Source organism: Artemia franciscana, chromosome 21, assembly GCF_032884065.1.
Source record: "Artemia franciscana chromosome 21, ASM3288406v1, whole genome shotgun sequence".
Classification (NCBI taxonomy): Eukaryota; Metazoa; Arthropoda; class Branchiopoda; order Anostraca; family Artemiidae; genus Artemia; species Artemia franciscana.
Window position 1 is genome coordinate 21,445,447 of NC_088883.1, and position 217,979 is coordinate 21,663,425.

Below are 217,979 nucleotides of genomic sequence, written 5' to 3' on the forward strand. Positions count from 1 at the left end.
ATATATATATATATATATATATATATATATATATATATATATATATATATATATATATATATATATATATATATATATACTAGCTGTTGGTGTGGCGCGAAGTGCCATACCAACACCTAGTTGGTGGGGGCGCTTTGCAACCCCTCGCGCGCGTAAGTCGTTACGCGCCATATTAGTTACGTGCCATTGTAGTTTTGTCCCTGTGTCCCACCTGTGAATATAGATAGATATATACATGTTTTTAACTACGTAAAACTTGCAAATATACAATATTCTTCGCTGTCCCATCGTCTGTGGATATGAATAGATTGTCAGGTTTATCGACTCTTGAACATGCAACATATAATTGTCCATGGGAAAACAATCCGTATTCAGATCTATTTTGCATTTTTCTAACGATTGCCCTTGGGCTTTGTTGATGGTAATTGCTAATCGAACATTCCCTGTGTCCCCGTCGTCATTTATATATCCCCCATGTGCCCTTCCGGCGTCCCCGTTGTAGTTGTAGTCCTGTGTCCCGGTCGTCATTTATTCCCTGTGTCCCGCTTGTCATTTGTGTCCCGGTCTGTAATTTCTCTTTGAGTGTTCCGGTCGTCATTTATATTCCTTGTGTCCCGGTGTCCCGGTCTGTAACATACGACAATAGATCAATTGTGTTGTAACTTTGTTCACGATCCCATTCTACACATGTAGAAATAGAAGCAATACGATTAGGTGAAGGCATTCCCAAATGCTTGAGAAGTTTGTTTGCAATAGATAAGCACAGTCCAAGGTCATACCTGACCTTTCTAGCCGCATTCGGTGGAGTATATTGTAGGCCTTTTGCGATTTGTATTTCTCCCATAACTCTGTAGGAGATGAAGGAGAGCAACTTTTGCCGGAAGACACGGGCCGTAATGTCATGTCTATGAACCGGTGATTGTACAGGATGTAAAAGCTGTTGTATCCCAAGATGGATTATATGTAAATGTAATAAATGACGAATCATTAATCTATAGGCATAATATTCCATTGCGCTGCATTTCTTATCCATTTCTTTGTTAGTGGCTGGATTTATCAATTTAATATTAAAGTGATAGCCGTCGGCTCCATCCCAAAAAATGATAGGATATTGTAGGTTATCGTAGCATCGATGAGTTTAAGCAATTCTTGTCAACTGATTGTTTCGCGTAAGAACTGATCACCGACCATAACGATTGCCACTTCGTTGATAGTTGCGTATCAGTAGGCATCAATTCGATTGCTGTTTTGAACAGAAGCACTAAATTATTATTTTTGTTGAAAAGATGTTGCAACTGGGAAACGATAGTCCTTTCAACGTCGTTTTTTTATCATCGGTATCACTTTCAAGTTGTTTGGTTTATTTTACCTTGGCTTGTCTTTCGTCACTATGAAATACATATCGCCGAACCTTTGTTTTTTTAACTAAAATCTGGTAGGCATTGATGACCTTATCCAAGTCAAAATCCCGAACCCAATCATCATCGCTATCATTTTCAGTTTGATACGTTTTGACTCTCGCTGTCTAGATTGATTTTCATCTAACTGCGCGGTTTTGTGTTCTTTAGCCGCAAGCCTTTTGGCATTAACTCTTTGAGCAGCTTCCTCGGCTGTTTCTTCTGCCATTGTAGGATTTATACTAAAATTTCTCTTTTAATTAACTATTTGAACAGCTTCCTCGACTGTTTGTTCTGTCATTTTAAGATCTGTAATAAAAATTTCTCTTTGAAACGCCTTCTTATATAATTATAATGACGTCATATACAAAGCCTTTGCCGTCATATACAAAGCCTTTGACGTCATATACAAAAATACAAAATACATACCTGACGTCATAATGCTCAATCCTTATAATGACGTCAGTGGACAAACAAGACGTCAGTCGACAAACAACTTATTTTTATATCTATACTAGCTGTTGGGGTGGTGCTTAGCGACACCCCAACACCTAGTTGGTGGGGGCGCTTTGCCCCCCCAAGCCCCCCCCCCCGAGCACGTAAGTCGTTACTTGCCATATTAGTTACGCGCCATTGTAGTTGTGTCCCTGTGTCCCACCTGTGAATATAGATAGATATATATTTTTTTAACTACGTAAATGTTGCGAATATACAACATTCTTGGTTGTCCCATTGTCTGTGCATATAAATAGATTGTCAGGTATACCGACTCTTGAACATGCAACATATAATTGTCCATGGGAAAAACAATCTGTATTCAGATCTATACCTCATTATTCTAATGATTGCCCTTGAGCTTTGTTCATGGTGATTGCTAATCGAAAAATCCCTGTGTCCCCGACGTCATTTATATATCCCCCTGTGCCCCCCGGCGTCCCTGTTGTAGTTGTGTCCCTGTGTCCCGGTCGTCATTTATATTCCCTGTGTCCCGGTCGTCATTAGTGTCCCGGTGTCCCAGTCTGTAATTTCTCTTTGAGTGTCGCGGTCGTCATTTATATTCCCTGTGTCCCGGTGTCCCGGACGTCATTTTTGTCCCGGTCGTCATTTGTGTTCCGGTGTCCCGGTCTGTAATTTCTCTTTGAGTGTCCCGGTCGTCATTTATATTCCCTGTGTCCCGGTCGTCATTTGTGTCCCGGTGCTTTGTTGATGGTGATTGCTAATCGAACATTCCTTGTGTCCCGGTCGCTTTCTCTTTGAGTGTCCCGGTCGTCATTTATATTCCCTACTAGCTGTTGAGGTGGCGCTTCGTATGCCCCCAAACCCCCGCGCACGTAAGTTGTTACGCGCCATATTAGTTACGCGCCATTGTAGTTGTGTCCCTGTGTCCCACCTGTGAATAGATATATATATATATATATATATATATATATATATATATATATATATATATATATATATATATATATATATATATATATATATATATATATATATATATATATATATATATATATATATATATATATATATATCTATCTATATATATAAAAATAAGTTGTCTGTCTGTGGATCCGGTGACGTCATGTTTCTGTGTCGGCTGACGTCATGAAGTTAGTTGTCGTCATTTTTGCTATGACGGTGACGTCATTAAAGATATTTAAGACATATATGTTCACGTAGAAATCTATTAATGTTTAAGTTTAAAATGACTGATGAAGTTACAATGGCAAAAGCCGATTAAGATGCTCAAAGAGTCTATGCCAAAAAACTTGCTGCTGATAGAGAAAGTCAGAAAAGAGAGCGTGCCGAGGAATCAAAAGAACAGCAAGGAAACAGGCTTGAGGCTAAAGAACGCAAAACCGCGCAGTTAGATGAAGATCCACCTGGACAGCGAGAGTCAAAACATATCAAAACTGAAAATGATAGCGATGATGATTGGGTATGGGATTTTGACTTGGATAAGGTCATCAATGCCTACCAGATTTTAGTTAAAATAAACAAAGGTTCGGCGATATGTATTTCATAGTGAAGCTGAAAAATAAAGAAGAAAAAGAAAACTGAAAAAAGAAAAAATGTAAAAAACTAAAAAATACTAAAAAGAAAAAAACACTCAAAGAGAAATTACAGACCGGGACACAAATGACGACCGGGACAGAGTGAATATAAATAACGACCGGGACACTCAAAGAGAAATTACAGACTGGAATACCAGGACACAAATGACGACCGGGACACAGGGAATATAAATGACGACCAGGACACAGGTATTTAAGAATATCGTTCAAAGACAAATTTTTAATTGTAAGAAGACCGTTGAAAGAGAAATTTCTAATTGTAAAATGAGTGAAGAACCTACAATGGCAACACCCGAGGAAGCTGCTCAAAACGAATGTATTCAAGCCGAAGTAGCTGAGTTGGAAATGCGTTATGTTTCAGGTTCTAGGTCCGAGAGGCTCCAGGTTTGAACCTTGGCTTTAGCATTAATACAAAAGAAGAAAAAAACTAAAAAAGGTAAAAACTACAAAAAAACTAAAAAGAAATATATATATATATATATATATATATATATATATATATATATATATATATATATATATATATATATATATATATATATATATATATATATATATATATATATATTAATATATATATATATATATATATCTTCTATATATATAAAAATAAGTTGTCTGTCTATGTAACGATGACTCTGGTCAAACATTTTCAGATCAATTGCTGGCAATTGGCTCTATTTTCAAAAAAAAAAACAAACATGCATACACACAACTCGTTTTTATATAGATAGATAGATAGATAGATACAATACAAATTAACTGCGTAAAACTTGCGAATATACAACATTCTTCGCTGTCAAATTGTCGCTGCATATAAATAGATTGTCAGTTTTACCGACCCTCGGACATGCAACGTACAATTGTCCATGGGAAAAACAATCAGTATTAAGATCTATACCACATTTTTCTAATGATTGACCTTGAGCTTTGTTAATGGTGATTGCAAATGATAATCGAATTGGGAATTGCATTCCTTTAAATTGAAAAGGCAGATCCGTTGGAATCATGGGAATGCGAGGAATAAGAACAGCCTCACCCTCAAAAGGCCCTGTCAAGATTGTGGCCTCTATCAGGTTTTCCAATGTTTTTTTTTACGGCAAGTCGCGTGCCATTGCAAAGCTTTGGTGGGTTGATATTTCTTAAAAGTATTATTGGTACCCCTATTTTTAGTTGTAGCACGTGTGGTGGAAACCCTGAAAGATCCACGGAATTTAAAAATTCAGATGGATAATTAACCGCTTCATTTGGTTCCAAAACTGTGTCGACTGACTTGTAAAGGACTGCCTGGTCTCGAAACTTGGTCAAAACAATATTGTTGATTTCGTGGACGTCTATATTTTTGGGTGCAAGAATCGCTCTTTCACTTAGCCATTTATTATTTTTATAATTGTTTAGAATATTCGGAAATACTTTTTCAATCAATTCATTTTTGGACGTCACTAAATTACAGAAATCAGCAGGTAGTTGTATACGTCCTGAAATTGAGTCTACTGGGAGCTTTCCATTTCCAATTGCCAGCAATTGATCTGAAAATGTTTGACCAGAGTCATCGTTTTGCAATCGGACACGCATATTTGTAGTCAATTTGAATGTTTTTAAGTGTGCCCATAAATTAGAATTTTTCAGGCAAGCATTCATTTCGTCTGCAGGGGTTGATCTCGGTATTATAGGTAATGTTTGCCTGAAATCTCCCGCAAGCAATATTAATGTGCTGCCAAAGGGTTTCGACTTCCCTCGCAAATCTTTCAAGCATTGATCCAGAGCCTCGAGGGATTTTTTGTGTGCCATTGTGCACTCATCCCAAATAATAAGTTTGTATTGCTGCAATACTTTACCCATCCCAGATGATTTGGAAATATTGCACGTGGGAGTTTCTGTAGAATGCAAATTCAGAGGCAATTTCAAAGCGGAATGAGGAGTTCTTCCACCAGGCAGCAATGTTGCGGCTAATCCGGACGACGCAATTGCCAACGCTATATCATTTTTTGATCCAATTGATGCCAGAATCAGTTTTATCACAAACGTATTACCAGTACCTCCTTTTGCATCCAAAAAGAAAATTTCTCCAACGTTGTTATCGACACAATGCATTATCGTATCATAAATGTCTTTTTGTTCCGACGTTAACTTGGAAATGTTATTTTGTACATACGACAATAGATCACTCGTACTGTAACTTTGTTCACGATCCAATTCTACACATGTCGAAACAGCAGCGATACGGTTAGGTGAAGGCATTCCCAAATCCTGAAGAGGTTTGTTTGCCATATGTACGCACAAATCTTCTATAATAACTAAAGTGTAGTTATAAATTTCTGATGTAAAATCAAAAGTCATATCTGACGTCTCTAACTGTTTTCGATGGAGTATATCTTCGGACATTTTTTACTTATATTTTTCCCATAGCTCTGTAGGAGCTGATGGAGAGCAAGTTGTTAAAATGATGTCAAACAATGCACGAATTTGACTTGGAGTTGACGTTTTGCACGCGTCATTTATGCAGTTATCCCAGTGTTGGTCATTCTCCAATAAATTCAGAGCTTGGCATGCACTACGGTAAGTGTCATGTATAGTACCGTTTACAGTTCTCAAATACTTAAAGGATGTCGGACCGGGTACATTCACCAAAAGCAGGCGTAGAAAGAAGCATTCATGTTGATTGGGGTGAACGGTGTAGAGTCTTCCTATCGTAGTATCTTTGAAGATGGTAGGTTGGCCGTCGACTGACTTACCCTGTTTTCGACGTTCAAATACTTTATTTTTAGTATTCCACGTGTAATACGAAGGAACTTCAGTATACAGCAGTTTTTTTGCAAAAGAATCATTTTTGCAATGCGAAAAGAAAGCGGTTAACTTTGTATCCGGTGGATTCAGGGCTCTTTGTTGCACGTTGGTTTCCGAGAAATAAACACGTTGACCATTCTGTAAATGAACCGCTAAGTGAACAACAGCTGGACTATGTTCATGTATCGGAAATGAAAGAATTCGCCAAACAGCTTCATTACTGCTTATGTATCTTCCAGCCTGATATTGTACGATTTCGTCGATATCTTACCTTTGTTGACGTATTTACATATGTATTTGATTGCCTTTACGGAGTTACAGTATTCAACGTTTAAGTGTGCATTAATTGTTTTTGATAATAACGGGTTTTATGGAACAACCCACTGGTTATCTGCTTCGATGGTGGTACCGTTACGCTTCTTTATTATTGCTGTTTTACCGCCATCTTCAGTAGATCTTCTTCTATATTTTGGGTAACCATCATTGCCAGTAATTGTGTTGGATACTAAAAGTCGAGGATATTGCTTTGTGCACCTTCCTTTGGCCATGCATGGTGAATTTTCGTTCAGTGCACCGCAAGGTCCATGTATCATATTTTTTAAAATAACATCATGTAACCCCTTATCGACATTTTCATCAGGTATTTCAGCGGAAATCACATCATTAATTTCGTTCGAAGTAATTTTTTTATGTAGCCAGATTAGTATATGTGCGTGTGGCAAACCTCGTTTTTGCCCTTCCACTGAGTACATCCAGCATCGCACTGACCCAAACACTTCAAGTTTTACTATGTAGTTTATCAGTGATTTCAACTTTTGCCGGAAGACACGGGCCGTAATGTCATGTCTATGAACCGCCGATTGTCCTTGAAGTAAAAGCTGCTGTATCTCGTCCCAAGATTGATTACATGCAAATGTAATAAATAAATCTGGACGACCATAGAGACGAACATACGCAATAGCATCTTCAGCATATTCATGCATATGACGGGGACTGCAAGCATATGACGAAGGTAAAATTGTTAATCTTCCCACGTTTGTGGTATTACCGTCATTTACAACTGCATCTCGCAAAAGAATGTATTGCTCAGAGCGGAGCTTGGTCTGATTCAGGCGGATATATAGCAAACGTTCTGATTCAATTTTAGCATACATATCAACGACGTATTGGTGAAACAATTGACGGCATTTTAAAATATAATTTTCTTCATCCTGCCGAATCATTCTATAGGTATAATAATGCATTGCACTGCATTTCTTATTCATTTCTTTGTTAGTGGCTGGATTCATCAATTTAATATTAAAGTGATAGCCGTCGACTTTTAAAAAACTGATAAGGAAAAAAATCAATTTGTTCAAGCAAGGACATATCACACAGGCTATTGATCTAAGAAAGTTCCTGAAAAGAAAATTGAGAAAGGCAGCTTCTGGGTATTACAATAGTAAGGTTAAGGATTTGTATTCTAACAAACCCAAACAATGGTACAGGAAAATTAAAGAGATTTGCGGAAAAAACCCTGTTGAAGCTAATTTTCATCTCCCTGAGCCCCCTTACAAGATAGCCAACGATTTGAACCTGCATCTTGCGTCCATAGTACAAAGTCTCCTCCCTTTCACTGGCTCAGGTCAAACTATTCCTCCCTCCAACTCTTTCCCCAAAACTTCCCCCTCTGATGTTATAAATAAAATCTGAAAGCTCAAAAAATCAAGTACTTGCCCATTAGACATCCCAATTGGCTTGATTAAAGCCTTTTCAGACACAATTAATGGACCTTTATCTAATATTTTTAACCAAATTACAAAATCTGGTAAATTCCCAAGTTGCTGGAAAATAGGTTTTATAACACCCATCCTGAAGTAATCTTCCAGTCTGACTATAACCAACATGCGTCCTATTACACTCACTCCAGTTTTTTCTAAGCTTTACGAAGGGTTCCTTTGTGACTGGCTTAAAATTATACCACACATTGACATCCGACAGTTTGGTAATTTAAGAAAAACCTCCACCACCCATTACCTTGTACACTTGATTCACACGATCCTAAGTGAACTAGAGAAACCAAATGTTTGGCTAAACCTGGTTTTAGTAGATTTCCGAAAAGCGTTTGACTTAGTTGACCACACTATCCTAATTCGTTTACTACATGATAACTTTGAAATTGACCCACTTTTAGTAAATATTGTTATATCGTTCCTTTCAGACAGATCACGAGTTGTAAAATACAAAAATACCTTCTCTAACCCCCTCCCTAGGTACTCTGGAATACCTCAAGGAACCTTATTGGAACCACTATTATTTCTTGTCATGATTAACGAAATTGGCAAGGAATTCCCCCAAAGATGGAAATATGTGGATGACTTGTCGATCCTTGAAGTATGTCATAGGAATATTAAAAGTGACCCCGTTGAAATCCTAACCCAATGTTCGGATGAATCTAAAAATCTAAATATGACAGTAAATCCCACTAAATCGCAGATAATGACGATCAACTTCTTGAAATCTACTCCTGCTTTATGCGACCCGATCCCAAGCGAAATGCTAGTGAAACATGTTAAGCTTCTTGGTGCCACAATTTCTAATGATCTTAAGTGGGACACACATGTTTCCAACATTGTTAAACAAGCAAATGTTTCACTATCCATTTTTAAGCTGCTAAACAAATTTAATTGTCCTAAGATACATTCCCTCCGTGTTTACTTATCCTTTATCAGGCCATTATTGGAATATGCATGTCCGGTCTGGCATTCGCAACTTTCAAATGAACTTAGTGACAAAATCGAGTCGGTCCAAAAGCGTTCGCTCAGGATCATTTACAAAGAAGGCAAAATTCCATACTCCTTCCTCCTTAAAGCTGCACCCATTACCACCTTAAAAGAAAAAAAGGAAAAAATTTGCCTGCTTTTCGCTAAATCAGTCATTTCCAATTCCCGTATTGAGGACTTACTCCCTGATTTTCACAATCCCATTAGACTTCCACTCCCCCGGTCAGCCTCCTTAGCAATTCCAACTTACTCTCCGATCCATGCTGTTAGAAAGGCTACAGAAAGGTTTCGTAAAAGTTTTATACCCTTTATTCTGGAACACCTTAATAATAATTCGTGACTATGTACTTGCCAAATTCCCCTTTTCCTCTATTGCCGTTTTTATTCTTTTTTGATTTACTGCAATGTTTTTGTAATTTAATTGTTAAGTTTACTGATTTGCCCTTTATCTTTGATGATTTTGCTTTTTTCATTCCTTTTAATTTTAAGTCTTTGACTTAATATACTGTTTTGAATTTTTTTTTTTCTTAGCTTTTACTGACATATAAAGCGAATTCGGCTCTATAGAGCTTGTAATAGTTTTTTGAAAATAAATATTATCTTATCTTATCTTTATCTTATATGGATCATTCTGATGGACTTATTCTTAACAAACACAGGAAAGGCAATGGGAGACCACGGAATCAAATGGGAAGGAAAAACCCTCCTGAACTTTGATTATGCTGATGATTTAAGCATCATAGATGAAAGTGTGAGCAAAATGAAAGATTTTTTGGAGGTTTGCAAGTTCAGGGTGCTAGAAGAGGTTTAAAAATAAATGTTAAGAAGACTAAGTCACAAAGGCTAGGAATAGGTGAAGATGAAAAGGTGACGTTGGGTGACGATCAGGTGGATAGCTTCACTTACCTTGGTAGTATTATAAGTAAAGACGATAGGAGCAGTGAAAATCTTAAAAGTAGAATAGCCAAGGCTCAGGGTATTTTTTCACAATTAAGAAAAGTTTGGAAGAACAGGAAGAAAAGTCTGCGAATCAAGATTAAAATATTATAAGCTACAGTGATGACAATGGTCAAATATGGCTCTGAAGCTTGGGCGCTCCGAAAAGCGGAGGAAAATTTGCTATATGTTTTCCGAAGAAATTGCCTACTGACTGTTCTGGGCACCCTGCTGAGAGACCGTATTTCAAACAGTAGCCTATTTGAAAAGTTTGGTTCAATCCCAATTTTTAGGGCTATGATGAGAGAAAGGTTGAGATGGCTGGGGCACGTTCTGCGGATGAAGGATTACAGATTGTCGAAGATGTCCTTTTAGCCAGCCGTCTAGGGCTAAACGGAAATCAGGTTGTCTACGGTTAGGGTGGGAGGATGTCATAAAGAGGTTTAAAGTATATGGGAACTTCCTGGAAAGGTTTAAAGAGGGAGGATTTGAATAGATTTTTAGGATAGAGGAGGAGCGTGTGTAGCTGTGTTGGCCTCAGGTGGCTTGGTGCTGCAATGAGTGTTTAGTAGTTGTAGTATCTAAAATATTACTTACCTGTATCGATTCTGAAGATGCTTCAGATACCAATCTCAGAAGAAAAAAATATTACAAATGGCCCTACTGGCCATACTTTTAGGCCAGTAGGGGCTAAAAATATGGCCCTACTTATAACCAAAATAAATACATTAAAATATGCGCCAAGTAGAAAAGATATACTTTATTTTCTATTCATTAAATAGTGCGCAACAAAAATACAAGAATCCAGTCACAATCTATTTATATAATATTGTATAAAAATACGATAAATTTACCATAAAAAAAAGCCCCAGGACAGTAATTAGTTGCTCCTCAGCAACCATGAAAAAATTACGGATATGTTTTATAAGTGTATTAATGCTTTGAAGCTCACAAATATATACGAAGCTCACATATACACAAAAAACTATAAGTCCAATCTGTTACTTCCATGGTTTTATCCACTGCTAGTTATTTTCCAGGTCTTGAATATTGCACAAAAATTGAGTCACAAAACAGTTAAAAATCAAACAAATTACTAAAAACAACTCATGAGCAGTAAATATTCGCTGCAGACTATGTGGCAATGTGCCAGTTATTGGAACCTACACACATGGTTTTTAGTTAATGAAAACAGCTTGACTAGAGCTGACTAAAATTCAAGAAAGATACAACATTCTAACGTGCACGCACTCGAGACAGGGGCGCCTATTCACGAGAATTTAGAAAGAGGCAATGTTTTTTCGACTGTATTTTAAGATACAAAAAAGGGTTCTTAAAAATCTAGCAGTGGGGGGCAGTTAAAAATGTACGAACAAGGCCATATTTTGCCTCTTTTTTTTCATAATTCAAATTTGTAATTACTTCTATTTACATAATACACAAACTTATTTAATAATCAATTTAAACTAATCTTGTATAAATCGTTTTATATAATATACGTGTTAAACATAGTAAACTTTAAAAACATACAATCAAAGCCATATTTTGTGGTTTTTTGCTCTAATTCAAATGTTCCAACTATCAATTTTCTTTTTCTTCTATTTTTGGAGTAATGACGACCGACCGCAAATATATCTCCCCAAGATATATGCTATGTCTATTACTACTACTGACCTAATACTTTTTTTTTTATACCATGCTTTTCTTATCAAACGCAATTTTCCGGTCATTCTTTTTTCGGTCATGGCATCTAATGTTAAAAGCTGGCTTTTGTCCAGATTTCGTTGGAAATACCTAGTACATCCACGTTGACGCATATTTCAATGCTAAGGGTCTGATTTCTAGATACCACCAATATAATTAGATTTTAAAGAAGTTTTTGGCAGTGCTGACAACAAAGTTATTTGTTTGAAACCGCTGGAAGCCAGGGCAGTGCGCTAATATTAATACATTTTTTCTTTAATGAAAGGCTACAGAAAATACATAGAATGAAATTAAAAAATATAGAAACGTTTAAAAAGACGTTTTAATAACGTTTAATAACAGAAACGGGGTAAAAACGTTGAATTAAGGTAAAAAGGACAGTAATAATGAAATCAGAAAATTTGAAATGGCAAAGTGGAAATCTATATCACCGAATCGCAATACTGACTAAACTCCAAGGAGAAGAAAAAGTATTTCGGACAATCACCAATTTGCAGACATTCACGGTAAAACATATATTAAATACTAGAAAAATAATTGGGAATTCAATTCTTAATAAAAAAAAAAAAACGACCCCAATATGTAGTTATGCAGATTTGGGCATGACTGGCGCTAAACTTGAAAAAGACGTGGGCGAAAAACCAGTAAAAAAAACAGTAAAATTTTTATTGACAAATTCCAATTTCAAATATAACTAATGCTTTCGCTTATTTGTTTTGACGGTTCGAAGTGGCAATTGTGGTACTGCCCTGAAAACTTCATAATTTCGAAACAAAAGAAAAATCTTATAGAATCACGATTTCAGGAAATAAAAACATCTAAACTGGGTCTTAATGTCTTTATTTTGATGGGCTTGGTATTTTAAGACGTTGAACTTCAACAAACACCCTTTAATACAAATGCTAATAGATATTCAATTAGTTTGCTTTCATACCCAGAAGCCTTTATCAACAGATAAAAAAATGAAAAAGACAAAATAAAATATGGCTGAATGAACAAATTAACACATACTAGAAAATAGCATAAAAAGATGAGAAAAACGCCACAATACTTCAACATATGTGAAGTTCTTTTCGTTTTTTCTTTTTCTTTGTATAGCATTTGTGTGATTACTTTTTTTCTAGCACGTTCTAAAGACTTCTGGTTATGAAGCCGAAATATTTGAACATTTATCAGCATTTGCAGAAGTTTTTTTCATAATTTAGTTACCACGGGGGTCACTTCTTGATGCTCTTTGAATTCATGTTACCATCAATAATCTAAATTGTACCATTAAAGATTTATAATCTGGAGATAACTAAAGAAAATTAATTTTACCATGTTCTGTTGATGCTTCTCAGTTCATAGTTGCCAAAAACAACGAAGGCAACATGAAATATCCATTTCAAGAGGGGGAGTTTCCCCTCCCTTCATTTCAAGAGTTTCTGGGTACAGGGACAGTTTCAATAAACTAGTGACAATAGCAACATTATTGTAAAGTTAATTAATATTCTTTCGTTGTTTTACAAAAACGAAATCCTTTTGAAGGTGGAAGATTAATAAGTTACCCACTGTTTGGCAACTTTGGTTGAATTTGTTAGTTTAAATTGATTCAACTTGCAAAGGCTTGAATGTCATCACAAAGCCTTTAGTTTTCACTGATGGATATTTTAAATAGCATATAATTTCGTCAACAAGAAGACCGCAAAGAAGTATTCTGAGGAAAGCTAAAGCTTTACTCCCAAAATATATGACCAAAATGTAGCCACAATTCTCGTTTTTAATTTCCTTCAGATACATTTTACGAAGTCAAAGCTATTGCACTGACTATTAAAAACGCCATCTACAGTGTTTCAACTTAAAAGGCTAAAGTTTGATAAGACCTATTCAGACATTAAATGAAAGACCTATAGAAATGCGATTATCGATATAAAACCAAATACGTAAAATATACCATTTATGTTAGTTGAATGGCCAAGTTTATGGTTAACATTGCACCCAAAAGTTGGGAGGGGGCATCAGCCCCCTGGCTGAATGACGCTGCCTTATATTTTTGTTTTGAGATTTCTATTATATAGCATTGGAAGTGCCGATTACGCCTGGTAAGCCCCATAAAATTCAGCTTATGGGCACCCATGATGGTTAGACTAAAGTTTAGTTAGATGGCTAAGTTAGGTTTATGCTTAATAGCTAGTGCGAACAATATTTTTGTGGTAAAAAGGTCAGAATTCAGCATCGACTATAATGTGGCAACTTTTGAATCAACTACAAGCTATCCAATGAATTTGATTCGGAACAAGAAATCTAAACGACTATTTAAAGAGTTTTGAAGTCGAATGAAAGTTAATTTGAATGTTGTATCAGCTATAATTACAATTAATCAACTACAGTGAAGCTGAATTTGGTTTTGAAAAAGTAGCTTAATATTATTGTAGCTTAATACAAATATTAAGTAGCTTAAGTAGCTTAATACAAAGTAGCAAAGTGTTTTAATATTGAGGTTTCAATTTTGGATTACAACCATATTTTAGTAGAGAGGAAACCGAACCAATCAATGCACTGTGAAGTTATACATGCGAATATGCCAATAGCTCAGTTTTACAAAAGAACTTTTTGTTTATATTATGAGTTTTACACTACCGTATTTTGGTAAACAGGAAACCTAACTACACCAATTGATCTGTCGTGAAGTTATACATGAGAATTTACCCAGAGCTCAGTTTCGCAAAATCATTTTTGGCTTACATTTTGAGTTTTCCACTACCATATTTTGGTAAACAGGAAACCAATCTGCAAATATCGATCTGCCGTAGTTGCACATGAGAATTTGCCAATAGCTCAGTTTTGTAAAAGAATTATTTATTTACACTATGAGTATTGGGCACTACCGTATTTTGGTAAACAAAATACGAAACTGTACATATCGATCTACAGTGAAATTATACATGAGAATATGCCAAAGAATAGCTCAGTTTTTTAAAAGAATTTTTAGTTTATATTATGAGTTTTGCTCTACCGGATTTTGGTAATCAGACACCCAAGCTGCACCAATCGACCTGCGGTAAAGTTATACAGGAGAATTTGCCAATAGTTCAGTTTTACAAAATAATTTTTTTTTACATATGAGTTTTGCACTACACTGCGGTAATTCTAACAGAAAACAGCAGTGTCACATCCAAGGGGGGGGGAACCTTGTTTGAACACCCTTCCCCACAAAATTTGTGTCAGGCTAGTAAAGAAGTAACAAAACTAAATAATAAAAAAATTGAACATTTTATTGAAAAAAAGTAATTCAGACAGAGAGAGAACAAAAAAAAATAATAAAAAATTAGAGCTTTTATTGGCAAAAGATGTCTGAATCTCTACTATTGGACTTGTCAACTATGATGCTTATTACCAAACCCTTTGCCCTTCAGACAGAGAATACCAAAGATACAGATAAATTCTTTTTGGCAGAAGGGATCGACATCTCTAACTTTGAAACAGTCAACTATGATTCAACTTTTTAGTCAGAAAACAAGCAAAAAATATTTAATTTTAGATAAAAAGAAAAGAGTTAGAATCATTTTAATTTAATTCTTCTTTTAATAAAAGTTTTTTTTAAATAAATAAAAACTGCAAAAATTGATTCATTACAATTTCTTACTTGCCTGTAGCTTTTAGACAATATATTAATATCCTTTTGTTTTATCTGTTGCAAAATCAAAGCATTTATTTTAAGATTTACCTTTTGATATTTAGGTGAATTCCAGTAATTCAAATTTTTACACTAAATCAAAGTGTGATCACAGATTATATAGCAATTTTCGCATTGCACTTTATTTTCTTTTTTTTACTCAGCTCTTTCTGCTTCAGACTGATAAAACCAAAAAATTCAGAAAACTTTTTTTTTGCTAAAAAGGTCTAAATATCTAATCTTAAATGTGTCAATATTGCACAAATCTTAAGTTACAAAACAAGTAAAAAAAAAAAAAAAAAATACTAATTTTAGATTAAACAGGACTTAGAAAAAATCAAATTAAGATTTAAATTAATATTCATTTCAGGAATTCGAATTAATTTTTAGGAAAAGAGGATTATTTTTACAAATAGCAACTGCAAAATTAATACATTTATAATATCTTGCTTGCCTGTAGGTTTTTCACAATATATCTATATATTTTTTTTATCAATTGCAAAACCAAAACATTTATTTAATACTTGCGTCTTGATATTTAGATGAATTCCAATAATTCAACTTTTTATGCTAAAATGAAATTTGATGATAAATTTTACATTCATTTTCGTATAGTATTTTATTTTGCTTTTACTGAGCCCGCAGTGCTTCGGATGGAGGAAACCGAAAAATGTATTTAATTGTATTTTGGCAAAAGAAGTCAAAATCTCGAATCTTGAACGTGTCATCTATTACACAAGTCTTTAGTTAAAAAACAACTGAAAACAAAAATCCTAATTTTAGATAAAACAATATTTAGAAGAAATTAAACTAAGATTTAAATTAATATTATGAATAACGTTGACATTCAGAAAATATTTCTTTTAATAAGAATTTTCTTATAAATAACAACTGCAAAAACTAATATAATTACAATTTTTTACTTGCCAGTAGCTTTTCCACAACATATCTATTTTCTTGTCTCTTATCTATTACAAAATCAAAGCGTTCATTTTAAGATTTGTGTCTTAATATCTAGGTAAATTTCGGTAATTTGAATTTTTATGCTAAATCAAAATGTAACCATAAATTTTACAATAATTTGTGCATAGTTTTTTTTTTTTTCTGGCGAGTTCTTTCTCGCGAAGATCAAACCTGCAAAGACCCTTTATTTGGCAAAAGAGGTTAGGATTCTATTCTTGGGCAAGTCAAGTGATTCATTTCTTCACTTGAAAAACAAGTATAAAAATATAATTTAGGACAAAACAATTTAGCCTAGACGAACTGTACGTTAAATAACGACACCTACATTTTCAAGAGATCTTACTTTCAATGTAGTGTCTTGTACACGGTAAGTGTCATCGTCCATCTGGGTTGTAAAGCCCCAGCCTGAGATTTGGTATGGACTCCCTGAATGAACTAGTTCAATGATTTTCGACTAGTTCAACATTACGAACCATAAAATTGGTCAATCGTGATCACGATTTTGTGTGTAGGAATCACTTTTCTGCCGTGCAAGAGAAATCAGCATACACATGATTTTCTTTTTCAGTTTTATTTGTGTTTCAGACAGGTGTTGTTTCTTTGATTTTTCTCAAAAAAAAAAAAAAGCACTTAGATTGAAATCAAATCAGCCCCAGTTATGATATTAGTGACAAAAAAAAACCCAAAAAGCACGTAAATTTCTCTTTCATGATATAACGGCCTTGAAAGTTAAAATCACACTGCTAAAACCCAGAGTGTCAATGGCGGTTCGGGTCTCTCTTCTACCCGGGGCAAAATCTTGATTAGCAACCCCTCTCTTCCAAGAATTTGAAGAAAATCGTCAGTTCTTAAAAAAATTGCAGATTTTATTTTGATAACCACATAATTACAAAAATAACTTTGAGCGTTAGATTATTTATTTGAAATTCTGCGGGCCAAGAAATTTCTGCACCCAGGGAGAGCACTCCCTCTGCCCTCCCCCTGAAACCGCCTCTGCAGAATACAATTGAGCTGAAAATGGAAATTACATTTCCTTAATGGGCTAACTTATTGGACAAACGTGGGCAAACTCGAAAGGATAAGGCAATGTACCAACCGGCAACCCAGTCACCTTATTATCCTTTTTTTTATCATTAGTAATCAATAGATTACCGCCAGTTCGGGGGGGAAGGCTTTAGTGATTTCCAGCAGGCGATTAAAGATATAATTTGGGGCAATTAAAAACCTATATGGCGAGACTGTCTATAAAGATATAGCAAATTTTCAAAACTTGCTGTGTATGCAATAATAATATTTCAATAATAAGTTTTCAACAATAATAAGTTTTCAATAATAATTGGTTCAATTTTACAATTATGATGTTTTCAATAGTTTTAAAAAATGTCATGTGTTAGCAAACTGTATGCCCTACTATCTTTATTTGAAGTAACCGCCCCCCCCCCCAAAAAAAAGTTACTAATATATACCCTAATAAATATACGAAATATATTCTACTATATTTATTTGAATTGAAAAGCCTCTCCCCCCCCCAAAAAAAAATAAATGAAAATTAGCAAATAATGATGTGTTCTTAAATTTTTTTTTGTAGCACCCCCCACTCCCCTCTCGAAAAACCTTTTGTGCTCTCTAGAATTTGATTCAACATATTTGGGAAGAATTTGGTTTCAACATAGGTTGGGAAGACATTAATAATAGAATTATAGTTGCTCAATTTACGACTAAAAAGTGCAAGGCATAGTAGTACACGGTCGTGTAAATTCCACGTTAGGTACATATACACCATGAGGACTCGTGGCCTAGCTCGCCCTAAAATTTTAGATCTTTAGTTTCATGCAAAATATTGAAGATAAGATCTCTTGGCAGTAAGGTATAGATAAAAATTCCGTCAAAACAAAGTAAAACCAAATTCTGATTATTCCTTTTTCCTTTTGTGTACATTTAAAGCGAACAATTTATATTTCCCCGGTATAACCTTACCAAAATACTCAATTCCATTCTTTAAATAGCCCAAGGCCCAAACAATATGTATTTTTTGTATAATAAATTCATACTCATTGGGTACAATACCATCTATATTCGATTCAAAAAAATAAAATAGAGGGAACCATATTTTGGCTCGTTTGTGATCACCCTGTTTCAATGTTCGACTATTAGCTAGGGTGTGATAGTAGAGAAAAAGACGCGACGTCAAGTAAAAGGCGATAAACACATCAATAGAGTAATGTTCGTGTCCAGCTAATATGAGGAAAACCCCAAATATGTTGAGAAGCCATGAAACAGTGTGAAGATGGAAAAATCTCCGAGGGGTATCTGAAAAAAAAAAAATAGTGATTTCATTTAATTAAGGAACGGTTCAAACCTTCTACAATTCCACCATAAATTACTATATTCTTGTCGATGCTTGAAATTTATAAGCTCCCCCTCCCTTACACGATGAAAAAAAATCACGAAAAAAAAGTTCATTATCAAATTTCAACAGAATTTTCGGGTGCCGCAGCCGGAGGGCACCATGGCTGGGGGGTTGCCAACTTTTCTAAAATTTTGCAATTTAGTTCGGCCTTTTTTGCTTATATTTGAGTGGTGAGGGGGGGAGCTTTAATTAGAGTATCATCAGCTGTGAAGATAGAAAAATCTCCGAGGGGTATTTGAAAATCAAACTTAAAGAAAAATATTAGTTTCGTTTAATTTAGAGACAATTAAAACCTTCTAAAATTTCTACCATAAATTACTATAGTCTTTTCAACACATGACATTTTTAAGTCCTCCCTTACCCAATACTACTTATCAGTCCCACTACAACTTACCATGGTCGTTGAACATTGGGTGTGGTGCACACCAAATAAAAAGTGCCTTTCAAACAAGCTTTCAATTTGTGGGTATTGAAGACTTTACATCTGTTGACTAGTTTTACAAGTTAAACCTTATTATCTGAAGTTTAAATTAAAGGCTACCAACAATTTTGTATCCGCTCACTAATTCTTAACGTCAACTAATTCGCAATCGGAATTTCTTAGATGGAATTTTGGTATCGCCCCTAAGAAACCTGATGAATATTTAAAGCAATAACGAAATAGCAATAACAGAGGAACAATAAACCAGAGGTGCTAGAATTTACTATCTCTTTGCGAAACCCCAAAAATTTACAAAAGCTAAAACAATTGCAGCATTTTGAAATGATATGACACTTCTCCGTGAAAATAAAGGCAATACTTTTTCTCCAACCATTGCCCTACTTCCTTAAAATGTTTGTTCACTTGCCCCCTCTCCCACCCAAAAAAAAAACACACACACAACTAGTATTTATAACGGGCTTAATTTTTACGACACAATTAATTTTACGGAGATAAAACTGAACAAATGAGGAAAAGAACATTTACGAAAAAGCAGATCGCGAAAAAAACGTACATATTTAAATTATAACAGAATTTTTGGGCGCCACAGCCGGAGTGCGCCCTCTTTTATTAAATTTGTCACTTTGATTCAGCCTATTTTGTTTATATTCAAATCCAAGGGGGGGCCCTGTAATTAATTTTACCCCGGACACCAAAATCCTTAGGAACAGCTCTAAGCATGTCCCAACCCAAGTATTACATAGTTTGGTGCTTTCCTCCATTTCGATCTTCTCCCTAAATGAATGAACATGCGTTTAATCTTTAATTTCTGCATCACGGCCAGTATTTTTCCTTCCAATTAAAATTGGCTAAAAATTGTTCAATTATTCCATTTCCCCATTTCATGTAAAAAAAAAACATAATTTTCCAAAATTACACAGAAAATTTTCCGAAAGATTTTCTGGGCTATGATTTTATACATGTTCTACAAACAAGTAAATCCAGGTTTATCTAAGATAATTTTTTTCTGGGAAATTTGAGATGAACCTAACAAATAACGAATACAGTCGCATCAACTGACGAGCAGGGGAGCATGTGCCTAGTTGATATTCCTCCCCCTCCCCCCATATTTTGAAAACTACCTTTTTTTTAGCATTTTCATTTAAGAATGAGCCCGTTTTGTGTTTTGATTCTAAAAAGTAGATTTTAGATTTTAAAAGTAAAAAAAATTGATTCCCCCTCTGAATTTTCGTGAATTAACACCACTTCACTACGAACATCATATGCTAATCGTTCAAGGATGTGTGTTGTGTTTTCAGAAGAGGAACGTTTTTATCTAGTCCAATAATCTTTTTATTAATCTTCAGTAAACAATACTACTTATAATGAAATTATATATAATATACTAACATACCATAATAACAACAATGATAGAAATTGAATTAACATATTATACCTAATATATTAATATACATATTTATATGCAGTCTATCTTCAAAATAGCGAATTTTTGTAATCTTCTGTCATCGCTTTTCCCCAAGTTTATCAGAAAGGTCGGTATATTTATATACTTTGAAGCGGAATGACACAAGTTTTAATTCAAAAATATTCAAATACTTCTGCATATTGAGAGAGGGAACACCCCCTAAAAAAAAAAACTCACAAATTTTCGTAGTTTTTCTATGGTTATCTCTTTAAGTTCATACGCAACCTTCTATAAACAGCCAAAAAATCAGGTTTAGCATCCACTAGTTTTGATCCTCAGCTCATAGAGTAACACTTCCTAGAGTTTGGTGACACTTGGCATTTTTTCAAGCACTCTAATCATATTTATGTCAGGAACTGAAGTCAGACACTTTTTACTACCCTAATGTACCGATTACATCAATTAAATTAGCTATTTTTATTATTACACTAAAAAAAAGCTATCGTCACTAAACGCTAGATGACGCTGATGGTTTTTGGTCGACCCTAGTACCAGCTCTCATTCATATAAGCTACCAATACAGTTTGCCTCAGATAGCAAATTTTCATGAATGAATTGTGTTATGTCTGAAAGTATGTTTTCTTCTATCAGACTAATTGACGATGTGTTAAAAATCACGATGTGAACGTAGTAAATCTGTATGAAAATTTTTTCAGCTTTTTATCATATATTGAACACTTATTTCATTGCATTTTCTTTTAAATTGACAAATATATCATCTTATATATTCAACACTAGAGCCACAGAGGTTAAAAAGGTTAGGCCATGGTTTCAAAATATAAGTTACTTTTAGGTCACCCTTTTACTTTTTGAGTACAGTGTTCTGATCTTTCCCCTCATATATTCACTCATAAACAAAAAACAGCAATATCTTTTCCCAGAAAAGGGAGTATGAATCATATTTATTAAATTCTAACCATTGAGATATTTTTTAAAAGTACCCTTTCTTAAGACTTTTCATTTTCTTTTAACTTTCTTTTTTTTCTCTGCATTTTCTGTTAAACTGACAAAGATCTGATCTGATATAATCAAGACTAGAGCCACAGAGGTCAAGAAGGTTGGGCCATGGTTACAAAAATGGACAGTCAAACGATAACCTAAAAAACTTATAACATAACATAAAGGTAACATAAAGAAAAAGCAGGAAACGACACGGGCTAATCCACTCTTATTTTAAATATACTTTTATTAATCTCCTTCACTTATTCTGCCTACCCTCCATTATTCAAAAAAATATCTCCGTGATGCATGTATCCATTATCCCAATACCCATTTACCAAATACTCTTCTAACTTCTACCATCCAATCCTTCCATCTCCCCTAGTTACAAAAATATCCGTCCACAAGTCCTATAAATCCTTACGACTGCATATAGTGCTCTAGATTCTCATGATCCACACACATCGAAGGAAATTATGGACCCATCTTCAAGCTAAATCTCCCCAAACATTTTCTTCTTCCTCCCTAAAATAACCTGTTTCTGAATTAACCCACCTAATGTCCCCCGAGTGGAGCCCGACCTTAAGGTAATAATGTTCATATGGACAAACATAAACTATTTTAATAATAAATATATCTTGATGAGCTTGGAATGCCTGAACATTTTTGTAAAAAAAAAATCGGATGATGGTACTGCACAATAGGTATTGCGATTTATGGCATGCATCTTATATTTTATTCAATCATGGCCATGTCCAACATGTCCAAAAGTATCAGTACTGTTGATGGGTAAAATTGCTTCCAGGTTAGACAACCTATCATATTTGAAACACTATATTTAAACAAATTAACACATTTTGGTTATTATTACTACTACTACTAATAGTAATAATAATTCACTGCAGCACCAAGCCGTCTGAGATCAACAGAGGTAAGCACGTTCTTCCTCCGTCCCAATCTATTCGCAGCCTCCCTCTTTACACCTTCCCAAGAAGTTGGGAGGGTGTTATTCCATAGCTAAGAAGATGTCTCCCACAGCCATCCCCCCCCCCCCCCGAGGCATCCAAACCCTGGGTACACCACTGTTCTACTCTCTTTATAAAGTTTCCCAACATTTAAAACTATCGTAGGAAAGAAACTAAATGTGAAAATCAAAGTTTGAGGATAGATTATTAGTTCTCACAATGTTACAATCAAAATAGTCTAGAAGAACGTAGGCTTTTTATGCCGTATAATATAAGATAAATTTTATTTTAAAAATGTATACAAAACACTTTGTAGCACCTGCTAAGAAAGCCCTAAAGGGATATATAAATGTTCACAGTTTCGATTCTAGGGAGAAATGGGTTATGTAAAGGGAGAGGGAGATTTCCCCCCCCCCTCCTCAGGACGGGGAGAGGTAGGTATTTACACAAAAGACCAATACTTTTGACCACAAGTTTTCAGGGAGAAGAGGAAGGTCATTTGAACAAAGCAAAACCCTCTTGGGCAGGATTAAATGATTCCTGAGACCACACTGGCTAATCATGATAAAACGAAAATCATAACGAAGAAAAAAAGAAAATATAATTCAAATGTTTGTTTCGGTCAAGACCTCCGCTCAACCATTGTCAGTACAGTATTAAGAGAAAAAAAAAGAAAAATATATATAAAAGCTCACGGGGCAATACAAAAAGAAAAGCTTAAAAACAGAATAGCACGGTTTTAATCGTAGCAATTTTTTAAGCTTTATCGTTTTTTATTGTCAAGCAGGATTCTATCTGCAGTCTTTATCTTTTATTCGCACTTCATTTTTCTTCATTTTTGTTTTTTTTTATCTTTTTTCAAAGTTTATTATTTCTTAGTTAAGATTTCTCGTTTTGTAAGTAGAATTTTCTAGAATTTTTTGGTTGGGGGTTCGAAGGACGTAAGCAAGGTTTGTGAAGATAAAGCATAGTTGCCTCGACAGTATTTACAAACAAGCAATAACGTTAAAGACGTATCCGTTTCATTATCGCCAGACTCTGAAAGGTGCTGTGTTATAACTCACATCTCCTTCCTTAAGGATAACTATTATGCGCTTACGCTATAAGGGACCTCAAACTAATTATTTAGTAAGTAAACATAATTTTTTTCTTCTGTAAGGAAATCTGGCATAAACTTAGGCCACAAAGAGTACATCAACATAATAAAAATAATCACAATGACTTATGCTTTTGGACACTTTGTCCGATACTACCAGCCAAAATAAAAAAAAGAGGGGGGGGGGGTATCAATAAGTTTTTGGCAGAATATATTAGACATTCCAAATATAGTCTATAGCATAGTTAAGTGAAGGCCAAGATGCATCTATATATATAAAAAAAAGTTGTCTCTGGGTTATGTCTGTCGAGTGACGTCATGTCATCATGTCGTCATGAAGTTAGTTGTCGTCATGTGTGTTATGACGATGACGTCATTAAAGGTATTTAAGAAAATCGTTAAAAGACAAATTTTTAATTGTAAGAAGATCGTGGACAGAAAAAAGTTTAATTGTAAAATAAATGAAGAACCTACAATGGCGACAGCCGAGGAAGCTGCTCAAAGAGTCCATGCCAAAAAACTTGCGGCTGATAGAGAAAGTAAGAAGACTGCACATGTTACGCAAAGCACACGTGACCATCTTTCAAAGATGGTCTCTTTCCTACTTCAGCAGCCATTTTTTCTGCGTAAAATATTGAGTTTCAATCTGGTAGAAATAACACATCAGAAAAAACAGCAAAAATAATACAAAATAAGATATAATAAATAAGATAAAATAAGAATAACAATCAATGTTACTTACATTCGGTAATGAAAAAGTTCATAAGAGTTAAAGCAACAGTGTGTCCTGAAAACATGTAGTCACCACATGTCCTTACACCATTAGTTGAGAGGCCCATCCCTGTCCAGATATGATAAGCTTGAGACAACTTTGCCCAAAAATCACCGTATGGCTACAAAAAAAAATATTCCTTTTTTTTGTATATTTTTTTTTTTGAGTATTGATTTTGAGTTCAAAATGCCGTTGTTCAAATACAGAACTTTACCAATAAGTAGAGTGCGAAGCGGGCTCTATATTTAAACAAATTATAACGTCACTTTTTTCGTTATATATCACTCATAGAAAAACACTACGGCTTGTTCTTCGTTGGAATCTAGTAAAGACCAAACCAAAGGGAGTCATGCAAAAGAATCATTCAAATATGACGCCATACCACACAAAAGCAATTTTCAAAAGATACGGGTGATTTATCATCTCTTGTCTAAAGATACAACTAACATCATCATATTAGTTTTCTATAACGGCATTTAAGTTAAAAAAAATCAGTTCTTTGCCCAAAAACGCCGTATGGCTACAAAAAAAAAATATTCCTTTTTTTTAAAAAATATGTGTGTTACAAAAGTGAACCCTTGCAAATTAGGTCTTCTGCTTAATTGAAGTACAACAAAATTGTTTTCAGCTTCATAGCTTTGCTCAATTCCATTTTATAAGGCTTTAAAGATGTGCAAACAAATTTCCTAAATTTTGAAAAAAACATTGATATGGCTCAAAATTCTACTCAAATAACAGGAATTGCATTTTCAGAACTAAAGGCAGAGAAAAAGCAACTAGTAACTGAAAATTAAGGTAAAATGTTGTTTTGTCAAAATTTCAATAGGTATAGACCTGTCATGTAGGCAAATTTCAGGGCCCTCTAGAGGGAGAAGGAGTGGAGGAATACTTTAAAATACCTTCCCAGGACATACTTTAGTCTGTAGACCCATCCGTGAAAGTTTAATTTTCCTAACCTAAACCCTTTCCGAGATAGCGAGAAATCAATTAACTAGAATTTTACCCGATGTTTATTATTGTTATTTTTTTAATTAATAGTTTTTTATTTTTCCATTATAAAATTCCAAGTTAACAATAACGCCAATTGATATAAAAACGTAGTAACGTTGGCGTTAGTCCTCCATGTTTTTGCAAAAATGATGATGATGATGAAGATCATTTCTGTTTTGTTGATAATTAGAGGGTGAAAGGGGGCTGTGTTCGTATGAGATAACGGCGAATAGATTCATTATTTGTTGTTTATTCAGCACTTGTTATTTCTCTCCACTTTGGTCTATTATTCCGTTTTGCTTGAAATGTATATTCCCATTTTGTTTTGTCCTGCGTTTTTGTTATTATGCTCTGCTTCTTTGCGTATTGTGAGCGACAACGAGTCATATATTTAGTTTATATAAATTATTACTACTACTAACAACTGACGACAGCACCAGGCCGCTTGAGAAAAACACAGCTACGCACTTTCCTTCCCCATCCTAATGTCTTCAAAACCTCCCCCCTTCACCCCCTCCAAATAAGTTTCTATTTTCGTTAAGCCTTTCATTATGTTATCCTCTCACCCCACTCAAGGACGACCTACTTTTTGTTTGAACATGGACAGTAGTATTCAATATAAATTGAATTTTGAATAAAATATAAATTGAATTTATATTGACATATCTTTTTTGTGTCCCCCATTAAAAATCTAACTTTTTCAAAGTTAATCTTTTATTGATCTTCTGATATTAAACGGCATTTCATCTAACTTTTGACATTCGAATGGGCTATGCAAATAATATCTGCTGAATGTTTTCTTTTCAAAATTAGGCTTTTATATAAAGATTGAATGCTTTCACTCAAGAATAGAACACAACATGACCCAGTAGCCCATATGATAGACCCAATTTCTCAGTACATTTATGCTTTAGCAACACTTATATATTCTTCAAATTCGCAATTATTTTAGAGATGACAACATTGGAGGGAACCAAAACTGAGGAGTTGAGTATATATATATATATATATATATATATATATATATATATATATATATATATATATATATATATATACTAGCTGTTGGGGTGGCGCTTCGCGCCACCCCAACACCTAGTTGGTGGGGGCGCTTCGCGCCCCCCCAAGCCCCCCCGCGCGCGTAAGTCGTTACGCGCCATAATAGTTACACGCCATTGTATATATATATATATATATATATATATATATATATATATATATATATATATGGTTTTAACTACGTAAAACTTGCGAATATACAACATTCTTTGCTGTCCCATTGTCTTTGCATATAAATAGATTGTCAGGTTTACCGACTCTTGAACATGCAACATATAATGGTCCATGGGAAAACAATCTGTATTCAGATCTATACCTCATGATTCTAATGATTGCCCTTGAGCTTTGTTGATGGTGATTGCTAATCGACCATTCCCTGTCCCGGTGTCCCGGTCGTCATTTATATCCCCCTGTTTCCCCCGGTGTCCCCGTTGTAGTTGTGTCCCTGTGTCCCGGTCGTCATTTATATTCCCTGTGTCCCGGTCGTCATTTGTATCCCGGTGTCCCGGTCTGTATATACATTCGTTTTTTAGTTTTGTTTTTCTCCTTTATTTTTTTCCTTTTTTTTTCTTTTTTAGTTTATTTAGATTTTTAGATTTTTTAGTTTTTTTATTAGTTTTTAGTTTTTTTTTCTTTTTAGTTTTTTTGTAGTTTTTACCTTCTTTTTAGTTTTGTTAGTTTTTTTTTTTACTTATGTCCTGGTCGTCATTTATACTCCCTGTGTCCCGGTGCTTTGTTGATTGCTAATCGAACATTCCTTTTGTCCTGGTCGCTTTCTCTTTGAGTGTCGTCATTTATTTTTTTCTTTTTTAGTTCTTTTAGTTTTTACCTTTTTTAGTTTTTTTTAGTTTTTTAGATGAAAATTTTTTTTAGTTTTTTCCTTTTTTTCTTTTTAGTTTTTTATTGGTTTTTACCTTTATTTTAGCTTATTTTTCAGTTTTTTCCTTTTTTTTGTTTTTTTTTATTTTTTATTTTTTTTAGTTTTTTACCTTTTTTTAGTTTTTTTAGTTTTTTTAGTTTTTTAGCTTTTTTACTTTTTTTATTAGTTTTTAGTTTTTTTGGTAGTTTTTGCCTTTTTTTAGTTTTTTCAGTTTTTTTTTTAGTTTTTTATTGGTTTTTACCTTTATTTTAGCTTATTTTTCAGTTTTTTCCTTTTTTTAGTTTTTTTTAGTTTTTAGTTTTTTTAGTTTTTTACCTTTTTTTAGTTTTTTAGTTTTTTTAGTTTTTTAGCTTTTTTATTTTTTTTATTAGTTTTTAGTTTTTTTTGTAGTTTTTGCCTTTTTTTAGTTTTTTTAGTTTTTTAGCTTTTTTATTAGTTTTTAGTTTTTTTTTGTAGTTTTTGCCTTTTTTTAGTTTTTTTAGTTTTTTAGCTTTTTTATTTTTTTTATTAGTTTTTAGTTTTTTTTGTAGTTAGTTTTTTTAGTTTTTTACCTTTTTTTAGTTTTTTTAGTTTTTTTAGTTTTTTAGCTTTTTTATTTTTTTTATTAGTTTTTAGTTTTTTTTGTAGTTTTTGCCTTTTTTTAGTTTTTTTAGTTTTTTAGCTTTTTTATTAGTTTTTAGTTTTTTTTGTAGTTTTTGCCTTTTTTTAGCTTTTTTAGTTTTTTAGCTTTTTTATTTTTTTTATTAGTTTTTAGTTTTTTTTGTAGTTTTTGCCTTTTTTTAGTTTTTTCAGTTTTGACGTCACCTGATCCAGTTTTTTCAGGTGACGTCACCTGATCCATCCACAGATCCACACACAGACAACTTATTTTTATATATATAGATATATATATATATATACTAGCTGTTGGGGTGGCGCTTCGCGCCACCCCAACACCTAGTTGGTGGGGGCGCTTCGCACCCCCCCCCAAGCCCCCCCGCGCGCGTAAGTCGTTACGCGCCATAATAGTTACGCGCCATTGTAGTTGTGTCCCTATGTCCCACCTGTGAATATAGATAGATATATATATCTATATATATAAAATATATATATATATATATATATATATATATATATATATATATATATATATATATATATATATATATATATATATATATATATATATATATATATATATATATATATATATATATATATGGTTTTAACTACGTAAAACTTGCGAATATACAACATTCTTTGCTGTCCCATTGTCTTTGCATATAAATAGATTGTCAGGTTTACCGACTCTTGAACATGCAACATATAATGGTCCATGGGAAAACAATCTGTATTCAGATCTATACCTCATGATTCTAATGATTGCCCTTGAGCTTTGTTGATGGTGATTGCTAATCGACCATTCCCTGTCCCGGTGTCCCGGTCGTCATTTACATCCCCCTGTTTCCCCCGGTGTCCCCGTTGTAGTTGTGTCCCTGTGTCCCGGTCGTCATTTATATTCCCTGTGTCCCGGTCGTCATTTGTATCCCGGTGTCCCGGTCTGTATATACATTCGTTTTTTAGTTTTGTTTTTCTCCTTTATTTTTTTCCTTTTTTTTTTCTTTTTTAGTTTATTTAGATTTTTAGATTTTTTAGTTTTTTTATTAGTTTTTAGTTTTTTTTTCTTTTTAGTTTTTTCGTAGTTTTTACCTTCTTTTTAGTTTTGTTAATTTTTTTTTTTACTTATGTCCTGGTCGTCATTTATACTCCCTGTGTCCCGGTGCTTTGTTGATTGCTAATCGAACATTCCTTTTGTCCTGGTCGCTTTCTCTTTGAGTGTCGTCATTTATTTTTTTCTTTTTTAGTTCTTTTAGTTTTTACCTTTTTTAGTTTTTTTTAGTTTTTTAGATGAAAATTTTTTTTAGTTTTTTCCTTTTTTTCTTTTTAGTTTTTTATTGGTTTTTACCTTTATGTTAGCTTATTTTTCAGTTTTTTCCTTTTTTTTTAGTTTTTTTTATTTTTTATTTTTTTTAGTTTTTTACCTTTTTTTAGTTTTTTTAGTTTTTTTAGTTTTTTTAGTTTTTTAGCTTTTTTACTTTTTTTTATTAGTTTTTAGTTTTTTTGTAGTTTTTGCCTTTTTTTAGTTTTTTCAGTTTTTTTTTTAGTTTTTTATTGGTTTTTACCTTTATTTTAGCTTATTTTTCAGTTTTTTCCTTTTTTTTAGTTTTTTTTAGTTTTTAGTTTTTTTAGTTTTTTACCTTTTTTTAGTTTTTTTAGTTTTTTTAGTTTTTTAGCTTTTTTATTTTTTTTATTAGTTTTTAGTTTTTTTTGTAGTTTTTGCCTTTTTTTTAGTTTTTTTAGTTTTTTAGCTTTTTTATTAGTTTTTAGTTTTTTTTGTAGTTTTTGCCTTTTTTTAGTTTTTTTAGTTTTTTAGCTTTTTTATTTTTTTTATTAGTTTTTAGTTTTTTTTGTAGTTTTTGCCTTTTTTTAGTTTTTTCAGTTTTGACGTCACCTGATCCAGTTTTTTCAGGTGACGTCACCTGATCCACGATCCACAGATCCACAGACAACTTATTTTTATATATATAGATAGTTTTTTTTTTTACTTATGTCCTGGTCGTCATTTATACTCCCTGTGTCCCGGTGCTTTGTTGATTGCTAATCGAACATTCCTTTTGTCCTGGTCGCTTTCTCTTTGAGTTTCGTCATTTATTTTTTTCTTTTTTAGTTCTTTTAGTTTTTACCTTTTTTAGTTTTTTTTAGTTTTTTAGATGAAAATTTTTTTTAGTTTTTTCCTTTTTTTCTTTTTAGTTTTTTATTGGTTTTTACCTTTATTTTAGCTTATTTTTCAGTTTTTTCCTTTTTTTTAGTTTTTTTTTATTTTTTATTTTTTTATTTTTTTTAGTTTTTTACCTTTTTTTAGTTTTTTTAGTTTTTTTAGTTTTTTAGCTTTTTTACTTTTTTTATTAGTTTTTAGTTTTTTTTTGTAGTTTTTGCCTTTTTTTAGTTTTTTCAGTTTTTTTTTTAGTTTTTTATTGGTTTTTACCTTTATTTTAGCTTATTTTTCAGTTTTTTCCTTTTTTTTAGTTTTTTTTAGTTTTTAGTTTTTTTAGTTTTTTACCATTTTTTAGTTTTTTTAGTTTTTTTAGTTTTTTAGCTTTTTTATTTTTTTTATTAGTTTTTAGTTTTTTTTTGTAGTTTTTGCCTTTTTTTAGTTTTTTTAGTTTTTTAGCTTTTTTATTAGTTTTTAGTTTTTTTTGTAGTTTTTGCCTTTTTTTAGTTTTTTTAGTTTTTTAGCTTTTTTATTTTTTTTATTAGTTTTTAGTTTTTTTTGTAGTTTTTGCCTTTTTTTAGTTTTTTCAGTTTTGACGTCACCTGATCCAGTTTTTTCAGGTGACGTCACCTGATCCATCCACAGACAGACAGACAACTTATTTTTATATATATAGATATATATATATATATATATATATATATATATATATATATATATATATGAAACAAGATTTAGGAATGATATAGCCAAGGTTAGAATTTCAGAACGCTTAAAAGTAATTTTCAGAAAAGACAATACTACAGGGAACGTTTACCTGGCAGCAATACCAGCTCCACGCTTATTTTCGGAAAAGATGACTCAGTTTAGTGATGTAAAAAGATTAAATTATATATTTTCTTGGTAAGGATATAAAATATCCAAACATTATATTGTTTATAGAATTGCTAGGATATGGAACATATATCTGATTATCTTCTCCCTCCCTTTCTCTTCTTTCCTCTTTAGGGCGAAATAGAAACCAGGTCGTCCTCGTCTGGGGTTGTGGGACGTCATAGAGAATTTAAAAGACTTTAAAAGAAATGGGAACTTCCTGGGAGTGGGAACGTTCTAAGACTATAGTGAGAGAAAGGTGGAGATAGCTTCGATGCGTTCTGCAGAAGAAGGATGACAGATTGCCCGAGATCGTCCTTGTCGGGCGACCGTCTAGGGCAAAAAAGTAGGTCAAAAAGTGGCAAATGGGGCAGGAATAGGTCGTAAGAAAGGATTTATGGGAGTTATTTAAGGGTTTTCATCCCGGTTAGTTTGCAAAGTATAGTGATAGAATATAGTGTCTGACTATATTTTAAGGATAGCTATATTTTAATTAAATATTTAGTTGGTATTTTGGTTATGTTAGGTCAGAATAGGTTTGTATAGGTTACGTATTTAATATACGCTATGCTTTCCTGTTTGACTAACAGGAGACTGTTAGGCTTAACAAGAACTGGTATGTATTTTTAGGTGTCAAAGATTCAGCCTGATACAGTCATCCCTTGCAAAATTGACATGGAAAACCTTAGCACCGATAGTGACCGTTTAGTGGCGACTCTGGCAAATAAGGCGATGTTAAATACACGTCATCTGTAGATAAGCACATGCAGCAAATCTCAAAGTTTGTTCTTAATATATCCAACAAAGATTGCAGTGGTACAGGGGAGTTAATTACATTGATCGGGTTTTCAAACCCGGGGATTTTAAAAGCAATATTTAGGAATGAATATAGTCTAAAATTCAGGATTCTAGAATTATCTGAAGTTGTTTTCAGAAAGGTAACGCCACTGGTGACGTTATCCTAACAGTAATGGCAACTCTTTGTGTATTTTCGAGAAAATGGGCCGTATTTTCGAAAAATCTTCGAAAAATATTTTCGAAAAAATGGGCCGTATTTTCGAAAAATCTAAAAAAAATTGCGTATTTTCGAAAAATCTTATGAAGATCAAAAGATTAAAGTGAAGCAAAGCGACTTTTAGGAGTTTAAAGATTCTTAGAAATTTAGAATGCTTTAAAGTAGTTTTCAGAATTTTATAGTGTTTCTTTCAGATAGGGTCAGGTCCTATCCAATCAATCCCATTTTCCAGTAAATGTTCACTTGTTTGGATTCCGATTGCATGAATGGCAGCCTTAAGGGTTAGCGTAACCCTGTACGGGCTACAAAAGAAAAAACTAGACGGGGTTTAATAAAAAATATGAGACATCATTATTCGATTAAAAAATAGTGCGCAAATGGTAGATGGTTACGTTGGTTGTGTGGTAAGTGGTCCGATTTTGTTAAAACTAAATGCTATCCATATCATACGGTTCTTCTTATAGAAATAAAAATTCGTCTATGATAGCACCTTATTCATATCCAAAGATAAATCGCCTAATTATTCCGCTGGATCAAAAGCCACACTAAACAATTACTCATTGTGGATGCATAGGCTTCTCAAAAGTTGCGTATTGAATTCAGGGTCACAACAGTTATGCCTATTGACTTATTGTCTTATTGACAGTTATTATCTTATGAAAATGAGGTTAATCGAAACATTTTATTTTTCTAAATAAAAATGTTCATCACAAATTCCATCATTCGTAAAAACCGTCATAACCTTCATAAATCTATGTATATAAAAATAAGTTGTCTGTGTGTCTGTGTGTCGAGTGACGTCACTGTCCGTATATGACGTCTGAATTATTTCATCACATACCAATTCAAAAACGAATGTATTCAAGCCGAAGTAGCTCGGTTATATAACTACCTGTGTTGGCGCAGTGGGTTTGACCTTAGCGTGCTAATACGGGACCCCGAGATCGAACCATGCTGCAGAATTGCACGACAGGGCCAACGCATGGACCTTAGTAGTCCAGAAGCGTCGTTAATCCGATACAAATACAGTAGATCAGTTGGTAAAGCGTTATGTTCCAGGTTCTAGGTCCGAGAGGTTCCAGGTTCGAACCATGGCTTTAGCATTAATACAAAAGAAGAAAAAAACTAAAACAGATAAAAACTACAAAAAAAACTAAAAAGAAAATACTAAAAAAAGGTAAAAACTACAAAAACTAAAAAAAAACTAAAAACTAATAAAAAAAAAAAAAAATAAAAAAAAATAAAAACTGAAAAAGAAAAAAAAACTAAAAAAAGGAAAAAACTGACAAATAAAGGAGAAAAAGAAAACTAAAAAAAATAAAAATAAAAAAAAAACTAAAAAAGGTAAATGTATTCAAGCCGAAGTAGCTGAGTTGGTAAAGCGTTATGTTCCAGGTTCTAGGTCCGAGAGGTTCCAGGTTCAAACATTGGCTTTAGCATTAATACAAAAGAAGAAAAAATACTAAAAAAGAAAAAAAACTAAAAAAAAACTAAAAACAGGTAAAAACTACTAAAAAAACTAAAAGAGCTAAAAAAGTAAAAAAAACTAAAAAAGGTGAAAAACTAAAACTAAAAAAGAAAAAAACTAAAAAAAAAGGGTAAAAACAGCAAAAAACTAAAAAGAAAAAAAAACAACTAAAAACTAATAAAAAACTAAAAACTGAAAAAAAAAAACTAAAAAAAGGAAAAAAACTGAAAAATCAAGGAGAAAAAGAAAACTAAAAAAAAATAAAAATAAAAAAAAACTAAAAAGGTAAAAGCTACAAAAAAACTAAAAAGAAAAAAATAAAAAGCTAAAAAATAGGTAAAAACCAAAAAAACTAAAAAGAAAAAAAAAATTATTTCATCATATACCAATTCAAAACGAATGTATATACAGACCAGGACACAGTGAATATAAATGACGACCGGGACACTCAAAGAGAAATTACAGACTGGGACACCGGGACACAAATGACGACTGGGACGTGTGTGTCGACTGACGTCATGTTTGTCGACTATAAATGACGACTGGGACACAACTACAACGGGGACGCCGGGGGGCACAGGGGGATATACAAATGACGATGGGGACACAGGGAATGCTTGATTAGCAATCACCATCAACAAAGCTCAAGGGCAATCATTAGAATAATAATATATGTTGCATGTTCAAGAGTCGGGAAACCTGACAATCAATTTATATGTACAGACAATGGGACATATATATATATATATATATATATATATATATATATATATATATATATATATATATATATATATATATATATATATATATATATATCTATATATATAAAAATAAGTTGTCTGTGTGTGGATCTGTGGATGGATCAGGTGACGTCATGTTTGTCCGCATATGACGTCTGAATTATTTCACACTAATACAAAATAAGAAAAAAAACTAAAAAAGGTAAAAACTACAAAAAAAACTAAAAAGAAAAAAAAAACTAAAAAAGCTAAAAAACTAAAAAAAACTAAAAAAAAGGTAAAAAACTAAAAACTAAAAAAAACTGAAAAAACTAAAAAAAAGGCAAAAACTACAAAAAAAACTAAAAACTAATAAAAAAACTAAAAAATCTAAAAAACTAAAAAAACTAAAAAAACTAAAAAAAGGTAAAAAACTAAAAAAAAACTAAAAACTAAAAAAGAAAAAAACTAAAAAAAGCAAAAGACTGAAAAATAAAAGAGAAAAAGAAAACTAAAAAAATATGAATAAAAATACAAAAAAATAAAAAAGATAAAAACTACAAAAAAACTAAAAAAAAAAAACGAAAAAAAACTAAAAAAGCTAAAAAAATAAAAGAAGCAAAAATCTAAAGAAGGTAAAAACTACAAAAAAAAAGAAAACAAAATAAAAAAATCTAAAAAAGCTTAAAAACTAAAAAAAACTAAAAAAAGATAAAAAACTAAAAAAAGGAAAAAAACATAAAATAAACTAAAAACTAATAAAAAAAAAATAAAAAAAGCTAAAAAACTAAAAAAACTAAAAAAAACTAAAAAAGGTAAAAACTAAAAGAACTAAAAAAGAAAAAAAACTAAAAAAAGGAAAAAACTGAAAAATAAAGGAGAAAAAGAAAACTAAAAAAATATAAATAAAAATAAAAAAACTAAAAAGATAAAAACTTCAAAAAAAACTAAAAAGAAAAAAGAAAAAAACTAAAAAACCTAAAAAAAGGTAAAAACCAATAAAAAAAAACTAAAAACAAAAAAAGGGAAAAAATTAAAAATTTATTTCATCATAAGTTTTCAACTGACGAAATTACAGACCGGGACATCGGGACACAAATGACGACCGGGACACCGGCGCATAGGGAATATGAATGACGACACTCAAAGAGAAAGCGACCGGGACAAAAGGAATGTCCGATTAGCAATCAACAAAGCACCGGGACACAAATGACGACCGGGACACAGGGAGTATAAATGACGACCAGGATATAAGTAAAAAAAACTAAAAAAACTAAAAAAAAGGTAAAAACTACAAAAAAACTAAAAAGAAAAAAAAATAAAAACTAATAAAAAAACTAAAAAATCTAAAAATCTAAATAAACTAAAAAAGAAAAAAAAGAAAAAAGGAAAAAAATAAAGGAGAAAAACAAAACTAAAAAACGAATGTATATACAGACCGGGACACCGGGATACAAATGACGACCGGGACACAGGGAATATAAATGACGACCGGGACACAGGGACACAACTACAACGGGGACGCCGGGGGGCACAGGGGGATATAAATGACGACCGAGACACATGGAATATAAATGACGCCCGGGACACTCAAAGAGAAATCACAGACTGGGACACCGGGACACAAATGACGACCGGGACACAGGGACAAAACTACAAAGGGGATGCCGGGGGGCACAAGGGGATATATAAATGACGATGGCGACACAGGGAATGGTAGATTAGCAATCACCATCAACAAAGCTCAAGGGCAATCATTAGAATCATGAGGTATAGATCTGAATACGGATTGTTTTCCCATGGACCATTATATGTTGCATTTTCAAGAGTCGGTAAACAATCTATTTATATGCACAGACAATGGGACAGCAAAGAATGTTGTATATTCGCAAGTTTTACGTAGTTAAAAACATATATATATATATATCTATATTCACAGGTGGGACATAGGGACACAACTACAATGGCGCGTAACTAATATGGCGCGTAACGACTTACGCGCGCGGGGGGGGCTTGGAGGGGGCGCGAAGCGCCCCCACCAACTAGGTGTTGGGGTGGCGCGAAGCGCCACCCCAACAGCTAGTATATATATATATATATATATATATATATATATATATATATATATATATTCACAGCTGGGACACAGGGACACAACTACAATGGAGCGTAACTAATATGGCGCGTAACGACTTACACGCGCGAGGGGGGGGGGCTTGGGGGGCGCGAAGCGCCACCCCAACAGCTAGTTCGAATATAAAACTAAATTTCTATCTACAAAATAATGTCATTAATTGTGCGGAGTTGAATTACTTCTGAATTAAGGTCTGCTTATGTTAACTTGTAGATGCCAAGCTATGTGAGAGCTTTCAAAGCTAACCATTAAATTGGTTTTAAAATAGCTTCTTACAAATAATTTTAGAGATTTTGTGTTTTCAAATGGTCTCTATTTTATCTCATTCTTATTCTCCAAAAAGCTAAAACATAAAGCTAAGAAAACTTAAACTATAAATAGCAGTATGGTAAAAAATGAAATAAATAGAAGGCAAGGCTATTTTTCTACAGGGGGCGGGGGAACTTTTCTTCGGTGGGGAAAAGAGGAGGGTCAAATCTGGTACCCCCCCCCCCCCCCTGCAGGGAAAAATACAAAAAGGGCTCATTCTCAGGTGCATTGATGGTATTCTGTAGTAATTGTCCAAGATTTTTTTTTTTTTTATGAATACTGGTCCTAAGTACATTTTAGTATGGACAAGATGACCTTTCTTGTTACGAAGAGGAACCGTAGAAAAACTGAAAAAGTAAAAACACTAGTGAAATGTTATACAAAGTGGAAACAATGACATTTATATTAAAATAAACAGGAGTAGCTTACTCTTGGCGCACAATCTAAATGAACTCCTGGAACTGAGAGTGAGGTAATCAGCATTGTAATGCAGCGAAGAAGAAATATTGATCCTGATAGTGCACAAAACCGTCGAAGCAGAATAAACCTGCAAAATATTATATTAGCCTTTTAATCTTTTTTATATTAATTCACTTTTCTATTCCATTGCCCGATTTTAGTTTTTTCATTTTATTTTTTTTTTAACACCAGACAGATTATCGTAATGCAAGGGCTAACTTTATTTTCAAACCCACTTATTGATTATGACGAGGTATGAATATTGAAATACCCAGCAATAATTTAAGCGTAACTTAACAATAGATATAATTTAAGCAATAACAAAGCCAAAATAGCATGGAAAGCTGATAGAAGAAAAACCTACTTAGTTATACACCCAATAAGGCGCATAATTTATTTATTTTAATTTATAATTATTTTTATTTAATTCTTATATATTTATTTTTATTTTATTTTATTAAATAAATTTATTTATTTTATTTTATTATTTATATAATTTTTTTTAATTTATTATAATTTATTTATTTTTATTTTAATTTATTTAATATATAAAATATAAAATTTAATATAATAGTTATTATATTTAATAATATAATATAATTTTAATATACTTATTATTATTTTTTTTTATTATTATTTTTAATGTAATATTTAACATAAAAAATTTATTTTTTATTAATTTATTTTTAATGAATTATTTATTAAATATCACTCGAATATTAATTTTTAATTCAAGTTTTGACTTCACTTAAGTTTTGACTCGCTGAAACATGGTTAAAGTGACATAATTCTGCATTCCACAGAAGCAGCGTGTGTTAAGCTCTGAATGCGACGTAATTTTTTTAAAGTAAAATTCCTACTTGAGAGATGCTGACAAAACATTGTTTTTAATGTGATTATATTCATTCAGTATCACAATGAACATGCATAATATACCATTTTACTAAGCACGTTGTGCGTTATAAAAAGCATCGACAGGTTATTATCGAAGTTTCATTTACAGTTTTTTTTTTTACATAAACAGGTAGTGAACCAGTCGCCAAACCTTCAGGAAGAAAACGATCCAAGACCACGCTCATTTACAATTTAAAAATTTTTATTATAAAGCCAGAGCCGTTGAGAATTTTGGAAAACTTGGAAGTTTCACGCGTTGCAAGCTTGCTATTGACACTGAATAACAAAATTCATAAATGTCAATTGTTGGTAAATTTGGCTTTCATATATCCCAAGAATTTTCTGAATATGTAAGAATGGAATGTGTTTTTATTATAAATATACCAGTTCAATATATTAAGCTATACTTTAATTTGGCTTAAATAAATACCAAAGATTTTACCAAATTTCTAGCTGCAGTCGATATAAATTTTGATTTTAGTAAGTTGGTTTTTGTCTTTTTGGTAGGCTGTTTGTGACTGTTCTGGCAAGTTGGTTAAATTTGATTTTGGTAACTTGGCTTTAATCGTTTCGGTAGACTGTTTTCAACTTTTTTGGTAAGTTGGTTAAATTTGATTTTGGGAAGTTGGTTTTTGTCGATTTGGTAGGTTGTTTTTGACTGTTTTGGTAACTTGTTTAAATTTGATTTTGGTAAGTTGGTTTTTGTCGTTTTGATAGGTTGTTTTTGACTGTTTTGGTAAGTTTGTTAAATTTGATTTTGGTAAGCAGGTTTTTGCCAATTAACAAGAACAAAAGTTTTTTTTTGCCTATTTACTCCAGAAGAGGTAGGACAACTCAGCCAACGTTTGGAAATTTCTTCTTTTTTGGATATTTACTTCAGAGGAGGTAGGAAAACTCGGCTAATGTTCGAAAATGTCTTCTTTTTTTGGCATATTTAATTCAGAAGAGGTAGGGAAACTCGTCCAACGTTCAGAAATTTCGTTTTGTGTCTCTAGCTCAAAGACTAAATTATACCATTAAAACGTTCTGTATCCAAATACGTTTTCTTATTTATATTGTAAAAAAATGTTTTCACAAAATTAGGGTCCAAATTTTACTTTTCAGTAAATTACAAAAATTTTTAACAGAAACTTTGGTTTCGGGGAATTGATATATAGGATTTAATCTCCCGTAAGTTTACACTCTGGCAGTGTGATAGAGTACCTCAACACGCATCGATTCCACTTTTTGGTTAGCTCTGATTCGATCTGTATGCTTTGGCTTATGGGCTATTGGGATATCTTTGACTCAGCACAAATTAAGTGAAAGATGGCACTAATATTAAATTATAAAAATTATAAAAAATTAATTATAAATTATATATAATAATATTAATATATTAATTATTAAATAGCACTATTATAAGAAAACCCTAACTTATGATAACAAAATATAAACAAAACTTTTTTAGCTAACTCTGGTTGAGTCTTTATAAATAGACTTTTGTACTATAACGAAAGTAAAACAGTTCAAAATAGGGATGATACCTTTCGAAGTTGTCTTTGTACTATAAGGAATCATTTAGTGGAACAGTAGGTTTGACCTCAGCTTGGTAATGTGGAACCGAGAGATTGAACCTGGCAGCAGCAGCACACGGACAAGTGTTCTTTTCTGTGTCTCTTGCTACTTGTTACCTGATAACATTCATCATAAGGAAATGTCTTATTTATACAAGGCAAATTCATCCGAACCATCGATTACTAAATTTAAAGCTAAATCCTTTTCATCGTAAATACAGCGGTAGTTTCAACCAAGTAAGGAATGAACCACGGCACATAGTAACCAAAATAAAAAAAAAGGTTTAAATACAAAGTGAAAAAAAATATAGACAAGGACATCAAAACACACTACTTTATAAAATACATTATTGAAAAAACTCTTAAGTTTGTTTAAATTCTTTAAATTTATCAACCATAGTTCAAAAAATACAATTAAAAGATTTAATGATTTGGAAAGAAACTAAAAAATCTTCAAACTACTTCAACATTTTTCACAGAAACAACCGCCATCTTGTTATAAGGCTTCAGAAATATTAATTAATAAAGTATACTCTCTTTTGAGTGTCCGAAAACCATCCAACTTCGATTTTAAATGCACTCCCGAGAAATTATTACCCGTTGTATAGCATCGTGATTTTTTTTTAGTATAAATAGTTATCTGGGTGTCACGGACATTACCAATTATATAAAGTAAAACACTATTAGCTTACCTATGCCTATGTACAAGAAGAACTGAAATCCAAATGGCGAACAGTAGTACCCCAGTGATTTCACAAATAAAGAATGCCCAGGGTATAAGAGGTAAATTATCCAGGATTAAGTCGGGCAGTGGTGGGTACTTCTTCATATCTGGTACTCGGTCATGAACGACAACCATTACAACGGAAGTTAATAGAGTTACTGTTAACATGTAGACGAGACTTACTGCTGTCTTCAAATAACTTGGTTTGAGATTGGAAGCAAAGCGGTTTCGTGGCGGATGAAGATGGTCTGAAATGAAACGTATATGAATGAAATTAAATAAAAAGATACACACTGACGAAGTATTTAAGAGTCACATTTATTTAAACAATTAAAAAAAAATTGAAAAAAAGTTTACAAGAAAAATATCAAGCTAAGTCTTTACAGACAACGATAAATTGTATCAAGCAAAAATGACCAGACTACGTCGCTATATGAATTTTAGCAAGAATGCCTATTTAAATCAAAATTTATTTTCAGTCTCCCTATAAAATTTCCAAAAAAGATACTTTGATTTAAAAGAACATCAATAATATATTTTAACAGAAAATACTTTCCTTTCTTTTAAATTTTTATTCTTCTGCCTGGATAAATAAATTTTCTAACCCTCGTGTTGAACATATTCCAGCCAAATACGTCCGTATTTTGCATCAGGTGAGGTGAAATTTGAATGCCGAGTCGAAACCACCACACTATCACAACCCAACATTATCCATACCAATAACTAAATTTTCATAAGCATAGCTGTGCAAAAAACAGGTGCCAACTTCTCAACTTGGTCTGATGAAATTGGTCTGAAAGAACCCCTCCACAAAGATAATATGAAGACTTTTGAAATAAAACGTCAATGTCACTTTAAAATAATACTTTGTCACTTTAATGAACTTAAAACTTAAAATATTTTGTAGTTAAAAAAAAATTATTAGGCTAAGTTTTTACAGACAACGGTAAATTTTGTCAAGCAAAAATGACTAAATGACGTCGCTATGTGAATTTCAGCTATAATCCCTAATTCTTTTTCAGTCTCCCTATAAAGATTCTAAAAAAGGATACTTTGAGTACATATTTAAAAAGTACACCAATAAAATTTTTAACAGAAAAGACTTTCATTTCTTTTAAACATTATTTTCTGTCTGAAGAAATACATTATTCAACACTCATCTTGAACAGATTCCAACCAAACATAGCCCGTATATTTCAATTAGATGAGGCGAAATTTGAATGCCAAATCAAAACCAGAACACTGTCACGACCCAACACTAAGCTTAATCCATACATATATACTAGATTTTCATCTGCATAGCTGTACACAAAACAGGAGGTAAATTCTCACTCAATTAAATTTGTTTGAAGGAATTCCTCCTTTCTAGCTGCGGATTTCTAGCTGCAGTCGTTATAACAAAAAAGTTATAACCTCTTATAAAGTCGTTATAAAAACAACCTACCGAAACGACAAAAACCAATTTACCAAAATTTAATTTAACCAACTTACCAAAACAGTCAAAAACAACCTACCAAAACGACAAAAACCAACTTACCAAAATCAAACTTAACCAACTTGCCAAACAGTCAAAAACAACTTACCAAAACGACAAAAACCAACTTACCAAAATCAAATTTAACCAACTTACCAAAACAGTCAAAAACAACCTACCAAAACGACAAAAACCAACTTACCAAAATCAAATTTAACCAACTTACCAAAACAGTCAAAAACAACCTACCAAAACGACAAAAACCACCTTACCAAAATCAACATTTATCACAACTGCAACTACAAATTTTCCAGCTGCACTAAGATACTATGGAATTTTTTGGAGTAAAATCACGTTGTCACTTTAAAACAACTCCCCTATCTTGCGAATATGGAGAAATGCATTTAAATATGAACAATTTTACAAAGAAAATAACTTACTCCCCGTGGACCATTGAGATTCAGTGGAAGTATCAGATGAAAAGTTGTTGAGCACAGACGAAGCTCGTGGGGGTTGAGTAGTTCTTTGAGCATTAAAACAACCGCACCTACTTTGACGACATGAGGAGTAAACAGACATATATCCACATTCTCTTTTCAGTTGTTCAATGTCGGCAGTTAGTCGCTTTATGTCACCAAGCACCTTAAAAAATTATTGAAATATTTAACGTTAAAAAAACTTCAAAATATGTATTTTGTATACGAAAACTTCAAAATATGCACATTTTGAATATAAAAAACTTCAAAATATGCACATTTTGTATATGAAAACTTTAAAATATGCACATTTTGTATATGAAAACTTCAAAATATGCACATTTTGTATATTTTCGGTGCATATTTGATCAGCCGTTGGTATGTACTTTTATTTAAATAATCCTTAGTATGGCCATGGTAAATGAGACCCAGAATACAGGTGGCTCAGGGGACCGAAATAATCCTTTCATACTTTAGTCAATCATCCTTCTAACAACCATTGAAGCCAATTTTCTCCACTTCCAATCCCCATCTTTTTTCATAGATTAAGGAGTTAATTAGACTCAATCCCATATGATAGTGCAGAATCTGACAATGTGCTTAATAGACCAACAGAGTTTATATGCCTACAAACAGTCTGCATACTATCTCTTTAATATATTATTAATAGCCTTCTATGTGGCATCTGGTAACATTACTCTGGATTTATAAGGATAGCTTAGAGTGAAATATACCAAGAAAGTCGTGAACATCACTTTACCAAGACCATCCAGTAGGCCACTAGTGCTAAAGAAAATATAAATAAATGGAAGATTGAGTACTGCCATGCCAAAGCGAACGTTTCCCCGGCGTTTGTTATGGGGGACTATAAATATTTGGCTCGGGATTTTCAATAATGTAATCCTGATGGTGAATTTTTCGTTTGATCATAAATATTTCTTGATTGTTTTTAGAGTCCATTTTAAAATGATATAATATTTATTTTAATGATTATAAATAGTGTGAAGCTACATCTAAATAAAAGTTACAAGTTAACAGACTGGTATCTACTATATAGTTACTATTGTTCCTATATACATTCACTATGATATAGTTACTATATATAATTAACTATTATATAATAAATATAATAACTGAATTTTCACGCTAGACAGTTTCTCTAAAGACATTTTGAAAAAAATTTGTACCCTAAATTATGCAACTTGTACCCTAATTATGCAATACCAGGCCTTGCAGAAAAAACTCAATATGTTTTTGTTACTCTGACGTTACTCTCTTCAATCAATCATTTATGCATGCTTAAAAGAAAGCTACTTTTACAAGCATGACAAGATTATTTGACACATGAATTTTGACTTGTTGTAGGCCACATAATACAAGTATAAGACACCACAGATACAGTAAAAAATACACTAAAACCCACAATCGAAAACCCACACACACACACACACACAACAGAATATTTACCAGAGTAAAGTAAAAACGCTGATAAAAGGAAATTACTGCAAAATTTATAACAATAACTAGAGAAAAAAAATTAAATAAAAGGCTCCATAATAGTAGGCTATAAAAACCATTGAGAAGTGCAGGATTTCTGAATACATTTTTAGAAGAGCAGGAGAGAGAGACATCAATCGAGAAATAATTATAAAGTAAAATTAATCAAAAAAAGTAGGGGCGGGGGGTTGTAACCATTAATAAAGAACTAGATAGGATAACCTATTCTAAAAGGTGACATAGCAATGAGGAGTACTTACGTGTTGAAGACATGGTAAAAAAATGGATGCATAGTGGTAAAATCCACTGTTATGCTGAGTAAGCGAAACTTATGTTTGGTTTTCACTTATACATTCGACAGATGGTTTTGTGTCTGAGTAGATGTCAGCCAAAGGGTGAAGCAGGAAGACAAAATGTTGTTTTAACTCCTTCATTCTAATATGACTAAAGGAGCATAAGAGATTTGTTGGTGCTTCCCCGCAGCAAAAAAACAAGACGCCATATGGAACACAAAAGCATAATTTAGGTAAAGCATTATATCCGACGAAACATTTAAATTAGTTCTATTCAACCTATCCGACTGCCTAAGGACACAGGAGCGACTGTGGTGAATAGAGATTTTGGATAACACGAAGAAATCACGATTTAAATCCAGGACATTAACACCTGCGGACTGAGGTATAGTCTCACTTTAATATAATAGAGGGGCACTAAGAACAGGCTGGAACACGTCATATGGTCTTTTAAGTACACCACTGCACTTTTTTGGCTACTTTGCACCACGCCTTTCCAATCTGTTGAGCACAAATGCATTTCTGTTGAGCACATTAACTCTGGTGAGTAATTGTAAGCCTTTCAAGATGGTTGAGCACAAATGCATTTCTAGTGACGAAGAAAATTACAGTAAACAGCAAAAATGACTAGATGAACATGTAGGGTAACCCAGGTCAAAAATAGAAATTAAAAACAATAGAAGGGCAAGTTGACCCCCTCTTAAAGGTGTACCACATGGAGTGGTAGATGACCTAATAAACTACCATTCCTTGTGGTACACACATTAGCAGGCGGTATGGATGAAATACTTCCAAGTAATATATCATGGTACATTCTAAGACTTGAACCAATCGCGAAATGCTCTATGCAAAACAAAGGACGAAAGCTTTTCAAGAAGAATCATGTAATCAACCGGGCCGAAAGCTTAAGAAAAATGCAAGTTTGCCTTGGACACACAGGACCTTGTCTAAATTAGTACGCAAAAAGTAAGTTGCATCTATCAGAGCTTGCAAGGTTAAGAGAGGAGGCTAAAAACCATACTGATGACACTAGAGAAGGGGGCAACCAAAAACAGACTTGGTATTAAATACAAAAGATGATAGTCTTCTATAACCAACCATTTCAAGGATTTCGGACACCATAGAAAGGAGGTAGATTGGGTAGGAATTCGAAAGCAATAAGGTAATAGTAGGAAGTTCCTTGCATCTAGAGAACTCTTGGGCTACAAGGCATGCCCTAAACACTACAGAACACATTAAATTTTGATAAGATGTCTATTTTAATTTTGACATAAGAAATCCTTGTCCCTTCTTTCTTAAAATCCGAAAAAGCTGTCTTCAAAATGTCTCATATTTTTTAAACAATTCTCTAGCAGACCGCTACCATTAATTGCCTTTTTTGGTCAACATAACAATCAATTAGAATCTTGGAAATGTTTTTACATTTTTTTTACTATTTCCTGATGCACATATGTGGATAACATGAATTAAAAAAAAAATCAAAACAGGAAAAAAATTAAATGTGGAATATCTTGCAAGGCAAACACCAAAACAGTGGGCTAAAAACGCAAGCCCTAAACTTAATAATAGAATCAGTCCATTAAAGCAGCATTCAAAAATTACAAGAAACATAATTACAAAAATTACTAAGAAACATAGAAAAATGAGAGAAAAGAAACTGAAAAAGTCAAGAGATGCCATTTCCAGTAGCAACTGAGGGTTAAACAATTCTTTCCAGACTTTTCACTAGCGTTGTATAGTAAATAAATAGCAATAAAAAACTAACCCATCAAAATTAAATAGAACAAAATATTATTACAGGGCCAACAGAAAACTATAACTACCCTGAACCCATAACATTGATGTCCTACTTATTGCACAAGAAAGTGATGGTCAAGATTTAACATACAAAACACATTAAAAGTAAAAGAGGAAGAGAAGGGAAACGCAGAAAAAGCAAGAATTTGATATAATGTTAGAATAGTAAAAACATATTATTTTCAGTGTTTTACTGTAGTACATCAGATACATAATTACAGCAAAATTTTCCAACATAATAACAGAGCACAGCAATGGGGCTAATTTGATTATGGTGGGTTGGGGCTAGAATTCCAGGACCCTCTGTTGTCTTCCAAGATTTCGAGAAACACGGTTTTTGGTATATTCACTGAAAAGAGATCTTTTTGGATATTTTCAATAAAAAAAAATCTAGATTTTGAAGGGTACATCCCTCCTAACATTTTCGTCTATGGCACACTAGAAAAAAATTTGGGTTTTGAGTATTTCATGGAAAAGCCTTTTTTGGGATTTAAACTATAGGGAAAAAAACTGCAAGAGGATGACTATAGGGCAAATGAAAAGAAACAAAAACCATATTTTGCTAAGATCTCGAAAAATAAATAGAAAAAAAAACAAAAAACAAACATTTTGCTTTTAAATTTTTAAACATTAAACTTTTAAATTTTAATATTCCCACAGCAGTACAATTTTCCACCAAGGTTGAAATAGAAGTGATCAATAAAGGGGAAGTTTTACCACCGGACTTTGATCTGGTAAAGTCTTTTAAAGTATTGCTCGCAAGCCACAAGTTTGAGTTTGATGTTATGAGAGGCAGGTAAGTAATGACTGTGTACCTTCAAAATGAGGATGCAACAAACATAATTCTGAACATTGAAAAAATTGGTGACATCAAGGTAACAGCAAAATTGAAAGTGCCCCTTGTGAGAGGAATTGTAAAAGGAGTTCCTCTCAACCTAACAACAGGAGATATAATGGAGAGTGCCTACAAAGTGTAATGGTAATACGGGACATAGTAAGACAAAAAAGGTTCAACAGGGAAACAAGAAAACTAGAAGACAGTTTTGCAGTAATGGTGATATTTGAAAGTGATAAATTACCTCCAAACATTTGGTTTTGTGGGAGGAAAAGAGAAGTTTTACCATCGTAGAATCATGCAGTGTCACAAATGCCAGAAGTATGGCCAGCTGCAAAAGGATTGCAGAGCCAAGAAGCCAGTGTGTCTACGTTGTTCAAATAGACATTCATTAGATAAATGTCCTTTGAAGAGTGAATTTTCCCCAGATAGACCAAGGGCTTATTCTTGGGCTAATTGTAGAGGGAATTCATGCCTCTACTTCGTTTGCTTGCACAGTGAGGAAACAAAATCGTGAAATACCACAAGTGGCAGAATGTTATCAAATGGGTTACAGGATGGCCCAAGTAACTTATAAGAGCTATGCAGATGCAGCTAACAGGACAAATTTGAAAAGACTGGCACCAAGCGATTCTAGTTCAGTCACGACACTCACGCATTATTACTATACTTTTGCATCATTACCATACTATTCTTTTGCAAGGAAGAATCTCTTAACAACAGCCTTGAAGGGAGCCAAATGACTCGAATTTCTTATTTCAATTGGAATAATATCCCATACAGAGGGGGCAAAATTTCTAATCACGAAAGAAGCTCTAGCCGTATTTCTAAATGGGTGTACCAGATTTGATGCCCCTCGTGTATCGTGGCTATGAAGATCACAATTAATGGAGAAAAAATTTTCGAAAGAAGAGGGAAGTATATTATTAATAAATTTATATGTGAAAATACTAACTTGGTAATCTCTTGATTTTGAAATATCAAAAAGTTGATTCTTAGTATAAAGTTCATTAATATTATGAGTAAATAAAGTTTTAGGTGATAAAAGTTTAACGGCTTTATTTTGTATTTTTGGATTTTTTTATAACATGATACAAAATTACTAGCCCATAAAGAGCAACCATAGCAAATATACGGGTAAAAAATAGCAAAATAAAGTAACCGAAGAATTTTATAGGATACTAGGTTTTTAACTCGGCGAAGCACACCCAGAGATCAGGACAACTTTGAAGCTATAATATTTGAATGTGTTTTCCATGATAGATTTTCATCATTCATAAAACCTAAATACTTTGTTACCTTTACTCTTTTTATTTGATTTCTGTTTATTATTAATTCTAAATTAATTTCAATACTAGATATCCGAGAAAATAGAATGTAATTAGTTTTATTATAATTTAATGTCAAAAGATTGAAATCTGCCCACTCAATAAACTCGGTCATTGCCTTTATCATTTTATCAAAAAGTAGACCAACTGATGGAGCAGCTATAAGTAAAAGAGTATCGTCTGCAAAAAGGATTATACCAGCCTCTGACAAATAATACTTAATCCGATATATAAATATTAAAAATAAAAGAGGACCTAGTATAGAGCCCTGGGGTACTCCGCAAGTTATCGTACTAGCTTCAGAAGTAAAACACCCATTCACCACAACCTGCTTTCGGTCACTTAAATAAGATTCAAACCAAGACAAACTCTTTCCGGTAACACCGATTTTTTCCAGCTCAAGTAAAAACTGTTTAAGGGCAATCGTGTCAAAAGCCTTTTTCAAATCCAGGAATAAAGCAGCTGGAATCAGACCCGCTTCAAACGACGTATTTACCCAGTCAACAAGTTTAATGGTTGCCATTTCTGTGGACATTTTTTTTCTAAAACCAAATTGAGTATTTATAAGAATTGTATTATTTTCAACGTAATCAGTTAGCCTGGATCCTATCACCTTTTTATATATTTTTGAAAAAAAAGGGAGGATAGAAATGGGTCTTTTGTTTGAAGGGTCGTCTCTCTTACCTCCTTTGTCAAATGGTATTATTTTAGCCACCTTCAAAACTTCCGGGAAAATTCCTTTTTCCATAGACTTATTAATCAAATTACATACAACTGGTGTTATAACTGATTTAACTGATTTAGCAATCTTAAGAGAAATCCCGTCTGCGCCACTTCGAGTTTGATTGGATTCTACTGATGATTGTACTCACTTCACTTATGCTACAAGCATTAAAAACCAGCTGATTTTCTACTGGAATTTCCGACTGAACTATTTTGAGAGGCCGCTTAATTCTTTTCCGAGCATCGTCACAAAGTTTCGCTCCCTCACTAGAAAAATAATCACATAAATAATTCGCAACATCATTTGGGGTAGTCAAATTCCCCCTCTCTGTTTGTAATTTATTAATAACTTCTATTTTACCCTTATGACCCAAGAGTGAATTTACTGTTTTCCGTGTTTTTTTCATATCACATTTATGCTTTATAAATTCATTTTGTAAATACATTTTTTCAGCTTTCCGTTTTAATCCGTTTAAAGTATTCCGGTAATTTTTAAACTGCGGAAAATTAATGACAGATGGTTCACCTAGGTATATTTTATACAATTCATTTTTCCGACTTATAGAATTTAGAATGCCCTGTGTAATCCATGGTTTCTTTGGGAATTTCGTACCGTTTTTAAGTCTTTTCGTACCTTTTTTAAGTCTTCTTAGAGGACACGTATCATTCAATATCTTTGTAAATATTGCAACAAAAATATCATACGCAACCGACGGGTTATCTTCTTCAAAAACTGGAGTAAAATCTGCATCATCCATTTCTCTCTCAAATTTTTTAAAATTATCATTTCTGAAATCACGAAAATATGTTTTATTTATTTGACCACTCTTATTTATAATCCTGTAAGATTTTTTTATTTTACTAAGAAGAAAAAGATGGTCGGATATATCCGTGAGTAGAACATCAGCATACGAACTTTCAAGCAGCTTTCCATTCACAAATATGTTATCGATAGGAGTCGCAGACTTATCAGTTACTCGTGTAGGAATAGTTACCAGGGGGTACTGGAATGATGAAACCATAGAGTTAAGAAAATCTAGGCGGCTTGTACTTTTATGGAGGTCAATATTGAAATCCCCCATTACTACTTTATATTTATGATCATTACTAAATTTCTCCATTAAATACTCCATTTCCTCAATAAAAACATCCTCATTAAACGACGATACAATATGATAAGAAAAGACAGATCAGAAAGTACAAATGGTGGAGTACTGACCTGCGTGAAAAAGCATTTACATTTTACTGAATGGGAGATGGAATTGCAGGATCATCCAGATTATAAAGTTGAAATCAATGGCTACAGGGTACTTCAACAAGATGGATCTACCATTAACATTATAAATGCATACAATGCAAATGGCAACAACAGTGAAATTGGTGGCATTATTGATGAGTTATCAAAGAATATTCCTACTAATGAAGGACTGATCATAACATGTGATTTTAATGCACACAGCAAGGTTTGGTGCAAATGTGATATTGTGAACTCATCTGGAAGGAGTATGGAAGATTTTCTGCTGCAATTTCTAATTTGCCTGGCCACTCCTAATGGATTGCCAACCCGTAAAAATCATTTCACTGGTGGTCACACTATAATTGACCTAAAATTTGCTAGCCCTAATTTAGCCACAAGGACTACTGTTGCAATTCCAGATCATACATTGCTATTTAGTGATCATTCCCCCATAAATATCTACACTGAGGATCATAATAAGAGCAGTAGTCCAGCCCAATTGGAAAGCACAATCACTCCTCACTTCAGATTGAAAAAAGTAAATTGGCCTAAGCATAGAGAACAGCTTGAAAACATATCAATTCAGGTATTAGTGGAAGCAGAAACATTGTTTGACGAAAAAAATCCATGTATTTCAAGGATATATATTAGCAGCAGCTAAGAAAGCTATTCCACTAAAAGGTAACTCAAAAACTCACAAAAATAACATTTGGTGGAATAAAGAATGTGAAGAAGCAAAGAAGGACTATGTGAAAAATGAAAGAATTTATGCCATAGCAACAACTTTAGAAAATCTGATTAATGTCAAACGATCCTATGCAAGGTTTAAGAGAACAATGTCCATAGCAAAAAAGAGCAGTATTAGAGAGTTTCTTGAAAATCTAAATTTCAGAAAACCAGCAGCTAAAGTTTACGGGTTTATACGCAGGATGCAAAACAAACAGCCAAACAAAACAAGTAACCCACTTCTAATTCATGAAAATGTAACTCTGGCAAGTGATCTGGACAAAGCTAATACAGGCGTCAAATATATGGAAAAAATAATTGGAAAAGAGGATCGCAGTATCAAGAATGGTAGCAAAAGTGAAACGACTGACAAATAAAGACCAATAAGAGCCATACAATCAGCCTTTCTCCTTAGTGGAAATAGAGGACATCATCAGGAATTTGCCAAATACAGCCCCTGGTGCAGATATGGTGTATCCCCAACTAGTTAAAAACCTCCCACAAGAATGGGTAGAAGTGAGAATAATATTAGAAATATGAGAATGTTAAATATGAGAATGACGTTAGAGTGAGAATGTTAGAAATAATAAATATTGCCTGGAAGAGTAGATGTTTCCCGAAAGTGTGGAAGGCGGGGCTAGCAGTGATGATTCCTAAACCAGGTAAAGACACTTCAAAGATCGACAACCACAGATTTATTATTTTATTACCCGTGTTACGCAAAGTTTATGAAAGACTTGTAAAGAAAAGGCTAAACTGGGAAGTGGAAAAAAGAAAAATACTTAAAGATGTGAAGTGTGGGTTTAGGAGAAATAAGAGTACTATTGATAACCTGGTTTGTTTTCAAAGATATTACTGGGATATTAGATATTACTGGGACTAATTGAGGCGGGGATCCGTGGAAGAATGCTAATGTTTACTAAAAATTATCTAGAAGATCGTGAAGTGCATGTTAGGGTGGGAAACACCATCTCCAGCCATTTCACCAAAAGAAAAAGGGGAGTCCCTCAGGGATCAGCTTTGGGTCCAGATTATTATAATCTGGGTGAACACAACATACCTTCAGATGATGGTGATTCTAGTGCAGGAATTTTTGCATATGACAATAACCTGTGGGCAGTTGGAAGAACAATTGAAGATGTTGTGCCAGTAATAAAATCCATTCTTGAACAGCTTGAAATTTGGGCAAGTGACATTGATTTAAGCTTTTCGGCTCACAAAACAAAAGCTATGCTTATCACAAGAAAGAAGTCTATAGAAGTGCCATCTTTAATCCTAAATAGAATGCCCATCGAATTTGTGGACCAAGTAAAGTTTCTGGGATGCATAATTGAAAAACGTTTGAATTAAAATTTACACATTAAAAGCACTAAAGCAGCCTGCATTAGGAGAATCAACATAATGAAGACATTAACAGCCATCACACGGGGGAGCAAAGCTGACTTTCTAATTAAGTTTTACACACCATATATCAGGTCAAAGTTAGAATATGCAGCAGTTGTATATCAACCTGCAAATCAATCATCCCTTAAAAATCTAAACGTTATACAAAATACAGCATTGAGGATTGCATTTGGAGCTAGGAAAACGACCCCAGTTTCATTCATGTTGGCAGAAAGTGGCCTGGAAGACCTGGAAACTAGAAGGAACACTGTTACACAAAAATATTTAGCAAAACTATGGGGGTCAGATGAAACAAATCCACTGAAATCAAGGATTGTAAAACGAGGTCTGCATGCAACTGCAAACAAACACAGAAGCAGAACCAAATAAACTTCCTTGAAAGGTCCATTCAAATATGTGCTCAATTTGACCTAGAACTAAAGATCACAGAAATGTTGCGTGTTCCAGACATGGACTTACCTTCACCATGGGAGTGTTGCAAAATAAAATGCTCAATGGTCATGGAGAAAAAAAGGAAACTTAGACTTCGCCACTAGCTTAAAGTTGCTGACTGAAGAAGCATTAAGGGATTTCCTTGATATTTATACAGATGGATCCAAAGTAGATGACTATAGTCCAGTTGGAGCTGCATTTGTTGTACCAAAAAAGAAAATTACAGCACAGTATAAGTTACCCAAACAAACATCGATCTTTCAAGCTGAAGTTATAGTAATAAAGAAAGCAGTAATATATGCAAAAGAGAATCTGAAAGAATATCCTAAAGTATTGATTTGCTCTGATTCAAAGAGTGCATTGCAAGCACTCACCAACATAAGTAGAGGTGGGACACGATCAAGGGAAGTGGCCAGTTGCTACAGGGAATTAGTCACAATACCCACAGGTCAAGAAATTGATTTATTGTGGGTTCCAGCTCATGTTGATATACATGGAAATGAAATAGCTGACCGAGCTGCAAAAGATGGCACCACAATGGAGGACCCCTTCACATGTTGTGAAGTCACAGATTATGATGATTGAAGAAGTTATAAAAAAGCAGCAGCAATACTATTTTGAAGAAAATCGTAACCTCTCAGGAAATTGGTTTACAACACGGAAAACAAGAAGGAAGACAGAACTGAAACTCTACAGGAATCTGACCAGAAGAGAAGGAACCATAGCTTTTCGTCTAAGGTCCAGACATGCAGGTACTCATTCATACCTTGCAAGATTTTATGGAGATGATAATATCTGTGATCATTGTGACAGTGAAGAGACAGTTGAACGTATTTTAATTGATTGTGATCATTATGTGCATCAGAGAAGACACATGGAATCATTCTTCAAGGAACAAAAGGAAAATATTTCCGTGAATTTACTACTTGGTGGTTTCTTAAGTGATGAACTAAATACCACAGTCATACGCTTAGTAGTGCAATTCTTAGAAAAAATTGGATGTGACAAGAGGATGTAATTAAAGACGCTGGGAATCATTTAATTTCCAGCGTAGCAAGCAAATACTCGAAGAATATAGAGAGAGGACCTCAGTGACCATGTAGTCAAGAGGGGGTCCGAAATTCATCTCATCATCATCTCTGACCATAAAAAAAGAGCAATTTCCATAAACCCAATGAATATTGATGAAGGACTTAGAGTTTTAAATCCAGTGATACCTGTCACAACAAGTGACATAAATCCGGAAATTTTCATTGACCTCAATCCACCCTTGATACAACCTAATTATAACGGTAACCTTGATTACCACATTACAGATGCCCAAAAACGTGTGGACATTAACAAGGTGAATAGTCTGCATAATAAGACTGTCTCTTCTGGTAATAAACGAAAATGTGCTAATATAATCTTGGCACATTCTTGCCAATTAGGAGACAATCGTGTATTTGAACACATTTTTTCTTCAACCAAGCTCCAGCAAAAAACTGTTTTCAAAAATAGAGTTAAGGCAAATTACACTAAAAAAATGAGCTCCGTGATTTTCAACCAAGTGCGTCAACCAAGTTGCAACAAAAAAGTTCCGACAAAAAAATGTGACATGCAAACATTTTAATCATAATCGTTGTAAATTTAGTAAGCAGTGCAAATTTTTACATATATGTCGTAATTTTATTTCAGGTAGTTGTGGTTCCGTCAAGTGCAGTTTTGACCATGTGAAGCTTTGTCCAGTTTTAGCTTGTAATAACAAATATTGTAGTTTTTCCCATGCATCACCAGTAGCTGATGTTAATTTTCCTCCCTGGGGCCCTGTTCCAGTGTCCCTGTCTAAAGATACAAATTGTAAGAGCCACTCATCTCCCTTCCGCCGTCCTTTTTTAGTGCACCAGACCCAAGCAAAGACCTCTCATCAAAGTTCATCAGGCACAGCTCAAAAATTGACAAACCCTTTCCGATCCCAAACTCTCCTCCCTTATCCTTTGTTACCTCCTCCCCCTTCCCGCATACAGAAGTCCTATTTCTTTCCCCCTCCCAGTATGCTGCCCTATACCCTCCCTACTCTGCCGCAAACCAGCAATTTCTTGACGGACATGAATCACTATTCCCAACCAGCCCCCCTTTCCCAGCACCTTACGAAACCTTACGAAAATTTCCCACACTTTTGTTAAGCAACGCTGAAAGTCTTAACTTTGAAAAACTTAATGAATCAGACTCCTTTTCTAAAATACATAAATCAGACATAATCGCTATTACTGAAGTATGCGCTCAAAATTCACACATGTTAAAAATCCCCCAGTTTATTAAACTCAGACCCTAAACTCACCCTCTGGGTAAGAAAGGGGTGGAATTCTTTTTTTTTTTTGTCCGTAATGAATTTTATCCTTCAGAAATATTAGTTCCTTGTCTAACTCCCTTCGATGAAATATTGTGGGTTTGTGTTCGACCTAAGGTCTTACCACATCCTTTCAATTTGATTGTCCTGTGTTGTTTTTACTACTCTCCTGGGCAGAGAGCGGCTGAAAAAAATAATTTTATTGAAAAATTGCATGGCAATGCTGACTATGTACTATCTAAATACCCAAACGCTGGAATTTTCCTCTTACGTGATGCAAATGAATTAAAACTTGAATCTACATGTAATACTTTTAATCTAAAACAAATTCTAAAAGTTTCTACTACCGAGGGCAATTCTATTCTTGATTTAATATGCACAAATATGTCAAATTTCTACAGACTCGTCACCATTCTTCCCCCTCTCAGAGGTAGTTACCACTTTAGCCTATTCCTATCTCCACTAACTACAGTTAAACATTCCTTTACTATTACTGAAACCGTCTTTAGACCTCTAATTGACTCAGGACTCTACAATTTTGGCTCTTGGATCACTAGTGAAAATTGGTCCCCTGTGTACCAAACAAGTGATGTCGACTTCAAGGCTTTGTCCCTCCAAAATTCATTGAGGAGTGATTATGAAGCCCGTTTTCCGGTGAAAAAATTAAAATATGCTCTACCGATAAACCTTACATTACTGCGACTTTTAAAAACTAATAAGGAAAAAAATCAACTTGTTCAAGCAAGAACATATCACACAGGCTAATAATCTAAGAAAGTTCCTGAAGAGAAAATTGACAAAAGCAGCTTCTGAGTATTACAATAGTAAAGTTAAGGATCTGTATTCTAATAAGCCCAAACAATGGTACAGGAAAATTAAAAAGATTTGCGGAAAACCCTGTTGAAGTTAATTTTCATCTCCCTGAGATAGCCAACGATTTGAACCTGCATCTTGCGTCCATAGTACAAAGTCCCCCCCCCTTTCACTGGCTCAGGTCAAACTATTCCTCCCTCCACCTCTTTCCCGCAAATTTCTCCCTTTGATGTTACAAATAAAATCCGAAAGCTCAAAAAATCATGTTCTTGCCCATTAGACATCCCAATTGACTTGATTACAGCCTTTTTAATCTGCTTTTTTCCATGTTTACGCTGCTAAACAAATTTAATTGTCCAAAGATATATTCCCCCCGTGTTTAATTATTCTTTATCAGGCCGTTATTGGAATATGCATGTCCGATCTGGCATTCGCAACTTTCAAGTGAACTTAGTGACAAAATCAAGTCAGGTCCAAAAGTGTTCGCTCAGGCTCATTTACAAAGAGGACAAAATTCCATACTCCTTCCTCCTTAAAGCTGCACGCATTACCACGTTAAAAGAAAGGAGGGAAAAAATTTGCCTACTTTTCGCTAAATCAGTCTTTTCCAATCCCCGTACTGAGGACTTACTCCCTGATTTTCACAATCCCATTAGACTCCGACTTTCCCCGGTTAGCCTCCTTACCAATCCCAACTTACTCTCTGATCCATGCTGTTACAGAGAGGTTTCGTAAAAGTTTTATCCCTTTTATTCTGGAACACCTGAATAATAATAATTCGTGATTATGTACTTGTCAAATTCCCCTTTTCCTCTATTGCCGTTTTTATTTTTGATTTACTGGAATGTTTTTATAATTTAATTGTCAAGTTTACTGATTTGCCCTTTATCTTTGATGATTTTGCCTTTTTAATTTTAAGTGTTTGACCTGATGTACTGATTTGATTTTTTTTTTCTTAACTTTTACTGACATATAAAGCGAATTCGGCTCTATAGAGCTTGTGATAGTCTTTCGAAAATAAATATTATCTTATCTTATCTAAGAACAGCCCAAAATCATAATTTGTCAGAAGAGTTTGTTTCTGCATGGTTATATAACAAATCTTCTGATTTTTTGGTCTTTTCCATGTGACATTTCTAATAAATGTAATGTAGTGTGGCCTAGATTATCTTCAGATTGGTTTTGATCATGCTCCTTAAATTTGATTTAATTCTTCTCCTGAAAGACCCCTTAATTTCAATCATAGCCTAGTTTGGAAAATTAATTATTTATATCATTTACAACTTTTTTATACATATCATAAAAACAATCAAAACTTGGATTGGAATGAGGAGTTTATTTTTGCATGGTTTTATTTTCCTATCTGTCCCATGTGACATTTCCAAGAAATGTAATGTAGAGTGGCGTAGATTATCTTCATAGTGGTTTTGATCATGCTCCTTAGATTTGAATTAATTCTTCTCCTTCAATACTCCTTAGATTCCTCATGGTCTAATTTGAAAAACGATTTATTTATATCACTTATATCCTTTCTTTGCATATAATAAGAACAATCAAAACTTGGATAGGAATAAAGTTTGTTTTTGCATGGTTTTTATACAAATCTTTTGATTTTTTGTTCTTTTCCATGTGACATTTTCAATAAAAGTAATGAGTATGGCGAAGATTACCTTCATGATGGTTCTGATCATACTCCTTAAATTTGAATAAATTCTTCTCCTTAAACCTTCCTTAAATTCCTCATCACCTAGTTTGGAAAATGCTTTATTTATATCATTTACAACTTTTCCATACATATCATAAGAGAAATCAAAACTTGGATGGGAATTAAAAAATCATTGTACTTCCTTTGAATTGTTGTGTCATTAGGAAGATACCTCCTATTTGAGGCTCGTTCTCATGTGTAATAGAGTCACTAGGGTTGTATCTTGCTATATGATCAACGATTATAGTTCTATCTATTTTACTAGCTTTTCAATGTCTTCCTTATTTTGTCACATGCATTAGATGTCATTGCATCTTTGTCAACATCTGCTAAGGTGTCGTAAATGAGTCAGTTTTCTCCTTAAAAAAAACGTAAAGTTGTGAGAAAAAACCATTTAGCCTGCATACTCTAATTCTGTTTTGTTCTCTGTCAGTAAACGAGTTGTTTCTTGTTTCTGAAGCTCCTCATCATCTATTAACTGGTAGCTTCACAGCACATAACATAATGAATCCCTTCTAGCAAAATTTTTTCCCCCAAGTTCAGCATTCATCTTCTTGTGCTGATCTTCTGAAAAATCATCGCAAGGTACACGCTGAGGGTGGTTTTCTCTTACCTTCTTAGCTCAGATAAGGTTTTCCCGTTGAGATTTTATACTGTTCAATATTTAGTTCTTTTTACCTCTTCTTCTTCATACCTTCATCTGGTTCTTTTTGTTCTCCTTCAATATTGATATTGTTGTTTTGTGTTATTACATTTGAGTTTTTGGTATATTCAGAATTTCAAACTTAAAAGGCCCCAAATCCTTACAGTTTTTCTTTTATTTTACTTTTAAAGGCCCTAAGTGTGAAACACTTTTGGATTTAGGGTACTTTAGCTATTAGTTGGTACCTAGGGCCTTCCATAATCAAAAATGGTCTCTAAATGGAGTTAGTGCCTTCATAAATTATATTGTTACTTGCTTATTTATGGGAGTAGGGCATCATATTTTAAACAAGAACTGCACATTTCTATTCTAAAAAAAAACTTTTTTCTAATTTAAAAAAAAATTAAATTGAAAAATTTGGAGTTGAGCATCTCAACATATGAGGGCAGATAAACCGCCAGGGCAAATCTTGGGGATGCCTTTGGGGAGAAAAGAGGCTAGTTCCCCTCCATTCTACTTTGCCACTTAAACTTCACATTTTTGGTCAAATGAGCCCTCTTCTGATCTTCAAGGACCCTTGTTTTGATATAATCATCCCTGAAGAACACTTATGGTTAGTTTTATTTAATTTACATATATACAGAACTAGTCAGAAGGGAGAGACCAGTGGAGGGTGGAGTATAGTTTATATATAGTCCCGAGGGCCGTATCCAGGACTTTTGTTGGGGGAGGGGGGTGTCAAAAAAACTTTGAAAGACACAAAAAAGGTGTTTAGCACCTAGACCCCAGCCTATGGCCATAGTATTTGGATTTAACCCTTGACCTGTGTTTATAGTTAATTCTGCTTCTAGGACAGAAATCACAAAGAGACAAAATATACTCTTTGATCCTGTATTCAATGTCATTTCCAAATGTTACAGTGTTAGCAATTGCATTCCAGCTCCAATTGCATTCCAGCTCCACAAAATTTGCAGATTTTTTCTTTTTTAAATTGGCTTTGTTTGCAATCTTGCAATTTTTTATATTTGCAAATTGGCTTTAGTTGTATGAGAAATAAGCACAAAAAATCCAACTTGTGTATATAGCTTAGAACTACTTCTGTCCACATCAGGGGGAAAGGGTTGGGACACAATCCCAATAGTAGTATTTGTCAAAATTCAGAAAGGGAATTGAGTGAGTAATAAAAATATTTTTTCTATTTTGTATACAATATTTGTCTTAGCCGAAAAGCTAACCATTATTTGTTTAGAAGAAGCTATAAGGTATATTGTTAAAAGTGTTTTCAACATAAGACAGGTAAAACACCTGTTTTTAAAGAATTAACTGATAAAGGTAGGAACACGAAAAATAGGCTCTTATTCCCTTATAAAAACTATATGGTCCGACTTCGTCAGCAACGAGAAGCTTCTGCAGCTCACAAAGTTGTCTTGGTTTTCGACTCAAGCAGCCGAGCGAACCTTACGATAGATCGGGCACCTGCTTCGAATGCCACCACATCTACCCGCAAAGACGATCTACAACTTCGACCCTATCAAAGTCGGTTGGAAGTGACCTCGTGGCCGACCAAAGAAACGTTGTTCCGACAGCCTGTCCGAGTTCTTGACGATGGCAAACATCAGACAGGGCGAAGAGCAAATACTCGCCATGGACCAAAGTGGATGGAAGAGGCAGACGTCAATCTCTACGCCGAGCAGTGCCCGGCAGGAGACTTAAGTCAAGTAAGTATATGAACTATATGTAGATTGTAATAAGGTTTATCAATGTAGAATAACAATAACCAAAGTTAACAGGAAGTCACTGTTCTACTAGGCTAGTGAAAAACTTCAGCTCTACAACTTGAAATTCTGTTCAAGTTTGTCTTAGAATTTGGTTCAAGTTTTGAAAACCTTACTTTTCTGAGAAATGCAAATTTAATGTACCGATAAGTCGCTTGGGAAATGACTTCTTGGCAAAAATTAAAAATTAGGGTACAGACACCATTCTCCAGCAGGAACTTCAATTGTGGATTATTGTGATAAAACTAAATGAAAAACTACTCAGTTATTTACTGTCATATGAATAATATTGTTCTTTTTTATTTATCTACTTCTTCTGCTTCTAAATGTGTCAATATTATGCATCAAATGCATCGGATTTCTGGAAAAAAAAACATATCCGTACAGTATACTAAGAATATGTTCCCAGGAAATAATGCACTCAGACCACTAAGCACTGAAAAAGACAACCAATAAATGCATAAGCCATTTGATATAAATGCCCCAGAGGAAGCAACGGCTGAATTTTTGTCTTTGCAAATCACCATATAATAGGCAGTTTCAGATAGTTAGTCTAGACACAAGGGGAAGATATTGAATAAGGACTGTTTGAGAGCAGTCACTACTTGAATCCTAGAGATAACTGTAGACTTAATTCAGTCCCAGACAAAACTTGTTCAGCTATTGTCTCTTTAGTTGATTTTTGTGTACTTACGGAAAGGGAGGTGTCACTGTATAGGTTTATTTATATCATTTATTAATACTGTATTTCATATATTAGTTTTTTTTAAGTTAATTCTAATGGCTTGTTTGATAAGCAAAATGGATTATTGGGGTAATTAAATGACACTTGTCCTGTAGATGAAAGAGTGCATTTTCATGTTTACTTTCAGACATTTTTATTCTTATTCTTAATCTATTTATTTATTCTTATTGTAGAACAGGCCAATATGGAAAAAATTGTTTTCACTGAAATATATTGAGCAGTAGTTTTCACTATTTATTCAAATGGACCATTCAAAGCTAGCCATGTCTTAATGGTAAAAAAGTGTCATTTGTAAATATCCCATGGCATGTGAAGATGGCTGAAAATTACCATGAATATTGTCTTAAACCAGTCTAAAAAAGAAATTTATTTGGAAATTAGCCATTCTTTCATTGTTTTAATCAAATTTTCTTGTTAAGCTAGAGTTAGGCTAATAATTGGGCATCAGTCATGATTTGCAAGGTTTTCAAAAATACTATTCGGTTCTTGAAGTTGTTCATAACAAAACCAAGAAGAAACTGAAAATTAGAAGTTTAATTAATTTTATGAATGTTATATATGATAATGTTATATACTCACTTTTTCAATAAGTACACAAAAATTAACTATAAGTACACAAAAATTAACTAGAGAGACAAAAGCTGAACTAAGTTCTGCCTGGGACTGTTTCAAGTCTATAGTTATTTCTAGGATTCAAGTAGTAACTCATATACATAATAAAAATATGCGAATATAGAAGTTCGTTATGTAAGTTAATTTGTAAGTTACATATATTTATTACAAATAAAAACGTTGGTAAATAAAATTAAAAGTTCCAAAAAAAAATAACCAAAAAAATTGGAGGGCAACTATGCCTCCTCTCCTGCCCCTTTTTTCTCAAAATCGTCCCATCCAAACTTTGAGAAAAGCATTTAGCCAAAAAAATTCAAATTAATATACAAATTTCATTTGAATTATTGATATATGGTGAGCCAAAATCAAAACCTGCATTAATTCAAAAACGTTCAGAAATCCAATTAAAAAAAAAAAAACAAGTAACAAACAGAAATTATTCCCTATATGAAAGGGGCTGTCCCATCCTAAACGCCCTGCTCTTTACGCTAGTGTTTGACTCTTTCTCACTAATCTTCTTTTTAAAGCAATAAAAAACTTTAGCCTAAGGGGACAGCCCCTTCATATACGGAATAATTTATGTTTGTTTTAAGTTTTAATGTTGCTCCTTACTTACAAGGCAGGCTTGGCATGTGCATATTTAAGGGGGCGCCACTACCCTTAGAGCCTTCAATTTACACTAGGTATTAGGGCTTTTCAGTCTAACTTACCCCTGGTATTTCGACTTTTCAGCTCACCTAACACTAGAAACTATTATGATTCATTGCATAAATTACATAAAGTAAAAATACTTTTCACCTTTAACTTAAAAATGGTCACCCAAAGCTGAAACAAATTTTTAATTTCTTGTAGTAATAACACTGATAACACATTGCAGGTAAAGAACAGCTATATATAGATTTATAATATTACAATGAAAATACCAAACTTATTAAAGAAAAATTTACTGGTTCCAATCTGATTAAAGCCCAAGACCCAGTCACAATAGTAAAACAAATGAAAATTTTCGTTAATGACAATAGGTTGAAATCTAAGACATTGGGTGGTCTTGGACTTTATGGATGCAGCACAAGAAAGGATCCTGCAAGAAAGGTAATGAAGACTGAAAAAGGAACTTGACAGGTTGGAAAATATAGGGAATAATAGAAAAAGTAAATAAAAACTACTGAATCAGTAAATGTAACATTGCTAGCAGAAAAAAAAACATGGGTGTTAGACTCTTCATTGACCCAGCTGATCTTAACAAAGCTATTAGCCACTCTTATAACCCCAATCCAACTTTTGAAGATGCAATTATGGAACAAAGTTCAACTAACTACTTCTCAAAGTTAGATGCTATCTCTGGCTACTTGTCACTCACTCTTTCTGAAAGTGCATCAGATTTTACCACATTCATCATAATTTATAGAATATATCACTGCAAGCAATATTTATTTGGCTTGATATCTCCACAGGATGAGTTCCAGCAAGTGATGGAAGAAACTTTTCAAGGGCTAGAGGGTCTTGAAAAATTGTAGAAAAACCTTTTTATGTATAGAACCACCTGATGAGAACATGAAAGATGACTTGGAGCAATACTAGAAAGAGCAAAAATGACATATTTGAAGTTTAACAGAGCAAAATGCAAGTTTTCTGTCCAATCAGTCTACTACTTTGGTCATGTTATTAGCAGTGCAGGTATTAAACTTGACCCTGAAAAATTGCAAATAATCAATGAGATGCCTATACCAAAATCCAAGGACAAGCTTCTAAATCTCTTGGATATGCTGAACTTCCTATCCAGGTATATCCCAAATCTTGCAACTCAATGTCAACCACTGAGAAACCAGTTCATATTAACTGAATTTGATTGGAAGGACTTTCCCACCACCTGCTTAAAGCATATAAAAGGACTATAGTCATAAACTTGGCTTTCTTTGATAGTTCCAGCCAGACTCTAAACTCAAAACATGGACTCTGAGCCCTAATATCAATAAACAGGAAAGTTTTTGCATGTGCATCAAGTTCACTGAGTAAGTAAGAGCAGAATTATTCTCAACTGGAAAAAGAATTGTTTGCTATTGTCTATTGGTGCTGTCATTTTCATCATTTACATTTATGGAGGAAGAGTGCAAGTCATCACAGATCATTCACCCCTCAAAACAGTGCTCACAAAACTTCTCAATACAACTTCATCAAGAATTCAATGCCTTATTATGTATATCCAGAAGAACAACCTTATTTTCAAAAATAGGGCTGGTAAAGAAATCCCAGTTGCAGTTGCATTATCAAGACTTCATTTGCCAGATGCAGATGAACACATGCATGAAGAAATTAAAATATTTTTACAGTCATTCATTAAAGCTCTACCTGCTACAGACAGCAAAGTGGAGGAAAAAAGGCAAAAGACTACCATAGATGACAAAATGAAAGTACTGCTAAAGATTATTCAGAAAATCATGCTCAAACACAATACTGGAATATTTTCAGGACTTTTCAATACACAATGGTTTAATCTTTAAAGGCTCCAAAGGTTTCATCCCTACCATTTTACAAGAAATTATTTTAAAGGTGTGGCACACCTCACAGTTGGGTGCAGACAAAACAAAGCAGATAACTCAAATGATAATCTTCTGGCCCAACATAGGAAAAGACATTGAGATATTTATCCAAAAGTGCAATGTCTGCATTCATACAAAAGCCAACAACCAAAAAGACCCAATGATTTGAACACCACTTCCAGTCCTACCTTTGCAACACCTGGGGTGCTACCTGCTAGAGTAGAATGGCAAACACTATATCATAACTATTGACTATTGTGGCAGATACATTGATGTGGATAGTTTAGCCTCTACAACCACTGCCAAATTGGTCACTAAGCTGAAAGGACAATTTGCTCACTATGGTATTCCAGCCATCCTGACCTCAGATAATGGGCCCCAATTCAACTCCATGGAATTTGATCTATTCACAAAAGACAGGGATATCAAACACAACACATCTAGCCCCTACCACCCCATGTCAGATGGACTTGTAGAAAAAAGAGCATGCAGACTTAGAAAAAAACTGTCAATGAATCTATGTTAAGTGGACAAGATTTGAATATTGGCCTACTTGAATAACATAACACACATGTGGATGGAATGGCAGCATCAGCCCAGCTGCTCACAAGTTACCAGCTGCAATCAGTACTCCCCATCACAGAAAGGGCCTAGAAAAACAACTAGTGCCTGGGAACAAGTTTCTGGCATATAGAAAACAAAGCAGAGCACACCAAAAAGATTATTACAATGCAAATGCCAAACCCCTGCATGAAATACAAGTAGGATCAAAAGTACATCTCCAGTAAAGGCCAAACAGTCCTTGGAAAAGAGAAAACATAGTTGAAATTTCCCTTCAATAATAATCATACATCTGTCATCAGTTTCTTACTGATGATAGATCATCTATCTGGCACAACAGAGTCAAAATATCTCACAGAAAAGAAGAAAGCTGAGAAGCATCTCAAAGAAGACATGAAAGTGAGCCAGATGAAAACTCTCAGCCAGACAGAACTATAACTGGAACTAACACTTTCCACAGCCCAGCTTCCACCAAATTAACCAGCAAAGCTGATTACATGAATTTCAATCCAACATAAGACAAAGAAAAGAAAAATCATCTTTGCATGCAAGTGGAAGAGCATAACAACAGCCAAGAGCATCACCTATAATCACCACATATAAGTGGAACTCATCAAACAAGATCTTGCAAATCTGTAATTAAATCCAAGAGGTTGAATCTCTGAAGATTAAGAGTATTATTTCTTCAGAAAAGGGGGGATGTAGTACCTTGCTATGATTTGCTTGCCTTAGTGAATTAGTTGCTGATTTTCTTATTATTTTAAATAATAGGTTTAAATTAATAAAAATAAATAAATATATAAATAATATTAATATTATTTTATTTATAAATATTTATAAATAAAATATTATTATTTAAAAATAATATTTATTAATAATATTATTATTTATAAATATTATTTTATAAATAATAAAATAAATTAATAGTTTAAATTTGTCTGTTTGTGCTATTTGCTTACTTGTTGATCAGGCTATATTATGTTACAGGTGCTTGGGTCATATTAAACAATTAAATATACCTAACATCTACAATAAGTAAACATTGATGAATTGCACATTCAGCAGTCAAATTTATTTAAAAGTTGAAGCAAAATAGTAATAGGTTTACTTGTTTGACAATATTTGAAAAATATATGGTATGTTCTGCTTAAAATGAATAGAAATTGTTTAAAAAAAGAGTTAAACCCATTCCACAAACATTTAGAATAGGCTAGGGTCTAAAAAAAGGAGCTGATTTCAAGAAGTTTATTATCATTGCATTTGATTTATTGGCATCTGCTTTCATAATACTTGTTTATACCCTGTACTAACCTATAATTTTTTTTGTTGAGTTTTACACACTAGCCTACATTTTTCTAGGCTAGGCCTATCTGCCATTGAATATTTAGATAGTTTATTATTTATTAGCAATTTGAAGTTTAGCATAATTAAGTCAACCCAGTCTAAATCAACAGGAGCAGATTTCAAGAAGTTTACTATCATTGCATTTGATTTAGTGGCATCTGCTTTCATAATGCTTCTTTATACCATGTAATAATGCATATTTTGTTGTTGAGCATAACAGACTGTATTTGTTCAGGCTGGGCCTATCTTACATTGCAGATGCAGATGATTTATTACTTATTAGTGATTCTAAATTTAGCATAATTAAGTCAACCCAGTCTGTTTCTAAGCTATTTGAAAAATACATTATGATTGATGCTGGAAAGTGTGAATATTTAAAATATTAATGCCAAACACAAAAGCAGTGACTGAGTTGCTGCTTGGTATGTAGTTAAGCTAGGCCTAGTTCAAGGACTGCATTGGCTTGGGAACCTCACCCTTTGACAAATGAAAAAAATAGCATATATGCTTAAGCTTATATAAGAAGGTGCTATGCAATCTCTTTATAAATACAAATATTTTTGCCATCTAGTTGGATAATTTGGACAATCCCTATAGCAATAATCAGATCTGTCTACTATTTGACATGACCATTGGCCCCAGAAAACTATTCCTTTTCTAGCTAGTTGACACATTTGATTATTGCCATAGGGATTGACTAAATTATCCAAATAGATGACAATAATATTTATATTTAGGCCTATAAGGAGATTGAATAGTAGAACACCTTTTTATATAAGCTTATATGCTGTTTTGTTCTATTTGTCAAAGGGTGGACATCAAATGGCTTGGGATTAATATTTGCTCTGCTGTATAAGCCATCTGTTCTGGTACATTTTTGCATATTTGGATTAAGCTTAAAGTAGGTCAAGCTGAAAATGTTCCACATAATGGATTTTTTTTTCTCTTAATACTGACATAAAATCAGCTCCTTACTTCAATAAAAAATCAGCTGCAGTAAAATTCTAGTTTAGATAATTTTGGCTATCTCAGAAAGGGGTTAGGTTAGGAAATGAGACATCCAGAGATGGGTCTAAATACTAAAATTTATCCCAAGAAGGTAATTTGAAGCACCTACCTCTACTCCCTCTCCCTCTAAAGGATCCTGACCTTGATAACCTTTAAAAATATGTGTGCCATAAAAGTAAAACCTTGCAAAATAGATCTTCTGCTTGATTGAAGTACAACAAAATTATTTTCAGCGTCATAAATTTGCTCAATCCCAATCTATAAGGTGATAAAGATATGCAAATACATTTCCTAAATTTTGAAAAAAAAAATGATAAGGCTCAGAATTCTACTCAAATAACAGGAATTACATTTCCAGAACTTAAGGCAGAGTAAAAGCAACTGGTAACTGAAAATTAAGGTAAAATGTTGTTATGTCAAAATTTCAATAAGTAATAGAACTTTCATATAGATCAATTTCAGGGCCCTCTAGAGGGAGAAAGAGTGGAGGTAAGTACTTCAAAATACCTTCAAGGGGTAGACTTTAACCTTTAGACCCATCCCTGAAAGTTTCATTTTCCTAACCTAACCCCTTTCTGAGATATCCAAAAGTCAGTAAACTACAATTTTACCTAAGCTGCCCTCCCCCCCCCCCCACTTCTTCACAAGATGCTGCATAAGCCATGAGGCCTAGTTTTAAAAAAAGTTTCATCACAATTTTATACTATTATTGTCTGCAAAGAGTAGGCCTAACCTATCCACTTTTATGCTAATCTAACCTATTTTATGCTAAATCAAGCCATGAGAGACAGTTAACTAGCTTAACTAACCTGTATTGCCAAATAAGGGCCCTTCAAATCAGATTCTGTCACCATTAAAAGAGCTCTTCCGTCAATTCTATGCTCTAGAAAAATAGGAGCGCTTGTGATATGTCCGTGTCCAACTAGCCATCTCTGTACATCATCACAAGTCCATTCTAGGGCATGACTCATTTTTGGTATGCATGTGCTTTATTTTTAAATTTGCTTGGTTCCGCCAGTTGCAAGATACTATCTCCGCAGTAGACAAGGAAAAATATACCGTTCACTGGTTTCACTGTTAACACAACGGATGTTCAATCATAGCAGCGTTTGAATTAGTTTTTCTGAGATATAACGCAGTACTTCTTCACTTGATTTGTTCTCTGTCGGTATAGCAGGAATTCAGTAAGCTGATGGCAGGTTAATTCAGTATTTGCATATAATGATTGAATTAACGACGGTTCTTGACTCTAAGACAGTCCGCTGCCTTCGAAATGCAGCTTATATTGACATTTTGCCGTTTTCCATATCAACACCATCGTGATAAATTCAAGCAAAAGATTCACAAATATAAGAGATATTGATGATATTATTGTTTAAGTGATGTTTTTGCATTAAAGAATGATAGGGATCATTGAGTCGGTTAATAAAAATTAATTACAATTAATAACAATTAATAACAACTCAGCACAGAACCAAGCCACCTGAGGCTAACGCATCTGCAGACACTGCTTGTCAATCCTAATTTATTCAAAGCCACCCTCTTTACCCCCCTCCTTATAAGTTCTAATTTGCCTTATATCTATTCAATGATATCCTCCCACCCCATTCAGGGACGACCTGTTTTTTATTTGACCCTAGATAGTTAGCCAATAAGAACGATCACTAAAAATCTGATATCACTGCCATAGAAAGCAGGATTGAACCTTTTTTTCGTACAGCTTACTGTTAGAGATTTGATCAGTCAGACGAGTACACAAAACAATGCGTAGGTAATTTCTCTGGAAAACATCTAGATAATCCTTCTTTCTACTTCAGAGTACTGACGCTTTAGAACCATACCTGATTGATCTCATAATGTATTATATTTTCGTGTACCCCCAGTCAAGTCTTCGACTACCCCAGCCAAAGACTCCAAGAGTGTGACAAAGGAGTTGCTGCAAAGAAACCATGAACCCTTTGAAACGATCTGGGAATAAAGATTTCCTAACCCTGAGCAAAAAATATCAGATGCCTTGAAAGTTTCAAAGTTGGAGAGAAACACGATAGATAGGAGTTTTCATTCCTAATCAGAACCAAAAAAACGAGCTGGAGTTGTAGATGAACCAAAAAAAAAAGGCTCAACTTGATAAAGAACACCGTGAAAAATCCCATTGCAAAAAAAAAGGCAAGTACGGCTGGATGGAGAAAAATGAAGACAGTTGGCAAACCCTGCTTGACTCAATGGGATAACCTACCTATACTGGGTACCTGGAGTGGAGAGTCCTGGATCACAGGTAAGGCACCATCCAGCAACCCACCTCAACCAGACTGTTGAAAAAATAGAGCTAATCAATCACAAAACGCGACCCCAGAGGATATTCCCGCAAAGCAGCCCCCCTCCCAAATTATAGAGGGGACAGAAAGAGATTCTTGGGATAAAGAAAAGAAATAGGGTATTGCTGTTGTCATAGAGCTGATTAATTTAAGGGTTTAGTGCCATTGGCTAAACCTTAGTGACGAAGAAGCTTTCCTTCTGATAGAGGCTGTTGAGGCCAAAACTCGTAAGCATTGCTTCCAGAGTACACATTTATCTTTCCAAAATTTAGATGCTTGGAGTTGATCAAAGACTGCTCTAGAAATATAGTAGTAATAGTTATAAAATCTTATCTGATTATAAACGTGTGGTGTTTTATTTGGCTTATATGCCTCAAGATGAGAGAGCAGCGTCAGTTAAAATAATAAAACAAGTGGAATAATTTAAGAGCTAAGAATCCTCAAAATGCTATCACGCAGCGAAAATGTTCACCTCACTTCATGGAAGAGCGCAGATGCAAATGGTAGTAGTCTTGAGCTTTTGAGGTTTCTAGCTAAGGAGAGTCTTGAGTGGTACAACAAGAACCGAAGGCCAACTCTTACAACAACAAAAATGAGAAGCGATAGTTAAAATAAAAGCTACTTTACAGTATAAAGGACTCGTTAAAGAAAGGCAAGTGTGTGATCTTTCCCATTACGAATTATATCACTAAAAAAAAAGTATTAGTCGAAAAACTGTTAAATCCGTCGTCAGAGTATAAAGAAACAAAAAAGCACCTGAATGAGATGGCAGGGGGACTTACTGAAATTATGATTAAGGCTTATTGGCCTCTAACATTTGACATGGAGCGGGCAAATCCTACTAAAATAAGCCATGTATATGGCAATATGTCTGCTGTTTCTAATTTAGTTTTAATGCTGATTACAAATCTGAAAACCGTTTCACTCTATCGTGCTTTCACAAAACCAAGATATAGATCAAATATATATTTTTTAGTCCATTCTCGTAGGATTTTTTTTTTTTTTTTTAATGCAACGCACATTTTAGCTGTAAAATGAGCACTAGAGTTTTTTACATTAATACTTCTCAGCCGAAAAAAGACTTGGAAGCTTCCTTATTCATAAACAACGTTTTATGTCTAGATAACCCAACCTTCCTAATTGAATAAGTAAATAAATCAATCGCCTAGTTTCATGTCTCCTTTACCTGGAAGGTGGTGTCTGAAGCTCCTAAAAGGCCTAGTTAAAAATATCTAAAATTGTCAGTTAAAACTCCAATAGGATAGTAACGATAATTGTCTTTAACTTCAACTTCAACTTTTTCTTTATTCTACTTAAAAAGCAAAAAAAAAACAATATTATGCCCCAACAGAGAGGTGAGCTCGTAAGGCTGGGACAGTGCAAAAACACAGAAAAAACATCAACATCACATCATAATAATGATTCCAAAATTTAACACTGCAAAAAAAAAAAAAAATAGAAAAAACCCATAAAAGAGAAGTAACAAGGATAAGTTAATAAACAAATGTCGGGCGGGAGGGGCGGAGGGGGTCTTCCCAAACACCTGGACACAAAAACAAAACTCACAAAGAAGAAATCAAATAATTTAATTTTCCATCATCAATGGTGAATAATCAAGATTCTAGCAGACAATGTTTTTTTTTAGATTTAGCTGAGATTTTTGGGATGGATAGAACAGAATTTTGGCATTTAGCTTATAATTGTTTGCACAATTATAAGCTTATAATTGTTTAAAGGCCGTAGTATTTTGTATTGCACTTTCAATTTCTATTCACTATATATTTATGCCCTTAAATATGGTTCTACACGGACATTAACAATGATAAACATAGCTATAAGGAGACTTTTCAGGGTAATGAACCCACAAAACTATATAGGGGGTATTATCCATTAATTAAAATCCAGTACAATATTGTGTAGCTGCTAGGCTATGATTTTATGGGGGGACACGAAGCATCAAGGTCATTATATAGCGCTGTTTGCAGTCATGTTCTGGATTAAAGGAAGAAAACGATCAAAAATGGGAAGGCCAAATGAAAATACTGAAGAATACACAAAAAGCGAATATTCCGAGAGAACAACCGCCTCCCTTCTTCAGCGCAGACAAAATAATATGATCTAGGAAAAAACAAAAGCCAAAAAATAAGCGAGGAAAGTACAACAAAACCAATGAAAGAAAACCACCAAAAAATTAATTAAAATTCAATAAAAGACCAACAATTAAAAGAATTAAAATCAAATACCTAACAAACAGTAAATTGACAAATCGTTGACAAACTAACGAACAACTCGTTGTTCGTTAGTATCCGTCGTTGGCAGTTTAAATTTGTTTGGATTTTGTGCAAATTGCAGATATTGGGGAATAACTCACTTTACCGTTTGTTAGGTATTTGATTTTAATTCTTTTAACTGTTGGTCTTTTATTGAATTTTATTTAATTTTTGACGGTTTTCTATCATTGGTTTTGTTGTACTTTCTGCGCTTGTTTTTTGGTTTTTGTTTTTTCCTTGATCACTTTATTTTGTTTGCGTTGAAGAAGAGAGGCGGTTGTTCACTCCAAATATTTGCTTTCTGTGTTTTCTTCAGCATTTTCCTTGATTATATTATTTTGTTCGCACTGAAGAAGAGAGGCGGTTGTTCTCTCGAAATATTCGCATTCAGTGTTTTCTTCAGTATTTTCATTTGACCTTAAAATAACCCTTTTCGATCGTTTTCTTTCTTTAATTTATGGCAAGCCAATGTGATTTAAGAAATTATCTTCATGGTTCTTGTCGGGAAAACTTGAGAAAGGCTCACCCAAAAGTCACTTTGAAGCATGGTATGGTATGAAGCAGGTATGAGGGCATGTAACGGAACATATGACAGGGTGGAAACTTCAAAGCCATGCCACAACAACGGAAAAGATCCGTTCTTTTGTAGCCAGCCTATCCTCCTCATGACGTTTGCCAGGGCAAAAAACATCCATCCCCTCTTTCGACTTTGGCCATACTTAATGGCATTAGGTTAATGCTCTATAATATATAAATAGTCTGAAAACTTTTGTGCAAAGGTAAACAAAAGGTAGTACGCGCTTAAAAATTATCAGAGCAATTGCCAAATATTTTTCAAGTCGCTTGGCCGGAAAATATATACCTAACTTTGTGTTCAAGAGTTCCTGGTGAAGGTACTCTAGGAGGGGCAAATGGCCAGCCTTAAACTCCTGTTAAAACAGATCAAAACTTGCGTGATATCTCAATTCACACAAGATTTAAAATGCTCTTCTTCTGTTTCTTCTTATAAGAAACAGGTGCAAGTAGAAGTAAGGGTCGCTAGAGACGCAATGGGTACTACTTTGGGCTTTCAGTCATGCGAAATGAAATTTTTTTTGCATGACTTCAGTCCAGTAAAGGTGAAACATGTTAGCTTTTTGCTAAAGAGTTTACATGGCTATTGGAAGGGCCCCTGACCCCCCTTGGCTCCCTAATAGCACTGACTGAAAAACTTTGTGTCAAACCAGTTAAAAACAAAAAGCTCAACTTTATATTTCTACCAGAAAGTTGGTAACAGTAGAGTAGGCTGGATATTAAAGGGCTCAATTTTTGTTGGAAAACAGTGATACCTTATAGAAAATGGTGATACCAATTTTGTTTTCTGAAGGAGACACCTTTGAGTTCCCATAAATCCCGAAAACAACTTTAAAAAGGACAATCATCAAGGTTTTGAAATATGCTAACGAAGTGGTAAAGAACAGAGAGCAACATAATTTCTTTCGGGGGGGGGGGGTGATTATTATTTATTCTTTGGGTTATGTTTATTACAGAATGTTGTGTTATATAACCTTGATATGTTTATATTGACAAAAAAAATTTGCAAGATATTGATGATGAAAAGAATTAAGTACAATATAAGCTTGTGCTTTTTTGTTGTTTTTTCTTCTTTTTTGCCGGGAGGGGATAGCAGAATTAGTTACCTATATTGTAATTTGAATTTTCAAATACTGTGTTGTATAGCCTTGTTCGGCTTATAATAAATCTATCTATCAGTTTAAAGGGTCACGGGTCCACTTTACTCATTGTATTATGGTATAGAGCCGTCAACCCCACCTAAAAGCTAACTAACTTTCTAGAGCAGAACTCATTATGACACTAAATGTACATGTAGTTATGAAAACACAACAGTTTAGTTTTTATTGATAAAAACCTTGGTTTTGCGAGTTCAAAGTGGTTTAGATATATTAGCATATTTTCCAAAGAATATATTTAAACTTTTAAACAGTGTTCTCATCAGTAATACGATTCCTCTTAAAAAAGAAGTTAGAGAAACAAATTAAAATACTATTTACGAAACCTCTGCAATCGCTCTAATAACTTAATTATCCTAAACGAGTCATTTAAATGGAATAGTGGAATAAATAGATGGAATAGTCAAGACGCGACGAAAGGCCTCCGCCAAGACTGTTGTTCTTCAGTTGAATGTTTTTCATCAGGTAAAGGTAAATCTGTTTATTGTGTTTAGAAATGCTCTTACTTGGTGGGGTCCAAACCCAACAGCCTGATGTATATCTCGCAACACGACATAAGCCGAACAGTTCCGCCATAATTTGCCATTAACCCTTAGAAACGATTTGGGAGCAAAAATTCCCTAGCCCTGGGGAAATCTCAATAACGCGAAACAAGCCGTACAGTTCCGCCACACTTGGCGTAGTTTCTGTAGTCTGAGAAAAAACTGGCACACCTGGGAATATGTAATAGTTTCATGTGGTTATTAAATAAAAAAAAGCTTATTCCGCTGAAAGTAACAAGGAACATTAAAATTAAACCAAAAAGAAATTGTAATTTATAAGAAGGGGTTGCCCCTTACTCAGTACATCGCTCTTTACGCTAAAGACTTTTTTAGAAATTAAAAAAAGTTTATTAAATTAATTAAAGCTCCCTTGTGTTTCAAGAGTTATTGTTAAATAGTTGGAAAGCCACACTACAGCGTGACTTTAACATAACCTAACATACCATTTAAATTAGCAAAGCAAATTGTAAGTCACAAATGTAACTATTCCGAAAAAGTTTTATTTATTTTTTGATTTATTGTAATCTTGATTATGGTTGTCATTTCATTGTCGACGTTTTCACAAATAAAATTACATTGAAAAAAATATATACAGTTTTCAGCAAAACAAATGACCCTCCGCTCTTTTACATAGTTTGAGAAAGGAGGAGGACAGCGCACACATATTTGCGACTGCTCTTTTTTTCTAACATTGACTAGTCGTCTCATTTAGTTTTGCTGACATGTTAACGGTTATAACAAAGAAAAATCACATTACTCAAAACACAAATAGAACACAGTAAAACGCAAACACAACCCACGTGAATAACAGTATACCGCGTCACAAAAATGAATGAATTCGATCCACACAATTTTCCAACTGCATTTTTGCCAGGGCTTCCACTTCTAGGGAGATTACCCTATTTTAGGGGAAAATCACTTCTTTTAGGGACACTTATTTTGAATCTAGGGATTCAGGGAAATCTGGGGTAAAATAAGGGTTTTTAGGGATCTTCAGGGAAAATTCGAATTTTTCAAACGAAGGCTGACAAATTCTTATAGATTGCAGATTATGCTCAGTCTTCTTGAAAATACTTATGCCGCAACACTGGCTTATATTGCAAAGATCAGTGCGAAATTTCAAAAAAAAGCTAAAGCGTGGGATGACATTCATTTAAAAAAGATTTAAAAAAGATTTAAAAGAATTTAAAAAAGAGGGAATAGTTGTGGGAAAAGTGGAAGTCATGGCCAATTGTAGAAAAAAGCCAAGACAGATTGTTGACTTTCATTAGGAAGGGACGACTTTAATCCCTTGGATTTACATTCATTAGGTATTTAGTAATTTAGTTTAGGTAGTGTAGTATTTAGTTTATTTTTAAGCAATGCCTTTGATTGGGTGTAAACTGCCCAACATAAAGAGTATTGGTTAGGCAGCAATTGTAGAATAGGAGCATGCGATCTATGCACTTAGCATTAGGGATTCTTTCAATCTGCTGGTGACCTCTTTTCCCGTGGTCATCTATCTGCAAATCCACAGGGGATTATCCAAATAAAGCACCAGCTGCCTTAGCCGGGAGCCTGGGCAGCACCAGCTGCCCATGGAGGTGACCTTAGGTTGATGGGTGAAAGGTCAGAAACTATAATTTTTCAATTCTAGAATTTTCTTTCAGTTTTATACATTCCCTTCTATGATTGTACAGTCCAGTTAAAGCACATCTGACCTCTTTAAGAGTAAAAAAGAAAAAACAATTCTGCTACTTAAAAAATGAATATTTTAATTGATTTTGTGACTTCATCAATTTTAAACAGGTCAGAAGGGCTTAAATTTAATTATGAAGTAAGAAAATATGATTTAAACCATGAAAGAACAGTTTTTGACTTGATAATTGGCAGGCGTTGATGTTTCATCCTGACACAAAATGGCACTCTTCATTGCTTAGCTAAAAAAAAAACAAGGCTCCAGCTACAATCTGATCATAGAAGAAAGTATACAAGACATTTACGGAAGTTGAAAGACTTATTTCTACCAAGTACGGTCCTGAAACACACTGACCTAAGGTCACCCTCCTATACAACATGTGCAGACTGTGGCTTCTGTGTCAAAATTTAGGGACAGATGCTGGTGTTGGTGCAAACTGTGGCTTTTTTGCAGAAAAGTTGCAATCCATACTGTCTATAAAGGACCCTGCATTCTGTTAAAACTAGCTGTGAGTACCCTTATTTTTATCTGATGATTCACACAATAATATTTAGTCTAGTCTTTTGTTCATGTCCACTTGCCTGCCACTTGCCATTTGGAATCATGTAATATCTGCTGTTTTGCCTTGGACTGCAGCAATGTGAAGGTAGCAAATTAAAGTATTTTGTTAAGCTAGGTTTACAGAGAAACTTCTTTTGTGTTGTTTTTGCTTGGGTTGGTTCCTCCTAGGTTAGAAGACATCAAAACAAAGCTCTTCTAGTTAAGAAGTGGGTCACAAATTCCTTTTTCCATTTAAAGTGGTGTTCCAAATCTGAAGATACTTTACTTTGATACTTACTTTATTAATAAAGACAATTTAACTCTTTACTATTTACATCTACTGCACTAATGGAAAAACTGTTTTGCCTTGAACTGCAGCAATGTGAAAGTAGCAAATTAAAGTATTTTGTTAAGCTAGGTTTACAGAGAAACTTTTTTATGTTGTTTTTGCTTGGGGTGGTCCCTCCTAGGTTAGAAGACATCAAAACAAAGCTCTTCTAGTGAAGAAGTGGGTCACAAATTCCTTTTTCCATTTAAAGTGGTGTTCCAAATCTGAAAATACTTTACTTTGATACTTACTTTATTAATAAAGACAATTTAACTCTTTACTATTTACATCTACTGCACTAATGGAAAAACCTACGTTTTTGCTGGCGTGCAGTAGTAAAGGTTAACCATTTTCTAAACCAACCAACAAACAACATAATAAATAATTAATTATCATTTATCAAGCTGGGCATACTTCGTTTTGATTTTTGCAAACTAGTGCAATGCAACCATTGCAAATTTTCGGTCCATCCGTACTCCATACTGCAAACTTAAATTATACATGAGGTAATTTAAGTTAATTGACGATATGCAACTTAATGCCCATCAGCATAGTTTAGCATGATCTAGTTATTGTGTACCCTTGTACAAGTAATTATAGAAATAGACTAGTTTTGATCACTAATAAAACACTTTTTCTAGAGATCATTGACATGCAAAGTTCGTCTGAAAGCCAGTGTACTGACTCAGAGGAAGATAATCTTCAAGTTGCGTCTAGTCCCGAAAGACGACTGGATGACGAAGATGATGATGTTCCTGAAGTTCACCTCCTGGTGACTCCTCCAAAAAAAAGCAGGGTTCAGGGCAGAATTCCCAAAAAAAAACATACGAGCAAAAGTTTGTTGACAAGTGGCTTCAGTTACCAATGTGTAAAAATTGGATAGAGAAAAGAGTGTCAAACAAGTCAAAGAAAAAGACTTATGTACCATACTGTAAGTTCTGTTTGAATTATGTGTATTGTGGGAAATCAGAGTTGACAAAGCATGCCCTGACCAAGCAGCATATAAAAGCAAGCAGCAAAATCGAGACGAAGTCTGGCAGCATTGAAAAACTTCTGACTGTAGGCAGTCATTCCAAAGAAATTGAACAGCGCATCTGCATATTTTTGGCAGAACATAATCTGACATTACGTCTTGCAGACAGCTTGATTCCTTTCCTCAGAAAATTATTTCCCAAAGACCAGGCCCAGGCAGGGGTCACATTGGGTAAACAGAAAGCTACAAATATTTTGCGACATAATTTTTCGTTGGTGCTACAGAACCACTTGGTCGAGTTGCCCAAAACCATTTTTTTCTCTGTGATAATTGACGAAACCACTGATCGTACTATTGATAAACAGCTAGCTATCATGGTTGTATTTTTTAGCGAGAAAGAACTAAAACTTCATGTCGAAGTATTGGATATGGTTAAGTGTAGTGATGGATCGGCTGAGGGCCTGACTAACCGCATCAAGCAAGTCATTGAAGAAAACTCGATTCCCTGGCAAAATATTGTTGGATTTTGTGCAGATACAACTAACGTCATGTTTGGAGCCAACAGATCTGCTTCAACCCTTATGAAAGCCATGGTGCCACACATCTTGAATATGAAATGCTCATGCCATCTTATTCACTTATGCTCGTCATATGCATGCTTGTCACTTCCCAAGATACTCGAAGACTTGGGGCGAAATATCTATGCCCTCTTTTCCAGAAGCGCTTCCAGGCGAGAGAAATTCGCCGAATTTCAGGAGTTCTTCCGATGCGAAGCACACCGAATTCTTGCTCCAGGACAGACCCGTTGGTTATCCCTTCAGGCCTGTGTGAAGAGGCTTATTGAGCAACGGGTTGCACTTATTCAGTATTTCGTAGAAACCACGTTTGAAGACCCAACTGCAACAAATGACCTTGTCTTTTCGACATTACAAAGCAAGTTGACAAAGCCATACCTTGAATTCATGGACTACTCTCTTGGCCTCTCCAACGAATTCAATACAGTTTTTCAATCCGAGCTCCCACTTCTTCACTCCCTGAAGCTTAGTGTCAGCAAACTTGTGAATGATGTTGTGTCTAACTTCATGAAATTGGACTTTATTCGCAATGTTGGTTCGTTTACTGAACTGGATCCTTACCTTTCAAGTGAGTATCTGCCTTTAAACCAGACATATGTGGGAATAGCTGCAACCGATTCCATGCAAGAACTCGAGGATGCTCAAGAGCCAAGTGATAACATTGATCTCTTTTACCAGTCGTGTCGAAACTACTATATAGTCCTGATCAAGCAGATCAAAGACCGGTTTAAGTTTGAAAACGAAATTTACGACATTTTGGCTTAAGTTGAACCAAGGAATGCAAGAAATTTGAACCCAAGATATCTAAGGCCACTATTTGTGAGATTTCCTGTTCTAACAGAAAAGTGTTCCCTCCAGAAAACGGACGTGGAATGGAGGTCACAGTCAATGACTGATGTCACTGAGCTTCATTTGGGAGATGCCCAAGTTGAAGACATGTCAGCTGAACAATACTGGAAGAAAATACTTGGTCTGAAGACTCGCAGTGGCGAAATCAAGTACCCGGAACTGCGGAAGTGCATTTCGCTGATATTCTCGTTACCTTTTAGCAACGTTCCAGCTGAAAGTTTGTTCAGCCTCCTGAAATTGATCAAAACAAACATGAGAAATAGTCTCGAAAATGTCACCCTAGTCTCACTGATCCGAGTCAATTACTGGTTGAAAAACGAAGATAAAACTTCATCAACTGTCAGTATACCGAAAGCTGTCGCTGGCTTCAAGACGAAGGCAAACGCTACGTGCGATGAAGTGCTGGAGATGACACTTGTTTGAACTTTTTTATGTATTCTCGTTAGTGTAAAGATGTTATCATTACCTGAAGTAAAAAGATCTCAGTTTGAATTTTTGTATGTATTCTCGTTAGTGTAAAAGATGTTGTTATCATTATCTGAAGTAAAAAGATCTCATGTAAATTCTGTGGAAATCTAGGGCAAAATATCCTTTTTTCTAGGGAGAAAAATAGGGAGAAATCAGACCTAAACACGAGGACTTCTAGGGAAAATTAGTATGAAAATAGGGAAAATTGAACTCGAAAAGTGGAAGCACTGATTTTCGCATTAGTTACTGGCTTGGTTGAAGAACCGATAAGTTGTTTTTGCGCATGCGTTTTACCTACTTCAAGTCTGGAATTGCATGCAATATGGTAAGCTAAATTTTAAATGGCTGGTATCTTTAAGGCAAATTTTGGGGTACTGAGGTCAATAAAGGAAGAATGAAACTTCGAATAGTATGAGCATTTTTTTTTTAGATATTCATAAGTTGTTTAGCGTAAAATACCTTTTGCTAATACTTTGAAATTTAACAGGGATTAGATGGAAAATTTACCATCAAAATGATTGTATCTGATTTCGGTACTTGTATGATAAAGCAGTGACCTAATAATCTTCATCTAAGTAGAATCTGTTTCAATGACGCTCAATCCTAATGAAATATACATAAGTATGGTAAAAAATATAATAGTTTAGAAATAAATCTAGGCTATATATTTGCACATTAGGAGGTGGGGGTAAAGTATAGCGGGTCTGCATACATAATTTGTTAGGTATATTACTCTGCATATTATAATGTAAGAATTGTTTTCTAACTTCACACTGCCCAAACACTTTATCCCACCCCCACCCTAATGTTCAAATATATAGCCCAAATTATATATTTCCTATATATTCAGTCATCTCTTTGTCTTGTCTTACGTTAAGTTGAGAAAAATTAACAAAAAACGGTCCTACAAGAGCAACTTGAGTGGTCGGGGCTATATCATACAAGTACTCTTATTCCAATGCATTCAGCAAGTTTCTATTTGTTGGTCATTGTTTTTTGTCGGTAAATTCCGTTGTTGGTTTCAGATTAAATATGTCCCAGGACCCCCCCCCCCATAATTTCGAGAAACAGCCAAAGATTGTTTGTGAGAGTTTGTCATTTACTCTTTTTTTACGAGAATTGGGTACAAAAATATTCCAAATCAATAAAATCGGCAAACTTTTGTGTATAACCCGAAACAATATCCAGGAATAAGAGGGGGGAGAAATTTGGGTTGTGTTTAAACTAAGAACGACTCTAGTAGTCTCATAAATGTTAAGGTCTTGTATGATATAGGCCCTACTGCTCAAGTTGTTCATTCATAGGTGCATTATAGAACCGGTTTTTTTTTAGCTTCTTTCAGCTTAGATTAAGACAATACAAAGAGAAGTGGCAAAACAGATGGAAAATATATAATTTGGGCTATAAATTTGCACATTTGGGGAAGGGGTAAAGTATAACAGGCCTGCATGCATAATGTGTTAGGTACAATTATTCTGGATATTATGAAGTAAGAATTGTTTTCTAACTTCACACTGTCCAAATACTTTACCCCGACCCAACCCCTAATGTTCAAATATATAGCCCAAATTATATATTTCCTATATATTCAGTCATCTCTTTGTCTTGTCTGACGCTAAGTTGAGAGAAACTAACAAAAAAACCGGTCCTACAATGCGTCAATAGATGAGCAACTTGAGTGGTCGGGGCTATATCGCACAAGTACCCTCATTCCAATACATTCATCAAGTTCCTATTTGTTGGTCATTGTTTCTTGTCGGTAAATTCCATAGTTGCTTTCAGATTAACTATGTCCAAGACCCCCCCCCCTCCTCCCAGTCAAGAAACAGCTTTTTGTGTGATTATTTGTGAGAGTTTGTTGTTATTTACTCTTTTTTTTACGAGAATTTGGTACCAAAATATTCCAAATCAATTAAATCGGCAAACTTTTGTGTATAACCCGAAACAATATCCAGGAATAGGGGTGGGGGAGGAAGTTGGGTTGTATTTAAACTAAGAACGACTCTGGTAGTCTCATAAATGTATTAAATAAAAAAAAAATTAACTGTAAGTAAGGAGCAACATTGAAACTTAGAACGAAAAGAAATTATTCCGTATATGAAAGGGTTTGTCCCCTCCTCAACGCCTCACTCTTTACGCTAAAGCTTTTTATTGTTTTAAAAAGTAGAACTGCGAAAAAGAGTCAAACTTTAGCGTAAAGAGCGAGGCGTTGAGGAGGGGACAATCCCTTTCATATATGGAATAATTTCTGTTCGTTTTAAGTTTTAATGTCGCTCCTTGAAAATTGCTTTTTTTTATTTAATTTATGAACGTTTTTGAATAAATGCATGTTTTGATTTTGGCTCACCGGACATGAATAATTAAAACGAAATTTTCATATTAATTTTGTTTTGGCTAAATGGCTTTCTCATAGTTATGATCGGACGATTTTGATAAAAAAGAGGTGGGGGAGGAGGCCTAGTTGCCCTCCCACTTTTGGTTACTTAAAAATTCAACTAGAACTTTTTTTTACGAATGTTTTATTAGTAATAAATATACGTAACTTACGTAACGAACTTCTATATTCTTATATTTTTATAGCGTATATAAAGGGTTCAACCCCTCGTCAGTACTTCGCTTTTTAGAGTATAGCTTGAATTTTGCCCCAATTCTTTAAGAATAACCCCTGAATCACAAAGGCCGTAGAATAAATAGTTGATGTTACTAAAAATACTTTAGCGCAAAGAGCAAGGTATTGTGGAGGAGACGAACCCCCTAACATACGTAATATTTGCTGTTCGTTTGAATTTTTAATGCTGCTCCTTACTTCCATCCGAAAAAACTTTTTTTTTATTTATTTTCTCATTTTTTTTAATATTGCTAGAAAATCCTGTGCCCCTTCATGGAAATTCTCTTCCCTCATTATAAATTCCTCCATGGAAAGGCCCTCCACGCTGCTCCCTTCCCCTGACCCACCCCCACCCCAACGCGAAAAAGTCCCCCTGAAAACGTCTGTACACTTCCCAATAACCTTTACTATATGCAGACAATGGTTAAAGTTTGTATCTTACAGCCCCTCCCCCTGGGACTCCGGGGGATTAACTAATCCCAAAAGACATAGTTATTAGATTTTTAGACCAAGCTGAACAAAATGGCTATCTCAGAATTTTGACCCGGTGTTTTTGGGAAAGAAGAGCGTGGGAGGGGGCCTAGGTGCCCTCCAATTTCCTTGGTCACTTAAAAAGGGCACTAGAACTTCTAATTTCCGTTAGAATAAGCCCTCTCACGACATTCTGGGACCGCTGGGTCAATACAATGACCACTGGAAAATAAAACAAGAGCTAAGAGCTCATATGGCACTTGTGACGAGGCGAGAAGAGCTAAGAGCCAAGAGATCATATGGTATGAGCTCTAACAAAATTCTATGAATCAATAGATTGATTTAAAAAGGAAAATAAGAGGCTTAATGCCAGTCAGGATTTAAAATAAGAGCTCTGAGTCACTATGTCCTTCTAAATATCAAAATTCATTAAGATCCGACCAACCACTCGTAAGTTATAAGTACCTAATTTTTTCTAATTTTTCCTCTCCCTTTAGCCCCTCAGATGGTCGAATCTGGGAAAACGACTTTATCAAGTCAAATTGTGCAGCTCCCTGACACGCCTACCAATTTTCATCGTCCTAGCACGTCCAGAAGCACCAAACTCGCCAAATCACTGAACCCCTCCCCCCAATTCCCCCAAAGAGAGCGAATCCAGTACGATTCTGCAAATCACGTATCAAGGACATTTGTTTATTCTAGCCACCAAGCTTTCTTCCCGATTCCTCTACTCCAAGTGTTTTTCCAAGATTCACCACTCCAACTCCCCCCAATGTCAAAAGATCTGGTCGGGATTTGAAATAAGAGCCCTGAGACATGAATTCCTTCTAAAAATCAAATTTCATTAGGATCCGATCATCTATTCGTAAGATAAAAATATCCCAATTTTCACGTTTTCCCAAGAATTCCGGTTTCCCCCTCCAACTCCCCCCAATGTCACAGGATCTGGTCGGAATTTAAAATTAGAACTTTAAAGCACAAGATCCTTCTAAATATCAAATTTCATTAAGATCTGGTCACTCTTTCGTAAGTTACAAATACCTCAATTTTCAAAATTACCCCCCCCACATTTCCACCAAAGAGAGCAGATCCGGTCCGGTTATGTCAATCACGTATCTTAGACAGGTTTCTATTCTTCCCATCCAGTTTCATCCTGATCTCACCGCTTTAAGTATTTTATAAGATTTCCGGTCCCTCCAACTGCTCCCCCCCCCTAATTACGCTTGATCCGGTTGAGATTTAAAGTAAGAGATCTGAGTTACGAGGTCCTTCTAAATATGGAGTTTCATGAAGACCCGATCACTCCTTCGTAAGTTGCAAATACGTAATTTTTTCTTATTTTTCAGAATTAACCCCCCCCCCCAATAGTGTGGATCCGTTCCAATTATGTAAATCACGTATGCAAGACATTTGCTTATTTTTCCCACCAAGTTTCATCCCGATCCCTCCAATCTAAGCTTTTTCCATGATTTTAGGTTCCCCCCACCCCAAACCTCCCCCAATGTCACCAGATCCGGTCAGTATTTAAAATAAGAGCTTTGAGACACGATATCCGTCTAAATATCAAATTTCGTTGAGATCCGATCACCCGTTCGTAAGTTAAAAATACCTCATTTTTTCTAATTTTTCGGAATTAACCCCTCCCCCAACTACCCCAAAGAGAGTGGATCCGTTCCAGTTTTGTCAGTCATGTATCTATGACTTGTGCTTATTTTTTCCACCAAGTTTCATCCCGATCCCTCCACTCTAAGTGTTTTCCAAGTTTAGGTTTTCCCCTCCCAACTCCTCCCCCCCAATGTCACCAGATTCAGTCGGGATTTGAAATAAGAGCTCTAAGACACGATATCCTTCTGAAAATCAAATTTCTTTGAGATCCGATCACCCGTTCGTAAGTTAAAATCACCTCATTTTTTCTAATTTTTCAACTACCACAAAGAGAGCGGATACGTTCCGATTATGTCAATCATGTATCTGGGACTTGTGTTTATTTTTCCCATCAAGTTTCATCCCGATCCCTCCACTCTAAGTGTTTTCCAAGATTTTAGGTTTCCCCCCTCCAACTCCCCCCAATGTCATCAGATCCGGTCGGGATTTAAAATAAGAGCTCTGAGACACAATATCATTCCAAACATCAAATTTTATTAAGATCCCATCACCTGCTCATAAGTTAAAAATACTTCATTTTTTCTATTTTTTTCCGAATTAACCGGCCCCCCACTCTACCCCCAGGTGGTCAAATCGGGAAAACGACTATTTCTAATTTAATCTGGTCCGGTCCCTGATGCGCTTGCCAAATTTCATCACCCTAGCTTACCTGGAAGTGCCTAAAGTAGCAAAACCGGGACCGACAGACAGCCCTTTTTAAATGACCAAAAAGATTGGATGGCAGCTAGCCCCTTCCCCAAAAGGCCCTACAAGGTCGTCCTATTAAAATTTGGAGATAGCCATTTTTGTTGAAAATAGTTCAAAGTCCTACAAATATGGTTTTAATGATGATGTTGCCCTTGATTGTCTCCAGGAAGGGCTCTATGTGGTATCGGGCATATCGGTATCGCGCGTATCGGTATTGCGCGTATTGGTATCGCACGTATCGGCATCGGGTGTATTGGTATTATACGTATAGTATCCGGTATATTGGTGTATGATGTTGGTATCCGGTATTTTTTCAGTCATTTTCTAGGCTCCTTTTTAAAAGCATGCCCTGGGAAGGTACTATAGTTGCAGCAGTAGCTGCAATCTATTAAAGAGCAAACTATAGCCCATAGTAACCGAAAGATAAAAAACGCTTTTAGAACTGACACTGATTCGGGAATGGTAACTATTATTTTGGTTCGTCTTAAAAGTAAAAGTTTATTGCGAAAAGAAATTCATGGTGATCTCAAAGAAAAGCCTGAAACCCCTCAAAATGGTGTCAGACCAAAATTAAAAGTGTACCATTGGAACCAGCATGGTCAAAAACATGTATACAGGGAAATTACTGCCCCCCTTCCTGAACAACAAGAAAAATCCCTTTTTTCATGGTTAACAGTGAAGTGTTTACTGTTTTTTTTTCTAACAGGGCTAGGGGGTGGTTAGAACATGATATATAGATGTTTAATAGCTCATTCAAACGAAAATAAAATTTTCTAGTGCCCCTTTCATCGATTAACATGATTGAATGGAAACTAGCTCCCATCCCAAAGCACCCCCCCCCCCCCAAAGTCATCCAAACAAAATTTTGAGATATACATTTTGTTCAACATATTCAAAGGTCCAGTATCTACAGTAATGGTGATGATGTGACCCTCCATAGTTCGTGGGAAAAGGGCTGTACCCTGTATCAGTATCAGACATATCAAGATCACGCGTATCGGATGGGCGTATTGGTATCGTAGGCATCGTTTAGGTAGATTTTTAGTAGCTCATATAAAAGATTTTACTCATATCTACGTCCTTCCTATAAATTTCACCATCACCAAGATCCAAGTGGCACTAAAAACGGCACTTGTGGTGCCATGTCTCAAGTGAAAAAGCTGGGGCTAGTGGGCTACCAGAACCTTTTAAGGTGACGTTTCATAACGCATTTGAAAGGTATTGTCATATCTATGTGATTTCTATCAATTCTACCATCCGTAAATATGATCATGGATGTAGAAGCAGCTGCAACTTAGTAAAGAGCGAACCACAACCTACAGGAACCAAATGAGGAAAAACGCGTTTTGAAAAAAACTGCCTAGTGGAAAAAAATTGCATTTGACAGTGAATCCGGAATGGTAACTATTGCTTCAATTAATCTTAAAAGTAAAAAAATTGACGCGAAAACAAATTTACGGTGATTTTGAGAAGAGCCTGAATCTCATCAAAAATGGCGTCAGATCGAAATAAAAAGTGCATATTGGAATCAGTAGGGTCAAAAACCTTTGTTAGGACAATTACAGTCCGCTTTTTTTTCCACCAGGGCTAGTAAATGACCAGAACATCATAGAGAGATACTTAATGGCTCATTCAAGTGGTAAATATATTTTCCACTGCCGTTTAAGGTGACCAAAAATATTGGAGGGGAACTAGACCCTCCTAAAGGCCTCTTCCCCCTAATGTCATCCAACCACAATTTTGAGATAGCTATTTTGTTCGACAAAGCTCAAAGGTCAAATATCTTTGGTTTTGCTGATGACATGACCCTCCATAGTACCTGCGCAAAGGGCTGCACACTCTATCGGTATCGGACGTATTGGTATCATTTGTATCGGTATTGGCGTATTGTTATTGGGCGCATTGGTATCGCAGGTACCTTTTAGGTAGATTTTCAATAACTCATATAAAAGATATTGCTCAAACCTACGTCCATCCCATAAATTCCACCATCGGCAAGTTCCTAATGGTATTAAACACGGCGCTTTTGGTGCCTTGTCTCAAGTGGAAAAGCTGGGGCTAGTGGCCTTCCAGAACTTTTTAGAGTTGACGTTTAATGGCTAACTTGAAAGTTGTTTCTCATATCGATGTGATTTTTATGAATTCTACCATCCTTAAGTGTGATGTTGCACTAAAAACATCACTTTTTGTGTCAGTTCTTAAGTAGAAAATCTTGGAAGTATAAAACTATATCATCATTGTCATAATTATGGTCCAAAACCATTAACTGGAGGTTTACAAGAAAACCTTTCATATGTTGCTCCTATAAGCCCCCTGAATAAGCTATACAATTAGGGTACAAACACTAATATATCAAATTAGATTATTAGAGGCGTGGCTCTGTTAGTACAGCGTCGGACTTCAAGTTAGAGTGTCTTGTGTTCGATTTATGCTTGTTTTTTTTTTCAATAAAGGCTTTGTCCCTTCTTTATGATTATTTTCAGACAATTCCTCTGTTTTTGTAAATTTAATGCACTCATTTTTTAAACCATGTCCAAGGAAGGGTATTTGTCAAGCATTCTGATTCCAAAGGGAATAAAGGTTATCCAGTTCATTGATTGGAACGACTTTCTTAGTAGATGATTAAATCCTTACCCAACGAATGGTGTAATTTTGTCAAAACACTGGGGGGGGGGGGGGGGTTGAAGCTGGAGCCAATTTTTCCAAATCAAAAAAAAATGAGAGAAATCCGAAAAACGAGCCATTTAGCAATAAAAAAGGTAAAGATGCACCAAAGAAAACTGACCTGTTTCAGTGGATACTTGAATAGTTTTGACAATATTTTTGAAAAATTTCTATTTCAGCTAGGGGGGGGGCAAACTGGGGTGTGGCCAAAACCTAGGTTTGGGAGGGGTAGTTGTCCTCTCTCTCTAATTGTAAACTACACCCATGACTCCCAACCCTTTGGGAGTGTAGGGAAGAAGTGTAGAGTGTAGAAGTATAGGAAAGTGGTTCTGGAGCCACTCAAAGCTGTATATTAAAAGAAGGATTACTCATCGTTTACTTACTTATTCAAATTATTTACTTGACAATTCCACCATAATAGTCTCTGCTTCTGTAAGATTGTGCATCCAAAGAGGAAGAAAGACAAACGAAAACAGTTCTGTAGGAGAATTCAGGTAATTCTTCCCAAAATTTTTGAAATTAAAAGAAACTTAGTTTATAATACAGTTTATCGTACCTACACAAGAAATGATCTTTTTTTGAAATTTCTATTAATTTTTAGGTAATAAGTGGCTTTTCTATATAGGGACAAGTCAAATAACTCCCTAGGCCTAAAGGCACATTTCTGTTGAGCTAGTAATATTTCACACTAGCATTTCGAAACTTGTCCGCTAGCCAACCTTTTCTGTCGAAGTTACCGCCTGGAGCCACTTCCTTAAGTGCTAATAAAATTAATTTTTAAAACAAAGAATTAAAGATATATTTCTTCTTTCTTATTTTTTTTTTTTTCAGAGGCAATGCTATAGCGTTGCCTTTAGAAAAGGCCATTTTATGGAAGGGATGCCGTATAAACTTCAGAAGGGGCCCATTTGATTGGAAATTGAAAGATCTAATTCACTTTTCAAGAATCAAAATAGATCGGAGGGAACAGCCCCCCCCCCTCCGTGGCCTTTTTCCTCAAACCCATCCGATAAGAACTTTTAGCATGCCGTTAAAAAAAAATAGTTCGAAGATCATGTAACGAAAATTCGGGACAGGCGTTGTAAGAATTGCCCTGGGGCATATATGGTTGTTATGGAAGGGATGCGTATACAAAATTCAGAGATGACTCATTTTATTGGAAATTGAAAGTTCTAGTTCAGTTCTTAAGAATCAAAGAGATCGAAGGGCAAATAGTCTTCGTCCACGCCCCTTTTCCCTCAAATACATTCGATAAAAATTTTGAGATAGCCGTTTCGCTAAAAATACTTTAAGGTTCAGACAACAAAACTCCGGCGTCGACAAAACCCCCCTGGACCCGGGGCTAGGCGTTGTAAGTTATGCCTTGGGGGTATATATGGCTCTTATGAAAGGGATACTCGTATAAACCTTAGACAGGGCTCATTTAATTGGAAATTGAAAGTTCTAGTTCACTTTTTAAATGTCCAAAGAAATCCAGTGGCAACTAGCCCCCACACCTTTTTTCCCCAAACCCTTCCAATTATAATTTTGAGATTGTTCTTTTGTTGAAAATAGTTCAAAGGTCAGGCAAAAAAAAACTCGTTGCTGACGAGTTGACGGTTATAACAAAGAAAAATCACATAAGTCAAAACACAAATAGTACTCAGTAAAAAGCAAACACAATCCACGTGATGAACAGCATGCCGCGTCACAAAAATGAATGAATTCGATCCACACAATCTTCCAATTACATTTTTGCATTAGTTACTGGCTTGGTTGAAGAACAGAGAAGTTGTTTTTGCGCGTGCTTTTTACCTACTCTAAGTCTGGAATTGCATGCAATATGGTAAGCTATATTTTAGATGGCTGATATCTTTAAGGTAAATTTTCGGGTACTGAGGTCAATAAAGGAAGAATAAAACTTCGAATCGTATGAGCATGTTTTTTTAGATATTCATAAGTCGTTTAGCGTAAAATACTTCTTCCTAATATTGTGAAATTTAATAGAGATTAGATGGAAAATTTACCACCAAAATGATTGTATCTGATTTCGGTACTTGTATAATATAGCACTGACCTAATAATCTTCATCTAAGTAGAATCTGTTTCAATGACGCTCAGTCCTAATCAAATATACCTAAGTATGGTAAAAAATATAATAGTTTAGAAATAAATTTAGGCTATATATTTGCACATTAGGAGGAGGGGGTAAAGTATAGCGGGTCTGCATGCATAAAGTGTTAGGTATATTATTCTGCATATTATGATATAAGAATTGTTTTTTAATTTCACGCTGTCCAAATACTTACCCCACCTCCACCCTAATATTCAAATATATAGCCCAAATTATATATTTCCTATATATTCAGTCATTTCTTTGTCTTGTCTCACGCTAAGTTGAGAGAAATTAAAAAAAAAAACGGTCCTACAATGCGTCACTAGATGAGCAACTTGAGTGGTCGGGGAGTTGTCTTGTGTCTAAACTAAGAACGACTCTGGTAGTCTCATAAGTGTAAAGGTCTTGTATGATATAGGCCCTACTGCTCAAGTTAGTCATTCATAGGTGCATTATAGAACCGTTTTTTTTTTTTTTTTTTGTTAGCTTCTTTCAACTTAGATTAAGACAATACAAAGAGAAGTGGCAAAATAAATGGAAAACATATAATTTGGGCTATATATTTGCACATTAGGGGTGGGTTAAAGTATAGTGGGTCTGCATGCATAATGTGTTAGGTAAAATTATTCTTCATATTATGAAGTAAGAATTGTTTTCTAACTTAACTCTGCCCAAATACTTTACCCCCACCCCAGCCCCTAATGTTTAAATGTATAGCCAGAATTATATGTTTCCTATATAATCAGTCACTTTTCTTTGTCTTGTCTCACGCTAAGCTGAAAGAAACTAACAAAAAAAAACAACCCTTTTCATATACGGAATAATTTCTGTTCGTTTTAAGTTTTCATGTCGCTCCTTACTTGCAGTTAAGAAAATTGCTTTTTTTTATTTAATTTCTGAACGTTTTTGAATAAATGCACGTTTTGATTTTGGCTCACTGCACATGAATAGTTAAGGCGAAATTTACATATTATATTTGTTTTGGCTAAATGGTTTTCTCATAGTTTTGATCTGACGACTTTGATAAAAAAGAGGTGGGGGAGGAGGCCTAGTTGCCCTCCCATTTTTGGCTAAATAAAACTGCAACTAGTACTTTTTTACGAATGTTTTTATTAGTAATAAATATCCTTAACTTACAAATTAACATACGTAACGAACTTCTATATTCGTATATTTTTATAACGTATATGAGAGGTTCACCCCCTCATCAATACCTCGCTCTTTACAGTAAAGCTTGAATTTTGTCCCAATTCCTTAAGAATAACCCTTGAATCACAAAGGCCATAGAATAAATTGTTGATGTTACTAAAAATACTTTAGCGTAAAGAGTAAGGTATTGTGGAGGAGACGAACCCCCTAACATACGTAATATTTGCTGTTCGTTTGAATTTTTAATGCTGCTCCTTAATTCCATTTGAAAAAACTTTTTTTATTTATTTTCTAATTGTTTTTTTTTTAATATTGCTAGAAAATCCTGTGCCCCCTTCACGGAAATTCTCTTCCCTCATGATAAACTCCTCCATGGAAAGACCCTCCACGCAACCCCCTTCCCCTGACCCACCCCCACCCCAACGCGAAAAAGTCCCCCTGAAAACGTCTATACACTACCGAATAACCCTTACTATTTGTAGACAATGGTCAAAGCTTGTATCTTGCAGCCCCTCCCCCGGGGACTCTGGGGAATTAACTAATTCCAAAAAACATAGTTATTAGGTTTTTAGACTATGCTGAACAAAAAGGCCATCTCAAATTTTTGACCCTGTGTTTTGGGAAAAAGAGCGTGGGAGGGGGCCTAGGTGCCCTCCAATTTCTTTGGTCACTTAAAAAGGGCACTAGAACTTCTAATTCCGTTAGAATAAGCCCTCTCACGACATTCTGGGACCACTGGGTCGACACAATCACCACTGGAAAAAAAACAACAAATAAACACGCATCCGTGATCTGTCTTCTGGCAGAAAATACAAAATTCCACATTTTTGTAGATAGGAACTTAAAACTTCTACAGTAAGGTTCTCTGATACTCTGAATCTGATGATGTGATTTTCGTTAAGATTCTATGACTTTTAGGGGGATTCTCCCCCTAATTTCCGAAATAATGTTATTTTAAGCTGAAATAAGGCTATTTTATGATTTTTAGGGGATGTTTTCCCTTATTTCTAAAATAAGGCAAATTTTCTCAGGCTCGTAACTTTTGATTGGTACTTTATGAAACTTCATGAAACTTATATATTTAAAATCAGCATTAAAATGTGTTTATTTTGATGTAACTATTGGTGTCAAAATTCCGTTTTTACAGTTTCGGTTACTATTGAGCCGGGTTGCTCCGTACTACAGTTCGTTACCACGAACTGTTTGAAAGGTCTTATGTGATATAGGCCCTACTGCTCAAGTTGTTCATTCATAGGCGCATTATCGACCCTGTTTTTTTTTCGTTATTTTCATTCGGCTTGGCTTTAGACAATACAAAAAGAAGTAACAAAATAGATGGAAAATACATAATTTGGGCTATATATTTGCACATTAGTGGGGGGGGGAATAAAGTATTTGGACAGTATGAACTTAGAAAACAATGATTACTTCATAATATGCTGAATAATTGTACCTAACACATTAGGCATGCGGACCCGCTATACTTTATCCCTCCCTCCCTAATTTACGTATATGTAGCCCAAATGTGTTTCTTTAGTATTATATTTTATCATACCTTGGTTTATTTCATTAGGATTGAGCGCCAGAGAAACACTAGAATCATATTAGGTAGGAGTTAAATCATACAAGTGCCATTGTAAATTTTGAGAATCTATTTGAAAAAAAACATAATTATTATAAATGTTCAGCAATTATTGATTCTTCAGCATTATATTTATGGAAGAGAAAATTTTAAGAATGTATTTTGTTTTTCAGTAGAGCGTAAATGCTGTTCTGGCTTGTACCAGCTTTTGAGGACGGTTTTCTTACTCCTGTTTGGGGTAATTTTTGTTCGTTTTAAGTTTCAGCTAATTGTTCATTATAATTTCTCTTTAATCAGTGTTGCTTTAGGTTGAGAGCTCATCCATAAAAAGCTTTGAAAACGAGAAGGAGAACTAATGTAGTAAGAGATAAAAATGCACCAAAAAGCATTTTATAAATTTTTATTCGCAAAATACAAAACTGCAAATATTTTCTAGACATATTTTTCTTCAAGCTGTAGAAAAGATTGGTAACTAAGGCAAAGCTTAAAACCAGTTGTGTAAATTCAAAAAAGTTTGGTGGGGAAGGTAAATGTATTTTTCAATATCTAGTGGGGGGATTTGTCTTTTTTTTCAATGTAAATATCAAGCAAATGCATTTCTCTGTGAAATTAACCCAAAAACCCTATCTTCCAACATCTAGAGGAGTGGAGTGAAAATTAAGCCCTCTCCCAATTCATGCCACTGTCCGAAACTGGGGTAAGGGCTGAATTGTAATATCACACACTTGATACGAACTTTTTGTTCTTGCTTTATTCTGCTTATTGGAGTGGATAAAATTACTTTCTTGCCTTCGATCAAGAAAAAATATGTTAGCTAATTAGATTTTACCCTCATTACATCAATTTTGCTATATATTAGCTGCTACAGACTAGAAACAATGCAACATCACAAGTTTTTTTCCCCCTGGATTTTACTTAAAATTTGTATTAAGCTTACAATATAATATCATGGTTGCAGCAGTAGCTGCAACGTGTCTTGAAAAAGACCGTCTTGTGAGAAATAATTGCCATCTGATACTCAATTAGGAATGATAACTATTGCTTCAGTTAATCTTAAAAGTAAACGCATATTGCGAAAACAAATATATGGTGATTTCGGAAAACAGCCCAAAGCCCCAATTAAGCCCCATTAACAATGGCGTCAAATCAAAAAAAAAAGGGTACCATTGAAATCAACATGGTGAGAAACCTTTCTTAGGACAATTGAAGTCTTTCGCCTTGAACACCAAGGATAATCACTTTTTTGCATGGATAGCACTGACCACTGATGAGTTTCCTTTTTTTTTCACCATGGCTAGTGAATGACTGGAACACAATAGAGAGATGTTTAATGGCTTATTCAGGTGGAAATTAAATTTTCTAGTTCCCTTTTTAAATGACCAAAAAGATTGGAGGGCAGCTAGCCTCTTCCCCAAAAGGCCCTACAAGGTCATCCTATTAAAATTTGGAGATAGCCATTTTTGTTGAAAATAGTTCAAAGTCCTACAAATATGGTTTTAATGATGATGCTGCCCTCGATTGTCTCCAGGAAGGGCTCTATGTAGTATCGGGCATACCGGTATCGCGCGTATCGGTATTGCGCGTATCGGTATTGCGCAAATCGGTATCGGTAGCGGGTGTATTGGTATCATACGTCCAGTATCCGGTATACTGGTGTATGATATCGGTATCCTGTATTTTTTCAGTCATTATCTAGGCTCATTTTTAAAAGCACGCCCTGGGAAGGTATTATGGTTGCAGCGGTAGCTGCAATCTATTAAAGAGCGAACCACAGCCCATAGTAACCAAAAGATAAAAAACGCGTTTAGAACTGACTCTGATTTGGGAGTGGTAACTATTATTTTGGTTCATCTTAAAAGTAAAAGTTTATTAAGAAAAGAAATTTATGGTGATCTCAAATAAAAGCCTGAAACCCCTCAAAATGGTGTCAGACCAAAATTAAAAGTGTACTATTGGAATCAGCATGGTCGGAAACATATGTTTAGGGAAATTACTGCCCCCCTTCCTGAACAACAAGAAAAATCACCTTTTTTCATGGTTAGCAGTGAAGTGTTTCCCTTTTTTTCTAACAGGGCTAGGGGGTGGTTAGAACATCATATAGAGATGTTTAATAGCTCATTCAAACGAAAATCAAATTTTCTAGTGCCCTTTTCAATTGATTAACATGATTGGATGGTAACTAGCTCCCATCTCCAAGCCCCCCCCCCATGGTCATCCAATCAAGATTTTGAGATATACATTTTGTTCAACATAATTCAAAGGTCCAGTATCTATAGTATTGGTGATGACGTGACTCTGCATAGTCCCTGGGAAAAGGGCTGTACGCTGTATCGGTATCAGACATATCAAGATAACGCTTATCGGTATGGGGGTCATAGTATCGCAGGTACCGTTTAGGTAGATTTTTAGTAGCTCATATAAAAGATTTTACTCATATCTACGTCCTTTCTATAAATTTCACCATCCTTGTTTCAAGTGAAAAACTGGGGCTAGTGGGCTACCAGAACCTTTTAAGGTGACGTTTCATAGCTCATTTGAAAGGTATTGTCATATCTATGTGGTTTCTATCAATTCTACCATCCGTAAATATAATCATGGTTGCAGAAGCAGCTGCAACCTAGTAGAGAGCGAACCACAACCCATAGTAACCAAAAGAGGAAAAACGCGTTTTGAAAAAAACTGCCTAGTGAAAAATAAATTGCATCTGACGGTGAATCAGGAATGGTAACTATTGTTTCGGTTAAACTTATAAGTAAAAAAATGACACGAAAACAAATTTACAGTGATTTTGAAAAGAGCCTGAATCTCATCAAAAATGGCGTCAGATCGAAATAAAAAGTGCACATTGGAATCAGTAGGGTTAAAAACCTTTGTTAGGACAATTACAGTCCCCAATTTTTCCACCAGGGCTAGTAAATGACCAGAACATCATAGAGAGATACTTAATGGCTCATTCAAATGGCAAATATATTTTCCAGTGCCCTTTTAGGTGACCAAAAAGATTGGAGGGCAACTAGCCCCTCCTAAAGGCCCCTTCCCCCTAAAGTCATCCAACCACAATTTTGAGATAGATATTTAGTACAAAATAGTTCAAAGGTCAAATATCTTTGGTTTTGGTGATCACATGACCCTCCATAGTACCTGGGCAAAGGGCTGCACACTCTATCGGTATCGAACGCATGGGTATAATGTGTATCGTTATTGGCGTATTGTTATTGGGCGTATTAGTATCGCAGGTACCTTTTAGGTAGATTTTCAATAACTCATATAAAAGATATTGCTCAAACCTACGCCCTTCCTATAAATTCCACCATCAGCAAGTTCCAAATGTTATTAAACACGTCACTTTTGGTGCCATGTCTCAAGTAGAAAAGCTGGGGCTAGTGGACTTCCAGGATATTTTAGGTTGATGTTTAATAGCTTATTTGAAAGCTATACCTCACATCTACGTGACTTTTATCAATTTTACCATCCGTAAATGTGATCATGGTTGCAGCAGTAGCTGCAACCTAGTAAAGACTGCACCACAGCCTGTAGTAGCCAAACATTGAAAAACGCGTTTTGAAAAAAAAACTTCCAAGTGAGAAAAAATTGCATCTGACTCTGAATCAGGAATGGTAACTATTACTTCGGTTAATCTTAAAAGTAAAAAATTGTTGCAAAAACAAATTTACCGTGATTTTGATTAGAGCTTGAAACCCATCAAAAATAGTGTCAGATCGAAATAAAAGTGTATCATTGGAATTAGCAGGGTCAAAAATCTTTGACAGGACAATTACAGTCCTTCAGTTTGAATACCAAGGAAAATTACTTTTTTGCAGGGGTAGCACGGATGTGTCGACTTTTTCTGTTTTTCCACCAGGACTAGCAAATGACCAGAACCTCATAGAGAGATTTCTAATAGCTCATTCAAACGGAAATTAAGTGCTAGTGCCCATTCAAGTGACCAAAATATTGGAGGGCAGCTAGCCTCTCTCCCTAAATGGTCTTCTCCCCCAAAAGTCATCCTATAAAATTTTTGAGATAGCTATTTTATTCAACATAGTTCAAAAGGATAATATCTTTGATTTTGATGATAATGTAACCCTCCTCTGTCCTCAGGGAAAGGGATGTACGCTATATTGGTATCTGGCATATCGATATTACGCTCATCGGTGTTGGCGCATTGTTATTGGAAGTATTTGTATGGCAGGTATCTTTTAGGTAGACTTTTAATAGCTCATATAAAAGATATTTCTTATATCTACGTTTTTCTATATATGCCACCATCCCTGAGTTCCAAATGCCACTAAAAACGGCACTTTTGGTGTCATTTCTCAGGTGGAAAAGCTGGGGCTAGTGGGCTTCCAGAACTTTTTAGAGTGACGTCTGGCTCACTTGAAAGTTGTTCCTCATGTCCACGTGATTTTTATCAATTCTATCATCCATAAGTGTGATATTACACTAAAAATATCACTTTTTGTGTCAGTTCTTAAGTAGAAAAGCTTGGAAGTATAAAACTATATCATCATTGTAATAATTATGGTCCAAATCAATTAACTGGAGGTTTACAAGAAAACCTTTCATATGTTGCTCCTATAAGCCCCCTGAATAAGCACACAATTAGGGTACAAACACCAATATATCAAATTAGATTATTAGAGGTGTCGCTCTGTTAGTACAGCGTCGGACTTCAAGTTAGAGTGTCTTGTGTTTGATTTCTGCTTGTTTTTTTTCAATAACGGCTTTGTCCCTTCTTTATGATTATTTTCAGACAATTCTTCTGTTTTTGTAAATTTAATGCACTCATTTTTTAAACCATGTCCAAGTAAGGGTATTTGTCAAGCATTCTGATTCCAAAGGGAATAAATGTTATCCTGTTCATTGATTGGAACGACTTTCTTGGGTGATTTAATCCATACCCAACGAATGGTGTAATTTTGTCTAAATACTGTGGGGGGGGGGTTGAAGTTGGAGCCAATTTTTCCAAATCAAGAGAAAATGACAGAGAAATCTGAAAAACGAGCCATTTAGCAATAAAAAGGTAAAGATACACCAAAGAAAATTGACCTGTTTCAATGGATACTTGAATAGTTTTGACGGCATTTTTGGAGAATTTCTATTTCATCTGGGGGGGCAAACTGGGGTCTGGCCAAAACTTAGGTTTGGGAGGGGTAGATGTCCCCTCTCTCTAATTTTAAACTACGCCCCTGACTCCCAACCCCTTGCCACTTAGTGGCTGGAGAAGTGTAGGGAAGTGGTTCTGGAGCTACTCAAAGCTGTGTATTAAAAGAAGGATTACTCATTGTTTACTTACTTATTCAAATTATTTACTTGAAAATTCCACCGTAATATTCTCTCCATACGTAAGACTGTGCATCCAAAGAGGAAGAAAGACAAACGAAAACAGTTGTGTAGGAGAATTCAGGTAATTCTTCCCAAAATCTTTGAAATTAAAACAAACTTAGTTTATAATACAGTTTATCGTACCTACACAAGAAATTATCTTTTTTTGAAATTTCTATTAATTCTTAAGTAATAAGTGACTTTTCTATATAGGGAAAAGTCAAATAACTCCCTAGGCCTAAAGGCACATTTTTGTTGAGCTAGTAATATTTCACACAAGCATTTCGAAACCTGTCCGCTTAGACAACCTTTTCTATCGAAGTTACCGCCTGGAGCCACTTCCTTAAGTGCTACTAAAATTAATTTTTAAAACAAAGAATTAAAGATCTATTTCTTCTTTCTTATTTTTTTCAGAGGCAACGCTACAGCGTTGCCTTTAGAAAAGGCCCTACGACTCAAATGTTTTTGTTATTATTTATTTATTTTTCCCAGGGGCAGTTCATTTCTAAGGGGTCGTCGCATAAACCTTGGAGGGGGCTCATTTGATTAGAAATAGGAAGTTCTATTGCCCTTTTTAAGAGTCAAAAGTAACTGGAGGACAACTAGCCCCCCCCCCCCCTTCCTACGCCCTTTTCCTCCAAATAAATCTGATACAAATTTTGAGATAGCCATTTTGTTAAAAATACATCAAAAATCATATAAAAAACTCCTGTGTCGAAACAACCCCCCAGGACCCGGGGAGAGGCGTTGTAAGTTATTCCCCGCGGCATAGATGGTTCTTGGGGAAGGGATGCTCATATAAACTTCAGAAGGGGCTAATATGATTGTAAATTGAAAGCCCTAATTCGCCTTTTAAGAATCAAAATAGATCGGAGGGAATAGCCCCCTCGCTCTTCGCGCCCTTTTTCCTCAAACCCATCCGACAAGAACTTTTAGCATGCCATTTAAAAAAAAGAATAGTTCGAAGATCATGTAACGAAAATTCGGGACAGGCGTTGTAAGAATTGCCCTCGGGGCATATATGGTTGTTATGGAAGGGATGCACATACAAGCTGCAGAGATGGCTCATTTTATTGGAAATTGAAAGCTCTAGTTCAGTTTTTAAGAATCAAAAGAGATCGAAGGGCAAATAGTCCTCCTCCACGCCCCTTTTACCTCAAATACATTCGATAAAAATTTTGAGATAGCCGTTTTGCTAAAAGATACTTCAAAGTTCAGACAAAAAACTCTGGCGTCGACAAAACCCCCCTGGGCCCGGGGCCAGGCGTTGTAATTTATGCCCTGGGGGTATATATGGCTCTTATGAAAGGGATACTCGTATAAACCTTAGACACGACTTATTTAATTGGAAGTTGAAAGTTCTAGTTCACTTTTTAAGAGTCAAAAGAGATCCGGTGGCAACTAGCCCCCACGCCTTTTTCCCCCAAACCCTTCCGATAATAATTTTGAGATTACTCTTTTGTTGAAAATAGTTCAAAGGTCAGGCAAAAAAAAAAAAAAAAAAAAAAAAATCGGGTTTCAATACAATCCCCAGGACCAGATGTTGTAAATTATACCTCGGGGTATATATAATTCTTATGGAAGGGATGCTCGTATAAACTTCAAAGAGGGCTCATTTGAACGAAAATTTAAAATTTTAACTCACTGGTTATGAATCAAGAGAGATCGAAGGGCAATTAATCCCCCATTCCCTTTTTCCCCCAACCCATCCGATACAAATTTTGAAATAGTGATTTTTTTTTAAATAGTTCAAAAGTCAGATAACAAAACTTCGGTGTTGAGACACCCACCCAGGACCGGGTGAAGGCGTTGTAAGTTATTTCCATGTGGCATATATATTTTTTTTATGAGAGGGTTGCTCGTGTAAACTTCAGAGAGGGCTCATTTGATTTTAAACTGAAAGTTCTAGTTTACTTTTTTAGAGTCAATTAAGATCCGAGGACAAAAAGCCTCTCCACGCCCTTTTCACCCAAGCATCCATCTGATAAAAATGCTGAGATGGTTGTATTGTTAAAAATAGTTCAAAGGTCAGATTACGTTGTCGACACAACCCTCTAGGGCCCCGGGGCAGGCATTGTAAGTTATGCTCAGAGGTCACAAATGGTTCTTATGGAAGGGATTCTCGTCTAAACCTCAGAGAGAGCTCATTTAAACGGAAATTGTAAGTTCTAGTTCAATTTTCAAGGGTATAAAGAGATTCTAGGGCAACTAGCCCCCAGCCATTTCCCCTCAAACCTAACCGATAAAAATTTTGAGATGGCAATTTTTTAAAAATAGTTGAAACATCAGATAACAAAAACTTCTGGATTGACACTACCCTCATAGAGTCTGGGGGCAAATGTTTTAAGTTATACCCCAGAGGCGTATAAGGTTTTTACGTGAGGGGTGGTCGTATAAGCTTCAAAGGTGGCTCAATTGATTAGAAATAGAAAGTTCTAGTTCACTTTTTAAGAGTTAAAAAGATATCCGGGCGCAACTAGCCCCCTAGCCTTTTTCCCAAATCCATCCAATGCAAATTTTGACATTTTTTTAAAATAGTTCAACATCAGATAACAGAAACTCCGGGCTCGACATAACCTCCCAGAGCCCAGGGGTAAGTGTTTTAAGGTATTTCCTGGTTTTTAAGTAAGGAATGGTCGCATAAACTTCGAAGGTGGTTCATTTGATTGGAAATTGAAAGTTCTAGCCACCTTTTAAGGGTCAAAAGTTGACAGAGGCCATTTACGCCTCCCCCCTGAAACAAACACCTTCTTTTCCTAAATTATATCAAATGAAATATTTTGAAATATCCAGTTTGTTTGAAATAGTCCGACGATAAGATAACAAAATTTCGTTGTCAGCATACCCCCTCCCCCCTAGAGCTAGGGGAAGGGTTATACCTTATGCTGCAGGGGCATATAAGTTTTTTATGGAATGGGTGTTCGTATAAACGTTGGAAGGAACACAAATGATTAGAAATTGATAATTTTAGTTCACCTTTTAAGAGTCAAAAGTGATTCAATGGCGACTGGCCCTCCCATCCTCCTAACCCTCTCTCCAAATGCGTCCATTCTAAGTTTTTTTACAACTATTACTTTCAAAATAGTCCAAAGATAATATAACAAAACTCCAGGGATACAATAGCCCCCCCCCCCAGAATCCGCAGGCAAGTGTTGTAAGATATTTCGTGGGGCAAATAAGGTTTTTATTCAAGAGATGGTCGCATAAACTTTAGAGGGGGCTTATTCAATTGTAAATAAAAGTTTCTAGTGCCTTTTTCAAGAGTCAAAAGTTATCAGAGGGCAACTAACCCTCCTCCTCGGGGTCCTTTTTCCCAAAAGTATCCAATCAAAGTTTTGATATAGCAATTTTGTTCAAAACAGTTCAAAGATCAACAATACTTTCGGGGTCGAGACATCTTCCCAGAGCCAGAGGACAAGCATTGTAAGCTATATCCCTAGGGGTATAGCTTACAGTAAGAATAAACATTAGGTTTTATGTGAGGGGTGGTCGTACAATTTTCAGAGATGGCTCGTTTGATTGGAAATTGAAAGTTCCAGTTACCTTTTTAAGAGTCATCAAAAGTAACCAGAGGGTATCTACCCCCTCTCCCACACGCCTTTCCCTCAAATACATCCAATAAATATTTAGAGATAGCCATTTTGTTAAAATAGTCCAAAATTCAAATTGCTATAAGTCAGGGTTGAAAATCCTCCATAAAACCCAGGACCAGAATTGTAATTTCTGGAATTGGCAATTTCTTAAGAATCAAAAGTGATCAAAAAGTAACAAGCCCCCCCTCCTCTTGTACCGTTTTCTCCAAATGCATCTTATCAAAATGTTGAAATAGTCACTTTGTCCAAAATAGTCCACTATTCAAATAACTATAACTTAGGGTTTGAAAAATCTTCCCTAGCTCCCAGGGCAAGGATTGTACCTTACGTAAGTTGCCCATTATTTGAATATAAGGTTTTATAGGAGGGGCGGTCGTATTAACTTTGGAGGCGGTTCATTCGATTGGAAAATGAAATTTCTAGCACGTTTTTAATGCTCAAAAGTGATCAATGGCCAACTCGCCCACGCCCCACTTTCCCAAAGGGGATCCGGTCAAAATTTGAAGATAACTATTTAGTTCAAAATAGTTCAAAGGCCAAATGTTTATGCTTACGGGTTCGATCCCCCCCCCCAGCCCGGAGGAAATGCCCAGGCTGTAAAAGAGCATACAAAGAACTTTTTGGGAATAGTATAAAGTTGTATTTCTTAGATCAACTTGAGGAGGCATAAAACTAAATTATACAACATTATTTGAAAAAGTTTCTCCAAACTGTTGAAAAAGTTTCTCCAACATACAAATAGCAAGCAAAACTATGGATTATTACAGAATAAAACGGAAAAGATATAAAACACAATTTTTTCCATAAAAAAGACTATGGTAATAAAAAAAAACAGAAATAATTCAGAATAAACAGAAATAAAAATGTTTTCTAGGGCTCCATTATAATTGCGCCCTAAAAAAATATAAGAGCTCCAAATAAAGAGCTCCATGAAACTAAAAAAAAGTAGAAAAATAGTAAAATAACCTTTCAACCGTAAAACTACCACAAATCACCAAAAATAAATAAATAAAAAAGAAGGCATGGAAGGCGTTGTAAATCCTATTCGTGTTAATTTTTGCTCGTTTTGGGTTTGACTTGTTTATTTATTGTAATTTCTGTTCGTTTTAGATTTCATTTATTTATTGATGGTGATAGTAGGAATCCTTTGGTCACTTCACACCGGAAATCGCTATCCAGAGTGCGGAACCCCTTTTTTGTATACCTCCATACCAGGAATTTTATTTCCCAAGCGTGCCAAAAGAGACATTCATAGCGCTTATACATGTTTTTTTCTTGTTTCTAAGAGCGATAACACACATTTTCTTGTTTCTATGTCATTTTTCTTGTGTTTTTGGGTATGAAGACATTTATTTTTACATTCTAAGAAATCCCTCAGTCTAGAAGATGTTTTTTTATTAAAACATGTTAATATCCACCGAATAGAATTTCCAAGACACCTCCCGAAAAGCGTTTGATTATGAATTTTTCCCAGGCTAGGAGGTATATCATGTTTATTCAAACACGGAAATATTCACCACATAGAAGTCTAGAAGTCTAACCAAACATCTCCCACTTACAATTCCAATGTGAATTCCGAGAAAAAACATCTTTACAAAAACATGTCTAAGCCTGTTGTTTGTACAAATAATTCCTAGGAAGAGCGTGTATACTAGTGCCCTAAGAATAAAGCTTTCTTATAGTAATTTGACTTATTAATAAGCATATAAATTCTTTGTTCCCCTTCTTCATTGCTGCAAAGGTTTTTTTCCGATCACATTTCCCCATCCAGTACCTGAAAAACCTTATTTCTGATCGCATTTCCCTATCCAGCACCTGGAAATCAATTTTTCCAGTTGTATTTCCGTATCAAACAGCTGAAGAACATTTTGTCGATCACATTTCCCTATCCAGCAGCTTCACAGTCTTTTTTTGCGTCGCCATAACGGCCAAAATTTAACTTCCCAAGCTGTTTTCTAAGAGCACTCTTTGCGTTAATGTTTTCTTGTATGCAAAAGTATGTCATTTGTTTGAGTTAGGAAATAAATTTTTATAGACAAATCTTTTTTTTATGAATTTTCTAACCATTTTTTCGTGAATTTCCAGACATCTGCCGAAGTCTCATCTTGGAAACTTGTCCCTCCTACATAATTTAACCCATTTCTAATTTTTTTTTTAAGCAAATTTCCTTCTTCACCTAGAAACTTATCACTGAGAATTTTTGGGTCAATACATGCTAAGAGCTGACAAGTGATCAAAAGAACATTTCACAACATTGTAGAGATATAGCCATTTCTAGTGTACCTTTCATACCAGCTTTTCAAGGGTTTACTCCCTGCATGCCGTACTCACCTTTTTTCACTCCCAACATTCCTTGTTTCAACTTCATGCATACCCTAACACAGCAATACTATTCAAAAGGTTTTATTTATTTTATTAATTCAGGACAAGTTCTTTTCTTTGTATTCCTCCTAAATCGGGTTTTTACATTGGAGTACACTTCTTTTTTCACTTCCAACATTGCTTTTCGACTTTATATATACCCCAGCTCAAACCAATACCATTCAAAAGGCTTTATTTTATTCATTCAGAACAAGCTCTTTTTTCTTTAATAAAAAGTTTTTGTAAACCTGGTTTTTACATTGCCATGGGGAATGATATTTCTGGAATTCAGAGGCTTGAGCCTTTCACACTTACAACGAGCCTCTTCTTCCCTCTTTTTCAATGGATTTTTAAAGCTTAAGCTTTAAAATTTTCATTTTTGAAGCTTTTGCTTTTAATTTTTTTTTATAACTCTTATGCTTTCACGATTTTTAGTTTTAATATGTTAGTTTTGAGGTTCAGTTTAAAAAATTTTAATTTAAGATTTCACTGTCAAGGTTTTAGCATTAAAGACTTACTTTTAAACTTTAGTCTGAAGCAACAGTTTTAAAGTCTTAATGTTAAAGTTTTATTTTACAAGTTCAAATTTACACTCATTAAAAAAAAATGATAATTTTTTTTTCGAACAACTCAAATTCTTTTTTGACATTTCCAGACCTAGAAGAGCCCTCTGAAATCACTTTGGGGGGATTATATATTTGAAATTTGGAGGCCTAAACCTTCTACACCTAGAGCGACCCTCTCCTTCCCTCTGGTTCAGGGGATTTTAAAGAATAAGTTTCAAAATTATTTACTTTAAAACTTTCACTTTTCATATATTTTAAATTTTATTCTTTTAAGATTTCTTTTTATGTTTTAGTTTAAGTTTCAGTTTTGAACGTATTTTGAGGCTATGCAGTCAAAGTTTTAGTTTTAAAGTCTTAAGTCTTTAAAGTCTTCTAAAGTCTTACTTTTAAACAGGCAAAAAAGGCTTTGCAGCTGCTGTATATGAAAGCGTCATCGGTAAAAAAGGCATTGAAGGTGTTGGATATGGAAATATGATCGAAAAAAAGGCTTTTCGGGTGCTGAATAGGGAATTGCAATCGGGAAAAGCTCCTGAATAGGGAAATGTGATCGGAAAAAGCGTTTATAGTGGAAGGATAAGGGAATACGATCGTAAAAAAGGCTTTTCGGGTGCTGAATAGGGAATTGCAATCAGGAAAAGCTCCTGAATAAGGAAATGTGATCGAAAAAAGCGTTTATAGTGGCAGGATAAGGAAATGCGATCGAAGAAAATGCTTTGCAGCTCTGAAGCAAGCGAAAACAAACTTTTTGTATATCCTTCTTTATTATTAAATCAACTTGTAATAAGACAGCTTTATTACTAGGGCACTAGTATACGCGCTCTTTCCAGGAGCTATGTTTTGGCAAACAATTAGCTTAGACATGTTTTTGTAAAGAAGCTGTTTCTAGGTATTCACATAGGGTATCTGTACTATGGGAGGTGTATTATAAAGAAACTTGACGGAAGGTTAAAATTATATGTGTTTTTGTGTGTGCATGTTTCATAATGGTCCATGGGAACACAATCCGTATTCAGATCTATACCTCACGATTCTAATGATTGCCCATGAGCTTTGTTGATGGTGATTGCTAATCGACCATTCCCTGTGTCGCCGTCGTCATTTATATATCCCCCTGTGCCCCTGGCGTTCCCGTTGTAGTTGTGTCCCTGTGTCCCGGTCGTCATTTATATTCCCTGTGTCCCGGTCGTCATTTGTGTCCCAGTGTCCCAGTCTGTGATTTTTCTTTGAGTGTCCCGGGCGTCATTTATATTCCTTGTGTCCCGGTGTCCCGGTCGTCATTTGTGTCCCGGTCTGTATGTACATTCGTTTTTGAATTGGTCTTTTTTTTACTATAAAAAATAACTATAAAAAAACTATATTTTTATGGTTTTTAGTTTTTTACCTTTTTTTAGTTTTTTTAGTTATACCTTATGATTCTAATGATTGCCCTTGAGCTTTGTTGGTGGTGATTACTAATCGAATATTCCCTGTGTCCCCGTCGTCATTTATATATCCCCCTGTGCCTCACGGTGTCCCCGTTGTGGTTGTGTCCCTGTGTCTCGGTCGTCATTTATATTCCCTGTGTCCCGGTCGTCATTTGTATCCTGGTGTCCCGGTCTGTATATACATTCTTTTTTTAAATGGTATATGATGAAATAAAGTTTTGTATTTTTCCCCTTTTTTCTTTTAGTTTTTTTTGGTTTTTACTTTTTTTAGTTTTTTTAGTTTTTTTCTTTTTTCTTTTTTTTTATTTTTATTTTTTTTAGTTTTGTTTTTCTCCTTTATTTTTAATTTTTTTTCCTTTTTTATTTTTTTTTATTTTTTATTTTTTTAGCTTTTTTAGTTTTTTATTAGTTGTTAGTTTTTTTTCTTTTTAGTTTTTTTGTAGTTTTTACCTTTTTTTTAGTTTTTTTAGTTTTTTTTTTACTTATGTCCTGGTCGTCATTTATACTCCCTGTGTCCCGGTCGTCATTTGTGTCCCGGTGCTTTGTTGATGGTGATTGCTAATCGAACATTCCTTGTGTCCCGGTCGCTTTCTCTTTGAGTGTCCCGGTCGTCGTTTATATTCCCTATGTGGCGGTGTCCCGGTCGTCATTTGTGTCCCGATGTCCCGGTCTGTAATTTCGTCAGTCTAAAACATGACGTCAGTCGACAAACAAACATGACGTCACTCGACAGACACACACACACACACAGACAACTTATTATATATATATATATATATATATATATATATATATATATATATATATATATATATATATATATATATATATATATATATATATATATAAATGGCATAGAAACAAGAAAATATGTGTTAGCGCCCTTAGAAACATGGAAATATGTGTTAACATTACAAGCCCATGTAGCAGCAGGCTTGAAAGGTAAAATTCCTGGTATGAATGTATACCAAAAAAATTGATCGCGCCTGCTCGATAGCAATTTTTGGTTTGAAGGGACCAATGGATTCCTACTGGTGATTTGTTGTAGTTTTACTCTTGGAAGGTTATTTGACTATATTTCTACTCATTTGTGGTTTAATGAGGCACTTTACTTTTCTTTTCAAAAACTTGTTTTGTGGAAATTTTTTTTGAATTATTTACCTGAAAGGACCATACAAAATAAATGCTACATTTATTTTAACCACTCTTTCTACCGCTGATGTGCTAACCAAATCAATTAAGCATTCAGATTGGTCTTGCATAACATTAAATAGAACTGAAGTCTAGTTCACTTACTCGTCCTACTTCACCTTATTGACTTTATTACTCCTTACTCTGTGAATGCGAACAATACACAAGTATTGTTTCATTTCTCAGCCTTTATGTATTGTTAAAGTACATCTCAAGCAACTTTTTAGTGTTCAAATTCAAACTTTCAGTCAGTTTATGACAAATCTGTTGACAGAAACTTTCTCTTCACATAGCCTGGAATCCAGAATCCAGTGCTAGACTTTGTCTATCAAGACTAACCTAGTCAATAAATAAAAATCATTCTTTTAATCGCCAAGAGAAGATGTTTTGAAACAAGCAAGTAGTCTTCAGTCGCAAAACAAGCTGCCTTGAAAATCAGTTGTTAAAAGTCTGCATAACGAGGCTTTACTGGTAGTTCTGAAAGAATTGAAAAATAAAAAACTTGTGAGGACTCTGGTTCTGAAAATAGGAGTTTCAGGGAATTTTCTACCACCCTTTTAGAAAACATCCAACCAATCAAAGCTCTGACGGCAGAAGAAATTGACCAACTGCTCGATGCGTCCGTCATTAGAGAAATTGTTAGGGGAATTCTGGGAATACAGATGGATAGGCTAATCCTTGGATCACCCCCAAAATCATTGATCCCTGTAGGCGGACGTGCACCCATTCTAAAAGAGTAGATCGATAGAGCCAGGAAGAGTACAACAGTAGAAATGAAAATCCAGCAACCTCTACGACAATAGGTCAATGAATGTGAGTCAATCAATAGGTCAAATGAATGTGATAGGTCAATGACCATTTCTGTGAAAAAAAATGACCCCACGATGACGCCTAACTCGAACATTTTACTATCTTTCCAAATACCACAGTACCCAGCAGACCCAAGCCCTTCTCCACTAAAAGACGAAGTAAATTTCAGCAATAAAATCCCTAAAGACCAGCAAAGCCAGTGCCATAGACAATGTTCAGTCAGAACTGCTAAAACAAGGCCCTAAGGAACTGGCTAGTATATATCATAATGTTGAAACAAGTTTCTGGGAAAAGGGCAACTTCCCCAGGTTTCGGATGAAAGCCACCATCGTTCCCTTTTTAAGAAGGTGAAAAGGGTAACTGTTAAAACTAGAGACCAATAAGACTGAATAGCCAATTGGTAAAGACCTTTCAAAAATACTTCTTAGTCGTCTCAAATCTCTGACAAACCTTGTCTTACAGGAACACTAAGCAGGCTTTCGAACAGAATGCTCTACCAAAAACCAGATTTTCCCTCGGCAACTGATGGAGGAGCATATCAAGTCTGCGAAAGAGCCGCTACTACTCATGATCGACTTCAAGCAGGCTTTTGACTTGATATTACCAGATGGATTAAGGTGCATTCTGCTACATCATGGAGTTCCTAAAAACATGGTAGTCATGATCAGAAGCATATACTGACATTTTATTATCCTGGTCCAGACACCTGAGGGACTTACAGATGATATACCAACATCAGAGCATGTTCTCTAAGTTTGCCTCTTGTCACCCCACCTCTTTAACCTATTCCTCAACACAGCGATTTCACTTGCTAAAACTGTAGACAGTGCAGAGACTGGAAGGAAGCTTATCGACAAACTGACATATGCCACTTTATTTAACTCCTTCGTCTATTTAGGGAGCCTCCTAACTTCTGACAACGAATTCTCAAAAGCAAAGAAGCAGACTTTTCTTGGATAATGCCAGCTTCAAGAACATCTTACCAATTTTGAAAAGCAAGACTCTGTCAACTTCTCTAAAGGTGCGACTCTTCAAATCCCTTACAATCCCCACCGCTATATACTCCAGCGAAACTTGGTCAATAAAGGCTGATGATGAGTGATGAATCTCTGCATTTGAAACAAAACTATAGACGCATACTTCGAAAACTACTCCGCGTGCCCTGAGCCATTATGTACTGTATCAAAAGCCAACACTCTCTTAGCTTGTCCATATTCGGTAAAAGTCAGCAATCAGCCACCAAAGATTACTTTCGAAATATGGATTCGCGGCACACACCCTTAAAGAAGGTGTCTAAGAGATGGACCGACAACTTCCTGACCCATAACCTCCGCTTATTACTACGTCTAGTGCCAGGAAGATTGAAATACCGTCACTAAATTCATCTTTTGCTCAGAAAAGAAGAAGCCCTAAGACAGCCACAAAGTCAATACTTGGAAGTCTATTAGGGAATTTCAAAAAAATTGAAGTGGAAACACTTACCTAACCTGAAGTCTCACTGAATTTCCACAGTCAGTTCAAAAGGATATAGCCAGTCAAATAGAGTATCTCCCTTGCGTTCTATTATGCGGCCAAGTTGTCACTGCCACGGGTAAATCCATGCAAACATGAAAGTCTCGAGCGATAACGGAGATTATAAGAAAACCATTGATTCTAATTGATTTTTAACCCTGTTCATTAGATTTTGGAGGAAATTAATGATTTCTCAATATACACAGTAAAAATGCATTGTCTTCCTTTCAACTTTGGCCAAAAAGGAAAACTCAATCATCATTTACAAATTCCGGTATCTGATGCCATCGATTTAGGAATTAGCCCATTTTTTTCGTGATCCTAGGCAATACTGAACCTGCACGAATTTTCACTTTGAAGAATTGCAACTCTGGACAGTCGTTGTTTATCAAACAGTTCGTGGTAACGAACTGTAGTAAGGAGCGACCCGGCTCAATAGTAACCAAAACTCTAAAAAATGAAATTTTGATACCAATAGCTACATCAAAAGAATCGCATTTTAATGCTGGTTTTAAATATACAAGTTTCATCAAGTTTAGTCTTACCCATCAAAAGTTACGAGCCTGAGAAAATTTGCGTTATTTTAGAAAATAGGGGGAAACGCCCCCTAAAAGTCATAGAATCTTAACGAAAATCACAACATCAGATTCAGCGTATCAGAGAACCCTACTGTAGAAGTTTCGTGCTCCTATCTACAAAAATGTGGAATTTTGCATTTTTTGCCAGAAGGCAGATCACGGATGCGTGTTTATTTGTTTTTTTGTTTTTTTTTTGTTTTTTTTTCCAGGGGTGATCGTATCGACCCAGTTGTCCTAGAATGTTGCAAGAGGGCTCATTCTAACGGAAATGAAAAGTTTTAGTGCCCTTTTTAAGTGACCAAAAAAATTGGAGGGCACCTAGGCCCCATCCCACGCTAATTATTTTCCCAAAGTCAACGGATCAAAATTCTGAGATAGCCATTTTATTCAGCGTAGTCGAAAAACCTTATAACTATGTCTTTGGGGACGACCTTACTCCCCCACAGTCCCCGTGGGAGGGGCAACAAGTTACAAACTTTGACCTGTGCTTACATATAGTAATGGTTATTGGGAAGTATACAGGCGTTTTCAGGAGGATTTTTTTGGTTTGGGGGAGGGGTTGAGAAGAGGGGGATATGCTGGGGGAACTTTCCTTAGAGAATTTGTAATGGGAGAAGAAAATTTCCATGAAGGGAGAGCAGGATATAGGCTACTAGCATTATTTAAAAAAAAAACAATTAAAAAATAAAAGTGAAAAAGCTTTTTCAGCTGGAAGTAAGGAACAGCAATAAAACTTAAAACAAACAGAAATTATTACCCATATGAGGGGCTCACCTCCTTCTAATACCCCGCTCTTTACGCTAAAGTATTTTCAGTAATTTCAACTACTTATTCTACGGCTTTTGTGATTCAGGGGGTCATTCTTAATGAATTGGGATAAAATTTAAGCTTTAGTGTAAAGAGCGAGGTACTGACGATGGGGCGAATCCCGTCATATATGTAATAAAAACATGAAAATACAAAAGTTCTTTACGTAAGCTAATTTATAAGTTACGTAAATCTTTTACCAGTAAAAAGATTCGTAAAAAATTAAAAGTTCTAGTTGCCTTTTTAATTAACCAAAAAATCGGGGGGCAACTAGGTTTCATCCCCCGCTCTTTTTTTCTCAAAATCATTCGATCAAAATTATGAGAAAGCCATTAAGCCAAAAAAAAAATATGCAAATTTCGTTTTGATTATTCCTCTGCGGAGAGCCAAAATCAAAACATGCATTGATTCAAAAACGTTCAGAAATTAAATAAAAAAAACAAGTTTTTTTAACTGAAAGTAAGGAGCGACATTAAAACTTAAAACGCACAGAAATTACTTCGTATATGAAAGAGGCTGCTTCCTCATCAACGCCCCGCTCTTTACGCTAATATTTTTTACTGTTTTAAAAAGAAGAATTGAGAGAAAGAGTCAAACTTTAGCGTAAAGAGCGGGGCGTTGATGAGGAAGCAGCCTCTTTCACACACGAAGTAATTTCTGTGCGTTTTAAGTTTTAATGTCGCTCCTTACTTTCAGTTAAAAAAACTTGTTTTTTTTATTTAATATGTATAATGCAACCAATTGTTTTAAACGATTCGACTGACGTCATGTTTTCGAATGATGATTACAGACCGGGACATCGGGACACAAATGACGACCGGGACACCTGCACATAGGGAAAATAAATGACGACCGGGACACTCAAAGAGAAAGCGACCAGGACACAAGGAAGGTTCGATTAGCAATCACCATCAACAAAGCACCGGGACACAAATGACGACCGGGACACAGGGAGTATAAATGACGACCAGGACACAAGTAAAAAAAAAACTAAAAAAACTTAAAAAAAAGGTAAAAACTACAAAAAAACTAAAAAGAAAAAAAAACTAAAAACTAATAAAAAAAATAAAAAAGCTAAAAAACTAAAAAAACTAAAAAATAAAAAAAATAAAAAAAGGAAAAAAAATGAAAAATAAAGGAGAGAAACAAAACTAAAAAAATAAAAATATAAAAAACTAAAAAGAAAAAAAAACTAAAAAACAAAAAAACTAAAAAAAGTAAAAACCAAAAAAAAATTAAAAAGAAAAAAAGGGGAAAAATACAAAATTTATTTCATCATATACCATTTCAAAAACGAATGTATATACAGGCCGGGACACCGGGATACAAATGACGACCGGGACACGGGGAATATAAATGACGACCGGGACAGGAACACTAGTACAACGGGGACGCCATTGGGCCCAGGGGGATATATAAATGACGAAGAGGACACAGGGAATATTCCATTAGCAGTCACCACCAACAAAGCTCAAGGGCAATCATTAGAATCATGAGGTATAACTAAAAAAACTAAAAAAAGGTAAAAAACTAAAAACTATAAAAAAGACCAATTCAAAAACGAATGTATATACAGACCGGGACACCGGGACACAAATGACGATCGGGACACCGGGACACAAGGAATATAAATGACGCCCGGGACACTCAAAGAGAAATCACAGACTGGGACACTGGGACAAAAATGACGACCAGGACACAGAAAATATAAATTACGACCGGGACACAGGGACACAACTACAACGGGGACGCCGGGGGCACAGGGGGATGTATAAATGACGACGGCGACACAGGGAATGGTCGATTAGCAATCACCATCAACAAAGCTCAAGGGCAATCATTAAAATCATGAGGTATAGATCTGAATACGGATTGTTTTCCCATGGACCATTATATGGTGCATGTTCAAGAGTCGGTAATTCTTACAATCTATTTATATGCACAGACAATGGGACAGCGAAGAATGTTGTATATTCGCAAGTTTTACGTAGTTAAAAACATATATATATGTATATATATATATATATATATATATATATATATATATATATATATATATATATATATATATATCTATATATATATAAATAAGTTGTCTGTCTGTGTGTCTGTCAGGTGTCGTCATGTTTCTGTGTCGACTGACGTCATGAAGTTCGTTGTCGTCATTTTTGCTATGACGGTGACGTCATTAAAGATATTTAAGACATATATGTTCACGTAGAGATCTATTAATGTTTAAGTTTAAAATGACTGATGAACTTACAAAGGCAAAAGCCGATGAAGATGCTCAAAGAGTCTATGCCAAAAAACTTGCTGCTGATAGAGAAAGTCAGAAAAGAAAGCGTGCCGAGGAATCAAAAGAACAGCAAGGAAACAGGCTTGAGGCTGATAGAGAAAGAAAGAACAGAAAGCGTGCCGAGGAACTACCAGAGCAACGCGAAAGCAGACTTGCTGCTAAAAGAGAAAGTGAAAAAAGAAGGCGTGCCGAGGAATCACAAAAACAGCAAGAAATCAGGCTTGCTGCTGATAGAGAAAGTAAGAAAAGAAAGCGTGCCGAGGGATCACAAGAACAGCAAGAAATCAGGCTTGCTGCTGATAGAGAAAGTAAGAAAAGAAAGCGTGCCGAGGAATCAGAGCAACCTGAAAGTTATCGCCTGGCATTCAGGTACAGCCCAGTCGATGATTATAGCTTGAGTAGATGTGTTCAAATCGGGACAATGTCTAAAATTTGTCCCTATTGCAAGGCCTTGAAATTCAATGGTGAAACAATGGGAATGTGTTGCGCCTCAGGAAAAGTTAAACTTCCTCTATTGGCTGCACCACCAGAGCCATTGAAGACTTTCCTTACTGGAACTACGTCAGAATCTAAGCGTTTTTTGTCACAAATCAGAAAATACAACTCATGTTTCCAAATGACGTCGTTTGGAGCCCAAATCGAAAATCTAGATCAATTTATGTCTACTTTCAAAGTAAAAGGGCAAATTTATCATAGAGCAGGGTCCCTTCTACCATTCTCAGGTGAGAATCATAAATTTTTACAATTGTACTTCATCAGTGATAAAAATTCTGAATTGAATGCACGTTGCGAAATTTCTCCCAACGTTGAAAGGACAATCGTTTCCCAATTGCAATATCTTTTCCACGAAAATAATAATTTAGTGCGTCTGTTCAAAACAGCCATCGATTTGATGCCTACTGATACGCATAAAATTGTTATTTCCGCTGACAAAACGCCTCCTGGCCAACATGTGCGTAGATACAATGCTCCAACTATCGACGAAGTGGCAATCGTTATGGTCGGTGATCAGTTTTTACCTCGATATATTATTCTTCATTAGCGAAACGCTCAGTTGTTAAGAATTGCTGAAACTCATCGATGCTACGATGCCCTACAATATCCTATCATTTTTTGGGATGGAGCCGACGGCTATCACTTTAATATTAAATTGATGAATCCAGCCACTAACAAAGAAATTAATAAGAAATGCAGTGCAATGCATTATTATTCCTATAGACTAATGATTCGGCAGGATGAAGAAAATTATATTTTAAAATGCCGTGAATTGTTTCACCAATTTCTCGTTGATATGTATGCTAAAATTGAATCAGAACGTTTGCTATATATCCGCCTGAATCAGACCAAGCTCCGCTCTGAACAATACATTCATTTGCGAGATGCAGTTATAAATGACGGTAATACCACAAACGTTGGAAGATTAAAAATTTTACCTTCGTCATATGCTGGCAGTCCCCGTCATATGCATGAATATGCTCAAGATGCTATTGCGTATGTTCGTCTCTATGGTCGTCCAGATTTATTTATTGCATTTACATGTAATCAATCTTGGGACGAGGTACTGCAGCTTTTACTTCAAGGACAATCGGCGGTTCATAGGCATGACATTACGGCCCGTGTCTTCCGGCAAAAGTTGAAATCACTGATAAACTACATAGTAAAACTTGAAGTGTTTGGGTCAGTGCGATGCTGGATGTACTCAGTGGAATGGCAAAAACGAGGTTTGCCACACGCACATATACTAATCTGGCTACATAAAAAAATTACTTCGAACGAAATTGATGATGTGATTTCCGCTGAAATACCTGATAAAAATGTCGATAAGGGGTTACATGATATTATTGTAAAAAATATGATACATGGACCTTGCGGTGCACTGAACGAAAATTCACCATGCATGGCCAAAGGAAGGTGCACAAAGCAATATCCTCGACTTTTAGTATCCAACACAATTACTGGCAATGATGGTTACCCACAATATAGAAGAAGATCTACTAAAGATGGCGGTAAAACAGCAATAATAAAGAAGCGTAACGGTACCACCATCGAAGTAGATAACCAGTGGGTTGTTCCATGTTCCCCATTATTATCAAGAACATTTAATGCACACATAAACGTTGAATACTGTAACTCCGTAAAGGCAATCAAATAAATATGTAAATATGTCAACAAAGGCAGTGACATGGCAGTGTTTGGCTTGCAGCCCGAAATCAAAGATTTCGACGAAATCATACAATATCAGGCTGGAAGATACATAAGCAGTAATGAAGCTGTTTGGCGAATTCTTTCATTTCCGATACATGAACGTAGTCCAGCTGTTGTTCACTTAGCGGTACATTTACAGAATGGTCAACGTGTTTATTTCTCGGAAACCAACGTGCAACAAAGAGCCCTGAATCCACCGGATACAAAATTAACAGCTTTTTTTCGCTTTGCAAAAATGATTCTTTTGCAAAAAAACTGCTGTATACTGAAGTGCCTTCGTATTACACGTGGAATACTAAAGATAAAGTATTTGAACGTCGAAAAGAGGGTAAGTCAGTCGACGGCCAACCTACCATCTTCAAAGATACCACGATAGGAAGACTCTACACCGTTCACCCCAATCAACATGAATGCTTCTTTCTACGCCTGCTTTTGGTGAATGTACCCGGTCCGACATCCTTTGAGTATTTGAGAACTGTAAACGGTACTATACATGACACTTACCGTAGTGCATGCCAAGCTCTGAATTTATTGGAGAATGACCAACACTGGGATAACTGCATCAATGACGCGTGCGAAACGTCAACTCCAAGTCAAATTCGTGCATTGTTTGGCATCATTTTAACAACTTGCTCTCCATCAGCTCCTACAGAGCTATGGGAAAAATATAAGTCAAAAATGTCCGAAGATATACTCCATCGAAAACAGTTAGAGACGTCAGACATGACTTTTGATTTTACATCAGAAATTTATAACTACACTTTAGTTATTATAGAAGATTTGTGCGTACGTATGGCAAACAAACCTCTTCAGGATTTGGGAATGCCTTCACCTACCCGTATCGCTGCTGTTTCGACATGTGTAGAATTGGATCGTGAACAAAGTTACAGTACGAGTGATCTATTGTCGTATGTACAAAATAACATTTCCAAGTTAACGTCGGAACAAAAAGACATTTATGATACGATAATGCATTGTGTCGATAACAACGTTGGAGAAATTTTCTTTTTGGATGCGCCAGGAGGTACTGAAAAAACGTTTGTGATAAAACTGATTCTGGCATCAATTCAATCAAAAAATGATATAGCGTTGGCAATTGCGTCGTCCGGAATAGCCGCAACATTGCTGCCTGGTGGAAGAACTGCTCGTCCCGCTTTGAAATTGCCTCTGAATTTGCATTCTACAGAAACTCCCACGTGCAATATTTCCAAATCATCTGGGATGGGTAAAGTATTGCAGCAATGCAAACTTATTATTTGGGATGAGTGCACAATGGCACACAAAAAATCGCTCGAGGCTCTGGATCAATGCTTGAAAGATTTGAGAGGGAAGTCGAAACCCTTTGGCAGTACATTAATATTGCTTGCGGGAGATTTCAAGCAAACATTACCTATAATACCTAGATCAACTCCTGCAGACGAAAGGAATGCTTGCCTGAAAAATTCTAATTTATGGGCACACGTAAAAATATTAAAATTAACTACAAATATGCGTGTCCGATTGCAAAACGATGACTCTGGTCAAACATTTTCAGATCAATTGCTGGCAATTGGAAACAGAAAGCTCCCAGTAGACTCAATTTCAGGACCTATACAACTACCTGCTGATTTCTGTAATTTAGTGACGTCCAAAAATGAATTGATTGAAAAAGTTTTTCCGAATATTCTAAAAAGTTAAAAAAATAATAAATGGCTAAGTGAAAGAGCGATTCTCGCACCCAAAAATATAGACGTCCACAAAAATCAACAATATTGTTTTGACCAAGATTCGAGACCAGGCAGTCCTTTACAAGTCAGTCGACACAGTTTTGGAACCAAATGAAGCGGTTAATTATCCATCTGAATTTTTAAATTCCATAGATCTTTCAGGGTTTCCACCACACTTGCTACAACTAAAAATAGGCGTACCAATAATACTTTTAAGAAATATCAACCCACCAAAGCTTTGCAATGGCACGCGACTTGCCGTAAAAAAAAACAATGGAAAACCTAATAGAGGCCACAATCTTGACAGGGCCTTTTGAGGGTGAGGCTGTTCTTATTCCTTGCATTCCCATGATTCCAACGGATCTGCCTTTTCAATTTAAAATATTGTAATTCTCAATTCGATTAGCATTTGCAATCACCATTAACAAAGCTCAAGGTCAATCATTAGAAAAATGTGGTATAGATCTTAATACTGATTGTTTTTCCCATGGACAATTGTACGTTGCATGTTCGAGGGTCGGTAAACCCGACAATCTATTTATATGCAGCGACAATTGGACAGCGAAGAATGTTGTATATTCGCAAGTTTTACGCAGTTAATTTGTATTGTATTTATCTATCTATATATCTATATAAAAACGAGTTGTGTGTATGCATGTTTGTTTGTTTGTAAAAAGAGCGTTTGCATATGACGTCATTATTAGTAAATACGGCTTTGTATATGCACAGACAATGGGAAAGCCAAGAATGTTGTATATTCGCAATTTTTACGTAGTTTAACTCCTGCAGACGAAATGAATGCTTGCCTGAAAAATTCTAATTTATGGGCACACGTAAAAATATTAAAATTAACTACAAATATGCGTGTCCGATTGCAAAACGATGACTCTGGTCAAACATTTTCAGATCAATTGCTGGCAATTGGAAACGGAAAGCTCCCAGTAGTGGAAAAGCCAAGAATGTTGTATATTCGCAATTTTTACGTAGTTTGAAACACATATATAAATCTATCTATATTCACAGGTGGGACACAGGGACACAACTACAATGGCGCGTAACTAATATGGCGCGTAACGACTAGCGCGCGCGGGGGGGCTTGGGGGGCGCGAAGCGCCACCCCAACAGCTAGTATATACATACATATATATATATATATATATATATATATATATATATATATATATATATATATATATATATATATATATATATATTCACAGGTGGGACATAAGGACATAACTACCATTGCGCGTAACGACTTACGCGCGTGGGGGGGATTGGGGGGCACGAAGCGCCCCCCTCAGCTAGGTGTTGGGGTGGCGCGAAGCGCCACCCCAACAGCTAGTATTTTAATAATAAAAACTTTTATTTTATCTCTGTCACGTTTGTCTTTACCAAAAATGCTAATTGGAATGAAGTTCGTCCAGTTTCAGTCCAGGTCATGAAGCTGATTCTTCTCTTAAGAGATAAGCTTGCTCAGTCAGAGAAAGTAACTAGTTTAATAACTGAAACTAACAGTTTGATATATATTGAGTCATCTGTAACCCACATATACATACAAGTTTAAAGGTGGGCAATAAAAGAATATTATTCAAAACACAATAAAATACGAAAAACCGGTATTTATTATTTTTGCTTTGTAAAAGAACACCTACTAGGTTGCTAGCTACCGCCGCAACACGGTTTTTACTTTTGAACACCCAACATCCCTACCCTGGGCTATCTCTTAGCTCGGGGATCAAGTTAAAACTCTCAGATATATTCGGGGGGACGTAGGAAAGGGTTTTAAAGAGACTGAGAGTTTTATGTTTGGGGGGGAAGGTATTGTAATATTTTTTTTCTGAAATATTTTTTTTTTGAAAAAGGCCAAGTAAAAAAACCTAAAAAAACTAAAAAAAGGTAAAAATTACAAAAAAAAAACTAAAAAGAAAAAAACTAAAGACTAATAAAAAAATGAAAAAGCTAAAAAACTAAAAAAACTAAAAAATAAAAAAATAAAAAAAGGAAAAATATGAAAAATAAAGGAGAAAAACAAAACTAAAAAAATAAAAATAAAAAAAAACTAAAACGAAAAAAAACTAAAAAACCAAAAAAACTAAAAAAAAGTAAAAACCAAAAAAACTAAAAAGAAAAAAAGGGGAAAAATACAAAAATTTATTTCATCATATACCATTTCAAAAACGAACGTATATACAGGTCGGGACACCGGGATACAAATGACGACCGGGACACGGGGAATATAAATGACGACCGGGACAGGGACACAACTACAACGGGGACGCCATTGGGCCCAGGGGGATATATAAATGACGAAGAGGACACAGGGAATATTCCATTAGCAATCACCACCAACAAAGCTCAAGGGCAATCATTAGAATCATGAGGTATAACTAAAAAAACTAAAAAAAGGTAAAAAACTAAAAACTATAAAAAAGACCAATTCAAAAACGAATGCATATACAGACCGGGACACCGGGACACAAATGACGATCGGGACACCCGGACACAAGGAATATAAATGACGCCCGGGACACTCAAAGAGAAATCACAGACTGGGACACCGGGACACAAATGACGACCGGGACACAGAAAATATAAATTACGACCGGGACACAGGGACACAACTACAACAGGGACGCCGGGGGGTACAGGGGGATGTATAAATGACGACGGCGACACAGGGAATGGTCGATTAGCAATCACCATCAACAAAGCTCAAGGGCAATCATTAGAATCATGAGGTATAGATCTGAATACGGATTGTTTTCCCATGGACCATTATATGTTGCATGTTCAAGAGTCGGTGACTCTGACAATCTATTTATATGCACAGACAATGGGACAGCGAAGAATGTTGTATATTCGCAAGTTTTACGTAGTTAAAAACATATATATATATATATATATATATATATATATATATATATATATATATATATATATATATATATATATATATATATATATATATATATATATATATATATATATATATATATATTCACAGGTGGGACATAGGGACACAACTACAATGGCGTGTAACGACTTACGCGCGCGGGAGGGCTTGGGTGGCGCGAAGCGCCCCCACCAACTAGGTGTTGGGGTGGCGCGAAGCGCCACCCCAACAGCTAGTATTTTAATATTAAGAACTTTTATTTTATCTCTGTCACGTTTGTCTTTACCAAAAATGCTACTTGGAATGAAGTTGGTCCAGTTTCAGTCCAGGTCATGAAGCTGATTCTTCTTTTAAGAAATAAGTAGTTAAAAACACATATATATATATATATATATATATATATATATATATATATATATATATATATATATTCACAGGTGGGACATAGGGTCACAACTACAATGGCGCGTAACGACTTACGCGCGCGGGAGGGCTTGGGTGGCGCGAAGCGCCCCCACCAACTAGGTGTTGGGGTGGCGCGAAGCGCCACCCCAACAGCTAGTATTTTAATATTAAGAACTTTTATTTTATCTCTGTCACGTTTGTCTTTACCAAAAATGCTACTTGGAATGAAGTTGGTCCAGTTTCAGTCCAGGTCATGAAGCTGATTCTTCTTTTAAGAAATAAGCTTGCTCAGTCAGAGAAAGTAACTAGTTTAATAACTGAAACTAACAGTTTGATATGTATTGAGTCATCTGTAACCCACATATACATACAAGTTTAAAGGTGGGCAATAAAAGAATATTATTCAAAACACAATAAAATACGAAAAACCGGTATTTATTATTGTTGCTTTGTAAAAGAACACCTACTAGGTTGCTAGCTACCGCTGCAACACGGTTTTTACTTTTAAACACCCAACATCCCTACCCTGGGCTATCTCTTAGCTCGGGGATCAAGTTCAAACTCTCAGATATATTCGGGGAGACGTAGGAAAGGGTTTTAAAGAGACTGAGAGTTTTATGTTTGGGGGGAAGATATCGTAATATTTTTTTTTCTGAAATATTTTTTTTTTTGAAAAGGGCCTTTTACGGCCTTTTGGCTTTTTCTTGTTTATTTCCTTTAACTTGAAGACAAATCAACCAGTATTTATGAAGCGTTCTACACATAACACCGGCGAACCTCTGCTATATTATCGAGAGAATTTTGAAATAACAGATACAATTTGGAATTAAAGCTTTTTTTCAGGTACTCACAAGGAATCAGATAAAACTCAAAACGTCAAGTAAAATGCAGCCAGTTGTTGCCATTCAACCTCTGAGCCTGACGATTGAAGAAGCAGAAAAATGGTGCCCCCATTGGAAACCATCAGTTTGGTTAAAGAAGCTAGATATTAATGATCTAAAAAAATATCGGAGGAAGAGATATTTCCCCATGACGTCGTCACCCCATAGTATTCCTAGCTATATGACTCACGATAATAATGAAGTTGAAGATTTTCTATTTCATAAGAGGGTTTGTAAATGGTGCAGTTTTGATATCTCATTTCTCATGTCTCCGATTCGGATTCGCTTAAATCTTATTTCTGGATACATTATATCCTACTTTTATTTAACTTAAGTTAAAAATGAATAAAGAAAAATTTCAGGGGAAAGAGATCCAACTCCCAAACAGCGAAAATCGAAATTTCTCTAGCCCAAAACTTTTTTCAAGAAATAGAGTCCTTTAGATTCACTCAAGCAGTGGCGTCACATTTTGCCAATTGGTCAACCGAACATCCCAATCATGGTGCCCCTGAAGTTACCTTTTGATACGGTAACCTGTTCCAAAAATTTGCTGATAAGCCAAATTTGCTGATTTGCTGATCAACAATCTATATGCACATAGTATGTTTTGATTTAGTTAAACTTTCCCCTAAACGTTTTCTCAGATGTCTATTTCAGTTTCCTCATCTTTAGTAGTACTCGTTACAGAAGAAGGGATGTTAGTGGTAGAAGTATTAATAGTTGAGATAGCAGTAAAAAAGTGGTAGCTGTATTAGTAGTAGCGTGCTAATACTGCCTTTTGGTCAATTGATCATCTCCCTTATTATTTCCTAAAAGTTAAAAATCAATATATTCAGTCATTCCCGAGTTACACCCTTTTGACAACCCATATACAAATAATATGTTTTTATTTAGTTCAGCACTCCCATCAACATTTCCTGAAAGACTCCCTTTGATGCATTTTGTGTTTTGGGAAAGTAGAAGTCAAACATGCATACTTTTTCTCAATACAACATACTCTATGTGAACAATGAACAAATTTCATAGCTTACTGCTGTTTCCCTGAGGCCTCGGATGGAGTATTGACTTCCCAAAAAGCGTAATTGCTGAATCTTTCAACAATGCTGACAAAAATAAATGTCTAAAACTTTATTTGGATGTTTGTTTTGGGAAAGGATGGGCTTAAGGGGGAGCTGATTGCTCTCAAATCACGTTGACTCTTGAAAAGGCCACTATAACTTCCATTTTCAAATCATAAGAGCCCCATCTGAGGTTTATACGATCACCCATTCCATAAAAAATGTATATGCCCCAAAGGCATAATACAACCCTTGCTCCAGGGCTCTGGGGGATTTTCAACCCTGTGGGCATTGTTATATGTTTTTTGGACTATTTTGAACAAAATTGCTATCTCACAATTTCAATCAGACGAGTTTTGTGAAAATAGGTGTAGTCATAGGAGGGAGGGGGGCTAGTTGCCCTCTTTCACTTTTGAATCTTAGAGGGGAAGTAGAACTCTTAATGAAGGCACCATAACTTCCAATTTCAAATTAAATGAGCCTCATCTGAAGATGTGTGACCACCAATTCCATAAAAAACCCTAGATGCCCCTAGGGCATAATTAACAACCCTTGCTCAAGGGTTCTGGGGGGCTTTGGCAACCTTGAAGGCATTGTTGTATGTTATTTAGACTATTTTGGACAAAATGGCTGCCTCACAATTTCAATCTGGTGTGTTTTGTTAAAAGAGGGGTAATCAGGGGGGGGGGGGGGCTAGTTTCCCTCTACCACTTTTGAGTCTTAAAATGAAACTAGACCTTCCAATTTCCAACCAGATGAACCTCCTCTAAGGTTTAAACAAACATTTCTTCCATAAAAACCTTAAATGTCCTTGGAACATAACTTACAACCCTTGCTCCCATACTGGTGGTTCATGTCAACCCTAAAGGCTTTTTTTATATGATCTTTAAACTATTTTGAATAAAATGGCCGCCTCAAAATTTTTATTGGATGTATTTCCAAAAAATAAACGAAGTCTGGAGGGATAGCTGTCCTTCAAATCACTTTGACTCTTAAAAAGGGACTAGGACTTCTGATTCAATGAGCCCCCCCCCCTCCAAAGTTTATATGACCACCCTTTCCGTTAGAACAATATATGCACCAAGGGCATAAATTAAAACCCTTGCCCTGAGGTCAAGGGGCGGATTGTTATCCTCAAATATACGATTTCCGGATTTTTCAACTACGGTGTACAAAATGGCTATCTCCAAATTTAATTGGATGTGTTTGGGCTAATAATGGGCATGGGGATGATATTTTCCCTCTGACCACCTTAAAAATTAAAAAGCGCAATAGCCCTCTCAATTTCCAATTGATTGAACCCTTTTTAAAGCTTCTACGACAATTGCTTATATACGAAGGACCCTGGTCTAAAATAAATATAATGATACATTATTATCATTTATCGTTGTTTACTTAGGTAGCGCTATTGCGTTGCCCATGAAACCGTGATTGGCATTGTGATTTTTGTTTTACTGTTGTGGTTGTTACGACAAATAATAACTCAAAAACGACAAAAAATAGATTTTGAGTAACTTGCAAGGGAGCAGTAGCACTACACTTGTTTGTGGCAATTTTTCATGAACAATCTAAATATTAAAAAGTAAATTCAAAATCTGAAGCCAGCCCTAGAAAATTGTCGCTAACTCCCTTATTAAATCATGCTTTGAAGTGTCTTCCCAAATTCAATTGCAAAGAAAACCTAGAGAATAAATTGACTTTGGTCAGCTGAATATTGTTGAAGTTAAAGCTTATATTCAACTCAAAATTGTTTTTGAGGGTTCTGAATTCTTTAGCTTACTTTCATCGCAGAAATTACGTTTTGATGCCAAAGATGCCGATGAAGGATGCGACGAAACTGACTATGAACCCCCTTTCCCGGATGGTTTGCCAAGCAGAAAAGAGTGCAAGCTGTGGAACTTACAATGGTAAGATTGAACTATTTATCTTTTAATTAGCACGATCTAAAATTTGGTTAGCAAATAAATAAAGATCTATGTTTTATCATATTAGTTTTTTCCTTACCAATACACTTTTATTGTTCTAGGGTGGGGCTGGTAAGCATTTCTTGGGAGGAAGTAGACTATAAGCAATATTATTTTATGTATATATTTTTGGAGATCTTTTCGAATAAATTTCCACTTTCCATGCTAAATATATCCAGAGCTGGTCAAAATTTGCATTGCTATTACTTTACCAAGTAAATTGTTAACTCCAAGGAAAACGATGAAAAGTCCCATATCGAATTTATGCTCCGTCAGTAACATAGATTGGAAAAGTAACACAGTAGGACAGGACATTGGGATTGCCTTATTTTCTGTATTCATTACAAACTTTTCTCACCATCTCATGACAGATCATTTGGAGTGGCACAAATATAACTTCAGAGGTGGCTGACGAGCTACCACCGACTACGTTGTTAAAACATATGAGTTCCCTCAATTCATCAGACTTAGATTATTAATTATGCTTTCATACCAATTGCTCTAGTTACCCTATCTTATGCTTTCAGTCTTTTCTATACCTTTTATATTGTTACTGAGTGTTGGAAGTCTAGCGCTTGTTAGAAACCAAGTATTGAGGTGAAAAGGCCACAATCGACTCCCATATTAAAGGAAAGGGAGTTAATTTATGTATAATCGAATGAATGATAATCTAGAAGAAAATACCGCTCCGTGTCTCCGATATGGAATCCTAGGAATCCTCCCTAATAGAAAATACCAAGTCTCAAGAGTTTGTATCTGTAAAATCTAAAACTGTCATACAAACAGAAAACAGTTAATTCCTGACCTTTCTGTGGTAAAAATGTCCATAGACACGCATACGAAGGAACTTGTGCTTTAATTAATGACTAGAATGAATAGAGATGACTTGATAGCTGACTTGAAAGCTAAATGAAACCGTACAAATTAAAAGAAAATGGTAATTGGTAATTCTGTTTGTAGAAAGTCACCTCATATAGTGTTCGCCACATAGTAGTAATAATTGACCTCACGTAGCGACGTGGCTTAATTCACCAGTGTTGTAAGTGATAGTTTACGGAAAAACAGCCAAAATTTCCTCGTAAGTCATTTATTCACCAGATCAAGCCTCTACAGAATAAAAAAAAGTTATGTTCTCCTTTTGCTTTTGCACCGTTTCTTTCTTTCCTTCAACTTCTCCCTGGTGTCTTCCGAACATGGCTATTAGGGATGCCAGGGAGAGCCTCTACCCTGCTGAGGAACAATTATCACAGAAGCAGCTTTATTATTGTGGCTTTTCAAATTTCCTCGTACTCTCTATTTTTTCAATCGAGAAAAACAACTATATGGGTTCAGATGTATAAAACGCCCTTTGGCGGCTAAAAGGCTTGTATCCACTGGTCTCTTTGCCTTTATCAGTGACAGCAACTATGAATCTCAACAAGAATGAAATTATTCCAGATGGCAGGGTTTAAAATTAAAATGCCAACTGCTATCAACTATGGCAAGTATTAGCCACTGATGTTTTGTCATCTAAAGGATAGCCTAATAAGGGTCAGTTACATATAAGAACTTAGGGTGAATATAAGGTAAACGGCTACTTACTGCAGGCGTGAGACCAACATTTTTCCACTCATAAAGTGGAAAGGAATCTCCCAGACCTGGCAGTTGGGAAGGATTACACCTCAAAGGAGAACTAGTTTCAACCTGAGTATCAGCTAAGTCACGCGCACTTGAGGTTTTCCCAAATGACGTGAAAATTTGCTTCAGCCACGTCTCTAGTTCTTAAGAATAACTCATCCTCACTATTCCTAAGATTCAAAATAAGTTAGAAGAAATCTCGAGATTCTTTCGCTGCTCAAACATCGACTCTCATAATTAGCCCTCCCTGGTAATTTGTAGGGATAATCCTCCAGTTTCTGCAGTTATCCTTTCCATTCACACTGCCAGATTATCGCTGATGTCGGTAAGACGATGAGGTCCTTATTATCCACTTTTTCCTCCCCCTCCTTTATTCTAGTAAGTCCTCAAGTCCTGGTGGGTTGACCAAAATGGAAGATTAAATATTTAGAATGCATCTCGCTAATAAAACTATGCAGTTTTTCAGCGCAGACTAAATTTTTCGATTACACTCGCTCTTTACAGCTTTTTCTTCTTCTTAGACTTTATTACTTTTAAAATTGGAATAAATAAATCATCATCAGTGGGAAATGAACCCCCAGCAAACATAGAGACTGGTACAACTTGTCTTGTAGGAAAATCTTGTGTTTGCAACAGCAAGATTTTTGTTTTGTTTGTGGAAAAATCTGTCAGTCCTTTGCTATGATCTACTGTGACTTTTTTTCTAGAATTCCTATAGATTATCGGAATTACTTTTATGACATACACATTCTATAATAATTTTGTTCAGAACCATTATTTTTTTATTCCATCAGGTAGATGCGGTGTGTTGATTGTGTGCTTCTTTTGTCATTAGTGGAAGTCACTCAAAAGAAGTGACATTTGGCTTGATAAAGGATATTAGTAACTGCTACGTGCCATAAGAAGTTGTCTTCTGGCTCTTCACTCTGATCTGATGGGCTGCTTTTTGCTAAACTTCCTGAATTTTTTTCTTTTATCAAAGTAATGTTTTGTCTTTAAACTGCCTCTAATATCGTATATTAATAGTCTATCGGGTTGTCAGAGCTACGTGGTTTTGCTATATACCTTCTGTAGTTTTTATGTAGTTTTTCTTTGCCGGTGGCGACATCTTGATTTTGTGCTATTTCTGAAGTTGGCATGTGGTATTCCAGTTGACGAGTAAAAGATAGTAAGAAACGCAGTATACTGTTTTTATACCTTGGAAATGATACTTTTGGTAAATTTAGGAAAGATCTAATGGTCATTTACTCTGATCTAATGGTTAATTTTGTGCGAAAAATCCCATTTTTTTTACTAAATCAAGGTTTTCTTTTTTAACTACCTTCAACATCGTACATATCTAATCTCTTGAGATGACAGAGCCACATAGTTTTGTGGTATTTATCCACTCATAATTTCTTCCTGAACACAGTTTTTATATGCTGTTAATTAAAGGTGACTTCTTGATTTTGAGTTACTTCGGTAGTTAGTACGTGATATTCTACGTGGTGAACAAAGAAAATAGTGATTGCAATTTACACTTTTTATACCTTGGAATTGATACTTTTCATATTGGTCCCTTACACTTTATACAACTCTTTCCTCCCCCATAGATTTTCTTACTTTTAACTAGAAATGAATAAATCATCTTCAGTGAGAACTGATCGCCCAGCAAACATGGAGGCTGGTACAACCCTTTCGTGTAAGTTTAGAAACATAAGAAGCCAGTTTTGAAGACAGCACTTCCTTGCTGGCATAGTATATAACTCTTCTGGCACCAGAGTGCCAGAAGTGCCTTCTGGCACTTCACTTATAATAAATGAAGCAGCAGCCCTGTACTTGCTTTAATTTCAGTTTTAATTTCAGATTTGGTGGTTAAAATCATTGAAGCTGATCATTTTTGGATAAAAAAATGCAGTTTGTATCGCTTATATTTTTATTCGTCAGTTTACCTGTGTATAGTTCGAAAACAGACACATATTACAAACTTTGCATCCTAGCTTTATTTTTATTTTTAGCAAAACTAGTTCACGTCCAAGAACTTTTACAGACGTTTCGCACGAAGTTGCTTTTGGGGAGGAAGAGAATTGTATACAAGATACAACCAGGGAGGCAGAAGAAGAGATTGTTTCCTCTATTCTAGACACTTCTTACACGGAGATTGATAAATGTTTTAATTTCTTTAAGCAAAAGTATAATCTTGAGTAAGTCAATCCGATGGTTTATTCCATAAAACTTTATTCAAGTGTTTTCTTTCAGAAGTCAGTAACGCAAGACCCAAAATCAAAATTACCGTGGTCTTGAGAAAAATCAAGTGTATTATTGCATTTTTAAGTGTGATTTTGTCATATTTTAGATGTTTTCTTCAATACAAGCATTCTCTTTAATCTAATTTTTCATTTCTAATTTAATTTTTGGGTAATTTCCTCATTTTCTGATTTCCTTAACTGTCATCATTACTTTAGTTATAACTAATTATAATTATCACAAAGTTTTTTTTTCAGAACTGTTTGTTTTTATTCTATAAGGTAGAAGCAGTGTGTTGGTTGTATGCTACTTTTGCAGTTAGTCGATAATACTCAAGAGGAGGGACATGTTTCTTGATAAAGGATATTAGTAACTGCAACACGCCATTTCATATCTTGGATGGAGTACTTTAGCTAAATTGTTGAAAGCTCTAATAGCCGTTCACTCTGATCTGGTGAGTAGTATCCCTTACACAGATACAAGTGCACAGTATCCCCAGGATCCCTTCAACGAACACAGGTGCAAAATATACCATTCCTACGACTCACAAAGCATTATATCAGCTTCCGGCTATCGAAATTATTATCAATTAATAAAGATAGTTTAATTAAGCAACAGGTCTAAAAGGAATTTTGACGAGGACTGTAATATACAAGAGGTTCGTAGTCTATATAGTTTTTGTTGTATGCAGAGTATACGAGGACTGCTTTGCGCATAATTTTAGCCTATCAAGACGTTTAAAACCCCTTTAGTTACCGAACTGTTTGTATATCATTTTTAGTTTTACAATCAGCCCACCCATCTAGCTATTCTCAAACATTTGAAATCTTTTATTTTTATTAATGATTATTTATTATCGAGATTGATTATTTATTATTGGTTATTGATTACTGACTATTGGTTATTTATTATTGATTATCGATGTCAATTATTGGTCATTGATTATTGATTACTGATTATCGATTATTGATTATCGACTATTGATTATTGGTATTTGATTTTTTTATTTTGTTTTTGAACTTGGAATTGTTTCGCACTGGGAATTTCTTTGGAACTTCGAATTTCTATTTCAATTTGAATTTTCTATAGAACTTCGAATTTTTTGAACTTAGAATTTTTTTAGCATAGAAGTTTTTTGGAACTTAGATATTTTTGAAACCCAGTTTGCTGACCTAAGGAATTTTTTTAACTTAGATTGGCGCAAGTTATTATCATTAAACGAAGTGAACTCAATAGGTTTTCAAGATGCTTGGTGTTTTGATTGTGAATATATTGGCGTAAGGAAGTCTTCGTGTGGTGTAATTCTTGAGTGTGCGTTTTTATTACTCAGTATGGACTTCGCTGAATTGTAATGCTATCACTGGCATGTGTATTATAATATACATGTCTACAATACAGACTTATAGAGTAGTTTTTTAAGATGATTGAATCATAAAGGGATTTACAATCGGATGATCTCCTCCCAATTCTATGAAGGTGAAAAGGAACTGAATACTATTCAAGATGAAGAAAAATAAATAGGTTTGTATTGAGTTGAAGCGTTGTTTACTTAGGAAAATGTGCCTACGGATAAGTTTTTAATTGGAAAGTGCCAGCCAAATATACGGCATATCAGTTTGGAACACTTTGAGTATCCCAAATTTCTGTATTGGATACAAAACCCTGAGGACAAGATACGATTCTGTAGTTTATGGATTCCAAGAGACATTCCGTCTCGGGATATGGGCAGAAGACATTCTAAGAGGAAGAACGAAACTTATAGTATAAATTGGGACCGCCCTAAGTGGCTGATGAATGGTGATAAGTAACAAATGTTTTATCTGTATATGTATTTTCCTATTAATAATAAACAAGTTTTAACTTATATTTTTTATCTTAGTTCTTTTGGTTGGGGGACTTCCTGTTTTTTTTTCCTTTTTAAAATCTTTTTTATGTCTTAAAATGACGTTACATGTACTTATAATAGAGTTCAGAATGATAATGTTGTGAATAAGGATGGTTGATTCATAGAAAAATATGAGTGCTTCTACTCTTTCGGAAATTGAATGTCCCAGTGGCAATGAAATGAAGCCAATTGTCATTGTCTATTGTCATAGCAGAGTCATAGCCAGAGTGCCTATTGTCACAGCAAAAATGCCAAGGGGAAATCGGATAGTCCTCGAATGGGATGATAATGCTCACAAGATTATGAATACCATTGAGGATAAAAGCAAGGAGATCACTAATTCCACAAAGGACATTGAATAAATTCAATAGGATGTAAAACATCTGTGTACGTTAATAGTATCATTGATAGTTTACCATTAGATACCATCATTGAACAGAATAATAGCAATGATTAAATGTGAGACGAGCTTGTAAGTGAAGCCATGTAAAAAATTTCATGCATGACCCCGATATGAAATAAGTCCCATCTCAAGATAAAATATGATAGATTATTTTTTTTGGAACGGACTCAAATTATTCAATTTTTTTATATGATAATATTCTGCAAGCCTTTATTTAAAAGAAAAAAATACTTACTTGCATTACTCCGTTATGATTTCAATTATTTTTCGATACAATTTTTGTATCGAAACAATTTTTTATTTTACAATGTCTCGAAATAACTATATATTTATGAACTGAATAGGCTACTGTTCAAGATGAAGAAAAATAACTTTTTTCAAAAGTTTAAATTTTTAACGAATGAATTTTCATTTTGGGGGTTTATTTCTTTTTTTCCTTTTCTAAAAGATTTCGCTTATTTTAAATTACTTTTGTTATGCTGTTATGATTTTCCATTTTCGTAGTAAATATTTCACTTATTTTCAATTTTTGTAGAGGAAATTTACAGATTTTTACATTTTGTCACAATACTTTTCAATATTTTGTCTGCAAAAGCAAAATTTAAAATTCTTAAAGTGAAATCACAAATTTAAAGTTTTGTCTAGCAAAATCATGTATTTTCTGTTCATTTCGTATTGTTTTTATTTTCAATTTTTACCATTTACCATTTTTTATTACTTTCAACTTTTGTTGAAAGAAATTTAAATTAAAATTTAAGTATTTTTGCCAAAAAAACACAATTTTCTTAGCTTTTGTCCAGCATGTGAGGCAACCTATTTTTAATTACTGGATTATTGAAAAGAAAATGAAAGTTTGAAAACTTTAAAGTCAGAACTGGGAAATAAAATTTGGGTCAAAAGAAAGTATAAAGTGAATATAAGGCTACTAGATTGTAGCAGGAGTGTGTATAGATTTCCCGGGCATGTTGTTAGGATACCCTTTCATTAATATTTAATTAAAAATCAAACTCAAAAGAAAGATTAAATTAGTCTGGAAAGAAACTAAAAATTAACTAGGCGATGATTAGGTTTTAGCAGGGGTGTTCGCTGATCTATCGCGCGTGTTGTTAGGACCATTTTAATTAGTATGTGTTTAAAAATTAGAATTGAAAGAAAGAGAAAATTAGGTTCGAAGGAAAATATAAAATTTAACAAAGATGGTTCGACTGTAGCAGGGGTATGTGTGGATGTATCATTCTTGATTCAAGGAGGCATTTTCGCTAGTACCTACATAAAAACTGAACATAAAAGAAAGATGAGAAAACGAGTTGAAACAGAAAATAAAATTTATGAGAGGTAATTAGAGTGTAGGATGGGTGTACGCAGTTCACTACAATTTGAATAAAACTAGATTTGAAAGAAAGATAAAATCAGTCTCGATACAAAAGTCAGATATTATATGAATCAAACAAATATTTCCATGGAGGACGATAAGGGTTGCAGTTTGGAGAGGAAATCATTAGTAAAGTCCTTATATTTATATTATTGAAGCGCAAAATAGGGTTTCTTCTATTCTGGGAGGGGGAGGTGACACTTGCAACCGTATGAGCTTCTAATACGCTAATACTTAATTCTCTTAATTAGTTCAAACATATATTGCCTTCCATCGGGAAGATTTTCTGCTTGGAAGGGGAGGGGGGTCCAATGGGTGAACTTTCAAACAACTATAAATTGAAAGCTCTAGCGTAGTTTTAAGGTTCGAAAGTAAATGGAGGCCAGTCACCACCTTACGTACACTTTTTTGCTACACAGCCCCCCTTTAGACCCCAAGACGTAACCAAAACTTGGACACTTATTTTGTAATGATGGTCAAGGGATCTACCAACAGCCCTGTAAATTCTATGAATTACTAATTGCTTAGACACGTTTTGTAGTAAAAATTGTGGAATATTTGGCATTGGATGCTTAATTGGCTCAAGACCTTCAGGGATCGTTCTCTAGAGTAGTGGCATCACAAATGTTTCTGGGAGATGTGGTAAACAGTACTTATTCCAATATGCTCTGAAATAACTGAGTTTGTATCATTTTGTTGTAGAAAAAATTATTTTATATAGCTGTGGTTGGAGGTGACCCTCTTTTTACTTATTCCTTCTAATGCTATTAATTGAAGAACTTTTTTCATTATATTCTATTGGATTGTAATTGTACTTGTGAAGACTGCTTCCATGACACTACTACTACTACAACTACTAACAACTCATCACAGCACCAAGTCACCTGAGGCCAATACAGCTACGAACGCTCTTCCTCCATTCTAATCTATTCAAGGCCTGCATCTTTAAACCCTCCCCGGAAATTCTCATTTTCCTTAAATATTTCTTTATGACAACCTCCCACCTCAAGCACCGACGACTTGTTTTCCACTTAGCCCCTGACGGTTGGCCGAAAATGGCAGTCCTCGGTAATACGTCATCCTTTATCCGTAGAACGTACCCAAGCCATCCCAACCTTTCTCTCATTATAGCCCTAGAAAGTGAGATTGAACCGCACTTTTTGAACCACACTTTTCGTACCGTTTGAAATACAAACATTCAGCAGGTTACCTAGAACAATCCATTGGCAATTTCTCTGGAAGACATCTAGCAAACCATCATCTGCTATTCGGTTCACCAGTGATTCAGAACCATATTTGACCACTGTCATCACTGTAGCTTCCAATTTTCAAATCTTGGTTTGCAGACTTGTCTTCCTATTCTTCCAAACTTTTTTCAACTGTTAAAATCGTCCTAAGATTTGGCTATTCTCATCCTAACAACTTCATTGCTCCCACCGTCTTTACTAACAATTCTACCAAGGTAAGTAAAACTGTCCACCTTATCAACCTTTTCGTTGCCCAACGTCACCTTTTCATCTTTACTTATTCCTAGTGTAAGTGACTTAGCCTTCTTGACGTTGATTTTCAAACCTATACTAGCACTTTGAACTCGCAAAACCTCTATAAGTTGATTCATTTTCCTCACACTTTCATCTAGGCTGCTCAAATAATCAGCCTAATCTAATTCCAGGGACATTTTTCTTTCCCATTTGATTTCATGTTCTCCCATTGCCTTTTCTGTGGTCCTTCAGACAAACTCCTTCAGAAAATTTTCCATATAAAGGGGGATACAACACAACCCTGCTTAACTCCTGATTTAGTACAAAACCAGCTGCTAACCTCATTTCAAACCTTAACTGCAGCAGTCTTAGTCTCTTAAATAGCACTAATCACTTTAATCCATTTGTATAGTATAGCATACAAGGATAATAGCTTCGCTAAAACTCTTTTATCAACAGATGCTTGCTCACAATGTTTAAAACTGAAGATCAAAGGTGTTTGATAACTCAGGCACTTCTCAATTATAAAGCTAAGAGTGAAAATTTGGTTGACCGATCCTCTACCCTTTCTAAAACGGAACTGTTCTTCTCTTATCACTTTGCTTGCAGCATCGCTCAGTCTAATAAGTATCATATTACTAAGTAATTTTCCACCTAAAGACATGTCTCTTGACATGTCTCTTGAAAAAGCTTAAAATAATTTTGATGGAAATATTTCTTAGATTGAGACTTAATCTTTGTTATTTTGACCCTCACCTCTGGATTAAAATAGCTGCATATCCTACCTTGGGCCAATTTGGTGAATGGAAGGGAAAAAGCCATTTTAAAAGGCTGCTACAATTTGGTATTCATCATGGTTGCAGCAAACGCCAAAGCCTAGTAAAGAAGGAGTTTAGCCCATAGTAACTAAAAATAGAAAATGCGCTTTGAAAAAACCTGCCAAGTGTCAAAGAATTGCCATTTCAAGTTGTTTCAGGCACGGTAAGCATTTCTTCGACAACTCTTAGCAGTAACAGTTTTTCTGAAAAGAGATTGATATAAATTTAGAAGCTGCCTGAAACCTCATGAACATTGTGTTAGTTCGAAAAGGAAACTATACCATTGAAATTACCATAGCCAAAAGCTTCATTTAGGAAATCTACAGCCCCCCTCTTGAGCAACAAGGAAAATCTCATTGACTCAATGGAAGCATTTATGCGTCTCCTTCTTGAAACTTTTTCCTCGCTGCTAGTGGGGCACTAACAAAAAATTAAACAGAAATATTTATGGGCTCGTTTGAAAGAAAATTAATGTGTGTAATGCTTTTTGCAAGTAAAAATGGAAAATTATGTGATAAAATGTATTTTTTAACAAAATACGTCATCATTTGCAAGATGATGCAATGCACGCGTCTTTTAACTAGATGTAATGGCTTGCGACGAATTAACATAGGACTTTTGCTATGATAGGAAGGCTAATCTCATTGGTCCATTGATTATCCTATTAACAATTGAAGACTAGAGGGTGAACAAAACATACTTTGATTTACTTGAGTCCCGTTATTGAATGTACTATTATTTTCAAAAGGTATTTGATACTCGCTATAATATTTAACCAGAATGAAAATATTGAAAAAGTTTTGAAAATTTTGAAATTTTTCAATGAAAATTTTTCAATGAAAAATGAAAATTTTTAAAATTTTCAGAAAAATCTGAAAATTTTGATTGGATGTCCCTCGGCGAAATAGGTAAGTGAGACGAGGCTGCTAACCCTCCAATCAATTTTGACTCTTAAAAGGGCATAGAATTTTCAATTAAAAATCGATTGAGTTTGTTCCGAAGCTTCTTCGGCAACTCCTTCCATACGAAGTACCTTTTAGAAAAGAAAAGAAAAGAAAAAAATTAATAATGCACTGTGCCCGGTTTGCTCTTTACTTAGGCGGTGCTCTGATACTACGTAGGCCTTTGATATACTCCTTAAGACAGAGTCCATCAAAAGGATGGACACAAATACTGGGCTTGTCACCATACATACAACGCAACCTGGCTTGACACCTAATTCAATATAAATACAGCTACTAATGTCATTACCCACTCCGACCGCATCAACGTTATTATCGTATATATCACAGAAAAATTAATATATTGATTTGGTATCAAGCTGTTCGTGGTAACGAAATGTTCAAACTGTTCGTTACTGTTCAAACTTGAAACGACTCGGCTCAGACGTAACCGAAACGCTAAAAATTGAAATTTCGATCTACATAGATATATAAAAGGAATCGACTTTTTATGTCAATTCCAAATATATAAGATTTAGAAAGTTTTGTTTGTCCCATCTAAAGTTATGAACCTGAGAATATTTGCCTGATTTTCTAAAAAGGGGCAAACACCCCAAAAAAGTCAAAGAATCCTTTTGAAAGTCGCGCCACCAGATTCAGCGTATTGGAGATTCCCACTGTATAGTTTTCAAGCTCTCATGCGCCAAAGTAGGGAATTTGGTATGTTTTACCAGAACAAAGATTATTGATATATTTTTCTTGTATTTTGTTGTTTGTTTTTTCCAGTGGTGATCAAACCAACAGTCCTTGAATATCAGAAGAATGCTGATTCTATGCAAAATTAAAAGATCTGTCGCCAATTTTAAGCGACGAAAAAGATGGAAGGGCAACTAGCCCCCTTCCCACGTGCATTTTTTCTCCAAAGTAATCAGATCAAAATTTTGAGGTTGCAATTTTGTTCAGCATAATGGAGAAGTCCGATAACTATGCGTTTGGGAATAATGTGACCCTCCCCCGCAAGTCCTTGGGGAAAGGCCTGTAAGCTGTGAAATTTGCCCATAGTATTATTTGCATAGTATATGTTATTGGGAAGTACAAAGGCACTTCTCACGGAGGAGACTTTTCGCTTTGGGGGGGGGGGGATTTCAACCAAGTAAACTTTTGATGGAAATTTTAAACTTTAGAATTTCTCAGAATTCGTATACGAAACTCTTTTCATGTGTCTTATTTTCTCTTCGCCGGCTCAATTTCACATGTGGCGATTTTTCAGCGTAATATTCAAGGGAAATTCCCATTGCGGTTGGAACTGTCCGGAGGGATTTTTCATGAGGGAGGGGGCTGAAGAAAATCTTTGATAGGTGTTTTCATAGAGGATGGAAATGTTCCAGGAGATTTTAACACAGATATTGCGTTGAAAGAACTCTCCATGGAGCTTTTCTTGTCGAGGGAACTGAAGTTTGAATAGAGGAGGAACTGGAACTACTTGTATTATTTGAAACATGGTCAGAAATTAAATAGAAAACAGATTTTTATAACTGAAAGTAAGGTTTTCAGAGTTCAGATTTTCAGAGTTTTTTTTCAAAAATAAATATAAATTGAAATCACAATAGTCTTATTCCCTCTTGAAAGGCTCTAAGGCCAAGAAACAGTATTAAAACTGAAAACAAACAGAAATTGTTCTTTTTATGAATATTTAAAGCGTTGCTTCGTCCTAACTACCTTGCTCCTTATGCTAAAGTTTGATTTCATGTCCTAATTCTCTAAGAACGACTCCTGGAACGCAAGGGCTGTTTAATTAAAATCAGACGATTTTTTAAATGGATAACAAACTTCAGCGCGTAGAGTGAGTTACTTAGGAGGGAGCAGCCCCCTTATAAACGGAATAATTTCTGTTTGTTTTAAGTTTAAATGTCGCTCTTTACTTTCAACTCGTTTTTTCTTTAATACCATACAAGAATAAAGCTCATCTATCAGCTAAACTAAACGCTTGCTTTTAATCTATAAAACTGAGGACTAAGGGGTCTGATGACTCAGGCACATCTCTAACTCTACATAATCTCTAAGTCTAAAAAGTATCGTCTTGCTAAGTAGTTTGCTTCCGACAGAAACTAAGCTAATGCCTCTATAATTACCAATGTCGCTCTTAGCACCCTTTTTATAGAGGGGTCTAGTTGAAGTTTTCCTAAAATCGCTAGCTACTTCCTTTTTACAAGAATTATATTCGTAATCTTCAGCAATTTATATCTAACTTAGCAACCATCATATCTAAAAACTCCTTTCCTGTAATTTCAACTAATTGTGCATATTTTTTTTTAGTCGTTTTAGTGCTGTCATTAATTAGTCCTCGCAAAATAAGATATGTTTTCGCTTCCAAAGCGTCTTTAAAAATTTCTTTCTTGATATCTTTTCATGTAATTTTATCACAATTTAACAGATTTTAAAATGTTTTGCCCTTCTCTCTTAAACTTTTCACGTATCAATTATTGTGGCCCCGCTACTATCTTTATCTAGAACAAGTCCGGATTGACTGTTCCTTCTCAATTTTTTACCATGTCATTGCAATATTTTACTATTAGCCCGTTCTGCTGCATCTTCCAGATCTTTAGTAATTCTATCCACAGCCTTAACTTCAAACCTCCTTCGTTCATATTTCTTACATTCCACTCATTTTCATACGATCTATCACTGAAATATCTCTCGTACAAGCCCCTCCTTCTCTCCACTAAACTGAAAGCATATTCAAATAAAAATGCACTGTGCAATGCATGTATTTTATTCTATTGAAATTTTCAATTCAAAACTATTCTCCAACTTAAAACTTATTTATTTGAAACGAGAAAAGGCCAAAACAAATACTAACTCAACTCAAAAATTTGAAAAACCTTAAAACAACCTTAAAGGTCGTGACTGATTGGAAGCTTCTTGAACATTTGAAGCATCAGAAGATGCAGTTTTTCGTTCTGGACTCTGTAGGGGTTGCTGATTTGAAAGAGGTCTGTCTGAAAAGTCTTTTCTTTGGTGTACTCTGAAAATAAAACATAATTAGTCATAATTTATAATTTGAACTTTAGGCTTAGATTCACCATTAAAATTTAAAATTTCAGTTTTAAGGTTTTCCCTACAGACAGCCTTGCTTAACCATACGATTTTTTAAAACATCTGTCATATTTTTTATAGTGACTGGATGTAATTCCCAAATTACAATATTGAGAAAGCTACTGTTTGAGAGATACCATGAATAAAGAGAAAATTGCAGCAAACGAAAAGGAACTTTTATATCTTTTCTTATTGATCTTAATATCGCGACCAGGGTTGCTACCGTTGGTAATTTATCCCCAAAGCTGGTGAGTTTTCACTCCCTTAGTGATTTTCTTTGTTGACTTTTGGCGAAATGTTGCTGATTTTTGGTGATTTTTCTAGTTAAATGATAGTAATTTTGTATTGTTCTCGTGGCAGCCTTGATTACGACAGTGCCCATTCAAGGTTTTGATGGCTATTGGTTAAGACGGGCACGGAGGTCTGGTATCTTTTCCATGTACCATCTCCTAATAAAAAGGCTAGTTAATGTAAGAAAAGACATAATCTTTTCCAATCACCTTGTATATGAATAAAGGCTAAGAACTACCTATTGTCTATAATTTTGAAATTTCTTCTCAAGGTGGCAGAATCACGATGACTCTTAGTACGTTGAATAACACAGCTTAAAGCATTACTTATTTAGTAAAAAGAGTCTAAAGGATTCAATGATCTTTAGAAAAATATTACTACCAATGATGAATTAGATGAATATGTGAGAGTTCAAAACTACTAACAGTTACTTAGAGACTTGCATTTCTTAAGCTTTAAGATCACTTGATCAGTGGAAGTTGACGACACTATAAATGTACAAAAATGAAACGCTATAAATATAGGATTTTAAAGAGTTTTTGTATTTCTAACAAATAAAATTTGCATTTTAATCCTAAAAGTTAGTTAAAGTCTGCCATTTTCACCAAAAATCCAATTTCCACCAGAGTTTACACCCGTAGGCTTTGAGGCGTCGCAAAATCTGTACTTTTGGATAATAATTGGGCAAATCTTGATTAAGTTACCCAAGGTATTCTCCACTCAAATGATGACCATGTTTATTGTAAAATTGTACTCAATTTTAGTTAATTAAAGGTTAAAAGTTAAAAAGGTTAATGAGAATTGTCTGGTTTAAAACTCAGAATTAAAGGCCACACAACAGATTATTTTGTTTTAAGTAATCTCAAATTAGAAAGCTCCCAATCGCAGCTAAAAACTTTCCTACCAAAAATTCCTTTGTGTTTCTAGCTTTATATCGAACCCACATTGTAGCGTTATAATGAAAGAAGGACTAGTATGGTCAGATAACGTTTACAGATGACGGATAAAAAGGTCCCATAATAAGTTGCCTTTTATGATAATAAGGTACCCTTTTTAGGCTTCACTGTGGATGCAAACAAAGGGCATAAAAGAGTATGGCAACTTCATAGGTAGAGGTAAAGTATAAAACTTTGAACAAACTGGGTGGAAGATCAGCATATTGCAGCTGTAAGGGTGATACGGCTTATTGTTAAATAAAACTATGGTTTGGTCTCATAAAGGAAAAGAATAACTGTTGGAAATTCCAAATATGCAAGATTAACCCTAAAAATGTAGGAACAGTCACTCTGAACCTATAGTTATTTATACTGAAATTTAATTTTAGATTTATGGAAAACAATATATTAGAAAATATACCCGTTAAAATTTTATAACGAAAAAGTCCTAATGTTTCTAATACCTCAAATAATGCAAAATTTATAATTTCTTCATAAATCGTATCAGCATTCGAATTTAAATACTTCAATATTACCAACCAAAAAGAAGACAATAATTTTTGATAACTTACAGGAAGAATATCCGTCAATTATAGCCTGAGAGTACTACTTGTGCTGAACTATTTCATTTAATTCACCAATTATTTTTGGCACTTTAATATGCCCTCAATGAAATTTGACAAAGTTTATCTACCGAAAAAGATTGCCGTTTTTCACCACATTATACCACCTATATAGTAGAAATGATTTCAACAGGCTTTTACGTTCGTGTGCATGGCTAATTACTACTACTACTGCTAACAACTCATCGCAGCACCAAGACACCAGAGGCCAACACAGCTACGCACGCTTTCCTTCCATCCCAATGTATTCAAAGCCTCCCTTTTTACACCCTTCCAGTATATTCCCACTCCCTTTAAATCTTTCTTTATGGCGTCCTCCCACATCAAGTGAAGAAGATGTGCTTTCTGTTTAACACTAGACATTTGGTCGAAAAGAACAACTTTTGGAAATCGGTCGTCCTTCATCCACACAACCATTTCAGCCATCTCATCCTCTCTTTCATTATAGCCCTAGAGAACGGGATTGGGCCACATTTTTTGTACAGCCTACTGTTCGAAATACGGTCTGTCAGCTGGTTACCCAGAACGATCCGTAGACAATTTGTCTGGAAAACATCTAGCAATTCTTCATCCACTTTTTGGAGCACCCACGCCTCAGAGCCATATTTAACCACTGGCATCATTGTAGCTTCTAATATTCTAATCCTGGTTTACAGACTTATCTTCCTATTCTTCCAAACTTTTTTTTAGCTGGGAAAAAACACCCTGAGCCATGGGTATTCTACTTTTAACATCTTAACTCCTCCCCACGTATTTACTAACAATACTATCAAGACAAGTGAAGCTGCCCATCTGATCAATCTTTTCATTACCCAACGTCACCTTTTCATCTTAACTTATTCTTAGTCTTAGTGACTTAGTCTTAGTCTTCTTAGCATGCATGGCTATGCAAAATTTATAATTTAAGATTAGGTTTAAGCTAAGCACCACCAAATATAAAGTTTGTTCAAACAGTTTAAAAATAATTTATTCAATAATTAAAAATAAATGATGTGTTAAAGAAGCTGTCTTCATAGTAGACAAACTAACTGATGACGAGGAAGAGACTGAAATGGTTATAACTTCTCCTGATAGGTGGGGAAGTGATGAATAAAAATGTAGCTAGGAAAACAAAAAGTCCTTCAATAATATTTCAAGTGATATTGCAGGGACGATAGAGCAATATCAACCATAGTTCCGTAACAGAAGGAGTAGCTGGAGATAATCCATCCAATCATTCTCTCACTTCTACTTTGGAGGCTGATGATTTAGACAACGTTCTACTAATCTGTTGCAGTAAAGCAACCCAATCAGTATTACAAGGATATTCTTAAAAAGTCGCACCTACAAAATTTTAACCTTGGAAAAAATAATAAAGGGATATACCAAATGGGAAACAAATAGCAATTAGGAATAACTACCTATACTGGGACAAAAGGTCAGTCACATGATAAACATGACCGAATTTGACGTTTTCTGTAAGTTTTAGGATGAAACTATTTCGTGCTATGATCATATGGGATACACCACTATATGCTTCTCAGAATTGTGACATCAGCGTCATATTAAGCTTTGAAGAACTTGACAGTTCTTGACTCCTCCCCACGTATTTACTAACAATACTATCAAGACAAGTGAAGCTGCCCATCTGATCAATCTTTTCATTACCCAACTTCACCTTTTCATCTTAACTTATTCTTAGTCTTAGTGACTTAGTCTTAGTCTTCTTAGCATGCATGGCTATGCAAAATTTGTAATTTAAGATTAGGTTTAAGCTAAGCACCACCAAATATAAAGTTTTTTCAAACAGTTTAAAAATAATTTATTCAATAATTAAAAACAAATGATGTGTTAAAGAAGCTGTCTTCATAGTAGACAAACTAACTGATGACGAGGAAGAGACTGAAATGGTTATAACTTCTCCTGATAGGTGGGGAAGTGATCAATAAAAATGTAGCTAGGAAAACAAAAAGTCCTTCAATAATATTTCAAGTGATGTTGCAGGGACGATAGAGCAATATCAACCATAGTTCCGTAACAGAAGGAGTAGCTGGAGACAATCCATCTGATCATTCTCTCACTTCTACTTTGGAGGCTGATGATTTAGACAACGTTCTACTAATCTGTTGCAGTAAAGCAACCCAATCAGTATTACAAGGATATTCTTCAAAAGTCGCACCTACAAAATTTTAACCTTGGAAAAAATAATAAAGGGATATACCAAATGGGAAACAAATAGCAATTAGGAATAACTACCTATACTGGGACAAAAGGTCAGTCACATGATAAACATGACCGAATTTGACGTTTTCTGTAAGTTTTAGGATGAAACTATTTCGTGCTATGATCATATGGGATACACCACTATATGCTTCTCAGAATTGTGACATCAGCGTCATATTAAGCTTTGAAGAACTTGACAGTTTTTTGGGAATTGTACTACTATCACGATATCACAGCCTTCCTAGAGATAAAGTGTAGTAGGCCTGGTCAGATGACTTCTTCATTCCTATCGGTGGATGGGTAATGAGCCCTAGAGATTTCTGAACACAAAGACAAATCTACATTTTACAAATAATAATGAACTATAAGAGGCGACAAAATGGCTATGGAAGGTCACTTTTAAATGCCTTGAACACTAAACTTCAGCAAACTTTCCTTAGGCGAACAAATCATACATTTATTGGCTCATCACAGCTGCAAAGTATTTATCCAAGGAAAACTGATATGGTTCTGGTACAAAGCATGGGTGCTAGCTTGTTCATGGATATGCCTTCAAAATCAATCTGTATAGTGGGTGAGCAAAGGATGAACAACAGCCAGCATTACCCCTTGGTTCAAAGGTGGTCATACATATGTTCTCTATTGTTCAGAAAGTATCCCATCACAAAGGCTTCTTTGGTAGCTTTTTCATAAGCCACAATTTCCTCGCCCAGCTTCACTCGCATGGAATTCGTGCCACGGTCAATGTAGGTTAAGATTGCTTGAAGGGATGTTGTCTCGAAGAAACCAAAGCTATTGAAAAAAAAGATTGTTGTTTTTAAATCTACATGTCGGACCGAGTAGTTTTGGCTATAAAGTGAAAAGATAGCAGAGTTTTGTGTGTACATTTCTAGAAAGTGGATAGCTGCTTGTTCGGCAAATGTACTGCTTTGTTTTGAGTATTTTGATTTTATGTATTTTAATGAACATGAATTAAACAAGAATTCTCAAAACGTGGTATTTTGGATGATTTGAATCAGAGGAAAAGTCTTCCAGGGTAGTTTATCCGAACGACACAGAAGTTCAAATTTAAATTTGTTGCTATGTCAAACTAAAATCAGTTGCCTGCAAAAATGTTCAATTATATAAGTGATATAACATTTCATTTCGATGCATTTGCTATGTCGATCGAGGAGGAGTCAGAACCAATTAATAACTACCCAGAATTTCATGAATAGTAATAAAGTAATAAAATCAAATTCTTTATTGTATTTCCAAAGAATAGTTGCACCAAACAATTTTTGACTTTTTTAAAAGGTTGGAAACACTGCAAAGATGACTGGGAGTAGGGGGGCAAAGGCAGCTATAACAGATATCATAGCTGCTGTAGTTATTGCAACCAAATAATTTAATTTGAAATCTTTTATCTCTCTAATACTTTTTCTATATCATTGGTCCTTGGAGGGAAAGAGTGCATTGCACACGGAAAGTGTGTTGGCAATCGAGATTAACATCATCCTGGTGAATAATAAATAGCTCTGGTAAAAAGATTTTGCTGAAGAAAAAGATTATTTCGAAGTCCCAACTATTATTAACAGAAAGTATTGTAAAAGAACTACCTTCTCAAAAACTATTAAAAAAGAAATACTTTGATTGAAAAGCATTCATATTATGTTTTTGTAAAACCAGTTGCTACCCTACCGATACAGATAACTATACTGTCAATTGGAGATGAGAGTATCCACCTTCAATCTATTTGCATTCCAGAAATTGTTCTTAATTGTATTAATTGTTTGAAATCTTCAACACTCATAAGAAACCTTACCTTAATTTACTACCATTCTCTTACAAAGATTATAGCAAACCTCAATCGCTTTAAAATTTTGTAATTACATCTGAAATTTAAAGTTTTTATCTTTTTCTTGTAATGTATAATATATTTTTCATATAAAAAATCGAAATTAAAGCGAACAATTATCAGAGTAGATGTGCATTTACTAAATTGGTTTTTTAAACTTTTGGCAAATGGATGGCAATTAGCGAAGGCGATTGAGAAAATATTTATTTATCAAGATGGATATTCAGAAGTAGGGTTGCCATCTGTAGCTAAAAGCATCTGTAGCAGGGTTGCAATCTGTTGCCATCTATTTTGCACCATTCCATGATGTGTACCACTGTAGCACTTTCTACATTGAATGTAGCACGCTTTCTTTCATATGACCAATTTGAAAATATAGATATATAAAGGGTAATTACAAGATGTGTCTCACATCAAAATATATATCACAACATTTTTTGTGCATTGCAACAATTTAAATATATTCAGATACAAGATATGTGTCTTTGTGCATATTTTCCAATTCGGCGCTCTGATCAAGTCAGAATATATTTTTGTTCCTTTACATTAGAAAGATTAAGAAATTGACCAACCTAAATACACTTAAAAGAGCCATGCAAGTGCCATGGCACAAGCTGCGACACGTACAAAAAATTTAAAGTGGAACTGAATTGTAATCAAACTTTACTCCAAACTGTAACATTGAAAATTGCTGTGTAGCACGCCCAATTAGGCAATTGTAGCAACTAAGAAACTGGCCGTATCGCCAATCTTGGTCAAAAGATGTTGGAGCAATTTGAATCGTTTTTAAATTAACTCAAGTCATTGGTGGAATATTTTTAATTATCAAAATTCATCCAGAAAGTTGATTTGATAGCCTAGAAATTATTAATTTCGTCCTACGGACAATTCACTCCAATACCTATCATTTAGTCAAGCTAGCCCATATAAATAGCCGAGAAAATTTATATAATCCTGGACTGAAGGGACTGGATCAATTTTCAAGCAAACACATTTTTTGGAACAAAAACTCTAAAACAGGAAAATGGTAAAATTGCAGATTTTGGCTGCTATTTTATTATATTGGAAAGTTTTTGAATTTCAACGAATGAAACTCTATTGGATACGTCAAGGTTTTAACTATTAAGTTTAAGCATCGAATTCTGCATTATGGAAGGCTTTTGAAGATTTCTTCTCGTCTCTACCCTTAAACTTTGGCAACGTTTATGTTGCCAAATTTTTACTTGTAGTGACTTCTGTTCATTTCAAATTTGATTTGAACATCCAATTTAAGTTTTATTGTTGTATCTTTGTTTTCTATGAAAGCTTATTTCATATCGGGTTTGATTTATTTTTATTAGTTATATCTAGTCGTTTTGATCTTGAATTTACTATAGGAATTTATTTCTATTGGTCTTAAGTTTAATATGGCTCTTTACTTTTCTGTGAAGAAATTCTTTCTCTGTAAGTTTTAATTAATTTGTATTCGTTTTTGATAGCCAAAGTTTCAAGTTTTTCAACATTCTACTTTCAACACCAAAGCAATTTCAACATCTAAATTTCATCAAAGTATCAAACCATCAAAGTGTTATTTCAACAATAAAGTTACAAAGTTCAACCCCCTCCCTCAACATTCCTTAAAATTATTCACAAGTAGATGTAATAGCAGGTGCAAGCAGTCACAATCTCTGTTACAGGTTGTCGCTAACTGTGCCCGCTATCAGTGTCTCTTCTGAGAGTGTTTTCCAGGACTGACTATGTCAGTTAATTACTGGAAGGTAGAACAAGCTCTTAGCGAGACACACTGTTATAATTGATAGCCAGTTGTTTACTTTTCTTTCCCCTGGGCCAGATTAGTTTCGAATCTAGGCCTTTCGCAATATTCATTTACGAAACAGAGTTTCCGACTTTTTGGTCCATGAATCCCTGAGCATCTAAAAAAGTGTAATTTTTAACTAAAATGTGCCCATCTTGAAATATCAAAAACTAGAGGATTTGTTTTCAGAAGGAACTTTACAAACTACTTTCAAAACGGCAAGTTAAAGTCAAATATAATGAAAACAAAAAACAAAAAAAATCCGAATTCATACAAAATGACTTGTGACAACTCATATGAACATGTAATTCTTAATTCTCTTGCCTTTGAGAATATTCCTTACTTTCGAAATTTCTGGTAAAATCTAGATGATAAAAAAACGAGAAAAAACATTATTTCGTCAAAAGTGAAATTCTTTTTAACAAAATGCATATTGAGTTGTTATTCTGTTTGTCATAAATTTTCAAAATGCGTCCTTGTTTTGCTCTTCTGTATTCCTAATTTCTAAAAGGCATCATTTTATTGCCCTTTTGTGTAATAGTTTCTTGGAACAAGGGAATGTGTCATTTTGACATGGAATGCGTCCAGTTGGCAACCCGGGTACGGCGCACTGTAGAAGAACCTAACCAAACCACATGACTTCTTAACCAAACTACATTGAAATTGAGTAAATTTGCCAAAAGGATACAACAAACGAAAATCTTGCTACCTTACCCTGTAAATATATGTTGCCTTTAATCTGTATTTTTTTCATATATTTTATTTATGTATTTTATGTATTTTCGTTATATAATTTGTTATATTTTGTCTTAAGTTTGTATATGGATTTTTTTTTAACTAGACATGTTTGTAATTGGTTTTAATAGGTACAGCAATTTAACCAGGGTAATTTTTCAAAATAATATTGTAAATAACTCTGGTTCTGTTATTATTATTCTCTTCCACCGTAACAGGGATAGCAAATAGAAGCCCCTACTCTACAATGGAAAGTAGCATGTATGAATAATGCCAACGTTTTGATTTTTTTTTATGATATACTAGCTGTTGGGGTGGATACAGTTGAGAAGGGGGGCTGTTCAACTGGATGCAAAGTCAATTTAGTCCCTTCTTTCGATATTATTTTAAAGTTGTTGTTTTTTCAACGCTGAGGAATAGCCTTTGGTCATGTGATAACTGATTGCGTTCTTGTTTGAACATTACTCTGTATATGAAAGAAGCTGTTCCTTCTTCAACGCCTTGCTCTCTGCGCTAAAGTTTGACTCTTTCTCTCAACTCTGCTTTTTAAAACAGTAAAAACTTTAGCGTAAAGAGCAGGGCGTTGAAAAGGGAACAGCCCCTTTCATATACAGGATAATTTCTGTTCGATTTAAATTTTAATGTCACTCCTTACTTTCAGCTAGAAAAAAAATTGTTTTTCTTATTTAATTTCTGACCGTTTTTTAGTTAATTCATGTTCTGATTTCGGCTCTCCGCAGATGAATAATTAAAGCGAAATTTAAGTATTTATTTAGTTGGCTAAGTGGCTTTTCCGTAGTTCTGATCGAATGATTATGAGAAAAAAGAGGAAGGAGGAGGCCCAGTTGCCCTCCAATTTTTCGGGTACTTAATAAGGCAACTAGAACATTTTGTTTTTTACAAATGTTTTTATTAGTAAAAGATATAAGTAACTTACAAATTAGCTTAAGTAACAAACTTCTATAGTCGTATGTTTTTATTACTTATATGAGAGGGTGCGCCTATTCGTCAATACCTTGCTCTTTATGCTAAAGCTTAAATTTTGTCCCCTGAATCAAAAAGGCCGTAGAATAAATAGTTGAAATTACTGAAAATACTTTAGCGAGTGAGGGTCAGGTACTAAGAGGAGGTGAACCCATCATGTGCGTAATATTTTCTGTTCGTTTTAAGTTTTAATGCTACTCCTTACTTTCAGTTGAAAAAACTTTTTCACATTTATTTTTTCTTTGTTTTTTTTAATTAGTGCTAGAAGATGCTGCGCCCCCTTCATGTAAATCTTCTTCCTCCATGACAAATTCCTCCATGGAAAGTTTTCCCCACATAACCCCCTCTTCTAAACACCTCCTCCCAACCAAAAAATCCCCCTGAAAACATCTGTACACTTCCAATAACCATTAATGCATACAAACACTGGTCAAAGTTTGTAACTTGCAGCCCCTCCCATGGGGACTTCGGGGGAGTAAGTCGTCCCCAAAGACATAGTTATAAGGTTTTTCGACTATGTTGAATAAAATGGTTATCTCAGAATTTTGATCCGACGACTTTGGGAAAAGAATGTGCATGGGAGGGGGCCTAGCTGCCCTCCTAGCTGCCCTCCAATTTTTTGGTCACTTAAAAATGGCACTAGAAATTTTCATTTCCGTTTAAATGAGCCCTCTAGAAAAGTTCTAGGACCACTGGGTCGATACGATCACCCCTGGGGAAAAAAAACAACAAATAAACACGCATGCGTGATTTGTCTTCAGGCAAAAAAATAAGAAATTCCACATTTTTGTACATAGGAGCTTGGAACTTGTAAGTAAGGGTTCTCTGATACGCTGAATCTGATGGTGTGATTTTTATTAAGATTGTATGACTTTTAGGGGGGGGGGTTTCTCCCTATTTTCTAAAATAGGGCAAATTTTCTTAGGCTCGTGAATTTTGATGGGTAAAACTAAATTTGATGAAACTCATATATTTAAAATCAGCATTAAAATGCAATTCTTTTGATGGAACTATTGGTATCAAAATTCCGTTTTTTAGAGTTTCGGTTACTATCTTAGTTATACACTAAAGCTTAAATTTTGTCCCAATTCCTTAAGAATGACCTCTGGGACACAAAGGCCCTAGAATAAATAGTTGAAATAACTAAAAATACTTTAGCGTAAAGATTGAGGTATAACGAGGAGTTATACCCTTCATATGCGTAATAATTTTTGTTGGTTTTAAGTTTTAATACTGATCCTTACTTTCAGTAGAAAAAACTTTTCATATTTATTTTTTTATTGTTTTTTCAAATAATACTAAAAAATCCTGCACCCCCTTCATTGAAATTCTCTTCCCCCAAGAGAATTTCATCCATGGAAATATCCTCCCATGTACCCCCCCCCTCAACTCCCCTCCCTAAACCAAAAAAATCCCCCTGAAAACGTCTGTACACTTCCCAGTAACCATTACTATATGTCAACACAGGTCAAAGTTTGTAACTTGCAGCCCCTCCCACGGGGACTGCGGGGGAGTAAGTCGTCCTTTAAGACATAGTTATTAGATTTTCGACTATGGTGAATAAAATGGATATCTCTTTTGGGAAAAAATGAGCGTGGGAGGGGGCCTAGGTGCCCTCCAATTTTTTGGGCAATTAAAAAGGGCGCTAGAACTTTTAATTTCCGTTAGAATGAACCCTCTCGCAACATTCTAGGACCACTTAGTCGATACGATCAATCCTGGGAAAAAAAACAATAAAAAAACAAAAATCAAATAAACACACATGCGTGATTTTTCTTCTGGCAAAAAATAAGAAATTCCACATTTTTGTAGATAGGAGCTTGGAACTTGTACAGTGGGGTTCTTTGATACGCTGAATCTGATGGTGTGATTTTCGTTAAGATTCTATGACTTTTAGGGGGTTTATCATAAAGACAAAAAACCAAACAGCCATTAAATCGTTTAGACTGGGGCTAAATGAAGATGTATAGATGCCGTTGTGTAATGAGAATATTAACCATGTCTAAAATGTATAGCTTTACTTATCTATTTTGTGTTTTTTGTAAAGATGGTCGATGGAGTAAAAATGTTAAAAGTAAAATAGTAAGGCCTGTGATGTTTTTTTTTACAGTTGAAAAAAGTTAAGAAGAATAGTGTGTCCGTAGATAAATCTACGAACCAAAATAGAATCTTGGAAAATTACAGTGATGACAGTGGCAAAAGGTGGTTCTGAAATATTGGCACTCTGAAAGACGATGGAAGATATGTTTGATATTATATAGAGGGGTTGCCTTTAGATTCCTTTGATACCTTTTTGACTGTATTTAACTGTAGTGTTTTTAACTGTATTTTAAACTAAAGGGTTTACAAAACGTATTTCTATCCCACTTTGTATGGCTATAATGACATAAAAATCGAGATGGCTAGGATAAGTTCTTCGGGTGAATATCATTCCAGAAACTGGTCATTTTTGGCCAACCATATAAAGCTAAACAAAAAGCAGGTCGATGTCGAATAGGATGGGAGGATGTGATTAGATATGATTTCAGGGAAATTAAAATATATTGGGAACGTGTAAAGCGGAAGCTTTGAATAGACTGGATTGGAAAAAGAGTGTGCGTGGCTGTGTTGGCTTTAGGTAACTTGGTGCTTTTCTAGTTAAATTGTAAGTTTTTTTCCAGTATCTAGTGTGAATTTATTCAAACTAATAGCACTTAATGGGTAGTTTTAGTTTATTTATTTAAAATCGCCCCAAAAAACTCATATAGTTATTGAGTACCTAACAATCAAAACTTTTCTCATAGTTTTTGTTTCAATTTACAAGATTTGATTTTTACTAACATTTTGAGCTGTTTGAATCAGTCTTCTCGTATAAAAACTTCTCGCATAACTTACTGACTCATCCTCCTTTAACCTCAAAATTTTTCTCATAAGGCTCATTATGCCCCAACCAACTTTTCCACCTCTCTGCTGCTGAGATTTTTAATATAATGTTTCATTCTACACGGAAAATACTCTCCTAGCGAGAGGAGTGGTGCCAACATTAAAGATAACCCCGGAAATGCTCCTGAAGATCAATAACAATTGGAGATTAGTTTCTAGAATGAATGCACCAGCGTGAATTATAATTGTCTTTAGAACTTTAAAGCTTAATATATGGTTTGTAAATATATTCAAATTAATGGATAGTCTCTGAATTTTGTATGGCTTTACGGCACTTCTTACGTTAAAATTTATGCTTTATTCAGGAAAATGGTAGAAAATAATATGTTGTTACAGCGCTATGTGTGTACATAGCCACAACATATATATATATATATATATATATATATATATATATATATATATATATATATATATATATATATATATATATATATATATATATATATATATATTTTTATATATATATATATATATATATATATATATATATATATATACATACATATATAAATAAAATTATGTATATATATTATATATATATATATATATATATATATATATATATATATATATATATATATATATATATATATATATATATATATATATATATATATATATATATATATATCGATTTCAGATTCAAAAAACTAATCATTTCATGTAAGAATTGGAAACAAATTTAAGAGAAAAACAATAGAGAAGAAAATGAAGCAGAGAAAGAAGACAAAGTATCTTATGTGACTAAGAATGTATTCACCTTTTTTTTTCTTTTTTATTTTGCTGTCACGGTACGGTACTTGAATTAACTACAGTGAAGTCAGCTATAGTTCATGACTGAAAACTTGGACCTCTAATAATCTTTTCAAAACATTTGGGCTAAATGGAGACAAAAGTTAATTTAAATATTTGATTAAGTCACCTATAATAGATTCAAAGGTCCAAGCGATCCAAATTAACACCTGAAAATCAAACAGTTCGTGGTAACCAACTGTAGTAAGGAGCGACCCGGCTCAATAGTAACCAAAACTCTAAAAAATTGAATTATCAATAGCTACATCAAAAGAATCGCATTTTGATGCTGATTTTAAATATATAAGTTTCATCAAGTTTAGTCTTACCCATCAAAAGTTACGAGCCATAGAAAATTTGCCTTACTTAAGAAAATAGGGGGAAACACCCCCTAAAAATCGTAGAATCTTAACAAAATGACACCATCAGATTCAGCGTATCAGAGAACCCTACTGTAGAAGTTTCAAGTTCCTATCTACAAAAATGTGGAATTTTATATTTTTTGCCAGAAGACAAATCACGGGTGCGTGTTTTTTTTTTTTTTTTTTTTCCAGGGGTCATTGTATCGACCAAGTGGTCTTAAAATGTCGCAAGAGGGATCATTCTAACGGAAATGAAAAGTTCTAGTGTCCTTTTTAAGCGACCAAATAAATTGGAGGGCATCTAGGCCCCCTCCCACGCTCATTTTTTCCCAAAGTCAACGGATCAAAATTTTGAGATAGCCATTTTGTTCAGCATAGTCGAAAACTACAATAAATATGTCTTTGGGGATGACTTACTTCCCCATAATCCCTGGGGGAGGGGCTGCAAGTTACAAACTTTGACCAGTGTTTACATATAGTAATGGTTATTGGGAAGTGTACAGACGTTTTCAGGGGGGATTTTATTTTTTTGGGGGGTGGGGCTGAGGGGAGGGGGCTATGTTGGAGGATCTCTCCTTGGAGGAATCTGTCATGGGGGAAGAAAAATTCAATGAAAAGGGCGCAGGATTTTCTAGCATTACTACAAGAAAACAATGAAAAATAAACATGAAAACGATTTTTCAAATGAAAGGAAGGAGTAGCATTGAAACTTAAAACGAACAGAGATTATTAGGCATATGAGGGGTTCTAAAAAATACTTTAGCACAAAGAGCGAGGTATTTAGGAGGAGTTATATACCTCGCTCTTTATGCTAAAGTAATTTTAGTAATTTCAACTATTTATTCTACGGCCTTTCTGATTCAGGGGTCATTCTTAAAGAATTGGGACAAAACTTACGATTTAGTGTAAAGAGCGAGGTATTAACGAGGGTACGAACTCCCTCGTATACATAATAAAAATATAAGATTATGAAAGTTTGTTACGTAAGTTAATTCTTAAGTTACGTATATTTTTTACTAATAAAAACGTTCGTTAAAAATTAAAAGTTCTAGTTGCCTTTTTAAGTAACCAAAAAATTGGAGGGCAACTAGGCCCCCTTCTCCACCCCTTATTTCTTAAAATCGTCAAAAATTTAGCCAAAAAAGAATTAAAATACAAATTTCATTTTAATAATTTATGTGCGGAGAGCCAAAACCAAACATGCATTAATTCAAAAACGTTCAGAAATTAAATAAAAAATAATATTTTTTTTAGCTGAAAGTAAGGAACGACATTAAAATTTAAAACGAACAGAAATTACTCCGTATATGAAATGGGTTGTCCCCTCCGCAATCCCTCGCTCTTTACGCTAAAGTCTGACTCTTTGCCACAATTCTACTTTTTAAAATAATTAAAAGCTTTAGCGTAAAGAGCGAGGGATTGTGGAGGGGACAACCCATTTCATATACGGACTAATTTCTGTTCGTTTTAAGTTTTAACGTCGCTCCTTACTTTCAGCTAAAAAAATTAGTTTTTTTTTATTTAATTTCTAGCATAGCATTACCTTTCAGCTATGAAAAGAACGAGAATTATTATTTAACTCATTATCTAGAGGTTCATTTAAAGACGGAGCCCTCCTTACTTTCATTTTAAACACATTTTAAATATTTAAATATAATATGTGTTATTTTTGCATAAGAACTTAGAGTCATTTGTAAATGATGTAAGAAAGGTCAACTCAGATCAGTGGTAGGTACTGCGTACACAGCGGCAGCCGCGCTTGCTCAGCTGAACTTTTTGCGCTTTTTTTTAGCAAGAATCCCTTTTTCTACCTTGATGTGCACTCTATTTAGACATTGGCAGTTTTCAACCCTAATGTTAATACCAGTATCTTTACTTGAAAATAATAATAAATCCAACGGCCACAACTTTTTAGGGGCCGTAGAAACTATAAAATTGGGAATTCTGCAGGGATGCAAATACTTGGTTCATTAAAAAAAAAAAATTAAATAAACTTTCTACTTTTGCATTTTCGTGAATTGGCACTACTAGTTTTGTAGGTATTATCCTCTAAGACGATTGGTTATGAAATACTAGTACTATTACTAACTGCAAAACCAGGCCGTCTGCGACCACCAGAGCTACCCACGCTCCTCTTCTATACCGATTTATTGATGACTTTTCTTTTTACAACTTTCCAGGAAGGTCCATTTCCCTTAAATTTTTTCTTATGACATCCTTTCACCCAAACCGAGGACAACCTTCTTTTTTAGGCCAAGACAGTTGACCAAAAAGAACATTTTTAATTCCAAAGTTTCAGAGAGTGCTTTCAGAGTCTTATTTATCAATAAATGCAGATTAGGAATACGATACTCTTATTCCCCCTCGAAAGACTCCATGGCCAGGGATAGAAGGGGCATACAACAAAATGCAATATATGCAACAACCAGAAAAGAAGAACAATAGCAAAACAACATATAAGATTAAGAATTTACCATGCCTGATGTCTGGGAGTCAAAACACAAAGAAACAACTATACATCATGAAAAAAATACCCAGGGGACACCAGCTCCTCAGAGGGAAAGGAAAAAAATAAAATAAAAACAAAATGCTATTCTGTTTGATGTCTTCTATTCATGTCTTCCTAACATCCTTTCTACACTCAGAAAATTTCCTATCATAATGCTGAGACCTAGCCTTCCGACAAAGATAATCAAATATACTTCTATAGGCCTTGAACCGTTGAAGATGAGCTGCAGATGATGAAGCCTTGTAAAGCTTCCACAAATAATTTTTCCTTTTCCAGCTTCTTTGGAGACCTGGAGTCATCAATTAATTAAGCGGTGCTATCCTTTTCGAAGCATGAGGTGCTGGACTCTGATGTCAAACTTCTAGGATACCTTCTTTCACTAAATCATAAAAGATATCAAAAGAGCAGTTAAAATACTGTTCAGAAACCAAACTATTCCTTTTTTGACCGATTAGACGAGAATTAAGTAGATTTAACTCAGTATCATCAAAACTGAAAAATGGGAGATTAGATGGTGATGCTATACGCTGCGCTTGATCAGCACTCCTATATCGAGATATAGCCGGAAAATGATCAGAAATATCATCGGTGAGTATTGAATCATCTAAAACATCTAATGAGGAGAAAATAATATCAATAAGAGACGCATGCGTCTCAGTAACTCGTGTTGGTATACAAACTGAAGATAGAGTTCCCGAAGAAAGCATCATCGACAAAAACTCTAGAGTTGGCGTAGAATTTTGGTCCAGCTTGTTTTATTCTTTAGTTCTTGCTTATATTGTATTTTTATTTTATTCCCCTTTTACCCCTTCCCGTGGAGTCTTTCGTGGGGGAATAAGAGTATCGTATTTCCATTTGTGTTTATTGCCGAATAAAACTCTGAAAACATTCTCTGAAACTCTGAAATTCAAGTTGTTCTTTTCGGTCAACCGTCTAAGCCTAAAAAAAGAAGGTTGTTCAGGGTTGGGGTGGAACGATGTCGTAAGGAAAGATTTAATGGAAATGGAACTTCCTGGAAGGGTGTAAAGAGGAAGGCCCTAAACAGATTAGCATAGAAGAGGAACGTGAGTAGCTGTGGTAGTCGTAGACGGCTTGGTTCTGCATTGACTTGTTAATAATAGTAGTAGTATTATTTTAGTACTATACATAGCTCCTAAGAAAATACATTTCTTTACCAATTGCCTTATATAAATAAAGATCCTCCAGAGCCAATACTGGCACATAGGACGTCGAATCGACGTTTCAGTTGCTGGGTGTTTTTACAGGAGCTGGGTGTTTTACCAGCAGCGCCAATTCACGAAAATTTAGAAGGAGAAAGTTTATCTCAATTTTCTTTTAATGAGACAAGTATTGGCATCCCTAGAGAATACCTTGTTTTATATTTGTTACGGTCCCTTAAAAGGTGTAGCCGTTGGATTTTTTTTTTCAAATAATGAAACTTCTATTAATATTAAGGTTGCCATCTGCAAACGTCTAAAAACAGTGCAAATCAAGGAAAAAAAGGATTTTTGCTCAAAAAGAGTACAAAAAAGTTGAGCAAGCGCAGCTGCTGTTGCGCACGCAGCTCATCTCACTGATCTGATCTGACCATTCTTACACTATTTACAAATGACTATTAGCTATCAAACAGTTAGTGGTAACGAACTGTAGTAAGGAGCGACCCGGCTCAATGGTAAACGCAACTCTAGAAAACGGAATTTTGATGCTAAAAGATACATCAAAAGAATCAAATTTTCATGCTGATTCTAAATATATACGTTTCATCAAATTTAATCTTTGTCATCAAAAGTTACAAGCCTGAGAAAATTTGCCTTATTTTGGAAAATAGGGGGAAACACCCCCTAAAAGACATAGGATCTTAACGAAAATCACACCATCGCATTCAGCGTATTGGAGAACCCTATAGCGAAAATTTCAAGCTCCTATCTACAAAAATGTGGAATTTCGTTTTTTTGCCAGAAGACAGATCACGGGTGCGTGTTTATTTTATTTTTATTTATTTTATTTTCCAGGGGTCATCGTATCGACCAAGTGGTCCTAGAATCTCGCAAGAGGGCTCATTCTAACGGAAATGAAAAGTTCTAGTGCCCTTTTTAAGTGACCAAAAAAATTGGAGGGCACCTAGAACCCCTCCCACACTCATATTTTCCCAAAGTCAACGGATCAAAATTTTGAGATAGCCATTTTGTTCCGCATAGTCGAAAACCATAAAACTATGTCTTTGGAATGACTCACTCCCCCAAAGTCCCTGGGGGAGGGGCTGCAAGTTACAAACTTTGTCCAGTGTTTACATACAGTAATGGTTATTGGGAGGTTTACAGACGTTTTCAGGGGGATTTTTTGGTTTGAAGTAGGGTTGAGGAGACGGGGCTATGTGGGAGGATCTTACCTTGGAGGAATATGTCATGGGGGAAGAGAAATTCAATGAAAAGGGCGCAGGATTTTCTATCATTACTATAAAAAAAAATGAAAAAATAAACATGAAAAGTTTTTTTTCAATTGAAAGTAAGGAGTATCATCAAAACTTAAAACGAACAGAGATTATTACGCATATGAGGGGTTCTAAAAATACTTTAGCATAAGGAGTGAGGTATTTAGGAGGAAATAAATACCTTGCTCTTTATGCTAAAGTATTTTTAGTAATTTCAACTATGTATTCTTTTTATTAAAATAAAATTAAGGAGGCCAGCCTACTTAAATGAACCTCTAAATAATGAGTTTAGTAATAATTATTGTTCTTTTCATAGCTAAAAGATAATACTTTGCTAGAGATTTTGATGTGTTAGTTTGGATCGCATGGACCTCTAAATCTATTATAGCTGATTTCATGTAATATTTAAGTAAACTTTTGTCTCAAATCAAACAGTTCGTGGTAACGAATGTAGTAAGGAGTGACCCGGCTCAATAGTAACCAAAACTCTAAAAAATGGAATTTTGATACCAATAGTTGCATCAAAAAATTGCATTTTAATTATGATTTTAAATATATAGGTTCATCAAGACCAGCTATACCCATCAAAAGTTACGAGCCTGAGAAAAGTTTCCTCATTTTAGAAAATAGGGAGAAACACCCCCTAAAAGTCATATAATCTTAACGTAAATCACAACATCAGATTCAGCTTATCAGAGAACCTTATTGTAGAAGTTTCAAGCTCCTATCTACAAAAAGGCGGAATTTCGCATTTTTGCCTGAAGACAGATCACGGATGCGTGTTTATTTGTTTGTCTGTTTTTTCCCAGGATTGATCGTATCGACTAAGCGGTCCTAGAATGCTGCGAGAGGGCTCATTCTAACGGAAATTAAAAGTTCTAGTGCCCTTTTTAAGTGACCAAAAAAATTGGAGGGCACCTAGGTCCCCTCCCACGCTCATTTTTTCCCAAATGTCACCGGATCAAAATTCTGAGATGTCTTTTTTTATTCACCATAGTCGAAAAACCTAAAAACTATGTCTTTAGGGATGGCTTACTCCCCCTGAGTCCCCGTGGGAGAGGCTGCAAGTTTCAAACTTTGACCTTTGTTTACATATAGTAATGGTTACTGGGAAGTGTAGATACATTTTCAGCGGGATATTTTTTTTGGTTTATGGGGGAGAGTTGAGGGGAGGGTTACGTGGGAGGATATCTCCATGGAGGAACTTCTCATGGGGGAAGAGAAATTCAATTTCAATGAAGGGGGCGCAGGATTTTCTAGCATTATTTGAAAAAAACAATGAAAAAATATATATGAAAAGTTTTTTTCTACTGAAAGTAAGGAGCAGCATTAAAACTTAAAACGAAAAAAAATTATTACGCATAGAAAGGGTTTACCTCCTCGTTATACCTCACTCTTTACGCTAAAGTATTTTTAGTAATTTCAACTATTTATTCTACGGCCTTTGTGATTCAGGGGTCATTATTAAGGAATTGGGACAAAATTTAAGCTTTACTGTAAAGAGCGAGGTATCGACGGGGGTTGAACCCCCTCATATACGCAATAAAAACATACAAGTATAGAAGTTCGTTACGTAAGTTAATTTGTAAGTTACGTATATTTTTTACCAAATAAACATTTGTAAAAAATTAAAAGTTCTAGTTGCCTTTTTAAGTAATCAAAAAATTGGAGGGCAACTGGGCTTCCTCCCCCACTCCTTTTTTCTCAAAATCTTCCGATTAATTCCGATTAATTGATATGTAAATTTCGTTTTAATTATTTATGTGCGGAGAGCCAAGATCAAAACATGCATTAATTCAAAAACGTCCAGAAATTAAATAAAAAAACAAGTTGTTTTAAATGAAAGTAAGGAGCAACATTAAAACTCAAAACGAACAGAAATTACTCCGTATACGAAAGGGACATTTCCTCCTCAACGCCCCACTCTTTACGCTAAAGTATCTTTTTGTTTTAAACAGTATAGTTAAGAGGAAGAGTCAAAATAAACAAAGAGTATAGTTAAGAGAAAGAGAAAGAGCGAGGCGTTGAGGAGGAAAAGCCTCTTTCATATACGGAATAATTTCTGTTCGTTTTAAGTTTTAATGTTGTTCCTTACTTTCATTTAAAAAAAACTTGTTTTTTTTATTTAATTTCTCAATAAGAATGACTATTGTCTCTTAGTAGCCATACATACCTATTTGTTATGTTAAATGATTCATTTAAGCAGATTGAAAAAAAAATAATAGGTTGATTGGAATGCCTTTATTTTTAATTTTTATATAACTACCTCAGGACTATACTTTCGATAAAATATACATTTTATGGAAAAAACCCTAAACAACTGTCTGTTAAAATACGCAAAATACTTTATCTGTTTGACAAATTCTTATCGAACCTCACAGGTCGACCAACTGACAGAATTTTATCTGAAGGATGAAGCTGAAGTCACATGTAACCGAGTGCCAGGCTTACCGTATATTGAATTTTTGGTTTTGCGTATATCTCTGAAATCTGATGAAAATTCAACTTACCTCGACAGTGATAGATTTTCAAAAAAACTCAAGGGTTTCTTTGCTTTCTTGAAGAAACAAAAATATACTATTATTACGATAGTGCAGACAGATACAGTGGGTACCACTATGACTACAGGTAAAAACCACGGCTCGCATGTGACATCTGTGCAGGGAATTTGGGTATTGTCTGCAATAGAATTAGAGGTGTTTATTTAAAGTTGAGTTTATTATTGTATTTTTGTTAAAATAGCTGACGCTGTCCATTTTTTAATCGTAAAAACACCTGAAATTATTTCATTGACAATGATTGTTATAAATGAATAATATTTTGACAGGGAAATTTTTTTTACTTGACAGTGAAACACAAAAATATATATATATATATATATATATATATATATATATATATATATATATATATATATATATATATATATATATATATATATATATATATATATATATATATATATATATATATTTATATATATAAAAAAAAATAGCGACGAAGACCACACTGCCTTTCCATAACAAACAAATACAACGTAGAAACAATAGGGAAAGTTTTTTCAAGACAATGGAAATTATTTATGTAGATATTTCGGCCCTATGTCCAAGGGCCGTCTTCAGCACAATACAATACTATATATATATATAAAAGAACTTACATCAAATTGTGAGAATTAAAACTGAATATAAAAACACTTATTAAAACAATTTTTTTTTTTAAAATATAGCCCTAGCATCCTTACTTCAGCGAAGTTCAACCAGGACTGGCGAAAAGAATGAAATGAAGAAATATAAACTCATTCAAACTAAAGAGAATAAAATGATTAGATGCAATTTCTTAAAGCTAATCTTGCTTGTTTAGCAGCCTGTCTCAAAGGCCTTTTCGTAGTTGGTTCAGTACTATTATAAATTGGTTTAGTAAAATATTTTGTTAGATCATTTTTAATTAAATTTGAGTATAAAGAATTTAGTGAGTATTCCCCCAAGTCCCTGTTCAAAGAAATATTTTTATTTATTTTGAGATTAATTTCAATTGATTCTCGAACCACCTGTTTTATTCCCAAATCATTACTAATGAGTGAAGAGTTTTCAAAAAGTATCATGTGGGACGGATTATTAAATATATGCCAACCTAGAGCAGAATCAAAGGAATTGTTGGAACCATTTGAAATTAAGAAAAGGTTACAACAGCATAAAAATGACATAGACAAGGCCTAAATTCTTTATACTCAAATTTAATTAAAAATGATCTAACAAAATATTTTACTAAACCAATTTATAATAGTACTGAACCAACTACGAAAAGGCCTTTGAGACAGGCTGCTAAACAAGCAAGATTAGCTTTAAGAAATTGCATCTAATCATTTTATTCTCTTTAGTTTGAATGAGTTTATATTTCTTCATTTCATTCTTTTCGCCAGTCCTGGTTGAACTTCGCTGAAGTAAGGATGCTAGGGCTATATTTTTAAAAAAAAATTGTTTTAATAAGTGTTTTTATATTCAGTTTTAATTCTCACAATTTGATGTAAGTTCTTTTATATATATATATAGTATTGTATTGTGCTGAAGACGGCCCTTGGACATAGGGCCGAAATATCTACATAAATAATTTCCATTGTCTTGAAAAAACTTTCCCTATTGTTTCTACGTTGTATTTGTTTGTTTATATATATATATATATGCACATATGGCCGTCTTCAGTAGATTAACTAAAATAATTAATATTCAACATGGAAATCTGTGGAAAACAAAAAATTATTACGAACTGTTTACGCTCTTACTTTTTTCGTAGTAGTTACAGATACAATTCTCTTTGCTTTCTTAGATTCCGGGCCATTAGCTTGATTTCTATGTGAAAGTTGATAATTAGTTAGTTTATCTCGTTTCTCTAAAAAATAATGACTTTCCTTTACCAGATACTGCAACTTAAAACGTAAGTTTCTTGTGTCTCATATGAGATGAATTGAAAAAGAAAGGAAACAACAACACAAATTAAATTGAATAAGGGAAAGATGAAAAAAGCATAATAGCAAAAAAAAAACAAGAGAAAAAAGGGAATCCTTGAAGACCACCGAATCAAAAGCAGTGAGCTTTCCGAGCAAAACCTCGTTATAAACACCAAATTAGAAGAAAACAAGTTTCAGATGTAATAAATTCTGAACTTATAAAGATAAGGGAAAAAACGGATGGAAACGAGGTAAAAAATGAGAAAAAATACTTCTTTTCTCCATTCTCCATCCAACTTCATGATAAAATAACTCTTTATCATCAGTGATTCTTTATACACTTAATCACACCGTGTCATAGACAGTTGAATGCATGTACACGTGTATATTAAGCCCTGTACCTGAACGCACAGATGCATCTCCATACTTTCATACACAACCAAATAAAGACATACAAGTTTATACTTACTATTGGCATCCAATGTTGTGTAATCAAATGTAGTATTTGTGAAATACACTGTAGTAGCTGTTTTGGGTGTCGTTTCAGTTGAAGGTTCTCTTAATGGTTGAGACCAAACGATATGTGAAAAATCACCCTATAAAATGAAACAATGAAAATAAAAAATAGCATAATAGCCATTACAACAATTTACTTGTCCCAGAGGACTTCCTTAGTCTAGAAACTAGTTATTAACGTGTTAAACCATTCAAAGAATAATTTTTGCCACATATTTGGCCCTTTGTTGGGAAACGATGTTGAATTTTCACTCTTTTCTCTTGTACGTTCACGTACGTTTCAAACTAATTAGAGATAAGAAGTGTTTTAGTCTACTTCTGGACCTCCTAGTACCCCACCTGTCCCCAAAATTTTCTATCTTATTATTCCTGGTAATGAATTTTAAAAGATGCCAGCATTTAAGAAGCAAAAGAAAGAATACCTTGTAACTCAATAAAAAAAAGATTTTTCAGGAGCTCTTTCAGGTAGAACAAAAGTTAATTTTCAATTTTTTTTGTACTGACACCCCCCCCCCAAAAAAAAAAAAAAAGAAAACTCTTTAAAATTAAATTTTCTGTGGAGTGCCGGTCCTGATATCTTGATTCTCCACCTTTGCCTGGGAATGCAATGCATTCTATTTTCTTACTTGTACATGAGGTTGGACAAGACACGGATGCTTGACCCATCCTCGGACACTTGAAGACTCCGTACAGTCGACTCCTATTTATTGCCGTCTTGTGGAAACTCCAGAAACCCAGACGTTGCTGCTCCACCATTTCCAGACAAACTCTTAAGTCCGCCAATGGAGTAGGTGTTCTTTTTTACAGTTGTCCACTAATTTGTCAATTGACTACCAGGTTGCGTCCGAGAATCTGGCAAAGGATCAGCTTGAGGAACTCTTTTTATGATGCAATTATTGGTCCTCTCCAAACTTAGTCAGGTCTATGTAGTCTTTGCTGTCCGACAATCATTGCTGAGGGCTTGACGTTAGGGAAGCGGTGGCGCACATCAGCATTTGAAATTCTGTTGGAATATCGAATGTCAGGATTTTATGTAAGCAATGGTGAATAGAGGTGTCCACACCGTGAGAATTAAATGCCAACGATGGTCAAGTCTCGACTGCATAGATGAGGACAAATATAACAGCTGCATCATAGAGACAACTTAATTTCTTCGTTGTCTTTGCATGTTTTTCTTGTTTGCTTGATTGCTTGTTTTTCATATTTTGCTACTGGTTGATAAAATCCTCGTTTTTCACCTATTTGATTTTTATCGTTTCATTTATGTTTCCTTTCTTTGTTTTCATACGTATTTACGATCCAGACAAACAAAAGGGGAGAGGAGGGTTCAACCCCCCCCCCCCTCCCTTGGATACGGCCTTGGTTGTGAGCTAGTTTTTTTAACTGTATACATTATTAAGGTCATAAAAATACTCGCTAAATTTACTCTCAGGGGTGCCAAATCATGAAAATTTAGGAGCTACGGGGGGAGGCAAAGTGTGTCATATGGTTCGATAAAGGTTGACGGAGCTGTGAGAAGAGGTTTTGGATTTTCTTGGTTTAGTTCTGTATGTCAATGTTACAGCTTCCACGAAAATCCTTCAATAAGCCAAGATAGATGAACGCTTCAACTCTTCTAATTTTTCTCCATAAAGTACAAGCTGATAATAAATAATGATTTCAATAATTATATATCTCTCGGGTTTTTTTTCATGATAACATATTTTTTGTTATAATCTCTATGTTGTATTATAAAGAAAATTGCTATGGTTTTGACCAGACAGACTCCCTAGAGCTTATTGGCCAACCTTTTGTTTTATGTATTTTACTTCTTGGTGCTATTTTTTGTCTTCTAATATATGATTTATCTCTCTAAAAAAATTATACTTCCAAATACAGTAAAACTGATTTCATTTACTGTAATAATAAATTTTTGTTTTATGTATTTTATTTCTTGTTGTTGTTTCTTGTTCTCTAATATATTATTTATCTCTCTACAAAAAAAAATGACACTTCCGAATACAGTAAAATGATTTCATTTACTATAATAATTAAGTTGGTAGTAATTTTAAATTTCAACTAAGTGAAATCAGTTGGAAGTTAATTTAAATTGACTCGAGACTCATCACCGTAATAATACAGAATATAGAGAAAACAAATACAAAAAAATTGAAGAACAATAAATAATTTCATTTACCATTTCTCCTGAATACTCTACTACTGCAGCAACTCTAATAAATACAGTGACTTCTGTGAAATCGGAGACTATGAATTCACAAGTTTGAATATATCCAGGGCTAACTGGATTGCAATTAATATATTCATTAACAACTGTGGAGTGTCCAGCCAGTAGAAAATCAATGGTGCTTGAATAATGAATCTCGTATCTAGAAACTTTGAAAAAATAATTGGTAAGTCATTGGTTTTAAGCACTTGGCACAGTTTTTTTTACAAAATCTCTGGGTACTTCTCATTTTTATTTTTTGCTATTGGGTCACCCTGGTTTCAAAAAAAAAAAATACTGTAGTTCTTGCCAGGTTTTTGCCTATAAACTTATACAATAAGTAGATATTTCAAAGGCCTCAGCAGTTGAGTAACAATCAACCCTTGTTTTATTCGTTACATCAAGCTAGAAAGGTTGAAACAAGGGAACTATCCTATTTAGCAAAACTAGCAAGTTACAAACAATTTACACTAAATTCATTCAATGACACATTTAAAAGTTAACTCTTTTGATCTCAATCAGCTTTTGGGAAACCGTCTTAATAATTTTAATCCTCACAAATTATAGAGGTAACTAATTAAGAGGTTGAAATATATTAAGATCTTTAGGCAAAGAATTCTTGTATCACTAATGAACTTTTTCTATCCAAAACAAAATCCAGAAAATTTTTCATGAAGACCCACTCCTCTGGTAAAAATTTTATAGTTAGCCACTTTTGAGGGATTAATCAACTGACACAGTCAAACAGTTAGTGGTAACAAACTGTGGTAAGGAGCGACCCGGCTCAATAGCAACCGAAACTCTAAAAAATAGAATTTTGATATAAATAGTTACATCAAAAAAATTGCATTTTAATGCTGATTTTAAATATATGAGTTTAATCAAGATTAGTCTTACCCATCAAAAGTTACAAGCCTGAGAAAATGTGCCTCATTTTAGAAAATAGGGCGGAACACCCTCTAAAAGCGATACGATCTTAAAGAAAATCAAACCATCAGAATCAGCATATCAGAGGACCATGTTGAAGAATTTTCAAGCCCCTATCTACAAAAAGGTGGAATTTCACATTTTTTTCCAGAAGACAAATCACGGATGCGTGTTTATTTGTTTTTTTTTTGTTTTTTTTTCCCCAGGGATGATCGTATTCGACTATGTGGTCCTAGAATATCACGAAAGGGCTCATTCTAACAGAAATTAATAGTTCTTGTGCTCTTTTTAAGTGACCAAAAATTTGGAGGGCACCTACACCCCCTCCCACGCTCATTTTCCCCCAAAGTCACTGGATAAAAATTCTGAGATAGCCATTTTATTCACTTTAGTCGAAAAACATAATAACTATGTCTTTGGGGACGACTAAATCCTCCGCAGTCCCCGTGGGAGGGGCTGCAAGTTACTAACTTTGACCTGTGTTTACATATAGTAATGGTTACTGGTAAGTGTACAGGCGTTTTCAGGGGGATTTTTTATTTGGGGGGGAGAGAGTTGAGGGGGTTACGTCGGAGCATCTTTCCATGGAGGAACTTCTCATTGGGGAAGACACTTTCAATGGAGGGAGCGCAGGATTTTCTAGCATTATTTAAAAAACAATGAAAAAATAAATATGAAAAGTTTTTTCCACTGAAAGTGAGAAGCAGCAATAAAACTTAAAACGAATAGAAATTATTACGCATATGAGGGGTTTACTTCATCGTAGTACCTCACTCTTTACGCTAAAGTATTTTTAGTAATGTCAACTATTTATTCTACGGCCTTTGTGATTCAGGGGTCATTCTTAAGGAATTGGGACAAAATCTAAGCTTTAATGTAAAGAGCGAGGTATCGACGAGGAGTGAGCCCCCTCTTATACGCAATAAAAACAAACGAATATAGAAGTTCGCTGCGTAATTTAATTCGTAAGTTACGTATATTTTTTTCGGATGAAAATGTTTGTAAAAAATTATAAGTTATGGTTGCCTTTTTAAGTAATCAAAAAATTGGAGGGCAACTAGGCCTCCTTCCTCGCTTCTTTTTCCTCAAAATTTGCCGATTAAAACTATGAAACATCTGTTTAGCCCCAAAAAAATAATATGCAATTTCGTTTTAATTATTTATGTGCGGAGAGCCAAGATCAAAACATGCATTAATCCAAAAACGTCCAGAAATTAAACAAAAAAACAAGTTTTTTTTAAATGAAAGGTAGGAACAACATTAAAACCAACAGAAATTACTCCGTATATGAAAGGGGCTTTTCCTCCTCAACGGATATATATATATATATATATATATATATATATATATATATATATATATATATATATATATATATATATATATATATATATATATATATATATATATATATATATATATATCCAAATAAAGGGGAAAGGAGGACTGCTCTACACTTAAAATTTATCCCTTTCACTTAAACAGAGCCATGCTACAAACATCTATATTTTTTTTTATTCCTGCATAGAACTCATTTTCACATTTTTACATGAAAAATATTCTTGTTTTTTTGTTTTTTTTTACAAAACTTAGGTATGTAAATGCTTAAAATATTTTACGGATATTCTTTTTCTACAATTAATATTCTTAAGGATCTCTTTTTTTCGATCTCTTTTTTCATTCATAAAAAGAAGAAGAATAAGAAATAAGAAAGAATAAGAATAATAAAAAAAGAAGAAGAAGAAGAATAACCTGGTACTGAGACATCTGTTGCACTACCTCTAGGGGATATCCATTTCATGGTTATCAGCAAATCAGAATTGATAGTATTCTCCACAAGCAAATTTGAAATTGTCATCTTCGGTGGCTTAAACTAAAAGAAAAAAGCAAAGAAAATCCAGAAAATTGTTCAAAAAGCAATAATATCTCGTCTATTGTCAAAATTAGTATATAAGAAAAGAATAATTTTTCAAAACAAAAACATTATATAAATTTGATAAAATATTTCCTCGGATTCAGACCACCAAGAAATGCCTGACACATTTTGCACATGTTAAATAATAGAAATCTAGAAGGGTTTGTTGTTTGGATATATTTACACAAGTAATCTGTCTGAAAATCATAAATTTTGCCACTTTTATTCCTTTTAAACATAGTTTGTGGTCAAGTTAATAATGACTATCTTTTAAATATGAATCTTGTTCATATTACATTTATTCATATTACATTCAGGTGCATTACATTTATGCACCTGAAGTATTACCTTATCTCTTGTGTTTTTAGAATATGTCATGTCAAAATGCGGTCATTCCTGACTTAGCTGAGGGACTTTTGGTCAACAATGAGGAAATTGAAGTAGTGAGAGAGTTCAAATATCTCGGCAGCATTCTTACGCAAGATGCCAATCCTGAAAGAGAAATTTTGTGCTGAATAGCATTGGCTGGCTCTGCCTTCATTTGTCTCAGGAATGTTTGGGGAAATACCAAATATTCCCAGAAGCTAAAACTCAGAATTTATAATAGCTATATCCTCTCTGTCCTTACATATGGCTGTGAAACTTGGAGTATCACTGTGCAACTAGGAAAACGACTACGGGCATTCGATAATAACCACCTAAGATCTATTTTGAATATACATTAGACTGAGAGAATAAGAAATGATATGATATATACGATGACAAATCATACCCCCATCCTTGGTGCCGTTAGAAAGCGACGATGGATGTATTGGGGGCACATGGTGCGAATGGGTGATGGAAGGCTACCTCACGACATATGGTGTTGGATACCCCCTAGCCTCCGCAAGTCAGGGAGACCCAAAATGACCGTAGGCAGGATGTTAGAGAAGGAGACGAAGCTGGAGAGGTCTTCGATGGAGGAGCTTTAGTCGAAAACTTAGAACAGGTCGTCGTGGTGAACCACTGCTGCTGCCTTATGCGCCCTCAGGCGTGGGAGGACCTATGTATAAGTCTAAGTTTTAGAATATGTTTGCAGAATTATGTCTTTAGTGATGAGTTTCAAATATCTTTTAAATTTTGTTTTCTGTGGCACGAAACAGTGAAGGGTATAAGTTTACAGGTGGGCGATCTATTCATCTTCTTAAAAGTGCCTCAAGAATAAAAAATTTCAGAGAAGTGTCTTTCTATCTTCTGGGACCTGTGTCTTGATATGGTCATCCTTTCACCCCAAATTCGTTTAAGTGCAAAAATAGGATGTCAAAAAACGTATATGCGATATTTAAAGAACCGCAGACTTTACTAAGTTGAAACCCCCGAAGCATGTTGTGGGGATACTTCACTAAATCAAAAGGACTTGTTTGTATTCAAGATTGTCAAAAGTGTTTATCAGCAATGTACCAAGAACGTCTTAGGAAATTAAGTTCAAATCTGTAAGACGTGCTAAGGGAGATGGTTGATTAACAATTATTTGTGCTTAGGATTAGGCTATAACATTATTGTGAACAGAACCAATTCAACCCTGTAGAAGCTCAAATATTCACAGATTTTTAGTCCATATATTTGTATATTATTTCACGTACCCATCCATCCAAAATTTCCATTGTATTGCTATTCAGGAAAAAAGAAACACAAAAGAAAACCTGTTTTGAATGTTTTCACTTTATTAACTTTAATAAGCAGAATTGATAAGACTTTAAGGAATGAATATGAGCATAAGCATATTAAACTGTCACTCTAGATTAACTTGTTTTTTTTTCATTAAAGTGAAAACTATGTTCTGGTCTTAAGAAGCCAAGGGGGAGGGGGTCAGCCCTACTCCTGTTAATCTCTTTTTGTTTTGAGTTTTTTTCGGTTTAATGTGATTTCTTTTTTTTGGGGGGGGGGGGGTGATTATTATTTATAGGGGGTGATTTGTGGTAGTTTAATACTTAGAAGAGTATTTGACTGAGTTTCCACCCATTGTTGGTTGAATGGAGCTCTTCACATTTTTTTGAAAAACTTATTGTGTCGATTTTTTTCTTTAGTAATATCTGATCGTTTTTTTTATTGACATAGTTCTAGTCTTTTCACGGAAAAAGAAGATTATGTTTTAAACCTTTTCATTTTTGTTTATAAGAATACATAGTGTGGCTTGTTATTTGTATGTTGGAGAAACATTTTTAACAAATTTTAACCACGTACATCCTTTTGGAAATATGGACACGAACAGTATTGTTTAATTTAGTATTATACCCTCCTCAAAGGTCCTGAAAGTAAAATTTAATACCGTTTCCTAAAATTTCTGTCTATTCTCTTTAACAACTTGGATATACTTACACTCTTTTGATCAGGGGCGAATCCAAGATTTCCTTTAGGGGAAGGGGCACATAATAGGTTGCTTGGATAAACTTTTGAAAAAAGAAATACCTGCAATTTAAAGGGAATCTCTGTAATTGTGTGTCGTATCGTATGTGTCGTAGGTAGGTAGTGGAAATGGTTGTAAATTCAATCTAAAACCTGGTGAGGGTTAAAGTTCTAATAAATCTGTTGAAATTGAAATATTATAAAAATATTAATACAGAAAATAGCGAGTTATAGAAATCACCCCTCCAGAAAAAAAATTGAAAGCTCTCCACCATCTGAAAAAATAAATGATATTTAATATTTCCTGCATAATGTTTTGCCTTTCATCTTCTGACCGCTATAGCAAGTTAATTCAGCTTATTATTGTCCAACAAAATTGGTCCTCTACCATCTTTTGGGTTCATGCACTCTTTCTGACGATTTGCATAAGTCAAACAATTCAGCATGACGCCTAAGTTTGTGGCATTGCTTAGAGTAGGAAATGAAGATAAAGATACAACTTATATATTCATAAAATATATGTATTAAACATTAAACAATAGTTCTTTTAGGGGTGTAACAAGAAAAACAGAATGGAGAGATATAAATGCATAAAATACATTTAAAACGAAAGTTTCGAGTATAGGCAATAAAGCACTAATTAACTATTGATTCTTTTTAAAAAAAGGTATTTTAATAAACAGTGTCAACTTTGATGAAATCTCTTAAATTTACTAATAAAAAATTTACTTGCGCTTCTTTGCGCATCTTTACAGTACCTTTCTAAGTTTTAAATTTATATATATTTCTCTTAAATTACTGAATTCACAATTTTATAACAAAAGGTCTGTTTCTCTGATTCCACTCCCACCATTTCTATTTATTACACGGTAGATGTCAACGTCAATATTACGATGGACGTTTATAATGACCAGTTCTGTCAGTCTTGAGTCCTGTAAGTTTAGGGCTCTTCGCTAGTATTTCCTCTTCTATTCCTCCTATAACACTTTAATAAAGACCAAAATCGTCAGAAAAATATGAACTCTAAAAAGGATGCATGTAGGTATATGCTTCAACTGAGCATCAACTGTATCGAAATATTCCATAAAAACCAATAACTATGCTTTGGCTATTTTTAAGTTTGATTGGTAAAGATTGTGGATTTAAATGCTCAGGGTATCAAGCTGTGATATATTCCTAGTTATTTAATTTTTTAATCTTGAGATTTCCAGATATTCAACCCGAAAGTCTAAATCTCAATATGTCTGTTAAACTAAAAAAAAAATATAAAATTTGACTCAGATTTAGCATTAAGTAAGAAAATTGCTACAGGAAAAAACCAAGATTAGCAACTGATCTTGATAAGCAACTTATAATCTGACTCCCTTTTTCAACAAATATGGAAAAAGGTATGGAAAAAATCTATCTTTACACACATAGCCACAACAAATATTTTAATTCTAGCCAACGGAGAATAGGACCCGATGTGTCAGCTTAAAACACAAGTAACAGAAGATAAGCATATATTAACAAAATATAAAAATAAGGCAAGTCAAGAAGTGATTTCATAGTAAAATTTATTAAATTATTTACATTGAATTATTAAATAAATGAATTACTTATCAAAACACCTAGCCCCAATAAATTCAGCCACAAAAAGGCGAAAGGAGGACTGCTCTACACTTAAAATTTATCTCTTTCACTTAAGCAGAGCCATATTAAAAACATCATGAAAATATTTTGATTTATAAACAACTAATCGTAGAAACATGATTGAATGCCATGCATCAAAATAAGTGTAAAAATCCTCAGCGGTATATGTATTATTACGGACAAATATTATTACGGACAAATATATGCAATCCCTATAGAAAAACATAATTATATTTTGTGACTGCTTGGTAATTAGGAAAACCAGCATAAAACATTACGATCTGACAATGTTGCAAATAAGGAATCATAAACAAGCTGAACCAACTAAAGTGCGGTCGAGAATTACAAGATTAGTTAGGTGACAGGCCCGATTACTTCTCCTAAGCGTTAGCCGAGGCGTAAACTAACGCCAGAGGTTATTAGGATCAAACCGTTCGTGGTAACAAACTGTAAGTAAGGAGCGACCCGATTCGATAGTAATTGAAACTCCGAAAAACGGAATTATCAATAGGTTAGAAAGGCTACTTTTGAAGAGCATATAGCCATTAAACTGTCATTTCTACCAACATTATAGCCTCAACTGGCTTTTTTCCCGTATTGAACTGTTCATAATCGAGGTGACTTACTTCCTATCTCCATAAACTGTAAAAAAAAACCCACATAAATCTGAAGTTTATATCATATAGTGGCACTGAATATAAAATTTTTATTGAAGCCCATCAATTAAACGAATCCAAAAAAACTATTACAAACCTTAGTAGTAAATGATGAGATGGTGAATGTCCAGAGGTCTGGATAGTACCGTCGATATCCAGAAGGCAAGACTAAACTCTTAGTTGGAAACTATGAGCCACAGCACACATTACCTACGAAATTTTGTGATGTTATTTTATACAGCAGAATTCCAGTTCACATTTATTTGGGATTTCATACCAAATCCTCTCATCAACTGTAATTTGCGATATATTTATCTTCTTAGCATATCATAATCAAATAATGTATCCACTTGCAACTTAAAAGTTGTCGAAAAAACAAATTGCTGATTAGAAAAGTAGAGTTTAAATATTTAAACTATGAAAATGAAACACTTATTCACCACCAAACCACACCACTTCTGGCCCGTTATGCTTGGTACAGGCAGAAGAGACTTGGTGGTGAACTATCTATGAGATATGCAAATCCTATTGTTGGAACCTTTGCTCTAATTAATCATATAGCTGTTTTTTTCTTTTTATGGGTCTCTTTAATCATACTTCCCTTTATCTCTTTCTTGCGATAATAGTAGAATCCTTATTACCAGAATGATTTGTGCATGTTCCGATGCTCCTCCAATTCAGTTGGGGGCAGTAATGAGATGGCAGTAAAGAGCAAACTCTTACTTAGCCCTTATTAGATATTGGGTTGCTTTGGCAGACATCTTCGGCCTTCTGTTAGGAGTAATTAACTCTTCCTTGGCCCAAATTAGTTAAACGGTTGAATTAAGTTACTGAAGGTCGTCACACACGTGTTTAACCAGTTTATTGTGAACTTTAAGATAGCAGACTTATAAGAATTTTCTGCAAATCTAACCATTTTAGCATAATACTCTTTATATTTAGTTCTGAATTTCTTTTTAGTTTTAAGAATAGGGATTTCCCGCCCCCGAGTAAAAAAGGGCTACAGATATTATGAAAAATACAAAAATTAATATCCAATTATCGATTGTGGTCACCGAGATGGAACTTTCTGATATTGTAAAGGAGACGAGGAATGTTGAATTAAACCCACAAATCTTCTTGAGCCTGGATTTTCAATGGAAAATAAAGAGTAACATCAAAACCCAAAATATACATTTTTATACCTCAAAATTAATTCCAAAACGGACATTTTTAGTTACTTATTAAGATTGTTTAATATACATTCAAGCAGATTCTGAAAAAAATTATATTAGCATCTCACAGGTCAAAAGCCTTATAGACGTTTTGAGAAATAAATAATCAGTATTGAAAGAGCAATTGAGGTTATTTGTTGCTGAAGGTCACTATGTATGTGACCAACATATCCAGAATTTTTGCCACTGTGCTTTAATATTCTTTAATGTGTGCTTTAATATTATTGTGCTTTAAAAGTCTAATATTTTTATTTATCCGTATTTGAACTATTATTTGTACGTCATGAAAAGGCAGTGTGGTCTTCAAAAATACCTACAAGACGTAATTTTCGTGAGGGTGAAAGTTTAATTTGTTTTGAATTAAAACTCGCTTAATTTGAATTGTACCTTCCATGGAAAGTAAAGAGCAGTACCTAACCCTAAAAGTGCATATACAACACCGTCAAGAGGTTTCCAAAACAAGCCCTCGAGGCAAATCTCATATATTTATTATACTGACTATTTTCAGTTTTCCCTCTAAAATAATCCCTCCCCCCTCCCAAAAAAGAAGACATTTTTGATGTGATTTTGGAATTTCAATCTTCTAAATTGCATATAAAACTATGAATTTAATCACTGTTTTTTTTTTCATCAGTATATTCTAAGTCAGTTCTCATTCAGCACTCAATGAGTAAACTTGTTTGACTACATTTAAACTAACGCAGCAAATGCTATGAAATGTTTTTGACTCTTGTGAATGCTCGTGATAGCATGAAATAATTTTAATTGATAATTGGATAAGAAGGATTTTCCTGCATCCTGTAGTTTTTGGCCAGCGATTTCTGTTTTAAGAAAGTTATTTATTTGGCTGTAAGAGGCGCCCTTTTAACGCATATGTATATTGCACGCTGGGAACTAGCGAGGGTAAATATAGTTCATTAAAAGGTAGGCAAATAGTCTTATTTTCATATCATTACTATGGGAAATAAAGGCAGTGGTAAACGTAACCGAATTGAAGCGGACTTATTTGACCCTGTGATGAATTTGACAAATAATTCTGATGGTAGCGTTCTCACTGATTGTCAGAGAACAAATGCTGAGAATATTATTAAAATTTTGGAAATGGTGCAGTCCATAAATACAAACATTGAGGCACTCCAACATATTGTCCTGGATATAAAATCTGACATAAATGCAGTGACCAATCGTGTTACTTCGATAGAAAATAAAAATAATGTGCTTGAGAATGAACTTGCAACAGTTAAATCTGAACATCTGGTTTTGCAGAATATTGTGGAGAGCCAATCGGAGATAATTAATAAATGTAATGAAGAAATGAATTCAGTAGTCGGCCAATCTTTTATTGAAGAAAATCGCAATAAATATGTAACCTATTATTTTGGGGCTTAAATGAAGTACCTATTGAGGATGCCAAGTTTCTGACTTCCGAAGTGTTGGTGCATAAATAGTCATTGGATAGCGGAAATTTGCCGTCTTTTAGTGTTGTTCAGTGTTCTAAAAAGTTTGTTAAAATTAAAGCAGATAATACACAGGTTCGATTTTCTTTGTTTTTTAAATGCGAAAAAACTTAAAGGGAAACAGTTCAACATTTATAAAAATGTTTTTATTGGTGATAATGTTACGCCTCGTGTGCTTATTGTGCGCAATGAGCTCCTGGGTATCCGTAAATGTCTAGTGGATAAAGTAGTGGAATTCTGGGTACCCCCTACCTTACCCCCTATTATTTGTAGACAAAAAATAACACTGTAGCTAAAGTGCTTTGGTACAATGCAAAGGGTCTGTAGATACCGTAATTTGTGTATTTTGGCCGATTAAGTCCTATTGAAGTTTTATTAAATTATTTTTTAAATTATCTTATGATGTTGGGGTTTGTGTTTATTACTAAGTTGTTAGCCGTTGCGTTAGGAGCTTGTTATTTTTATTTTTATTGAAAACATGTACCACGGTTTTTTTAAGTTTAATGATAATGGATAACTATGGAGTATTAGCCGTCTTAATACTCTGGAAGTTTCCAATGTATATTTTTGGGATATATTTATGGAGCAGCTGCATTGGAGTTATGACATTGGGGCAGCTGTTGTAGGTTACAACAGCATAAAAATGACATAGACAAGGCCTTAATTTCAAATAGTTCGAACAACTCCTTTGATTCTGCTTTAGGTTGGCATATATTTAATAATCCGTCCCACATGATACTTTTTGAAAACTCTTCACTCATTAGTATTGATTTGGGAATAAAGCAGGTGGTTCGAGAATCAATCGAAATTAATCTCAAAATAAATAATAATATTTCTTTGAACAGGGACTTGGGGGAATACTCACTAAATTCTTTATACTCAAATTTAATTAAAAATGATCTAACAAAATATTTTACTAAATCGATTTATAATAGTACTGAACCAACTACGAAAAGGCCTTTGAGACAGGCTGCTAAACAAGCAAGATTAGCTTTAAGAAATTGCATCTAATCATTTTATTCTCTTCAGTTTGAATGAGCTTATATTCTCATTTCATTCTTTTCGCCAGTCCTGGTTGAACTTCGTTGAAGTAAGGATGCTAGGGCTATTTTTAAAAAAAGTTTTAAAAAGAGTTTTTAATTATTCAGTTTTGATCCTCACAATTTGATGTAAGTTCTTTTATATATATATATATATATATAAATATATATATATATATATATATATATATATATATATATATATATATATATATATATATATATATATATATATATATATATATATATATATATATATATATATATATATATATATATATATATATATATATATATATAGTTTCTCTCTTATTCTTGTATTGTGCTGAAGACGGCCCTTGGACATAGGGCCGAAATATCTACAGAAATAATTTCCACTGTCTTGAAATTTTCCCTATTGTCTCTACGTTGTATTTGTTTGTTATGGAAAGGCAGTGTGGTCTTCGTCACTATTTTCGCCTAGCTTATGGGGAGCAGTTGACCTATGATATTTTTTATTTTATTAGTCTAGGTAAAAAACATGCTAATATTATCAATCAACAAAATTTTTTAGAATCCTGTAGAAATGAAAACCTTATTCCCAAGTCTTTAAGATATAAATTACATTTAAATACCCGGAAAGAAGCGCAATTTGCCCATACACTACAGTTAAAAACCCTAGTCCATATTATTAAGGACAAAAAAACAGAAACGACATATTATTTCTTCAGAGAGAAAATCTTTGGAAAATTTTTTGCTGGAAAACCTGTCCACCGTTAATTTTGCTCAAGTTGTTAGATTAGAAAGGAATTTGTTTAGCCACGATTTTCGCTTGTCCAAGGAACGCCTCTATAAAAAATTAGAAGGCTTACGAAACGAATCTTCGATGAGAAACCGTATTTATTCTCCAAGATTCACTCCTGGACCTGCTATCGTTAACCTCTCTTCTAAAACATTGGAACCCCAGGAAATCGAAACACTAGAAAAAGGTCCAAAAATTTTCTTTTCTACCGAAACAGGTTCCTGTGGCAGATATAGTTTCCTCTCTAGAGTCCGCTTTGCATAAACACTATTCTTCTGTCTCTAACCCGGATGAAGTTAGATCTGGTCTTATAAATATCCTCTATAACAGCCAAAAAGAGTTTAAGCCTCCTACCAATTCCACAACGGAAAACTTGCATGACATAAAAATACTAACTAATCTCCGAAAAGATCCTTCTATTATAATAACTAAAGCAGACAAAAGCAATTCATTTGTTGTCATGAATACGACAGACTATGACAACAAAATTCTTTCGCATTTAAATGACACAATTAAATATCAAACAATAACTCATGATCCTACTGATCAGTTCACTAATAATACTGTAAATGAACTAAAGCAGCTGAAACAAAATGGTAAAATCACCCACAACTATACAATAAATTTTTTCCCCGTGGTAGTTTCTGTCCTAAACTCTACGGTTTACCAAAAATACATAAACAAGGTATTCCCTTAAGACCTATCGTAGCTTGTACTAAAGCCCCCGCTGCCAATATTAGAAAATGGCTTTGTAGCTTTCAAACCTTTACTGTATTCTAAAAATTCCTATATTCGTAACTCGGCAGATTTGGTTAAAAAACTTAGCAACACAAGTATTTCAGAAAACACAATAGTTAGTAGTTTCGACATTGTTTCAATGTATACAAATATAGATGTAACTGTTTCAGAGGAATTATTAAAAAATAAAATAGAAGAAAATTACCACTTGATCGAGACTTCAGCGACAGGAATTGATTGTGAAGTTTTAATGACTCTTGTTAAAATTTGTAATAAGTTATCTATGAATTTTCAATTTCGCGATTCTTTTTATCAGCAAAAAAATGGGTTACCCATGGGAGCACCTTTATCCGGGCTACTAGCAAATATTTATGTCGAGAATCTTGAGAATTGGGCATTGAATTCTTATTTTTTAAAACACGTCTATTGGGGTCGTTACATGGATGACGTAATTTCACTTTGGAATTATAGGGAAGCTGAGCTTCGGGGCTTCTTAGATCATCTTAACACTTATGACCGAAATTTGCAGTTCACCCTAGAAGTTGAAATTGAAAATAAAATTCAGTTTTTAGATGTATTAATTATTCGTAATTCTGATGAACTGGATTTTACTATATATCGAAAGCCAACACAAAACAATAGATATCTTCACTTTAATTCAAATCACCCCCCACAAGTTAAAAGAGCAGTTGTAACTTCCCTCATTGATCGTGCCCTGAATATTTGCTCCAATTCATATATAAATGCAGAAATAAACTTTATCAGAGATATTCTTTTTGGTAATGGACACCCCATTCTTTTTGTCAATAAAATGATTAACTGTAGAATAAAAAGACATTCTTGTAAAATCGAAGAAGATACTTTACAATGTGAGGCTACTGATAAGCCCTCAAATATTGTCTATCTTCCGTGTATCCCAAAGATCACAACAAAATTAAAAAATATTTGCACAAAAAACAATCTGTACGTAGTTTTTACTAATAATTTTAAAATCATCAATTTCTTAAACTCGGGTAAAGATAAGACCCCAGTTACTCGCCAAAGAGGGGTCTATCAAATACCATGTGATTGCGGAAAATACTATGTCGGCAGGATCCATCAGAATCTAGACAAATGGTTACAACAGCATAAAAATGACATAGACAAGGCCTTAATTTCAAATAGTTTGAACAACTCCTTTGATTCTGCTTTAGGTTGGCATATATTTAATAATCCGTCCAACATGATACTTTTTGAAAAGTGTTCACTCATTAGTAATGATTTGGGAATAAAACAGGTGGTTCGAGAATCAATCGAAATTAATCTCAAAATAAATAATAATATTTCTTTGAACAGGGACTTGAGGGAATACTCACTAAATTCTTTATACTCAAATTCAATTATAAATGATCTAACAAAATATTTTACTAAATCGATTTATAATAGTACTGAACCAACTACGAAAAGGCCTTTGAGACAGGCTGCTAAACAAGCAAGATTAGCTTTAAGAAATTACATCTAATCATTTTATTCTCTTCAGTTTGAATGAGCTTATATTCTCATTTCATTCTTTTCGCCAGTCCTGGTTGAACTTCGTTGAAGTAAGGATGCTAGGACTATTTTTAAAAAAAGTTTTAAAAAGAGTTTTTAATTATTCAGTTTTGATCCTCACAATTTGATGTAAGTTCTTTTATATATATATATATATATATATATATATATATATATATATATATATATATATATATATATATATATATATATATATATATATATATGTATATATATATATATATATATATATATATATATAAATATATATATATATATATATATATATATATATGAATATAAATATATATATTTATATATATATATATATATATATATATATATATATATATATATATATATATATATATATATATATATATATATATATATATATATATATATATATATATATAATATATATATATATATTTATATATATATATATATATAATATATATATATATATATAATATATATATATATATATATATATATATATATATATATTTACATATATATAGTTTCTCTCTTATTCTTGTATTATGCTGAAGACGGCCCTTGGACATAGGGCCGAAATATCTACAGAAATAATTTTCACTGTCTTGAAATTTTCCCTATTGTCTCTACGTTGTATTTGTTTGTTATGGAAAGGCAGTGTGGTCTTCGTCGCTATTTTAGTATAAATAACGACCGGGACACAGGGACACAACTACAACGGAGAACCCGGGGGCACAAGGGAGATATATAAATGACGACCGAGACACAGGGAATATTCGATTAGCAATCACCATCAACAGAGCTCAAGGGCAATCATTAGAATAATAAGGTATAGATCTGAATAAGGATTGTTTTTCCCATGGACAATTATATGTTGCATGTTCAAGAGTCGGTAAACCTGACAATCTATTTATATGCACATCCAATAGGACAGCGAAGAATGTTGTATGTTTGCAAGTTTTACGTAGTTAAAAACATATACATATATATATATATATATATATATATATATATATATATATATATATATATATATATATATATATATATATAATATATATATATATATATATCTATATTCACAGTTGGGACACAGGGACAAAACTACAATGGCGCGTAACTAATATGGCGCGTAACGACTTACGCACGTGGGGGGGATTGGGGAGGCGCGAAGCGCCCCCACCGACTAAGTATTGAGGTGGCACAAAGCACCACTCCAGCAGCTAGTATACATATAAAAACAGGTTGTTTGTGTGTTGTGTGTTGACTGACGTCATGCATGTTTGTCGACTGACGTCATTATAAGAATTGAGCATTAAGCCGTCATGAAGTTGTTTGTCGACTCACTTCATGTTTGTCGACTGATGAAATTACAGACCAGGACACCAGGACAAAAATGACGACCGGGACACCTGGAATATAAATGACGACCGGGACACTCAAAGAGAAATTACAGACTGGGACACTGAGACACAAATAACGATCGAGACACAAGGGATATAAATGACGATCAGGACACAGGGACACAACTACAACAGGAACGCCGGGGGCACAGGGGGATATTTATTAGGGGGATATTTACAGGGGGAATTTTATTAGTTTTCTTTTTCTCTTCTATTTTTCAGTTTTTTCCTTTTTTTTAGTTTTTTTTTAGTTTTTAGTTTTTTTAGTTTTTTTAGTTTTTTTAGTTTTTTAGCTTTTTTATTTTTTTCATTAGTTTTTATTTTTTTTGTAGTTTTTGCCTTTTTTTTAGTTTTTTCAGTTTTTTTTTAGTTTTTAGCTTTTTACATTTTTTAGCCTAACCAGGATTTGAACCTGGGACCTTCATTCTCCGTTCTGACACCCTCTCTCACCGAGTGACTACTCCAGCATGTTCATTTTGGTGTTTTAAATGGTATATTATTAACCAAATTAATGTGTTTACAATATACTAAGCATCGTCATAACAAAAATGACGACAACTAATTTCATGACGTCAGCCGACACAGAAACATGACGTCACCTGATCCACAGATCCACAGACAGACAACTTATTTTTATATATATAGATATATATATATATATATATATATATATATATATATATATATATATATATATATATATATATATATATATATATATATAGAAGAAGATCTACTGAAGATGGCGGTAAAACAGCAATAATAAAGAAGCGTAACAGTACCCATACGAAGTAGATAACCAGTGGGCTGTTCCATATTCCCCATTATTATCAAAAACATTTATTGCACACATAAACGTTGAATACTTTAACTCCGTAAAGGCAATCAAATGCATATGTAAATACGTCAACAAAGGCAGTGAAATGGCAGTTTTTGGCTTGCAGTCCGAAATCAAAGATATCGGAGAAATCGTACAATATAAGGCTGGAATTTTGGTCAAAACAATATTGTTGATTTCGTGGACGTCTATATTTTTTGGTGCAAGAATTGCTCTTTCACTTAGCCATTTATTATTTTTATAATCGTTTAGAATATTCGGAAATACTTTTTCAATCAACTCATTTTTGGACGTCACTAAATTACAGAATTCAGCAGGTAGTTGTATACGTCCTGAAATTGAGTCTACTGGGAGCTTTCCGTTTCCAATTGCCAGCAATTGATCTCAAAATGTTTGACCAGAGTCATCGTTTTGCAATCCAACACGCATATTTGTAGTTAATTTTAATGTCTTTACGTGTGCCCATAAATTATAATTTTTCAGGCATGTATTCATTTCGTCTGCAGGGGTTGATGTATGTATTATAGGTAATGTTTGCCTGAAATCTCCCGTAAGTAATATTAATGCTACCAAAGGGTGTCTAATTCCCTCGCAAATCTTTCAAATATTGATCCAGAGCCTCGAGCGATTTTTTTGTGTGCCATTGTGCACTCGTCCCAAATAATAAGTTGGCATTGCTGCAATACTTTACCCATCCCAGATGATTTGGAAATATTGCACGTGGGATTTTCTGTAGAATGCAAATTCAGAGGCAATTTCAAAGCAGAATGAGCAGTTCTTCCACCAGGCATCAACGTTGCGGTTATTCCGGACGACGCAATTGCCAACGCTATATCATTTTTTGATCGAATTGATGCCACACAAACGTTCTACCAGTACATCCTGGCGCATCCAAAAAGAAAATTTCTCCAACGTTGTTATCGACACAATGCATGATCGCATGATAATGTCTTTTTATTCCGACGTTAACTTTGAAATGTTATTTTGTACACACGACAATAGATTACTCGTACTGTAACTTTGTTCACGATCCAATTCTACACATGTCGAAAAAGCAGCGGTACGATTAGCTGAAGGCATTCCCAAATCCTGAAGAGGTTTGTTTGTCATAGATACGCACAAATCTTCTATCATAACTAAAGTGTAGTTATAAATTTCTGATGTAAAATCAAAAGTCATAACTGACGTCTCTAGCCGTTTTCGATGGAGTATATCTTCGGACATTCTCGATTTATATTTCCCCATAACTCTGTAGGAGCTGAAGGAGAGCAAGTTGTTAGAATGATTCCAAACAATGCACGAATTTGACTTGGAGTTGACGTTTCACACGCGTCATTGATGCAGTTATCCCAGTGTTGGTCATTCTCCAATAAATTCAGAGCTTGGCATGCACTACGGTAAGTGTCATGGACCGGATACATTCACCAAAAGCAGGCATAGAAAGAAGCATTCATGTTGATTGAGGTGAACGGTGTAGAGTCTTCCTATCGTGGTATCTTTGAAGATGGTAAGTTGGCCGTCCACTGACTTACCCTGTTTTCGACGTTCAAATACTTTATTTTTACTATTCCAGGTGTAATACGAAGGCACTTCAGTATACAGCAGTTTTCTTGCAAAAGAATCATTTTTGCATAGAGAAAAGAAAGCAGTTAACTTTGTATCCGGTGGATTCAGGGATCTTTGTTGCACGTTGGATTCCGAAAAATAAACACGTTGACCATTCTGTAAATGTAACGCTAAGTGAACAACAGCGGGACTACGTTCATGTATCGGAAATGAAAGAATTCGCCAAACAGCTTCATTACTGCTTATGTATCTTCCAGCCTTATATTGTACGATTTCGTCGATATCTTTGATTTCGGACTGCAAGCCAAAAACTGCAATGTCACTGCCTTTGTTGACGTATTTACATATGTATTTGATTGCCTTTACGGAGTTACAGTATTCAACGTTTATGTGTGCATTAAATATTTTTGATAATAATGGGGAGTATGGAACATCCCACTGGTTATCTACTTCGATGGTGGTACCGTTACGCTTCTTTATTATTGCTGTTTTACTGCCATCTTCAGTAGATCTTCTTCTATATTGTGGGTAACCATCATTACCAGTAATTGTGTTGGGTACTAAAAGTCGAGAATATTGGTTTGTGCACCTTCCTTTGGTCATGCATGGTAAATTTTCGTTCAGTGCACAGCAAGGTCCATGTATCATATTTTTTACAACAATATCATACTTATCCACATTATATCGACTTATCAACAACAATACCCTTATCGACATTTTCATCAGGTATTTCAGCAGAAATCACATCATCAATTTCGTTACCTGTAATTGTATAATGTAGCCAGATTAGCATATGTGCGTGTGGCAATCCTAGTTTTTGCCATTCCACTGAGTACATCCAGCATCGCACTGACCCAAACACTTCAAGTTTTAATATGTACTTTATCAGTGATTTCAACTTTTGTCGGAAGACACGGGCCATAATGTCATAAAAGCTGCTGTATCTCGTCCCAAGATTGATTACATGTAAATGTAATAAATAAATCTGGACGACCATAGAGACGAACATACGCAATAGCATCTTGAGTATGTTCATGTATATGACGGGGACTGCCAGCATATGACGAAGGTAAAATCGTTAATCTTCCAACGTTTGTGGTATTACCGTCATTTACAACTGCATCTCGCAAATGAATGTATTGTTCAGAGCGGAGCTTGGTCTGATTCAGACGGATAAACAGCAAACGTTCTGATTCAATTTTTGCATATATATCAACGACGTATTGGTGAAACAATTGACGGCATTTTAAAATATAATTGTCTTCATCCTGCCGAATCATTAGTCTATATGAATAATAATGCATTGCATTGCATTTCTTATTCATTTCCTTGTTAGTGGCTGGATTTATCAATTTAATTTTAAAGTGATAGCCGTCGGCTCCATCCCAAAAATGATAGGATATTGTAGGGCATCGTAGCATCGATGAGTTTCAGCAATTCTTACCAACTGAGCGTTTCGCTTATGAAGAATAACATCTCGAGGTAAAAACTGATCACCGACCATAACGATTGCCACTTCGTCGATAGTTGGAGCATTGTATCTGCGCAAATGTTGGCCAGGAGGCGTTTTGTCAGCGGAAATAACAACTTTATGCGTATCAGTAGGCATAAAATCGTCAGCTGTTTTGAACAGACGCACTAAATTATTATATTCGTGGAAAAGGTGTTGCAATTGAGAAACGATTGCCCTTTCAATGTCGGGAGAAATTTCGCAACGTGCATGATAAATTTGCCCTTTTAATTTTAAAGTAGGCATAAATTGTTCTGGATTTTCGATTTGGGCACCAAACGACGTCATTTGGAAACATGAGTTAAGTTTTCTGATCTGTAATAAAAAACGCTTAGATTCTGACGTAGTTCCAGTAAGCAAAGTCTTCAATGGCTCTGGTGGTGCAGCCAATAGAGGAAGTTTAACTTTTTCTGAGGCGCAACACATTCCCATTGTTTAACCATTAAATTTCAAGGCCTTGCAATAGGGGCAAATTTTAGACATAGTCCCGATTTGAACAGATCTACTCAAGCTATAATCATTGACTGGGCTGTACCTGAATGATAGGCGAAAATTTTCAGGTTGCTCTTGTGATTCCTCTGCACGCTTTCTTTTCTTACTTTCTCTATCAGCCGCAAGCCTGTTTTCTTGCTGTTCTTGTGATTCCTCGGCACGCTTTCTTTTCTTACTTTCTCTATCAGCAGCAAGTTCTTTGGCATAGACTCTTTGAGCAGCTTCCTCGGCTGTTGCCATTGTAGGTTCTTCAGTCATTTTACAATTAAACATTTTTTCGTGAACGAATGTCTTAAATACCTTATACCTTTAATGACGTCATCTTCATAACAAACATGACGACAACTAACTTCATGACGACATGACATGATGACATGACGTCACTCGAAACTTCATGACAGAATAATGCTCAATCCTCCTAATGACGTCAGTTGAAAAACATGACGTCAGTCGACACACAACATGACGTCAGTAGACAGACACACAGACAAACAACTTATCTATATATATAAAAATAAGTTGTAGATGTGTCGAGTGACGTCATGTTTGTGTGTTGACTGACGTCATGTTTGTCGACTAACGAAACAACAACAGGGACATCGGGACACAAATGACGACCGGGACACCGGGACATAGGGAATATATATGACGACCGGAACACAAGGAATGTTCGATTAGCAATCACCATCAAAAAAGCACCGGGACAAAATGACAACCGGGACACAGGGAATATAAATGACGACCAGGACACTCAAAAAATAATTACAGCCTGGGACACCGGAATACAAATGACAACCGGGACAAAAATGACGACTGGGACACTGGGACACAGGGAATATAAATGACGACCGCTACACTCAAAGAGAAATTACAGACTGGGACACCGGAACACAAATGACGACCGGGACACAGGGAAACAACTACAAGGGGGACGCCGGGGGCACAAGGGGAGATATAAATGAGGACGGGGACACAGGGAATGTTCGATTAGCAATCACCATCAACAAAGCTCAAGGGAAATCACTAGAATAATGAGGTATAGATCTGAATTCAGATTGTTTTTCCCATGGAAAATTATATGTTGCATGTTCAAGAGTCGGTAAACCTGACAATCTATTTATATGCACAGACAATGGGACAGCGAAGAATGTTGTATATTATATATATATATATATATATATATATATATATATATATATATATATATATATATATATATATATATATATATATATATATATATATATATATATTCACAGGTGGGACGCAGGGACACAACTACAATGGCGCGTAACGCTCACGGGGGGGGGGCTTGGGGGCCGCGAAGCGCCCCCAACAACTAGGTGTTTTTATATATAACATATAAAAACAGCTAGTTTTTATATATATATAGATAGATATATATCTATCTAAATTCACAGTCGTCATTTGTGTCCCGGTGTCCCGGTCTGTGTATACATTCGTTTTTGAATTGGTCTTTATTTTAGTTTTTTGTTTTTTACCTTTTTTAGTTTTTTTGTTATACCTCATGATTCTACTGATTGCCCTTGAGCTTTGTTGATGGTGATTTCTAATCGAACATTCCCTGTGTCCCCGTCGTTATTTATATATCCCCCGTTCCCCCCGGCGTCCCCGTTGTAGTTGTGTCCCTGTGTCCCGGTTGTCATTTATATTCCCTGTGTCCCGGTCGTCATTTGTGTCCCGGTGCCCCGGTCTTTATAAACATTCGTTTTTGAATTGGTATATAATGAAATAAATTTTTGTGTTTTTCCCCTTTTTTCTTTTTAGTTTTTTTAGTTTTTACTTTTTTTAGTTTTTTTTAGTTTTTTTCTTTTTTCTTTTTAGTTTTTTTTGTAGTTTTTACCTTTATCGTTTTTTTGTTTTTTTTTGTTTTGGTTTTCCCCTTTTTTTCATTTTTAGTTTTTTAGCTTTTTATTAGTTTTTAGTTTTTTTCTTTTTATTTTTTGGAGTTTTTACCTTTTTTTAGTTTTTTTAGTTTTTTTTTTATTTATTTCCTGGTCGTCATTTATACTCCCTGTGTCCCGGTCGTCATTTGTGTCCCGGTGCTTTGTTGATGGTGATTGCTAATCGAACATTCCTTGTGTCCCGGTATATGCACAGACAATGGGACAGCCAAGAATGTTGTACATTCGCAAGTTTTACGTAGTTAAAATATATATATATATATATATATATATATATATATATATATATATATATATATATATATATATATATATATATATATATATATATATATATATATATATATATATATATATATATATATATATATATATATATATATATATATATATATATATATATATATATTCACAGGTGGGACACAGGGACGCAACTACAATGGCATGTAACTAATATGGCGCGTAACGACTTGTGCGCGTGGGGGTGCGCAACCAACTAGGTGTTGGGGTGGCGCGAAGCGCCACCCAAACAGCTAGTATATATATATATATATATATATATATATATATATATATATATATATATATATATATATATATATATATATAAATAAGTTGTATGTATGCATGTTTGTTTGTTTGTGGGTTTGCATATGACGTCATTATAAGTATATAAGGCTTTGTATATGAAGTCATTATAAGATGACACTACAGACCGGAACACAAATGACGAGCGGGACACAGGGAATCTAAAATTAAATGTCTTAACAATCTCAGACAGTTGCATAACAATAACTACTATTGACGTTTGGATGCAAATCATTGTCTTTTTATAGCTTCTATAAGCGTTTTTGACCTGGAGGCATTCTTGTTTTTAAAAGTCAAAAAAGAGTTCAGAATTGGAAATAAATTATATTCGTTTTACAGGATTTTTTTGCCATGGGGAGGTACCCTTAGGTTCCATCCACTTGTAAGATATAATAAAATGGCGAAGCAAAAATGTTTTTCGTAACCCTGTGTTAAAAAAGAAATGATGACAGATTTGCAATCAATCATGGTACATGTGCAAAACTGTAATTGAAGACGGATAAATAATCTATTACATAAAGACCTTATTACAAAATTCCTTTGAACATATGTTTCATGCCTTTCAACGAGAAAGTTCAAAGTAACCTGACATGCAACTATTGCTTATATACTGGTTCATGGCCTTGGGTATCTGCCAAAGAAACCTCTTAGCTAACATATGGGTCCTTGTGAGAGTGAATTGCCTTCAATAGGTGCCTTTGGGGAGAAGACCTTGGTGTATAGCCCTAATGGTCGTATCTACTATCTATCAAAGGTAATGCTAGAGCGTTGCCTATAGTGAAGGTCAAAAGGCTCCAATGATTTATTATCAAGTATACGGCTTAACGACTACGTCAATTTTTGGAGCATAGATAAATGTTACCTGTTTGGTTGTATCTGTTAGGTACCTGTCTCAAAGCCTAGTGCTAACACACAAGGTCTAAAGTGGCAATTGAGTTAAAGCTTAAGAAGAAGATTATAAGAAGTTTCTTCGGGACGGTTTCCTCTATACAATAAGGATATAAACACACAAATCGTAACCTGTATCGGTTGTTTTACACAGTGAGTTGAGTGTAAGTCTTAGAATTGCTGTAAAATCAATTCAAGCCCACTTTTCTGAAGAAACAGGCTGGTTTGGCCAATAAAAATAGCATAATTAGATATTATAAGGTTTCGCAAAACTGAAAAAATGGCTGGCTCAAGATTTCAGGGGCCTAGCTACAATCTATGATTAAAGTATTAAGAAATTACAATACCACCAACCTTGTAGATAGAATGAAATATAGGCTTAAGATGTAAGGGAGCTCTTACCCAAGTAACCCCAAGGAACAGACGCAAATTTTGAGTTTTCTAATTACAAAAAGAAAATGTTATGAATTTTTACGTGCTTTGAAAATAGTGTGAAATTTTTCAAGCGAGTGGTAAATAATAAAGAGTTGAGAGAAAAGATGTCGAATCAACATGGTGGAACATAATATTGTTTCGTTAATTTGTTATCTATTTCGTTAATATTGTGTCGTTAATTTGTCAATAAATTGAGCAAACTATATGTATAACCTCCAGGGTTTAAGATTAGTATTGGCAAGTTATTCAGAATTTGAATTTACAAAAGAGGGAGCTGTCGTCCTGGGCAATTAGTCGTTCACTCATTTAGTTTTTTAAAGATTTCTGTGTCTCCCAAATAATTCCGTGTGTATACGGAAAAAGAAAGCAATGTTTTTTGGACATATTCTAATGTTCAAATATTATGCTAAAAAACTTTTTTAAGGACAAAGAATAGCTAGATTAAGGGGATGGCCGGCTTTCTCATATCTATGGTAATTTCAAACAATTCTGAAATTCCATTTCTGCTTATCTTCTTAGAAAATTGTTTTGTTTGTTCTCTGTATTCTTGACATTACATCATGAACAAACAGATATGGTTGTAACTCCGTTTGCAAGTTGGAGTTGTTGATCTTCCGTTGATATAAATAATTTTCACGCAACCCTTTTCCTAACATGGTTACCTATGATGACTCTAAGAGATAATTCTTGGATTTTAGAAGAATACACAATTATTGTTTTTTATACCACAAATTGTGTACTTGTTCAATCCAGTACAATCGTGTACAAAACAAAAACACAACTCAAATTATGTTTGAATCGTTCTCCTTTTATTGAAATAATATAGCTTTATTTCTAAACTAAATTTATACTATCCTTTTAGGTCTCTTCAACAGCAATCAATATAACAATTCCTGTTCATGTATGCCGACAAAACTAGAAAGCAGTTATGTTTTCGTTTGTACCGATTATTTTGCTGAAGTTTACAAGGTGAAATTCGTGTCTTTATGGTTTTCCTCGTAGTAATGAGAGTGGATTATAATAAAAATCGAAAATAAATCTTAGCAGAGCCTTGCCTAAAACACAAGTAGGTGCTTGTATGATAAACCCCCTACGAATCAAGTTTTTCATTCATTGACGCATTATAGAACTGTTTTTGTTTTTGTTTGTTTTTTTGTTAGCTTCTTTCAGCTTCGCGTGAGACATGACAAAGAGAAGTAACCGAAAAGATGGGAAATGTATAATTTGGGCTAAATATTTACGTATTAGGGTGGAGAGGAGAGTTTGTTTTGGTAAACTATTAAGACAGTGTCAAGGTAGACGACAATTATTACTACATAGTATGCAGAATAATTGTACCCAACACATTAGGTATGCAGACCCGCTATAGCCTAAATTTGTTTCTAAGTTATTATATTTTTATCTTACTGTGGTATATTTCATTCGGATTGAGCGTCGAAGAAACATCTTGGAAGATTATTAGGCAGGGGTATATCATGCAAGTACCCACGATTATGCAAAGGCTCACTAAGATCACTAAGAAGGGACTGTGAAAAATTCGAATGATCTGGATGGCTTAATATCAGAAAAACGGCGAAAGATTCAGATAGATCCTTTTGGCCCATTTATATTGAATGATACTTCAACTTTTTAGAAGAAATACAATGGGCTTGCTTTTTTGCAAAATAATAGTAGTCATTACTTAACTGAAGATCATTAGGAACAAAATTATGATGATACTATATTTTTTTTTTTTTCCAAATCAATAATGGTAGTGTGACAGGACGTCCAATTTTGTAGAAAGTAATTCCGTGAAAATTGTGGCAAATAAAGTTGTATTGCTCTTACTTTGGTCAGCTGAAATAGACTTGTGGCCACCGGAAAATAACAAGCTGCTTTCATCTGACTCTATTTCAATTCCCATTGAATATGTTCCACCTGATAATGAGCAAGAACTAAAAGAGCAGGAAGGTGGAACCAGCATACCCGAATAGATTCCATCTTGGAAAGTGTCAGGGTCTATAAACAGAGAACAATGTATTTTTTAAAACAGGCACATCAAATAGTTCGTGGTAACGAACTGTAAGTAAGGAGTGATGCGGGTTAATAGTAACCAAAATTCTAGAAAACGCAATTTTGATACCAATAGATACATCAAAAGCGTTCGTTTATTATGCTGATTCCAAATATATAAGGTTCACTGAGTTTAATATTACCAATCAAATTTTACGAGACTGAAAAAATTTGCCCTTTCGTAAAAAAAAAAGTTAGAAACGCCCCATCAAAGCCAAATAATCTTAATGAAAATCACACTTTGAGGTTCGGCATATCAGAGAATAAGAATTTAGAGGTTTCGAGCTCCTATTTGCAAAACTTCGGAATTTGTATTTTTACCAGAAGAAAGGTCACGGGTGCAACACGGGTGCGAACTTTCTGCCGGGGAGTTTTTCTCCGGAGACAATTTTTCATGGGAAAGGAAGTTTTCAGAGGGGTTAATATTTCCTGGAAACTTTCACTGAGGGTATTTCTCAGAATTCCTATACAAAATTCTTTTTATTTGTTTTAGTTTCTCTTTGCCGAATCAATTTTACCAGAGTTTGATTTGAGTCCCCCGCCCTCCAAACATTTTTCTTACTCATGAAAACATAAAAAATGAATATAAACAAACTTTATGTGTTTTTAGTTTTTGTATACCCCCCCCCCAAAAAAAAAAATACCGGAATTTTTATAAGAAATTCTTTTTATTTGTCTTGGTTTCTCTTTACCGACTCAATTTTACATGTAGAGTTGTTAAGGGCTATTGTCCGGGGCAAATTTTAACTGGGCTTGCATTGTCTAAAAGATACTTCCATGGGGAGGAGGATTATTTTGTGGAAAAGAAAAAGTAAACCCTTTTATTTTCAAATATCTCAAAGTATCTTCAAACTCGAAATATTCCAGATATAAATAGTACATAATGTAACATTTTTAAGCCCTAAGCCTTTTGCAACTCCACTATGTTTAACATTTCAATTAGAACATTAAGAAGTGTTTTTAAAACTACCCAAAATTTTTTCCGAACAACCTTTCCAACTTTTCCAAAAAGCTTTTTATCAACCTTTCCAAAGTTTTTAACTAATACAGAGTATCCAAACAAAGCGTCTAAGCTCAGAAAAAAAAGGAAAATGATCCCCCTTCAAAATTAAACGGCTAAAGCTTATATTCAATTTGGCATCATTAATGCCATAAAACAAGAACACTAAACACAGAATTCATTAATTTCAAACAAGGCGCAACAAAATAGACGCCTCAATTAAGATTTGCCTATATAAAAAATCCCATCTAGCCTACGAACAAAATAGGAAATAAATGAGTAGATCACTTAACTAAATCATAACTTTAACTCACCTGTTTCAGTACGAAAATGTTGGGAAAAAGACTAAAGGAAGACAGCTTGAGAGATGCTTCAGTACGTGTGGGCGATTCAGTAATTGGCACCCCTGAATTCCTATTTTAGAAAGTCAAAACTCTTTTCTTTTTAAATATCTCAACAAATTTATCAAACTCGAAATGTATCAGATATAAAAAATCCAAAATTTAAAGCTTCAAATCCCTATACGTTTTTAAGCCCCGCTACATGTAATACTTTAAAGCTCATGAGTCCTTGGAAAATGGTAAAATAACGATTCAATGGTTTTTCAAAAAAAAAGCCACCCACTTTTGTAACTTCAAGTTTCTAAGAATTTGAATTTTAGACTTCGACCGCTAAAATTTTTTAACTTTATCAATAAATTCAATAAATCTCATCAGCACACATTTCTAGGATATTAAAATTCTCTTAAACAAGTCAAAGACTTCGACATTAAAGTATTTCAATACTTTCCCAAATTTCTTAGAAATTTAAATAGTCTCTAGAATTTCAATAATTTCTATGAATTTTCAAAAATTTCTCCGAAAGCAGGAAGTAAAAGCTTTGATTTTTTCTAAATGAAGATTCAAAATTTCACACATTTACAAATTTTGAATTTTAAAATATCATTCTTTGACAATTTGATGGTGTCACTTTCGAATAAATCACCTCATTTTTCCAATTCCAAATTTTAATTTCTACCGTACTATAACTAAAAATCTTTCACTGGAATAGAAATTTGTGATAAGCTAACAATTGCTGTAAGAATTTGATTTTAATAAATAATTTAAAAGACGAAAAACACAAGTAACTAAGTAGTAACCACTTTACTAGATTACAGGTTTTGCAATGGCTATAAAAACCAAACCCACTAGGACGTAAACGACTTAAGAAGGAAATTTAGCGATGTCCAAGTCCCGTTTTGTGGCAGAATGTGCGGTTTATAAAGTCAAATAAAAGTTTATAAAAGTCAAATAAAAGTTTATAAGTCAAATAAAAGCAACAGTTACCTGCAACTGTTGGCTTGTTTACTCTGAGATTCTTTTGATCAATGATCATTGCCGAATTCCTGGATTACTTTGACCAATATAAGTGTTTGAATCCATTATAATGGGTAATGGGTATAATAATGGGTAATATCATAATGACTGTAAATTGGGTATTGCATCTTTAATCTGTTTGGATACTATTCCGCATACTGTGTTTACTTACAGCGATTACCTTCTGCTGTTTTTATCCAGAGTCCCTAGTCTGTACAGTCATTGTTTAAAGGCAATTAAAAGTAATCAAATTTTAATGATTATCTTATTATCTTGTCAGCTCACCAGGAAACGTTTTCTCATAATTAGTTTGGCTACCCATAGTTTTAGATGCTATTTCAAGTCATTAACCACCCTATCGGCTCCCCCCACCTCCCTCTTGCCTCATCTAGGGCAGTAAGTCTCCCTGACGTCCTTGCCTCGGATGGTGCTCAACGCTTTTACGTTCCCAAACCTAGTGGCCGTAGCCTGTTTATTTCACCGTATCTTTTTGCAAACGGAAAAACTGGGCTGAGAAGACTAAATAAAGTTTTATATTAAAACAAAAATAACCTTATCAGAATGACAAAGCAAATTGACTTCCCTTACATCATTGCCAAAAATCACAAAAAAACACACGTAACACTTTCAAGTTTTATCGAATTTATTAAATTGTTATGAATTTTCAACGATATAACGGAAATATTTGGCTACAAGAATAAAGAAAAATTTGATGTTGTACGATGAAGAGGAAGTGCCTTATGGTGTTTTGAGTCAATGAGAGACAAAAAACAAATGACATGAAGATTTTAATTGAATCGAAACCATTTATAGAGGAAAGTCTTTCAGAAAGGCTTAAAGCTGAGGTAGTTATGTTTAACGCTTCAACTAGTATTCGTGAGCTTAAGAAAAAGGTTGGCCGATCGGTGTGCTTACAATTAGGTGGATTTGACGAAACAATACTGAAACTGCAATGGCATGCATTTACGCAATGGCTACCAAAAAGGTTCTAACACTAAAAATATAGTGAAAACGTAAAAATCCCGAGCAGGGTATTACTTTGGTGGAAACGGAAATCTAAATCGAAGAAGCAATGAAAAAGTTTGTTCAGATATAAAAAAAAACATAAAACAGAAAATCAAGATAATGTTAACCGTGCAAGCGAGTGAAGAGATGTGAGATTTGGGGAGACAGGTAATGAAGCTATGTGGCGCAAAGAGGGTCATGGAACATATTCTGAGGAACTAGTAAACCGCTTCCACGGTCTTAGGTTCTTAAAGGCCGGGAGGACCAATTATAATTGACTATTTTACTTCGATAAAGGAACTGACATTTGATCAATAAAATGAATATCTTCTAGGAGGAGGAGTAATAGTGTGACATCAAAAATCACCTTCAACTTATTTTTTTTTTAATCTAGTTAGATTTCAAAAGGGAAACCAAAATATAATTTGTTTTATTTCGATTAGTACATCATTAAAATGAGTAAGTGCATCAGGCCCATGCTGTAAAATTTCATAGAATAGTCTAAAGATGGAGCGCCATTTTTTATTATATGATTGAGCTTTCTTAGAGAGAATATTTTCCTTTGAAGAGAGAACTCTTGAAAATCATCAGAATCGAACATTTTTCCAAAGTCACTAGATTCCGCATGATTTTTTTGTTTCTCAAATCCAATCGTTTTTAATCTTTACACTCTTACTGCTGATTATAGGCTAAAAAATAATAAAGATTCTATATACCTTCTCATCACTAGTAAAATATCGAACAACAAACAAAACTTTCAAGAATATCACAAACTTACTCCTTTTGTATATATTGATTTAGATCAAAGTCTTCATTATATTTCACTAATGCGATTAATCCGTCTTATAATATTTGTATATGTATTATATTCACTTTTGCTGCAAAACACGAGTGTTCTTCCAAATTGAATTTTACACAGTGAAATTACATATCTTACAAACATCTCATTCCATTCTAGGGTTAGCTGACAACCTCTTGTAATTTATAATGCTATGTTAGGTAGTTTAGGTTTTATTTCGCCATTGCTATGGCCTTCAAGTTCCAATACTTTAAAAGTATCCATTGCTAAAGAATATGCCAACAGTAATATCCTCGTTGTTGACACACTGAACTATTACCCGTTACGTCTTACAGTCACATGTCGTTGACCTTCAAACCTGTTTTATTAGATTATAAAGGTGCACACGATCCAAAAAAAGTCAATCGAAATTATGTCATCTTCATATGTAAATACTGGGGTTATACTCAATTTGAACTAAGTCCCTGCTTTGAGGGGTGGTATGTCGGAGTTCCCATCATCCTTAGGTTTTTTAATATTAAAAAAAAAACTATTACATAACATCTATGTTCGCACCTCAATTAGCGAGCCCTGAGGGTTTATTCCTGGTAATCGTAGGTTTTTTAAGTAATTAGCATAATAACCATCTGTATCTTGATGACAACACTCCCTATTATGTAAGAAACACCTGTATCTTCAGGAAAGCACTCTATTATGTAACAAACACTAGCATTTTGAAGAGAATTAATATCATTTGCGTCTTGAGGGAATCGCTCTTAAGCTTCCTCGGGATTAACAGTAAAGAAGAAAAGAGTAGCGGCTTTGTGTGTCTTTAAAAAGATTGGACCCTCACTGCTCTCGCTGAAAGAGACAAGAAATGCAGCCATATTTGTTACCCTGGTGAGGAGTGCAGCCTTCGTAAGGTTTGTGAATTTCTGTGAATGAGACACGAAATATTATATAGAAGGAGAGTGGGAAATTGTGCTTAGGTAGGCCCTGTTTCCTTAGAGTGGCAACCTCCTGCTGAAACACACATAACAGAAGTGTCAAAAAATTTTCAGGTTTCACTGACTTAAGCACAAAAACAAATAGAAAAAACTTCATGTTGGATTGTAAGTCATTTCCTATTTTGTTTTAGGCTTTTAAATCTGAAGCTAAGGCAGTGAATTGAGATACTTAATCTTTTCAAAACGTCTTAAAAGATAAGCAAGTTCTTGGTAAATTCATGCGAATATTCCTATAGTTGAAAATAAAGGTTGTCATGGCTTTAGTTTTTGTATTTTGTCTTTTAGTTTTTGCATGTTCATAATAATCCTTTTAGCTCTACCAGTGTGACAAGAAAACCAGGGAGCTACCGAAACTCACTGTGGCATGCAGACCTCCAAGCACATGCACAACTTAACTGGTATTGTCATTAGAAAACAAAAAGTCGAAAAGGTAAAATTTAAGCCTAGTCAACTCTAAATCGTATGCTCCAAGCATAACCTGTGTAATGTAGTTGCTTGTATAAATAATGATGAAAACTTATATTTATAGAATGAAAATTTAACTATTAGAGCAGATATTTAGTATACAAAAATTGTTGGACACAAGACTAGAAATTTAACTATTTTTTCGTATGGACATTAAAGCTAGAAAGAAAAGATAGAAATAAAAAAGTAAAAGACAACTACTTTATTAAACTTTTTCAGTAACGTGAAATTCAAACACAGTAAAAAAAAAACCGACAGTCAGTGTAGAAAAACGAGGAGAAAGTGAGCGGAAAGTAATTACTGATAAAAGGATATTAAAGATAAAAGAAAAGCAAAATTTAGGAGCAAATACATGTATCTGATAAGAACAACCCACTTTTTACGATCCTGATATGGAAAATGTATTTTCTTTCCCTAATTATTTATAAGTGTTTTCGTTATCAGGCTTTGGATTTATTTTAATTTAGTTACTATAAGTAAATCTACATATTTGAATCAAAGTAAAAAGTGCTACTGTTTAACAAGAATAAAAAAATAATTCTTACCACCAAAGCCGTCATCCCAAAGATCTATGGTGAAGTGCTGGCTTGGACGCAAAGGAATTGAGAATACTTCTCTAATATGAGCTTTTACTTTTAAATTGCCCACATTGTATTGACCATTCATTGGTTTTGCGAAAATTCGTAAGGGTGGGGCAACATTCTCTGGTGAAATGGCTGAAGGCAAAAATTTGACCTTGATCAAATCATCCACAGTTAGATCAAAATTTGGATATGCACGATTGTTTGTTTGAAGTATGATGTCAACCCAAAAACTTGAAGCTGTTTCACATGTAATTTTCATGATACAAGTTCCAGGCCTCGCCTAAAATTATATTTACGAGTACTAAAATTAAAAACCAATCATGTTTTTCTGAAAATAAGCCGTAATATAAAATATTGACTTGCTCAAACATGAGCTCTGAGAGATGAATTCCTTCTAAATATCAAATTTCATTAAGATCCGATCACCTATTCGTAAGATAAAAATACCCCAATTTTCACGTTTTCCAAGAATTTCGGTTTCCCCCTCCAACTCCCCCAATGTCACCGGATCTTTCAGAATTCAAAATTAGAGCTTTAAAGCACAAGATCCTTCTAAATATTAAATTTCTTTAAGATCTGGTCACCCCATTCGTAAGTTACAATCACCTCATTTTTCCAAATTACCCCCTCCCCCAGCTCCACCAAAGGGAGAAGATCCGGTCCAGTTATGTCAGTCACGTATCTTAGACAAGTTTTTATTTTTCCCATCCTGTTTCATCCTCATCTCTCCGCTTTAAGTATTTTCTAAGATTTCCACCCCCCCCCAACTGCCCCCCAACGATGATGGATCCGCTTAAGATTTAAAATAAGAGATCTGAGTTACGAGGTCCTTCTAAATATGAAGTTTCATGAAGATCCGATCACTCTTTCGTAAGTTAAAAATATGTAATTTTTTCTACTTTTAAGAAATTAGCAAAAAACCCCCCTCCTAAATAGAGCGGATCCGGTCCAATTATGTCAATCACGTATCTAGGACTTCTGCTTGTTTTTTCCACCAAGCTTCATCCCAATCCCTCCAATCTAAGCTTTTTCCATGATTTTAGATTCCCCCACCCCAAACTCCCCCCCAATATCACCAGATCCGACCGGGATTTAAAATAAGAGTTTTGAGACACGATATCCTTCTAAATATCAAATTTCATTGAGATCCGATCACCCGTTCGCAAGTTAAAGATACCTCATTTTTTCTAATTTTTCAGAATCCACCCTCCCCCCTCCCCAAATACACCAAAGAGAACATGTCCGTTCTGATTATGTCAATCATGTATCTAGGACTTGTGCTTATTTTTTCCACCAAGTTTCATCCCGATTCCTCCAAGTGTTTCCAAAATTTTAGGTTTCCCCTCACAACTCCTCCCCAATAACACCAGATCCGGTCAGGATTTAAGATAACCGCTCTGAGACACGATATCCTTCCAAACATCAAATATCATTAAGATCTGATCAACCGTTCTTAAGTTAAAAATACTTCATTTTATCTATTTTTTCCAAAATAACGGGCCCCCACTCTCCCTCCCCGGATGGTCAAATCAGGAAAATGACCATTTCTAATTTAATCTGGTACGGTCTCTCATACGCCTGCCAAACTTCATCGGCCATGCTTACCTGGAAGTGCCTAAAGTAGCAAAACCGGGACCAATAGACCGACAGAATTTGTGATTGCTATATGTTACTTGGTTAATACCAAGTGAAATAAAAAGCCAAATTTTGGCTGCGTATGTCGATATCATGTAACCGGCCATTGTCCGGAGCTGTGCTCTCTGTGAAAAAAAAGTGTAAACTTGAATATAAGGCCAGTTTGAACAGAGCATGCTTGAATGCATAGCCTGGCACCACCGATACTGCCTCCTGGAATAAGGTTATTAATAATGAGAAATGTTCCCTATCTGCCCTATCTTATCTCCATCTAGCTAATTTTGTTGATCATTATAAGCGCGTGCTCAGTGCATTTGTCTCATTATTATCTTAGTCTTCATTATTTTTATTATAAATTGCTTAAACCGCTATTGCAATATTGTCTCCTGCAGGCTCACATCCAGCCTATAGCAATGTCTGATATTCACCGGGCTTTAAGAAAAATTAAGCGTTTAAATAGCCTTGATAGTGACGACCTTTCTTACTGATTTTTCACTTATGATTCTCTTGCTCTACTTAACCATTTGCAAATATTTTCCAGTCTTGCCTAGCATTGTCGCTTGTTCCTGATAGTTTCATTTATGGCTGCGTAACGTCTATTCAAAAGCTAGGCAAGGACCCCACGTCATGGGCAAATTATTGTCCCATTACAGTATGTTAAATACATAATTTCATAATGTACCTGATATAGCAGTAATCACATTTCGACTAAAGACTCTCCATGTCAAGCGCCAGTTAAATGCGCCAGTTGTGGCTCGAATGATCATCCAGTTTACAGCTTTTGGTGTCCAATTTTAAAGAACTTTTGTAAATGAATGTATTACTTTGTATTACGTCCTTTAATACAAATGGTGTGTTAGGGAAATTACCTGTACTTCATACTTTTTTTAATGAAGAATCATCGTTATTATGTCTTCAGGAACACCACCTCCTTGATCATTCGTTGAATCTGCTTTCTAGTTTGTCTACTCAGCATGATATTTTTGCTGTTCCCGATACACCGACTGGTGGACGTCTCTCCGGTGGTTTAGCTACTATTTTACCCAAGTCTCTTAATGCAGCTATTCTAGCAATTGATACAAGTGTTTTAGCTTGTAGTTTTTCAAACGTAGTTTTAATTAATTGTTCTTTTCCGACTGATTACCATGATGATATTTCTTTTGATGCGTTTACTCAATGCTGTTTTAATCTTAGTCGTTTTGTCTCTAGTTTACAGTCAAATTTGCGTACTTATATTTTAGATGATTTTAACTGTGATCCAAATATAGAAAAAAGAAAGGGGTACAATTTTATCTTCTTGTCTTCCTAATTTTTCTGTTTTACCGAAGTCCTAGGATTTTACTTATATTCATTGGAGTGGTAGTATACCTAATATTGATTATGTTTTTTCTTCTAACCCAAGTGAACCTTTGCCTGTGGTTACTGTAATCGAAGATTTCCCCGTTAGTGACCACATGCCGCTTCAGTTCAGGGCGATTCAGTTCAGGTTCAGTTGCGATTCCACACCATCGCTAAAAGAGTGGGAAAATCATTTTTCTAAGTTGTCGACTTCGTACGATTCTAACAGTATTGTGTTGCAATTAGATGAAAGGTTGAAGAATTTTTCAACTGATTACAGGATTTCTGAGGATATGTTACGTGGAGCAATCAAAACGTTAAAGGCGCAGTCGGCTAAGGATCACGATGGCTTATATGCTAATCACCTCAAACTTGCTCCTTCTTTTTTTCTTTTTACTCTACTGGCATTTTTCAACCTTTTACTTACTACTGGTTTAGTACCATCGTCATTCTATATTGGCATAGTTACGCGTATTCCTAAGAGCGGGAAAATACTTGTCATCTTGTAGTTCCTGGAGGCCAATTACTAGGGGTTCTGTGAGGGAAAGTGTTTGAGTAGTGTTTGAAGAATCTTCTTGTAATTCTTGACACTGGTTCTAATCAAGTTGGTTTCAAGAGAGGTTTGGGATGTGACCACGCCCATGTATCTTTCAGCAAAGTTATTGAAGAAGCGAGAATCTCTGGTCAACCGCTATACGCCCTCTTGATTGATATCAAAGGGGCTTTTGATAACATTTCTCATGCATCCGCTCTGCTCACTTTAATCCATGCTGGATTGCCCCTAGCTGTCATACGAGTCCTTCGCTCTTGGTATTCTGGTTTAAAGATCCGTATCTGTCCGAGTTTGTCTTCATCTCAGTCCAGATTAATTCAAGTGGGTAGAGGAATTAGACAAGCAGGAATTATTTCTCCTTATATATTCAATTCTTGTTTAGCTACTATCCCATAATTCTCTTTCCTGCTCTTTTGTTTCATTATCTCGAAATCTGTCTTACATTGCAAATGTTGATGACATTATCCTTCTAAGCCGGTCCAAGTCTAGTCTTGTTTCTAATTTTAATGTTTTGATTAATTGTTCATAAGGTTTGGGCCTTTCTATCAGTTTTGAAAAATGTCAATTTTTTTGTAAATTATTTAAAGGATAATGTAAGGGTGACTCTCGATTGCGGCAATGGTGTTATTTTTCAGGCGTCGCCAATAGTCACTTATTTGGGATTACCTTATGCTGCTTCGAAAAGAGATTTCAAACCAGTCCTGGTTCAGCATGTTCAGATGAAACTACGCCAGGCATTTGGTCTTTTAATTCGTTTTTGGGGTCTTTACCGTCGGGACGTCCTTGGTCGTATGTATAGTGCAGTTGCTTTGCCTCAATTAGTGTTCCCGTCCCTCATCTTCCGAAATTTCAGACCTTCTGACCTTTCACCCATTAAAGTTTCCTATTTTAACTTTTGTAAATTTTTACTTGCTTTCCCCCTTTCATTTAGTAACACTAAGATTGTTTTAAAGCTTAATGTGAAGGATTCTGTAGTCTGGATAAAGAAAAAATATAAAACATTTGAAGATAAGGCGAAAATTAACCTTTTAGGCCACAACTTATTTCCGTTTCTTAGTAACAGTTCTGGCTCTTCATGATTTATAGGCTAATCTATTTAGCAAGTGTTTTTGTATCTTTTTTTTTAAGTATTTGATCAATATTTGATATGTATCATTAGTGTTATCATTTGTTTTTTCTTTATATTATATTGTAGCGTACTCCTCATTTTTTGAGGGAAATAAATAAAATAAATAAATAAATAAAATAATAATAATAATGATTTATTTCTTACCCACAAAAACACTATAAAAGTATTAAAATGTGGAGTGAAAACGATTAAATACACGCAAAAAATGCTAAACACAAAAAACGAAAAATAATGACTATAAATTTTTTTACATTAAATAAACACAAAAATTAAACAAACACAAACATACAGACACAAAAAACGAACTATAGCGAAATAAAAAAAAAAAAACATTAAATACAAACAAGAAATGAAATTCACAAATGAAAAAGAAAGAAAAAAAGTCAACCAACGAAAGATAACTGTAGAAAAAAATTTACAAAATGATTATGTGGGGAAAGCCCATGAACAGTACTTCCTGAGAGCTTCTTCTGTAGCTTTTTCGACTTTAATGTTATAAGAGGTACATTATATCTACCAATTCGAATCCGTTTATGTGTCCAAGGAAGAATGAAAAGAAGAAACTTACAGTACCTGAAATAACTCCTCCGCATTCTTTCTAAATTAGTTTTTCTCATGATGGGATAAATTCCTGCCGTATAAAGGACAGATTGATCACAATATGTAGAGTAAAGTTTTGCCAGCACCTGTCTGTTAAATTTCCCTTGATTGGAAGCAATTTTCCCATATCCAAATCGTATTCCTTTAGAAATTTCGTAAACATTGCGGTGACGAAAACTGGAAAGAGTATTAGTAAGGCTTATGCCCAACCAACGTAAAGAATCAACAGACTGAATAGAGAAAGTGTCGGAATTAAGAGGAGACAATGAAGTTGAAGCGTAAGTTAAAAACTCAAACTTCTCTTTATTCAACGAAAGGCCAATCCCAAAAAAGCATTGGAAACAGAAGATACCATTTTGGAGAGACCAGTCCTAGTCCGACTAATTAGGAGCAAATCATCAGCATCAGCCAGATAAGAAACATCTGAAAAATCAGATAAATACGTAGAGGATATTTTTACAAGCACACCAGAAATACAAAATTTAAAAAGTGTTGGTGACAAAACACCACCTTGTCTCATGCCTCTTTTAACTTTAATAGTAGTAGTTCGAGAAGATTTGGAACAAAGCAAAGAGTTAGAATACCAATACTGCAGAATCAGAATAACTGAAAAAATAACACCTGAAATATAAAGGGAATAAAAAAGCTGGGAATGGATTACAGTATCAAACACTTTGGAAAAATCTAAAGCACAAGTATAAATTCATTTACTCTTGGAATTATTATCCAGAAGAAGAGATGCAATCCACCTCAGGCCAAAAACCAAACTGGTTCTCTCTTTCATTATTCCTATTAATTAGATGGGGAAGAATTATATATTCGAGTAATTTACTTATATTACAAGAAACAGCAACGAGTCGGTATGAAGAACAATCAGCAGGAGATTTTCCCCGTTTTAATATTGAGCTTATAAAACTCTCACAGAAAACTCTCTGGAACACTAGATGTGCATGTGCACATCTGAACAATTAACTGTAAATGTAAAACAAGGGCAGGGCAACTTTGCAAAAGATGAACTTTAGATATCCCACCTATATCACTAGAATCAGAATTTAAATTTTTAATACCTCTACATACAGCAGAACATGTGGTGGGAATTGCATGTCGCTGGGAAATATGGATAGAAAAGAAAGGAGCAATGAGACGAGAATATATGACATGTACAGAATACTTAATGACAGAAAAAATTGAAGACAGGGTGCAATGAGACGAGAATACATGGCATGTACAGAAAAGTTAACGACAAAAAGAATTGAAGAATAATAATTCTGCCAGATAGATGGTGGGATGGCAACACAGCAAGAATAATCATTTTCAAGCCTTTCAGAATAAAACCTTTCCACCATTCACGTTAATTTACAGGGAAATTCATGCCATGGTATCTTACTGACCTAAGATACTTTTTATAATCTGCTAAAGTCTTTTGTTTTAAATCCACAATACACCCAGATCGTGGGCAGCCACAATAGCTCTAAACTCGAAACCAGAATTTAACTTCGTTTTTCACAGTCTTTAAATTGGGATCTGCTAGTCAGATTGATTTTTGAGTACCAATACGGATGCGTTCTAACGGAAAAGCTCTACATTCAGCTTCTTTCAAACATGATAGTATTTCTTTATAGTACGAATTTAACTCAGAAACTTTGTCAGATGCGACATATTTAAGCCGCAATAAATAATAAGATACACGTATAAGAGATAGACGGGATGCAAGTGTTGATATGTATAACAAGATATCTGCTTTTTTCCAATTATGCTTCGAAAACTATTTTGATTTCTTTTTGAATTTCAAATGTATTGGAGCATAGGGAAGCGAAAAAATCACAGATAGTGGTAGATAGTCAATATCGCAATCATCATGAACAGTTACAATCGAAGCATAAATAGATGAATAACACACAACATGGTCAATGTCAGTATATTTGTATTAAGATCAACAATCACTATGTAATTTACAGATTGAGACACTAAGCGTATAATTAATTTTCTCAGAGAAGCACAAGCCTTCACAAAAATTGTAATTGAGCGATTAGATCTATTATCTTGCAGCTAGTACGAGATGATCAGAATAGCTGATCCGTCATGAACTGCAAAGAAGAATTTGTCAGGATGATAAGGGGTGGGGTGGGAAAATGCAAATTACGTGGAAAGATGCATGCCGGACCTCCTGATAGACGGCCGCCAGTTACCCTAGCAGATGTCAAAAATGCTATGTGATTTGGACTTCGACGTAGAAATTAAGGCTAGCTGGAGTCAAAAAATGCTCTTGCAAACAAACTCGATTGTAATGACAAATAATTCATCAACAAAAAAATTTTTGTCTTTAATTCAATTAATATTGTAGGATATAACAGAAAACTGAAATGTCACTAAAGTGGATAAGGGTCCTTTTTTAGTCTCTCTTGCATAACAGGACAAACTAAGCTGTAAGTTGGGTGACTTTTATTGAATTTAGCACATCTAGGGGAGGGGGCAATGCATGGTTTATCTTTTGTAGATGTGTTTTTCGTAGAAATACATTAATAGCTTTAATAAATACTTTGGGCCATGACACATAAGTCTAAGACAATATTTCAAAACTGGAGACTCATTTTTACTATGTCGTCAATCATTTTCTGACTGAATATTCTCTTCTACCCCATTAATTTTTGAAAATCATATTTATAGTTAACTATTTTTCCAAAGTAACGAGATTTCCCTCTGTTCGTCTACTTTAATCATTTATAATCCTGATGCTCTAACTAATGATTACAGACTAACAAAGTCAAAGAATGATGATTCTTTCTACCTCTAGTAGCAACTCATTGCCTACTGGCTCCCTAGAGAGAGGAGGAGTAAGCGAGTGACATCACAAAAACCTGTTTGGTCAGGATTTTTAAAACTTATTTATTGTTACCATGCACAAAAAAACGTCCGTCTTAAAAGAATTTCTAGGTAGTGTTTCAATTTTGTTTTGTTTCAATTAGTATGTAAGTAAATTGATTAAATGCACTTCATGATGTAGTGGTGCAATGAACTGAATAACACAGTCCATGATGTAGAAATCTCATACAATATTCCAAAGATGGAGGCTCTTCTTTCATTATATCCTCAAGCATTCTATGAGAGAATATATTCCTTTGCCCAGATAACTTTTGAAAATAATCATTTAGATTTGAACATTCAAAGTCACAAGATGATTTTTTGCTTCTAAAATACAACCGTCTTTAAATACTGACACTCTAAGTGGTGATTATAGACTAACAAAGTCAAAGAACGGAGAATATTCCTCAAGCACCCTCTCGTCACCTATTAGCTCCCTAGAGAGATAGCACCCTCTCGTCACCTATTAGCTCGTTAGAGAGAGGAGTGGCAACCAAATAAAACATCTACCAGGATAAATTTTTGACGATTTTGAAACATTTTTATTTTCGAAAATGGAATAGTAAAATGTAACTCTGTTTTTCATACTGAGTCAAATTGTTGTCTTCAATGGTTTCAATAATGTATTTAATCCGTCTTGTAGTCTTTGTATATGCATTATTTTCACTTTTGTTGTCCGACATAACTGTGCTTCTAACTTGAATTTTCCCGTTGCTGTCACATATCTTGCAAACATCTCATCCAATTCAGGGGTTACTCCACAACCCCTTATAATTTGTACTGCAACATTCGGTACGCTTGGTTTCATTGCACCACTGCTAGCACCTTCAACTTCCAAAAGTGTAAAAGCATCCATTACTAAAAATATTCCAAGGATAAAATCATGTTCACAGTGTTGACACTCTGAACTTATTTCCAATACTGAGTTAAGTGGACGAAGTCTTGCGTAAGCTGTCCCAAAACAAGTGTCGTTGACCAGTGAAATTACGTCATCTTCACTAAATTTACATTGGTAAACAATAACATCCCCTATATTATTACGTAACAAACAGGTGTGTGTAATAAATCAATAATTAATGATAATGCCGTCTTGAGTGGCTAGCACTTTCAGGTATATCCCCATTGCTGTCTTTAAAAGCCTTATGGTGTTACCACTCTAGTTCACATTCGATGCCAAAAATGCCCGTAGTTGTAGGGTAAAAGTTTAGCACAGCAGAGTCTTCTTCGAGTAGAAATTCCAGTAGGAAGAATAAATCGTTTACAAATTTTTATCTATTCTTGAAAAAGCAAAGGATATAATTTATGATAGCCAGGAAAATGATCCCAGCAAGTTTTATACCTTAATGGACACCACAGGTAGTTGGAAGAAATGAAGAGGTATCCTTTCATTTTCGTTTATGGCAAAGACAAACTTTTCACGGAAGCAGCAACAGGGAATCAGCAAAAACTAAGGCACCATGTTGGGCTTGGTACCAATTTTACTTTCTTTTCAAGAGCAAGAAGGTGTCTGACTAAGTCAAATGTTTTCGATATCCAGTAATGACAAACTGAATGAAGGATTTGCCCTTCTCTAACCAGGCCCACGTGCTGGAGCCACGAAGACATACTGGTTTAATTGAGCTTTTGTCTTGTTAAATGCATATCTTTGTAAATTCACAAAATGCCTGAAAAATCCCATCTTTCTCTATATTATAAATATAATATTTGTTTGTTTTTCACGATAATTCTAAGAGACCAAGAGACAGAGAGAGGTTTTGAGCATAAATTTATGCACAGAATTGGGTTTAAGTTAGACCTATATTAGCTTAAGTCAAGTTTTGTGCTCTGTTTAACTTTTAGATGATTCTTAAGACCAAAGGAATGTATTTAAGGAAACATCAAAATTATAAAATTTACTTAAAACAATAATAGGCTAAATACCAACTTAGGCAGAGACCACTTCATTTGCAGAATAATTTGTATTCTTTTAAGTTTTAATATTGCTTCTTACTGTGAATAGAGAAAAATGTTTGTTTTTCTTTTTAATTTTGTTTTAAATGTTTTCAAATTTTACCCAAAATTTTCTGTCCCACCCCTTCTAAGGTTTTCTTCCAAAATATCCCTTCCCATGAAAATTATTTCCTTGAAAAAATCTTCTCGTTCTCACTGAAAACTCTCCCTTGACAATTGTCCGTTTCTCAACAACAAATAACTCACCAAGTTCAGTTAAAACTTTTTGAGACAGTCACCAAGCAGATACTTCTTTTTCCAGGGCAGTCACAAGAGGAAATAAAGTGCATGTAGAGGTTAAGAAGGTGTTTAGAGCACGGAAACCAAGTGATCTTCCGCTATCGTCTGTAATCGTAATATTCACGACTCTCCATACAAATTCTCGACGGAGTGATGATAGCGGACGGAGCGCGACTTTTTCACAGCCATATTTAGTTTTGGCGTTGCGTACCATGCACACTACTTGGTTTCATACAATTACTTCTTGGTTTGCTTTATTACATGCGTAAAGAGAACTTCGTTCACTATTTTTAGCTTTTATTGAAGGTGCAGTCCAAGGTTTGTCGTATTCATTCATGGTCACTGTGTTTGTTGTAAATATTTCCAGAAACTTATAGTAAAGTACCCTCGTTGAAGGTGCTTACCTTCTGCTCAAGAGTACCGTCTAAGGACACTTCCAGAAAATTGTATGTAGCAACCCACCGGCCGTGTTCAAGTATAGTCGATTCGGTTAGGGGCTTTGCTGTTACTTGTGAAAGCTTAGTTTTCTTCACAGAAGCCTTGACTTTAAGTATTGGAGCCTGGTGATCAGACAACCCCATTGGCCCAACGGAAATAGGGGGAGGGGTACTAAAAGTCTTCAGTGTTTGCTAAGACTAAGTCTAGGATGCTCCCAGATAAGTGGGTTGGGACGTTGACAGTCTGCTTTAAAGATAAGCTGGTCTCTTAAGTTTGATTGAAATACATAGCGGCGATAAAACCAGGATAACTATATCTGCTTTTTACTAAATCATCTGTAGTTTGGAGAAAAAAGCAAGATCCCACCTGTTTTGAACGCTTTCTGGATAGCAAATCAATGTGAATATCAGATACAAAAAATAATTAGATGATTATTGGTATTGGCACATGGCCCATGTAACTTTGTGATTTGGGTTAGTATATTCAGGGAGAAGTTTCCATGAAATGTCTTTCCGCACAAAGATTCAAACACTCTTACCGAGATGGTCGTCACTTCTTCTGCTAAGCGTAGGCTTCTGAGAAATGAGGCATATCCTGCAATTTGTCCTGAGGCATCGTCAGGGCTCCAGATTTCTGTTATAACAGCAGTTGCTACCTTTTCACCACGAAATAAAACTTCGAAATCTTCCAGCTTATTAAAGAGAGTTTAGCAATTTTCCAGAACGAAGTTCGGCTTTGATGCAGTGGGACTTTAATGTTCTCAGAACAGGGGGAGTTTCTTGGATGTTGTTCTGGGGGGTTTCGTCAAACTACTTTAGCTTTATTTTTAAAGACACAACTTTTTTATGTTAAAAGTTGCCCCCGCTCGTTTGGAAGCCTTACCAAGGGAGTGCAAGGAGGTTGAGTCTTTTTTTTAAGCTTGTGCTGTTTGATTAAATTTATATAAGACTACCGAAACACAAGGAGATTCAAATAGGTAACTTAGGTAGAACTGCTTAATGCTTTATAATGACAATAGGAAACTGTCACCCACGAATCTTCCGACTGCCGGCTGGCAATTTAAGATGGTATCTAATTGTTTTTCTTATTGGCTCCTTCGTTTCTTCTTATGTAAAAATTATTAGAGAATTTTGCCATTTTAAACTTCTATATTGCTGTAATAGCCACGGAGCAACGCGAAAAACTCAAGGCTAATGTTTATTGTCTGAACTTTTCTATCGTTCTTTGTAAAAATGTTTTTAATATTGTTTTCAAGAACATAAACTAGAATATACAATTTTAGTTGTAAGCTATTGTCTTTTTTTTCAAAATCACATCAAAATTTAGAAATTAAGCTCTACTGCTACTTAGGAAAAAACAACTCACGTATTGTGGATGTGTGGTTAAAAACACATTCTCCGACTGCTCTCCTCCCCAGTTTGATTCAAGAGGTCCGCTATCATAATCCCAGTCCATCGGCGCAGTTACTTTGAATGAACAAGATCCAATATTTCCAGAACCAAATCGAGGACCAGTTACAAAAATGTGTATTCTATCATTAAACATATTCAAGACGTCTACTGTGAACGATAAAGTATGCTCTTGTGCATTTGTCACAGCTTCTGAGACCAGCTTAGAAACAAAAATAAAATGGAAAAACATAAGCAAAAACCTCAAATTCAGTTGTAAGTTGACTTGAGAAGTGAATAATACCCACTAAATAAATAGAAAAGAAAATTTTATTTTGGGATGGGAACATAGGTACTTTAATAGTCCTAATTTGAAATTTCTATTTTAATTGGCAATGCTTTGCTAGCCTCTGGAAACGCAACTAATACAAAGTTTCAATTGAAGAAATTCTAAACACTAGCTAAGTGAGCAGGATCTTTACAAATGCTAACATAAGCTACATAAAGGGAGATTTAATCTACCAAAAAGTTAAATATAAAACACGAGACTTCAGAACCACAGTTTTTGGTGGTTTTTTCTTAAAATAAGAAATAGAATTCAGATTTTTGAACTTTCTGGTGAAAGTCTAGCCTAATCTCCTAAGGAATTTTAGGGACATTAAAATATTTCACTCATAATTGTTTGAAAGTTGCTTGTAAAGTACTTGCTGCTGGGACAGCCAACCCAGCCTCTAAATTCTATTGACCAGAATGCTACAATCTCTAGAATTTTGTTTTGTTTTCAAATAATTATATAATTAATCTAAAATAGCTGCATATTATAGCCTCTATTTTGTTCAGACCAAATGGTATCTAAAAGTCTTCTTTTGTCATATTTGGTTTTTCCCTCGCTACTTTATATTTCAGGGTTGGCAACAAAAGCTTTGAAATGGGCTCATTCAATTCTAAATTAAAAAATGTACTGAACTTTCCGAGTGTCAAAAGTAACTGGGAAGAAATGGAACCATGCAAAGTATGTTTTTTTTATTACCTGTAATCCTTATAATTTCCAAAAAATATCAACTTTTCCAAATATCCATCTTGCTTCAAAGAGTGAAAGCTTTGGCAAACCACCATCAGAAAAAGATGTTCAAAAAACCTTATGAGACAATGGACGCAAATAAAACCAATAACAAACTGATCATCTATCTATCTATATATATAAAAATAAGTTGTATGTGTGTTATGTCTGTCTAGTGACGTCATGTCATCATGTCGTCATGAAGTTAGTTGTCGTCATGATTGTTATGACGATGACGTCATTAAAGGTATTAAGAAATTCGTTCATAGACAAATTTTTAATTGTAAGAAGTTCGTGGACTGAAAAATATTTAATTGTAAAATGACTGAAGAACCTATAATGGCAACAGCAGAGGAAGCTACTCAAAGGGTCTATGCCAAAAAACTTGCTGCTGGTAGAAAAAGTAAGAACAGAGAGCGTGCCGAGGAATAACAAGAGCAATGTGAAAACAGGCTTGCGGCTCCAAGAGATAATGCAAGACTAGGATTGTGCAATTTACGTCAACAAAGGCGTTTCGAGGAACTACCAGAGCAATGTGAAACCAGACTTGCTGCTAAAAGAGAAAATGAAAAAACAAGGCATGCTGAGGAATCACAAGAGCAACGTGAAAACAGGCTTGCAGCTTCAAGAGATAATGCCAAAAGAAAGCGTGCCAAGGAATCACAAGAACAACGTGAAATTTATCGCATGGCATCCAGGTACAGCCCAGACGATGATACTAGTAGATGTGTTCAAATGGAGACTATGTCTAAAATTTGTCCCTACTGCAAGGCCTTGAAATTTAATAGTGAAACAATGGGGATGTATTATGCCTCAGGAAAAGTTAAACTTCCTCAACTGGCTGCACCCCCAGAGCCATTGAACACTTTGCTTAGTAGAGCTACGTCAGAATCTAAGCGTTTTTTTTTTATCAAAAATCAGAAAATGTAACTCATATTTCCAAAGGACGTCGTTTGGCACCCAAATCGAAAATCCAGATCAATTTATGCCTACTTTCAAACTAAAAGGGCAAATTTATCATAGAGCAGACTCCCTTCTACCATTCTCAGGCGAGAATAATAAATTTTTACAATTGTACTTCATCGGTGATAGAAATTCTGAATTGAATGCATGTTGCGAAATTTCTCCCGACGTTGAAAGGACAATCGTTTCCCATTGCAATATCTTTTCCACGAAAATAATAATTTTGTGCGTCTGTTCAAAAAAACCATTGATTTTATGCCTACTGCTACGCATAAAGTTGTTAATTCCGCTGACAAAACGCCTCCTGGCCAACATGTACGTAGATACAATACTCCAACTATCGAAGAAGTGGCAATCGTTATGGTCGGTGATCAGTTTTTACCTTGAGATATTATTCTTCATAAGCGAAATGCTCAGTTGGTAAGAATTGCTGAAACTCATCGATGCTACGATGCCCTACAATATTCTATCATTTTTGGGATGGAGCCGGCGGCTATCCCTTTAATATTGAATTGATAAATCCAGCCACTAACAAAGAAATGAATATGAAATGCAGTGCAATGCATTATTATTCCTATAGATTAACGATTTGGCAGGATGAAGACAATTACATTTTTAAATGCCGTCAATTGTTTCACCAATACATCGTTGATATGTATGCAAAAATTGAATTAGAACGTTTGCTGTTTATCCGTCTGAATCCGACCAGGCTCCGCTCTGAAAAATACATTCATTTGCGACATGCAGTTGTAAATGACACTAATACCACAAACGTTGGAAGATTAACGATTTTACCTTCGTCATATGTTGTCAGTCCCCGTCATATGCATGAATATGCTTATGATGCTATTGTTTATATTCGTCTCTATGGTCGTCCAGATTTATTTATTACATTTACATGTAATCAATCTTAGGACGAGATACAGCAGCTTTTACTTCAAGGACAATCGGCGGTTCATAGACATGACATTACGGCCCGTGTCTCCAGGCAAAAGTTGAAATTACTGATAAATTACATAGTAAAACTTGAAGTGTTTGGGTCAGTGCGATGCTGGATGTACTCAGTGGAATGGCAAAAACGAGGTTTGCCACACGCACATTTACTAATCTGGCTACATTATAAAATTACTTCTAATGAAATTGATGATGTGATTTCCACTGAAATACCTGATGAAAATGTTGATAAAGGGTTATATGATATTGTTGTAAAAATTTGATACATGGACCTTGCAGTGCACTGAACGAAAATTCACCATGCATGGCCAAAGGAAGGTGCACAAAGCAATATCCTCGACTTTTAGTACCCAACACAATTACTTGCAATGATGGTCACCCACAATATAGAAAAAGATCTACTGAAGATGGCGGTAAAACAGCAATAATAAACAAGCATAACGGTATTGTTATGTTTTGTTGCAATATGAACAACGGTATTGTTCATTATTATCAAAAATATTTAAATCACACACAAACGTTGAATACTGTAACTCCGTAAAGGCAATCATATATATATATATATATATATATATATATATATATATATATATATATATATATATATATATATATATATATATATATATATATATATATATATATATAATATATATATATATATATATATATATATATATATATATATATATATATATATATATATATATATATATATATATAAACTAGCAGTTGGGGTGGCGCTTCGCGCCATCCCAACACCTAATTGGTGGGGGCACTTCGCCCCCCCAAGCCCCCCCCCCCCCGCGCGTATGTCGTTACGCACCATATTAGTCATGCGCTATTGTAGTTGTGTCCTTGTGTCCCACCTGTGAATATAATTAGATATAAATATATTTTTAACTACGTAAAACTTGCGAATATACAACATTCTTGGCTGTCCCATTGTCTGTGCATATAAATAGATTGTCAGGTTTACCGACTCTTGAACATGCAACATATAATTGTCCATGGGAAAAACAATCTGTATTCAGATCTATACCTTATTATTCTAATGATTGCCCTTGAGCTTTGTTGATGGTGATTGCTAGTCGAACATTCCCTGTGCCCCCAAGCGTCCCTGTTGTTGCTGTTTCCCTGTGTCCCTGATAGCTAATCGAACATTCCTTGTCTCCCGGTTGCTTTCTCTTTGAGTGTCCTGGTCATCATTTATATTCCCTACTAGCTGTAGGCTACCCCAACTGTAGGCTTTGCGCCACCCCAACAGCTAGTATATATATATATATATATATTTATATATATATATATATATATATATATATATATATATATATATATATATATATATATATATATATATATATATATATATATATATATATATATATATTTAACTACCTAAAACTTGCGAATATACAACATTCTTTGCTGTCCCATTGTCTGTGCATATAAATAGATTGTCAGGTTTACCGACTCTTGAACATGCAACATATAATTTTCCATGGGTAAAATAATCTGTGTTCAGATCTATATCTTATTATTCTAATGATTACCCTTGAGCTTTGTTGATGGTGATTGCTAATCGAAAATTCCCCGTGTCCCCGTCGTCAGTTATATATCCCCCTGTGCCCCCAGCGTCCCCGTTGTTGTTGTTTCCCTGTGTCGCGGTCGTCATTTGTGTCCCGGTGTCCCAGTCTGTAATTTCTCTTTGAGTGTTGCGGTCGTCATTCATATTATCTGTGTCCCGGTCATCATTTTTGTCCCGGTCGTCATTTGTGTTCTGGTGTCCCGGTATTGTAATTTCTCTTTGAGTTTCCTGGTCGTCATTTATATTCCCTGTGTCCCGGTCGTCATTTGTGTCCCGGTGCTTTGTTGATGGTGATTGCTAATCGAACATTCCTTGTGTCCCGGTCGCTTTGTCTTTGAGTGTCTCGGTCGTCATTTATATTCCCTATGTCCCGGTGTCCCGGTCGTCATTTGTGTCCCGATGTCCTGGTCTTTAATCTCCTCAGTCAACAAACATGACGTCAGTCGAAACACAAACATGACGTCACTCGACACACACACAGACAACTTATTTATATATATACTAGCTGTTGGGGTGGCGCTTCGCGCCACCCCAACACCTAGTTGGTGGGGGCGCTTCGCGCCCCCCCCCAAGCCCCCCCGCGCGCGTAAGTCGTTACGTGCCATAATAGTTACGCGCCATTGTAGTTGTGTCCCTATGTCCCACCTGTGAATATAGATAGATATATATATATATATATATATATATATATATATGGTTTTAACTACGTAAAACTTGCGAATATACAACATTCTTTGCTGTCCCATTGTCTTTGCATATAAATAGATTGTCAGGTTTACCGACTCTTGAACATGCAACATATAATGGTCCATGGGAAAACAATCTGTATTCAGATCTATACCTCATGATTCTAATGATTGCCCTTGAGCTTTGTTGATGGTGATTGCTAATCGACCATTCCCTGTCCCGGTGTCCCGGTCGTCATTTACATACCCCTGTTTTCCCCCGGTGTCCCCGTTGTAGTTGTGTCCCTGTGTCCCGGTCGTCATTTATATTCCCTGTGTCCCGGTCGTCATTTGTATCCCGGTGTCCCGGTCTGTATATACACTCGTTTTTTAGTTTTGTTTTTCTCCTTTATTTTTTTCCTTTTTTTTTCTTTTTTAGCTTATTTATATTTTTAGATTGTTTAGTTTTTTTAGTAGTTTTTAGTTTTTTTTTCTTTTTAGTTTTTTTGTCCCGGTCGTCATTTATATCCCCCTGTTTCCCCCGGTGTCCCCGTTGTAGTTGTGTCCCTGTGTCCCGGTCGTCATTTATATTCCCTGTGTCCCGGTCGTCATTTGTATCCCGGTGTACCGGTCTGTATATACATTCGTTTTTTAGTTTTGTTTTTCTCCTTTATTTTTTTCCTTTTTTTTTCTTTTTTAGTTTATTTAGATTTTTAGATTTTTTAGTTTTTTTATTAGTTTTTAGTTTTTTTTCCTTTTTAGTTTTTTTGTAGTTTTTACCTTCTTTTTAGTTTTGTTAATTTTTTTTTACTTATGTCCTGGTCGTCATTTATACTCCTTGTGTCCCAGTGCTTTGTTGATTGCTAATCGAACATTCCTTTTGTCCTGGTCGCTTTCTCTTTGAGTTTCGTCATTTATTTTTTTCTTTTTTAGTTCTTTTAGTTTTTGCCTTTTTTAGTTTTTTTTAGTTTTTTAGATGAAAATTTTTTTTAGTTTTTTCCTTTTTTTCTTTTTAGTTTTTTATTGGTTTTTACCTTTATTTTAGCTTATTTTTCAGTTTTTTCCTTTTTTTTTAGTTTTTTTTTATTTTTTATTTTTTTTAGTTTTATACCTTTTTTTAGTTTTTTTAGTTTTTTTAGTTTTTTAGCTTTTTTACTTTTTTTATTAGTTTTTAGTTTTTTTTGTAGTTTTTGCCTTTTTTTAGTTTTTTCAGTTTTTTTTTAGTTTTTTATTGGTTTTTACCTTTATTTTAGCTTATTTTTCAGTTTTTTCCTTTTTTTTTTAGTTTTTTTTAGTTTTTAGTTTTTTAGTTTTTTACCTTTTTTTAGTTTTTTTAGTTTTTTAGCTTTTTTATTTTTTTTATTAGTTTTTAATTTTTTTTGTAGTTTTTGCCTTTTTTTAGTTTTTTTAGTTTTTTAGCTTTTTTATTAGTTTTTAGTTTTTTTTGTAGTTTTTGCCTTTTTTTAGTTTTTTTAGTTTTTTAGCTTTTTTATTTTTTTTATTAGTTTTTAGTTTTTTTTGTAGTTTTTGCCTTTTTTTAGTTTTTTCAGTTTTGACGTCACCTGATCCAGTTTTTTCAGGTGACGTCACCTGATCCATCCACAGACAGACAGACAACTTATTTTTATATATATAGAAGATAGATATAAGATAGATATGTCAACAAAGGCAGTGACATGGCAGTTTTTGGCTTGAAGTCCGATATCAAGGATATCGACAAAATCGTACAATATGAGGCTGGAAGATACATAAGCAGTAATGAAGCTGTTTGGCGAATTCTTTCATTTCCGATACCTGAACGTAGTCCAGCTGTTTTTCACTTAGCAGTACATTTACAGAATGTTCGACGTGTTTATTTTTCGGAATCCAACGTGCAATAAAGAGCCCTGAATCCACCGGATACAAAGTTAACTGCTTTCTTTTCCCTATGCAAAAATGATTCTTTTGCAAAAAAACTGCTGTATACTGAAGTGGCTTCGCATTACACGTGGAATACTAAAAATAAAGTATTTGAACGTCGAAAACAGGTTAAGTCTGTCTACGGCAAGCCTACCATCTTCAATAATACCACGATAGGAAGACTTTACACTGTTCACCCCAATCAACATGAATGCTTCTTTATATGCTTGCTTTTGGTGAATGTACCCGGTCCGACGTCCTTTGAGTATTTGAGAACTGTAAACAGTACTAGACATGACACTTACCGTAGTGCATGCCAAGCTCTGAATTTATCAATTACGCCTGCGAAATATCAACTCCAAGTCAAACTCGTGCATTGTTTGGAATCATACTAACAACTTGCTCTTCAACGTTTATGTGTGCATTAAATGTTTTTGATAATAACGGGGAATATGCAACAACCCACTGGTTATCTACTTCGATGGTGGTACCGTTACGCTTCTTTATTATTGCTGTTTTACCACCATTTTCAGTAGATCTTCTTCTATATTGTGGGTAACCATCATTGCCAGTAATTGTTTTTGATACTAAAAGTCGAGGATATTGCTTTGTGCACCTTCCTTTAGCCATGCATGGTGAATTTTCGTTCAGTGCACCGCAATGTCCATGTATCATATTTTTTACAATAATATCATGTAACCCCTTATCGACATTTTCATCAGGTATTTCAGCGGAAATCACATCATCAATTTCGTTAGAAGTAATTTTCTTATGTAGCCAGATTAGTATATGTGCGTGTGGCAAACCTCGTTTTTGCCATTCCACTGAGTACATCCAGCATCGCACTGACCCAAACACTTCAAGTTTTACTATGTAGTTTATCAGGGATTTCAACTTTTGCCGGAAGACACGGGCCGTAATGTCATGCCTATGAACCGCCGATTGTCCTTGAAGTAAAAGCTGCAGTACCTCGTCCCAAGATTGATTACATGTAAATGCAATAAATAAATCTGGACGACCATAGAGACGAACATACGCAATAGCATCTTGAGCATATTCATGCATATGACGGGGACTGCCGTTCAGAGCGGATGTGTTGTTCAGAGCGGAGCTTGGTCTGATTCAGGCGGATATATAGCAAACGTTCTGATTCAATTTTGGCATACATATCAACGACGTATTGGTGAAACAATTCACGGCATTTTAAAATATAATTTTCTTCATCCTGCCGAATCATTAGTCTATAGGAATAATAATGCATTGGACTGCATTTGTTATTCATTTCTTTGTTAGCGGCTGGATTCATCAATTTAATATTAAAGTGATAGCCGTCGGCTCCATCCCAAAAAATGATAGGATATTGTAGGGCATCGTAGCATCGATGAGTTTCAGCGATTCTTAACAACTGAGCGTTTCGCTTATGAAGAATAATATCTCGAGATAAAAACTGATCACCAACCATAACGATTGCCACTTCGTCGAAAGTTGGAGCATTGTATCTACGCACATGTTGGCCAGGAGGTGTTTTGTCAGCGGAAATAACATTTTTATGCGTATCAGTAGGCATCAAATCGATGGCTGTTTTGAAAAGACGCACTAAATTATTATTTTCGTGGAAAAGATGGGAAAAAGAAAAGCAATTGGGAAACGATTGTCCTTTCAACTTTGGGAGAAATTTCGCAACGTGCATTCAATTCAGAATTTCTATCACTTATGAAGTGCAATTGTAAAAATTTATGATTCTCACCTGAGAGTGGTAGAAGGGACCCAGCTCTATGATAAATTTGCCCTTTTACTTTGAAAGTAGACATAAATTGATCTGGATTTTCGATTTGGGCTCCAAACGACGTCATTTGGAAACATGAGTTATATTTTCTGACTTTTGACAAAAAACGCTTAGATTCTGACGTAGTTCCAGTAAGGAAAGTCTTCAATGGCTCTTGTGGTGCAGCCAATAAAGGAAGTTTAACTTTTCTTTTTTATTTCAAAAACTAAAAATTATTGCTCAGACAACATAAATATTTTTGATGTTTACATAATAGCTTTATTGGTTTTGGACTGAACTCTATATATATATATATATATATATATATATATATATATATATATATATATATATACATATATATATATATATATATATATATATATATATATATATATATATATATATATATATATATATATATATATATATATATATATATATATATATATATATATATATATCTATGTATATATCATATATATAGATAGATAGATATCTTTACATATATATATATATAAATATATATATATATATATATATATATATATATATATATATATATATATATATATATATATATATATATAAATAAGTTGTGTGTCTGTTGCCATTGTAGGCTCTTCAGTCATTTTACAATAAAACATTTTTCCGTCCACGATCTTCTTACAATTAAGAATTTGTCTAAGAACGATTTTCTTAAATACTTATAATAACCTCATCATCATAACGAACATGACGACAACTAACTTCATTACGACATGACGACATGATTACATGACGTAACTCGAAAGTTGTGCGTCTGTTGCCCTTGTAAGGTCTTCAGTCATTTTACGATTAAATATTTTTCCGTCCACGATCTTCTTACAATTAAAAATTTGTCTTTGAACGATTTTCTTAAATACTTTTAATGACGTCATCGTCATAACAAACATGACGACAACTACCTTCATGACAACATGACGACATGATGACATGACGTCACTCGACAGACAGACAGACAGACACATCCACAGACAACTTATTTTTATATATATATAGATAGATATATATATATATATATATATATATATATATATATATATATATATATATATATATATATATATATTCACAGGTGGGACATAGGGACACAACTACAATGGCAGGTAACTAATATGGCGCGTAACGACTTACGCGCGGGGGGGGAGGGGCTTGGGGGGCGCGAAGCGCCCCCACCAACTAGGTGTTGGGGTGGCACGAATTGGGGTGGGGACACGAAGCATATATAAATGACGACGGGGACACAGGGAATGTTCGATTAGCAATCACCATCAACAAAGCTGAAGGTCAATCATTACAATAATGAGGTATAAACCTGAATACAGATTTTTTTTTTTTCCATGGACAATTATATGTTGCATGTTCAAGAGTCGGTAAACCTGACAATTTATTATATGCACAGACAATGGGACAGCCAAGAATGTTGTATATTCGCAAGTTTTACGTAGTTAAAAATATATATATACTAGCTGTTGGGGTGGCACTTCGCGCCACCTCAACACCAAGCTGGTGGGGGCGCTTCGCGCCCTATATATATATATATATATATATATATATATATATATATATATATATATATATATATATATATATATATATATATATATATATATATATATATATATATATATATATATATATATATATATATATGTTTTAACTACGTAAAACTTGCGAATATACAACATTCTTCGCTGTCCCATTGTCTGTGCATATAAATAGATTGTCAGGTTTACCGACTCTTGAACATGCAACATATAATTGTGCATGGGAAAACAACCCGTATTCAGATCTGTACCTCATGATTCTAATGATTGCCCTTAAACTTTCTTGATGGTGATTGCTAATCGACCATTCCATGTGTCGCCGTTGTCATTTATGTATCCCCCTGTACCCCCAGCGTCCCCGTTGTAGTTGTGTCCCTGTATCCCGGTCTTCATTTATATTCCCTGTGTCCTGGTCGTCATTTGTGTCCCGGTGTCCCAGTCTGTAATTTCTCTTTGAGTGTTCCG

The 217,979-nt window shown here is 34.6% G+C and overlaps 3 protein-coding genes across 7 annotated transcripts; 1 reads left to right on the forward strand and 2 right to left on the reverse strand.

Moving 5' to 3' along the window:
* Nucleotides 1–15,474: 15,474 nt before the first annotated feature.
* Nucleotides 15,475–67,507, reverse strand: LOC136041038 (sphingomyelin synthase-related protein 1-like). The gene is made up of 6 exons (XM_065725569.1): nucleotides 67,310–67,507; nucleotides 42,118–42,319; nucleotides 40,172–40,451; nucleotides 37,000–37,117; nucleotides 24,339–24,489; nucleotides 15,475–18,589 (listed from the first exon to the last, which is right to left on the reverse strand). Exons 1-6 carry the CDS (start codon nucleotides 67,469–67,471, stop codon nucleotides 18,192–18,194), a joined length of 1,311 nt encoding a protein of 436 aa, XP_065581641.1. The 5' UTR covers nucleotides 67,472–67,507; the 3' UTR covers nucleotides 15,475–18,191.
* Nucleotides 67,508–79,004: 11,497 nt separating this feature from the next.
* LOC136040555 (uncharacterized) lies at nucleotides 79,005–127,270 on the forward strand. 5 transcript variants are annotated; one of them, XM_065724766.1, is made up of 4 exons: nucleotides 79,005–79,093; nucleotides 120,208–120,474; nucleotides 123,062–123,210; nucleotides 126,882–127,269. In XM_065724766.1, exons 1-4 carry the CDS (start codon nucleotides 79,052–79,054, stop codon nucleotides 127,069–127,071), a joined length of 648 nt encoding a protein of 215 aa, XP_065580838.1. In that variant the 5' UTR covers nucleotides 79,005–79,051; the 3' UTR covers nucleotides 127,072–127,269. The 5 variants fall into 5 exon arrangements, with proteins under 5 accessions (XP_065580838.1, XP_065580841.1, XP_065580839.1 ...); XM_065724769.1 differs by having other exon boundaries at nucleotides 123,095–123,210; nucleotides 126,882–127,267; XM_065724767.1 differs by having other exon boundaries at nucleotides 79,025–79,093; nucleotides 120,197–120,474; nucleotides 126,882–127,270.
* Nucleotides 127,271–136,813: 9,543 nt separating this feature from the next.
* LOC136040852 (uncharacterized) lies at nucleotides 136,814–194,942 on the reverse strand. Its single transcript, XM_065725224.1, has 7 exons — nucleotides 194,821–194,942; nucleotides 170,306–170,418; nucleotides 165,373–165,493; nucleotides 162,667–162,863; nucleotides 160,444–160,570; nucleotides 158,038–158,206; nucleotides 136,814–137,035 (listed from the first exon to the last, which is right to left on the reverse strand). The coding sequence occupies exons 3-7, from the start codon at nucleotides 165,476–165,478 to the stop codon at nucleotides 136,894–136,896; spliced, it is 741 nt and encodes a 246-aa protein (XP_065581296.1). The 5' UTR covers nucleotides 165,479–165,493; nucleotides 170,306–170,418; nucleotides 194,821–194,942; the 3' UTR covers nucleotides 136,814–136,893.
* Nucleotides 194,943–217,979: the final 23,037 nt, after the last annotated feature.

What these genes read in the sequence shown, in the direction of transcription:
- LOC136040852 (XM_065725224.1), bottom strand. Translation starts at nt 165,478, where the DNA reads ATGACAATTTCAAATTTGCTTGTGGAGAATACTATCAATTCTGATTTG. An exon ending in TAGAGTATTCAGGAGAAATG is followed by an intron (nt 160,571 to 162,666) that starts GTAAATGAAATT and finishes TTCATTTTATAG; the next exon opens with GGTGATTTTTCACATATCGT. An exon ending in GAAAATCTATCACTGTCGAG is followed by an intron (nt 137,036 to 158,037) that starts GTAAGTTGAATT and finishes TTTTATTTTCAG; the next exon opens with AGTACACCAAAGAAAAGACT.
- LOC136041038 (XM_065725569.1), bottom strand. Translation starts at nt 67,471, where the DNA reads ATGAGTCATGCCCTAGAATGGACTTGTGATGATGTACAGAGATGGCTA. An exon ending in GCCCTTATTTGGCAATACAG is followed by an intron (nt 42,320 to 67,309) that starts GTTAGTTAAGCT and finishes TAATTTTTTAAG; the next exon opens with GTGCTTGGTGACATAAAGCG. An exon ending in GAACTTTTTCATTACCGAAT is followed by an intron (nt 18,590 to 24,338) that starts GTAAGTAACATT and finishes TTTTTTTTTCAG; the next exon opens with ATACCCCTCGGAGATTTTTC.
- LOC136040555 (XM_065724766.1), top strand. Translation starts at nt 79,052, where the DNA reads ATGCGTTTTACCTACTTCAAGTCTGGAATTGCATGCAATATG. An exon ending in CTGGAATTGCATGCAATATG is followed by an intron (nt 79,094 to 120,207) that starts GTAAGCTAAATT and finishes GCTTTTTTTCAG; the next exon opens with GTACTCACAAGGAATCAGAT. An exon ending in ATTTTCTATTTCATAAGAGG is followed by an intron (nt 120,475 to 123,061) that starts GTTTGTAAATGG and finishes ATTGTTTTTGAG; the next exon opens with GGTTCTGAATTCTTTAGCTT.